Source organism: Chiloscyllium plagiosum, unplaced genomic scaffold, assembly GCF_037043375.1.
Source record: "Chiloscyllium plagiosum isolate Xiang-an unplaced genomic scaffold, Cpla_swu_hap1 HiC_scaffold_21, whole genome shotgun sequence".
NCBI classification, from domain to species: Eukaryota; Metazoa; Chordata; class Chondrichthyes; order Orectolobiformes; family Hemiscylliidae; genus Chiloscyllium; species Chiloscyllium plagiosum.
Window position 1 is genome coordinate 11,873,553 of NW_028270159.1, and position 260,957 is coordinate 12,134,509.

General features: G+C 41.2%; 4 protein-coding genes and 1 long non-coding RNA gene across 11 annotated transcripts in view; 3 read left to right on the forward strand and 2 right to left on the reverse strand.

Moving 5' to 3' along the window:
• The window catches only part of LOC122564619 (solute carrier family 53 member 1-like), a 171,182-nt gene extending 145,753 nt beyond the window's left edge, over positions 1-25,429 (reverse strand). The window contains exons 1-2 of the mRNA XM_087998268.1: positions 25,163-25,429; positions 13,071-13,122 (exon numbers count right to left, since the gene is read on the reverse strand). Of these exons, the coding sequence (XP_087854394.1) occupies positions 13,071-13,122; positions 25,163-25,231 (121 nt within the window). The 5' untranslated portion in view covers positions 25,232-25,429. The remainder of the gene's footprint in view (positions 1-13,070; positions 13,123-25,162) is intronic.
• A 10,456-nt stretch (positions 25,430-35,885) lies between these two features.
• ubac1 (UBA domain containing 1) lies at positions 35,886-78,587 on the forward strand. Its single transcript, XM_043720474.2, has 10 exons — positions 35,886-36,130; positions 55,162-55,282; positions 57,084-57,154; positions 57,377-57,484; positions 61,420-61,522; positions 63,670-63,778; positions 68,693-68,906; positions 70,258-70,344; positions 71,667-71,805; positions 74,170-78,587. The coding sequence occupies exons 1-10, from the start codon at positions 35,993-35,995 to the stop codon at positions 74,283-74,285; spliced, it is 1,206 nt and encodes a 401-aa protein (XP_043576409.1). The 5' UTR covers positions 35,886-35,992; the 3' UTR covers positions 74,286-78,587.
• LOC148146096 (uncharacterized) lies at positions 57,508-155,969 on the reverse strand. Its single transcript, XR_015760694.1, has 2 exons — positions 155,917-155,969; positions 57,508-58,208 (listed from the first exon to the last, which is right to left on the reverse strand). It is a non-coding gene; the product is annotated as an uncharacterized LOC148146096 (long non-coding RNA).
• camsap1b (calmodulin regulated spectrin-associated protein 1b) lies at positions 132,602-242,861 on the forward strand. 5 transcript variants are annotated; one of them, XM_043720467.2, is made up of 19 exons: positions 132,602-133,122; positions 180,729-180,991; positions 183,599-183,760; positions 187,641-187,721; positions 193,667-193,699; positions 196,011-196,070; positions 199,070-199,211; positions 204,225-204,364; positions 205,047-205,143; positions 205,477-205,648; positions 205,979-206,070; positions 212,711-212,795; positions 214,470-217,032; positions 222,779-222,915; positions 224,458-224,666; positions 232,718-232,835; positions 234,606-234,721; positions 234,824-234,942; positions 236,845-242,861. In XM_043720467.2, the coding sequence occupies exons 1-19, from the start codon at positions 132,942-132,944 to the stop codon at positions 237,145-237,147; spliced, it is 5,073 nt and encodes a 1,690-aa protein (XP_043576402.2). In that variant the 5' UTR covers positions 132,602-132,941; the 3' UTR covers positions 237,148-242,861. The 5 variants fall into 5 exon arrangements, with proteins under 5 accessions (XP_043576402.2, XP_043576403.2, XP_043576404.2 ...); XM_043720468.2 differs by having other exon boundaries at positions 205,477-205,621; XM_043720469.2 differs by lacking the exon at positions 196,011-196,070.
• Positions 242,862-259,473: 16,612 nt separating this feature from the next.
• The window catches only part of LOC122564944 (uncharacterized), a 9,742-nt gene continuing 8,258 nt past the window's right edge, over positions 259,474-260,957 (forward strand). The window contains exons 1-3 of one of the 3 annotated variants that reach the window (XM_043720464.2): positions 259,474-259,612; positions 260,448-260,561; positions 260,750-260,957. The exon at positions 260,750-260,957 is cut by the window's right edge and continues 326 nt beyond it. In XM_043720464.2, coding sequence (XP_043576399.2) covers positions 259,606-259,612; positions 260,448-260,561; positions 260,750-260,957 — 329 coding nt within the window. In that variant the 5' untranslated portion in view covers positions 259,474-259,605. Of the gene's footprint in view, positions 259,613-260,283; positions 260,562-260,749 lie in introns of all 3 variants that reach the window. The other 2 variants (XM_043720462.2, XM_043720461.2) reach the window with 2 other exon arrangements.

The window sequence follows — 260,957 nt, forward strand, 5'->3', positions numbered from 1 at the left end:
GGGAACATGGTCGGTGTAGACTAGTTGTTTGTTTCCATGTTGTATGACTCTATGACTATAAATCTAAAATTAGTTTTGAACTTTATTCACTATTCAATGTCTAGCGATAGTCATTATAGAGTATTGCTGAAAAATGATATTTTGTTGGAACTTTTTAATCTCGCATTCATCAGGAGATTTGCCAGAATGCCAATGTAAAGGAGAAATAACATTTTACACTGTTTAAGAGCATTGTTTCTATTTTACACAAGTATTCTTATGAATTGTCCTGATGAGTGCAAATAAAAGCTGTAACATAATATGAATTTTTCATCAATAAGTCCTGTTCTACCAAGTCATAATATATTTGAGAGATATTATCTAACACCAAGAAATAGGGATCTTTGCAATTGAATCAATGCAGTTAAATTAAAGATACTGTTGATTTTTTTGACTGTTGGCTTTTAATTCTTTAAAAGATACAAAGAGGGATTTGAAGACATGGTTAATCAGACTTCCGTTCAGGCTGATATTATTTCACTGTTATTGATTCCTCTTTATCTCATACTAATGGTAACCTTTAAGTTTGGTCTGTTAAGTAACAAAGTATAAAGTGATTTAGTTGCAAATAAGTGACCACTAATCTGTGTGAAAACTAAAAGTTAAAGCATTGGTCAGTTTAGTTCATTCAGTAAAACTAATTCAGATACGTTCCAGTATGAATGGAAGTGTACCTTTAAGAGAACATTGATCAGTTGATAGCAAGTTCCGTGGAAGAAATTTGTGGATATATTTTCACAATTATGGAATGGTTCTGAAACATTGGAAAGAAAAGCTGGATAGGCTGGGATTTTTAACATGGGAAATTGAGAGATGATCTTACAGAAGTGTATAAAATCATGAGGGGTATAGATGGAGTTAATAGCAGGTGTCTTTTCCCTTGGGTGAAGTATTTCAAGACTAGAGGGCATACTTTTAAGGTGAGAGGAGAGAGATTTAAAAAAGACATGAGGGCAATTTTTTTTCACAGAGGATGATTTGTGTGTGAAATGAACTCCCTGAGGAAGTGATGGACCTGCGCACAGTTACAATGTTTAAGACACTTAATAAGTACATGAATAGGAAAGGTTGGAGGGATGTGGGCCAGGAGTCGGTAGGTTGGACTAGTTTAGTTTGAGATTGTATTTGGCATGGACTGGTTGGACCACAGCATCTGTTTCCATGCTGAATGACTCTATGATTGTATAACATTGGGCCATTCAGTCCCTTGAACCTATACTACCATTCAATAAGATCATGACAGATCTGTGGCCTAACTCCATATAGCTGCCTTTGGCCCACATCCTTTACTGTCTTTGCTCAACAAGCAATTATCTATCCCAAATTTAAAATTAACAACTGATGATCGAAACGTTTCCTTGATTATAGGTAGCTGATAGGGTAGTTACATTGATCAAATTGGGGGTGGCATGGTGGCTCAGTGATTAGCACTGCTGTCTCACAGCACCAGGGTCCCAGGTTCGATTCCAGCCTTGGGCGACTATTTATGTGGAGTTTGCACATTCTCCCCGTGTCTGTGTGAGTTTCCTCCCACATTCCAAAGATGTGCAGGTGAATTGGCTATGTTAAATTGCCCATAGTGTTAGGTGCAATAGTCAGAAGGAGGTGGGTTGGTCTTCAGAGGGTTGGTGTGGACTTGTTGGGCCGAAGGGCCTGTTTCCACACTGTAGGGAATCTAATCTAAAAAAATCTTGATGAGGATGTATTGCAAAAATAAATAAATTCTCACATACCTTTATCGTACTACATAAATTGGAAAGCTGATGGAGATCAGTACTCACTGACATCTATCCCAGACAAGAATTAATGGAATTAAGAGGATATTGGCAGCAGAAATAGAAATGAGTTCAGGGAAGAATGTAAAGGATTGTGGTGAGCAGTTGTTTTTCAAACAGGGATGTTGTATACTGTAATGTTCCTCAGGGATCAACATTAGGACAAATAATTGTTTTGATATATTGGCCTTGGGTTATCCTTTCAAAATTGCAGGTGGTGCCAAACTTGGAAATATTGTAAACTGTGACATTAGATAGCAAAAGATTTGAGGAGGACTTAGACTTACAGGCTTGTGAGATGAGTAGACACATGACTGATAAATTGTGAATATGCGCCTTGCCAGAAATTTATAAATCCCATGAATAAAATGAAACAAAAGAAAAAGATACATTTAGGTAGGAAGCATGGGGAGGCAATATGAACAAAATAGTGCAATTCTAAAGGAGGTGCAAGCACAGAAAGACTTGGGAGAGTAGGATACACAAAACCTAGTTGGCAGCTGTTTAGAATAAAAGCAAAATCCTTGGTTTTCTAAGTGGATGAAAGGATTGGAAGAGGAAGGAAGTTATACAAAATCTGTATAAAACTGCTTCAACTTCAGCTGGAATGTTGCGTTTAATTCTGGATACTAGGCTTTAGTTTGGCCTTGGAGAAGGGGGTTAACTGGCGGGGTGTCAGGAAGGAGGGGTAACAGACACTTGGAGGAACCAGAGAAGCTGGTGTTGTACATTAGAGCAGAGATGGTGAAGAGGAGAGTTGATAGAGGTGTTTAAAAATGTTCTTGATTGAATAAGCAAGGAGAAATGATAGCATAGATTTGCTAACCACAAGATGCAGATTTATGATGGTTGGCAACAGGACCAGAGCTGACATAAAAAACATATCTGGTTCTGATTTCCGATCTGGAATGTACTGCCTGAAAGGGCTTTGGAAGCTTCCTAAAGTGACTTGGCTAAATATTAAAAGGAAAGAAATACCTAAAAGGATACAAGGAAAAATCAGGGAAATGGGACTGATGAGAAAGATTCCCCAAAGAGTCAGGAGGGCAAGCTGAATTATCTTTTTACTGTTTTACAACTCAGTGATTCTATGATGTTTTGATGGGTACAACTTTAAGCACTCTCATTATTCACAATATAAATCAGGAAATGGCTTTGTATCAAAGTCACACACTGATATTCACCAAAGTATAAAAAGTAGAACTGGTGTGTTGCAGATGTACTGCTGTTGATTACAAGTCACTTAGGAGAGTTTCCAGATACCAATATTAGATACTTAAGTTTTGCATAATATTAATCGGATTGTTGATAGGTCCCAGATTAATGCATTAGTATTCCCACACTGTATAAATAGTACTGATGATGGATGCTAGTTGTGTACTGTAACATTTATGACATTCTGGAAATAAGAGAGATGATTTGTACCACTGTTACATATCAATGTTTATCGCATTGTCAGGGCTTCAACTGTTACATCCCAACATTCATCACTGTCTATTTTTAAGACAGGTAATCAGTGCTAGTATTACACATTGTCATTTATTGCACTTTAGAAGAAGGAGTCTTGATATGATACACACTGAGATTCATTCAAATGATTAAACATGAGAGTTTCTGTGCTCCTCTGCTATCAACTGACATTTGTAACATGTTATAAATTGGAGAGCTGATGGGTACAAGTGTAAAACACTGATGTTTATCATATTATCAATGGAACAGTGGATGGGTAACAGTCTTACATGACAACATTCATCACACATTATCAATAGTACAGCTGCACATTACCAGTGTTCCACATGGATATTTTTAACTCTTTATCCAGAGGAGAAATGAAAGATACACACTAAAATTCCACAAACTCACTGTCAAGGCCCACCTAGCATTACTAAACTTCCTCACATTCCTGCATTCTGTGAGGATTCTATGCCATTCTTCCAATTTCTCTGCAGGTGTGGCCTTTATTTGGATGATGCAATATCCCTACAAGTGCTTCCAATACATCTTTGTTTTTCCCTAACTTAGGAGACCCCCCCCAGCCATCGACCCTGAACCTTATCAGTTCATTTTCTTCATCAAGAGCACTTCCTAAACCAGCAACCTCTACCTTCGAGAAGGCCAAGGGCAGCAGGTATATGGGGACACCACATGACTAGGAAATATATCACCGTTCTTTCAGTGTCATTGGGTCAAAATCTTGGAAATTTCCTCCCTAATAATATTGTGGGTGTTTCTGTATTCTAAGGTCTGCAGTGGTTCAACAAGACAGTTCATCATCTCCTTCTCATGGGTAATTAGGGATAAATAATTAATGCTGGCCGAGCCATTGGCACTCACATCCCAGGAGTGAATAATAAAGAAGATTCCTGCAATAGTACTCTCATTCTTTCCCCCCACCTCCCAGAAATCCTTGTCCTTATCTTCCACCTTAGCAGCCTCTACATCAATGAATTACCTTCCACTATTCCTGTCACATCCTGAATGATGCCACCAGCAAACATATTTTCACCTTTTGGATGAGACGCTGTACTAAGGCTCCATCTGCTCTATGTGGGGGAATGCAAAAGATTCCATCACAATTTGCAGAGAAGAGCAAGGGAGATCTCCCAAAGTTCTTCTCCAGGATTTCTCCTTCATTCATCATCACAAAAACGGATTATTAACTCATTATCATGTTGCTTTTCTGGGAGTATGCTGGGCGCAAATTGGTTGCTGTGCTTCCTGCATACAGACTGCTCTCCAGAAATATTTAATTGAGTAGATGGCAGTTTGACAGAGCCTGTACTCATGAAAGACACAATATAAATGCAAGTATTTCTGTCTACTTAATCAATAACTACATTACAACAGTGTCTGTACATATTGCCATTAAAATGCTTTGAGACATCTTCAGATTAGGAAAATTGCTACTCAAAAATGTAGGTTTTTTTTCTTTTCTAACCATCTACTACCGTCAATTTAGAAAACTGGTTATGCAGATAACGTTGTGCACCTCTCTCATTTGATGCTTCTGATTTCATTGCACATGACAGGAAATCAATAATTTAAGCTTTGTCGGAAGCTGGCATTGAGTATAATTAAGGTAACTGGAGATATTGCTGTTAAATACTGGTTAATAGAGTTAACATGTAAGAAAGCTCAGTTTGACACAAAACACTGGTGAAGTCCAGTTTAAGTTTGGTGATTTATGGTAGTCCTATTTTGTCAACTTATTCGTTTGCTTCCTTACAAAACACTCTTCAGTCAAGGGAGGCAGTCTCTCATCATCCACCCCATCAAGCCCTTGAAGAATTTTGTACATTTCAAAGCAATGCCCTCTTATTCCAACGAATATGGGTCTGTTTAATCAGATTTGCATTTGCTAAGGATGCCAGTTCTTTACAGCTAAACAGTGAAAGTCTCCATTTGTCAAAATTAGAGAAATTTTGAAAATTACTTTGTGAAAATTGGAAATCCATGAGTTTAGGGTGAAATGTATTTGACAGAATCCAAGTATTCAACTCGGCAATCATATCTGTGATTTTAATTCTACTAGTATGTATCAGCCACATCATTATGTCACGTTAAATTTAATATGTTCTTTTTTAAGAGAAAGGAATTTGAAGACTTACAGAATTTCAATTACACAGTAAAGTTTGATTTTATATCAAATCACATTCTTCCAAATCACTGCTTCTTTGGCAAGTCTGAAACTGCTGTTGTGGGGACTGCCTCCAACTTTCCAAAGTTTATCAAACAACAAATGATTAATCCTCTACACCATTAATTCTTGAATAATTCAACATCATATTTTCATGCCTACTTGACTATTTATTTATTAAAATGTTGCTAAACTTGGTGATGTTGAATGTGAAGACATCATTTAATTTTTTTTTCATTTTTGGAATTCTAGTTGAGGTTCTTCAGTTATGTTGTACAGAAATGATTTTCTAGCTTACAGCAGACAGCAGAGTTTAAAATATCCCAAGGCAATAAAAAGGACAAGTAAAATTTAACTTCAAGAAAGCCCAGTTTTAATCTATTCAGTGTCTTTTCAAAGTTTTACATTAAGAAATTGAAGAGCTGATTAAACGTATGAACAAGGAATAGGGAGTAGGACATTTAACCCCTTAAGGCTTCCTTGACATTTAAACATGATTTGGAGATGCCGGTGTTGGACTGGGGTGTACAAAGTTAAAAATCACACAACACCATGTTATAATCCAACAGATTTAATTGGAAGTGCTAGCTTTCAGAGCGCTGCTCCTTCATTAGGTGATCTGATCATCAACCACCTGATGAAGGAGCAGTGCTTCCAATTAAACCTGTTGGACTCGAACCTGGTGTTGTGTGATTTTTAACTTTGACATTTAAAGAGATTATGGCTGATGTGATTGTAACTTCAAATCCACATCCCTGTCTAACCCCTGATAACCTTTCACCCCCTTGCTTAACAAGAATCTACCCACCTCAGCCTTAAAACTATTTTAAAATATTCTGCTTTCATCACCTTCCACAGACCAAAGATGTGCAGGCTAGGTGAATTGGCCATTCTAAATTGCCCATAGTGTTCAGGGATGTGTAGGGTTAGGTGCATTAGTCAGGGGAAATATAGAGTAATAGGGTAGGGGAATTGGTCTGGGTGGGATACTCTTCGGAGGGTCGGTGTGAATTTGTTGGGCTAAATGGCCTGTTTCCACACTGCAGGAGTTCTATGAGCCTTTTCAGGAAGAGAGTTTTAAAGACTCATAATTTTCTTAGAGATTTGCCTCATCTATGTTATAAATGGGTGACCCCGATGTTTAATCAGTAACCCCTTATTCTAGATTCTTCCAGAAAAAAAAATCCTCTCCATGTCTAACCTGTCAAAACGCCTTAGAATCTTATGTGTTAAAGTCACTGTCACTGTTTACTCTAAGCTGTAGTTGATTGAAATATCTAAAAGGACCACAAGCAGGATTTAATACCTCAAGTTGGGGGTTGGTTGGTTTAGAGTCAAAAAGTGTGTTGCTTCATCAGGTTTATGCCTGAAATGTCGATTTTCCTGCTCCTCGATGCTGCCTGACCTGCTGTGCTTTTCCAGCACCACACTTTTCAACTCTGATCTCTAACATCTGCAGTCCTCACTTTCTCCTGGTTGGGTGGTTCAGTTGAATGGATGGTAGGTTTGCAATGCAGACTGATACTGATAGCATAGCTTTACCTCCTGTCTCAACTGAGGTTACCACCTTCTCAACCTCACCACTTGCCTGAGGTGTGGTGACCCTCAGGTTAAACTCACCACTGTTTGTCTCTCTCTGTCTCTAATAAGAGAGTGGGACAACACTGACTTTATCTTTATCTAAAGTAAAAGTATTGATAATGTGTTGGAGCAGATTGTCCAAGAAATGATTGGCAGAGATGATACCAATAGTCTGTTGGTATCATCTCTGCCAAGGCTAATGTGCTATCATCTGTGTTAATTAAACAGAAGAAGGGACTAGGTATATGAGTTAGAAGCAAAAAAACCAGTCAAGTGACTGGGCCTAAAATCAGCCTGCGAAATGATCGTGGATGATGATGACAAATTGATAACAAGAATCAAAGTCAGGTTAAAAATGGATGTGAAGGTGTGTAGGCATATAAATAGCCTGGGAGTGAGCCAGCAAACGTAACCAGTCAGGAATCAATTCACAACGCCAACTCCAAGATGGCGGCAGAGTGGCAGGGCTGAGACCAGAGCTTTTCTACGATATATTTCCAAGTCAGGATGATATGTGGCTAGGAGGGGAACTTGAAGGTGTTCCCACTTATCTGCTGCCCTATTGTTCTAGATGGAAGGGGCCGTGGGTTTGGAAGGGGCTGCCTGAGAACCTTTGGTGAACTTCTGCAGTGTATCTTGTAGATAGTACACACTGTTGCTACTGAGAGTCAGTGGGGGAGGGAGTGGATGTTTGTGGGTGTGGTGCCAATCAAGCAGCTGCTTTGTCCTGGATGGTGTCAAGCTTCTTGAGTGTTGTTGGAGCTGCACTCATCCGGGCAAGGGGAGAGTATTATGCTTCCTATATGACAACAATGGGAACAATTCAAAAATATTTCTTTAGCTGGGAAGCATTTTGATGTGATCCTGAAAACTTAAAGCTACGTAAATTCAAGTCTTTGTAATTTGTCAAGTGTTAATGAGTTAACACAGCCCTCAATGCAGTTTCATCAGTTTAGGGAGAAGGAAGTGTACAAGGTTAAGGGCACATTTCCACACAGCAAACAGCTGGATTATTTGGATGGCTGGCAGTAGAAAGGAACTGTCTTGAACCTGTGAGAATGAGATTTCGAAGAATCAAGTAACACAACAGCAAAGTGTAAGATGTTGTGAGGCTTTAATTGGTTCACTGCCAGGGAAGTAATGTCAGGCTTGTGTTACAAAGTGAAAATTAACGAGCGTGTTAACATAACCAGGCAAGGCTGGTTCTTTAAGGTTCAGAATCCTTTTCACTGTACTGAGTTACACATTGTGTTGGTGCTAAAGCAGCAAGGTCAGGGATTAGGAAGCGACTTGTGCCTTCACCAATACAATGTTTCTGTATTTAGAAATTGGCTCAATACTTTAAATTAAAGTATAATAGCTTAGACATTTCAGAGGAATCTATGTAGTTAAGTTCATCTACATTTGATTGCAGCATTAAATCTTAATTGCATCATAATCTAGGGTCAAGTTTATGAATCCACAGGAAACAGTTACGTGGAATTACATAGGAAGTAATACATATTTAACACGATTAGTGTGTGTTAATGTTTATGTTTTATACAAAACTCCTCATACCCTTTCATTTTACATATCATTCTATTTTGCTGTCTCCCTTATATACTTATTCCTACAAATTGCCTCATTCCACCACTGCTAACTGGACAAGGGCAAAGCAAAGTCAGAAGAGTTTGGAGAATTGCCCTCACAATTTCCTACTTTTCATCTGAGATTTGAGATCCACCTTGAAAGGTTCCAGTTCCAATCTTCAGCCTTTTCATAGAATCTCTACATTGTGGAAGCAGGCCATCCAGCCCACACTAACTCTCCAAACAGCATCCCACCATGACTGAGCATCAACTCCCTATAATATCTCAGTAACCCTGTATTATTTGGAGCTAATCCACCTAGCCTGCGCATCCCTGGACAATGTACATGGCCAATCCACTTTACCCACACACCTTTGGTCTATGAGAGGAAACCCACACAGACACAGGGAGAATGTACAGACTCCACACAGACAGTCACCTGAGGCTGGAATCGAACCTGGGTCCCTGGCGCTGTGAAGTAGCAGTGCTAACCACTGAGCCACCGTGCCATTCCTTGTGTTACTAGCTAGCTTCATTCTCGGTCAGTACTGTGATTTGACTTTCTGCTTCTACAATCTTTCTCACACTGGATTAAACTCTACCAATATTACATCATGTTTGGTGGTGAGTACATAACACATCAGTATTTCTCATCAGCAACCCTCACATTGTGCTCTTTGATATTGTACACATGGGATGCTTTCATACTGTGGTTTTAAAAGCACTGAAATCATGAGAATTGATTTCCTGAGCTAATACTCAAGGTGACTGTATATAACAAACAATAAGACCATGTCTAATTTGATTTTAACCTCAACCTCAAATACCAGCCTCCCCTGATAACTGTTTAGCCCTTTGCTTCTCATTAATCTATTTAGGTTTGCTTTAAGAATATTCAAAGTTTCTCTCAACACTGCCTTTCGAGGATGAGAATTCCAAAGACTCAAACTTCTGAGAAAAATATTGTCTTAAATGGCAGCCCCTAATTTTTAAAGTCACCTCCAGTTCTAGATTCTCCCAGCTGAGGAAACATCCAAACTGTCAAGTCTGTTCAGAATTTTGTATGTTGTAATCAAGTGATCTATACTACTCTGCTAAACTCAAGGGATACAAATCTACCTTGTTCTCATGTGACAACCCACCCATTCCAGGTATTAGTCCAGTAAACCTTCTTTGAAACGATGTTCAATGTATTTACCTCCCTCTTTAATCAGAAAAGCCAACATTGTACACAGTGCTCCAGATTCTGCATCTTATCAATGCACTCAATAACAAAAGCATAACCTCCTTACTTTTGTATTCAATTCCCCTTGCACAAAATGAAAACATTAATTACTTGCTGTACGTTTGTCTTAACCTTTTGCACTTCATGCACTTGGTCCCTGGTCCTGCTACATCTCAGAGCTTTGCAAGCTCTCACTACTGTGATAATTTGCTTTGTCTTTGTTCACCGATTCAAATTGGAACATTTCACATTTACCCACGTTCTACTCAATTTGCCACATCTTACCCACTCAGTTAACCTGCTGCCTCCTTATGGGCCTTTTCATAACTTTTCTGCCTATTTTTGTGTGAGCAACACATTTAGCCTTCCATTCCTTGATCCACACCATTTCAACTTTCAAACTTGAGGCCTCAGCACTGAGCTCTCTGGCATGCCATTCATTATATCATGCCAACCTGAAAAATAAACTATTTATGTCAACTTCTGTTTGCTGTTAGCTAGCCAATCAACAATCTGTGCCAATATGTTATCCCTTACATAAAGAGCTTTTATTTTCTGCAACAATGTTTGACGTGTCATCTTATCAAATGCTTCTGAAAACATTAATTACGTTACATCCATGGGTTCTCCTTTATTCATAGTGCGTGTTACTTCTTCAAATGACTCCAATAAATTGGCTAAACATTATTTCCCTTTCACAAAGCCATATTGACTGTCTGATTGTATTGAATTAATTAACAGTGCCCCGTTATGACATTCTTAATAATAGCATCTAATATTTTCTTGATGACAGATGTTAAATCAACTGGTCTATAGTTTCCTGTTTCAGTCTTCTTCCCTTTTACATAAAGGAATTACATTTGTTCCTTTTCAGTCTAATTGAACCTTCACTGAATCTAGGCAATTTTGAACAATTAAACTAATGTATCAACAACCTCACTAGCCACTTCTTTAAAATTCCTAGTGAGAAAGCTATCTGCATTCAGGGATTTATTGACCAGCAGTTCTAACAATTTGCAAAGTACTTCTTCCCTTGTGCTAATAATTTCCTGGAGTTCATTTCTTCCAATTCCTGACTGACAGCTGTTTCTGGGTAGTTACTTGAATCCTCTTTAGGGAAGACCAGCACAAAATATTGGTTCAATTCATCTGCCATCTTGTTATTTTCCATTATTAATTCCCTAGACTAATTTCCTATTAGATCAATGCTTGTTAACTCTCTTTTTAAAGTATTTATAGAAAGTCTTAATATCTGGAATTATAATTGTAGCTAGCTTGCTCTTGTATTTTAATTTTTTTCATCCTTATTAATCTTTTAGTCATTCTTTACCATTATTTATATTCTGGCCAAACTTCTGACTTGCCACCCATCTTTTCATAGGTTGCATGGTTACTCAGTGGTTAGCATTGCTGCCTCACAGTGTCAAAGACCTGTGTTCAATTCCATCCTTGGGTGACTCTCTGTGTGGAGTTTGCATGTCCACCCTATGTCTCTGTAGGTTTCCTCTCACAATCCAAAGATGTACAGATTAAATGGATTGGCCATGCTAAATTGCCCATAGTGGGCAGGCTAGGTGAATGAGCCAAGGGAAGTATAGGGATGGGGTGGGTCTATGTGGGATGTTCCCCAGAGGATCAGTGTGAACTTGATGGGCTGGATGGCCCGCTTCCACATTATGTAATTATATATTTGTTCTTTAAGTTGAATACTATGTTTAACTTTTATAATTAACCACAGATAGTAAATCTTTGGATATTTTCTTTCCCGCTTGAATCTATTCTATGTGTTATCCTCTTATGTGTCCACCATTGTGTTTCTATTTGCCTCTCCCTCAACATAAATTAACAGTTCCCTTATTCTAGCTCTGCTTTCATGGCCTTATTTAAATTTATACTAATTTTAGACCCACTTTTCTCTCCCCGAAACTGTATGTGAAATTTAATCATATTATGATCACTGCTCCCTAGAGGTGCTTTCACTATGATGGCAATCCTTAGAATGCTGATTGAATGGGATCCTACAATGGCACACTTACTTCAAGACTGATTGATACATACGAATAGGGTTGTGATTTTAGTGCTGTACATGCAGTGAAGTCAACAGATGGCCATTGAAAAACACAATCTGGTGTTGATATCTGTTGGTACTACATCTCAGGTTGCTTACTGCTGCCATCTAAAGGCTTGCTTTTGACAAGATGTCTCAGATACTAATGAATGCAGCAGTTTCATTGCAAATACATGAATGAAAAATAATGCAGTGTAATATGTGTAAGATCTCCCCCCTTGTAGATATTTAGCAAACTCATTTTACAGAATAAAATCACAATGCGTCAGAACCCCAGTTTCATTCTTTTTCTGAAGTATTTCCTCCTAGAATTTCTTTACAAAATGCATGTTCATGTCTTGTACTGAACTTTAATGTTTCAGCACTCTTTTAATTAATGTTCCTTACAATCCAAACTCTTTTACAGAAGTGCAGATCTAGCAAGGCATAGTCGGCTTTTAAATATCCTTTCTGCAGTTGTGCCAGGATGTCTGAAATTGTAATTGCAAACAGTGGAACAACATTTTGCCTTGTTAAATTATTGATGCGAAAGAATGATTTCATATTTCAACCAGCGTAGAAGGTGATTATTAATTAAATCCTCGAGCATCGCCATTGCCTGATGGGGACACATTCAAAAGATTAATTATTCATCACTGACCTGTATTTTATCACCACGATTAAAAGTCAAAGTAAAGTGAACAAAGCAATTGGCATTTATTTAGCACAATTAATGGGAGTAAAGAAAGGTCCACAGGCTCATATTCAGGCAAACGTTTGACAGCAAGCGAAAGAATTAGGATAGGTAATCAACATTTTTGTCTAAAAGCTAGGTTTTAAGGAGTGTCTTTCAAAGAGGAGAGAGGTGAGGGGTTCAGTAAGAGTTTGGGACCTAGACATCTCAGAGAATCGTATGCATTTCTATGCCAAAACTATATGAAGGAAAAGAACTTCTGATTCATACTGAAGTCTAACATCTGTCTTGTTTTTGGAACTACCTTGAAGCTAAAACCTCTTTCATTATATATAAATTAAATCATATTTCAGCATTAAATATTAATGCCCTGGTTACTGAGTGTGATGAGAAGCTGGCATAATGTCAGATGCGAGTCAGGATATTCTTTTCAGGTTAAGGGAAGCTGTATCTGTGATAGAGGCAGCTGTGGTTCCAAACATAGCAAGACCAATCCCATCTTACCTCCTGGCAATGGGGCTTGATTCTGGGCCATGTACAGCATCTTTTTCAGACCCTGTTAAAAGGAAAGAAAAATACAGATTAAGAGTTAAGAGTGAATTCCGTGATTGTGTGTGTGTATTTCCACCTTAAGAGTGATGTGGTTCTTCATGTCTCCTAATGGAAGAAACTCATAAAATCATAGGAATGTACAGCACAGCAAGAGGCTCTTCAGCCCATTGCATCCCATAAGCAACCACCTAACTGTTTTAATTCTATTTTTTAGCATTTGGCCCATAGCTTTGTCTGTTTTGGCATCACCAGCACACATCTAAATACTTCTTGGTATGATGAGGATTTCTGCCGCTTCCACCCTTACAGGCAGTGTGTTCCAAGTTCCCTCCAACCTCTGGGTGAAAAATGCTGAAAGCTAATAATGCTAAATTAGCAGCATGATGTGCATTATGGTATGTGTTGCTCCAATGGGGCTCTTCTAGTGCAGTGGTATTGTCCCTATCTCTGAGACAGAAGGCATGCATTCAAATCCCACCTGCTCCAGAGGTGTGTTATAATGCAATGGTTAAAACTATCTACTTGTGACTCCACACCATTGCCAATGTCTGATGCTACAACCAGAACACACTAGAGTTTGTAAACTTAGCTTTATGTGTTACTGTTGCCCATCCCTAATGACCCTTGAGAAAGTGGTGGTGACCCACACCCTTGAACCGCTACTGTCTTTGTGGGGTAGGTAAACACACAGGGCTTGCCTGGAAGAAAATTCCAGAATTTCATTTCCCAATTAATTTAAGATAAGAGTGAAAACAGAACGGCACTGTCTGATTAAACTAGGAGGGAGTGAAAGAAGTTTTGAGGGAGTTGGGATACTGGGATTGTTTAATTTCCATCAGGAAAGGTTAAAGGCAGATTTAGTCACGATGTTCAAGATTGTAAAGGGTGCTGATAATAATAAATAAGCGGATACTATTTTCTCATTGGCAGGGAGATTATTAACTCTAAATCACAGATTCTAAGGTGATTGACAAAAGAACTAAAAGGGAGGAGGTGACAGAGAGGTATTTCAAGTGGCTAGTTGTTATAGTCAAGAATGCACAGCAGGTGTGAAAGAAGCAGATTCAATCATAATTTTCAAAAGGAAATTGGATGTAAATTTGAAAAGGGAACATATTTGGTCTGTGTGGAAAGAGTAATATTGGGACTAAGGGATCAAACTCATTGGTAGGATCTGGCAGTGATGATTGGGGTCACATGGAACTGTGGAACAGGAATAGTTGTGATGTGAGTTGAAATAAAACTCTGACTGGAAAAGTACATGCATGGATTCTGTCTAACCAATGTTTAACCAGTATTGTCTCTCAATCTCAGTGCATGACGTTGGCTGGCACCCTATGAATTCTTTCGTTCCCTATGAATGAAAGAATTAACTGAAATCCTGTTTGCTGGTCCACATGAACATTCAGGGAGCCTATGGTATTCAAAAAGGACGAGGTTAGAAATGAACTGGAAGACCAATCCAAAGAAGATGATCTTGTGGAATCTCCAAACTAAATCAATCTGTGATTTTTGCCATCCAAGTTGGTCCAATCCCAGAAAAATTATGAGCTAGATCAGCAGTAATCTTTGCAGCTACTTTCTTGCAAAGCTACCTTTATCATTTCATTACCATAGAGTTATAGTCATAGCGTTATCCATCACAGAAACAGACCCTTTGGTCCAACTCAACCATGTAAAACTGTATCTAGGGACGCATGCGGCATGTGCAGACTATCCAATGTAAGTCTTTACCTGCATGGTCATTATGACCAATGATAACAGAATGCAGAAATGCCGTTTATGTTCTATACATGTAGCTGCCACCGAGACATCTTTCAAATGATATGTTACATCCTTGTATATCCACAGTCTGTTGCCAAAGATTCATAACAATGGTGAAAGTATAAATTTGAGAGGGATTGATGTCCATGTGGCATTAAAGTATCTCTAAGTAACACACTGGGACTCTATTCTCTAGGAAAGAGAAGGCTGAGGGGTAACCTGAAGAGTGATGAAAAGGTTTGTTAGGGTGATGCAGAGAAGGTGCTTCCACTTGTGCAGCAGAAAAGAACAAGTGATCATGAATACAGTATAGCCATGAATAAGATCATAAGGCCATAAGACGTAGCAACAGGAGTAGGCTATTTGGCCCCTCAAGTCTGCTCTGCCATTCAATAGGGTCATGGCTGTTCCAACTTTACTCACACCTACTTTCCTGCCCTTTCTCCGTAACTCTTGATTCCCTGACTGACCAAGAATCTATCTACCTCAGCCATAAGTACACACAAGGAGTTCCAAAGACTTACAACTCTCTGAGAGAAGAAATTCCTCCTCCTCTCAGTCTTAAATTGGCACCCCTTTATTCTGAAATGATGTCCTTTGGTCCGAGACTGTCCCATAAGGGGGAGCATCCCCTCAGCATTTACCCTATCAAGCTCCTTAAGAATCCTATATCCTTCACTGAAATCATTTCTCACTCTTCTCATTCTCATTCTGATTGGAATACCAAGTTGTTTGACCTTTGCTCATTAGACAACCTCTCCATTTCAGGGATCATCCTAGTGAACTGTCTCTGAACCCGCCTTAATGAAATGATATCTTAAATAAGAGAAACAAAAACTCACAGCTCATGGGACTCCAGATGTGGTCTCATCAGCACCTTGTACAGTTGCAGGAAGACTTCCATGCTGTTATACCCCAACCCACTTGAGACAAGGGCCAAGAATTCAATTAGCCTTCCTGATTAGTTGCTGTACCTGGATGCTCATTTACTGTGTTTCGTGCTCAAGTCCCTTTGGTGTTGCAGCTTTCTGCAGTTCCTCTCCTTTTAAATAACACTCTGTTCTTTTGTTCTCCCTTGCAAAATGAACAACTTCACATTTTTCCACACCATGTGCCCATTTACTTAAACTATCAATATCTCTCTGTAAACTGTGTGTATCCACTCAGAACCTGCCTTGACCACAGTACATTTGCTTCCTTCCTCCAAGTCATTAATATCTATTGTAACCAATTGCGATGCCAGCACCAATCCCCGTGGAGCCTCACTGATCACGGGTCATCAAGCTGAAAAAGAACCCATTATCCCCACTCACTGTTTCCTGCCTATTAGCCAATTCTCTATCCATGCCAATATACCACCTCCAACACTGTGGGCTTTTATCTTATAACTTAACCTTTTTTGAAGTACCCTTGTCAAATGCCTTCTATAAACCCAAATGCAACTCATCTACTGCTTCACCTCTCTCCATTCTGAGTTGTGAACTCTCCAAAAAATGCTAATATGTGTCTTATACAGCCGCAACATGACCTCCCAATTCCTGTATTGAGTACAGGAGTTGGGAGGTCATGTTGAGACTGTAGAAGACATTGGTTCGTCCACTTTTGGAATATTGCATGCAAATCTGGTGCCCTTCCTATCGGAAGGATGTTGTGAAACTTGAAAGGGTTCAGAAAAGATTTGCAAGGATGTTGCCTGGGTTGGAGGATTTGAGCTATAGGGAGAGGTTGAATAGGCTGGGGCTGTTTTCCCTGGAGCATTCATGGCTGAGGGGTGATCTTATAGAGGTTCATAAAATCATGAGGGGCATGGACAGGATAAATAGACAAAGTCTTTTCCCTGATGTGGGGAAGTCCAGATCTAGAGGGCATAGGTTTAGGGTGATAAAAGAGACCTCAGGGGGTAACATTTTCACGCAGAGGGTGGTACTTGTATGGAATGAGCTGCCAGAGGACATGGTGGAGGCTAGTACAATTGCAACATTTAAAAGGCATTTGGATGGGTATATGAATAGGAAAGGTTTGGAGGGATATGGGCCGCCTGCTGGCAGATAGAACTTGATTGGGTTGAGAGATCTGGTGGGCATGGACGAATTGGACCGAAGGATCTGTTTCTGTGCTCTCCATCTCTATGACTCTATATTAGTCAGACATGATTGCTCTTCCATGAAGCCATGCTGATTCTGCTTGATTAGGCTATTATTTCCCAAATGTTTTGCTATTACTTCCTTAATAATTGATTCCAGTAATTTTCCATACCAGAGGGAATCTAATCTAAAATATGTTCAGCTAATCAGCTAATAATTACCCACGTTTTGCCTCTCTCCCTTTTTGAATAGGGGTGTGACATGAGCAACTTTCCAATCTTCTGGTACTTCTCCAGAGCCCAATGTGTTTTGGAAAAAAATCACAAAACAACATGAGCATTATCTCTGTTGCTACCTCTTTAAGATACTAGGAGGCAACAGTACAACACAGGATTCAGAAGAAACTTATGTGGATATTTGAATGAATGGTATGGAATTCATGAGTGATTGAAGTGAATCGCATATTATTTTAAGGAAAATTAAATAGATGCATGCAAGATAGAGGGACCAAAGGTTGTGTTGATTGGCTTAGACAAAGAGGGCTGGGAGAAAACCTGCACTATGCAAAAGCAATGAATGGACTAGCTAGACTTTATGTTTTTCTGTTCTATCTAATTCCATGTATCAATGTAACAATTGAGTAGGAAGTGATCTTCAATTATCTTGAGATGAGGAAGATATAGAGATTATCACTTTAAAGATCTTTCAGTCTGAGTGTTACTTTGAGCACGTATGTGAGATCCACCTCTATCTTTAAATTCATAGCAGGGTTTCAGTGTCAATCAAAGCAGGGTAAGTGAAATACATGAATTCCTATGTAAGAAAGAAAATCAGAGAGCTTCAATAACTCTTCCTGCAATCAGCATTAACTGGGTTCACACACTGAGCTCACTGTCACTTAGGAATCCTCGAAGTTGCAAGAATAGAGGACTGAAGAGGCTTGATATTAATGTTCCAGCTTCAAATTTTAAAGAAATACTTTGGTTATGGATCACAATCTCCATGCATTGTCCAAGCACAAGGAGCTTTTAATGGATGTCTTTAATAGGTATCTTCTAATTGACTTCATATCTTCCATCCTTTGTAAACATTAAAGTCCATCTAAAACTCTATTGTTGATATCCTAACTTGCACTAAGCCCTGTTTACATGTTCATTTTGTGCAAACTCTTTCAGCAATATCGCTAACTTAAAGATCTCAACTCAATGTATAAATGCCACCATGTCTTTGTCCCTCCCTATAGCTGAAGCCTGGTGTATCCTATAACCCTCTGGGAACTCTGTGGTCATCCAATTGTGGCCTCTGGTGTCTACCCCATTTTCATCATCCCTCACCATTTATAACCAGTTTGCTTGCATACCAAGTTCTTCAATGCATTCTCTAAACATCTCCACCTCTCTCTTGTATCTTAAGATACTGTTTAACCAATTGACCAATCTTTTCATCACCTGTCTAAATATTTAGTTGGTTGCTAGCAAATGTTGCCTGATTTCACTTCCGTGAAGTGCGTTGGGAAGATTCACTAAATTAAAGATACTTCTCGTTGGGCACTCCTCACCACTTCAAGTTTTCCGATTTTAAAGAAGCATTAAAATTCTTGAGAATCTTTTCTTTTCTACATAACAAGAGAAGTAGGTAGAAAATGTGTGTATGTGTAACATATATATATGACATAAACTGGCACCTTTGCATGGTAAATAATGCTGCTGAAATAGATTGTTCTTATGAGGACTATGATCCAGTTTGCCTTTTGGGATCATCTATTCAAGGCAAGTGCAAGGTGGTTGAATCAGACCTGGTGTACTTTTGACTACAGCTGATGGGCACTGCCACACTTGACAGCAGACACCTTTAAAATTTACTCAATACTGGCACTCTTCCAGTGAAGAGTCGAGCGTGTGGTACTGGAAAGAAACAGCAGGTCAGTCAGCATCCAAGCAGCAGCAGAATCGACATTTCATTGGGAATGAGGCTGGGAGCCAAGGGGGTGGAGAGATAAATGGGAGGGGGGTAAGGTAGCTGACAGTGCGATAGGTAGATGGAGGTGGGGGTAGTGGTGATAGGTCGGAGAGGACGGTGGAGTGGATAGGTGGGAAGGAAGATGGACAGATAGGACAGATCATGAGGGCGGTGCCAAGTTGGAAGGTTACTCTCCTCTACACTGGGGGGACAGGACGTCTATTCTCAGAGCGCGTCAGAAAACATCTCTGGGACACCGCACCAACCAACCCCACCGGCAAGTGGCCAAACACTTCCAGTCCCCCTCCCACACCGCCAAGGATATGCAGGTCCTGGGCCTCCTCCATCGTCACTCCCTAAACACCCGATGCCTGGAGGAAAAAGTCTCATCTTTTGCCTCCAACCCCACAGCATCAGTGTGGATTTCACCAGTTTCTTCATTTCCCTTCCCCTCACCTTATCCCAGTTCCAACCCTCCAACTCGGCACCACCCTCATGATCTGTCAATCGTCCTTTCCACTTATCCACTCCACCTTCCTCTCCAACCTATCACCATTAATCCCACCTCCATCTACCTATGGTACTCTCAGTTACTTTCCCACCAGTCCCTCCCCCCTCCCATTTATCTCTCCAGCTTCATTCCTGATGAAGGGCTTTTGCCCAAAGTGTCGATTCTCCTGCTCCTCGGGATACTGCCTGACTTGCTGTGTTTTTCCAGCACCACACTCTTGACTCTAATCTCCAGCATCTGCAGTCCTCACTTTCGCCTACTCTTCCAGTGAAGACAATCACCAACTCGGAAGTGTCTCAGAACTGGAGATATGGTTGGTAGGCACCTTAGTGTTCTCTGTTAATTGGGCTACATTGACTTTTTCTCATTCAATCATGCTCTCTTTAATGTGCTACAATCCCAATCGCCAATATAGGCACATTCATGTGAGTGAAAGTTGCGTAAAGTACTCAATGAATAGTTCATTCACGAGAGCCGACAATAACATCTTCTATGAGGGAACAGCCCTGGCCAAAACAGGTTGAATTCCTGCTGCCTCCTCATCCCACTGAAATCACAAAGAAAATGCTAGTGAATTTAATAAAGTTGGATAGCAGTGAAACGTTATTGCCCTCAGCCTCTGCACAGTTTGGTCTCCATAACTATAAGAAAATTATATAGAGGCACCAGAGAAAGGACAAGAAAAAGTTTCACAAGAATGTTACCAAAACAGAGCTCTCATAACTGTCCAGGAAACTGGACCTCTTCTTGAGAAAAGAGAATAATGGAGTGAAAGTCTTTTGAGTTACAAAGGAGTTTAACAGGCTGGACCAAAATCAAATTTCCCACTTATGGTGGAATCAGAAACTAGAGATCTTAAATATTAGGTAGTCACTAATAAATCTCTTAAGAAATTTCAGAAGAGACATCTTTACTCAGAGATTTGACAGACTGCTAGCATATGATGTAGTTGAGGTATTCGATTAATTAATGGGAATTTTCCTAAGTTTATGTCAAACTCAGTTCCGGCAGGTCAGGAAATGGTGAAGGCAGTTTTCAGGCAATAAATGCCATAGTTTCATGGTTGTTACAATAGAAGTTATAGGGACAAAAGGCAGAAAGGAATAGAAAATTATGTTGGGAGGATTCAATGAAATAGGATGGATGCAGACTTGTGCCAGACATTAACACTGCCACAGATTATTGGCCAAATGGCTGTTTCTGTGTTGTACATTTTACCCATTTTTATGTAATAAAAATGCAATGGATGAAAGTAATAAAATGGATTGGGAATTTGTTAAGTTTGCATCTGTTTCTTTGTCATAATGATCATTAATTTTGAAACATGGGAACAGGAGTGGGCCATTCAACCCATTGGGTTGTACCACCATTCAGTATGATCATGGCTGATAGAACACTTGCTCACCCCTTTTAACATTGTAAACCACTGGGAATCCGAATCTATCCATCTCTACCTTAAACCTACGGAAAGACTGAGCCTCCACAGCTCTCTGTGGCAGAGAATTCCAAAGGTTTGAAATCCTTTGAGTGAAAGAAATCTCTCTTCATCTTAAACCTATTTTTAAATTGCGACTCCTTCACAAGCAAGGAAAGCACCTTACCTGCATCTACCCTTCTTACCCCTTTGCATATTTTGTAATTTTTAATGAGATCATCTCTCATTCTTCAAAACTCTAGAGAATATAGGCTCAGTTTGCCCAATATCTCTTCATAGGACAATCCTGTCATCCCAGGAACAAGTCTGGTGATCATTTGTTGCACTTCCTCTATGATAATAATATCTTTCCTGAAGTAAGGAGACCAAACTGCACTTCAAGTGCAGTCTACCCAAGCTCTCAAACAATTGATGTGAGACCTGATGATTCCTATTTTCAAATAATCTTCTAATAAAGTCTAAAATGCCACAGGCCTTCCAATAGGTTGCTGCACCTGCATGTTAACCTACAGTGACTTATCCACAAGGACACCTATGTTCTTTGTACATCTACACTTTACAACCCCTTACCATATAAGAAATACTCTGCAAATCCATTTCTCCTACAAATTGGATTATTTCATATTTTCCATATTATATTGTTATTTCTCATTCACTAAGTCTGTCCAAATTCTCCTGAAACCACTTTACAGCTTCCGTACAGTGCACATTTCCACTTAGCTTTATATCATTTGCAAATCTGGAAATATTATATTCCATCCCCACCCACAATCATTGACATATATTATGAATAGCAGGAACCCAAGTACTGATCCTTGCAGTACCTCACTAGCCACAGCCCACCAGCTATTTCTACTCTTTGTGTCTGTCTATTAATCCATGACATATGCTTGAAACTTTCTATGCAGCTTCCACTGGGGGGGGCTTCATCAAAAGCCTTCTGAAAATCTAAGTATCCATCAACCCTCCTTTATCAATTTTGTTAGCAATATCTTCACACAACTCCAACAAGTTCATTAAACACAAATTCCCATTGCAAATCCATGGTGACCATTCCAAATCAAATCATTATCAACTAGCTGTCTGTTTTATCACATCCTTTATAATAGATTCTAGCATTTTACCTACTACTGATATAGGGCTAACAGATCTGTTCTTCCCTGTGTTCTTTCTTTTTCCCTTCTGAAAAATTGGGGTAACATTTGCTCCTTCCGGTTTGCAGGATTTATTCTAAGACCTATAGATTTTGGAAGATAATCACCAATGCATCAACTATTCTTCAACACTCTAGGAAGTAGACCATCATGTTCATTATTAACTTTCAGCCTCATTAATTCCTCTAGTATGATTTTTTAAACTCATGTTAATTTTGTTCAACTCCTCATTGTCTGTTTGGATCTCTAATTCTGGGATATTTCTAATATCCTCCTCAGTGAAAACAAGTGCAAAGTAATCTTTAGCTGCTCTCTAATCCCCAATTTAAATTCTCCTGATGCTACCTGTGAGGGAGCAACTCTTACTTTTAGTCAATTGTTTCTTTTTTACATACCCACAGAAGCTTTTACAGTCCATTTTTATGCTTTTGCTAGATTGCATTCATATTCTATTCTCCCTTTCATTGCCAGTTTTTTCTGATACACCTTTGTTCTATTCTAAATTTTTTTTTAATTTCAAAAATATATTTTATTCATAAAATTATTTGGATCTCTATACAATTGGTCATGCCATTCTTGTGCACACATTACATTGCTTTACATCCAGACATCGAAATTTATTTTTCATATAATCAAGTCTGTACATTTACTATCCAGCTCTTCTGCTGTTCTATTCTAAAACCCTCCCAAACCTCAGAATTACTATTTCTGGCAACTTCATAAGGCTTTACTTTTAATCTTATGCAATCCTAAACTTTCCTTATTGACTGCAGTTGACTGACCTTATTTGAAGAATGTATAGTTGCTGTCAAGCAGGCAGTAATTCTTTAAAGACTAACAATTGCTATATACAGTCATTCCTTTCAAAGTATTTACCCAATTTGTACTTCAAGCTTTCATAATTTTCCTTATTCAAATTTAACACCCTTGATTCAGAATGAACTATCTCACTTGCTAACATAACGTAAAATTCTGTCATATCATACCTCTCTGTAATTTCTGTTATAGCAGCAGTTAGAGTGTGGTGATATTGTCTGATCATCAATTCCTGAATTGCCAGCACTGGATTTGACAATGTATTTCAGAAATCAATTTGAACAAAGAACTGATTCAAGTAAGTAACTACTGCTTGTATTATGTACAGCATTACTACATTAGCCAGGTTTAATGCTTGTTTAATCATTACCCTGTCCTAACCAGCATTATCAGCAAAATTTGATACGGATCCAGATGAGGAGATATTAAAAACAGTGATCAAATGCTTGGTCGAAATGGTAGGTTTTAAAGACTGTTTCTTTACAAGGAGAGAAAGATAGAGTGGCCAAGAGACCGAGAGACCATTTTGGCAATGCTATCCGTGATGGAGTGTGTAAAATCAGGGACATCAAAGCAGTGCAGCAAGTTGAAGATCAGTGAGATAACTCTCGAGCAGCTGCTTAAACTGCCTGAGGTTGCTGGTCTTATTATCACAGTCCAAATGTCGCCTTTCGAATTAACGTCCCTGGCAAATACTCAGGTCATTTCCTCTATATATAGCTAGCTGCCTGGGATAATAGGGATGGAACTGCTGAAACTGTGACATGTATATGGTTGGGGGTCCTCCCAAAGTTGTTTCCATTGGTATCATGAGTCAGGTCTTCATGGACTCAATTGCACTGTCTGCTCTGTTGTCCCAGAGCCTCTGTCTACACTCGTCCACTGCCAAGGTGGGAGAAATTGGCACTTCCACCTCAGTGGATGGGCACAGTGCACCTTTGCTTTGCCAGTCATCCATTGGTCCTTCCCTTCCCCCTCCACACAGTTGCTGTTATGCTGGTAATCACAGCAGCCATTTGCACATCTTGAGATCCTTATGATTAAACTTGAGATGAATGGCTAGCTGAGTGGTTTTCACAGTCTGTCGCTTGGGGGCAGAGGGGCAGGGGTGTTTGGTCGCAATGTTGGCCAGGACACCACGACCTTTTTTGCTTCACACTCATGGGATCTTTAAAAGCTGCCTGGCAGGGGGAACCTGATTTAGCATCTCTGAAACACAGCATCTCATGGAAGGCAGTACCTGTCCGTACTCAAGCATTAGCTTGAGAATACGTGCTTGTATTCTGATCCAAAGTGTCTGCTGTCTTTTATTCATTCATGGGACATGGGCACGGTATTTATCAGGAGAAAGTGAGGGCTGCAGATGCTGGAGATCAGAGCTGAAAATGTGTTGCTGGAAAAGCGCAGCAGGTCAGGCAGCATCCAAGGAACAGGAGAATCGATGTTTCGGGCATAAGCCCTTCTTCAGGAAGAAGGGCTTATGCCCAAAATGTCGATTCTCCTGTTCCTTAGATGCTGCCTGACATGCTGCGCTTTTCCAGCAACACATTTTCAGCCTGGTATTTATCACCCAAGGTGGTTGGAGCTGTCCTCTTTAACAGCTGCAGCCTATCTCATTTACATACATACACTCCATAGAATAGATCATAGAATAGATCACAGTGTGGAAACGGGCCCTTTGGCCCAACAAGTCCACAACGACCCTCCAAGAGTAACCCACCCAAACCCATTCCCCTACCCTATTGCTCTATATTTACACCTGCCTCATGCACCTAACCTACATATCCCTGAACACTATGGGCAATTTAGCAAAGACTAACCTGCACATCTTTGGATTCCACATGCTTAATATCTCAGCAAGACATCTTTATGCATTCATTGCCTTTTTTTTAACACTTCCCCTGAATGATTGACAGTCTCTGTGAGTACATCATATGCAATAACCCCACACACGTAAACAAAGACGAAAAAAATCTCTCATACTAGTTCTTTAGAACTATACGGTTAAAGATACCAGATCTTGCCTCAACCACAGTGTAAGAAACTCTTAAAATTAAAACAGATCTAAGTTTTATACATGATTATCCCGACGGGACAAGAGGGCATGATCTGATTTTCACACACACACACGACACAGGTTACAACGCAACTTTAAGATCTTCCCCGCCACCCAGTCAATGTCTCAAAGTAAGTTTCCAGAGAGTATTGCGAGAAGGGAATAAATTGGGTCGGCGAGTTCCATTGGGTTACCACCCAGATACAACAAAACAAGCATGAGTCGTTTTTTTGTTTATAAAAGAAGTCACCAAAACTCCCCCCACCTCGTATTCGATGTACTGCTTCCTCCATTCCGGCGTTAGATGCGCCGACAAATGTTGTGCAAATTTCATTGTTATGAAAAGCGCCGAGAATTGCAGATTTTCCAAGGAAACATATCAGGATGCAAGAATGGGAGTAGGGAGAGTCAAACCCTTGAAGCCTCTCCGCGTTTAATCCATCGACGGATTCTGGGATAAAAGCAAATATATCTACATTTTCTCCACAATGATTAATTGTTGGGAGAAGTTCGAGCGGATCACTGACACCTTTCTCTGGCGTCTAGGCAACAGCAACAGGATCATCGCCCATCGATAAATAATTGAGTGCACCTCTGGCAGGAGGGAGGGAGGGACAGAGCGTACAGGAATCAAAGATGCAACAAAAGCCAGACTTTATTACCCAACCCCTTTCACTGTTACTTTCAACGTGGCTTCACATAGTATGTTAGCAACTTACCATTATGACAGGGAGCACCTAGGCTCCATAGTGGGCCTTTGGAAGATTATGAAGTGATTGCAATGTAGGTCCGGCCTTATAGAAGGAAATGATAAAATCAGGCACCATAGATTTGGATAAATTCTGAGGAAGGGCCCCTGGACTGGAACGGTCAATCTGCTTTCTCTCTCTCCGCGGATGCTGACAGATACGCTGAGTTTCTCCAGCAATTTCTGCTTTTGTTTCGTAAATTGGGCTCGTGTTCCTTTAACTCTAGGAGGTCGAGGGATGTGATGAGATTCAGATAACAAACTGGACAAGGGGAGATGTGGGAAAGTCACTTCCTCTCTTTTCTGCAAGTATTTATAAACTGGAGTAAAACTTCAAAAACAGAAATTGCTGGAGAAACTCAGCAGATCCAGCAATTTGTTTTTGTTTCAGATTCTCAGCATAGAAGATCTCTACAGTGTGAAAGCAGGTCATTCAGCCCATTGAGTCCACACTGGTCCTCCAAAGAGCATCCCATCCAGACCCACCCTAACCCTGTGACCCTGCATTTCCCATGGCTAATCCACTTGCACATTCCTGGACACTGTGGGCAATTGAGCATGGTTAATCCACCTAACCTGCACATTTTTGGACCGTGGGAGGAAACCCACACAGACACAGGGTGAATGTGCAAAATCCTCACAGTCAGTCACCCGAGGATGGAATCAAACCCCAGTCCCTGGCTCTGTGAGGTAGCAATGCTAACCACTGAGCCACCATGCCGCCCCACAACAATGGTTCTGTTTTATTTTAAGTGTAAGACTTCAAAGTTTGCCAACAATATCAAACTTAGAGAGACTTAGAAATCACACAACACCAGGTTACAGTCCAATAGGTTTATTTGGAAGTACCAGCTTTCGGACTGCTGCTCCTTCATCAGGTAGGAGTAGCACTCTGAAAGCTAGTGCTTCCAAATAAACCTATTGAACTGTAACCTGGTGTTGAGTGATTTTTAACTTTGTCCACCTCAGTCCAAAGCCTCCACATCAAACTTAGAGATGTGGCTGACTGTGTGTTAATACCCATCGATAGGCAAGCATACCAGATGGAATTTAGCACAGTATAGAGAAGTATCAGGTGATGCATTTTGACAGAGATATCAATAGAGAATGGCACAGTTCTAAAGAGTTTACAGGAGCAGGGAAGCCTAGGGTCCTGGAGTCAGAGGAGAGTTTTAATGCACGTGGATCTCTCAAGGTAGCAAGATGTATGGAAAGACTAGTTCGCAAAATATATTGGATCCAAATAAGTGGTTGGATCAGTATTTTCAAAAGGAAATTGAATAGGCACTGTAGAGCCATAACCTGTTGGACGATAAGGATACAGTGGGCCTGACTGTATTGCTGTACAGGGAGCCAACATGAAATCAGTGGTCTCAATGGCCTCCCTCTGTGCCATAATGACTGGAAAGAGCATCAAGATTGAGGGGACCCTTGTTAGAACAAAGCCTCTTAGGGGTGGAATCAGGAAACATCTTTGGACACAAAGGAAAGCTGGAAGTCTCTCCATCTCTAAAAGGCTGTGGATACCAGGACAATTGAAGCTCTCAAGCCCAGAGTATTAATGTGAATGCACTTGCTACAGTGTTGGCCGATCATTTGCCAGTGTGACATCAGGATGGCAGGTAACTCTGGCACAAAGGTGATCGCTGCTAGCAGGGCAGCATCAATAAAGAAAAATAGCCGACAAGATGGGAGGAAGAGACCTAATTACATCCGTGTCTCACTGGTAGTCAGTGCGCATCACAGTAAAAATCTCTTTTCATCTACGATAAACCTGCAAAACATTGTTTGGTTCACCAGGAGAAAGCCCATAAAAATTGCCATATTCTCTTATAAACTATAGAAATGTAGAAAATAGGAGCGGGGTAGGTCATTTCCCCCTTTGAGCCCGCTCCACCATACACCATACATTATGATCAGAGCTGATCATCCAATACACTAGCCTATTCCCACTTTCCTCCTATAACATTTGATCCCTTTAAACACAAGTGTTATATCTAGCTCCATCTAGAAATCACATAAAGTTTTGGCTCCAACTGCTCTCTGTGATAGTGAATTCCTTCTGAACTTTGATCTTGAGGAGCACCCATTAATTGTCACATTAGCAGATCTAAGAGCCTCCAGAATTATGTAAAACTGAAACAGGCTTTTTGCCCCATCATATTTGATCTCTCTTTGAAAGAGCTCTCCAATTAGTTCCTCTCTTCCTGTTCTTTCCCCTTTCCCAATATTCCAGCCTTTTTTCCTTTTTTTAAAGCATTTATCCAATTCCAAATTTGCAAGTTACTTTTGTATCTTCTTGCACCACACTTTGAGGCAGTGAATTCTAGATCGTCGCTCACTGCATTAAAAACAATGACACTTCTCATCACAAAGAACCAAAGCTGACCTTTCCCCTTTGCTCCCATTGGGTGGGGAAACTGAGGCTGACACATTTTCCACTGTTTGATTTACTGTAATGATTTTACTCCTTTACCCAGTTCTGTTTCGTAGAATCTTACAGTACAGTGGAATTCCTTTAGTCGATCAAGTCTGTACCAACAAAAATGTACAAATATCTACACAAGGTCAAGAGTGTGGTGCTGGAAAAGCACAGCAGGTCAGGCAGCATCCAAGGAGCAGGTGAATCGATGTTTCGGGCATAAGCCCTTCATCAGGAAGATGAAGGGCTTATGCCTGAAATGTCGATTCTTCTGCTCCTCGGATGCTGCCTGACCTGCTGTGCTTTTCCAGCACCACACTCAATTCTGATCTCCAGCATCTGCAGTCCTCACTTTCTCCCAACTATCTACACAAGCTCCACTTTCCCGCATTAGTCCCACGGCTTTAGATGTTATCACACTTCACGTGCACTTCCAAGTACTTTTTGAAGGTTGTGAGGTTACCTGCCTTAACTACCCTCCTAGACAGTGCATGGCAGACCCACACTATCTTCTGGATGAAACATCTTTTCCTCAAATCTCCTCTAAACTTCCTGCCTTTCACTTTAAAATAATGCCCCCTTGTTCTTGGACCTTTGACTAAGGGGAGCAGTGTGGTGGGGTCACATGTAGCGCGACACAAACCCAAGGTCACAGTTCAGGCCGTATTCATGGGTACAGAACTTGGCTATTAGTTTCTGCTCAGCGATTCTGCGTTGTTATGTATCTTGAAGGCCGCCTTGGAGAACGCTTATCCAAAGATCGGAAACTGAATGTCCCTGACCACTGAAGTGTTCCCCGACTGGGAGGGAACACCCCTTTGTGGCAAATGTGCAGTGGTCAAGAGTGTGGTACTGGAAAAGCACAGCAGGTCAGGCAGCATCGGAGGAGCAGGAGAATCAGCGTTTCAGGCATAAGCCCTTCATCAGGAATGTTACACGGTGTCCATCCATCCATTGTCCCATATCATCTGCTTGGTCTCACCAATTTACCAAGCCTTGGGGCATCCTTGCCTTCAGCGTATGAGATAGACAACGTTGGTCGAGTCACATGAGTATCTGCTCTGTATGGGGTGGGTAGTGTTCCCACATGTGATGGTAGTATCCATATCAATGATCTGATACATCTTGCAGTGGTTGCCATGGCGGGGTTGTGTGGTGTTGTGGTCGATGCTATCCTGAAGGTTGATAGCTTGCTGCGAACGATGGTCTATTTAAGGTTTGGCAGTTGTTTGAAGGTGAGAAGTGGAGGTGTAGGGATGATTTTGATGAAATATTTATCGTCATTGATAATATGTTGAAGGCTGTGAAAAACATGGCATAGTTTCTCCGCTTTGGGGAAGTACTAGATGACGAAGGGGACTCTATTGGTCGTATCCTGTGTCTGTCTTCTGAGGAAGTTGTTGTAGTTTTTCCCTGTGGCATGTCAGAACTGGCAATTGATGAGTTCAGAACCATATCCCATTCTTATGAGGGCATCCTTCAAAATCTTTAAGTATCCATCACATTCTTCCTCATCTGAGCAGATCCTGTGTATGTGCAGGGCCTGTCTATAGGGGATGGCTTCTTTAATATGTTTAGGGTGGAAGCCAGGGAAGTACAGCATTGTGAGGTTATCTGTGGGCTTGCAGTAGAGTGAGGTACTGAGGTGTCCATCCTTGATGGAGATGCATTTTGTCCAAGAATGAGACTGATTCTGAAGAGTAGTCCATGGTAAGTCTGATGGTGGGATGAACTTTGCTGATATCGCTATGTAGTTGTTTCAGTGATTCCTCGCCATGGGTCCAAAGGAAGAAAATATCATTGATGTATTTGGTGTATCGCATTGGCTGGAGGTCCTGCCCAGCGAAGAATTCTTTCTCGAACTTGTGCATGAAATTATTGGCATATTGGGGTGAAACTTCGGTCCCCATGGCTGTTCCATGTGTTTGGATAAAGAACTGGTTGTCGAAGGTGAAGACATTATTGTCGAGGATGAAGCGGATGATTTCTAGGATGGGGCCTGGAGATTGGCAGTTGTTGGTGTTGAGTACTGAGGCTGTTGCAGTGATGCCGTCATCGTGAGGGATGCTGGTGTATAGTGCTGAAACGTCTATCGTGACGAGGAATATTCCTGGTTCGACTGGTCCGTGGGTCTGAGTGTCACGACAGAAACTGGTGGTCCTCCGTAGAATGGGTTTCAAGGTGCTCTCGACATGGTCAGAGAGGTTCTCACACATGGTCCCACTGCCTGATACAATGGGATGTCCAGGTGTGTTGGCTTTGTGTATCTTTGAAAGGCAGTAGAAGTCCCCTGTGCAGGAAGTTCATAGGATGAGAGTGCATTGGAAGCTCTGAAGGACTGGATTAAAGGTCTTGATCAGTCAGTTCAGTTGATGGGTGTGTTCTTTGGTCAGATTAGCAGGTAGTTGTCTGTAGTGTTACTGGTTGTTCATTGTCAGTTTGCTTCTTTGCAGTAGTCTGTTCTATTCTATATGACAATGGCTCCTCCTTTGTCAGCTGGTTTGATGACAATGTTGTAATTGGTTTTGAGAGCATGAATTGCATTGTTTGGGTGACAAAGAGTGTGGTGCTGGAAAAACACAGCAGGTCAGGCAGCATCCATAGAACTGGAGAGTTGACATTTTGGGCATAAGCACTTTATCCTGATGGGCTGTTTCAGCACCAAAGCTTTGACTCTGATCTCCAGTTTGCAGTCCTCACTTTCTCCCAGTTGTTTGGGTGACTTTCTGCACTATCTTCTGAGCGCGGCTGATGAGCCTGGCATTAACACCTTTCCTGACGGCTTGATCACTCTACAAACATGTCTGGTACAGTTGTAAAGATCAAAAGTTCTGTGTTATTTTGTTCATTATCTGGTTGCCAATTTCACTGACAAGATCAGTATTTATTGCCCAACTGTAACTGCTCTTAAGAAGAGGGTGGTGAGGCAACTTCTCGAACTGCTGCAGTCAATGTGGTGCAGGGGCCACTCACAGTGCTGAGAGAAAATGTGCTCCACGTTATTTCCCCAATGACAATGAAGGAACAGAAATATTGTTCCATGTCAAAACGATGTATAGGTTAATGGTGAACTTGGAAGTGCTCCCATCTACCTGATGCCCTTGTGCTTCTCTATGGAGGTGATTGAAGCTTATGGAGACACCTTGGCAAATGTTTGTAGTGCTTCATTTAGATGGTACCCACTGCCGCCATTGTGCACCTGTGACCGAGAGTGAATGCTTTTTCCAGATCTTCCCCTTTCAATGTTACAAGTTCTTGTTTTGCATCTGCTTATTTTTGTATTCCAACTAAATGCTTTGTAGAAACCTTTCTCAAGAAGTAGAAAGCAAAAACTGTTTCAACTCACTGTAGAGAAAGCCTGAGGAAAGACTGACCCCTGCAGGCCAGGAAAGGATTTGCAAACAAGAGATTTAAGTCAGCCAGCTTTCAAGTTTGACCAGGTTCCACACGTGTTTTTGTTTTTCAATACTTAAATCAGATATATAAAACTAATTTATGTATGTGAAAAACGTTTAGATCCTCTGTTCATGAGAGGTGAAAAATCTAATTCCTCACTGTTGCACGCTCCTACCATACCTGAGTTTTTATTGACCTATATTTTCTGAGTTTTTTTCTCTGGTAGCTAACTTCTATTTCTTCTTATTTATCTAATGGAGTTTTCACAAAGCCATATTGTCAGGAATGGCTGGGAAAGGGACGTGATCTAGCATGTTACCTGTGGCAAAGTGAGTGGCACTTTAATGCCTTAAATCAAAAGATTATGGATCCAAATCCTGTTCCATAAATGGGAGAAAGTAACCTACTGCAGCACTGCGAATGCACTATTTACACGCTTACCTGGAGGTTAAAGATCCTATGACACTATGATGAATGTTAGTGGTTCCTTCCTCGCCAGCACTTATTTCTCAATTGCCACAGATGATCCAGTCATTTATTTCATTGTTCTTTGTGGGAACCTGCTGTATGCAATAGCTGCTGCATTCGTTACATTACAACAGTGATTACTTTCCCAAAGTACTGTACTTTTCAAATTCATTCATGCCATGTGGCTGTCTCTGGTTAGGCCAGCAATTATTGTCTGTCCCAAATTGACTTGGCAATGAGCTGCCTTCTTGATCTGCATCCGTGCATGTCGTAAACTACTACAAAGATGCACAGCAAAATTAGAGGAAGTCAATTTAGCTTGAAAGACTTTAGCATGCTAGAATAAATAAGGGAAAAATAAGTAGAGCTACTTGGTCATGACAACAGACACAGCTGGACTCTCCAGTTCCATCCACTAAAACCTATAATTGGAAATTGGAAGGCACAGTTTGAGACGACAGTGGACAGAATTCCAAAAATAACTTCTAAAGGAAATTGGGTGCAATTGAAAGAGAAGGGATGAGAAGATTGTGGGGAAACAACAGCATAGTGGAATTCATTTCTCTAGTATGTTAGTGTAACATTTGTGGTGCTGAATTAATGATCAAATTCCACCATCTTTAGAAGGGTAACTCAAGATGAGCAATAAATGTTGGCCTTGCCAGTAATGTTCTCACACTAATTTATTTGCAAAAAACCCTTTGCTCATGACTCAGAGATGGAAGATGTATTTAGATATTTTAATTGACCTGTTTAGGTATGTTACTACAGAATTACTACAGAATTCCTGCAATGTGGTAACAGGCCCTTCGGTCCAACAATTGTTTGAAGAAGTAACAAAGAGGACTGATGAGGGCAGAGCTGTAGATGTGATTATATGGACTTCAGTAAGGTGTTCAACGAGGTTTCCCATAGGAGACTAGTTAGCAAGGTTAGAACTCATGGAATACAGGGAGAACTAGCCATTTGGATACAGAACTGGCTCAAAGGTAGTGGTGGAAGGTTGTTTTTCAGATTGGAGGCCTGTGACCAGTGGAGTGCCACAAGGATCAGTGCTGGGTCCTCTACTTTTGGTCATTTTTATAAATGATTTGGATGTGAGCTTAAGAGGTTTAGTTATTAAGTTTGCAGATGAGCTCAAAATTGTAATCTGATTACCTCAGATTACAACGGGATCTTGATCAGATGAGCCAATGGGCTGAGGAGTGGCAGACAGAGTTTAATTTAGATAAATGCGAGGTGCTGCATTTTGGGAAAGCAAATCTTAGCAGGACTTATACACTTAATGGAAAGGTCCTAGGGAGTGTTGTCAACAAAGAGACCTTGGAGTACAGATTCATTGCTCCTTGAAAGTAGAGTCACAGGTAGATAGGATAGTGAAGAAGGCATTTGGTATGCTTTCTTTTATTGGTCAGAGTATTGAATACAGTAGTTGCGGCTGTACAGGACATTTGTTAGGCCATTTTTGGAATATTGCGTGTAATTCTGGTCTCCTTTCTATCAGAACAATGTTGTGAAACTTGAAAGGGTTCAGAAAACATTTAGAAGGATGTTGCCAGGGTTAGAGGATTTGAGCAATAGGGAGAGGCTGAACAGGCTGGGGCTGTTTTCCCTGGAGCACCGGAGGCTGAGGGGTGACCTTATAGATGGTTATAAAATCATGAGGGGCATGGATAGAGTAAATAGACAAGGTGTTTTCCCTGGGGTGGGTGAGTCCAAAACTAGAGGGCATAGGTTTAGATTGAGAAGGGAAAGCGATCTAAGGAGCAACTTTATCATGTAGAGTGTGGTGCACGTGTGGAATGAGCTGCCAGAGGAAGTGGTGGAGGCTAGTACAATTGCAACATTTAAAAGGCATCTGGAAGGGTTTGATTAGATTAGATTAGATTGCCTACCGTGTGGAAACAGGCCCTTTGGCCCAAAAGGTCCAAAGAGTAACCTACCCAGACCAATTTCCCTCTGACTAATGCACCTAACACTATGGGCAATTTAGCATGGCCAACTCACCTGACCTCTACATCTTTGGATTGAGGGAGGAAACCCACGCAGACACTGGGAGAATGTGCAAACTCCGTACAAACGGTCGTCCAATTGAACCCAGGTCTCTGGCACTGTGAGGTAGCAGTGCTAACCACTGAGCCACTGTACTGCTGTTTGGAGGGATATGGGCCAGGTACTGGCAGGTGGGACTAGATTGGGTTGGGATATCTGGTTGGCATGGACGAGTTGGATCGAAGGGTCTATTTCCATGTTGTACATCTCTATGACTCTAAGTCCACACCGACCCTCCGAAGAGCAACCCACCAGACCCATTCCCCTACCCTATTACTCTACATTTACCCCTGACTAATGCACCTATCCTCCACGTCCCTGAACACAAGGGGCAATTTAGCATGGCCAATTCACCTAATCGACACATCTTTGGATTGTGGGAGGAAACCCACACAGACATGAGGAGAACGGGCAAATTACACACAAACAGTCGCTCAAGGCTGGAATCAGCCCAGGTCCCTGGCACTGTGAGGCAGCAATGCTAACCACTGAGCCAATGTGCCACCCCGATAAAGCAATGACAAACGCATACCCTACGAGCGTGAACCCGCAACTTGAAAATCCCTATGACAAACCTAGGATTGAACACACAAACTTGGCATTATTAACACCCCACTTTAACTATGTGAGCTAATTAACCCACAACGTTGTTACACACATTTGGAACAGATAGAACTTGAATCCAGGCATCCTCAGCTCAGAGGTAGGGGCGCTACTACTCTACTTAAAGAGCCCTCTTAGTCAGCATTTATTGCTCATTCCCAACGGGAGTCATATGTAAGCACCATGAAGTCAGTCTAGCAGATTTGCTTCCTTAAGGGACATTAATGGATCAGATGTGTCTTTAATGCCAAGAGATAGGGATTACTATTAGACTAGATTTTATTGAATTCAAATTTCACCATCTGCCATGGTAAGATTCACAACCATGTTTTCAACAGAATATTAGCTGGGGTTACTGGACTCCGAGTGACATTACCACTACTCCAACACCTCTTCTAGTTAGTGGCGGAAATAGGAAAATATCTCATGAACAAGTTTCAGAAAGGACAAGTTTCTGAAAGAACATAATGGTTTGAGTAATGTCCTTTTATGCTGTGACAGTTACATCTCTGAGTAATCAAGTCCCACTCTAAGACTTCTGCACAAAAATATAGACTAATGTTCCAATGTAGAACTGAAGGGAATACTATAATGTTGGAGCTGCTATTTGTTGGATGAGAGTTTAAAGTGAAATCTTGCTCTGACGACTTGTCTAGAAGATCCCAAAGGCACAACTTCTAAACCGAGGAGGGGCATTATCCCTGGTGAATATGGAACCCTCAAACAACATCACAAGAAAATTTGGTCATTCGGGGAGCAGATTTTCTTGTGATGTTGTTTTCAAAGTTATATAGTGGGAGATAGGGTCAATAAGCTCAGTTGGCTGGGCAACTGGTTAATAATAGCAAGGATGTGTGAGGTTCAACTCCTACATTGGCTGAGATTACTATGAGAAACTCTCCTTCTCAACCACTCTCCATGTCTGAGGTACAGTAACCCTCATGTTAAACCATCATCAGTTATCTCCATCTAATGACAGAGCAGCCCTATGGTCTGGTAAGACTATGGTGACTTTACATTGTGGGAGATTGCTGTGTGCAAATTGGTTGCAGTGTTGCCCCGGTGACATCAGAGACAATGCTTTAAAAAGCTGTCTGTAATTGGCTGTAAAGCACTTTGGGAGGCCCTGAAAGGTGTATCTGAAATACAAGCCTTGATGCGTGTCAGTGTCAGTGTCAGTTGAGAGTGGGAACTACAACGCCCAGGATGCATTGCGGGATGCGCGCACGCACAGTGGACTTGACCCCGCCGGGTGGCGGTGGGAGGTGAAAGGTCGCACTGGTTTGTGGAGACAGCGGCGGGAGCGGGAGGTCGGGGGCCGGCGGACGCACCGAGTGTCATGGTGACCGGCGACAGGAGCGGGCCGTGACTCGGAGCTGAGAGCCGCGGCGGCGGGAAAGGAGGCCATGTTTGTGCAGGAGGAGAAGATCTTCGCAGGGAAGGTGCTGAGGCTTCACATCTGCACCATGGAGGGGGCCGAGTGGCTGGAGGAGGTCACCGAGGAGACCAGCGTCGAGAGCATCAAGGAGCGCTGCTTGAAGCACGTAAGGGCAGGCCTCAGGGCCCGGGGCAACCTGGGGCAAGGGGACAGCGACAGGCCTGCTGCTCGACAGAGAGCTCCAGGGATCACTGTCTTTTCACCACCCTCCTTCCTCCCCCCCCTTCACTTCTTCCTCCTCCCCCCCCCATTCACTTCTTCCTCCCCCCCCCCCTTCACTTCTTCCTCCCCCCCCCCCCTTCACTTCTTCCTCCCCCCCCCCCTTCACTTCTTCCTCCCCCCCCCCTTCACTTCTTCCTCCCCCCCCCCCTTCACTTCTTCCTCCCCCCCCCTTCACTTCTTCCTCCCCCCCCCCTTCACTTCTTCCTCCCCCCCCCCCTTCACTTCTTCCTCCCCCCCCCCTTCACTTCTTCCTCCCCCCCCCCTTCACTTCTTCCTCCCCCCCCCTTCACTTCTTCCTCCCCCCCCCCCCCATTCACTTCTTCCTCCCCCCCCCCCCCCATTCACTTCTTCCTCCTCCTCCCCCCCCCATTCACTTCTTCCTCCTCCTCCCCCCCCCATTCACTTCTTCCTCCTCCTCCCCCCCCCCTTCACTTCTTCCTCCTCCTCCCCCCCCCTTCACTTCTTCCTCCCCCCCCCTTCACTTCTTCCTCCCCCCCCCCCTTCACTTCTTCCTCCCCCCCCCCTTCACTTCTTCCTCCCCCCCCCCTTCACTTCTTCCTCCCCCCCCCCTTCACTTCTTCCTCCCCCCCCCCTTCACTTCTTCCTCCCCCCCCCCTTCACTTCTTCCTCCCCCCCCCCTTCACTTCTTCCTCCCCCCCCCTTCACTTCTTCCTCCCCCCCCCCTTCACTTCTTCCTCCCCCCCCCCTCACTTCTTCCTCCCCCCCCCTTCACTTCTTCCTCCCCCCCCTTCACTTCTTCCTCCTCCCCCCTTCACTTCTTCCTCCTCCCCCCCCCCTTCACTTCTTCCTCCTCCCCCCCCCTTCACTTCTTCCTCCTCCTCCCCCCTTCACTTCTTCCTCCTCCCCCCCCCTTCACTTCTTCCTCCCCCCCCCCCATTCACTTCTTCCTCCCCCCCCCCCTTCACTTCTTCCTCCCCCCCCCCCCTTCACTTCTTCCTCCCCCCCCCCTTCACTTCTTCCTCCCCCCCCCTTCACTTCTTCCTCCCCCCCCCCTTCACTTCTTCCTCCCCCCCCCTTCACTTCTTCCTCCCCCCCCCCTTCACTTCTTCCTCCCCCCCCCCTTCACTTCTTCCTCCCCCCCCCCTTCACTTCTTCCTCCCCCCCCCCCCATTCACTTCTTCCTCCTCCTCCCCCCCCCTTCACTTCTTCCTCCTCCTCCCCCCCCCTTCACTTCTTCCTCCCCCCCCCTTCACTTCTTCCTCCCCCCCCCCTTCACTTCTTCCTCCCCCCCCCTTCACTTCTTCCTCCCCCCCCCCTTCACTTCTTCCTCCCCCCCCCCTTCACTTCTTCCTCCCCCCCCCTTCACTTCTTCCTCCCCCCCCCCCCATTCACTTCTTCCTCCTCCTCCCCCCCCCTTCACTTCTTCCTCCTCCTCCCCCCCCCTTCACTTCTTCCTCCCCCCCCCTTCACTTCTTCCTCCCCCCCCCCTTCACTTCTTCCTCCCCCCCCCCCTTCACTTCTTCCTCCCCCCCCCCCTTCACTTCTTCCTCCCCCCCCCCCTTCACTTCTTCCTCCCCCCCCCCTTCACTTCTTCCTCCCCCCCCCCTTCACTTCTTCCTCCCCCCCCCCCTTCACTTCTTCCTCCCCCCCCCCCTTCACTTCTTCCTCCCCCCCCCCTTCACTTCTTCCTCCCCCCCCCCCTTACTTCTTCCTCCCCCCCCCTTCACTTCTTCCTCCCCCCCCCTTCACTTCTTCCTCCCCCCCCTTCACTTCTTCCTCCCCCCCCCCTTCACTTCTTCCTCCCCCCCCCCTTCACTTCTTCCTCCCCCCCCCCTTCACTTCTTCCTCCCCCCCCCCCTTCACTTCTTCCTCCCCCCCCCCTTCACTTCTTCCTCCCCCCCCCTTCACTTCTTCCTCCCCCCCCCTTCACTTCTTCCTCCCCCCCCCTTCACTTCTTCCTCCCCCCCCCTTCACTTCTTCCTCCCCCCCCTTCACTTCTTCCTCCCCCCCCCTTCACTTCTTCCTCCCCCCCCCTTCACTTCTTCCTCCCCCCCCCTTCACTTCTTCCTCCCCCTCCTCCCCCCCCTTCACTTCTTCCTCCTCCTCCCCCCCCTTCACTTCTTCCTCCTCCCCCCCCCCTTCACTTCTTCCTCCCCCCCCCCCCCTTCACTTCTTCCTCCCCCCCCCCCCTCCTCACTTCTTCCTCCCCCCCCTTCACTTCTTCCTCCCCCCCCCCTTCACTTCTTCCTCCCCCCCCCCCCTTCACTTCTTCCTCCCCCCCCCCCCTTCACTTCTTCCTCCCCCCCCCCCTTCACTTCTTCCTCCTCCTCCCCCCCCCTTCACTTCTTCCTCCTCCCCCCCCCTTCACTTCTTCCTCCTCCCCCCCCTTCACTTCTTCCTCCTCCCCCCCCTTCACTTCTTCCTCCTCCCCCCCCTTCACTTCTTCCTCCCCCCCCCTTCACTTCTTCCTCCCCCCCCCCCTTCACTTCTTCCTCCCCCCCCCCTTCACTTCTTCCTCCCCCCCCCTTCACTTCTTCCTCCCCCCCCCCCTTCACTTCTTCCTCCCCCCCCTTCACTTCTTCCTCCTCCTCCTCCCCCCCCCTTCACTTCTTCCTCCTCCTCCCCCCCCCCTTCACTTCTTCCTCCTCCCCCCCCCTTCACTTCTTCCTCCCCCCCCCCCCCCTCCTCACTTCTTCCTCCCCCCCCCTTCACTTCTTCCTCCCCCCCCCTTCACTTCTTCCTCCCCCCCCCCTTCACTTCTTCCTCCCCCCCCCCCTCCTCACTTCTTCCTCCCCCCCCCCCTCCTCACTTCTTCCTCCCCCCCCCCCTTCACTTCTTCCTCCCCCCCCCCCCTTCACTTCTTCCTCCCCCCCCCCCCTTCACTTCTTCCTCCCCCCCCCCATTCACTTCTTCCTCCTCCTCCCCCCCCATTCACTTCTTCCTCCTCCTCCCCCCCCATTCACTTCTTCCTCCTCCCCCCCCCTTCACTTCTTCCTCCTCCCCCCCCTTCACTTCTTCCTCCTCCCCCCCCCTTCACTTCTTCCTCCTCCCCCCCCCCTTCACTTCTTCCTCCCCCCCCCCTTCACTTCTTCCTCCCCCCCCCCCTTCACTTCTTCCTCCCCCCCCCCCCTTCACTTCTTCCTCCCCCCCCCTTCACTTCTTCCTCCCCCCCCTTCACTTCTTCCTCCTCCCCCCCCTTCACTTCTTCCTCCTCCTCCTCCCCCCCCCTTCACTTCTTCCTCCTCCTCCCCCCCCCTTCACTTCTTCCTCCTCCCCCCCCCCTTCACTTCTTCCTCCCCCCCCCCTTCACTTCTTCCTCCCCCCCCCTCCTCACTTCTTCCTCCCCCCCCCCCTTCACTTCTTCCTCCCCCCCCCCCTTCACTTCTTCCTCCCCCCCCCCTTCACTTCTTCCTCCCCCCCCCTCTTCACTTCTTCCTCCCCCCCCTCTTCACTTCTTCCTCCCCCCCCTCTTCACTTCTTCCTCCCCCCCCTCTTCACTTCTTCCTCCCCCCCCTCTTCACTTCTTCCTCCCCCCCCTCTTCACTTCTTCCTCCCCCCCTCTTCACTTCTTCCTCCCCCCCTCTTCACTTCTTCCTCCCCCCCTCTTCACTTCTTCCTCCCCCCCCTCTTCACTTCTTCCTCCCCCCCCCTCTTCACTTCTTCCTCCCCCCCCCTCTTCACTTCTTCCTCCCCCCCCCTCTTCACTTCTTCCTCCCCCCCCCTCTTCACTTCTTCCTCCCCCCCCCCTCTTCACTTCTTCCTCCCCCCCCCCTCTTCACTTCTTCCTCCCCCCCCTCTTCACTTCTTCCTCCCCCCCCCTCTCTTCACTTCTTCCTCCCCCCCCCCTCTTCACTTCTTCCTCCCCCCCCCCTCTTCACTTCTTCCTCCCCCCCCCTTCACTTCTTCCTCCCCCCCCCCCTTCACTTCTTCCCCCCCCCCCCCTTCACTTCTTCCTCCCCCCCCCCCTCTTCACTTCTTCCTCCCCCCCCCTCTTCACTTCTTCCTCCCCCCCCCTCTCCACTTCTTCCTCCCCCCCCCTCTCCACTTCATCCTCCCCCCCCCTCTTCACTTCATCCTCCCCCCCCCTCTTCACTTCATCCTCGCCCCCCCTCTTCATTCCCTCCTCCCCCCCCCCTCTTCACTTCTTCCTTCGATTCTTTCTTCCCCCTTCCCCCCCCACCCCACCTTCGCTTTTTTCTTCTCCCTTCCCCCCCCCCCCCACCCCACCCCACCCCACCTTTGCTTCTGCCCCTCCCCCCCCCCCCCACCCCACCCCACCTTTGCTTCTGCCCCTCCCCCCCCCCTCCCAACCTTCACTTCTTCCCCGCCCCCCCCCCCACTGACTGTCTTCTCAGTCCCATGGGCATTTTCCTATAACCTAGGTGGTGTCATTTTGCTGTTATTTATGAAGTGCTGTTAGAGGGTGCTAGGTAGAGTTGGCTTACTTCTAATCGGTGCAATGATGGACGTGCCTATGTTTCAGGGGTTGGGGGGGGTCTTCATTCTAAGCGTTTTGCTGATGGCTATACTGGTCAGCCCTTGCTTTGCCACTGGTCGTTATGGTCCACCTTGAACACAGGAGCTTCTTTAATTTTCCTGTTTCATCAGTTACAGACTCTTGGTGTGATAGTCGGTGTTTCAGATCCACGTCACACTTTCAAGGTTCCTTGACGCAGCCTTAGTTTGCTTGCCTCTGACTGCCTCAACACACAGAAGGAGCTTGAGTTTGCGACACTCTTGTATCCTCCAGATGTGTCTGAACCAGCAAAGTTATTACTGTTTGCTCAGAATTAATAGACCTGGGGGCTCTGTTTTGAGCAGAGTGCTACATTCATGACTTTGTTTAACTGGGATATATCCATTATGTACCACAGGTCATAAAGGTGGAAATTACTCAGCTTCTTTTCACAGTAGCTGTTAGTCAGTATAACTAGATGCAAGTCACAGTCTGAACTGTCAGTTTGGTCTTCTCCCAAAGGTATTTCACAAGTTGGCCAGAGTGAAACCTGCTTTGTGTTGGTGTACTAAGTTTTGCATCAAAGGGACAGAATGCTTGTCAAGGTGCACCCAAGTTAGCAGCATTTGCTAACCATCTGTAGCAAGCTGTTATTTAACGTGATCAGGAATGTTATCATGGTTTTCTTGACACTTTATTATTGGGGTGAGCAAGCTACAAGGTGGAGAGGTGGTTCTTGAGCCTTTTATATCTGAGTTCTCATGTGAGCAATTAGTGCAGCTTCAACATTCTTCTTCAGGTGTAATTTTGTCTTCACTTTGGTCTTGATAGATTGTAGCACTTTCCTATAAGGCTTCAAAGCTTCCCAGCATCCAATGGAAAATCATGGCCTGAAATCTGTTTCTCTCTACAGATTTTGCCTGACCTAGATTTCCTATATAATAAATGCTTTTGTTTCAGTAAACTGTGTTCTGATGTATCTTCTGAGCTTGCCTGTTTCCACACTAAGTAATCTAATCAGTTAAAAGGTGCCTCAAACAATTTCAGTGACCCTCCAGGGTGCAGGTCTGCTTTTTTTTCTCTGATTTCTAGCATCCACTGATAGTTTTGGAGACAAACAAAAATAAAATGATCAAGCCAGGTTTTACTATGTTAATGAGTTAATTACAAGAGGCTGCAGGGTTACTTTAACAGAAGTTTATCACACAAAAGAACAAATTAACCAACAAACAAGCTGTGTAAACCTAGAAAAAATGTTTAGAATGATGTCACAACACAACAGTTCAAATTGTTTCTTAATACTGTCTATTTCAGAGACTCCAGCCCTGAGAAATTACACCCCATTTCTCAACTCTCTAGAGTTCTATTTAACCGACTCCTACTTGGCTTTGGACTAGGGAAGCAATTCAATGAGTCCTTTCCAAATCTGCTGACATGAGCTTTTGCCATAAACCCAAAAGCCTAAGCTGTCTTGGTTCTAATAACCTTCGCATTTCTAACCAACTTCTCCTTGTTTGGAAGTTTCACAAGTTAAACCCTTCTGCTGAAGTAACTTGTTCCATGAACTGCCCTAACCCTTCTAGGAGAGGAATTAAGCTTATCTCTGAACTTGATGCTTCATGTCTTCTGAACAGAACTGAAAAACTTGCTTCTAAACTGAATTTTTTTTTAAAAAGTGCTCTTCTTCTGAATGGAAAACAGTCAGTGGCCGACATGTTTACTTGTTGCAACTGTCACAGTAAAAACATTTTTCCATTAACTTTGCAGGGGTTTGCAGTCCCCTGCACTTTGCATATTGGATTGTGTCACTGTTCCAGAAGGACACTCTGACCTTGCTTTTTCAAAAAAAACCATTTCACAAATAACTGACACCCATATGTCACTATTTTGAAATGCAAGCTCTGGGAAAGATATTAATATAAATTGTCTTTCATCACAAAATGTATAGCTTCAAATAATTTCATGTCTGATCTTTAAGGGAAGATAAGATCAGGATGAAATTATTTTTAGTATATTGCTTGCTTTTTTGCTATTAAATTACTGGGTAGTCCCAAGAGTGTTCATTACATCCATTGTATGATTTTGATTTTGTTTTATTTGTCCATTTGATAGTGAATGTCAAATGTGTGTGCACTATGCTGTTGACAGGTGTTGGAAATATGAATACATTTCAAGCGATAACTTTTTTCTTACTAATTGGATATCCAGTAAGTTCCTGTTAAGTGAAATGTGATGTTTACGTACAGTGTATATCAAAGATTTATTGATTTTTGCTTTCATCTAATAGTTGAGCATTTTTGTCAAAAAAAATACAATGAGCACCTTAGAGGTTACAATTTGGAAGACCGGTAACTTTTTTGTGCTGTGAAGTTGATTCATCTCTCATCCCGGAGGAGGAGTATTCCACACGAAAAAATGTAAATTATCTCCACATATGTGCATTTCTGTAATTCATTGCAATGTACATTGTCCTAAAATTGGTTTGGAACCTGCGAGTTCAACAACAGATAAACATATTGCTAAGTATGTAACTAAACAGTATAGGAAAAATATCTTCTGCCTGATCCTGTCCTGGGGCATGCAACGATTGGCCTCCATGTTGTAGACTTCATCTGGGAGTTGTCAGCCTGATCCTTAATGGTTATGCAGAGAACCTTGAAGGTCTGGTGGAAGTGATGAGCATGTGAGACTGTGTATTAATAAATGCATGTGTGAAAGCAGGATCGGGCTCCACTATGAAGTCCTTCACAGGACAATTGCTTGCCAGTGAATTCTGGTAAGAACGTTACCTGAGATTTAGTCAGTAGCTGAGGTAAAAGTATAATAAGCTGTTGGGATTACTCAGTGAAAGGCTAAGCAGGACCTGTAAGTAGCAGCAGAGAGCTGCAACTGTTATCATCACCTATCAATACAGTATCATAAATGTCCATTGGATTAGTGCATCCTTGAAACTAAATATAGCTAACTCCAGGTCACCCTGAGGGCGGCAATATTTTAGGATTGCGAGCTGTAAGTAAAAGAGATCTGATCAGCTGAGGGTGAAATGAGCACAAGCAGGAAATAAGTAAATGAAAAGTAACGTTTAAATCTGGAATTTTAAAGCTAGAGCCAATAATAGTGCCCATGGCAGCAATAAGCAAATGTCATCTACTTCCCTCCTTTCTTTTTTGGGAAGGAAATCTGCCATTCTTAGCTGGTCTTGCTGATATGTAACTCCAGACCCACAGCAATCTGGTTGATTCTTAACTGTCCTCTAAAGCAGCATTGAAGCTCAATCCATTCAAAAGCATGTATGGATGGTCAGCAAATGCTGGCCTGGCCAGCAATGCCCACATCCCATGACAAAAATAAAGGAAAAGAAACCTCTCAATTCACTTTTACAGTTGGTGAAAATAAATGTTCATGGAGGGAAAACAGAGGATTGAAGGAGCTGAAAGTTTGATTCGGGAGTTGATTAAAGTAAGAGTTAGAGGGATGAGAGATGCTTAATGACTGAAGACATTGACACTGGAGGGGCATAAAGCTGAAGAAGGTCATTATAACTTTGAAAACGAGGGAACAGATTTGACTGTCAAGTCCCTTGATCTGAGTAGATCTTAGAGAATGGAACTGTGCACTTTGGGTGAGAGGCTGTGACAGTAGAAGCTTGTATCTTTATTAATAGAAATTAAAGGCACAGTGCTGCAGAAGTTGAATCTGTAATATAACTGGTGTTAGTGTTTTGGCAGTGCTGCAAGAAATTTTAAGTTGGCGTTGGAGTAGTTTTTACTGCAGGCTTTTTGAGGTTGTACAGCACGTGGAGGATCTACATTCCCTTGCCCAATAGCTAGTGAGGTTGATATAATCCACCTCCAAACTTCTTGCTGTTGTTTGCTTGTCGCTGCTACAGGCAAGAAATCTGTCATGTGTTGCCATGCACCATCCTCGAACATCTTCATGACCAACAGAAAGCTATGACAATGGCTATAGTTTTGCTGTTAGAATATTGTTGAAATCTTGTTGGTTAGCTTTTGATTTTGGACAGGAGTCTGGGAGTAATTTAAATTTGCAGGGGTTAGTGAGTTCATCCAGCTCAGAACCTAGTTCTTCACCTGAGTGCTGAGATTTCCCAGTGAACAGCTGAGATATGTATAATATTCCTTTTTGGCTTGGGGTATGATTGTTGGGTGTTGCTTAACTTCAATAAATCAGCAACTGCCCCACATTGCTGTTTTCTCAATCCCTGATCATCTGTTTCTGTTGTTTTTGTCAAATTTTCAGTTTTTAGAAGGAAATATGTGACATTCTTATAATAGAAGCAGAGTTCAGTTCTTTGAAGACATGTACACTGTTCCAGTATTTGGATTGTATTCTTCGCCAGGTGCAAATTTTGAAATCCTGGCTTAATCTAATTGGATTGTGGCTTGGACCCAGGTTGCCTCACCAGCATTATATTTGGATTCTAGAAAGCTGTGTTGCAGTCTGACTGGCTAAAACAAACCTTTGCTATGACAGACAATTGGAAATAGCATTCTGAAAGCTTTCCTTGATTTAAAATTAATCAAGGCCTAATTGCCAGGCCAATGTTCTGCAGTATTCTCCTGCTCTTAACCCCAGTGAAGTCCTTTCTCCCTCTCTCTCTCAGCTCGTTGTCTCTTGCCCTTCCCCCTACCTGGGCCTCATATTTGCTCCTCTTTTAACCCAAAGGATGCAGACTGAAATAGTGGCCAATTAGTTTAGCAATTCATCAGCTGATTTGACTGGTCATACTGAGCACTATTGGACTCTTACTGTCATCCAAAACTGTTTGCTACTTTGGGCTCCTTCCAGAATGCATAGTGTAGAAATTATTTGATGAAGTAATACTGTGCAGTGAGTTGTGGTGATTAAAATAAACACTAAGAGCTGTTGCCATTGGAATGCATCACAAATGGTTTGAACACACCCTAAAGCTTGAATGAAATTGAATCAAATTGTTCCTTTGACATAACACGTATTGGATTCTCTGCCCCATCCATTATATCACCTGACAAACAATGCTGGCAGGTATCTTCCACCTGAAAAACTGGAAGACTTTTAACCTTCCTGGTTCTGAATGTTTATTTATTTAAAGACATTATTGATTTAGTCGGAAATTGATTGCACATTTTGAGGTGGAAGAAGCAGGATCAAGGAGAATTCCCTCTAATTTAAATGTAGTAATGGGTTTAAACTCTTTCTGCTCTATTTGGCTGGGTGTTGGATTCTAATTGTGAAATGTGAGAAATACTGTAGACCATTATGTATGCAATTTAGTCGATAGATAGTGAGATGCAGTTCAATGTTTTAACCAGAACTTGGTGGATTCCAGGAAGGGTCCTGCAGATTCAAAAAGTGCTGTTCAAGAATGGAGAGAAACCAAAAGCCAGAATTTACAGGTCAGTTAGCCTAACATCTGTCATTGGAAAAAGGCAAGAATCCATTTAAGAAAGAAATAGATGAAGTATAGGCAGTTTGAGTGAGTGGACAAAACTTTGAAGGTGGAGTTTAATGTAGAAAATGTGAGGTTATGCACTTTAGTAAGAATCCAGATTAATATTTAAGTGAAGAAAGACTCCCAAAAAGTGTAGTGCAGAGGTAACTCAAAGTTTCTATGCAGTAAGTAATGAAGAAGGCAAATGGAATGTTATACTTTATTGCAAGGAGATTGTAGTTTAAAATAGGGAAGTCGTGTTGCAACTCTGCAGCCTATTGGTGAGACTGCACGTGGAATACTGTAAGTTTTTGTTTCCTGTTTTCAAAAAAAATGATATGCTAGCATTGGAGGCTGTCCAAAAGAGAATCACTAGGCTGATACCTGGGGAGGCAGAGTTCACTTATTGAGAACAGTTAAAGAAACCTTTTTACTCATTAAAGTTTAGAAGAATGAGTGGTAATCTTAGTGAAGTATATAAGATTCTGAGGGGACTTGATGAGCAGATATTGAGAAGATGGTTTTTAATTCTAAGGGAATCTTGAGCTAAGGAACTTAGTTACAGAATAACGGGTCTGGTGATTTTAAAACTGAGGTGTGAATTTTTTTTCTCTCGGGTTAGTGAATATCTGAGGTGCTTTCCCCCAAAACGTGTAGAGACTAGATCATAAAGTATTTAAAGAGGAGTTATATTTTTGAAATAGCAAGCTGATGGTTATGCTGATCTGGCATGAAGGAGAGGTTGAGGCCAGTCATGATCTTGTTGAATGGCAGGGCAAGTTTGATTGGCTGAATAGCCACCTCCTATTTCATGTTTTTTTTTATTCATCTTTTGAGTTCATAGTCTTCTATTTTGGAAAGCTGTTGTGTTAGGTTGGTGGCAAATGTCATTTGATGAACTTGAGTTGTTTGTGGTTGTGTGTGTACTGGGAGAAATGTAGACTTTGGTATTGAAGAAATACCTTTTTTGATTTTGTATGAATTAGGAAAGGAGGTTCTGCTTACTAGTGGTCCTAGTAGGTATTTGCAGTCTTATTAATTATCTGAACATGGGTCACTATTGCTGATCTTTCGGCTTCTGGGAGATGGTTTGGGGTCATATGAAGGTGGAGAATTTGGAGAAGTGACTTTTTCTATGAGGCATTTTAATGTTCTACAAAGGTCTTTGAGGAATGTGCTGAGCTGCAAAACAGCTGTTTATATTAAAACATTGTGTAGTTTTTTTCTAAGTTAACTGCATTGGGAAATTTGCAATGGTAAACAGTGAAACCAGTGGTTAAAGTATTGTTAGGCTCTGCATTGTGGATTACCTAGATCTCTTTTGTCTTGGGTCAGTGAGAAATGTGTGCCTGTGACGTGAATAAATTCACATCATAGGATTAAAAATGCTGTAAGTTTTCATTTCTTCCCTCCAGTAGTTATTGACTCGTTTCCTGAAGGGGAGCACTGAGGACATTAGTCACTCCCTGGCCCCTGATAATTCATATAAAGAAACTCCCCTGTCATCTACAGTCTTTAGTTACTGTATTAATGCCCTTCTCGGAGGAGATGCTGGACACACGTTAACTTTTTAACCATTATAAATTGGTTATTACAAATTGTAAATGATTGATGTGGTAGGCAATACAGAGACGTGGTTGCAAGGGGTTCAGGACTGGCAGTTAAACGTCCAAGGATTTAGAACTTATTGAAGAGACAGAATGGGTGGGGTTGCCCTGTTAGTTAAGAATGAAATTATATAATCTAATACCATAGATTTAGGGTCAGATGATGTGGAGTCTGTGTGGGTCGAGTTGAGGAACCACAAAGGCAAAAACTACCATCATGGGAGTTATGTATAGACCTCCCAGCAGTGGTCCGGATCAAGGGTGCAAGATGTACCAGGAAATAGATGGGGAGAAAGGTAAAGTCACTGTGATCATGGGGAGCTTCAATATGCAAATGGACTAGGTGAATTATGTTGCCGGTGGATCCAAAGAAAGGGAATTTATGGAATGCTTACAGGATGGCTTTTTGGAACAGCTTGTGATGGAGCAAGCTATTCTGGACTTAGTGCAATGTAACGAGCCAGACTTTCTAAAAGATCTTATATTCATGGAACATTTAGGAGGCAATGATCATAATATGGTAGAGTTCAGTCTGCAGTTCGAAAGAGAAAAGACAAAATTGGATACAATAGTGTTACTGTTAAATAAAGGTAATTACAAGGGCATGAGATGAACTGATGAAAATCTACTAGATGTCCAAAAGGCCTTTGATAAAGTACCTCAAGGGAGGCTGCTGAGTGAGGTGAGGGCCCATGGTGTTCGAGGTGAGCTACTGGCACGGAATAAGGATTGGCTGTCTGACAGGCAGAGAGTTGGGATAAGAGGTTCTTTTTTGGAATGGCAGCTGGTGACTAGTGATGTCCCGCAGAGTTCAGTGTTGGGGTTACAGCTGTTCACTTTATTAATGATCTGGGTGAAGAGACTGGTGGCATTCTGGCAAAGTTCGCCGATGATACGAGGTTAGGTGGACAGGCAGGTAGTTCTGAGGTGGTAGGGAGGCTGCAGAAAGCGCAGCCACTTCCGCCCCCTGGGTTGCCGTCGCTGCAGCCACTTCCGCCCCCAGTGACATCACACCTGCACAACGACCACGCCGCATGCGTCTCCGCCCCCACGCCGATCTCTGTTGCCACACCTAACCCCGCCCCCACGCCGATCTCCGTCACTACGCCTAATCCCGCTCCCATGCCGATCTCCGTTCCCGCCCCCACACCAGGTCCTAGCTCCCAGCCCTGCCGTGTTTTCACCATCCCTCCAGAACTACCCCTCTCTGAGGATGAAAGATCAGTCCTCGGTAGAGGCCTCCCCTTCATTCCCCTATGCTCTCGGATTAATGAGTTCAACACACGGCGTGACATCGAACAATTCTTCCGCCACCTTTGCCTCCGCGCCTACTTCAACCAGGATTCTTGCCCACCCTCTGACGACCCCTTCTCCCGCCTCCAACGCACCCTATCCACCTGGACACCCCGTGCTGGTCTCTTACCTGCCCTCGATCTCTTCATAGCTAACTGCTGCCATGACATTAACACCCTCAACCTCTCCGCCCCTCTCACCCACTCCAACCTCTCACCCTTGGAGCGTGCAGCCCTCCACTCCGTCCATTCCAAACCCAACCTCACTATCAAACTGGCAGACAAGGGAGGCGCGGTAATAGTTTGGCGCACCGACCTTAACACCGCTGAGGCTAACGCCAGCTCGCGGACACCTCCTACTGCCCCCTTGACCATGACCCCACCTCCCACCACCAAACCATCATCTCCCAGACCATCCATAACCTCATCACCTCAGGGGATCTCCCATCCACAGCCTCCAACCTCATAGTCCCACAACCTCGCACAGCCCATTTCTACCTCCTGCCCAAAATCCACAAACCTGACTGCTCCGGCCGACCCATTGTCTCAGCCTGTTCCTGCCCCACCGAACTCATCTCTGCATACCTCGACACGGTGCTGTCCCCCTTAGTCCAAGAACTCCCTACCTACGTTCGGGACACCACCCACGCCCTCCACCTCCTCCATGATTTTCGCTTCCGTGGCCCCCAATGCTTTATCTTCACCATGGACATCCAGTCCCTGTACACCTCCATCCCCCATCATGAAGGACTCCAAGCCCTCCGCTTCTTCCTTTCCCGCCGTACCAACCAGTACCCTTCCACTGACACCCTCCTTCGACTGACTGAACTGGTCCTCACTGAACAACTTCTCTTTCCAATCCTCCCACTTCCTCCAAACCAAAGGAGTAGCCATGGGCACCCGCATGGGCCCCAGCTATGCCTGCCTCTTCGTAGGATACGTGGAACAATCCATCTTCCGCAGCTATACTGGCCCCACCCCCCACCTTTTCCTCCGCTACATTGATGACTGTATCGGTGCTACCTCGTACTCCCATAAGGAGGTTGAACAGTTCATCCACTTTACCAACACCTTCCACCCTGACCTCAAATTTACCTGGACCGTCTCGGACTCCTCCCTCCCCTTCCTAGACCTCTCCATTTCTATCTGGGGCGACTTAATCAACACAGACATTTACTATAAACCGACCGACTCCCACAGCTACCTAGATTACACCTCCCACCCTGCCCCCTGTAAAAACGCCATCCCATATTCCCAATTCCTTCGTCTCCGCCACATCTCCTCTCAGGAGGACCAGTTCCAATACTGTACAACCCAGATGGCCGCCTCCTTCAAAGACCGCAATTTCCTCCCAGACATGATCGATGCTGTCTACTGCATGTGCTCCTCTGCCCTTGAGCCCTGCCCCTCCAATCGCCACCAGGACAGAACCTCACTGGTCGTCACGGACCACCCCACCAACCTCCAGAGACATCGTATCATCCGTCGTCAGTTCTGCCACCTCCAAACGGACCCCACCACCAGGGATATATTTCCCTCCCCTCCCCTATCACCGTTCCGAAAAGACCACTCTCTCCGTGACTCCCTCGTCAGGTCCACACACCCCACCAACCCAACCTCCACTCCCGGCACCTTCCCCTGCAACCGCAAGAAATGCAAAACTTGCGCCCACACCACCTTTTTTTTTTTCCCCCCCCCTTACTTCCCTCCAAGGCCCCAAGGGATCCTTCCATATCCGCCACAAATTCACCTGCACCTCCACACACATCATTTACTGCATCCGCTGCACCCAATGTGGCCTCCTCTATATTGGGGAGACAGGCCGCCTACTTGCGTAACGTTTCAGAGAACACCTCTGGGACACCCAGACCAACCAACCCAACCACCCCGTGGCTCAACACTTCAACTCCCCTCCCACTCCACCAAGGACATGCAGGTCCTTGGACTCTCCATCGCCAGACCATAGCAACACGACGACTGGAGGAAGAGCGCCTCATCGTCCGCCTAGGAACCCTCCAACCACAAGGGATGAACTCAGATTTCTCCAGTTTCCTCATTTTCTCCCCCCCCCCCCCACCTTGTCTCCGTTCCAACCCTCAACTCAGCACCACCTTCCTAAACTGTAATCTTCTTCCTGACTTCTCCGCCCCCCCACCCCCACTCCGGCCTATCACCCTCACCTTAACTTCCTTCCACCTATCACATTTCCAACACCCCTCGCCCAAGTCCCTCCTCCCTACCTTTTATCTTGGCCTGCTTGGCACACTTTCCTCATTCCTGAAGAAGGGCTCATGCCTGAAACGTTGATTCTCCTGCTCCTTGGATGCTGCCTGACCTGCTGTGCTTTTCCAACAACACATTTTCAGCTGCAGAAAGATTTCAACAGTTTAGGAGAATGAATTTTATCAGCCATTTCTTGGACCAATGTGAGCAAATGCGAGGTCTTGCACTTTGGAAAAAAGAACGCAGGCATGGACTATTTTATAAATTGAGAAAATTCATAAAGCCAAAGTACAAAGGGATCTGGCGGTGCTAACCCAGGATTTCCTCAAGGTTGACTTGCAGGTTAAGTCTGTGATAAAGAAAGCAAATGTGATGTTGTCATTTATCACGAGGGTTGGAATGTCAAAGCAACAATGTGGTACTGAGACTTTATAAAGCTCTGGTTAGGCCCCATTTAGAATACGGTGTCCAGTTTTGGGCCCCACACCTCAGGAAGGACATAGTGGCACTGGAGCATTTCCAGCGGAGATTGACACAGATGATCCCTGGAATGGTAGGCCTAACATACGATGAATGGCTGAGGATCCTGAGATTGTATTCGTTAGAGTTTGGAAGGATGAGGGGAGATCTAATAGAAACTTAAAGGGAATTCATGGCTTAGAAAAAGTGGGCGCTGGGAAATTGTTTCCGTCAGGTGTGGATACTAGGACTTGTGGGCAGAACCTTAGAATTAGTGGGAGTCAATTTAGAACGGAAATGAGGAAACCTTTCTTCAGCCAGAGTGTGGTGGGCCTGTGGAATTAATTGCCACGGAGCACAGTGGAGGCCGGGATGTTAAATGTTTAAGGCAGAGATTGATAAATTCTTAATCTTGCAAGGAATTAAGGGCTACGGGGAGAGTGCAGGTAAGTGGCTTTGAAATGCCCATCACCCATGATTGAATGGTGGAGTGGACTCGATGGGCTGAATGGCCTTACTTCCATTCCTATTTCTTATGGTCTTATTGTGTCCCAGTCCTGTTGAGACTAATTATAGCTTTCTACTTCACTGCTGTAAGTGGTTAACTCAACACAACGTAACGATCAAACTTCCTGCTGTGTATGCTCAAAGACTGTTTTAAGCTGTGATGTAGAAATATTTACTTCCTATGATTTCAATAAAATAGAAGTGCATTGGGATGGGAGTATTCTTGGCTGGGCCAGCATTTAATGACTATCCCTAATTGCTGTCAAGAAGGTCGTGACAAAACGACTTCTTGACTGCCACAGTCCATTTGATGTATGTGCACAGAATGCTGTTCAGGAGGAAGTTCTCTGGATTTTTGACCCTGTGACCATGAAGGAATGATAAATTATTGTTCCTCCTTGCAACATTTGTCTATAGACTATTTCAGTACTCGGAGTTGTGGTACAGGTCAAGAACACCACCCTAACTCCTTTAGAGATGTCCAGAAATTGAGATGACTGACCTCCAACTACTACATTTATCACTTTTAGTGCTAGGTCTTTAATCAGGAGAGCGCTTTCACCGATTTCATTGTTTTTACCTAGCAAACGTAGAGTCAATGACTGCAGATGCTGGAAACCAGATTCTGGATTAGTGGTGCTGGAAGAGCACAGCAGTTCAGGCAGCATCCAAGGAGCTTCGAAATCGACGTTTCAGGCAAAAGCCCTTCATGGTTACTAGTGGACAAATATCACTTCACAGCATTAAAATTGTGGACTAGAAGGTGATGTTAGAATTTAGTAAAAGAATACTGTGGTTGGGATGCTGCAGGCATTTTCCAAGTGAATTAACTAAAATGAGCCCCCTTGTGTTAAGGGATGTTGTTATTGGTGTAGCTCTCTTGGCCAGCTATTCTGTACACTCATGTGGGCTCAAAGATATGCTGCTTATATCTGAACCCACCTTCCAGGTTTCTTTCATACATATTGCTGTGTTCAAAGACTTTAGTTTCCAGTCCGTCAATGTCTCATATTTTAAAATTCTAATCCATATGTTCACCTCCCTCCAGATCTTCCCTATCTGTAATCTCCTGTAGCTCTGCCAGCATCCAAGGATTCTGCATTCCTCCAACTCTGGTTACTTATCTATCCTTTTGCCTCCCCTTTTAAGCCATCTAAACCGCAGATATTGCAATCTCTCCATTTTAAGATTGTCTCCTAAAGACCTATTTCTTGGATCAAGCTTTTAGTTCACTCTTTGTAATGCGCAAAAGTGTGAGGCAGTTCACTTCAGAAGAAATAACAGGAATGCAGAGTACAGGGCTAATGGTAAAATTCTTTGCAGTGTAGATGAACAGAGATCTCGGTGTATAAATTCCTGAAAGCTGCCACCCAGGTTGAAAGGGTTGTTAAGAAGGCATATGGTGTGTTGGTGTTTATTGGTTGAGTTTCGAAGTCATGAAGCTATGCTTCAACTGTACAAGACACTGGTGTGGCTGATCATGGAGTATTGCGTACAGTTCTTGTCACTGCATTATGGGAAGGATGTGGAAGCTTTGGTAAGGGTTCAGAGGAGATTTACTAGCATGTTGCCTAGTAGGGAAGGAAAGGCTGAGGGAAAGGCTGACATGAGGGGACATAGCCTGAAATTGAGGGGTGATAAATTTAGGACAGATATCAGGGTAGTTCCTTTACTCAGTAGTAGGGGCATGGAACAGCCTGCCTGCAACAGTAGTAGACTCGCTGATGTTAAGGGCATTTAAATAGGCATTGGACATATGGATAATAATGGAATGGTGTAGGTTAGATGGGCATCAGATTAATTTCACCGGTCGGTGCAACATTGAGGGTCAAAGAGCCTGTACTGCTCTAACATTCTATGTTCTATAATGTGGTACCCACAACTGTACACAGTACTCCAGCTGGGGTCTAACAAGTGTTCCGTACAATTTCAAGTTCACTTCCCTACTCTTTACTCTTTGTCTCTATTAATAAAGCTAAGGGCATTGTATGATTTATTTACTGTTCTGTCCACCTGTCCTACCACCTTCATTAATCTGCGCACATATACCCTGGTCCCTCTGCTCCTGCGCCCTCTTTAGAATTCTTTCCCCTAATTTATATAGTCTTTCAAAGTTTTTCCTACCAAAAACACTCCAGCACATGCAGATTCCTGGTAAATCCCCTCTGTACCCTCTCTAGTGCAATCACATCCTCCTTATAAATGTGGTAACCAGAACCACACACAGGACTCCCAACTGTGAATAACCAGTGTTTTAAACAGTTCCTGCATTGCCAGCTTGCTCTTGTTCTACCTCATGTAATAAGAGAATATCCCATGAAGTGTAACATCTTTTATACAAAACAGTATAAACTAGAATTCTGATTGGTCAGCTTCAGCTGTGCCAGGAAGTCCACCTTCCATAGGTGAACTCATTTCTATGGTGCAGGGTTTACCAAAAGAAAATCACTTTTCATCTAAAAGTATTAGTTTGTAAGTGATGTGTAATAATACCTTACATTAACCCTATGTGAATTAGCCCTTTCTTGTTTAAAGCTTCAGCTCATTTTACTATCCTTGCATGCTTCGCTATTTATATATTCTTCCTAGTTTGCAGTGCCTAAAGATCATCAGATAGGAGCAGAAGTTTGGCCATTTGGCCCATTGAGTCTGCTCCACCATTCAGTCATGATTGATAGGTTTCTCAATCCCATTCTCACGCTTTCACCCCATAACCCTGTAAAGATCTGTATCCTGATCACAAGTACAGTAGATGTCTTTTGGAGAGTTGGTGGGAAAGAGAGGAACTCATGGGAAGCGTATTGGGGTAATGTTGAATATTTACGTTATTTTATTTCCCCTTTCCCTGATAGTACACTAACTGGGTCTAGCAACAGCACTGGTAACTTTCAGTATTATGTTGGTAAAGGGATATACACAGGATTGCAATTCATAATACTCTGAAATCTCTTTTGTAATAATGTGTGATATGTCTTGCAGTGTGCACAAGGTGGATTAGAAGATCCAAAGACGATAACACACCACAAACTCATTCATGCTACATCAGAGAGGGTCCTATCAGACACAAAGACGGTCATTGAGGAGAACCTCCAGGATAAAGGTGAGTGCCTGAGTATAATGAATAGAGCAGATGTCTTGGTGCGGTGGGCAGCAGAGGGTGCATGGAATTGTTTATTCACTTTCTGAAATGAGGCAGCCTCTATTTTGGATGAGCATCAAGTTCATTTGTGAATGTATGGCCCTGTCAGTCTTCAGCCTTATTCCTGCTACAGTGATCTGCGGAGTAACAGATGGCTGGGAGTGTCTTGCATGGAGCGTAACAGATGGTGGGATGGGTAGTATGGTTCAGTGGTTTAGATCAGTTAAGTGACTGACTGTTTCAGCCAACCACCTTTTGGAGAATGTGTTGCATCTTAAAGATCTTTGTAATGTATTACTTTTATCAAATTTCATTGGGTGGTTTCCTCCTTTTTTTTTTAAATTATTAACTTTGCTTTTGAAGTTTGAAACTCAGATATGAGATTTTGCCGGGCAGTTTCACATGTCGTGTTGGAAACTAAACCACTGAAGTTAAAGCAGGGGGTGAGACAGTAAAGTGAGTAAGAAGTGCTGGTGAGGTGCTGAGCTAGGGTTTTCATCTTAGTAAAGCTGTTGTAATTCTCTGCATTCTTGGGTTGGAGTATTCACTTATGATTCTCACTAGTATCTGATGAAGGCAGTTACAAGAATAGTTTTTGTTTTGTACATTCACTGGCTCTGTGGACATTTATTGCCCATGCATAGTTGCCCCTGACAAGGTGGTGGTGAGCTGCTTTCTTGAACTGCTACAGTCCAGTTGCTGTAGGTTATGGGTGTACCTTTCTTCTCTATGCTAATCAATAATCTGTCTACTTCTGTCTTGAAAATATTTAATGTTTCTACATTCACTGCCTGAGAAAGGGAATTCCAAAGACACTCAGGGCAAAAAAAATGCTCTTCATCTCTCTAAGAGGTAACCCTTTTTTTAAACTATGACCCCTAGTTCTAAGATTCTCCTTCAAGAGAAAATATCCTTTCCACGTGTATTTGGTGGAGTCCCATCAGAATCTCCTGTTTCAATTAAGTCACCTCCGACTCTTCTATAATCTCGAGGATACAGAACTATTCTATATAGCCTTTACTCATAAGGCAGTCTGATTATTTCAGGTATTGGTCTAGTAAAATTTCTCTGAACCGCTTCCAGTGCTTCAATACCTCGCTTTTATTTCAGATCTCCACCATCTGCTGTACAAAGTTCTTTGTTTTTATTAGTTTAAGCATGTTTAATAGACACTGTTAATCCAACCTCTCAGGTGTGTAATGAGATCCATCTGGAGTAGGTGGGAATTGAACCTGGGCCTTCTAGCCGGGAGGTAGAGAGACTGCTAGTATCTTATGAACCCTTCTGAGGGTCATGATGTGGAGGTGCCGGTGTTGGACTGAGATGAACAAAGTTTAAAAATCACACCACACCAGGTTGTGGACTGGGTACTTCCAAATAAACCCATTGGAATATGACCTGGTGTTGTGTGATTTTTAACTTTGTCCACCCCAGTCCAACACCGGCACCTCCACACCATGGCTACCATCGACGCCATCAACTACCGGCTCAGGGTGGAGAGGACCTACCTGATGAAGGAGCAGTGCTCTGAAAGCTAGTACTTCCAAATAAACTTATTAGGCTATGACCTGTTGCGTGATTTTTAATCTTCTGAGGGTGTTTAATATGCCATGGATAATTCCTTTTGCTGATCTGGGTAGTGTTATCCCTCATTTATTGTTTTGTGATAGTTAAGTGGGGGGGAAAATCGTCTGAGTAATGTCTTTGGCTAATGCACTATCTGCCATGCGTGTTCATGGTTACCTTTTGTCTTTTGTTCAAGATGTTTTATTATTAATTAAAAAGAGAGCACCTGCTCCTCCGAAGATGGCCGATGTGTCTGCTGAAGAAAAGGTAAAACCTTTTTTATTTTTTTGTTTTATATTTTCATGTTTCTATCTAAATCCTAGTTGTATATGAAAAAAATAAGAAACACATTATACTTTCTGTAATACATCAGGGCTGTCAGCTGAAAAAGCCACAGACGTTATTAGGTCGTAGAATCATAGCACCATACAACATGGAAACAGACCCTCTCCAGCTTAATTGTATCTTTTGCCTTTCTCTTTCTATCAGAAGAAACAAGAGCAAAGGGCGCCAGATAAAGAGGCCATCATGAAGATAACAGCTCAACTTGTTGCTCAGCAAGCTGATCGGGTGGTTACCCAGCACAACCTGCGAGATGTATGTGACTCATTTCATTTACATGACTTTTTGAAAAATTTATTTTTTAAAACCCAGCATGTTTTGTAACATATCTAAATTAAATTTTAGAACTGTAATCCATCCACTTATTTTCTATATATTGCCAGCACACTGAGGAGTGTGTTTACGTAAGCAGTTTCTAATATGAATCTTTTATACATGTATGGAACTTATAATCGCTCTGTAAAATATAACCACCTTTTGTATCATCATTAAGTAGATTTAAATTCTTTCTGATCATTATAGTCCAATTGTGCTTCAGTAGTGGAATCAGCATTTGCTTGAAGCATTCACAGGGAAGCAGTGGGTATGTTCTGCCACAGCAGAAGCCATTCGGTCAAGCCTATCATCCTTTTTTGCACTAGATCATGGTTCCTCATGTGCAGTTCACAAAGAGCATCAAATGCAACACTCGTCTGCATTTTCCAGTTGTTTCTGAACTTTTCATATCCAACATAGGGTTTACTCCAGTCTCTTAGTCTGATACTTGCTTCAGTTCAGTTGGAAAGTTACAGAACACATCTCTTGTAAATTCTCTTCGATTAGCACTATTTTTGTTATGGGGAAGAATGATTTAAATTGTCTCTTGAGTGTACTGATCCATACCTTTTTGTGTTCAAGTGATGTGGATAATATTTGGCTTTACTTGTGCAGTCTTGCTCATCTTAATGCTTCAGTTTGTCTTCAGTGTCCATTGCAGCAGCTGTTGAAACATCCAATGTAATTTTTAATTTGGTGTGAGAATTGGGTGAGGGCCAATATCACCAAACTCTGCAACTGAGGCCTGGGTGAATTTAACTGCGTTCTTACCTGTATGCCCCAGATCACTTGCGAGTTGCAACGGGTGGGGGTCTATTGGGTGAAAATGGAGTGGCAAGTAGCTGCCAAAGGAACAGTCCCTTCTAGTCAATTAAAGCACAAGCAGTTTTGGGTGACCAGGTTAAAACTGAAGTGATCAGGAAGTGAGCTTGACAGCAACTGGCAAGATTCTGACCTGACATTTCGTTTCTGTCCCGCTTGATTTTATTTTTAACTGCCTGCCTGCCCGGTTTCTCCCAGCCATAACGGAATCACACAGGAATCGGAGTAAGCCATTCAACCCAGCAAGCCCGTCTCGCTGTTCTAGATAATGGCTGATCATCTCAATGTCACCTTCCTGCATTATCTCCCATATACCTAATGCTATAAGTTGTACTTTTACATTTATCATAAACCTGCTCAATAATTGAGTATCTGCACCACCACTGAATGAACAAATTCCTTCTCCTCTCCGTCTTAAATGGCGTACTGTCATCCTGAGATTAAATTCCCTACAGTATGGAAACAGGCCCTTCAGCCCAACAAGTCCACACAGACCGTCTAGAGTAACCCACCCAGACTCAATCCCCTACCCTACATTTACTCTTGATTAATGCACCTAAATTACACTATATGGTCAAATTTAGCATGGCCATTTCACCTGACCTGCACATCTTTGGATTGTGGCAGGAAACTGGAGCAACCGGAGGAAACTCATGCAGACAGGGGAAGAATGTACAAACTCAACACAGACAGTCGCCGGAGGTGGGAATCAAAGCCGGGTCCCTGGCGCTGTGAGGCAGCAGTGCTAACCACTGAGCCACCGTGCCTCCCCATTATGTCCTCTGGTTCTATTGTTACCAGCTTGGAGTATGATAGTTTCCTTCACTTGGATTTAAGACCCAAATTTCAGAATGAACAATGTCTCATTCAAGTTTCCTATAAAAATTTAATATGCCTCACTATTTCCCAGAGGGTCCCAGACAGCAGGTTACTAATTGGCCCTTTCTCAAAATACAACCTCATATCCAAAATAGTGCTTTCCAGAATTGGATCTGTATGTCTTGTTCCAGAAACCTGTCTTGTATACGTTAAAATAATTCATCTTTTACATCTTTAGTGCTGACTTGGCTTACCTAATTAATAGGCCAATTGAAGTCACCGATTTTATATTGTATTGCCCATATTACATGCATGTCTAATTTCCTGAGTCATAGTATTGACAGGACACCAAACTGGAGTGAAACTAACAACTTCCAGCAATATTTGTTTCTACTTGCTATTGTATAGTTTCATTCAAACTAATTCTACATCTTGATGGTTTTGATCTTAAATGGTCTTAAAATGTACTAATCTCATCAATAAGAGTGCTGCCCCACTTCCTTTACCTTTTGCATGTCCCTCCTTTAGAAACATAGAATATCCTTGAATATTCAGCTTCCAATCTCAGTTAACCTGTAGCTGCATTTCTCTAACGACAAACATATCTGTATACTTCATTCTATGCTTGATTCAACTTTTTGTAAATGCTGCGCACCCTCAGGGTGAATTTATTGTTCTCTCTATTGTGGTCCTTCTTGATGCTTCCTTTTTTTTTCTAGTTTTTGCTTCTGAACAACCTTGGATTTACATCCCCATCAAAATAGATTAAGCCCTCCTCAAAAGCATGAATAAAACTCCCTGTGAGGACATTATTAGTTCTGGTCCTGCCAAAACGTAATCCATTCATCCTGATCAAGACTGGATTCCAATCTGCAACCGTCAAATTCAGTTGCTCAATTCTCTTGTTTTTATGCTCACTGTTCGTGGGACTTGGAGTAATGCTGATTGGAGATTCTACTTTTCAGTCTCTTTTCTAGCTCTCTGAAATCCTCTTCCAGGACCTCATTCCCCTAAATCATTGGCTCTGACATGAGCCATGACCATTGACTGACTGGTTTCCCCCCTCCCTTAAATAATCTCCAGTACATGTTCTGTGCCATCCTTGAACCTAGCAAGAGGGAAGCACCATGCCATCTTGGAATCATGTTTGTTGCCATAGAAGTAATGCCTTCCTGTTCCCCTTATAAAAGGATCCCATATTAGTACTGTTCTTCCCCTCTTCTTTCTCCCTTCTGTACAGTTGAACCATTCATGATGTTACTCATTTGGCTGTTGCTGCATTCCCCTGAAGAACCATCTCCCTTGTCAGGGTCCAAAGAGGAAAACTGATTTGCAAGTGAGATCATTTCAGGGTACTCCTCCACCACCTGCCTTGTTCTCATGCACTGCTTGGTGGTCACCGATTCCTTATCTTCCTGTACACCCCTAAACTGCAGTGCTATGAATCCTGAAACATACTATTCATATAATCCTGTCTTGTGCATGCACAACAGTGACTTGAGCTCTGGATTCCAGAATCCAGCTAAAGCTTGTGTAGACTCTCTCCTCCAGCAGGTGTGTTTGTCTTTAACACATGGTGGTATTTCCATTATTTGTCATATTCCACTGGGCCAAACTGATGTGCTATATTTGAACTGTAAAGACCATTTATTGCAAGTAGAATAACAACTAAGTCCTTCCACTGCATTGAAGCAGGAGTCAAATTCTGGATGGTGAAGAAGAGATAAAGGAAAGAAATAAGAAAAGAGATCAGGAATGCCCCCCTCTACTGGACAAACTCTCTTCTATGTGAACTCTCACTTGCAGACTGCATGGTGTCACTTGTACTCCTGTTTTGTAGAACTACATAGAGAAAAAAGCAGACTGAGCCACTTGATCAGCTACTCTCCAGTAGAGCTTGTTTACCCTGCCTAAGGATGGAAGGAGCTTACTTTAATTCTAAACACAATAAAATCCAGTTAAACACTAGCTACCTGCCACATTTTAAGGAAGAAATTGACAACTCACCAAACTCATTGCTTGAAATCACCATTCCTTTCTAGATGATGCTGACTACCTGTGGTTCCTCCTTTTGCTTTCATCCTTGTAAAGTAATGAGTAGCAACTGCAGGAAATGAGTTACGGGGCACTCATCAGGTTTTGAGCTAGAGGTGATGGGGAAGCGGTGAATGGGAGGAACCGGTTGGTAATTCATTAATTGAGAATAATTTGTAAACTTGACCTGTAATTTCTAGTTTCAGACAGAACTACGGAAAATCCTTGTTTCCCTAATAGAAGTGGCACAGAAACTGCTAGCTCTAAATCCAGATGCTGTTGAATTATTTAAAAAGGCAAATGGTAAGAAGACTAATCTACTTATGCAGGACCAATTCAGCTCTTGATATCTGGCTCTGCTTTTATTTGCTCTCCACATATCCTTGTACCTGACTATTTTTATAATTGTTTGTATATGTCCTTGAAGCCTCTGTGCTAAGTGTAGATCAGAAAGGGCCAAGGTATGTGTTTGCTCAGGCAATTTGAATAGGGCAGTGGCAGAACAATGCAATCATCCTCTGCATCCGCAGAGCCTGGGGGGGGTGGGGCAGGGAATATTGAACAGTAGCAGCTGTGAGAAGAAATGTGTATGGTGTTTCAATGAGTGATTGTATTGGATTTGGCTGGGCCTCCTGCTGCACACTATGTTGAGTAGTATTGGAAGCACTCCAATGAAATGCTCTGCGCAAAGTCCACTCAGATGTTGTTCCAGGGATCTGAGGTACACGTTCAAATTTACTCAACTAGGAGTCACTAACCATGAGCAAGAAAACAGGCAACAATGGTTGAATTAAAGCTAAAGCTGAAAAATGTATCCAAATGGTTCTGTGAATTGTGCTCTTCCTATTACATAGAACAATACAGCTCAGAACAGGCCCTTCAGTCCTCGATGTTGCGCCGACCTGTGAACTATTCTCAGCTCGTCCCCCTACACTATCCCATCATCCAGGTGCTTACCCTTACTTTGTGTCCTCTTCTAATAGCATATTGTCCTTGTAGTTCTCATTATGCAATGGAAAGGAGGGTCATGAGTTCTTTGACTTCATGAAGGGATTTCAGAGGGCCCCTGAGACTGCAGGAAGTTTTTGCACTTTGCTGGCTTGCTATCTATGTTGTTAGAAACTGACAGAAAACATATACTGCAAAACAGTGAAGGTGCCTTCCAGGTAAAGAGAATCCTGACTTTTTGAACTTATTGTTTGCATTTGCAAATATCATATTTACAGGGGTCTGAGTGCCAGTGGTTATAGTTCTCACCCAAAAGTAGAAGTTCAAAAAAACAATTTTTACAGTTATCTCCAAGTAAAAAGTGATTTTCAAGTTGTCCCCATTCTATATACTATAAAACTGTGACACCATACCTATTCCCAAGACATTTGTGTAATAGAGACACTCCAGACAAATGAGAAAGTTGACACTCAAACTGTAGAGGTGTCTGCATTTGAGATAAAATTCCAGGCAGCTCTGTTCAATCCTTATTGATGTAGCAAAAGCAATCAGTGCTGTTCAGCATTTTGAGCCGTTTTGTAAAATGTTTGTCCAGATTTGTCATTGTACTGGCTATTTTAATACTTGCACTGTAAAGTTGAGAGTCAGAGCTGTACAGTATGGAAGTACTCTTCAGTCCAACTCGTCTATGCTGACCAGAAATGCCAAACTAATCTTGTTTACTTTACTAACAAACTCCTGCGCAAGAGCGAAGGAACCTTCACTTGCCCATGAAAGTAACATGGCAGCGGTGATTCAATTATTGCACTATGCTAGTTTAACACACTTTAGGTATTTCAAAACTCAGCTAGAGTGTAACAACTTGCATTTATGGATTGCTGTTTGAATGGACATTTTAGGAAACCAGTTATAAAAGAGGAATGTAAACTAAAGCAATTCAGAATGCTCATAATTTCCATCGTTGCATAATGCTGCTGAATTCTTCCACTCAAATCCAAGCCAGACTGGGACGTAGTGGCTGGAGATGGTTCAGCTGAGGAGTAGCATAGAACATAGAACAATATAGCACAGTATAGGATTTTTTTAATCAACTCATTATTTGGGGCATACCTTTTTTTTTGAAGACTTGACTTGATTTATCACCAGGAGAATGGGTTAATTTATGACCATTCATTTTCCAGCAGTAGGAGGCAGTAAACCTGAATCAATCGACTTTCCCTCACTCATCTGTTAGTGAAAAAGTACACCATTTGTCGCTGGAGTTGAGAGGAAGCATCATAAGTGTGATTTATATTAAAGGAAACAATAGTGTTCACTTTTCAATAACCTTGGCATGTCTGTCTTGCTCTTAATACCTCTTAATATATTCATGTCATCTGGATTTTGCTGACTACTCTCCCATTTATTGCCCATTCCTAAATGTCCTGGAGTTTGACTTGGCTGAGAGTGCACTTATTATTCTAGAATGAACATTTTACTAATGATTTTCCTGCTTTTGGCAGCAATGTTAGATGAAGATGAGGAGGACCGGGTGGATGAGGCAGCACTGCGCCAGCTGACTGAGATGGGCTTCCCTGAGAGTCGAGCGGCAAAAGCACTGCGGCTGAATCAGTGAGTCTGTCTTGAGATGTTTGCTGTCTGATGTTTAGTTAAAAATCACAACACCAGGTTATAGTCCAACAGGTTTAATTGGAAGCACACTAGCTTTCGGGGCAACGCTCCTTCATCAGGTGATAGTGGAGGGCTCAATCCTAACAGAATTTATAGCAAAAATTTAGTGTGATGTAACTGAAATTATACATTTCAAAATTGATTGTCTGTTAAGCCTTTCATCTGTTAGAATACAGTGATAGTTTCACTTCTTTCATGTGTAAATCACAGAACCTCTTTTTTAAAAAGTTGCATTCTGGGGTTAGCTGTTAACAATGGTGATAGCTAGACAATATGTTGGTGTTGGCTCCCTGTGTTCTCTGTCTATGCCATGATTGATTCTAATCTAAAAAGTGAGATAACAACAGAGTTCTACATGAATGCATGCAGTTTTTCAGCAAAGTACAATGTAACCCTGCAAGTACAAATTCACTCTGTGTGGTCTTAAGTCTGTGAGGGGGTGCATGTGGGAGTTTGTGTCTCTGTAAGGGTGGGTGTGTGTAGTGCAATGGTGGTCACTTGTAATGTGACATGATCCCAAGGTCCCAGTTGAGGCCGTTCCTATGGGTACCGAGCTTAGCTATCAGCCTCTGCTCGGCCACTTTTTTCTCTGCTGCCTGTCCCGAAGTCCACCTTGGAGGATGGTCACCCGAAGGTCCAAATCATGTTTTTAGGAGGAGTGTTCCCTTTTGGATGTTTACGGTTCTAAAATGAACTGTTTGAGCGGTAGAGGTTACCCATAAACATAGTGCTTTGCATTGCATAGTTCTGTATCTTTTAGGTTGCTCTGTGTTGAAGGTTGACGAGCAGGATTTTTATTGGAGATGGTGAGAGTTTGAGTTCAGTAGGAAACCTGTTTTATTTACACAGTCATAAAACACTTTTTTAAAAAAAAAAGGTCTTGGTTGATTTGTTTACTCAAAGGATGTTCCTCCCTATTTATTCCTGCTCACTAAGGAGCAAATAACCTGGTTGTAGATCTTTTTACAAGAAAAGCAAAATGCTAATTTTATCCCAGCAGAGGGCTATCAAATAATCTGCCTCCCTGCTGAACTGCTTTGATTTCTCTTATAAGTCTACCCTTGAGACTGGAACCAAAGAAAGTAATCACATGTGGGAGAGATACTGAAGGAATATTACATGGGGAAAGAAATGGAGTCCAGAGAATGCAGAGAAAATAAACTTCGGTATTTTAAAAACAGTTCACATTGCAGGAGGCCTTAGAGAATATAAAAGTGGATAAATCTCCGGGACCTGATCTAATGTATCCCTGAACATTGTGAGAAGCAAGAGGAAATTACGCGAACCTTTGCAGATAGGTTTGCATCATCTATAACTATGGATGAGGTGCCTGATGACTGGAGGGTGGCTAATGTTGTACCTTTTTGTGTTACGAAGTTGAAAGCATGTATGTTCACTTTGAAATAGAAAGTGTTTTCTGAATTTTGAAGGAAATTTCAAGTGCAGGCTCAGCTGCCTGAATAGAAAGGCTGGAAGGCGAACTGTTCCACAATAGATACATACAGCAAATGACTGTGTTAAATGGGTACCTGAGTTTGGTTGCTGTTTTGACGACAATTTGAATTTAAATTATGCCCAAAATACTAAAACCAAATTGAGTTTCAATTTATTATTTTGGCAACATTTTGACTAATGAGGTGGTAAGGTATTTTTTTAAAAAGCGGGCATTTTGAAAATTGGTCAGAGCAACTGCTGTAGAGCCAGAGAGCTAACTGTCCATCTAAAATTTTGCTCTTGAATTTAGAAGATACACTATCTATAAAAGGTACCTTTCCACATAAAACGTTCAGTAAAAAGATGACCCCAGGGAGATCAGCAGGTGGAAAATTGAAGACAGTGGAGAAGACAGACTATGTGGTCTTGAGATTAATTTAATGTAATGTTTAATAATTGTGGTATTGGAACAGCATTTTTAGATTTTAGGGGTCAGATAGTAAGTTAAGAAAAGGGTGTGGGGTGGGGGAGTGCTTGGATTTTGAATACTTTTTGTTTACTGTCCACTATTAGAGTTAAGAAAATAAATTTTTTTTTGTAAATAGTGGAAATTATGTGCTCTGTCACTTACATTTTAACAGATTATAAAGCAAGGTGAGCTTTTCTGGGTGTTTGGTTTTAATTAAGAGGGGGTCGACCTCCATGTTGTAACATTTATTTAAGAAAGGTTGTAAGGAGAAACTGGGAGCTATAGACCTGAGTCTGACTTTGGTTGTGGGTAAATTGTTGGAGGTGATTATAAAAGATAAGAGCTATGTACATTTAAAGAGGCAAGTTGATTAAAGGTGGTCAGCATAGTTTTGTGTAGGAAAATTGTATCTCTCAAGCTTGATTTGAGTTTTTTTGAAGAAGTTACCAAAACGATTGATCACAGAGCAGCAGACGTTGTTTATTTGGATTTTAATAAAGCCTTTGACAAGGTTCTGCATGGTAGACTCATTTGTGAAGTTTGTTCACATAGGATTCAGGGTGAGCTTGCAAATTGGATACATAATTGACTTAAGGCCAGGAGACTGAACAATGGTGGAGGGTTGCTTTTCAAACTGGAGGTCTGTGATCAGGGGTGTTCCTCAGGGATCATTTCTGGGTTCTCTCTTGTTTGTCATAAATATAAATTATTTGGATGAGATTATAGAAGGCAGGTGAGTAAGTTTGCAAATAACACCAAAATTGGTGGCATAGTAGACTGTGAAGAAAGTTTCCTAAGATTGCAAAGGGATCTTGATCAAATGGGTCAACAGGCTGAAAAATGGCACCTGGAGTTCAATCTGGATGAATGCGAGATATTGCCTTTTGGTACAGCAAACAAGGGTAGGACTCATACAGTATGGTAGGGCCTTGGGTAGGAGGAGGAAAAAGTGAGGACTCAGATGTTGGCGATCAGAGTCAAAACGTGTGGTGCTGGATGAGCACAGCTGGTCAGGCAGCATCTGAGGAGCAGGAGATTCGATGTTTTGAGCATAAGCTCTTCATTAGGAATGGGAAGGGGGCCTGGGGGAAGGTAGCTGGGAATGCGATAAGTACATGAAGAAGGTGAGGGGTGATATTGAGAGGGTGGAGCAGATAGGTGTGACGGAAGATGGACAATTCGAGGGCGGTGTCAAGTTGGAAGGTTGGATCTGGGATAAGATCAGGGGAGGGGAGATGAGGAAACTGGTGAAATTGACATTGATCCCTGGTGAAGTGTAAAACCGCACCTACATCTCTCCCCTCCCTCACCTCCATCCAAGGCCCTAAAGGATCCTTCCACATATGGCAGAGGTTTTCCTGCACCTCCACACGCATCATCTACTGTGTGTCCATTGCTCTCGATGTGGTCTCTTCTCCATTGGGGAGACCGGATGCTAGCTTGTGGAACATTTCAGAGAACATCTCTAGGACTCCTGCACTAAACAACCCCACCACCCTGTGGCCAAATACTTCAACTCCCCATTCCACTCCGCCAAGGATATGCAAGTCCTGGGCTTTCTCCATCGCCAATTCTAGCCACGCGACACCTGGAGGAAGAACACCTTATCTTCTGCCTTCGGAACCTCCAACCACACGGGATCCATGTTGATTTCACCAATTTCCTCATCTCCCATCCTCTGACCTCATCCCAGATTCAACCCTCCAACTCAGCACTGCCTTCTTGAACTGTCCTATCTGTCCATCTTCCTTTCCAACTATTTGCTCCACTCTCCACTCCCGATCTATCACCATCACTCTTTCCCCGCCCCCCCCCCTTCATCAACCTATCGCATTCCGAGCTTTCCCCCCCCCCCCACACTTATTTCTCTGCCTCCTTGGGCCCCCCACATTCCTGATGAAGAGTTTATGCTCAAAACATCGACTCTCCTGCTCTTCAGATGCTGCCTGACCGGCTGTGCTTTTCCAGCACCACACCTTTTGACCCTTAGGTAGTATTGTAGAACAAAGGGACTTAGTGGTGCAGGTACATAATTCTTTCTTTGAAGTTTGCATCACTAGTAGACAGGTGGTTAAAAAGGCGTTTGGCTTCATTGCTCAGTCCTTTTGAGAATAGGAGTTGGGTCGTCATGCTGAGGTTGTACAGGATTTTGGTGAGGCCTTTTCTGGAATAGTGTCCAGTTCTGGTTGCCCTGTTACAGGAAGGATCTTAAGCTGGAGAAGGCTCAGAAGAGTTGCTGGGTATGGAAGGTTTGAATTATAAAGAAAGGCTGGGACTACTTTCACTGGAATGTAGGAGTCTGAGAGGTGATCTGATAGAAATTTATAAAATAATGAGGGGTGTAGATAGAGTTAATGGTAGCTGTCTTTACCCTGGGATTGGGGATTTCAGGCACATTAAGGTGCGAGGAGAGGAATTTAAAAAAGATATAACAGTCAAATTTTTTTACACAGGGTAGTTTGCATGTGGATAATGAACTTCCTGAGAAAGTGATGGATATGGGTACAATTACAACATTTAAAAACCATTTGAAGAGATGCATGAATAGGAAAGATTTGGAGGGATATGGGCCAGGAGCAGGCAGGTGGGACAAGTTTAGTTTATATTTGGCATGGATTGGTGGACTGAAGGGTCTCTTTCAGCTCTGACTCTGAAGATCGTTCACTCCACCCAAAAAAAAAACCTGTTTTTAAGGCTGGTTAAAACCGTGACATTTGGAATGCACGGGTAAGAGGTGCAGGAATCTGGTTGCATTTCCAAACATGACTCTGCTCCAAATCTTGAAACCTTTTTTATTTAATGGAAGAACCTAACCAGTGGCAGTGTGTGTTACCAGTTGGAGTTCTGTAATGGGAAATGCAGTATAACTGCAGAGTGCAGTGCTTATCCATTCAGCTACACTGAGGTTTGCCATCAAATATCAAACTGTGGGTGTTCCCTTCTCTCTACAGTATGTCTGTAACACAGGCTATGGAGTGGCTAATTGAGCATGCAGAGGACCCAACAATCGACGCACCGCTACCTGGGGATGGGACAGCTGGAGGGCCAAGAGCAGCTGCAAAGAATGCAAAGCCAGAAGCTGTCCATGAAATTGCCAAACAAGATGAATTGACTGACATCTTTAAGAAAATCAGGCGGAAACGAGAATTTCGGCCAGAACCCAGAGTAAGCAGAATTAATTGATTGATTTGAATGTGTGTGACATGAATGGAGTTCTGCTTGCACCTTGAAGTCTAGTTTTTGTGGACTTTGGCATACTATCTGTTGCTTAATATAGCACCATAGGTATTCACAATTGAAAGTTAGAGTGCATAGATTTTGAAAAATGTAATGTATTACTAAAGAGTTATGAAAAATATGGAGCTATGCAAGTGATTATATTTCACTTCAAAATCTCATTTTATCTCTCTATTATGAGTATTTTCCTGATGTTGCACAGTACTATGTATGATCAATTCAACCAGCTGAGTTGATTCCAGTCATTGTACACATCCCTTTGGTAAGTCATTGTGCCTCAAAGATGTTGTAAAAGTCCAGTTTGAGTTACACAAGCAGTGATGAGACATCACAGTGAGAAAGAACCAAATAGTTTTAAAATGTGACACTTTCTAATTCTGCCAGGAGTAAGATGCCTCAACACAGTTGAGCAACAACCTGGAGGTGATGTTGAAGGTTCTGCATTTTAACTCTGAACTGTAATTTTGTTGGCTACAAGCAAGGAGCTCCGGTTACCTGTGAAGACTGGCTCTCTGCTCTGCGGTAGGCTGCGGTGAGGTTCTTGTCTGAGGATCTTATCACTGGTCAGGAACTAGTGTTATACAAACTTTGATCAATTTCTGTACAACAGTTTCCTCATTTCTCCTTCCCCCACCTCACCCTAGTTCCAAACTTCCAGCTCAACACTGTCCCCATGACTTGTCCTACCTGTCTATCTTTTCCACCTATCCACTCCACCCTCCTCCATGACCTATCACCTTCATCCCCTCCTGCATTCACCTATTGTACTCAATGCTACTTTCTCCCCACCCCCACCCTCCTCCAGCTTATCTCTCCACACTTCAGGCTCTCTGCCTTTTATTCCTGATGAAGGGCTTTTGTCCAAAACATCGATTTTACTGCTTCTCGGATGTTGCCTGAACTGCTGTCCTCTTCCAGCACCACTAGTCCAGAATCCAATTTCTGTACATGTCAGGAGGGCCAAGGAATGATCAAGAATGTGCTTTTACCACAATCGACATCCGTGGGTCAGTGCAGAATTGTTCTGGTTACTATTTATTGTGACATTGCACCTTCAAAAAGAACGTGTTCATAATTTTGCTATATGTGAGCAGAGAGTTTTGTTTCTAAGTATGCTGTTTTGTGAATATTGAATGTACTGAATGAAAATTTTTAGCTCTTCCACGAAAGACTATATGCAAGTAGCAAGGAATTTTTAAAAATTGGTAGCTCAAGACCAGACAAGTGATATCTAAATAGATAAACAGTTGATAATTTGATTTTTGTTTTTCTTTTAAAGGCTATGATTGCTCTGATGGAAATGGGATTTGATGAAAAGGAGGTGATAGATGCTTTACGAGTTAACAATAACCAACAAGATGCTGCTGTAAGTGCACGTTGGACAGATCACTTAAGAAAACCAAAACTCTGAAATACTTGATCTTATATATGTGTTGAAGTTAAACATTTTTGATTTCGGGATTTGTAATACAGCTAATTGGAGCAGCAGGAGACCATTTAGCCCCTCAACCTTGATCTGCCATTCAACTGAGTCTTGGCTGACCTTTCACCTCTAAGATTTCCTGTAATACACCCCATGTCACTTGATATCTTTAAATCTGTCTGGAATATGCACAATTATTAGCAGCCTTGGCCCCTCTATGGTAAAGAATTCTTAAGATTCACCACTCAAATTTTGCTTTTTAAAAATCATTGTTTTTTTATCTCCGTCCCAAAATTGTCTGCCTGTTAATCTGTGAAACTGTCCTTGTTTTAGCCTGATGAAATGCTCTTCCAGCATCTACCCTATCAAGCCCTGTAAGAATTTTAAATGTTTTAATGAGATGACAATTTCCCAATCTTCTAAACTCGAGAACTTGGGCGCAGTCTTCCCAGTTTTTTTTCATTGGGAAATCCAGAGTCCAAAATGGTCCCTTACTTGACAAATGGCAACACTCTCTGTAACAACACCGTTTAGACCAAAACATTAATTGTGTGGAACTACATCCCAACAAGAGGTTGACCACCTTGGGCAAGATAATTGTGTGTTGATAGAAGTACAAATGGGCCTAAAACAATGATCACTTGCTTGCTTTTACTGCAGCTAAGAGCTTTTCTCGCCTCACCGATGTATATTAAGCCATGTTGCTTTCTTTTCCCTACCTTTCAAAAGTTGTGATAATTATAAAAGCAAATTACTGCGGATGCCGGAATCTGAAACCAAAAGAGAAAATGCTGGAAAATCTCAGCAGGTCTGGCAGCATCTGTAAGGAGAGAAAAGAGCTTTGACAAAAGGGTCAGTTAGACTCCAAACATCAGCTGCTGAGATTTTCCATCATTTTCTCTTTTGGTGTGGTAATTATAATGTCCAGATGAGATTTTTGCCAATTTGTAAGGAGTCCTAAATAAGAAACCATTACATGAACATGCACATCATGTAACTCTCTCCATATCCTGTTGCATTAGTGTGCCCCAGAAATATTTTTCATTTCAATCTGAACCTCCCAGTTGTGATGGAACTACCACAAATGTTGTCTAGATGAAGAATTTGAGGACGACTACTCCCCACCAGTTTTGTAGATGCTGTAAACTGAATTATACCTGAAACAACATGTGGCTGCAACTCTGTTCTTAGCTGCACATTGGAGTGTAACATAATCCCTACAAATCTATCAAATTGCCAATCAGTAACGAATTATTATTTTTCAGTGTGAATGGTTGCTGGGTGATCGAAAGCCCTCCCCTGAGGAGTTAGATAAAGGCATTGACACTGAAAGTCCATTATTTCAAGCCATCCTGGACAATCCTGTTGTACAGCTGGGACTGATTAATCCTAAAACACTACTTGGTAAGTTTTCTTTCTTCAAATGCTTTGATCTATCAAGTAAGGCTAGGGTTCAAACAGGTTTTTATTATTTTTATCTTCCTGTCATTTTTATCTGTCTATCAACTACTGGGTAGTTGGTTGGTATTTTTACTCCCCCCAGAGTTCGTATGCAGTATATCTATAAGATTATAATAAATATATTAAGTGTCGATATGCTCTTCAGCAGCCAGCCCTGGGTCCAACCTGATGCATGCGCACACATTTCAACTAGAGATCGACAACCAAGTCCTGCCAGATTTCTCTTCAGTAACTAATGAATCACTGATTCAAGAAACTGATGAGGAAGAATTCTTTTGAGCGTAGAATTCCACAGATTCATTACTACAATGGAGATGTACCATAGTGGGTTGTGAAATGTATCCAAGGCTAAGGTGGAATGATTTCCCAACTGTAATGGAATCCAGGATTATGGGGATAAGACAGGAACATGAAATTAAGGATTATCAGATCAGCCATAATCTCATTGAATGGTAGAGCAAACTCAATGGATCAAATAACTCCGTAAGACATAGGAGTGGAAGTAAGGCCATTTGACCCATCGAGTCCACTCTGCCATTCAATCATGGCTGGGCATTTCAATGCCACTTACTCGCACTTTCCCCTTATCCCTGAACTCTTTGCGAGATTAAGAATTTATCAATCTCTGTCTTGGAGACATTTAACGTCCTGGCCTCCACTGCGCTCCGTGGCAGTGAATGGCCTGCTTCTCCTGTGTCTTTAATGTTCTGAACGTAGTGGCACCTGTATGTTGATTTGAAGAAAGAGATGCAGAGTTAAACGTTTCAGGTCAGTGACCTTTTGTCAGTTCTCTACCACAGATTCTGCAAAACCTGCTGACAATTTCCTGCATTCTTTACCTTTTATTTTCAGAGATTCACTAATTGTTTAACATTAGTTTGTTACTGTAGCAGGGATGTTTCACTGTGCATTGATGCGTAAGATAATAAAGTGAGAGCTTCGATGGTCAGTATGCACTTCATATTTCCCATAAATTGCAGTCTTGTATTACATTTAACGTACATGGTGACGGCAGCACTAATATATTCCTAGGGCTCTCTGTGGCAGTGGGTGCCTGTGCTACAGTAACATTGGTCAATTCATTGAGCTAATGGAGTGTTGGTGTTTTTGAGTAAAATGAGCCTCCGTGTGAAAAACTGCATGAATCATAATGTGGATGCAAAAATAACATTCCCTGTGGACGCCTGTTCATATGGAGTCCAACACTGGCTGTGATTGTGCTCCTGATTTTCTATGGCAGCTGTTGTCAACTAGTTAACATTTGAACACGCTCAAATGCCATACTTAATTCATGAGGAAAGTTCATATAGGAATATTATTTGAGATATAACTCTTCTAATGTTAAGCAAATGTTAAAATAGAAAATGCTGAAGAAACTCAGTAGGCCTGGCAACATCTGTGGCAAGAAGTACACAGTTAATATTTTGAGTCCAGTGTGACTCTTCAGAGCAAAATAATCTGTGCTGTTTTGTTGCATTTGCACTGTTCCTGAGTCTATATTGTTGGATCATGTCTGTGGGCTTCCATAGTGCAGTCAACAATGAAACTATTATAAACACTATCTCACAACACCGGCTGCATTCTCTTCATGTAAGATACTGTGTAGCAGCCAATTGAACTAGCAGAGATCCGTGAGCAAGGATTAAAAGTTCCTTTTCGTCTGGAAAAGGAAGAAAGGTTGTTGACTCATTTCACTTATGCTACACAATCTTACTGGGGAGAAAGAAATATCTTTCTTGCTTTATAAAATGCTCAGCTGTGTTTCTCAAGGAATTTGATTGCTCTGAATTGTTTCTGCCCTTATTCACCAGAATGCCTTTAGACTTGGTGGGTGAGCTTTGCTCATACTTTTGCATCCTTAGTTTCTGGGGAGGTCTACTTAGTCATCCAGCAGTATGACTCTAATGAAACAACAACTTTTCCCACGTGTAGTGTGCTGTTTAACTTTGTTTTCTGCAAAAGTTGTTTATTTCTCCATTTCTGTTCCAAACAGAAGTGTGAAAGTAACATTAGTATGTCATCTTGTATATTAAATTTGTTTTTTCTTAAAATAAATAATGTAGATTAATTTAGGTTGAGAATTGCAAAATAACTGATCACAGAAACATGAATTAAAAGATAAAGTTTATTTAATGATTGCAACAAAGTTCATGGTTTTAAATTAATATTTGCTTTTAAGATTATTTTGGAAGGTTTGAGTTCTATGCTATTATCTGCTGTAGAATTTCATTTGTATCATGTTACCATTTAATTGTTTTTTTTAAACCTTCCTCCGCCCATCCCCACCAATGTGTTCCCTTCTTGCAGCATTTGAAGATATGCTGGAAAATCCTTTGAACAGCACTCAGTGGATGAATGATCCTGAGACAGGTCCTGTGATGTTGCAGATTTCTAGAATCTTCCAGACTATGAATCGCACATAGGACAACTGCTGTGCCTTGACAGAAAAGCTCCCAGCTGTTCATCTGCAGAAAAGGGTGCTATCTCCTGAGAAAAGTGTTTATTGGTGGATTATTCACTAGTGGACCCTGTTTGTACTTGATATGGGTAGATTGCAACTACATCCACTTAACTACTGTTGCCTTTGGATCTAGTGCTTAACGGCCTTGATTTGAAGCTTTTAATTTAAAGTAAATGCTGTTAGTAAATTGCACAGAGTTTGAGACACAAAAGAGAACATTTATATTAAAAAAAAGCAAACCCACTTTAGGGAAAAGGCAACAGTTTGTGTCTCGTGGTTTTTGGATTTGAGAACAGCCAAAGAATAAAGGGAAAAGGTGTGATGTTCACTAATTAAATGATTATTGTTTGACTGTGTCTCAATTTTGGAACCCTGTACCTCTTTGAAAGAAGCAGTGAACGATGTTTTTGTAAACAGGGAAACTATACTGTACCTTTAAATGCACCAAAGCAAACTTCAAAGAACCTTTAATGTGGGAAGCAGTATAACACACTTGGTTATCTAGGTTGTTTGTCTGATAAGAACCTCCGAATTAGCAGTGTTGTAGTGAAGGAGCCGATGCTGCAGTGATTGCAAATAAATGGGTTGCTCTTTAAGTGAATGAGGGGTTTCTGTACACCAGTCTAGGTTCTGATTGATACAGCACTATCCACTCTGATATTAAAAGTGTAAGAAGACTTAGAATGCCAAACAGATCTGTTTAATATGCAGAATGCTCCTCCTCCTCATTGCTTTTTTTTTTGAAAGGATAAAAGCAATCTCATAATGGAAAGAAATGTTTATTTTATAGCTTTGGAGAGAAGCCACTTTCTCATTGATACCTTGGTGCTCGTTACCACGGTGTACAAAGAATCTAACAATGTTGGTTTTTATACAATAGTCAATTTGGAGATCTTGTATAGATGAATTTTTATTTGTGATAACCCAGATGTTCTACATACCAGCCTGCACGCTGCAGAATGAGGAAATACAACTAAAACTAGGAGACATTATGTACGATGAAGGATTTGTCCGCTGGCAATTGAAGGAGTTTTACTTTACTACAATCGGTGAGGTATTAAACTGGCCTCAGGGATTTGAATACTGATGGAGTGCTCTGTATATGAAAAAGTGATTTGGTTGCTGGGATTTTCCTCAATGCCAGAGTCTCTGAAAGCAGTAACATTTTACTAAAGATATGTAACTGAGACTCTGTCAAAATAAAGAAACCCGAAGGAATGCTTTCACCTCTGTGCAGTGAAACTGTAATCTCCTTCTAGAAAGAGTTGATAGTGGTGCTACTACATGTAGGGGTCAAAAACTGCAGTTCTTCCCTGTGGTGCTTGCTTGTGTTTTATAAATGTTCTCGCTCTTAAAAGAGTTGTACTGAAAACATCAGGGTTTGACCATTTTAAAGACAGCTTCACTGTAATCAGAGCATCTGATAAAGAGACTTGGGTTTGTACTTAGCGTGTGAGACTAGCGATGCTTTAAAGGTGAGGCCAAGCAGTGTGTTGAAGATTTTTTTGGAATATTTATTTTAGCTGAAAAGAATTGTCGAAAGTTTTGCATTAAAGGGAGTCATGCCAGGCTTGTAATTAGCTGGCTCTTTTTGAAATTTTGTTGACTTGCTTTTAATTTCTGGTTTTCTTTGCTGCTTTTGAAAAGCATTTTCAATTTTATTGCCATCGTCGCCGTTTGTACTGAACAGACCAGCTAACTTCCTTCCAAATTGGCTCCAGCTAGATTTGGTTACCAGAAGATGACTGTCTCTGCCTGAAGTGCAGTTTTAAATTGATGCCTTGGATTATTAACTATGATTTGTGCAATTTAAAAAAAAAAATTGATTGTGTGACTTCAGAAACTTAAATATCATGATTGGCTGCACTGCTTCTTGACATCAGATTGGAGTATTTTCTCATCCCACTGTTATTGACTTAACCACACTTTTTTTTTTCTCTTAGCAATTTCCTTCCCCCTTCCTTCAGAAGATATTAATTGGTTGCTTGGCATTCTCCATGGATGCCTCGTTCCCTTGTGTACCTCATCAAAGTGACAATCAAAACACAGACCAGGCTGTCAGGTGGGAAGTTCAGGCATGAATGGGTTGGGTGTGAGAGATTTTGCAGCACTGTTCGGGCATCACTCATTTTTCACTTCATTAATTTCCTGAGCCATTGCAGGGATTCCTCATAAGCTGTGGGGACCCTTTCATTGAGTAGCCTCCACCATACAATTCAGGTAGCTGCCTGGTACAATTCCTAATTTGTGCCATGTAGTGTATTTTCACTTCTGGAGCTGTGTAAGCCCTAACAGTATGTTTAAATATTGATTCATCAGAGTAAAGCGAAACTGTACCACCATGTTGCAAGCATCTGAATGTGTGGTTTACTGTGGCAGTCTGCCAAGAAAATATTTTTAAACTGTTACTGCTTTCCTTCACTTTCAAATTCATCTTTTGAATACTCAGGGGGAAGAAAAAATGGGACAGTCCAGTCCTTTGACAATTCCACGAATGATATCAATTGCTGGTCATAGTCATACAGCACGAAACTTGTCCAACTCATCTGTGCTAACCAGCCATCCCAATCTGACCTAGTCCCATTTGCCAGCATTTGACCCACATCCCTCTAAACCCTTCCTATTCACTTACCCATCCAGATGCCTTTTTAAATGTAATTGTATCCACCTCTTCTACTTCCTCTGGCAGCTTGTTCCATACCTGCCCCACTCTCTGCTGAAAAAGTTACCTCTTGGGTCCCTCTTTTAAATCTTTCCTCTCTCCCCTTTAAACCTTTTAGGTTTGGACTCCCCTCCCTAGAGCAAAGACCTTGAGTGTTCACCCTACCCATGCCCCTCATGATTTTATAAGCCTTTTATTGATCGCCCCTCAGCCTCCAAAGCTACAGGGGGAAAAAAAACAAAGCCTATTCCTTGAAATCCCTGATTTGGATCATATGATTTTAATTCTTATTCCTTTTTGCATTAAACAATTGAGCTATAAATAGCAAACTTCCTTTTGGCAGAGGTGTGTACACAAATACTTTGAAGCTCTGTCTCTAAGAATCAAGTGATCCACTGTTCAGCTTGGATAAAAGTGATGTCATCTTTTTGTTCTGTACAAGTCGGAAGAGCAGTCCTTTCATCTGCACAGTCTATTGTGATCTGTCTCTGTCAAAGTTAAATTCCTGTGTGTGACTAAAATTATTCATGTTAAGGTTTGGAAGCCAGTGGGTCTGTCACATCTGACCTACTCCCTGCGTATGTAGAATTGGATAATGTTCCTGATTGTCATTTATTGCCTTTTTTTAACTTTGAAAGATTCAAAACCTACCTTGTACGTGTCTCCTCAATATCCAATGACGTGCTTTTATCACCAGAGACTGGTTACTACAACATTAGTGCTGTATTTAAATTAAAATGTTTGACCCTTGCACTGCCATATTTCACCTCTTGCCAAATGATTGTTAGTGGAAATGTCAGTCTGTAAATGGGCTCAAAGATATTTTTTCTATTTCTAATGTTCTGACTTTTACTGCCTTTCACATACTGGCTTCCTTGCTTGCATCTGAATGTAATAGTCAGTGCAAAGAGATTTTTCTCCTCAGCGAGTGGATGCTGCAATTAGCTCCTGGCAGCAATCCCCAGCAGCCTAGAATCTGCTGCTGTAAGCACAAGGGATGAGGCGAGGTTGGTGCGAGTCATTAATGTTTTAAAAGACACACCTAAAGCTGATGTGTTCTGCCTATCCAAAGCTGAACTGCAGCAAACTATAGCTCATCTAAGATGTGAAATTACAATCCTCAATGGATGAAATAGTAGAATCAGCAGGTAAATTAGTAATGTGAAAGGCAGGTTAATTTTTATCGTGCTCATGTGTCTGTTCTAGTTTTTATTTGATTTCTAGAATTCTTCTGGTGCATCTGATTTCAGAAGTAAAACTTTGAACATGGGTGGGTGAATGGAAAGAATGCACGTTTTGCTTGTTTTGGATTCAGTAAAATGTATCTGAGCTGCCAAGAGTGGTTGTCAACTGTATTACATAAATGGGCTTTTTTATGACTGCTTCCAGATGAGATGGCACAGCGGCACCCTTGATCAGAACCCTGATCTCACTGGTTCACTTTTGTCACTTCTTCAGTGCAACTTGAGTTGCTCATTAGTTAGACATAGGCCAATTCAGATTGCGATGAGACTGATCAAAGAAAATACTGTATGTTCCTTCAGATAATGTGTTTTTATGCTAATTTTTATGTATTAAATTAAAAGCTTGTGTTTCCGGTGAGTGTCCTGCTGAAGCTGGTCTTTTGATAGGTTAAAGAATCTAATATTTGATTAATTGAAGAGCACAATTTGAAATCATAGATGTGCCACAGTTGCCAGCAGTTCAGCTTTGGTCAGACAGGAGCTATTACCCTTTTTTATCTCCTGTTAGGATTTGCTGTCCCCAGCTACACACCAATACTGATCCAAGCCATATATAGCCTTGATATATTGTTAACCCTAGAGTTGAGCTTTTGAAGTCACCGCAGTATGTGGACAAAACCATCTGCTTCAGACTCTGTAAACTACTTCAGGTCTGTTACCTCTAAACCCATTGAGCAGAAACTGACTTGAGCCAGCAATATAAATAATTTAGATGCAAGAACAGGTCAGAAGCTAGCAATCTTGTAGTAACTCAACTCTTGGCTCCCCAAAGCCTGTGCATCATCTACAAGTCTGGAATGCGATGGAATATGCTCTACTTGTCTGGACAAATGCAGCTCCAACAACACTCAAACTCTACGCAATCCAAGATAAAGCAGCCTGTCTGATTGGCTCAATATCCACAAACATTCACTCTCTGCCATAGATGCCAGTAACAACACTGCATCATCTACAAGAAGAACTGCAGAAATTTACTAAGCTATTTCGTACTTTCCAAATCCTTGACCACTGCTATCGAAAAAGGATGAAGGCAACAAATGCTTGGGGATGCCACCACTTTGCAAGTTTCCCCTTCAAGCCTCCTGATCTATAAATATATTGTCCTTCTGTTTGCTGGCTGACCTGCTGTGCTGTTCCAGCAATAAAGTTTCAGCTTTGATCTCCAGCGTCTGCAGACCTCACTTTCTCCTCTTCTGTTTGCTGGGTCAGGCTCCTGTAACTCCCTCCCTCCTTAATGGCATTGTGAAGTACCTCCTCTAAATAGAGGAAGCCAGCTCTCCTTCACCTTGAGGGCAGCTAGGGACAGACAATAAATACTGGCCTAACCAGCGATGCCCACATTCTCTAAATGAATTAAAAAAATAAGCTATTTGCAGTGTTGGTTTTGAATTAGATTTTTGAATTAGATTACCTACAGTGTGGAAACAGGCCCTTCGGCCCAACAAGTCCACACCGACCCGCCGAAGCGTAACCCACCCAGACCCATTCTCCTACATTTACCCCTTACCTAACACTACGGGCAATTTAGCGTGGCCAATTCACCTAACCTGCACTTTTTTGGATTGTGGGAGGAAACCGGAGCACCCGGAGGAAACCCACGCAGTCACGGGGAGAATGTGCAAACTCCACACAGTCAGTCGCCTGAGGCGGGAATTGAGCCCGGGTCTCTGGCGCTGTGAGGCTGCAGTGCTAACCACTGTGCCACCGTGCCACCCACAAAGTGACTTGGTTCTAATGTATAGAGGCAAACAATTTTAATTGAGATATAATAATGGAGTTTAACACATCCATTGAGGCTGTGATTTTGTTTTAAACGTAGTGACCTTTAGACAAAGTGTATAGTCATGTTAGCTAATGTAATTTGTGGTTGGAGCAATTTAGAAATTGTGCCAATGCTGCACTTATCCAGTGACCGAGATCAAGTGTGGAAAATCTGACTGCAGCATTCAAGGGAGCAGTGACTGGCAAGATACAATGTGAATCAATCTAAGCAGATCTGTGCGGGTAGGCAAAGTACCCTAACTGACCAGGCTCAAATCACCTCCTGGATGGTGATCAGTGATAGTAACCTTTTGATGTTAGCTTCTCGAATTTTGGTGATTTTGTTTTGTGCTTTCTGAAAATGCAAATTGTACCATTTACACTTCCAAACATGCCATCCTTTCCTCAACATCTCACACATGCTAGTCACACCACCTCCAACTTTAACATATCCTCATTCAGGATCTGAAAAGCTTTTCACCATCCTAACATTTGTAGGCTTTTGGGGGAAAAAAGGACATGTGATCCACTTACTGCTTGCTCGTTTTTTTTTATCTTCCTCTCTCAACCCTTAAGTTAGTTTTCCCATTGTTTTCTGTTAATATCTCTATTCAATTGATTAATGTTTCTGTGGCTGAAAATGTGTTGCTGGAAAAGCGCAGCAGGTCAGGCAGCATCCAGGGAACAGGAGAATCGACGTTTTGAGCATAAGCCCTTCTTCAGGAATGTTTCGTGGCACTACTAGCAAAATGGTTATCACTTGGTCAAATGCTGATCCTGTAGAAATGCAACTCTTAAAATGGGAGTGCGATCATTCTGTGTACATATCCTTGAAGCAGAAGAACTGGATTAATTAAATGACATCACAAAAACAAATTTACATTCCCTAAATTTAGTTTTGACTTTGGCTGAGGTATGTGTGCTCTGCTCAGATGAAACCTGCTAAACTGAGGCGAAACAGGTGAAAAAGATTCAGTTGCGATATTTTGAAGGAATGTTTGGGAATTATCACTTTTCTAGCTGATATTTATGCCTTAACCAACATTTTTTTTAGAAGGGCCAAATTGGACTGAGGTTATCACATTGCCATTTGGATGTACATTTCCTTCAACAGTCACTGAACTTTTGAAAGATGTTCATTGGCTGTAAAGCAGTTTCCAATGTCCTGAGATTGTAAGATGCATTGGATAAGTGTAAGTGTCCTGGTTTTTAATGGCATTTTAGTCATAGCACAGTGCCCAGTCCTGTGCTGTGGAAAATATGCATTTCCAAAATGCTTGTGCCAACAACTCCACTGCATTGTTAGTGGTATTTAGCAATGATCACAGCCAAGGTATTGCAATCCTCTGCTGTTGAGAATAAAAATAAACCTCTATCTACAGACACATTGACTAATCATCCTTGGCGTTGATGTTTCTGAGCTGAATTTTGCCATGCAGGTCCATCTAATAAGCAAATGCTAAACTTCCCCAGAAAGGAATGGCTGATCTTGCCCATTATTTTAATTTCCTAGTACCCATGGTACCTGAGTGGATTGAGAGTTTTGCAGTTTGAATCTTGTTGTTTACGACATTAATGTTGGATCCTGAGTTAAGCATATAAGAGGAGGGGGTGCCTGTATATTCTAGTGTAACCTTTTAACCAAATTTGCCTGGATTATTAATTTATAGCTGTTCCAAGTCCATCAAAAAAAATCTAATGTTGATATGTTTTCAAACCTCTCTATTGTATAAAACCTGGAAATGGCAGGTGAAAGTAAATAGTGTGTTGTGAATCAAGTTTTATTATAATTTTGATTCAATAGAAGACTTGATAAAAATTTGATTTTAAAGTGAAGATTATCTTCATTCAAGATAATAAAAGATTTACGCTTTCAAGAAAACTAAGAGGTCTATCAGCAGGATTAGAGTGTAAGCACTTGTTTTAAAAAGTCATTTAGTCATCCATACTGAATTTGACCCCGATGCTCAGATGGGCGAGAATAGGACGTTTAGTCTGTATGCTCCAGGAAGGAAGGATGTTGGGCAGAATTTCTGCTCCTCATTCCCATCATGTGATCTCTCCTGTAACATAATAATGAAGAAACATTTGCTGAGGTTGAAATTGAAGAACCCAGCCGACACTGATCAACATGTGTCCTTTAAAAGTTCATGTGATAAGTATTACTGAGTTCTCAATGTCGCCAGTGACTCTGGAAGTTCAGCAAAGATGGGAGGCAAGTGAAGGAAATTGGTATTAATTAATCTAAATTTTTGTTTTAAAGGGAAGGTTCATAAAGATGAATGGGATGTGGGTTCCCTCCTTTGAACTTGGGAATATTTGGAGAGTGGGTAAATGCTAGGTATAGATACTAATGTGAGAACTTGCTCATCAGCTATGGAACATAACAGGGACCTGGGGTTTGATTCCACCCTTGAGCGACTGTCTGTGTGGAGTTTGCACATTTTCCCTATGTCTCTGTGGGTTTCCTCTGGGCACTCCAGTTTTCCCCCCACAGTCCAAAGATGTGCAGGTTAAGGTGGGGTTACAGGGATTGGGGTGGGGGGAGCTGGGTATGTGTGGGATGAACAAAGAAAATTTACAGCCAAGGAACAGGCCCTTTGGCCCTCCAACCTGAGCTGATCCAAATCCACTGTCTAAACCTATTGCCCAATTCCCAAGCATCTGTCTCCCTCTGCTCCCCACCTATTCGTGCATCTGTCTAGATGCACCTTGAATGAATCTACCATGCCTACCTCTACTACCTCTGCTTGCATCACGTTCCAAGCACCAATTTCCTCCCACAGTCCAAAGCTGTACAGGTTAGGTGGATTGGCCATGGGGAATGCGGGGTTACAGGGTTAGAGGGGGGACTGGGTGTGTGGGTGCTCTTTAGAAGGCTGGTATGTACTCAATGGGCTGAATGCCCTGTTCCCACACTATAGGGATTGTATGAATTTTGCAAATCTGACAGTGGGCTCATCTTTTTTTGTATCTTTTTTAACAACTGCACTCAGTGTTTTCACTGACTCCGCATTAACTGGGTGCTGGCCAGGTTTAAAGCGGTCTCCACTCCTCTTTCTCCTCCCCTGCCCGTATTCCCATCACTGCTGCAGGAAAATGGCCACATGCATTATGAATGAATTGGGCTGTTGTGCAATTTAACTCTGCAGCTCATTTTCTTTAATAGTCTGAGTTGCTATCTTTAACAATGACTAACAGTGGAAAGGAAGTCTGGAAGTGGCACATGTTCAGGCTTGTTCAAACCTGACATCTTGACTCATCAGTAACTTGGGGTTACTTAATTGAACACTTGGTTGGAGTTGGAAAGATAGCTGATGTTCTAACATGCTTAAAAAAAACCCTTATTGTACTTGAACACCGAGGTTTAAGGCCGAATGCTTGTGATATCATGTAATTACCACTCTGAGCATTCTGAAATTATTCTGTATTAAAAAGACCCGTCTTTTCTATTAGATAACATTCCCTGATGAAACTGCTGTTTGAAACTTTGGGTTTTAATGTTATGCCTTTCCTAATTGATTGATTGGGGATGGCAGGGGTGGGTGTGACTTTTTGACTCCAAACACGTCATAAGATGGAATTGTTTTAATACAGAAAGCAAAATAAGGTGGATGCTGGAAATCTGAAGGAAGATGATGCTGAAATACTGAGCAGTTAAATATCTGTGGAGACGCATTGAGAGTCCAAATGAAAACCTCATTATGGTCTTGCAGTCATTGTACGTACTTTGGTGTTAGAACATTTAAGGACAAAACTGACATTGATTTATCTTTGCAGCCTTATCACTGCATGTATGGTTACACTGGAAAGGGTGCAGAGAGGAATTAATAGGGCATTGCCCCTGTGCTGGAGAGTTAGTTATGTAAGAGTGATTACGTAGACTGGGGGTGTTTGTTTTGAAGCTGAGGGTACTGAAGGGGGACGTAACTGGAATGTATAAAATTGAGAGGCAGAGACAGGGTGGACAAGAAGGGACTTTGCCCCTTGGTGGAGGGATCAATGATTAAGAGGCAGGAGATATGAGTAAGTATTTTCTCACCCTGACAGAGTCTGGAACTTGCTGAGGGTAAGGGTAGTAGAGGCGGAACCCCTTATACTAATTAATGTTGAGATGTTTACTTGTGACGGCAAAGCATAGAATGCTATGGACCAAGTGCTGGAAAATGGAATTAAAATAGTTTGGTTGGTTTTTGACCAGGGCAGACTTGATGAGCTAAAGGGCCTTTCTCAGTGCTGTAGATCAATGTTCAAAATGGCTTCCTCGAATGTCTCCATGTTACTCAGCAAATTTCATTTATTCTGAACTATTTCCAAAGTACTACATATGAAGACCTTGCATGTAAACACCAGCTGTTAACTCTATTTGGAAACTGGCAGTTTACACTGCAAATGTTCATGGCTAGGCATCTGTTTGCTTTTTTTTTAAAGCCCAGTTGTCTGATTTGAAAGCTTACTTTGTCTCCAATTGGTGGTACTTTTGGGATTTGGCCTTTAAAAACAGATTTCCAGAGAAGTTTTATTTGAGTAACTATCCATTTATCCTGTTAAGTTAGGAAAGTAGTCAGTGATACCCAATTACCTTTCTGTTCAAGATTTTCCTTGAACATTTTAAATGGGAAGGTATTTCTTTTTCAATTGTGTGGAGAATAAGACTTTTTTAACGTGTCGTGGAATGCTCAGTTTCTGATTTATATCCTTTTTCAGCTCAAACCCATTTCCAAAGTGCTGTCTCCAGCTGAATTTTTGATTGATGTAAGGTGGAAAGAGACAATTTCTCTCAAATGTAGAGGGCACAAGTGTTTAATTTCAACCACACACAAATCAAATTTCTTGCTCTCTGACTTTGCTAAGTGTTTCTGTGCCATCTGTGTACCTCTCTGATTTTTAGCTGGAGGTGGTACTTGTGAAAAAAAAGTTTTCATGCTTGCCAATTTTATGAAAAACAGCTGATTCTGAGAGCTTGCCCTGCACTTGTGTTAAAAATGACTAGTGATTTGGACACATCAAACATGTAATTACACAATCTTTAATGTGGGATTGATCTATTTGCATTATGTATATTCTGTTTTGAGCCTTTACAGCAAATTAAGATTGAGGGTTGAGTGTTCCAGTATTGGACACAGGGCACACCAACTTGTAGGACCATGGAAAAGGGGAAGCAGTGACAGTGGCCTCTATATTAGCCTATTGTGTCTACACAAGCTGAATAGATTATTTACCTTTCCAGCACCTGGTCCGTATCCTTGCAGGCTCAAGCACTTCAGTTGCAGATAAAAGTTCCATTTCAATGAAGTGAGGGTTTCCACCTCAAACACCAAGCTGGACAGTAAATGCCAGAAAGCTACCAACTTCCTGGCAATAGGGTTCTTCCTCATGAGCCCTCTAATCTTGCGATCCATCACCTTAAATTTATACTACTGTGTAATTCTGCTAGGGGAAACCACTCTTCCCTGTCCACTCCATCCAAACGTTTTCATTTTGTGCACCTTTAATGAACGCCACCTCTCAGCCCCCTCCTGCTCCTGAGGCAAATTATACGATCCTATCTGATCTTTCTTCTGAAACAGGGCCATAATATGTACATAGCATCATGTTTACATCTTCTGTATCCATGTATAAATTATCTTGTCCATCTCTGATTTTCCCTACCCTTTCCTTAGTTAGTTATTCACTTGCTCTTCATAGCCTGATAAAAACCACTTTGGATTTTCCTTAATTTTAGCAGCTACATTTTTTTTTTTGCATCTTCTTTGCTTTCATAATACCTCCTTTTTTTGTTTAGCTTCAACCCTGTACTTTGTCAGAGAAATTAGCCAATAAAGCAGAGCCCACACAAACCAGATTGGGTGAAATTGACAAGCTGATTATTACAAGCATATCACTGGAAGAGAAATTGACTAGGCTGACACAACTGCCAATCTGTCCAGGTAGGTCAAGGGTTCTCTTCCTCAAGCTGAGGATGAAGCCAGGTTTTATAGGAATCTTGTACAAGAAGGTTAATTAAAATGGGGAAAGAAACAATGTATGTGTAACTGGAGTAATCCAGTTTCAATGATAATTTTAAAAAACAGTTTTTGGAAGAATGTCCTGATTCTTGATACAATGTAACATCCTGACCGTATCAATGCGTTCTTGATGGGGTCAGGAGATTCCAGCTCTCTTTGCAGGTGGGTGATGATGTCTCTTTTCAAACAGTAAGGTGTTTCCATTATCCCTGTCCTTGGAGTGATGTCCTTGGTGGTGCCTCTCCGTCTGACCTGTCCTTTGTGTGGCTTTGGTATCGTTTGTGTTATGAGATTGCCCTCTGGACTTTGGGACAGCTGTGTTGACCAGGTATTGTTAGTGTATTCCCTTGTCTGAGAGTGCTATCTGGCTTCACTTGTCAGCCTGTGTGGTCACTACTGAGGCTTTCTGGCTGTTTCTGATATAGTTTGGCCAAGTTTGCTTTCCTATGTTCTGTGTGGGTCTACTATGGATAGGTAGGGTGGTAAGTCTTTTCCCACCCTTTCGATAGTCCTCTAAGCTTCCTAAAGTGTTGGATTTTTGGAGATTATCTTAAAGCGTCTTTTTTTTTTTGCTTTACCCCGGGTCTCCATATTTGCACTGCCACTTTTTATTCCCAACCTCCTTGTGGGGACAGGTCTACACTGTGATGACAATTTCACTTTTGAATACCTCTTGCTGGTTTTCCACTAACCTTCGCAAATTCTGTGTCTTACAATCCTGCTCCACAGCTACCTGACAAATGAACAGTGCTCCAAATGCTAGTACCTCCAAATAAACCTGTTGGACTATAACCTAGTGTTGTGCGATTTTTAACTTTGTCCACCTCTGTCCAACACTGGCGCCTCCACGTCATGACTAACTTTCCTGTAATCTCTTTCTTTTAAAATCAGATCATCTCTCAGTTTTGTAAAGTTTACCTTCTTCCAATCTGATACTACTTTTTTTATTCCTGTTCTATCTTTGTTCCTTTTACATAATGAGGCTAAATCTCACTCTGTTATGATCACTATCTCCTTGTGGTCACTCACTGCATCTTCATTCACCTGCCCAGCTTTATTTCCTAAAATAAAATCTATGATTGTTCCCTTCCTTTGGGCTTGTTCCATGATGGCTTTTTAAAAGTTCTCTTGAATGCAGTTCAAGATTTGTCTGCTGTGCCTTTCACACTGTTTGCACCATCCTGCGTTGGAAATATATTGTTGTCCCTTCACTGTCAAAATCCTGGTATTTCCACCCCATAGCATTGTGGGTCAACCCACAGCAGGTGGACTGTAGCAGTTCAAGAAGGCAACTCACCCCCACCTTCTCCAGAGGCAACTAGGGACAGGCAATAAATGCTGGGTCTGCCAGTGATACCCACATCCCACAAATGAATAAATTTTTAAAAAGTTAATATTTCAGTAATTGAACTCCCTTTTGATTTCAACACAGAACTTTGCCTGTAATTATGCTCCTCTAACTCCCTCCTACTATTTGGCAGCCTAACATACACTGAGCAGAGTGGCTGTCTCATTTTTGTTTCTGAGCATGTCCTATATGGCTAAGATTTAGTGTATCATCCCTCCACAACTTGACTCTTTAACCTTCCATGATAGCAATGATAATATGCTATCATGTGTCATCTGCACCCTTAACTCATTGGTTTCCTTCACTGTACTTCGTGCATTTACTTTTTACTGCTGCCAATTTTCTGTGCTGTATGTTTGTTTTTAACCTCTACTTCTGTCTTTCAGAGTCACATTAAGTTTCTCCCTCCCATTCCCTGCTCTGAATTGAACCCTTGGATTCTCTTCCTCATGCCTCTAGTTTGAAACCTCTCCAATAGCACAAGCGAATCTTCCAATGAGGATGTTTATCCTAGTCCAATTCATCCTGCTCGTGCAAGTTCCATTTTCACCACAACCAGTTGCAATGTCACAGAAATCTGACACCCACCTTCTAACACCAGCCATGTATTCAATCTCTCAACTTTCCTGTTTCTTTATCCTTTTAGAATGTGGGACTGAGTAATCCTGCTGCTAGTGCTTTCAAGATCCAGCCTTTCACTCCTACTCAGCTTCTGAAAAATTCCTTTCAAGCCTTCATCCCTACTGCTACCCAAATCATTGGCACCAACGTGGGCTATGACCTCTTGATGATCACTGTCTGCCAGAAGAATCTCCTGTCGCCACCTTGTGGCATTCTTTGACCTGGCACCAGACAACCTACAACCACAGAGTTAAAAATCACACAACACCAGGTTATAGTCCAACAGGTTTAGTTGGAGGCACACTAGCTTTTCAATTAAAATCTTTTCGGATTATAACCTGGTGTTGTGATTTTTAACTTCGTACACCCCAGTCCAACACCGGCATCTCCAAATAATCATTACAACCACAGAAGTGCCTATCTGAGGACCTGACTATGGAATCTCTTCTCACTACTGGACTTCTGTTCTTCACCCCTCCGCCCCCCCCACCCCCCTTTCACCAACTATCAGCCATCACCATTTACTGTATAAAATGGAGACTACAACCCCTTCAAATGATCAAACTTGAACACTGAGGATATTGACCGATGAGTGTAGCAGCTGTTTCAGACCTAATTAACTGTCACTGTGTACTGCTGGAGGGTCAGATTCACCTATCCTATTTCAAGTGTGCAGCATTTTCGATCCTGTTACTCTATTGGTTTGGATCAAAGTTTGCATCAGTTGTTTCTGTGATTTTTTTTGGGGGGGTGGACAGGGACTGGCAGCATGTTAAAGTGCAAGGTAATTTCCCCATGTCATACTGAAATAAGTCCTGAGTTGGAGCAGTCTCAGGTGAATGCAGAAATAGCGGCCAGCTATTAAGATTTGTGACATTGAATTCTGCCCTCCTTCACTCCCTCCAACATGGTGGGCTGTTCCTTACAACCTGCCATTCCCAGGCAGTAACAGGTTTCTGTTACCTGTCAATTCACATTCTATAGTGCAGCATCAGCTCTGCCAATGACTGTCCTTTATTGGGTCAGCAATGATGAGAAGTGAAATGGTCGAAGGCTCTCTTACCAAATTGCTGTTTAGTTTTGTTTTTAGCACTATTTGTTTTCTGAAAGTGAATAAGGCTAGCAAAGGGATCTATAGTATTCCTTCCATTGAGTCAGAGATGCCATAGCATGGAAACAGACCCTTCAGTCCAACTTGTCCATGCCAACCAGATATTCCACATTAATCTAGTCCCTTTCGCCAGCACTTAGTCCAGATCCATCTGAATCCTTTCTATTCACATACTGAGCCGATGCCTTTTAAGTACCAGCCTCCACCACTTCCTCTGGCAGCTCATTCCATGCACACACCACTTTGCATGATAAAGTTGTCCCTTAGGTCCTTTTTAAATCCTTCCCTTCCCACCTTAAATCCGTGCTCTCTCATGTCAATATGTTAGAAGCTTCTATCAGTCTCTGCTCCAGGGAAAATAGCCCAAGACTATTCAGCCTCTTCCTATTAAATTAATTGAGGAAATCTGGTCAGCATGGACATGTTGGACCGAAGGATCTGTTTTTCTGCGTAATCCATCTCTGACTTGATATTCCCCTGTTCTTTTTTTGCCCACCCCACATCACTATGATAGCATCACATTATAATTTTCCCTCTTTGTTTCTCCATTTCCACTCTCTTCTCCACCCTTTTGCCCCCTCCACCCACTTTCTCTCTCTCTCCTTTTCCCCCCCCCCGCACATCTTTTCTTCCCCCACACGTCTTCTCTTCCCGCACATCCATTCTCTCTCTCGCTCTATTTCCCCACCTCCCTCTTTTTTGCAGACTGCAAGCAATTGGGGGAGAAAAACAACAAACCTGATCATTTGCTAATATGTAATGTGCCATGTGTTTTCAATATTAGCCAATTGGAGACATTTGCAGGGATGAATGGAAAGAACATAATGAGAAATGAATGGAGAGTTCTGTGCCAGAGTGGGCTGAATGGCCTCTGCTGTGTTTCTATGGTTTGTCCAATAGCCTTGAAATATGAGTTCCACTTGAAAGAAGTAAATGAAGGCTGTGTCAAGGAGAAACCAAGTGGACTGATGGCATTGTGTACTTTACTGGCCCAGACAATTGAAGCATCTATTGGAGGGGAGTCTGGAAATGGAATGTTTCTGTCATTGGGTATAAGCAAGATTGTTGCTCTCATAGATGACATCAGAATGGTTTGGTTTATCAGGATTTGATTGCACTGCATTAATAGGAAAATATCCAGTTGAGGACCCTGTATCCATGGCTACACAATCTCTTCTTTTACTTAAAAAATATAGTTGATAATGCACAACCCAAAGAATAAAATCCTTACAAGTGACAGGGAAGTGACTTTAAGACTGCTGTTAAGATGTGAAATGAGGTTATTTGGTCACATCAAAATTCCTTTCCAAGGTTACTCTCGATAAAAATGATTTGGAGGTGACGGGGTGGACAAAGTTATTAATCACACAACACTAGGTTATAGTCCAACAGATTTATCTGGAAGCACTAGCTTTTGGAAGCTTTGTTCCTTCACAAGGTAGCTGTGGCGCAGGATCATAAGACACAGTTTATAGCAAAATATTATAGTGCCATGCAACTGAAATGCTATATTGAACAAACCCGGATTGCTGTTAAATCTTTCATCTTTTAGAATGGGTTGCAGGTTTCGGTTCATTAATATAAATCACAGAACTTCTTTTAAGTCACATTCTTGAGATAACTTTAGGTTTTACACATGAACTGGGAAAGAATTAGAGGTGAGAATCCTCTTTAAAAATGACAGAACTGCAGAATCTGAAAGAAGAACAAAGTGCTGGAAAAGCTCAGCAGGTCCGGCAGCAGAGTTCTGACGAAGGGCCACTGGACCTGAAACATTAACTCTGATTTCTCTCCACAGACACAGCCAGACCTGTTGAGCTTTTCCAGCAATTTCTGTTTTTGTTTCTTATCATTGCTGTTTTTCTCAGTGTTTGGAGGCATTGAGCAGACTGGTACAGCCCTTTGTGATCATTGTAATTCTCCAGTGTACCCAGTACATCTGTGCCATCTCCTTGCCCTGATTTACAATAACATCTTTTTTTTCAAGCTCTTTCTTGTAATGATTCCCAAGTTAGATGGATGTTTACTGCACCTCCCTCCCATTCCCTTTGTATCCAGCTGGAATGACTCAACCAGTTTTGTAGCTTCGAAAGTGCACAGTTCAGCTATTGATGTGAACAATAGTTTTAGGTGGTTTAACAAAAACTTTGGCTTATATTTATTTTCAATAAAATATTTAAGAGCAAAAGTGCTTGTTCTTACTTTTGTAACCTGCTTTGAAAATGCTTAACTGTAAATTGCTTCATCTGCAGTCCTGGTTACCTCCTAGTTACCTCAATTAAATTAGATTAGATTACTTAGGCCGAAGGACCTGTTTTCACACTAACAGGTCCACACTGACCCTCTGAAGAGCAACCCTACATTTACCCCTTCACCTAATTCACCTAACCTGCACATTTGTTTGGACTGTGGGAGGAAACCGGAGCACCCGGAGGCAACCCACGCTGACACGGGGAGAATGTGCAAAGTCCACACAGACAGTTGCCTGAGGTGGGAATTGAACCCAGGTCTCTGGCTCTGTGAGGCAGCAGTGCTAACCACTGTGCCACCATGCTTGATTTTTTTTTTTGGAAACACCAAGTTGAAAATATCACAATTATTATATTGGACACTGAAACTACTTGACCAATCTATATACATGTGGAAGCCAGGCCCCTTGGTTTCCCCAGCATTCCTGCTGAAACACCTCTGTGTTAGTTTATATTCACACAGTTTTTTTTATCTGTTGATTGCTGGAAATACTTAGTAGTTAATGGGTAAGGACAGCAAGTGTGGGCTGAATTATTTATTCAGCATGTACAATGGCTTGTTCAGAAGTCATCTTTTAATCCAGCATCATAGAGTCAAACAGAATGAAAACAGACCCTTCCCTCCAACCAGTCCATGCTGACCATTACCCCAAACTAAACTAGTCCCATCTGCCTGCTCTGGCCCATATCCCTCCAAGTCTTTCCTATTTGTGAACATATTGTCTTTTAAATGTTGTAATTGTATCCATACCCATCACTTCCTCAGGAAGTTCATTCCACATGCAAACCACATTGTGTAAAAAAAAAAAAATTGCCCTCAGCGTCTTTTTAAAATCTCTCTCCTCTCACCTTAAAAACAGTGAAGAGATTCTATTGAACAGAAGAACATCATTTGCCTCCCTCAAGGAGTTGATTTTGCTCAGCACGAGACCATGTTATTTGATCAGCATAGGGATATTATTACTGTGAAGAGTCCCCACTGATCCATAAGCTTTTACAAAATGTATAAAATCCCAATTAAACCACCAAAATGACTAATTTACCTGACCGACTGCTACTCGAGACAAAAGCAAGTTTCATCAGTAGCAGAAAAACAATTTTAAGGGACCGACTAAACAGACCCACGATTAAAACCAAACTACACCACTAGGTCTTTGTTTTGTTTAACTGGTCAGGTTCAGCAAATGAAGATCCCATGTAATTTCAGAATCTTCTGTAGTGTTTAAATGAGATATAAAGGCATGCTGATCCATTCTGCCAAGAAACTCTGATGATCTTATGATCATCACCCACGTACTTGTCTCGGTAACAAACCAGCTGCTTCAGAGTGTTCAGTCACCGGCTGTGCCCTCACAATCTGAATGTAATGCTCAGGTGGAAGCCAAGACATTCTGGCTACAATCTTGGCCCGTGGAATTGATGATGTTCACCCTGCTGTCCACGAGTCAGCGTGCTTGCAAAACCTCATATCCTTTTGCAAAGTGCACCTGATAAAAGCCAAAACCAATCACCACAGCTTAAGCCGAGTCAATATTCTTTCTTGCCCCGACTGCATTTCTCCAACTTGATTGGTCAGTGCGTTGGGTATAGGATCTGGGAGGTCATGCTGCAGCTGTAGATGGCATTGGTTAAGCCATTTTTGGAATATTGCATTCCATTCTGCTCTCCTTACCATTGGAAAGATGTTGTGAAACTTGAAAACAAATACAAGGATATTGCCAGAGCTGGAGGGTTTGAGCTGCAGGGAGAAGCCGAATAGGCTGGGGCTATTTTCCCAGGAGCATTGGAAGCTGAGGGATGACCTTGTAGAGTATATAAAATCATGAAGGGCACGGATAGGATAAATAGACAAGGTCTTTTCCCTGGGGTGTGGGGAGTCCAGAACTAGAGGGCATAGGTTTAGGGTGAGAGGGGAAAGATTTAAAAGGGACCTAAGGGGCAACTTTTTCTCACAGAGGGTGTTGCATGTATCGAATGAGCTGCCAGAGGGAGTGGTGGAAGCTGGTGCAATGACCACATTTAAGAGGCATCTGGGTGAGTATATGAATAGGAAGAGTTTAGCAGGATATGGGCCTAGTGCTGGCAAGTGGGACTAGATTCATTTAGGAGATCTGGTCGACATGGACGGGTTGGACTGAAGGGTCTGTTTCCGTGCTGAATGACTCCACCCAACACATTGTTTCCAACCCTCCAGATTCTGACTGGATCACCCAGGAATTGAATCTTAATCTTAATCTGTTGCAAGCAGAGAAAACAGATTTTTTCTTAAAAGTGGTATATTTTTGAATATTTTTCTTGAACATTTCTGTCACTTACGAAAATACTGGAGATGGGGAGGTGGAGAAATTGCAAATAGGAGGTTAGGTTATTGAAAGCCCCAGGAATACCAATTGCAGAGTTGGCAACTGTAACCCAAAGATGTACCAGCCTGTATCCAGCCCCAATATGGTATTTTAGCAAAGCTAGCCAGTTGCCAACTCAAATCAACTGCAACTTCCCAGAATCTGCTTCCAAGGTTATGTATAAAGCACGTCCATCACTTTGCTCAAGGGAGACCTTGAACACATAATATGTGACCGCACGCCGCACTAAAGACATTATTATTCTAAGAGGTTTTGTTTTTTGAATAGGTACTGCTATAGCGTTCAGGCAAATCGCATGTGCAAGATTTGTGAACAGTACTAATGGTAACAGGCTGACTGAAAATAGATATATATTAATTTGGCTCTTCCTGATGACTGGGAAGAGTTGTGAAATCCAAAACTCAAATGTACTGTCACATTGTTGAAAATAATGGCAAAGGATAATATTGACGTGGCTGAAGCAGCCCTGTGTTGGCTTTTAGCAACTGGGTTTCACAAAAAGGTGAGGTATTATGAGCACTGACACATGCAGAGTAGGCGAGACTTTTCCATTCTACATAATGGATTACCAACCCCATTATCTGTTCTCTTCAGATGCACATTATTTAATTGTAAGTTGTGTGCAGGCTTAAGAGTAACCAAACTAATCCTACGTTCTTTAGAAAGGGTGTGCAACAAGTTATTACTTGTTCTGTTTGTTTGTTGTTTGGGGTGAATTATAGAATAGAAGCCCAAGTGGGGAAACAGGCCCTTCAGCCCAAAAGTCCACACTGACCCTCCAAAGAGTAACAAACCCACACCCATTCTACAGAGGGAAGGTGTGGACATAGAGATGTGGTTACACTTGATTTCAGTGCAGGGTGAATGTGACAGATTTTTAACTCCTTTACTGCGATGACCACTCTAACACTGATTGCATAACCCTAATTGGCAATGTAAGTTAATCAGATCATTTAAAAAAGCGAAGAACTGAAGTTAATTTCTAGACAGAATTGGAAATCAGAGAAGATAATGAAAGGGGCAGTTGTAATGTTGCTAGGCTGGTGATTCAGACCCTTAGGTTAATCTGATGTGGGCATATTTCTATCTGCCATGGAGGGACGTCAAGCTCTTACATTTTTTAAACATGCAATATAAAGGTAGCTGCCACCATGGAATCACTGTTGATTGTCATAAAACCTGTTTGATTATTCTCACTAGGCATTGGGCTTCTTGTTGACAAAATCAAATTGTGGACAGGTAGACGATATTCCATTAAATTGGCAAATTCCTGGATCTGAGTCTTTGGAAATTGGTCACAGTCCAGGTTTTACAAAATAGCCTAATATATGTATTTGGAAACTTTATTGGGTTCCTAGGAACTTCAACTGAGAAAATAACCAGAAGGGAACACTTCAGCTTCTGGGGTGTCTTCCTTATTGAGTAATGCAGACCATAAACTATAGCAGCAGAATTAGGCCATTTAGCCCATCAAATCTGCTCTGCCATTCAATCCTGGTTGAAATGTTTCTTAACCCCTTTCTGTTGCCTTCTGCTTTGAGGGGACCTTCTCCCTTTTGAGGGGACATTTGATCCTCTTACAAACCAAGAAGATGTATATATCTATTTTAAATTCACTGAATGATTGGCCTCCACAGCCCTCTGTGACAAGGCGTTACACAGATACCTCACCCTCTGGCAGAAGAAATTCCTCCTCACCTCCATTCTTCACACTGCCCTGGGTCTGTCGTCTCTCCTACTGATCTTCTCTCAGTATTCTGTAAGTATCAATTAGATCCATCTTCATCCTTTTGAACTCCATCGAGTGCAGATCCAGAGTCCTCAAACACTCTTCATATGACAAGGTCTTCATCCGGGGATCATTACTGTCAACATCCTCTGGACCATCTGCAAGGCCAGCACATCCTTCCTCCGATACAGGGGTCAAAGCTGCTCACAATATTCCGAATGCACTCTGACCAGGGTTAAGCTGGTAAAAACAGAAATCCAAATCCAGAAGGAGTTATTTGGCAACCATTAGCAGAGAGGCTCCAGTAATTATGGGTGATAAGCCCCAAATCCAATTCCTTGAAAGCTTTTTTCCAAAGTCACTTGGTTTTTTTATAAATGAAAGGTTGCTTACAGCACACACTACATTCCACATGGGGAACACATCCGGAAAATGTACAAACATTTCTATATCTTCCAATTTTTCATTTAGTCTTAAAATGTAAATTTGTCTTCCCAACTGTGGCAATAGTGCTTTGAAATAATATTCCAGAGGCTCAGGTCTGTTGAGTGCCTGTGCTATACTTCTGCAATTGAGGTTCGGGGAAAATTGAATAGTTACAGCGTGAGAGATAAATTGACCCCCCCTGAAGTTGGAAATCACCTAGTGACACACCTTGTGGCCCTGAGAACATCTTCCTTTAAAATATGATACACTTCTCGAAAGCCTCAGTTGACCCTGCCTCTACCACAATCTCAGGCTCAGCCGAACAATGTGCTGCATTATAAATTATTTCCTCATATCACAATCTCATATCACACTGCTGTTACTGAGCGTCGGTGTTGGAGGGAATGGATGCTTGTGGATGTGGTGCCAATCAAGCGGGCTGCTTTGTCCTGGATGGTGTCAAACTTCTTGAGTATTTCTGGAGCTGCACCCATCCAGATGGTGGACAGGCTTTGGGATGTCAGGAAGTGAGTTACTCACCGCAGTATTCCTAGCTCTTGGAGCCACTGTGTTTATGTGGCCAGTTCAGATGGGTTTCTGGTCTAGGTAACCCCCTAGGATGTTGATAGTGTGGAATTCAGTGGTGGTAACAACCCTAGTTACTCTGGCCAAACCCTCATGATATGAGCACCTCTTTAAATGCCTCTAAAACCTCTCGCTATTCCAGATAAAAACCATAATCTCTCATCTACAGCTGTGAAGTTCCTCATCTCTAGAGCTCCTCTTGAAAATCTTTTCAATAGCCTCACTAGTGCCTTCACAAGCGTCTTTAAAGTTAAACTTGATTTGCCCTTCACAAAACCATTGAAGGCTTTCCTTAATTGATTTGCATTTATGCAAGTGACTCTTAAATTTATCATAAATTGTCATTTCCAAAAATGTCTTTGCTGCTGGGGTTAAACTGATTGGCCTATAGTTGTTTGGCTTATCTTTCTAGCCCTTTCTGTCGAAGTGTGCAGAGTTCAGAATTCTCCAGTCCTGTTGCACCACCCCTGAGTGAGGTGAAAGATTGTAAAATTGTAGTCAGTGCCTTCACAATTCCTACTCTCACTTCTATCAATATCCTTGGACCTCATCGGGTCCCAGTGCCTTATCAACTTGAAGCACAGACAGCATATTCAGTACCTCATCATTCTTTGTCAATTTTAAAACCTTCAAGGGTCTGAATTCTCTCCTCTTTCACCACAGTGAGCAGCAGCATATTCCTTATTGAGAAAGATACAACCAATCATTTAATATGTGGGCCATTCCCAATCCTCGAGACACAGATCTCTCCTTTGTTTTGCAGCAGGGCAGGAAAAAAAAATGTCCCAAACAAAAATAGTGAAATAATGGGATGACAGGGCCTTGGTGAGTGATTATTGGAATAATAAGAATGAGAGCCTTCAACATAGGGAGAGACTAAAGAAGCTTTGATTGTTCACAAGAGCAGAGGTGAAGGAAGATTTAATGGAAGTGTTCAAAATAACACTAGGTTTTGATTGACTAAATAAGAAGAAACTGGCGGAATGACGGTGGACTGATTTTCAAAGAATCCAGAAGAGAGAGGAGAATCGTCTTGATGCAATTATCTCCAACTTGCCTCCTTTATTCTTCCATGTTGCCATCCACTGGCAAGGCCAGCATTTGTTGCCTATCCATAATTATCCTGGCTTGTTGTGCTGTTTCAGAGGTTAAGGCTGGCAGATTGGCTCATTCATGGCCAATGGGTTTCTGCAGTTTTTATGAGAGATTCATGATCAGCATTATAGATGGCTAGTTTTTAACTCCAGATCTCATTAATTGTATATACATTTCACCAGCCACCATGGTAGGCTTTTGAGCATTAGAGCATCAGCCTCTGGACTACTAGTCTACTAGAATCATAGAATCCCTACAGTGTAGATAGATCCCAATTGGTCCACCAAGTCTGCAATGACCTTCCAGAGAGCATCCCACCCAGATCCAGCCCTCACCTTATCCTTGTAACTTCACTTTTCCCATGGCTAACACACCTAGCCTGCACTTCCCTGGAGACTACAGGCAATTTAGCATGGCCAATCCACCTAAACCTGTGCATCTTTGGACTGCGGGAGGGAACCAGGGCACCCGAAAAAACCCACACAGACACGGGGAGAATGGGTGCAAACTCCACTCCCTGGCATGAGGTAACTGTTTTAACCATTAGTGAATATACCACTAAACGGGAAGACAGTGAAGACAGGAAATGTTTTAAAAAGGTGTTGGATAAAAATGTCCAATGAAAGAATTGAGATGACATTGGGAAAAGAGCAGGGAGTGATATTAATTGCATTAGTCTTTCAAAGAGCCAGCACAGACCCGATGGTGTGAATGGTCTCAGTTGTGCTGTGTAAATCCATACTGTCATGATGTGAACAAGAAATCAAAGCGCTTAAGTAAATCAGGAATACTCTGGCTGCATGGCTGAAGCATTCACTCATCTGAAAACATTTACAAAGACCAGTGACTTATTTTACGTCACAAGTAAACTAGTGGCCGCTACCAGTGAATTCGAAAAATTACTCGCCAAAAACATACACCTGGCAGCCATGGATAAATAACTGAAGGAAAGATCCTTTTAACAAAATATTACAAAGCATTTCTGGAGAAGGATTAATACCAACAGCTTCTTTCTCTAGACATTTGTCTTTGAAATGACTGTGTAGATCTGTTTTTTTTATGATTTTGCTTCCAATTTGCAACATTTCAAGTTTTGTTTCTCTTCCTTATGCAAGTTCTTTTGTTAGTAACAATGATGAAGCTTCCAACTGTTAGATAACCTCAGATCTGCAGTAATTGATGCATTTGTGTCTAGACATGTCCAGTGGTTGACCATAAATGCTAAATTATTACAGTCTAAATATTTTCCATTTGACTATGATAGAGGATGTGGTGTTTGATGCATAACTCCTTGCTGGCTTCAGTCCCTTTTTTTAACCAGGTGTTTGATGGAATCTGATGTCTCTGCAATTTGTGAAGTGGTATTATCTCCCAAAGGTCCATAATAGTAATAATAATACATTGGTACAGCAAAGTGAAGCAACCATTAAAATCTCTGGCCTTCTGAACCACAAGTGGCACTAATTTCTCACGCTAATTTAAAAGGCTGAAGATGCAGGCAATCTGAAATAAAAGCAAGAAATTCTGGGAATACTCAACGGGTTTGGCATTGTCTGTGGAGGAAGAAACAGAGCTATGTTCTCATCTCGACAATCTTTCATCCAAACTTTACAAAGTTCCTGTCATAACCTCAAAGTCTCAAATCACTTTATCGCAGATGAAATACTTGTTGAAGTTCAGTTGCTGTGATAATATAATCAATGTCAGATGCAATTTGTACACAGTGAACTCCACAAACAGTCATAATGAATAAATAACCTGGTTCTGGTGATATTGGTTGCAGGATGAATATTGTCCAGGACACACTGCAGTTGACTCTCAAACTGCTTTTCAAAATGGTTCGTTGGGATCTTTTACATCCACCTGAGAGGGCAGACTGGACCTGGGTTTAACATCTCCTCTGAAAGGGGCTAAGAAATGAGTTGTGTTATACCCTGGGCTGTCAAGAAGGTGGTGACATGGTGGTATTACCATTGGACCAGTCATCCCAAACCTCAGGCTGCTGTTCTGGGGACATGGGTTTAAACCCCACCATGGCAGATGGAGACATAATGATTCAACTAAAACGAAAGCTGGCCTAATGGGCAGCCCAGTGGCTCAGTGGTTAGCACTGCTGCCTCACGGCACCAAGGACCAGGGTTCGATTCCAGCCTCTGGAGACTGTCTGTGTGGAGTTTGCACGTTCTCCCCGTGTCTGCGTGGGTTTGTTCCAGTTTCCTCCCACTGTCCAAAGATGTGCAGGTCAGGTGGATTGGCCATGGGAAATGCAGGGACAGGTCGGGGGTGGGTCTGGGTGGGATGCTGTTTGGAGGGTCAATGTGGACTTGATGTCCATAATGGCCTGCTTCCACACTGTATGGATTCAATGATCCTAATGATGACCATGTAACCACTGTCAATTGTCATTAAAATCTAACTGGTTCACTAATGCTGAGGTCACCCCTCAGCCTCCAACGCTCCAGGGAAAACAGCCCCAGCATGTTCAGCCTCTCCCTATAGCTCAAATCCTCCGACCCTGGCAACACCCTTGTAAATACTTTCTGAACCTTTTCAAGTTTCGCAACATCTTTCTGTTGTACACAATATTCCAGACTCACAGCAATATGGTTGATGTTTAACTGCCCTCTGGGCCGTTAGGGATGGATGATAAATGCTTTGATAACATTGAAGCCCACATCACATGGAAAAATTGCAAAGAATATGTTTGCTGTGAAATGGTGGAAGAGTTCTCAATTTTTATAAATGAGAAAGGATAAATCTTTGGGAAAAGAATCATTTAAAAGTGAACGGGGTATAAGTCGGGTGGATGTGGCTTCAGGTCAGGTCAGATAGACCAAATGGCCTCGTTCTGTAAAATTCTTGAATTTCTGATTGAAGGACTCTAATATAGACAATATCAGATGCTGCCTGACCTGCTGTGCTTTTCCAGCACCACTCTGATCTAAACTCTGGTTTCCAGCATCTGCAGTCCTCACTTTTGCCTAATATAAGAGTTACCTCTATCCTATTTTCTAAAATCTTTGCTTCCAAGATCTGACCAATTCACATTACATTCCTACATCCTTTGATATATGTGTTTGGATTTATCGAAAAATAGGTTTTTAAAAATACTTGAAAGGAATTTTCCTTAAACCAAATATCCATGATCTAATTTATAAACTGCATTGTGCAGCACAGTTTCAATCTAGATCTGACTAACAGCTGAGCTGGAGCTCGATCGAGTATTCACAGCTTTTAAGGGCATATATATTTCTCGATTCTGGCACATGCTTTGATCCATCACTTCAGGCCACCTGACCAAGAGGAATATCGTTGTGCCAATTCCTCTATTAAAAGCTGTTAGCTTGGCAGTGTGTGGGTTTGCTGCACATTCTTGACTCATCCTGTAGCCTGCCACTGACGTTTGCTCAAGGTTATTTTAAAGTTGGAGTGTTGGGAGACACTTATTTTTAGCGTCGGTGCAATGGCGATGCTGCCGCGCCAGCAGAATGTCTTTGAATAAATGTGAGGACAATTCAACACCAACTTTATACTTTGGGAATTTGGCCACCAAGCTGGCCTGGGCAGATATGATGCATGTTTTTTTTTTATTATTCTTTCGTGGGATGCTGGCAAGGACCAGTTGCCTGGCCCTAATTGCTTTTGAACTGAATGGCTTCTGAGACCAATTCCTAAAACAAGCGCATTGCTGTAGGTCTGGATTCACGTTTAGGCCGGACTAAATAAAGTTGGCAGGTGGAGGGTTGTATTTCAGACTGGAGGCCTGTGACCAGTGGAGTGCCACAAGGATCGGTGCTGGGCCCTCTACTTTTTGTCATTTACATAAATAATTTGGATGCGAGCATAAGAGGTACAGTTAGTAAGTTTGCAGATGACACCAAAATTGGAGGTGTAGTGGACAGCGAAGAGGGTTACCTCAGATTACAACAGGATCTTGACCAGATGGGCCAATGGGCTGAGAAGTGGCAGATGGAGGTTAATTCAGATAAATGTGAAGTGCTGCATTTTGGGAAAGCAAATCTTAGCAGGACTTATACACTTAATGGTAAGGTCCTAGAAAGTGTTGCTGAACAAAGAGACCTTGGAGTGCAGCTTCATAGCTCCTTGAAAGTGGAGTCGCAGATAGATAGGATAATGAAGAAGGCGTTTGGTGTGCTTTCCTTTATTGGTCAGAGTATTGAGTACAGGAGTTGGGAGGTCATGTTGCGGCTGTACAGGATATTGGTTAGGCCACTGTTGGAATATTGCATGCATTTCTGGTCTCCTTCCTATCGGAAAGATGTTGTGAAACTTGAAAGGGTTCAGAAAAGATTTACAAGAATGTTGCCAGGGTTGGAGGATTTGAGCTACAGGGAGATGCTGAACAGGCTGGGGCTGTTTTCCCTGGAGCGTCGGAGACTGAGGGGTGACCTTATAGAGGTTTACAAAATTATGAGGGGCATGGATAGGATAAATAGACAAAGTCTTTTCCCTGGGGTCGGGGAGTCCAGAACTAGAGAGCATAGGTTTAGGGTGAGAGGGGAAAGATATAAAAGAAACCTAAGGGGCAACCTTTTCACCAGAGGGTGGTACGTGTATGGAATGAGCTGCCAGAGGAAGTGGTGGAGGCTGGTACAATTGCAACATTTAATAGGCATTTGGATGGATATATGAATAGGAAGGGTTTGGAGGATATGGGCTGGGTGCTGGCAGGTGGGACTAGATTGGGTTGGGATATCTGGTCGGCATGGACAGGTTGGACCAAAGGGTCTGTTTCCATGCTGTACATCTCTATGACTCTTTCCTTCCATAAATGGCATTAGTGAGAAAGTTGATTTTTACAACAATCAGTGATAGCTGCCAGTTCCATATTTTATCATTGCTTTCTGTTTAAATTTCACTAGCTCCCATTGATTTGAACCTATGACCCCAGAACATTAGCCTTGACTACTGGTTGTCTAGTCCAGTGTCATTACCACCCCACCACAATCTCTGTACGGCCACGTGCTGGCTGTGAAAGTGCTAGTGTTACAATCCTTAAATCTTAGCAATCCAGCCTGTAGTGAGAATGCTTTCACTTTGCCATCTCTTATTAAATAGAACAGTACAGGCCCTTCAGCCCTTGATGTTGTGCTGGCCTTTTATCCTACATTAAGATCAGACTAACTTATATACCCTTCATTGTACTATCTTCCATGTGCCTCTCCAAGAGTCGCTTAAATGTCCCTAATGTATCTGACTCTACTACCACTGCTAGCAGTGCACTCCACACACCCACCACTCGCTAAGTAAAGACCCTACCTCTGACATCTCCCCTAAACCTTCCTCCAATTACCTTATAATTATGCCCACTCATGATAGACATTTCCGCCCTGGTAAAAAGTCTCTGACTATCCACTCTTTCTATGCCTCTCAACATCTTGTGTACCTCTATCAAGTCACCTTGCATCCTTCTTCACTCCAATGAGAAAAGCCTTAGCTCCCTCAACCTTTCTTCATAAGATATGCCCTCCAATCCAGGCAGCATCCTGGGAAATCTCTTCTGCACCCTCTCGAAAGCTTCTCCATCTTTCCTATAATGAGGCGACTAGAACTGAACACAATATTCCAAATGTGGACTAGCCAGGGTTGTAGAGACCTGCAGCATAACCTCACAGTTCTTAAAGTCAATGCCCCAGCTAATGAAAGCCAACACACCATATGCCTTCTTAACAACCCTGACTTTTTTTTTACAAACCCACCGACTCCCACAGCTACCTGGATGACACCTCTTCCCACCCCACCTCCTGCAAAAGTGCCATCCCGTATTCCCAATTCCTCCGCCTCCGCTGTATCTGCTCCCAGGAGGACCAGTTCCACCACAGAACACACCAGATGGCCTCCTTCTTTAGAGACCGCAATTTCCCTTCCCACATGGTTAAAGATGCCCTCCAATGCCATCTCATCCACATCCTGCACCTCTGCCCTCAAACTCCACCCCTCCAACCGTAACAAGGACAGAACCCCCCTGGTCCTCACTTTCCACCCTACCAACCTTCGCATTAACCGCATCATCCGCTGACATTTCCGCCACCTCCAAACGGACCCCACAACCAAAAGAAATTTCCCTCCCCACCCCTATCCGCCTTCCGCAAAGACCGTTCTCTCCGTGACATCCTGGTCAGGTCCACGCCTCCCTACAACCCACCCTCCCATCCTGGCACTTTCCCCTGCCACCGCAGGAATTGCAAAACCTGTGCCCACGCCTCCTCCCTCACCTCCATCCAAGGCCCCAAAGGAGCCTTCCACATCCATCAAAGTTTCACCTGCACATCCACCAATGTCATTTATTGTATCCGTTGCTCCCGATGCGGTCTCCTTTACATTTGGGAGACTGGACGCCTCCTAGCATCGCGCTTCAGGGAACATCTCCAGGACACCAGCACCAATCAACCCCACCACCCTGTGGCCCAACATTTCAACTCTCCCTCCCACTCTGCTGAGGACATGCAGGTCCTGGGCCTCCTCCACCGCTGCTCCCTCACCACCCGACACCTGGAGGAAGAATGCCTCATCTTCCGCCTCGGAACACTTCAACCCCAGGGCATCAATGTGGACTTCACCAGTTTCCTCATTTCCCCTCCCCCCACCTTACCTCAGTTCCAACCTTCCAGCTCAGCACTGTCCCCATGTCCTGTCCTATCTGCCAATCTCCCTTCCCACATGTCCTCTCCACCCTCCCCTCTGACCTATCACCGCCATCCCCATCCCCATTCACCTATTGTACTCTTTGCTACCTTCACCCCAGAACCCCCCTCCATTTCCCCCCCCCCATTCCCCCCCCCAACCCCCATCCCCTCATTTATCTCTCCACCCTGCAGGCACTCTGCCTCTATTCCTGATGAAGGGCTTTTGCCCGAAACGTCGATTTTCCTGCTGCTCGGATGCGGTCTGACCTGCTGTGCTCTTCCAGCATCACTCTGATCTAAACTCTGGGGTTTCCAGCATCTGCAGTCCTCACTTTTGCCTAACAACCTGGTTGGCAACTTTGAGGGATCTACGGACAGAGACCCGAAGATCACTGTGTTCCTTCATACTGCCAAGAATCCTGCCTTTAACCCTGTATTCTGCATTCAGATTTGACTTTCCAAATTGAATGACTTCACACTTTTCCAGGTTAAACTTGATCTGCCACTTATCAGCCCAGTTCTGTATCCTGACAATGTATTGTTGCAACCCACAACAGTCCTCCATATTATCCACAACTCCATCAACCTTCATGTCATTGGCAAACCTACTAACCCATTCACCCACTTCCTCATTCAAGTCATTTATAAGAATCACAAAGAGCAGAGGTCCCAGAACAAATCCCTGCAGAACACCACTGGTCACCGAGCTCCAGGCTGAATATTTTCCATCTACCATTCTATTGGCCAGCCAATTCTGTATCCAGATTTCCTTGTATCGCATGCTTCCTTACTTTCTGAATGAGCCTCCCATGGCAACTTTATCAAATGCCTTACTAAAATCCGTGTACACCACATCCACGGCTCTACCTTCACCAATGTGTTTTGTCACATCCTCAAAGAATTCAATAAGATTTGTGAGGCATGACCTGCTCCTCATAAAGCCATGCTGACCATCTCTAATCAAACTACGGTTCTCCAAGTAATCATAAATCCTGTCTTTCAGAACCTTCTTCAATACTTTTCCCACCACCGATGTAAGACTGACTGGTCTGTACTTCCAAGGATTATCCCTATTCCCTTCCTTGAACAAGGGAATAACATTTGCCACCCTCCAATCATCTGGCACTCTTCCAGTGCACAGTGAGGATGCAAAGATCATTGATAAAGCTGCAGCAAACTCTTCCCTAGCTTCCTGTAGTAACCTAGGGTATATCCTGCCTGGCCCAGGAGATTTAGCTATCCTTTTGTTTTTCAAAATTTTCAGCACGTTTTCCTTCTTAACGTCAACCTGTTCTAGCATATCACTTTGTTTCACGCTGTCCTCAGAAATGTCAAGGTCCCTCTCTGTGGTGAATACTGAAGCAAAGTATTCATTAAGGATCTCCCATACTTCCTCCAACTCCAGGCACAAGTTCCCTCCACTATCCCTGATCAGTCCTAGCCTCAGTCTGGACATCCTCTTGTTTCTCACCTAAGTGTAGAACGTCTTGGGGTTCTCCTTAATCCTATTCACCAAGGCTTTTTCATGCCCCTTTCTAGCTCTCCTAAGTCCATTCTTCAGTTGCTTCCTGCCTACCTTGTAACCCTCTAAAGCCCTGTTTAATCCTTGTCTCCTCAAACTTAAGTAAGCTTCCTTCTTCCTCTTGACTAGATGTTCCACATCCCTTGTCGCCCAAGGTTATTTCATCCTACCATTCCTTCCTTGCCTTAGTGGGACAAACCTGTCCAGCACTATCAGCAGATGCTCCCTAAACAACCTCCATATTTCTGTTGCACATTTCCCTGAGAATATTTATTCCCAATTTAGGTGCCCCAGATCTTGCTTTTCCAGCAACACATTTTCAGCAATGTTTTTATTTCCAGATTTTGTAAACGGAGTTCAGATTGCCAAATAGCAATGGTGGTCAACCTGGACACTTAGGCACATGTGAGGCTTGACCGTCCAAATGATTTGACTCAGAAACACGTGATCTACCCATTTCACCACAGGAGAAAGTGAGTACTGCAGATGCTGGAGTCAGAATCGAAAGGTGTGGCACTGGGAAAGCACAGCAGGTCAGGCAGCATCCGAGGAGCAGGAGATGAAGGGCTTATGCCCGAAACGTCAACTCTCCTGCTGCTTAGATTCTGCTTGACCTGCTGTGCTTTTCCAGCGTCACACTCCATTTCACCACACCAGACATCAGGCCTGTTGTCCCAGAAATCAGTGGAGTGTCAATGTGGGTGAGTTTCACAGAGGGTTTCTCTCCCTGAGCACTTACAAAATTTCTCACACTATTCTCGGAAACTTGCCTCCTTTTGTTCGTGTCACATCTCGGTGGTGGCCCGCTCAGAGGCCGGGGTTCTCTACCAGGCCCTCTCGGAGTTCCTGGTGCCATTTCTAAAGCTCAGTTGTACACCAGGCCAAATGCTGCCAGCCAGCGTTAGCCTCCACCCTGCATGCAGTGGGAGGGGAATCAAAAAGAAACACCTTTCCTAGATGGCGTGACTGACACTTCATGGCAAATACAAGTGCCCATTTGTCAATGCATTCTTTGTCTAGAAGTAGAAATGCAGAACTCCATTGCGCGTGGATACATGCCCGCGATGTGGGTGTCGCTGGCTAGGCAGCATTTATTACCCATCCCTAATTGGCCAGAGGGCAATTAAGAGTCAACCACACTGCTGTGAGTCTAGAGTCACATGTATACCAGACCTGACCAGGTAAGGATGGCTGTTTTCTTCCCTAAAGGACATTAGTGAACCATATGGGTTTTTCTGACAATCGATAATGGCTTCACGGTCATCAGTAGATTCTTAATTCCTGATATTTTGTTGAATTCAGATTCCACCATCTGCTGTGTCAGGATTTGAACCCAGGTCCCCAGAACATTATTTGGGTCTCTGGATTAACAGTCCAACGACAATATTACTAGGCCATTGCCTTCCCTGATCAGAGAAAATCACCAAAGATCCACAGTTGGCATGACTCAAACCCTACAGCCACTTCCATCTAGAAGGACAAAGGCAGCAGATACATGGGAACACCATCACCTTCAAGTTCTCTTCCAAGTCTCTCACCATCCTGACTTGGAAATATATTGCCGTTTTTTCACTGTCGTTGGGTCAGAATCCTGGAATTCCCTCCCTAAGGTCATTGTGGGTCAACCCACAGCAGGTGAACTGCAGCGGTTCAAGAAGACGGTGGCACAGTGGTTAGCACTGCTGCCTCGCAGCGCCAGAGATCCGGGTTCAATTCCCGCCTCAGGCGACTGACTGTGTGGAGTTTGCACATTCTCCCCGTGTCTGCGTGGGTTTCCTCCGGGTGCTCCGGTTTCCTCCCACAGTCCAAAGATGTGCAGGTCAGGTGAATTGGCCATGCTAAATTGCCCATAGTGTTAGGTAAGGGGTAAATGTAGGGGTAGGGGTATGGGTGGTTTGTGCTTCGGCGGGGCGGTGTGGACTTGTTGGGCCGAAGGGCCTGTTTCCACACTGTAAAGTAATCTAATCTAAGACAGCTCACCCCCGCCTTCTCAAGGGGCAGGTAGGGATGGGTAATAAATGCTGGCACAGCCGGCGATGCCCACATCCCACAAATAAATTTTAAAAAAAGAGGTGCACCATGAAGGTGAGGTGAGACTGTAAGTGTTTAATGCCAGTGTTGTGGGCAAAGAACGGGTGGGCAGGCACTGACTGTGGAGAGTGCCACATGATGTCAGGGGCTGCTGTCCAAAATGGAGACCTGGAGAAGCAACTGGTGAGCTGGAGTCACCAGGTACCCACTCGGACTCTGGTTCAGAATTGATACCAAGTTTCTATCTGGTGGGTGTGAGAATTGGAAACTGCGAATCAACAGGGAGAGATTTTGTAATAATAACAATCTAATGCATATAAATGGATGACATAGTTCACTTGTACTCACTAGTGAGATTCTTAGAAACACAAAATAGGAACAGCGGCAGGCCATTCAGCCCTTCAAACCTGCTTTGTCAGTCAATACGAATATGGCTGATCACCCAATTCTGTTTCGCCCCATACCCCTTTGATCCCTTTAACCTCAAGAATTGTATCTAACTCCTTGAAAACATTCAATGTTTTGGCTTCAATCAATTTCTGTGACAGAGAATTCCATGGACTCACTACTCTCTGGGGGAGGAAATTCTCCTCAGTGATAAATGGCCAACCCCATACCCTTAGACTGCGACGCCAGGTTCAGGATGTCCCGGTCATCTGGAATATCCTTTCTGCATTCACCAATACCATTCTTGTCTTGCCTTTCAACACTTGGTTGGAGAATCGGACTGATTCTTCTTGAGTTTAATTTAGGCTGATCTCACCCTATTTTCCCAACTGACTTGCCAATGCCCACCTCATTCAGGGCCTGGGGAGATTCAGCCCATGGTGTCTGATGTGCACTGCATTCTTGAGGCCAATGCTCAGACTCCAGGTACCTGCCTACAACAGGATCAACCTGGGGCATCTAAAACAGCAGTAGATTCAGCCTGGGAGCAGGACCCCACCTTTTATACTGTATTTTATGCACAAGGGTGCTGTGAGACCAGAGAATGGAGAGAAAATAGGAGGAGGCTTACTAAATTTAGAGAAAAATAGACTGAGAAATGTTCATTCTAATCTAGAAACATTGGAATTAGCTGAAAACTTGACAATCTGGCTTCTATCTGTTGTCCATTTCTTGGAAACATTTGGAAATTATCAAATTAACCTATTCAGACATGTTATGACACACTTCTGGAGCAGATGGAGCTTGAACACAGGCCTCCTACCTCAGAGGTAGGGACTCAACCATTGCACCACAACAGACTTTTAATGCAGTCCATACCCCAGGTGCCCAACTCTGCCTAAATGCTTCAAAGGAGCAGATGGACACTGTGAGAAATCAGCTCTTTTCATTTTTTTTTAAATCAACCTGTTCAGGGTTGCTATGACACACCCCTGGAGCAGGTGGGGGGGATCTCTTAGCTCAAAGGCAGGGACACTATCATTGCATCACATGAGCCCAAAATATTTCAATTTAGATATACTGTACCACAAGAGTCCCTCAGACCTTCGCATTTAAGTCCCATTTATTAGAACATAGAACATAGAAAAGTACAGCACAGAACAGGCCCTTTGACTTACGATGTTGTGACGAGGTTTAATCCCAATGTAAAATATAGTAACAACCTACGCTCCCCTCAACTCACTGCTATCCATTTGTATGTACAGCAGTCACTTAAATGTCCCCAATGACTCTGCTTCCACCACCACCGCTGGTAACGCATTCCATGCATTCACAACTCTCTGAGTAAAAACCTACCTCTGATTCTCCTTTATACCTTCTGCCTAATATCTTCAAACTATGACTTCTCATACCAGTCAATCCTGCCCTGGGGAAAAGTCTCTGGCTATTGACTCTATCTATTCCTCTCATTATTTTGTACACCTCGATCAGGTCTAGTCTCTTCCTCCTTCTCTCCAGAGAGAAAAGTCTGAGCCTATTCAACCTTTCTTCATAAAGCATGCCCTCCAGTCCAGGCAGCATCCTGGTAAACCTTCTTTGCACCCTCTCCAAAGCCTCTGTTTCTTTCCTATAGTAGGGCGACCAGAACTGGACACAATATTCCAAGTGTGGTCTCACCAAGGACTTGTAGAGCTGCAGCAAAACCTCACGGCTCAGGGCTACGGGGAGAATGCGGGTAAGTGGAGTTGAAATGCCCATCAGCCATGATTGAATGGCGGAGTGGACTCGATGGTCCGAATGGCCTTACTTCCACTCCTATGTCTTATGGTCTTATGGTCTTATGGCTCTTAAACTCAATACCCCTGTTAATGAAAGCCAAAACACCATACTTTCTTAACAACCCTATCCACTTGGGTGGCAACTTTGAGGGATCTATGTACTTGCACACCCAGATCCCTCTGTTCCTCCACACTGCCAAGAATCCTGTCTTTAATCCTATATTCAGCATTCGAGTTCGACCTTCCAAAATGCATCACTTTGCATTTATCCAGGCTGAACTCCATCTGCCATTTCTCAGCCCAGCTCTGCATTCTGTCTATGTCGTGCTGCAGCCTTCAGTAGCCCTCTATACTATCATCGACACCTCCAACCTTTGTGTCATCTGCAAATTTACTAACCCACCCCTCAACCTCCTCATCCAAGTCATTTATAAAAATTACGAAGAGCACAGGCCCAAGAACAGAGCCCTGCAGGACCCCACTCAACACTGTCCTCTAGGCAGAATACTTTCCATCTACAACCACTCTCTGCCTTCTGTCAGCCAACTAATTCTGAATCCAGATAGCCAAATCTCCCTGTATCCCATACTTCCTGACTTTATGGATGAGCCTACCATGGGGAACCCTATCAAATGCCTTGCTGGAATCCATATACACCACATCCACTGCTCGACCTATCTTGACACCTCCTCAAAGAACTCAATAAGATTTGTGAGGCATGACCTGCCCCTCACAAAGCCATGCTGACTGTCTTTAATCATGCTATGCTTTTCCAAATATTCATAAATCCTATCCCTCAGAATTCTTTCCAAAGCTTTGCTGACCCACAGACGTGAGACTGACTGCTCTGTAATTGCCAGGGATTTCCCTATTGCCCTTCTTGAAAAGAGGAACAACATTTGCCTCCTTCCAATCCTCCGGTACGACTCTCATGGAGAGTGAGGAGGCAAATATCCTCGCCAGCAGCTTAGCAGCCTACTTTCTTGCTTCCCGGAGCAGCCTAGGATAAATCTGGTCTGGCCCTGGGGACTTATCAATCTTAATGTTTTCCAAAGTTTCTAGCACATCAACTTCATCAATCTTGATCTGGTCAAGGCTGTATCTCAACTCCTTTAAGTTTTCATTTACAACAATTTCCCTTTCCTTGGTGAAAACTGAAGCAAAAAACTCATTTAGGGTTTCCCCGATCTGCTCAGACTCCATGCACAAGTTCCCTCCACTATCCCTGATTGGCCCTACCTTCTCCCTGATCATTCTCTTATTCCTCACGTATGAGTAAAACACCTTTGGGTTCTCCCTAATCCTTCTTGCCAACCCTTTTTCTTCCCCCCTCCTGGCTCTCCTCAGTCCATTTCTGAGCTCCTTTCTAGCAAGCCTGTAATCCTCTAAAGTTGTGTTAGATCCTTGCTTCCTCCACCTTACGTAAGCTGCCTTCTTCCTTTTGATGAGAAGTTCCTCTGTTCTCGTCAACCAAGGTTCCTTAATCTTACCACTTCTTACCTGCCTCAGAGGAACAAATTTGTGCATCACTCGCAACAACTACTCCTTAAAAAGTCTCCACTTTGTCTGCTGTGCCCTTTCTGTGGAACAATTGCTCCCAGTCTATACTTCCCAACTCCTGTCATAATTTCCTTTTCCCCAATTAAATATCTTCCCTCGGTAATTGCTCCTTTCACTTTCCAAGGCTATGCTAAATGTGAGGCAATTGTGATTTGAGGATGTGTTAAACCTGTGGTCTTTTAGGAATGAGACTGACCACCACCTTTAAAAGCTTCAGAAAGCTGGTGCTGTTTCAACCTAGCAGCACGGTGCTATTCAACATCAAATTGTCAAACTGTATTTCCATCTGTTGCTTACAGACCTGCTGCTGTGTTTTTTGCTGGAATTTTCCAATGTTTATTTAAGCAACTTTCTCAAGATCTTCACATAAGTTAAACCAGAGTTTTTGCTTAATGATGTATTAACAGACAGACCAGAAATTGGAATCACTAACAGATAGAGTGGTTGAGTGAGCAGTATAGATGAATCTGAGAACATGGGTAAGACAGAAATGGAAAAATAGGGTGAAATAAAGAGGGGTTGAAGGAGAATTATGTAGGTCTGGACCTGTTAAGTGGAGTGGCTTATTTCTACACTGTCTAATTATTCAGTTGAACCTGATTTGCATGCTGTTTTTCTCATTGCTGTTTTCATATTTAGAACTTTCCATATCATTATTATTATTGCTAATTTTCGCCTTAGAGATGCTACAAAGGACCTAAACAGGTGTCTGCAGATGATTTTAGTAAATATTAATATAAAGCTGCAAGTCGGGAATGTGACGGAACACTCCCCACTTCCTTTATTGAGCGTGTGCCTCCAACAACAGATAAGAACCTTGGCATCATCCAGGAACATGTAGCCCACTTGATTGGCATCCCTTCCACCACCTTCAACATTTACTCCCTCTCCCATGAACACAGTGATAGCAGTGTGCTTCCTCTAAGAGAGGTACTGCAATAGATTACAGAAGCCGCTCTGATAGCAAAATAATTCACATTTATATATCATTTATGATATCCTCAGAATTCTCCAAAGTATTTTACAGACATAGCATTTTGTTCTGTCATACTATATGAAAAGTGGTGGCCCACAGCAGTAATATGATAATGATCAAATAATCTGCTTGGAAGTGCTTGATCAGGGATAAATATTGGACAGGACACAATGGAGAACTCTCCTGCTACCTTATTTTTTTTCCCCTCAAAACAGCAGTTTATGATATTTTGCTTCCACAAAGGGTCTGTTTCCGTGCTGTACGACTATGGCCTGAAAGAGCAGACATGCAGCAATTTAAACAGCCCTTTCTCATTATCAGTCAGAGATTGCAATCATTTGGGTCACTGGTCAAATTGAAAGAAGCCCTCGTATGTCCTCATGTTATTTCAATTGTTCAATTTGTTACTGCTTGTATTAATCATTGTAATAATCAGCAATCACTTGAGATGTACATGGATCTGTTAAATCATAGAATCTCACTAGCAACATGCAATAATTTATCACCAAGCATTGTTTCCAATAGCAACAGTGATTCTGACATCAGATATAAAGTTGTCTGATGAATGTGTTCAGTACAGTAGGCAACGTGACTGTGACAGTACACGGGGATGGCATCATCTTATCTGAATATTTACAGCCGTCAGTAGGTTGAAATTTGCCTGCAGTGATCAACATTATTGCAGACTATGTCAGAATCTGTGGGAAGTAAATATTTATTACTCCAAATTGCTTTGACAGAGCGAATACAGATTATTGCTTTAAAAAGGGCCAGGCTTCTATGATCACAGCATGACAGAATATTGTCCATCACTGTCTTTTCCTGTGCAAAAAGAGAGGACTCTTCTTGAGGAAGAGTTAGACTGCACACAAAACTTTAATTCTCTTTCTCTCTCCACAGATGCTGCCAGACCTGCTGATTTTCTCCAACTTCCTTTAGTTTTATTTCAGATTTTCAGCATCTATAATATTTTGCTTTTATTGAGATATTCTTGTTGTACAAGGGAATGAACAGTTTTTTGGGGGAGGGGGGAGATGGGAATGTGGAATTCAAAGCACAATTAGAGCAACTAGGATGTTATTAAATGATAGAATAGGCTCAATTGGCCAATTAGTTGCGTTCGGCTCCTATTTTATATGTTCATAAATAATTCTCCATAATGTGGACATATGAGGATTGCAGATGCATAAGAACACGTATGTAGACAGGTTTCCCATAAAGTCATGTACATCATCCTGTTTTGGATAATATTCTTGGAACTACTTAAATAAAATTGTGTATTTTCAAAAGGATTTCATGTTAAACCAATTCAGTAAAGTAAATGGTTTATTGTTGAGTGGGCTGAAAAGGGTTATGGCCACTTTCAATCTTGGATGGTCTTTCATGTAGATTGACCAATCTGTACCATGTGCACTAATGAGCTGAGAAGCAGCAGCTATTTTATGAACTGTGGTTAAATTTTAATCTAATTGACTTCACCATAGAGTACTGCACAGATTCAAGATGGATCATCATTCCCCTCTCAAAGGCAACTAACAACTAGCAATAAATCCTGGCTGGGCCAGCAATTCCTATACTTGCAGAAGGACTATTTTAAAGAAAAGTATTTTCCACACAATGTGATTTGTTATTTTCCACTTTGAAGCCAACTTGAAAGCGTTCAAGTGGAATCTGCAATCAGAGTTTCGGTAGGAAATAAAAAAATGAATTGAAATGAAAGACTAAAAATATAAAGGTTAGTGACCCTGCCATAAATGTTCAAGTTTGTGGAAGTCAACCGAGAATAGGTTCCTTTAGAACAACTTTCACACTGGAATAACTTGTCTCGGTTGGAATCTGTCAATTGGCTTTTGGGGAAGGAATTAAAGGCTGCCTGGTGCTTATGGAGCTGTTCACTAACAGGAGAATATATCTTCAGGAGGGGAAGGAGGACCAAACTATTAAAACGCAAAAATGTCTTGGAGGGTTCTCTGCTCTGCTCAGCACCTCAGAGTTTGCAGTGTGTGTGTGTGTGTGTGCGCGCGCGCATGTTGTCATTATGCAATTGAACCAGGAGGTGGCGCATCTCACTCAGGTGAGCAGGAATTCTCACTGTTTATAGGTCCCACTGGAAACTGCTTCATTAAAGCAAGTGCAGGCAAACAGGCTGTTAAAACAAAGGACGGTGTTATGAACGAGATGAAATAAAAAAATATTACAGATGCTGAAAATCTGAAACAAAACTAAAGGAAGTTGGAGAAAATCAGCAGGTCTGGCAGCATCTGTGGAGAGAGAAAGAGAATTAAAGTTTTGTGTTCAGTCTAACTCTTCAAGAAGAGACCTCTCTTTTTGCACAGGAAAAGACAGTGATGGACAATATTCTGTCATGCTGTGATTTTGGTGATGAAAATCCACAATATATTCTCTGCATCCCAGCTCAGGCAATCTTTACTTAGCATTCAATGTTAAATTGCAGTGTTCTATAGAGACATGGTGGGTGGCACGGTGGCACAGTGGTTAGCACTGCTGCCTCACAGCGCCAGAGACCTGGCGACTGACTGTGTGGAGTTTGCACGTTCTCCCCATGTCTGCGTGGGGTTTCCTCCGGGTGCTCCGGTTTCCTCCCACAGTCCAAAGATGTGCAGGGTCAGGTGAATTGGCCATGCTAAATTGCCCGTAGTGTTAGGTAAGGGGTAAATGTAGGGGTATGGGTGGGTTTTGCTTTGGCGGGTCGGTGTGGACTTGTTGGGCCGAAGGGCCTGTTTCCACACTGTAATCTAATCTAATCTAACATGGGGAGGTCATCCAGCTTCCCTGAGTTTCTACTGCCATTAAGTGTTTGATCTACAACTGAACTTCAAATGCTCACCTTCTTCCATATCCATTGATTGCTGGGCATAGTGCTAAACGTCACTGGGCTAGCAATCCCAAAGAGTTTCTCCAACACTTGCTGTTTTTATTAAAGTAACCCAGAAGTCCAGATTAATGCTGTGGGGTCACAGGTTCAAATACCACAACAGCGGCTGGTGAAAATTAAATTCAGTTAATAAAATCTAGAATTGAAAGCTGGTAACAATTATGAACAGACATGATTGTACTAATCACCCACCTGGTTTACTAACAACCTTTAGGAAAGGGATCCAGCTGTTCTTATGTTGTCTGGCCTACTACAACTCCAGACTTTTTTTAGATTAGATTACATTACAGTATGGAAACAGGCCCTTCGGCCCAACAAGTCCACACCGACCCGCCGAAGCGCAACCCACCCATACCCCTAATTTTACTCCTACACTTAACACTACGGGCAATTTAGCATGGCCAATTCACCTGACCTGCACATCTTTGGACTGTGGGAGGAAACCGGAGCACCCGGAGGAAACCCATGCAGACACGGGGAGAACGTGCAAACTCCACACAGTCAGTCGCCTGAGGCGGGAATTGAACCCGGGTCTCTGGCGCTGTGAGGCAACAGTGCTAACCACTGTGCCACCGTGCCGCCCACCTTGCAGCAAAGTGATTGATTCCTTAGTGCACTCTGAAATTGCTGAGTAAGCTTTTCGGATCAGGGGTGGTGAGTGACTGGAAACACGCACTGATCTGGCCATCAATGCCCATATCCCACGAAAGAGTGAATAAAACAAAAAATAAGATCGTAGCTAATTTGGTAGTGGTTTCAACTCTGCTTTCCCGTCTGCCTCCCATGACATTTGGACTCTATCAATGTAGAGGAGGTGGTAGCCTAGTAATCCAAAGGCTCAGGTACTGTTCTGGGGACCTGGGCTCAAATCTAAGTATGGCAGATGTGGAATTTGAAATCATTAAAAGTTTGGAATTAAGTCTCTCATGATGAACATGAAAGCACTGGAGATAGTTGCAAAAACTCACCCGGTTCACTAATACTCTTTGGGGAAAGAATCCTATCTGGCCTGGATATAACTCCATGGTTGACTCATAACCGCTCTCTGAAAGCGCCTTGCAAGCCACTCAGATTTATCATATGCCCTAAGGAAACAAGAAAAACCTGAGAGAATGCCTGATATTGACGGAGCCACCAAAAATAACAGCAAACACAACATTGTTGACCCTTAGATGTCCTCCTTTCAAACACCTGGGGTCTAGCGCCAAAATAGAATAGTCAAGCAACAGTGAAGTCATACTCTCAGAACCATACCTTACAGATAATGTCCCAGACAGGACTATCACAATCCAAAGATCCAGGATAGGTCATCTATAGCTGATATGAGGCGACATTTCTTCACCCAGAGACTGATGAGCCTGTGGAATTCTCTGCCACAGAAAACAGTTAATGTTGTTAATTTGCTCGCTGAGCTGTAAGGTTTGTTCTCAGACGTTTCATCACCATGCTAAGTAACATCATCAGTGAGCCACCGGTGAAGCGCTGGTGCTCTCTCCCGCTTTCTATTTATGTGCCTTGGTCTCTTAAGGTGGGCGATATAATTTCTGGTTCTTTTTCTCAGAGGTTGGTAAATGGGATCCAAATCAATGTGTTTATTGATGCAGTTCCAATTTGAATGCCAGGTCTCTGGGAATTCCCCTGCGTATTTCTGTTTAGCCTGTCCTAGGGTGGATATGTTGTCCCAGTCAAAGTGGTGTCCTTCTTCATCTGTATGTAAGGATACTAATGATTTCTTTTCATAGATTAGATCATAGAATCCCAGCAGTGTGGAAACAGGCCATTTGGCCCACCAAATCCACACTGACCCTTTGAAGAGTATCTCGTCCAAACTTATTCCCCTACCACTCCATCCATTCCACCCAAGAATTCCTGAATATCATCAAAGGCACCAAAATAGAGGAGGACGAAATAATGGTCTCCTTTGACGTAACTGCCCTATTCACATCACTTATCATTAGTCTGGCCAAAGAAACACTGACCGCACTATTAGATGAACCAAGGACACAAACACCAGACAGCACCAACTTCATCAGGAAGGACAACATCCTCAAGCTAGTAGACCTGTGCCTCACTACCCCCTTCACCTTCAAAGACAAGACCTACAAACAAATCAATGGAACATCCATGGGATCACCAATATCAGGCTTTGTAGCAGAAGCAGTAATGCAGAGACTCGAACGAACAGCCCTCCCCACGGTGGGACCCAAATTTTGGGTCCGCTACATGGATGATACCTTCGTCATCACAAAACGGAACAAATTAGAGGAAACCTACATCATCATCAACAACGTTCCTACTGGCATAAATTTCACAAAAGAGGAGAAGAACAACAGACTCCCCTTCCTCGATGTCACAGTGGAACGAACAATTCATGGAGAACTGCGGGTAAGCATCTACAGGAAAGCTGGAATCAAACCTGGGACCCTCATGCTGTGAAGCAGCAGTGCTAACTACTGAGCCACTGTCATTTCCTTGATTTCAACGCCACACATGACTGGGCGTGGCATCATTGTGCCCTATCAAAACTGAAATCAATGGGAATGAGAGGAAAACTCCCCACTGGGTTGGAGTCATATCAGGCCCAAAGGAGAGGTCAGTTATCTCAGTTCTAGGACATCTCTGCTGGAGTTCCTCAAGATAGTGTTTAAGGTCCAAACACCTTCAGCTGCTTTATCAATAACCTTCTGTCCATCAAAAGGCCAAAAGTAAGAATGTTCGCTGACGATTGACAATGTTCAGCACCATTCACAACTCCTCAGATACAGAAGCAGTTCATGTCCAAAAGCAGCAAGACCTGGACAACATCCAGATTTGGACTGACAAGTGGAAAGTGAAGATTTGTACCACACATGTGTGAGGCAATGATCATCTCCTAAAAGAGACAATCTAACCATTGCCCTTTATATTCAATGGCATGACTGTCACTGAATCATTTACTATCAACCCACTGGGATTACTATCAACCAGAGACAAAACTGGACTAGCCATATAAATATCGTGATTACAAGTAACTCAACTGTTTCCTCTCTGGAGCCTGTCCATCACCTAAAGGCACAAGTAGGAAGTGGATGGAATACTTGCCTGGAGGTGTGCAACTCCAAACCACTCAGGATGCTTGACACCATCCAGGACAAAGCTACCTGCTTTACTGGCACCACATTCACAAATATCCTCCAACACCAATGCTCAGTAACATGTGTGTGTACCATCTACAAGTTCACAGCAGAAATTCACCAAGGGTCCTTGGACAGCACCTCCCAAACCCAGAATCACTACCATCTGGAATGATGAGGACAGGAGATAATGGGAACACTACCTGCAAGTTCTCCTCCAAGGCCACACGTCATCATGATTTGGAAATACATCACTATTCCTTCAGTGTTACCGGGTCAAACTCCTGGAACTCACTCCCTAACAGCATTGTGACTGTCCCTACATCAAATGAACTCCAGCGATTCAAGAAGGTGGCTCACAAATACTACCTCAAGTGCAAGAAATAGCCTAGCCAACAATCCTCATGAGTGAATAATAAAAGAAAACTAACAGTCTTGCATATATTCAATAACAAGCCTCTACTGCTTTCTAGGGAAAAGAATTCCAAAGACTGATGACTGTATGAGAGAGAAATATCATCCTCATCTTTTTTAAAAGTGATACCTCTTATTCTTGACACTCGTTCCAGTAGATGCTATTTACATTCAAGTAATCTTGTTGGATCTAATGAAACTGACACCAGTTCCAAAGAAGCATCAAATTGAACCCAAACCTTTAACGAACTGAAACTGAAATTGTTGGAGAAATGCAGCAGATTTGATAGCACCTGTTGAGAGAAAACTGTCAATGTTGTGAGTTGCGTAACCCTTCCTCAGAACACATGCTACACACTCAAACTTTAAATTTTTTTTCTCTCTCTACAGATGTTGCCAAACCTGCTAAGTTTCTCCAGCACTTTCTGACTTTATACTAATTTTTCTCACTAATCTAGCTTCACTCGCCATGTAAAATCGAAGTAAATCTTTACTCCACTCTTTCCAAGGGCTTGACATCCTTTCTGTGTCAGGACATCCAAATCAGGAAACCATATTCTGAAACAAAAGCAAAATACCGCATTTGCTGGAATTCTGAAGTAATAAACAAAAAAACATGCTGGCAAGGCTCAGGAAGTCAGGCAACACCCACAAAGAAAAGCAGAGTTAATGCTTCAGGTCAATGAACATTTCATCATTTCTTTGCTCCATCACTGAGACAAGTTCTAAAACTTTGTTCACACTGGTGTCCAGTATCTCCTTCTTTGTGTCAGTATCAATTAGATTCCCTACAGTGTGGAAACAGGCCCTTTGGCCCAACCCTCTGAAGAGTAACCCACGCAAACCCTATACTTACTCCTGACTAATGCACCTAACACTATGGGCAATTTAGCATGGCCAATTCACTTGACCTGCACATCTTTGGATTGTGGGAGGAAACCAATGCAGACATGGGGAGAATGTGCAAACTCCACACAGACAGTTATCCATCCAAGGGTGGAATCAAACCTGGGTCCCTGGCGCTGTGAGGCGGCAGTGCTAACCACTGAGCCACCGTTCTGCCCAAATTATTGCCTGAGTCGTGCCTTGCATCATCTTACACCATTAAAGGCACCATATAAATGCAGTTGCCATTGTTCTGCTGCCAAAGTGTGGCAATTGATTGTATTCAAGATTAATTTAAACAGAACTTTGATCAACAAGGGAAGTCAAGGGTCATGTTGAGGCAAATAGGAAAGTGAAGTTGAGGCTACAATCTGATCAGCCATGCTGTTATTGACTAGTGGAGTATGTGTGAGGAGTCAAATGACATACGTTTGAAAGATTTAAGAGGGCACTGGATGATCATTTAAATAGAAATAACATACAAGGTTAAAGGGAAACAGCAAGAGATTGGCATTAATTTACGAGAGCCAGTGCAGACACGATGGGCTGAATGGTCTCCTTCTGTACCATAAACAATTCTGCAATCATCCTGTTCCTTTTTTTTAATCTTCTTGTGATTTTAAGTGAAGGCTGCCTGCAAAGGGTTAATGCCTTAGGGAGAGGAAAGAATAAAATGTCTTGCCCTCTACATTTCCCCACTTGTAACATGCAAAAGAGACAAATTCTGACAATGTCAAAGCACATGTGATTCATTCATTGACCTATAGTCCAGTAAAGGCACAATGATATAAAGGTCAGTTGTATACTCCAGCAAATGAAGTCTTTTCAATATAATAGCTGAGATGGTGAAAATGTGACATTTTAATGACGTTTATACACGGTTTGATGAACATAGAATTTTTTTTAACAATGGGAAGCCAAGACACCATGCCATATATTGCAGATTGTGGCTCAGCCTGACATTGCCATCAAATTAAAGTCAAATAGAAACTAAAATGAAGTGTCTCAATGGTGGGGCCTGTAAAGCCTGGACTGTGGTGGTGATTTAACAAAACACTATTTAACCAATGTCTTTCCCAGTTCATTCTGTTTCTGTGACATAATTGTGAAGCCAAAGGTCATGATTCCTTGAGCACTTGTCTTGGAAATTGGGGCTCCAGACAGCATATTATGTGTGTGCTGTACCCTGCTGTAGTACAGCATGTTTGGAATGAGTCACAGAATGTGGGTTGGAAGCCTGGAGCCTGTTGATCTCAGCAGCTGCAGATTCCTGTCACAGGGACCGGCTGCCAGGGCCTACCAGGAGTAAGATCTCCAAGCACCTGTGAAGCTTCTACTGTCTCACATTTCCATCAGTCAATCACAAGTACAGCACCTCCTAAACAAGTTTTCCCCAGTGGGGACATGTGGAGGATGACTTGGAGCTGCTAATTAATTTCAGAAGGTGCCTCGCTTGCCTCCTGGTGGGGTACACAATTAGCTTAATTCTGTGGGGAAGGTAACCAGACTGTTCAGACTTTCCGAACTGACTGCATTGCATCCAGCCTCTGCACAGAGTCATGCTGTGGTATATAATGCTTAGCTCCATTTGCAATTCCTCAGATAATGAGCAGTCTGTGCTTGTGCAGCAATACCTTGGGCTGATCAGAGGCAAATAAAATTTGTGCCAAACAAACATACACATTAGGGGCAGAAGTAGACCATTTGGACATACAGGCCTGCCTCGTTATTCAGTAAGATCATGACTGATTTGCTTGTGTTCTTAAATCCAAAATTTCCTCTAACCCTGAACATTGGTGAAGCCTCTTCTGGAATACTGTATCCAGTTCTGGTCACCCAGTTATGGGAAGAATATTATTAAGCTATGACTATGATTTCCATGCCTTAAAGATATTCAATGACACCTTCTGAGGGGGAATTCCAAAGTTGCACAACCCTCTCAGAGAAAGGAAAAATTCCCTCATCTCTGTTCCTATACAACATATATACTTACTTACATGCTCGATTTCTCTTACAGTGAAGGATAGAATTCCATTAGACTTCTTAACGTGGTACCTGCATACTAATTATTTGTGACTCATGCTTTAAAATATCTGGATCCCTTTGCACATTGGAATTCTGCATTTTTCTCTGTTTAAGTAATACTCTGCTTTTTAATTCTTCCTGCCAAAGTGTTCAACTTCACACTGTCCCACATTATAGTCAGTCTGCCAGAGATTTGCCCATCTGCTTTATATAACTATCAGACTGCCTCCTTGTTTTGCCAGCTTCACAACATGCTTTCCTACCTACCTCTGTGTAATCTGTAAATGTAACTACCATGATTTCATTCCCCACATCTAAGTCACTGATATAAATTTGATTTGATAAAAGTTGATGCTCCAGCAAAAACCCTTGTATGACACCACTTATCATACCCTGCCAATCTGAAATAGATCCATTTAAGCCTATTCTCTGTTTTCTGCCAATCTGTTAATCTTCTGTGCATACTAGTATGTTAGCCTTTCCACTATAAGGTCCTTCATTACACAATTTTTTAAATGTGAAACATCCTCAAGTACCTTCTGGAAACCCAAGCACGGTACATCAGTGGGCTTCATTCATCCATAGCATATGCTATCCTTTCAAAGAATTCCAATGAATTGGTTAAACATGATATCCTTTCCTCAAAACCATACTAATTCTTCCCAATTATCTCGAATTATTTCAAGTGCCCAGTTGTAACCACCTTAATAATTGATTTTAACACCACAAAAGATGTCAAGCTAACTGACTTATTGTTTCCTGTTTTCTGCCTTGCTCTCTTCTTGAAATAGAGATGATATATTTGCTATTTTTTTGTCTGATGAAACCTTTCCAGAACCTAGTGAATTTTGGAATATTAACAGCATACATCTATTACCAGATTAGCCACCTCTTCCAGGACTCTAGGATGAAGTCCATCAGGATCTGGAGACTTAGCAACCTGCAAGCACCACAGCTTGCTCGGTACCTCTTCCCTAATATCTGTAATTTCACTAACTTCCTCTGTTCCTTCAACCTCCTGATTTATATGTATAACTGGAATGTTTTTAATGTCTATAGTGAAGCCAAACTTTTTTTTATTATATCTGCTATTTCTTTATTATTTTCAATTAACATTCTTGCCTGTTGGAAGACTAAAACTAATTTTACTTCCTCTTTTCCTTTGTAGATAAATATAGAAACTCTTACTAATTTCTAGATAGCTTCCTCTCATGTTTTATTTGTCCTGATTAATGTTTTAGTCATTGTTCTATTCTTTATATTATGATCAGTCATCTGACCAGCCACTCATCTTTGTGCAATTATATGTTTGTGTCTTTAAGATTGAAGCTGTCCTTAACTTTATTTTAGGTAACCACAGATGGTGGGTTCTCCCCTTGGAATAACAAATGTTATTCTTCAACAGGGCAGATCCCAAATACTTCTTCTTGACACTGTGACACATTACTTATCAAATCCTCCACTATCTATTTCCTGGATGGATTGCTATTGATCAGGAATTCAACTGAACCACCCACATAAATGCCTTTAGAGCAGGTCAGAGATTGAATATTCTTTGGCATGTAACTTCCTGATTCATAAAGCGTATCTCCCACGAATAAAACACAAATCAGGAGTGTGATAGAATTTTCATGGATTGGCACCTGTCCACAACATTCTAAAGGTTTGACATTTTCTAGGATAAAGACATTACTGGGTCTGAATCCAGGAACTCTCTCCCTAAAACAGCAGTTTAGGTGTACCTACACCACATGGGCTGTAACAGTTGAAGAACAGCTCACCACCTTCCAAAGGGAAATTGGGTGTTCTTGCCAACATGCAGAATGAACAGAAATTAGGCCCTCTCAGAGTCTAAAATCTGAGAGAAATGAAGTAAAATTGTGACAATATAATTGTTTTACAAAATACAGAGAAGGAATTCACAATCTGGAGAAACTGGGATCTCTGGAAAGACTAAAACAGTCCGGGGCAAATCCCAGTAACACCATCCAAGGACAACAAGAACGTTGGAGTTATACTTTACAATAATCAAAATAAACACAACTTTGCACTTAATGTGGCTTTGCCAGTGTAATCCATATCCCAAAATCAAATATTCTTTAGTAAGGGTGACTAGCCAAGGTATTTTCCCCAGAGTGGGGGTATCCAAAACTAGAGGGCATAGATTTAAGATGAGAGGGGAAAGATTTAAAAGAGACCTAAGGGGCAACCTATTCATGTAGAGGGTGATGTGTGTATGAAATGAGCTGCTAGAGGAAGTGGTAGGGGCAGGTACATGTACAATATTTAAAAGGCATCTGGATGAATATATGAATAGGAAGGATTTAGAGGAATATGGGCCAAATATTGGCAAATGGGACTAGATTAATTTAGGATATCTGGACGGCATAAATGAGTTTGACCAAAGGGTCAGTTTCCATGCTGTGTATCTCTAGGACTCTAAATGGACAATGGATCTTGCTGCTAAAATTGTTTCTCTTTCTTTCTTTCCTCCTCTCCTGAAATCACTGATGAATGCTAGGGAACTATTTACAGAGTGATTCACCACATTACTCCAGCACAATTGTCAGTTACAAAGATTGAGAGAACATCCTTCCTGATTAGGTAACAGTATGTGATTGAGAGAGTTATGCAGAGAAGAGCAGTGAAAAGAGAATGCATTACACGCACAATAAATCTTTTATCATGAGAGATGTTCTTTTGTCTTATTTGGGCAACAAAGCAGCAATGGAAGATTTGAGAACCAATCTCACCACATCTCTTAAGTTTCTTGTACTCTAATGGATTACATAAACTGTTGTCAAATGGGCAAACATTGTGGTCATTTTTCCGTACAACATGATGGTAAAGGGAGCAGCAGCTGAATAACTAGATAATCTGTGGTATTGATCAAAGGAAAAATTTTGACCAGGACACTGATCGCTTTTCAAATCGGTTTATTCAATCCTTAATGCCAAGTCAGTTGACTACGCAGATAAGCTGTGGTTATACTGAATTGTTTGAAGGAAGGCATCTTCAATGGTGTAATATAAAGTATCAGCCACCAATACTATTTCAATTATGTGAAGGAAACGTTGTCATCACTTCACCTGGGATTGCATATAAGGCCCAGAGAGACAGTGCTCTCAGAACTGGTACAGATTATCACATAAGACTGCATTTGTTTGTGGTGCTGTATTATTTGGTACGTGTGATGCTTTTATTTTAGGAGAGATGGTGTTAATATTGCTCCCTGCATACATGACATTTTATGCTATTTTCTTAAATACCTTTATTGATAAATACTCCTTTTCTCATTTTACTGTTTCTCCTGCCTCCGCCATGAGCTGAAAATGGCTTTGCCATATGTTACCCATTTCCATGGCAACCAGCAGCATCAGAGAGGAGTTCTTTCACACTAATGTGTTTTTGAAGTTAATCAGCTACAGACAGTTTCAAAAATAAGATTTTTTTTCCAAAGGAACAATGACAATGCTGCTGACTAAAAGGCCTGTTATACAGGGAATTTTCTTAGCAGTATTGAAAATTTACACAGCTTTGAAAGTTTGGGCCACAGATTTATGTAATTTATCAGTGCACGCATTTAACACAATCAGCAAAAGAATGAGACAACATGAGAGAAAACATATTTAGGTAATGCGTAGTTAGATTTGGAATGTACTGCTTGATAAAATATTGAATACAGATTTGAAAATTCAGCATGAAAATTGGATAAATATTTGAAGGCAAAATTGCAATGACACGGTGAAACAATGGGGCCAGCTGAATTAATCTTTGAAAGAGAATGGCAGACTCAGTGGGCTGAATAGCCTTCTTCTGCACTGTACCATGATTGCTTTATTGGTTAATCCATTCAGAAGTTGAAAGAAAATGGTATGTGTGAAAAAGTGATTTTGAACACAAAGTGCTATTTTACTGTGTTGTTCTCATTTACTTTTCCTCACCAAAACAAGAACTGAATCTCTGAACATCTAGATGCAGAAGTTTCCTGAACTTAAAGTGCTTGGATATTTGATATTAGAAGTTTCACTGTCTGGAATGCACCAACATTAAATATTGCGCAGTCAAATCTAATCTGATTATCCACGGCATACTTAGACATACGTTGGAGCTCTGCAGATTAGCTAAACCACACAATGGTGTTGTATGCCTGTGGAACCAATCACCACCAGCTAATTGTTAGGGTAGAGTGCTCCCACAAATCCTCCTTTCGAGATGTTTTCTAATTAGAGATAGAAACACTACCATTGCACCTTAAGAGCCCACCAATCCTCCTTTCAATCCTAAGTGTGAAGATTCTCTATGGTTAACATTAGTAGAGGATGAATCACTAATAAGATGTAATTTATTTCATAATGATAAAGGGTCCAGGTTACATTGGATTTCTAGGTATAACTACTAAGATTATCAAGAGCCAGGAATAACACCCTCTGATCCCATCAAGGTCTTGATTCATCAGTTCTCCATCCAGGATTTTATGACATCATCACAATGTATGAGATGTCATGCAGTCTTCAACATTAACTCTTTCAGAACAATTACCTCATGCAACATCTCCCCTCAAGCTTTTTTCCCTGTAGTTAACACTCATACATTCAGAGGTCTTCCCTACCAACTCAGCCATTTGTCCCAAAACATCAGCAAATTTAGCACCATTCTTCAATCCCTTCACCCAAATCAATTGAGAATCCAGCACTGATCCATGTGGCCACTCCATTTATTATATTTTGCCAACCTGAAAATGTCTCATTTATGTTTACTGTTTCTGTTAGTTAATCAATTTTGTCTTCATGCTGATGTATTACACCCTTGGTATTATTGCTGGACGGAAGATGGTGGAATTTGAATTCAATAAAAATCTGGAATTAAGAGTCTAATGATGTCCATGAATCCATTGTCAATTGTCAGAAAAATCCATCTGATTCACTAATGTCCTTTAGGGAAGGAAAGTGCAATCCTTACCTGGTATGGTCTCCATGTGACTCCAGATGTACAGCAATGTGTGATTGACTCTTAATTGTCCTCTGGCAATTAGGGATGGGCAATAAATGTTGGCCCAGCCAGTGAAGCCCTAATCCCATCAATGACTAAAAATGTCTACACTATAATCTTTTATATTGCAAAGAAACATTTAATGTAGCATCTTGTCAATTGACTCTGGAATTCCATATCTACCAGTTCCCGTTTGTACACTTTCCTTGTTACTTCTTCAAAAAAATTAAATAAATTCTGCACACAAAACCATGTTAACTCTGCCTGATTATACAGAGATTTTCTCAGTACCTGCTATAGCGTTTCTCAATTCCGTTCCTCGGATAAACAAATTTCCTTTTTAAGGCTCTGCTAAACTGCCTGGTTACCTGTATTAATGTGAATCTATACCCTTATCATTTGCTTTTTTTCAATAATTCAATTCTTATTTTCTAAGAAATATGAGATGGCTGTAATTCCCCTGTCAAAAGAAAACATCTCCTCATATCTAACTGGAAGTTTATTGGTCATTCTATAAAGGTTACTAATGACACCTTGCAAAAGGCTTCCATATTTCTTCTAACAATATCTTCCAATATTACGCCAAATGCAAACTTCTAAAGTGTAATCCCAATTCCAAATCTGAAGTACTGATAAAAACAGCGAAAAGCGGTAGTGCCAGTGTTGAATCTGTGGAACATCCTTTCCCGGTTTCCTTCAATCTCAACAACCACCTACATCTCTAAACAAGACTTTTTAAAAAAAATTGCCTGCAGCAACATGATCCATCCTATGTTGTGATTCTTTGAACTTGCAAGTTGGATATTTGCTATATTGGTCACTTAAGACGTGCTGTTGTGGGTGTGAAATACTCACAAAGCTCAAAATGGAACAAATAAACAAAGAGAAGTGGGTAATTCCACCCTCAAGTATGCTTCACCATTAAAAAAGACGATGGTTGGTCTGGTTGATTAAAAAAACCATTTATTGCAAGCATGAATGTGAAAAGAAAGCCAAAATAATGTCATAAACAATCCAAACATGAGAATGCATGAACTACTTGTGAGATAATGCAATGCTGAATTTAATTGAAAATCAACATTTTTTTCACCACTGCAGAAGGCTGCTGTATAATGAAGTCTAATTTCATCAGTGCATTTTGATGTTGATAATAATAGTCTAGATCCTGAAGAAAGGAGCAGTGCTCTGAAAGCTTGTACTTTTAGATAAAACTTTTGGACTATAACCTGGTGTTATGTGATTTTTGCTTTCTGAGAGGAAGACAATCGTTTAACTAGCAAATCATCCAAATGGTGAGTTTTTGGTCACAATCAATATATATAGGAAGCAAAAGAGATCTTGTAAGAGCCACTTATCATACATTAAAAACATAAGAACTAAGAGCAGGGGTAGGGTATCCGGCCCTTCGAGCCTGCTCTGCCATTCAATAAGATCATGGCTGATCTTTTCGTGGGCTCAGATCCATTTACCAGAACTCTCACAGTATCCCTTAATTCCTTTATTGTTCAAACAAATATCTACCTTAGCTTTAAAAACATCCACTGAAGTAGCGTCAACTATTTCACTGGGTAAAGAATTCTATAGATTAACAACCCTCTGGGTGAAGAAGTTCCTTCTCAATTCAGTCCTAAATCTGCTCCAATAACCTTGAGGCTATGCCATCTTGTCTAACTTCATCTGTCAGTGGAAACATCCTCTCTACTTCTAACTTATCTATTCCCTTCATAATTTTATGTTTCTATAAGATCTCCCTTTAATCTTCTGAATTCCAATGAATATAATCTCAATCTACTCAGTCTCTCCTCATAAACCAACTCCCCAACTCTAGACTCAACCTAGTGAACCTCCTCTGCACTCCCTCTCCCAGTATATCCATTCTCAAGGAAGGAGACCAAAGCTATATACAGTACTCCAAATGTGGCCTCACCAGCACCTTGTACAGCTGCAGCAGAACGTCTTTGCTGTTAAACTCAATCCATTTAGCAATGAAGGACAAAATTCCATTTGCCTTCCTAATTACTTGTTGTACCTGCAAACCAAACCTCTGTGATTCATGCACAACGACAACCCATGTCCCCCTTCATAGCAGCAATGCTGCAACTTTTTACCATTTAAGTAATAATCCTTTTTATTGCAACTCCTACCAAAATGTATGACTTTACATTTATTTAGATTAGATTAGATTACTTACAGTGTGGAAACAGGCCCTTCGGCCCAACAAGTCCACACCGACCCGCCGAAGCATATACCACCCAGACCCATACTCCTACATTTACCCCTTCACCTAACACTAGCATTTAGCATGGGCAATTTAGCGTGGCCAATTCACCTAACCTGCACATTTTTGGATTGTGGGAGGAAACCGGAGCACCCGGAGAAAACCCACACAGACACAGGGAGAATGTGCAAACTCCACACAGAGAGTCGCCTGAGGCGGGAGTTGAACCCGGGTCTCTGGCGCTGTGAGGCAGCAGTACTAACCACTGTGCCACCATGCCGCCCACTAATTTACATTGCATTGCATCTGCCAGACCTTTGTCCACTCAATGTATCTATTCTCCTCTGCAAAGTTTCAGTCCTCTGCACAGTTCGCCCTGCCACTCATCTTAGTGTCATCTTATGTGTGTACAAGACAATTTTCTGATTCAGTATGTGGATGTACCTACTAGAGAGGGTGCAAAACTTGACCTACTCTTGGGAAATAAGGCAGGGCAGGCGACTGAGGTGTCAGTGGGGGAGCACTTTGGGGCCAGCGAGCATAATACTATTTGTTTTAAAATAGTGATGGAAAAGGATAGACCAGATCTAAAAGTTGAATTTCTAAATTGGAGAAAGGCCAATTTTGATGGTATTAGGCAAGAACTTTCGAAAGCTAATTGGAGGCAGATGTTCACAGGTAAAGGGACGGCTGGAAAATGGGAAGCCTTCAGAAATGAGATAACAAGAATCCAGAGAAAGTATATTCCTGTCAGGGTGAAAGGGAAGGCTGGTAGGTATAGGGAATGCTGGATGACGAAAGAAATTGAGGGTTTGGTTAAGAAAAAGAAGGAAGCATATGTCAGGTATAGACAGGATAGATCGAATGCATCCTTAGAAGAGTATAAAGAAAGTAGGAGTATACTTAAGAGGGAAATCAGGAGGGCAAAACAGGGACATGAGATAGCTTTGGCAAATAGAATTAAGGAGAATCCAAAGGGTTTTTACAAATATATTAAGGACAAAAGGGTAACTAGGGAGAGAAGAGGGGCCCCTCAAAGATCAGCAAGGCGGCCTTTGTATGGAGCCACAGAAAATGGGGGAGATACTAAATGAATATTTTGCATCAGTATTTACTGTGGAAAAGGATATGGAAGATATAGACTGTAGGGAAAGAGATGGTGACATTTTGCAAAATGTCCATATTACAAAGGAGGAAGTGCTGGATGTCTTGAAACGGACCTGATCAGGTGTACCCGAGAACTCTGTGGGAAGCTAGAGAAGTGATTGCTGGGCCTCTTGCTGAGATATTTGTATCATCGATATTCACAGGTAAGGTGCCAGAAAACTGGAGGTTTGTAAAGAAGGGTGTTTAAGAAGGGTGGTAAAGACAAGCCAGGGAACTACAGACCGGTGAGCCTGACCTCGGTGGTGGGCAAGTTGTTGTAGGGAATCCTGAGGGACAGGATATACATGTATTTTGAAAGTCAAGGACTGATTCGGGATAGTCAACGTGGCTTTGTGCATGGGAAATCGTGTCTCACAAACTTGATTGAGCTTTTTGAAGAAGTAACAAAGAAGATTGATGAGAGCAGAGCAATAGATGTGATCTATACAGACTTCAGAAAGGCATTCAACAAGGTTCACCATGGGAGACTGATTAGCAAGGTTAGATCTCATGGAATACAGGGAGAACTAGCCATTTGGATATTGAACTGGCTCAAAGGTAGAAGACAGAGGGTGGTGGTGGAGGGTTGTTTTTCAGACTGGAGGCCTGTGACCAGTGGAGTGCCACAGGAATCGGTGCTGTGCCCTCTACTTTTTGTCATTTACATAAATGATTTGGATGCGAGCATACGAGGTACAGTTAGTAAGTTTGCAGATGACACCAAAATTGGAGGTGTAGTGAACAGCAAAGAGGGTTACCTTAGATTACAACAGGATCTATACCAGATGGGCCAATGGGTTGAGAAGTGGCAGATAAATGTGAAGTGCTGCATTTTGGGAAAGCAAATCTTAGCAGGACTTATATACTTAATGGTAAGGTCCTAGAAAGTGTTGAACAAAGAGACCTTGGAGTGCAGCTTCATAGCTCCTTGAAAGTGGAGTCGCAGGTAGATAGGATAATGAAGAAGGTGTTTGGTAAGCTTTCCTTTATTGGTCAGAGTATTGGGTACAGGAGTTGGGAGGTCATGTTGCAGCTGTACAGGACATTGATTAGGCCACTGTTGGAATATTGCGTGCAATTCTGGTCTCCTTCCTATCGGAAAGATGTTGTGAAACTTGAAAGGGTTCAGAAAATATTTACAAGAATGTTGCCAGGGTTGGAGGATCTGAACTACAGGGAGAGGCTGAACAGGCTGGGACTGTTTTCCCTGGAACGTCGGAGGCTGAGAGGTGACCTTATAGAGGTTTACAAAATTATGAGGGGCATGGATAGGATAAGTAGCTTTTCACTGGGGTCAGGGAGTCCAGAACTAGAGGGCATAGGTTTAGGGTGAGAGGGGAAAGATATAAAAGGGACCTAAGGGGCAACGTTTTCACGCAGAGGGTGGTATGTGTATGGAATGAGCTGCCAGAGGATGTGGTGGAGGCTGGTACAATTGCAACATTTAAGAGGCATTTGGATGGGTAGATGAATAGGAAGGGTTTGGAGGGATATGGGCCAGGTGCTGGCAGGTGGGACTAGATTGGGTTGAGATATCTGATCGGCATGGACGGGTTGGACCGAAGGGTCTGTTTCCATGCTGTACATCTCTATGACTCTATCTGCAAACTTTGATATCCTACACATGGTCCCCAACTCAAAATCATCGATATAAATTGCAAATAATTGTGGTTCCAACATCAATCCCTGAGGCACACCACTAGTCACTGATTGCCAGCCAGAATAGCACTCATTTATCCCCACTCTTTGATTCCTGTTAGTCAACCAATCCTCTATCCAAGCCAATACGGTACCCCTAACGCCAAGCATCTTTATCTTGCAGCACCCTCTTGTATGGCACCTTGTCGAAGGTCTTTTGGATAAAGTAAATCCATGTCCTTATAGAACACAAGCAAGTTACAATGACGAAGAAACAAAAAACTTGGTATCAACAGTTGAGCCCATCAGAGCAGTGAGTAAACAAATTAAACTTTCAGAATTTGCACTCAGAGAAAAAGTACACTCTTAATAATCGATACAAACTTTAAAAAATACGAAATGAAATCAGTAAAGCCTTAGAAAAAGAGAAACATTATGTTTATATCTTCCCTATTTGAATTTCCCTCCACAGCAGTCACAGTACAACCGTTGGTCCATGACAGGAGAAAAAGAAGGTTGATCATGCGCACGCGCAGTGGAAAGAGGGGGGGCGGCCCGATCCAGTCAGAGCCCGATCAACACATGCGCAGTAAGAGGGAAGACGGCTACCGCCGGCGCATGCGTAGTAACCCTACCGCGCGTCCGACGCGAGCGCTGGCAGCAACGCCGGGGACGCGCATGCGGATTGGTGTGGAACTGAGACTGACGAGTGACGCGTGCGCAGAGTAGAGGGGGTTGGTGCGTTTCTAACGGCCCAGAGGCGAACGTTGGGGGCGGGGATCGGTTGGAGCGGCAGAGAGGGGGTTGGGTGCAAGGAGGAGGAGCAGCAGCAGCAGGTAGCACGCCAAAGGCCGCCTACAGCCAGCTTCGAGAGAGCATCGGGGCTGAGCCATCATGACAACCGCTTCTTTGAAATGACCGACTGATTCGATGATTTCCCGAGTGAAGCCGGCCATTTCATTGTGTTAGGTGAAGTCCCATTCATTTTTGGAGCGTCGGGAGGTAGGCCGCGCCTGAGGGAGGCGGCCGCCGAGCTCGATTAATGCGGCTTGTGGACAGCCTCGACTGACCCGGGGGGGGGGGGGGAGAGAAATAAAAACACTCTTCTTGTCGGAGGGAAAAAAAAATCACCGGTGGATATTTATTTATTTTCGTCGAAAATTCGGCTCGATTAAGCACACGCTGGAGATGGTGGATGTGGATTTCAGTGGCTGCGGTGCATCTGGAGATGGCAGCAGCAGCAGCAGAAAGATGCTGGAGCTGTCTGAGTCCGACTGCGCTGAGATTGTTCCTCTGGAGCTCTACGATTCATCCAGGGCCAAGATAGCCGCCAATCTGGCGTGGATCTTTTCCAAAGCGTATGGAATAGGTAAATGGCAATTTTCTAAATGTCGACGCCTTCGATGTACCCGCATTTAAAAGAGAGGAAATATATATATATATATAGATCCGTCGCGTCGAGTCTCTTCGGATATCAATCGCGCTCAGCACTCTGCTCCATCGCGGACAAAAGATTTTGTTTTCAGGAAAAAGGGATAAACTGGTTTCGTGGGTTAGCACGCCTTGATTTCTGTATCTTACGTTTGCAATGAAGGGCTGCAATGTTCAACTGGCGTGTCCTAAGATACCTGCTTTTCTTTTTTAATGCAAACCGTTAAGGAGGACTATAAATGGAATATTCCTAAGCAGCAAAAAGTATGAATGGATCCGTTTCAGCCTTATTTAATAATCTTGAATTTAGAGATTACTTCTCGGACTGGAGGGTCTATAGGGGTAGCTGTTTAGATTTTTAATTGAAAAGGAGCCTATTGGTTTAGAACATTTAATTCTGTATAATTCATGTCAACAGGAATCAGACTTCCTTAAGTGCATAGCTTCTCTTTTTTATATTGACTTGGTTGGAGTTGATATTTGGTCAGATATCGGTCCACATGTTTATTGTTTAGACAGAGCATTGATAATCAAAACCAGATTCCAAACGAATGCCTGAAGGATGGGAAATATTTTCTTGATACAGTATAAGGAGCTTTGTCGTTATCGTACAATCTCACAAACATAGAGATCGTAGTTCACATTCCACGATAGTTGCAAGGAATTTACAACAAACATTCAGGTCAACTGAACGGTGTATGCTTGCTCAAGCCAATTGAAAATCAAGATTAAACAAGCTTTTGCTCTTTGAGCAGTTGCTTTTAGCCTTTAGATTGATCCTATATCAGCTTATCCTTCTCCTTAAATTGCATAATTCATCTTCAACTTGCATTTGGTACAATTAAGCATTCTAAGGTTCTTAGTAGTAATATTGTCAAACAAAATATTGTGATCAGTTATTTTACTTATCATCCGTCCCACATTCTCATCGACATTATTTATATACGCAAGCAATACCTGTGGTGTGCCACTGGACTTTTGCCTCCAGTCACATAAACACCTATCACCACCTCTAGTCTCCTACCATTAAACCAGTTTTGGATCCTATAGGCTTTTTAAAATCAGTTTTCCATATGGGATCTTATCAAATGATTTGTTGAAATCCATATAAGCTAAATCAACTGCACTCTCCTCATCTACACTTGATCTCTCTCTGACAAAGCTGTGCTATCCCTGACCAAACCTTGCTTCTGTAAATGGAGATTAGTTCTCCCTTCAGAATTTTCTCCCGTAGTTTCCGTACCACTGATGCGAGACTTACAAGTGTATAATTCTCTCATTTATCTTTACCACTTTTCCCAAATGTGTGACATTATTTGCTGTATTCCTATGCCCTGGCATTTCCCCTGTAGTCAGAGAGCAGTTTAATATTGGGCCAGGGCCCTTATGATTTCTTCCTGCATCTCCCACAGCATCCTGGGATACAACCCATTTGGACCCAGGGATTTTTGTCTACTTTTAAACTTCCTAAAGGACATAAGTGAACCAGATAGGTTTTAATGATAATTGACACTGGTTACGTGATTGTCATTAGGCTAACTTTTTAAAAATTGATTTAATATCCCACCATGGAAAATGATGAAAGTCGACCCCATAACTCCAGAATATTAGCCTGATGTTCTGAACTACTAGTTCAGTAACATTACCACTGTGCCTTTGCCTTCCCTCTAAGTGGTGCTGTTTGAAGGGTTCAATAGGTGAAGTGTTTGAAAATTTGTGCACTACTTTAATATTTTTGACATTGCCTCTACATGTTCTTGACAAAGTCTTTTGAAATGTTTGTGCCTATCTGAATGTACCTTTTGTTGGTCAGCGGCCAGTGAATCCCACAAATTGATGGGGTTGTTAAACTTAGTCATGGATATTTTGAGTCTTCCTAAGGTGCTTCCTCTGTCTTCCTTGCAATCTTCTGTTGCAACTGAATTCCAAATAAAGTAGTTGCTTTAGGAGTCTGGTGTCAAGTAGTGATTTGCACCCTGATGGTGAGCATGGTGTTTTGAAGGAGGACGCTGCTATTGGGCCAGTTTTCTTTCCACCAAATTTGGAGGACCTTATGAAGATACTCCTGGTGGTACTTTTCCAATGTTTTGATCTATTAAAGTCAAGTTATATCAGTCATCATAAGTACTATTGAACTGCTGTTTGGAGCTGGAGCCAAGGGGAGTATGAATGGAGATTTAGCCAGTAACAAGAGGCTGATTGGTTTGGACAATGGTTAGCACTTGTCAGTGACAAAGACCGTCTTGTTGACTCTCAGCCACCTAAGTGGCTTGTGGGTGCAAATGTTTGGGCAGAAGCAATCTGACCTCAAAAAAAAGAAAGGAGCTGTGCTTCTCTTTGCAGTAAAAATATGCTGGAATCCTGAAGTAAGCCAGTTTATTTCCCCTCATCTGTTGCTGTGAGCTGTGGCTTTTAACAGTGATGTTATAAGTGTGAACCATTTCCCTGTGTTTCCTGCAAGGAAATAAAGTACCTGGTAAAGCAAGTTTGAGGAGTGGCAAGTCCTGACAAGGCAAAAGGATCATCTCAGAGAGCCTTGTGAATAGAAGCCATTGGACTGCCTTCCTAGTTATTTCCCCTCCACCTATGACACCCATATTTTGTTTTATCTGTACGTGTGTTATAGAGACATATAGCGTGGAAACAGGCCCTTTGTCTAACCCGTTCATGCCGACCAGATATTCCAACCCAATCGAGTCCCACCTGCCAGCATCCGGCCCATATCCCTCCAAACCCTTCCTATTCATATACCCATCCAAATGCCTTTTAAATGTTGCAATTGTACCAGCCTCCACCACATCCTCTGGCAGCTCATTCCATACGTGTACCACCCTATGTGTGAAAAAGTTGCCCTGTAGGTCTCTTTTATATCTTTCCCCTCTCACCCTAAGCCTATGCCCTCTAGTTCTGGACTCCCCGACCCCAGGGAAAAGACTTTGCCTATTTACCCTATCCATGCCCCTCATAATTTTGTAAACCTCTATAAACTCACCCTGCAGTCTCCGACGCTCCAGGGAATTCAGCCCCAGCCTGTTCAGCCTCTCCCTATAGCTCAAATCCTCCGACCCTGGCAACATCCTTGTAAATATTTTCTGAACCTTTAAGTTTCGCAACATCTTTCTGTTGCACACAATATTCCAACAGTGGCCTAACCAATGCCCTGTACAGCTGCAACATGACCTCCCAACTCCTGTACTTAATACTCTGACCAATAAAGGAAAGCATACCAGATGCCTCCTTCACTATCCTATCTATCTGTGATTCCACTTTCAAGGAGCTATGAAGCTGCACTCCAAGGTCTCTTTGTTCAGCAACACTTCCTAAGACCTTACCATTAAGTGTATAAGTCCTGCTAAGGTTTGCTTTCCTAAAATGCAGCATCTCACATTTATCTGAATTAAACTCCATCTGCCACTTCTCAGCCCATTGGCCCATTTGGTCAAGATCTTGTAATCTGAGGTAACCCTCTTCGCTGTCCACTACACTTCCAAGTTTGGTGTCATCTGCAAACCTACTAACTGTACCTCTTATGCTAGTGTTGGGGAGTTTCACATGAGGGGTTAAAGGATTAACTAGTGCTGTTGTATGTTGATAATTCATGAGTTAAAGCGCCTGTTCCTATACAGTTCTGTGTTTATGTTCTAGAATTGTTTATCTGTAGCTAGTGATATCTGTTTGTAATAAATAGTAATTCTTGTTAAGTAGTATGCTTTCTGCAAGACAAGTAAATTGGGGGATTTTACATCCTGTTATAAATACCTTAACATTTGAAATTACTCCTGGAATAGCATGTCATGATTTTCAGCATGCTATGCCAGTGAGATGTATCACTCTGAATTGTACAAAATTGAGTGAATCCTTTCTGGCTGAGTGAAGCCTGACCTTAGTCTCTAATTTGAGATCCTGGTCTTGACATTCTCTCTCACTCAATCAGCCAAAGACTGAGTGGGTGCTTTTGGAGCTAGTGGAAGAGGGTTTTAGTTTTAGTTGAGTATTCCTTTTAATAGCAACTACTTTCTCCTGAGTAAATATGTTTTCTTGAATTCTTTAATAGATTTATTAGTCGCTATCTTGTGAGAGCCCTAACAGCCTTAATTGTGTTTTCTACAACTACCCTAGTGAACCCTGTGATTTTTTTTTTATAATCTGTTCTAGGTAATTCTTTGGTTTATTCGTTTCTAGACAATAGAATCCCAGACTGTTCAATCTTGGTTGTCATAATCTCTCTTCTAATATTCTTTTGTATCACCTTTGCACCTTTCTATAATCTTGATTCTGGAGATCAGGAAACCCATATATTTTACATGGATTGTATTCCTCTTATCTAATGTTTCTGTTACTTTCAGAAAGAAATAAAGTTTAACTGTGTTTCGCTTTGGAATCTGTGCTAAGTAGGCATTTTTCTATTACATCCTTGGGTGAATTTTTATTATCCTTTTTACGGTAAATGTCATGTTTCTTTATGTATAGTTTCTTTTGACTTGTTCTATCTCCCATTTTTAAAATCTAGGAATAACACTTGCTATCTCCTATCCATCTTCTGCTAACCTTTAGCATGTTAAAGTGTGGAACTTGAAATAGAATTCAATAAATTCAGTAGTTTGTCGGGTGACATCAGAAAAGAAACACTGCAAAACTGTCAATTGTCATCTAACAACCAACTTCATGGAAGGAAAAGGGCCATGTATATGGCATTTTAGTCTGACTCGTGTGTTATTTCAGTCCCATACGGTGATTATTGATATCTTCAGGGTAATTAGGAATGGATAATAATTTCTGCTTTTGCTAGTGTCATCCACACTTTCAAGAGCAAATAAAAATTTACCACTCTTTGTTTCCTGACTCCCAAACAAAATGTCAGAATCACGGCAATGTTAGCATTTTACTGGACTTGCAGGAGAAGTTAACTTATTGCAACATTTTTATTTGCTTGGATAATTGTTTTAGTATTTTGTTTGTTTTTAATATTATTGCTATTGATTAGCTTTGAAAGATTCATGAAACAAATTTGGCACAAGTTTCAGATTTCTATATTAGATTAGATTACATTACAGTGTGGAAATAGGCCCTTCGGCCCAACAAGTCCACACCAACCTGCCGAAGCGTAACCCACCCACACCCCTACATTTACCCCTTACCTAACACTATGGGCAATTTAGCATGGCCAATTCACCTGACCTGCACATCTTTGGACTGTGGGAGGAAACCGGAGCACCCGGAGGAAACCCACGTAGACACGGGGAGAACGTGCAAACTCCACACAGTCAGTCGTCTGAGGCGAGAATTGAACCTGGGTCTCTGGCGCTGTGAGGCAGCAGTGCTAACCACTATGCCACCGTGCCGCCCTTACATATATCTTTGCCAGAAATGCCAATTCTTCAAGTCAGTTGTGCAAAGCATATAATACAAGGAAATGTGGGTAAGATGCATCATTACAGAGAGGATGGTAATTAACTACTGTACAGCCATTAATCCTGCAGGCTTGAGAGCTTGTAAAGCAGTGTTGGCCTTTTCCCCAGTGGAACCCTTTCCGCCTTATTTCCCTCTCCTGCCTCTTTCCATGCTTGGCTAAGCATTTTGCTGTTACTTGGTTGCTTTTTCTGACAATTTATCTGAAATTGCCAGCTTATTGGGCAAAGTTAAAGTGCAGTAAGCTTGTGACTTGACCACGTTTCTCCTGCACCATGTTGAAAGCATTACCTTGCACTATTGTTGCAACATTTATTGTGGTCCACCTGTTTCCTTCCACTGCAGAGGATGTTGATTTTAGAAATTCTGTATCAGTACACATGACTTTCCAGCAGTGAGGTCACAGACTGTTAACTGCCTTCCAGGTCAGGATTATTAAGGGCAATTATAGCACTTTGACAGCCATTCTCCTTGAGATCAATGATGAAAATAAGTTCTTCAATAGTGGCTTAGAAATAATGTAATAGACTATGAGGCAAATTTTAAATTATTGTTAATGTGGTTTTGTGTGATGGAATACTGTAGCTGGATTTACTGTGTATATATCTGTTCCACAAAAACCATCAACTTGTACAGTTTCAGAAACCAATCAGTTTCAGTGATAGAAGGATCATTGTTTATAATTGAAGTGGTGAAAATTGTCAATGATCTGAACAACTTAAAACTTCATGTAAGCATTTGTGTTTGCACATAGCTGTGGAATCTTAAAAAAAATCTCAAGCAGTCCCGTGTTAGTTGTGGCTCAGCACTTTCACCTCTGAGTCAGAAGGATGCTCTTAAGTCCCACGCAAAAGACTTGAGTAGATAATCCAAACTGACTTTCCAATGTCATACCATGCAACGTCTACCTCTCAAATGAGACACTGAACTTCATTTGCAGGTAGAGTAAAAGTCTCATGATAATATTTGAAAAAAAGTAGGTAAAGATTTCTGTATCAAATTGTTTAGATGAGAGGGAATTCAAAGAACAGAAAGAGGGAGTTTGCATTTATGTAGAGTCTTTACAATTTTGGGATGTCCCTAAAATTCTCCCTCTTTCTGTTCTGAATAATCTGTCCCAATGACCTTTTCAAGGTATATTCTTCTCCTACCATAATGTTACCATGATTTGCTTTTATACTGCTAGAACCATTATAGTTGTGTTCTTTAATTTCCAAGTGCTACTATTCCCCCCCTCACCTTTATAAACTTAAGCTGATCCAAACACTACTTCTATCTTATTACTACAAATGTACATTTAATTTTGATATAGTCAATTGCTGGAGTATTTTTATTGTATTTAGGAGTGGGGTTGTATTTATTGTATTTAGGAGTAGTGTCTATGTAGCGAGACTAATTATTAATGTTCTGAAGAAGAGTCACTGGTTTTGAAATGTTAACTCTGCTTCCTCTTCACATATGCTAGCTGTCCTGCTGAGTTCCTCCACTTTCTGTTTTTGTTTCACATCTTCAGCATCCTCAGTTCTTTGTTTACTCTATTTGTTTGATTTCCTAAAATGGAGTTGCATATATTATAATCTGAAATTCAACCTGTGCATGCTATTTGACTCTACAATAATTTGTAAATAAAGCTGCAAGAGTTTAAGTTTGTTTGAAGCACTTCATGCTGAAACAGTTAAGAGAGGCACAATGATGGTAGTGGAATAAAATGTAATGATCCTGTTCCAGTTGATTGTTTTGATTTTAGTACACTAAATGCAGTACCCTCCATTGTACTGATTGTCAAATGGCATAAAGACAATCATAATTCTCTAGTACCCAACTCAAATGGAAACCTTTGTAACTGGACATTACTAATGTACAGTAGTTCTCTCCCCCCTGCCCCCATACTCATAGGGGATATGTTCCTATAGCTACCACAGAAGCCCGAAACCAGACATAGTTGCGCACCAATTCATTTCAATGGGAAATTTACCTCCCCAGCAGCACCCAGTCCCTAGTTTTGGAATGTTCCATGTAATATTTTCAGGCTGCGGTAAACCGCGGGTAACTGAAACCATGAAAACAGACTCCGTTACAGGCGGTCATCCTGTAAATGTAACATTAAATGTTTTATATTAAAAGTGGATACATTTGTATATCAAGAACAGTCTGCTTGGATCTTGTTGAATATAAAGTTGATAGCAAATGCTTCTGCTGGTAGTAGGCTACTTATGAAATTTGTTTGTACATCCTACACATGTAGAGTAAGATTGAGAGTATGTCCACAAGTATCTCCTTCTGTATTTTTAACCTTGCAAATGCACACTCTGGTAGTTTTGCTAAAATTATAACTCATTAAAGTGTTCCATGGCCATGTGATGAACCTATTCTTAATATAGCAGTCACATTTAATTTATACAGATTTCTAATTGTAAAAATTGCATCCTAATAACTACGATTTCAAAGTTGTACAATTGCAAAAGTTTATATTCACATTTCTAATATTGTCGTGACATGTTTTTGAATCCCACCATGGCAGATGGTGAAATTTGAATTTTAAAAGCTCTGGATTGAAAAGGTAGTCTGACTGCAACCATATAACTATTGTTGATTGTTGTAAAAACACACCTGGTTCACTTGTCATTTAGAAAATAAAATCTGCCATCTTTACATGTGATGTGCATGTGATTCCAAACCCATAGCAATATGGTTGACACAGAACTGCTCTCTGAGCAATCAGGGATGGGCAACAATGCCAACACCAACATCTCTTTATTGAATTTTTAAAAATCACCTTTTAAGACAAATAAATGCTCTAAGGTGATTCAGAGAAGTGTTCCTGTGAGCCATGGATATTGAAATGAAATCAAAAGAATTTTAGCAACATTGTCTCGGAGGCTTGTTCAAAATTGTGGTTTTAAAGTGAGTCTTTTAATCAATGTGCTGGAGAGGCACAAGGGCGTGTAGCATAGATTTCCAGCGCATAAGAGTCGATAATTTAATGTACAGCCATCAGTGAGGACAGAAAATGTAATCTTGTTCTCTATGAAGAGTAGGGTGGTCTGGATCTGCTTCCTTGTACAAGTCCACTTTCTCACCGACCACTCTGAATTCAAAGTGACGCACAACCGGACAAAAATCTGCAAGTTGTGTTTTTCTTTCTGAAATTCATGTCAGAATGCCCAAGTTTTGAAAATGAAAGCCAGTAAAGCTTCACATCAAATGGCAGGAAATGCTTGCTTCGTTAATATACATGTACCTGTGCACATGATTAAAATTGTCACAGTGGCCGAATCTTGTGGCTTGTCAGCAACTTCTGTTGTATCATACTGAAATGAGTTGATTGTGGCAGCCTGTTTTTCATTGGAAGTTGGCTTATGGCACAAATTTGATTTTGTTACAGCATCAATTCTCTATAGACTGATAAATGATTGTGGGAGTGGGAAAAATGTTACATTAGGATGGTAAGGAGCATTCTTGAGATTAAATCAGAAAATGTTGGAGAAATTCAACAAGTCTGAAGAGAAATTACTTTTTTGAGTCCAATGGAATTTCTTGCGAACGGGGATCCTGAAGAAGAGTCATTGGGCTTGAAACATCTCTTACTGTGATGGTACCAGACCTGAATTTCTTCACACTTTATTTTTATTTGAGATCCCCAGCATCTGCAACATTTTGCTTTCATTTCTGAACCTTTTGAGGTTGGGATGGAGGGACATTGTTAAAATCTAAAATCAGGAAGGATAAGTTAAGAAAAAACTCTCTTTTCTCCCCCTTTCCCCAATCCCACTAAGACTATAATGCTAAAGTCAGTCATGATGACCGTCAGTAAACAGTCCCAGTCAAGGTATGCCCAAGATACTAAATAATGGATCTTTGTGGTTTTCTGAGCGGTTTGGTTGAGTCTTGAGGGTGTTTTGCTGATGACAGCTGTTTTCTTGATTACTGCAAGCTTCAGATGCTTGAAATTATTTGCACTCATCATTGTTTTGAATCATGGTTTGCTTGAGTTATTGAAAGATTAGCTTAAATCTGTGAAACTTTTGCTGCTTGAATCATGAACTTTGTGCATGAAGTGAACACTTTTGTAATGTCAGTAACTCCTACCCAAGTGTGTAATATTATTTAAGTTCTATTGAAATATATTTACCCATTTATTTCTATGTATGTACATGTACAATATATGTGTATTTCTGTGGATCAAGTATGACAAAGGTTTTGGCTGTCTGGCAGAACAAGGTTTAGACTTGTTAACTCAGTTACTGTTCATTATCTATATTGGTAAAATGAGAGTTTTAGGTGCCTTAAAATTTGTTTGGATGTAAAGGTTAGGAGCGTGATGTTAGCGAACATTTACTATCTTTTGTAGCGTATTTCTCTGGAAATAATGAAGTAGCAAAAATAGTGCATGCCACCTGGAAAGAAAATTGACTTGGCAGTTTTCAATTTTTACATTTTCAGTCTGGTATTTGAATAGGTTAAGTAATAAAATGGAGAGTGAAATGCTAAGTCAAAGTTTGACAGCATTGTAATTCTGGAATAGCAAATGCCCATTGAATGTGAACTTTGACACTCTTACGTAATGTAGTTATCCAGGTGAGTGAGTATAGTTGTTCATTTTTGGGGTATAATCATTTGACTGCAAGATTAGTATTGAACTTTAGAAACACCTAATTATCATATTTATACTGTAAATTACAGCCTGTAAATTTAACCTTGTGTGGTTAAATCATGTTAGTTGTGCCACACAATTAACAAGCAAAGAAATACTGCACGCCCCTTGCAGATTTTGAGCTGCACCCAAAACTCTTATTTTCTGACTGTTTTAACAAATTTGCATTGTTCAGTCCCATCATCCCTATGATTTTTGTTAATATCATTACTTCTGAGGTTTACTGATGTACTTTGTACCATACCTATAACATTCATTGTGATATTATATATAAGAACTTAAGAACTGGGTGCAGGAGTAGAACATTCAGTCCGGATGCTGCCTGAACTGCTGTGCTCTTCCAGCACCATTCATCCAGAATTCAGTCCCTCAAGCCTACTCTGCCATTCACTGCAATCATGGCTGAACTCCTCTCCGCTTCAATTCCACTTTCCTGCCTGCTCTTTTTAACACCTCAACCTATTTCTAATTAAAAATTTGTGTCTCCTGCTTAACATTACTCTGTACTGGCATCCACAGAACTCTGGAATAGTGATGTCCGCTAAATCGTGACTCTTTAAGAGAAACCATTCCTCCTCATGTCTGTTTTAAATCTGCTACCCCTTATCCTAAAGTAATGATGTGCTCTTCTAGATTGCTCCACAAGGGGAACAATCTGTTCTGTGTCTACTTTGTTAATCCATCTAATATATTATATACCTCAATTAGATCTCTTAATTCGCTAAACTTCAATCTGTTTGGAGTCAATAGAGCAAACTACCTATGAACTGCCTGCAATGCAACTAAATATCTTTTCAAGTAGGGGAACCAAAACTGTATGCAATACTCATAGTGTGGTCTCACTAATACCTTAACAATTGCTGCAGCACTTCCTTATTTTATTCTCTATTCCTTTAATAATAAATGCCAAGATTCCATTTGCCATTCTAATTATCTGCTATACCTGCATATTAGTTTTCTGTGGTTCATGTACAAGAATATCCAGATCATGCTGCAGCAAAGCACTGAACTTTCTTTCCATTTTAGATAATAAGTTGCCTTTCTATTCTTTTGACCAAAATTGATGACCTCAGATTTGTCCACATTAAACACCATCTGCCAAAATTTGGCCCATTTACTAAATTTATTCGTATTCTATTGTAAATTCTTGATTTCTTCATTGCAGCCTACTTTCTCTCCAATTTTAATGTCATGTTATGTAGAGTTCCAAATGATTGTCCTATTTATTTACTTTCACAAAATAGAAAATATTATGAATTTGCTTGGTAATGTTTTCCTGTATTGGTAACAGTGTCCATTACTAAACTTCCAAGTAATGAACAAAAAAATTTAGTTGTCAAAGAATGTAGATGAAATAATCATAAATTGGATATGATATCCTCCTACTAAGTTGAAGCAGGAACCAGGTTGCACATAGGTTCTTCCTTGCATTCAGTTTTGTTACAGATGTCTGTGTGGAGTGATGTTGGATTCACGGTGAATGGTTCCTTAAAGGCTAGAGAGAAGATGTAATTGAGGATTGTCTGTGATCTTTTGCACCGAGTGATGAGAGTTCATAGAAATGATGGTTTAAACATCTCTAAGCTACCATAGAAGTCACAATTTGTTTTTGTTGTTAGTTGACTACACAAGCAATGTTGTTGATCTTAAGCTCATTCCATGCCCAAAACAGTTTTAATACCCCTTTCTTTCAATCACTGAATTAACCTCTTAACTGTGAGCACAATAGTTGATCCAATCACCATTTCTGATGATGGGTTCTCCAGCTACACACTTTTCTTTAGAAGGGTTATTATATGTGATCTCAGTGCCTTATTTTTAAGGGATCAGTGATGCTTCATTCTCATTAATTGTAAATTCTCTAGCCTTTTTGTCTGATTCCTGTATCCATTTAAACAGCTTTTTGATAGATTATTCTCCTTGCTCCTTCTGGTACAAACAGGTCAGGTTCTCAAGTTATCCTTCAGATTTGTGTTTTGCAGCTCCAACAGTATTGTTCAAAACCTGTGCTGCTCCACCTCTTTGCTTGTACATTGATAGCTGTACACTGCATTCTGGTTTTAGAATTTCTGATCATCTTGTTCAGAATATGTCATTAGGTGTGACTTGAACCCAGGCCTCTTGGTTCAGAGTTAGGGACACCAGCAATGTACCACAAGAGCCCCCTCAAACTTTGCTTTTAACGGAATACAGAATTTTATCTTGTTCATTGTCCATAGTGTAATTTAGTATTCTGTTTTTTTTTAAACAGCTTTATACACTTGAGGGAATGTTCATGTAGATCTAATCCCATCACCCCTTATCTCTTGTGCTGTACCAGATCACATGGCATTCCATCACACAATTTTGTTTATTTGTGTGTTAAATTTAATGTTAATTGATCAATTCCATATTGTTTTAAATTATTCATTCAAGGCATTTGGGCATTGGCAGCATTTTTGCTTATGTTTCATTGCTCTTGAAAATGTAGTAGTGAGTTGCCACCTTGAACTGCTATGGTCCATGTGGTATAGGTATAGCTTCAGAGCTGTTAGGGAGAGAGTTTCGGGATTTTGATCCACTGACATTGAAGGAAGAGTGATATGTTCTTAAGTCCGAATAGTGAGTGGTGTGGAGCAGAATATGCAGATTGTAGTGTGTTCCATGTGTCTGTTGACCTTGTTTCTGTAGATGGTAGTGGTTGAGGGTTTGGAAGATGCTGTGGAAAGATTTATCTTTAATAAATCTCTGCAATGCATCTTGTAGATGGTACACATTGCTGTTACTTTGTATTAGTGGTGGAGGAGTGAATATGGGTGTCTGTAAATTGGATGTGGGCATGCTCCAGGCATATCGCTAATCGAGCAAAGGGCAACCACATTGTTGTGGTAGCATGTATGTAAGGACAACCTATTTCCTTCCCTAAAGGAAACGAGTGAACCAGATGGGTTTTTTATACCAATCTGCAATTATTATGGGGCCATCATCGACATTTTTATTGAATCTAGAATTATTCTTCTTCTGTCTTGGTGGAATTCAAAGCCATGTCCCCAGAATATTAGCTTGTGATTCTGAATTGCTAGTCCACTGACCTTGTTACTCTGCCTCTCATGATGCCAAAGAACTTGACTTCCTCCTTGTGTTGTTTGAGTTGCAATCATTCAGATGAGTGAAGAGTTTTTCATCAGACTCGAGACTTGTGCCCTATAGATGGTGGACAGGCTTTTGAGAGACAGGAAGTGAGTTACAGGATCCTGAGCCTTTGATTTGCTCTTGTAGTCACAGCATATATGGCTCGTCCATTTCACTTTCTAATCAATGGTAACCCTCAAGGTATTGATAGTGGCAAACTCCGCAATGGTAATGCCATATTGTCATAGGTTATCTCTTGTTGCAAATGGCCATTGCATTGTGTGATACAAATGTTACTTACCATCTGTCAGCACAAATCTGAATTTTGTCCAGGTCTTGCTGCATTATGCTGAATGTTGTGTAATAATCAAACATCCCCAATTCTGATCTTTATGATGGAGAAAAGATTTTTAAGAAAGTAGTTGAAGATTTTGGGCTAGGACACTCTCCTGAGGAACTCCTGCAGTGATGTCTTGGAGCTAAGATATCTGACCTTTTAGAACTAAAAAAAAATAATTTGTGGGATGGAGGTGTTGCTGGCTGGTCAACATTAATTGCCTGACCTACGTGCCCTTGTGAAGGATGTGGTGAGCTGTCTTCTTGAACCACTGCAGTCCACATGCTGTGGGTTGACCCACAGTGCTATTTGGGAGGGAATTCTAGGATTTTGGCTTAGCAACACTGAAGGAACGGCAGTTATATTTCCAAATCAGAATGGTGAGTGGCTTGGAGGGGAACTTGAAAGTGGTGGTTTTCCCATGTATCTGCTGCTTTTGTTCTTCTAGGTGGAAGTGGTCATGTGTTTGAAAGGTGCTGTCTGAGGATCTTTGGGGAATTTCTGCAGTGCATCTTGTAGATCACATACAGCTGCTACTGAGCATTAATGGTGAGGGAGTGGATGCTTGTGGATGTAACGTCACTCAAATGAGCTGCTTTTTCCTGAAGTTTCTTGAATGTTGTTGTAGCTGCACCCATCCAGGCAAGTGGGGAGTATTCCATCACAATCCTGACAGGCTATGGGGAGTCAGAAAGTGAGTTACTTGTTGCATTATTCCTAGCCCAGTTGAGTGTCTGGTCAAAAGTATCCCCAGAATGTTGATAATGAGGTATTCAGTGATGGTTACGCCATTGAATGTCAAGGGGTGGTGGTTAGATTGTCTTTTATTGGTAATGGTCATAGCCTGGCATTTATGTGGCAAGACTGTTACTTGCCCAATGTCAGCCCAAGCCTGGATATTCAGATCTTGTTGCATTTGAACATGGACTGCTTCTGATGCAACTACAGTGATCTTTCTTTGTGCTAGGTATGACTCCAATCAGTGAAATTTTCTTTCTGATTCCCATTGACTCCAGTTTTGATAGGCTCCTTGATGTTACACTCAGTCATCTGTGGCTTTGATGCCAAGAGAAACCACTCACCTCTAGAATTCAACTCTCTTGTCCATATTTCAAACAAGACAAATGAAGTCAGGTGTTGAGTGGTCCTGACAGAACCCTACTGAGCAGCAGTGTTCTGGTCATTGCTAAGCAACTCTTGCATGATGACCCCTTCATCACTTAATTGATGATGAAGAGTTGATGGATGGGATGGTAGTTGACCAGGTTAGATTTCTCCTACTTTTTGTGTACAGGACATTCCTAGGCAAATTTCCACATTGCTGGGTAGATGTATCTGGACTGGAACATCTTATCTTGGGGTATAGTGAGCACTGCAGCGCAAGTCTTCAGTACGCTTGCTGGGATGTTGTCAGAATTGATAGCCTTTTGCATGATCCAGTACCTTCAGCTTTTCCTTGATATTGTGTGCATTGAACTAACTTGGTTGTGGACTGGCATCCTTGAAGCTGGGTATCTCCAAAGGAGGCTAAGAAGGGTCACCCATTCCACACTTCTGCCTGAAGATTTAAAAAAAACTTCAGTCTTATATTTTGCAGTGATGTGCTGTGCACCCCCATCAATGGGAATGGGGATATTTGTGAAGCTGTATCCCACATTGATGTGTTTAGTTGTTCACCATTCATGACTGATGTGACACGATGTGTTGTAGCTTCAGGTTCATGCCTCGTATACTCAGTGCTGCTCTTAGTATCCTTTAGTGAACAGAATTAAGGAGAATCCCAAAGCCTTTTATTTTTATATAAGAAGCAAGCAGGTAACTAGAGAAAGGATTGGTCCACTAAAGAATAAGGAAGGAAGGCTGTGTGTTGAACCTGAGGCAATGGGTGAGATTCTGAATGATTACTTTGCATTAGGAGAGGGACATGATGAATATTGAGATTAGAGGTAGAAGTTATTAGTCTGGATCATGTTGACATAAGTAGGGAAGATGTGTTGGGTAGGCTAGAGGTTGTTAAGGTGGACAAATCCCCAGGGCTGGACAGGTTGTTGAGGGAGGCGAGAGAGGAAATAGCTGTGGCCCTGACAGATATCTTTGTAGCATCCTTAAACATAGGTGAGGTTGCCAGAGGACTGGAGGGTTGCTCGTGTTGTCCTCCTGTACAAGAAGGGTAGTAGATATTCTGGGTAACTGCAGACCAGTGAACCTGACGTCAGTGGTGGAAACATTTCTGGAGAAAGTACTGAGGGATAAAATGTATTTATATTTGAAAAAGAATGGGCTTATCAGTGATAGGCAACATGGTTTTGTGCAGGGGAGATCGTGCCTTACCAACTTAATAGAGTTCTTTGAGGAAGTGACCAAGTTGATAGATGAAGGAGGGGCTGTAGATGTCATATACATGAACTTTAGTAAGGTATTTGATAAGGTTTCCCATGTTAAACTAATAGAGAAAGTGAAGTCACATGGTGTGCAGCGTGTTCTAGCTAGGTGGATAAAGAACTGGTTGAGTAACAGGAGACAGAGAGTAGTAGTTGAAGGGAGTTTCTTGATATGGAGAATGGTGACCAGTGGTTATCCACAGGGCTCATTGCTGGGGCCACTGTTGTTTGTAATATACATAAATGATCTGGAAGAGTGCACTGTTGGTATGATCTGCAAGTTTGCAGATGACACGAAGATTGGTGGAGTAGCAGAAAGCATAGGGGACTGTCAAAGAATACAGGAGAATATAGATAGACTGGAGAGCTGGGCGGAGGAGTGGCAGTTGGAGTTCAATCCAGGCAAATGTGAAGTGATGCATTTTGTGAAGTCTAATTCTAGAGCGAATTATACAGTAAATGGAAGAGCCTTGGGAAAAGTTGACGAGCAGAGAGATTTGGGAGTTCAGGTCCATTGTACCCTGAAGGTTGCTGCACAGGTAGATAGGGTGGTCAAAAAGGCATATGGTAAGCTTGAATTCATCGGATGGGGTATTGAGTATAAGACCTGGCCGGTCAAGTTAAATTGTACAAGACATTTGTTCAGCCACATTGTACAGTTCTGGTCGCCGCATTACCAAAAGGATGTGGACGCTTTGGAGAGGGTTCAGAGAAGGTTTACGAGGATGTTACCTGGTATGGAAGGTGCTAGCTATAGAGAGAGGTCGAGTAGGTTAGGATTGTTTTCATTAGAAAAAAGGAGATGGGGGGGGGGGTGGTGGAACTTGATTGAGGTCTACAAAATCATGAAGGGTATAGACAGGGTGGATAGAGAAGCTTTTTCCCAGGGTGAAGGATTCAATAACAAGAGGTCATGCTTTCAAGGTGAGAGATGAAAGGTTTAAGGGATATATACGCGGCAAGTACTTTACACAGAGGGTGGTAGGTGCCTGGAACGCGTTGCCAGCAGAGGTAGTAGAGGCAGGTATGGTAGATTCATTTAAGATGTGTCTGGACAGATGCATGAGGAGGTGGGGAGCAGAGGGATACAGATGCTTAGGAATTGGGGGATAGATTTAGGCAGTGGATTTGGATCGGTTCAGGCTTGGAGGGCCGAAGGGCCTGTTACTGGGCTGTAAATTTTCTTTATTCTTTGTTTTCTGCATTCTCCACTAAATCAGTATTGATTAGGCTTACTGGTAATGGTGGAGTTGCATTCTGCTGGCCATGAGGCTCCAGATTATCTTGGGAGGGCAGTTTTGCTGCTGGCTCAGACTGCTTCATTGATGCCCAGTTATGATCTGTTAGATCTGTTTGAAGTTTATCCCATTTTGCAGGGTAATAGTGCCACACAACACAATTGAGGCTATCCTAAATGTGATGATGGGACTTAGTCACCACAAGGATGGTGCAGTAGTCACTCTTACCAATGCAATAATTGTCAGATACATCTGTGGCAGTTGAAGATGGGTATGTTTTCCCTTCTTAATGGATGCCTGACCATTTGCTGCAGACCCAGACTAGCAGCTACATCCATTCGGACTCACCCTGCTCAGTCTGTGGTGGTACTGCTGAGCCACTCTGTGATGAACATTAAAGTTGTCCACCGAGGGTGTATTCTGTGCACTTGCCACCTTCAATTTTCTTCCAACTGGTGTTACATATGCAGCAGTAACAGCTCAAAATGGCAGTATGTAATAATTAGAAGGAGATTTCTTTGCCTTTTGTTTTGATCTTATTATGTGATGTTTCATGGGGTCCAGACTCAATTTGAAGATTTTCAGGACATCTTCCTTCCCACGTACTACTGTGAAAGTACCACTAGTGGGTCTACCCTGCAGGTGGGACAAGACATTTGCAGGGATCATGATTGTGTGTCTGAGACCTTGCTTGTAAGGTTCAATTCCGTGAAAATAATAGACAGGCATTTGTTTGACCAACCTGTGAGCTCTTCCAATTTTGGTACTTGGCTCCAGAAGGAGGAGGACTTTGAAGGGTTGACAGGACTGTGTTTGGAGTTCCTGCTACATTTTGCGCATTCCACCATTTTATCAGCTTTCCTTTGTTGTGTCCATTGGGCCTCAGCATTATTTACTTTAGCTTTTGTTACTGTTTGCAAATTTGGTACTACGCCCATTAGCCCTAAATACAAATCACATATGTACACAATGAGCAGGATCAGTACCAGAACAGAATCCTGCAGATATCCAATATCCATTGGCAGCAATTTTAATAAACTGGCCTTTTAGCACAATGTTTCTTCTCAATTGACCAATTTTTAATCAAATTTCCTGCTCTTATAATTTCGCTACTCTTACAATTTCACTACTCTTATAATTTTTACTTAATCCTCTTCAAAATGTCCTCTAGTTATACAGACCACATTCACTGCCTTGCTCCATTCACCATATCTGTCACCACCTTAAAGAGCAGTATCAAATTTATAAAGTGATATTCTATTTTGAAATCTGTAAGTAGCTTTTGATTATTATCACATTTAGATATTTAATACTTTTATCTTTAATTAAGAATTCAAAAGTGTTTCTACTTTAAATGCTAACAGCCTTATAATTAACTGGGTGAGATCTGTCTTCCTTTTTAAAAATGGGTGTTAAATTGGTTACTTCCAGTGCTATGGTGCTTGCTTAATAAAACCTTGAAATTGTGATCTCTAGTTTCATCGCTATTTATTTCACCGTATTTCTCAGGATTTTTAGATGCATCCAATCAAGTCTCAACACTTCATCCTTTTTCATCTTAAATTACTTCTCTCGTGCTTCACTTTTATTCAGTTCAGAATTGATTTCCTCACCGTAACCTTCTCTTTCAACAAAAGCTTTGCAGCAATGTTTACAAATTAGAGGTACCAATCTATAGGTCACAAACTAATTAGTAGGGTTTGTGAGTCTGAGACAACAGTGATGACTGTTAGAACATAGAACAATACAGCGCAGAACAGGCCCTTCGGCCCTCGATGTTGCACCGACCTGTGAACTATTCTCAGCTCATCCCCCTACACTATCCCAAAATCATCCATGTGCTTATCCAAGGATTGTTTAAATCTCCCTAATGTGGCTGAGTTGACTACCTTAGCAGGTAGTCCTTACCACACTCTGTGTAAAATCTATCACCCCTCAAGTTGTAGTTGTCCCCTCTCGTACAAGCTGACGTCATCATCCTAGGAAAAAGACTTTCACTGTCTACCCTATCTAATCTTCTGATCATCTTGTATGTCTCTATCAAATCTCCCCTTAGCCGCCACCTTTCCAATGAGAACAGACCCAAGTCTCTCAGCCTTTCCTCGTAAAACCTTCCCTCCAGACCAGGCAGCAACCTGGTAAATCTCCTCTGCACCTTTTCCAATGCTTCCACATCCTTTCTGTAATGGGGCGACCAGAACTGTACATAATATTCCAAGTGTGGCCGCACCAGCGTTTTGTATAGTTGCAGCATGATATTGTGGCTCCGGAACTCCATCACTCTACCAATGAAACCTAACACACCGTATGCAATCTTCACAGCACTATCCACCTGGGTGGCAACTTTCAGGGATCTATGCACATGGACTTCAAGATCCCTCTGCACATCCACACCACCAAGAATCTTTCCATTCACCAAGTACTCTGCCATCCTGTTAGTCTTCCCAAAGTGCATCACCTCACATTTACCTGCATTGAACTCCATTTGCCACCTCAGCTCAATGCTGCAATTTATCCAAGTCCCCCTGCAACATTCTTCCGAACTGTCCACTACTCCGACTTTATTGTCGTCTGCAAATTTACTAATCCATCCACCTATGCCTGCGTCACTTATAAAAATGACAAACAGCAGTGGTCCCAAAACAGATCCTTGTGGCATACCACTAGTAACTGGACTTCAGACTGAATATTTTCCATCAACCACCACTCGCTGCCTTCTTCCAGAAAGCCAGTTTCTAATCCAAACTGCTAAATCACCCTCAATTCCATGCCTATGCATTTTCTCCATCAGCCTACTATGTGGAACCTTATCAAAGGCTTTACTGAAGTCCATGTATACCACGTCAACTGCCTTACCCTCATCGACATGCTTGGTCACCTTCTCAAAAAATTCAGTGAGGTTTGTGAGACATGACCTGCCCTTGACGAAACCATGTTGACTATCTGAAATCAGATTGTTGCTTGCTAGATGATTATAAATCTTATCTCTCATAATCCTTTCCAAAACCTTTCCTGCAGCAGAAGTAAGGCTCACTGGTCTATAATTACCTGGGTCATCTCTGCTGCCCTTCTTGAACAAGGGCACAACATTTGCAATCCTCCAGTCCTTAGGTACTTAACTTGTAGACAATGATGACTCAAATATCAAAACCAAAGACTCTGCTATTCCCTCCCTAGCTTCCCAGAGAATCCTCGGATAAATCCTATCCAGCCCAGGGGACTTGTTTACTTTCACTCCTTCTAGAATTGATGACACCTGTGCGTAACTAACTTTGATCCTTTCTAGTCTAATATCTCGTACCTCATTCTTCTCCTCTACAATACCCACCTTTTCCTGAGTGAACACTGATGAGACATGTTCATTTAGCACCTCTCTGATCTCTACAGGGTCCACACTCAACTTCCCACTTTTGTCTTTTACCTGCCCTATTCCTACCCTCATCATCCTTTTATTCCTCACATACCTATAGAAAGCTTTAGGGTTCTCCTTTATTCTATTTGCTAAAGACTGCTCATGTCCTCTCTTTGCTCTTCTTAACTCTCTCTTTAAATCCTCCTTAGTTAATCTGTAACTCTCTATCGCCTCATTTGACCCATCTTGCCTCATCAACACATAAGCCTCTTTCTTCTTCTTAACAAGAGATGCAATTTCTGTAGTAAACCACGGTTCCCTTACCTTATCACTTCCTCCCTGCCTGACAGGGACATACCTATCAAGGACACGCAATATCTGTTCCTTAAACCAGCTCCACATTTCGATTGTCTGCATCCCCCGCATTTTGCTACCCCATTCTATGCATCCTAATTCTTGCCTAATCGCATTATAATTGCCCTTGCCCCATCGATAACTCTTGATCGGTGGCATGTACCTATCCCTTTCCATCGCTAAACTAGATGTAACTGAATTATAGTCACTCTCTCCAAAGTGCTCACCTACAACTAAATCAAACACCTGACAAATCATTACCAAGCACCAGATCCAGTGTGGCCTCCCCTCTTGTCCGCCCTTTGACATACTGTGTCAGGAAACCCTCCTGTACACATTGGACAAAAACTGATCCATCTGACGTACTAGAGCTATAACATTTCCAATCAATGTTGGAGAAGTTAAAGTCCCCCATAATGACCACCCTGTTCCTTTCACTCCTACCCAGAATAATGTTGCTAATCCTCTCTTCCACCTTCCTGGAACTCTGCGGAGGCCTATAAAAAAACTCCCAAGAAGTGTGACCTCTCCTCTCATGTTTCTAACCTCAGCCCACACTACCTCAGTAGACAACTCCTCATCAAAAGTTCTCTCAGCCACCGTTATACTATCTTTGACTAACAAGGCCACGCCTCCCCCTCTTTGACGCCTTGCCTGATTTTAATGAAATATCTAAACCCTGGAACCTGCAACATCCATTCCTCACCCTGCTCTATCTATGTCTCCGAAATAGCCACAACATCGAAGTACCGGGTACCTATCCATGCTGCAAGTTCACCTTCCTTATTTTGGATACTTCTGGCGTTGAAGTAGACACATTTCAAACCACTTCGCTGTCTGCCAGCACATTCCCATGACCCTGAAATCCTGTCCCTGTCTTTCCTACTCTTAGCCTCCTGTACACTGCAGCTACACCTCTGTTCCCATCCCCCTGCTGAGCTAATTTAAACCCACCCGAATAGCACCAGTAAATTTCCCACCCAGGATATTAGTACCCTACTGGTTCAAGTGAAGACCGTCCTGATTGTACAAGTCCCACCTTCCCCAGATTGAGCCCCAATTATCCAGGTATCTGAAACCCTCCCTCCTGCACCATCCTTGCTGCCATGTGTTCAGCTGATCTCTGCCCCTATTCCTTGCCTCGCTATCACGTGGCATGGGTAACAAACCAAAGATAGCAGCTCTGTTTGTTCTAGCTCTCGGCTTCCACCCTAGCTCCCTAAAATCCTGCTTTACATCCCTATCCCTCTTTCTACCTATGTCGTTGGTACCTACATGGACAATGATTTGAGGCTAGTCACCCTTTCCCTTCAGGACCCCAAGGATACAATCCGGGACATTACGGACCCTGGCACCTGGGAGGCAACACACCAACTGCGAGTCTCGCTTGTTCCCTACAAACCTTCTATCTGAGCCTCTATTGAGTCCCCAATGACTAACACTCTCTTTCTTTCCCTCCTGTGCAACAGGGACAGGCCCAGTGCCAGGGACCTGGGCCCCACTGCTTGCACCTGGTAAGTCGTCTCCTTAACAGTATCCAAAATGGTATACATGTTTTTCAGAGGAACGACCACAGGAGATCCCTCCACTGTCTGTTTTTTTTTCCCTTTTCGAACAGTCACCCAGCTTTCTTCTTGCCTAGGAGTAACTACTTCCCTGTAACTCCTATTTATCACAGCCTCTGCCTCCCGAATGATCCGAAGTTCATCCGTCTCCCACTCCAGTTCCCTAACACGGTCTTGGAGGAGCGAGACTTAGGTGCACTTCCTGCAGATGTACTTGGATGGGACACTATTGGCGTCCCTGACCTCAAAGATCATGCAGGAGGAACATTGCTCTCCCTGCACTGCCATCCCTGCTAGTCCCCTAGTCGTAAAGTAAAAAAGAGACGCTTACCTGATATACCCCCGGTCTTTAAGGTTAGAGGAGGTGGTTGGGTGGGAGGCCTGACAAAGGTAGGGTCTCGGGTTGAGAAAACACTGACTTATATAGCAGGACGGAAAAAAAATAAGAAGTCCCTCCTTTCCCAGAAACCCCTGCTTTGACTTCAAATTTAAAAGCACAAATCAGTGACTCACCACTCCCGGCAGGCCCCTAGTGCAAGCTCCTGCCCTACGAGTTGCCGCTGCCGCTGAAAAACCAAAATGGAGGACTCCCGCGCTCATGGTAAGTTTTTAAAGGCTCAAATCAATGACTCACTGCTCCCGGCAGGCCCCTGGTGCAAGCTCCCGCCCTTCGAGTTGCTGTTCAGCTGAGACTCGCTGGTTCCCTAAAGGATTTGTCAGTGGGATAGCTTTTTGTAGCTCTGGTTGTTCATGTCACAATTGGCTGTTTCGTTCAGCACTCTGGTTAACTGGAGACTTCCTTGAATAGGCTTGCAGTGAATGAGATACTTTGAGCACATGCCGCCGTGAGCACGAGAATAGTTCTGGGATCAGTGCTGAAGTTCCATTACCTGTCTTTGCTCAATTATTAGCTTTTTGGTTCTATTAACGTGAGTAAAACTATTTACCTCTGTTCAATAATGGTTTCATCTCCAAATCCTTATTCACAATATATTGAGTTTTTTTTCCCTTTCTTAATCAGCCCCTTTCTTAATCAGCCACCAGTAACTTTCTTGCTTACATTGCACATTCCAAACCCATGACCACTACCATTTAGAAAGGCAAGAGTAATAGACATACAGGAATACTGCCACTTGCAAGTTCCCCTCCAAACTGTTCACCAACCTGACTTGGAAATACATCACCATTCCTTCAGTGGTCAACATCCTGAATTTACTCTCTCATAGCATTGCAGGAGCACCTACAAAAAAATGGACTGCATTGATTCAAGAGGACAGCTCATCACTATCACCTCAAACGTAACTGGGTTGGCCTATAAATGTTGGATCAGCCAGAGATGCCTACATTCCATGAATGAATTAAAAAGTAGCCTTGCTGCATGAAATTGAATGTGCCTATTTGAGATTAAATGTTTATTTTGATAATTGCCTGTTTCATTCATTTAAAGTTTTGTCTTTCTTTCCAGTTCTCTAATTTTATTATTTTGTTCTGTATTCCAAAACAGTGTAAAGTATTCTTGGGTAGTTCACAGTCTTCATGGCTAAACTGCTCCAACCCAGGCAACATTCTCACAAATCTCCATTGCACCCCTCCAGTGTAATCTCACCCTTCCTATAGTGCAGTGACCAGAATTGCATATAGTACTCCCAGAACTATGGTCTAACCAAAGTCCTGTATAGCTCCAAACTAACATCTATGATCTTTTAGCTTCCTGACTGTCCGACTTGAAGATGGACAACAGCACCTCCTCCACGATAATCCTTGAGTGCTTGATTTTGTGAATGATAACAATCTCTCAATGTCAGCAAAACAAAAGAGCTGATCATTGACTTCAGGAAGAAGGGAGGAGGACAATCCCCCAATTACATCAATATGGTTGAGGTGGAGATGGTCGAGAGCTTCAAGTTCCTAGGAGTGACAATAACCAACAATCTGGCCTGGACCTCCCATGCAGATGCGACTGTCGAAGGCACAACAATGCCTCCTGTTCCTCAGGTGGCTTAGAAAATTCAACATGTTTATGAGGACCCTCACCAACCTTTATAGATGCACCTTTGAAAGAATTTTATGGGTGCATAATAGCTTGGTATGGTAACTACTCTGGCCAAGACCGCAAGAAACTACAGAGAGTTGTGTGCATTGCCCAGGCCATCTCAGAAATCAACTTTCCATTCACAGACTCCATTTCTTGTTGCTGCTGAAAGACTGCCAACATCATAAAAGACCCCTCCCACCCTTGTAATGCTCTCTTCCACCCTCTTCCATCAGGCATAAGGTACAGAAACTTGGACACGCACCAACAAGGGCTCAAGAACACCACCTTCCCTACTTATTAGACTGCTGATTGAACCTGTCTAATTTCAAATAATGTTGATCTTGCTAATGTTGATCTTGCTTTGTGCACCTCCTGAGCAGCCGTAACCTTGTATGTCTCACTGTCTAAGCACTCTTTGATCTGTATGACCTTATTTGCTATGATCTGCCTGTACTGCTTGTGAAACAAAACTTTTCACTGTACTTAGGTACATGTGACAACAAGAAATGAAATGAAATGAAATCAAATCAAATCATCTGTGCTGCGACTGATAAAGGCTAATGTCCTATATGCCGCCTTAAATAACCTATCAAATTATCGTGGCACATTCAGGGACAAGCACCTGAAGATATCACTTCACTGAGCATTGCAATGTCCTGCCATTCATTGAGTACTCCCTTGTCTTGCTGCATCTTCCAAATTTCATCACCTCATGTTTATCAGGGTTAAATTCCATCTGCCACTGATCTGCCCAACCTGTCTATATTCTTCTGTAACTTTAAGTCTCACAGTAAGCCAGTCTTCGTCATCTGCAAACTTAATGTCTCTCCATCCCATCCCACTCCACCCCACCCTCACCAGCATGTTTTCTTCTATTTTATTTTTATATATATATCGTAACACAAGCATAAGGGACCTAACACTGATCCTTGTGGTATATTACTAGACTCTGACCTCCAGTCACACAAACCTCCTTCTACCTCCAACCTCTGCCTCTGATCCACTCAGCCAATTTTTGGATCCAACTTGTAGTGTTACCTTGAATCTGTTGCGCTTTTACCTTCTTTTATCAGTCTTCTAATTTGAGAACCATTTCTCACTTAAAGAATGTTGGGTTAGAAGGAGTAAGAATGTCCAGTATACCCAAGTTAAAAAGGAGAGGAGAAAGCTTGAGGTTCAGAACATCCCAGCACTCCATTCAATGCATTAAATTGGGTCGAAGGAATGGTGGAATTGACAGCAATAATTTCTTTGCCATTTTAGTTACTGTCTGCTGAAATAAGCAAACAGTAAGTAATTTTTACTAAAGCACTAATTCATACGTTATGGTGTCTTGTGTGGATTTTTCTAATGATGTTTGCATTTCCTTAAGATTCAAGCTTTTTGCTTCCAATTTAGACTTGAATCAAAATTATATTATATTTCTGATTAATTTCAAGTCTTCAACTGGTTTCCAACTTCAAAGTTTTACTTGAATGGAAAGTGATGGAACGCCATTTGCTTTTTGTGGGAGGAACTGTGTGCACGATGAAAATAGATATCATCTATGCTAATATATAGTTTGAATTATTAAGCGAATTTAAAAGAATGTGCTGTAGGTGTCATTTCTAAATTTATTTGTTTAGTTCTACTGAACAAGTAGGTAAAGTTGAATTGATTATGTTTACATGACAGTAGTCACAATCCCACTTTTTTTATTGGTATACTTCCACAGGGTATCAAAATGAATCATGATCAAAACCATGTCAGTTGCTGCTTGGATTATCCTTTGGTCAATATAAAATAGTCCCATAGGGAAGCAAACTTAACAGAATATTAAGTTTTTAGTTTGCTCTCCTATTCTCATGGCAATATATTTAGCAAAATTATTTTGTCAAAGTTGACACTCTGTTAGCACAAGGAGTTAAAAGTTGCTGTGGATATTTATTTTGTGAACCAGTCATTGATTACTGTCCGTTTGCAGGAATGTGGATGATTGATTTCTGCAATTCAGCAACAGTATTATAGATGCCTGAATTGTTTGGGCCTAAATGGTTGAATGATTAGCAAAGGAAGTAAATGTGGCTTAACCAGCCTGACTGATTTTGACAGTGGGGGATAAAAATCCATGTCCAGGATTCTTCAATAGCTCTGGTTCAGCAATGTTTGAATTTGTAATTTATTATGACAATACTGTTTTAAAGTAAAAAGGAGTAAATGTTCAAATAAGACCAGAACAATGCACTGTACAAAATATTTGTAAAAAGTATTTTAAAGGAATATTAATGGCCTTGCTGGTAATACATTGCATTGCAATGTCATTTTTGTGAAGTACACACATTTTGGTCCTCAGTTATTCACTCTTTATTCATGAATTGGGTAATGGGATGGAAAGTCACATGTCCAAGTTGGGTAAGTGTTGTAAGCGGTGTTGATGGAAGCATAAAATTACAAAGGTATGTTAATAGATAAGCAAAACTGTGGCAAATTGAAGTTAATATGGGGAAATATGCAATTGTCCACTTTAAACCAAGGGAATAGAAGGATCGAACAAAGTACTTCTAAAATGGTGAATATCTAGAAGCTGTGGAGGTCCAAAGAGGCTCCCATCATTGAAATTTGATGAGGAAATGCAAACAAAAATCAAAATGGTTAATGGAATGCTAGCTTTTATCACTATAGGATTAAAATATACCAGGTGATGAAATCATGCTACAACTATGTAAAGGTCTGATTATGTCACACTTGAACTAATGAAAGCATCTTTGGGCACCATGCTTTAGAAAGCTACATAGGCCTCAAGGGAATACAGCATAGATTTACCAGAATGGTACGTGAACACCAGGAGTTTATTCATGCGGATTGATTACGTAATATGCTGTTGTGGTCCCTGTAGCATAAAACATTAGGAGTAATTTGATTAAAGTTTTCAAGATATTGAAGATAACAGGCAGGTTAGATTTTGTTTTGCTATTTGGGAAGTCTAGGGTAAGTTAATAGAACCCGGAATGTGGAACTGGACCTTTTCAGGAGTACAATTCGAAACCCTTGTATATGTAATAGGCAGTAGTAGTGAGGATTACTCTTCTGCCAACAGAAGTGATGCTGGATTGAATGTTCACTTTAAACCTGGGATTGATAGGTTTTTACTAACTAGAGGTACTGAGAAACATGGAGTAAATGGAGTTAGTGCACAGATCACTTGACTGAATGACAGGGCAGACCTGAGGGGCTAAATGGCCTACTTTTTTTCCTATGTTGAAGAAAGTAGAAGTACTTGACAGATATTTAGATGCTGGATATCAAAAACAAAACTGCAAAATGCTTGGTGCATTCAGATGTGTCTGCCAAGAGTGAGTTTCCCCATTATCTGAAGAGGTTTCCTAATAAATGATTATCTTTAGTGAAACAATTGTATTGCTGCAAAGAAATATATGTTCATTTTAGAGAGCTCTAGATATTGGTTGTGTTATGGAAAATAGCAATAATTCACACTAGATTCAGAAACGCCTATCTCCAATTTTTCTCTATTTTGAGCGGTAATGCTAAAGGGGCTCTTGCAGCGATAGTGCCCCTGCCTCTGAGCAGGGATTCAAGGTTCAAGTCCCAACATGTGCCAGAGGTGTATAATAACATCTCTGAACAGATTGATTAGAAAATACATGGTCTATCAAAATCTGTTTTTGGTGAGTAGCAAGAATTGAAACCATAACCCAAAGTTAATCATTGCCTGTTCCAAATTAAGTGTTAGAATCTGTTCTCAAATTGGGCTTTAAAAACATAAGATATACTTCACCACAGTCTCACTCATGTCTTCTAAAATCTACACCACATTTATGGGAATTAGAACCTGGAATTGGACCATATGATCAGACCAGATTTCTTTGTGTTGTCTTTATGTCTCACCCTTTACCTGAGCAAATAATTCTATTCTCATTTACCCATCCTGTTTTGATATTTTTATTCTTCTGTCTGTTTCTCCAATTCTGGCCCCCTTTTTTATATTTCAGTGTTAATCATTCCTTCAGTCCCTAAAGCTATGAACCAGTGAACCATAGAATCCTGACACTGGGAACAGGCTATTTGGTCCAACAAATCCACACCGACTCTCCAAAGAATATCTCACACAGATCCATTTCCCTGTTCAATTACTCTATATTTTCCCTGAATAATGCACCTAACCTATACATCCCTGGACACTGTGGGCACTTTAGCATGGCCACTTTACCTAATCTGCACATCTTTGGACTGTGGGACGAAACTGGAGCACCCGGAGGAAACCCATGCAGACATGGAGAATGTGCAAACTGCACACAGGCAGTCACCTGAGATTGGAATCAAACCCAGATCCCTGGCGCTGTGAACCAGCAGTGCTAACTACTGAGCCACCAGTGTTTCCCAAATGTTTTCCCCTCTGACCCCAATTCAATTATTATGATCACTTAGTGAGAATTGTGCAATCGCGAGGACAGGTATTATAACAGTCAGAGCTCCAAAGTGGCCATTGCTGCCTCAGTGCTCGCAACCATACAGTTTCAGCTCAAATCAACTTTGCGAAGCAATGTACTAAGCACTACAATTCTCTTTCTAAACCTTTGCCTGTCAACTTTAAGCTGCTCCTTAACAACTACCTGTTTGACCAGGTATTTGATGATCTACCCTCATAGTTCCCCTTGCAACTTGTTACCTAATTTTGTTATAGTTTCTGTGAAGTGCTTTCTGAGACAAATACAAGATGTTAACATGCAAGTTTAGACTGGATATTAACTTGGCTTGTGCTTCAACTGCTATTTGTTCTTGAGAAGGTGGCATCCCTGAGGGCATTAAGAACCATTCGTGTAATGTGGGACTGAAATCACATGTCAGCAAAACCAGCTTGATTGGTTTCCTCCATGTTTGACACTAGTGAGGCGTTTTGGTTTATTTGACCCAAAGAAAACTTTATCATTCTATGGTGATATTCAACAGATTGCTACATTTATTCAATTCAATGTCATGACATGTCACTGTTCGAGTTTCTAATTTTGTTTATTTAGTAAATCACCACAATTCCTACCTGCTAACCAGCAGGTTGTTATAATCCATATTATATGTTTAATTTTTTTGTGCCTTAGCAAGCCATCTGCCCATAAATATGATCTTGAATTCAATAGTACTCTGATGCATGGCACAGATTTTTAAGTGTTTTGTTTTGGTTGTTATCCTGACCTAACTTTTGCATGTTTTCTGTTTGGGTGGGAATTGTGGGTCTAGTATGATGTATTAGGGAACAAAAATCTTAGGCAGCTTTGGTGGATTAACTGATCTCTGAATGCATATTATTTTCTTGAATTGTGGAACTTGGTAATACATAATATTCAGTTTGGAAACTGAAAACAACTGCTTAGGAGAAAACAGCAGCTTTATGAAGAAATTGATGGGAGTAAATTGTAGCATAAAAAATGTGTTGCTGGAAAAGCGCAGCAGGTCAGGCAGCATCCAAAGAGCAGGAGAATCGACGTTTCGGGCATAAGCCCTTCTTTAGGAAAGCCCTTCTCCTGCTCCTTGGATGCTGTCTGACCTGCTGCGCTTTTCCAGCAACACATTTTTCAGCTCTGATCTCCAGCATCTGCAGTCCTCACTTTCTCCTAGTCAATTGTAGCATGCATGTATTTTTAGCCAGTACTAAAATTGCAAGTTTGTTGAATTGTAGAGTTGAGTTCAAGTTTTCATAAGGCTATTTTGAGGTCCATTTTCCTTTACTGTTTTTAGACTTGACATATTAATCATTGTGAAGTCAATTTCTGTTCATTACATGAAATAATTTGAGTAGATTGCGTAGTTGCTGTTTTCCTTGTTTCATGCTGATTTGTTTTGGTGTTCCAGTCGATTAGTTTTACTCATCTGGTTCTGAATTTATTGCGCATGAGCCCAATTTGAATAATGCAAAAGAGTGGTATGTGGAATTCATATGTACAGGCTTAAGGCATTGGAAATCCTGCTGACAAACTGTTCACCTGAAGAGTCAAGTGAGCCAGTTCTAATTTAACTGTAATCTTGAGAAATTGGTTTGAGCTCTGCAGAGGTTACAGGACTGAGAAAGAGTATACTAGCTAAATGAGTCAGAGTAATAATAACAACACTTGGTTAGTAAAAGAGATAAAATTCTGTTAACTTATCAATAAAATTATGATTGTGTCCAGTCAAAGAACAGGAATGAGTTTGCTGAATGAGTTTTGTGATGTTAGCCTGAATATGATTATGAACCTCTACCTATGACCCTAAGCAAAGTAATCAAATCAGTAAAAGGTACATGCAATAAAGTTGACATTAGATTAGATTAGATTACTTATAGTGTGGAAACAGGCCCTTCGGTCCAACAAGTCCATTGTTGGAAATTGAACATTTAACTACTTCAACATTGTGCTTTGCTTTTATACACTAAAATTACACCAATTGTAGTGGGACCGCTGACCAGAATCAAGTTGACTTGAAGGTTGTGCGACATAATTAGGTCCCAGCAGAGGTACTAGAATCCCCAAGATTGCATATGGGGGAGCGGGGGTGGGGTAGGGAGACTCTTGGATGGAAATGGAAATAGAACAAGGAGATTTTCAGGTTTAAGCCTGACATAATATGTTTAAATAATACTTTCTTTATTTAACGTCCTAAATGTTGTTGAGAATGTGTAGAGGGTATAAGCAGATAGGGAAAGAGTTAAGTTCGGAGTTTTGTGAAACAAGAGGTTCAGCTGAGCAGGATTCAGATTAGATAAGAATTTGCAGTTAACAATAGGGTGCTTGAGGCAAGGTTAATGGTTAACAAGGTGGAAAAGTATTAATTATGTAGACCCATTTAACAATATTGGAAGCATTCAGTATGTAAGGTCAGTTTAACAAGGAGAAAAGTATTTATTATGTGAAGCAAGTTAAGGTTAAGAACATTCATTGTGCAACAGCGGATGGCTAATCCTTACAGTTGACACTTGCTGATTGTAACGTCACCGAATTAATATGTATGTTGTCTTGTCTGGATGCTCCTCCCTGTAAAATGACTATATAATGCATTAAGAAATTGCTGTTCGAGAGAAGACCGAGAACCCACGTCTCTGTGCACATGGGCGATCGTTTTCTCTCCCTCCAGGGCCTGGAGTAAAGATGAAAGAGGTAAAACTATACTGTGTCTGAGTGTTTCGCTTCAACTGAGGGGGGAAATGGGACGATATTGTGATGAAATTTCTTTCAGGAATACCTGAATTTGAATTTCTTAAGTTATGGCCTCCCTTGAAATTATATACAGCAGTTATGACTAGAATGTGTCATGGGACCACCTCTTATGAAATGAAATAATAAACCACTTTGACCTAAATTAATGGTGGGGGTGGGGGGGGTCAGTGTTATTTCTAGAGACCTTAAGAACAGTGTTCGAATTACTGGTAACTTTGTGTGGGAGATCGAAGGTTTGTTTAATCTAACACCTTGGTACCTGCAAAATAGCAGGGATAAGGTCAAAAGGAGACTTGCAGGCACAGTCTCCCACATTCTTTCTGGGACAAAAGACTTGCCTATTGTCAAAATCAAGTAAAATCCCTTAAAATATGGGACATTTAGTCAGCCTGTAATGTTTAATCTTCCATTAGATGCCACCTGTTGAAGCAGAAACTGTATTGTTTGAATAAGGTAAATGGATGAAATGTGTCCGTCACAAACAGGAGATTTAGATTGCATTACCGAGGAAAATAGGAATGTATTGTAGGCTTCATCTGAGGTTCTGTTCTGAGAAATTCACCACACTGAACCAATGTAAACATAAATTTATTGATGTTGCTTGCTGTAGTTGCAGTCCACTCTATCAGTATCTCACACTGAGTTTAGGAGTGGAATTGTGGAGTCTTTCCAAATTGGAGTTACAGGTGAACAAGTAGCGTGTCCTGAGGAAAAACTGCATAATTTCATATTGTTTTGAAGAGAGGGTGAAGAGTTGATGAAAAACAAAGATTTTGGTGAATGTTGTTTGCATTTATTAAATATCTCATTAGAGTAAATAGGCATTTTGAATATTCTTTAAAGCTATTGGTCCTTTTTGTGCTGAACAATTTGTATTAAGGATTCCATATTGGAAGTTATTAATTTGATGACATGACATGACATTATTTTCATGGTTTTGCTTTCGAATGGTTCATTATGTTGCTAATCACATTCAATCTGGCCAGATGCTTTGTTGATATACTGCAACCATGGTCAACCCATTTGCTTTTTGTTCCATGATGTTTTTGTCATTTAATGTCTGCCTTCTAATCTAACATAGACCTTCCATTTATTTATTCATTTGCAGTGTGTGGGAATTGTTGACTAGGCTATCATTTAGTGCGTGCTCCTGATTGTCCTGGAGAAGGTGAACAGCTGCAATCCTGGTGGAGTGGGTCCAGAGTGTTGTTAGAAAGAGACTTTGATTCAGGATTTTGATCCAGTGGTAGTGAGAGAATGGTGATATAGTTCAAAGTATGTGGCTTGGAGGGTTACTTGCAGCTCGTGATGTCATCATGTATTTACTGCCATGTCCTTGTGGATGATAGAGATTACGAATTTGTAAAGTGCCATGGAAGAAGACTTGGTGAGTGTTTGCAGTGCATCTTGTAAATGGTGCATACTATATATTGCTGATGGAGAGAGGGAATATTAAAGGGAATGGATGGGAGACCAATAAAGTGGCTTCCTTTATTGGAGCATCTGGACAAGTGGAGAATTTTCCTTCACACTGCTGACTTGTGCCTTAAGGTTTTTTTTAACCTGTTCATCCCCTGTATAAAACCCATTGCACCCACTCCACCTTAGTTCTGAGAAAGGTCATTCGATTCAAAATGTTAACTGTTTCTCTGTACAAATGTTGTCAGAGCTGCTGAGTATTTCCAGCGCTTTGTTTTAATTTCCGATTTCCAGTTTCTTTAGTATTTTGATTTTACTTTAGTGTTTTACTTGGTTTTGACCTTTATCAAATTGTGTTTTTATCTTTACTTGTTATATTTTAACGATGCTCCTCATTTCTGCAATTTGGAAATTGCTGGCAAGGATAACATTTTGTTGTCTAACCCCTAGCTGTATTGAGAAGGCGGTGGTGAACTGTTCTTTTTCCAGCTGCTTCTGTGTAATGATTTTAATACAATTAAGTTACTTCCCCACTGGCCACTTCAAAGGGAAGTTGAGAGTAAGCCCTGTTAATGTAAGACATGTTTGTAAAGTGAGTTGAAAAGTGTGGCGCTGGAAAAGCACAGCAGGTCAGGTAACATCCGAGGAGCAGGAGAATCAAAGTTTTGGGCATAAGCCCTTCATCTGTAAAGTGGTAAGGTAAACTGACTTTCCTCTAAGTACAGGAATGAACAAGTTGGATTTTTGTGATGAAATGACACCTGCATGATCACTTTAGTTTTTTTTATCAGTTTTTAAAATCCAAACTCGGCTGGTGAGATTTAAATTCCTACTCTTTGCAGTATTGTGCAGGCCTCTGGGTTAATAGTCCAGCATATAGCCACTATGTTATCATGGAGGAGAAAGTGAGGATTGCAGATGCTGGAGATCAGAGCTGAAAATGTGTTGCTGGAAAAGCGCAGCAGGTCAGGCAGCATCCAAGGAACAGGAGAATCGACGTTTCGGGCATAAGCCCTTCTTCAGGAAGGGCATAAGCCCTTCTCCCATTTCCTGATGAAGGGCTTATGCCCGAAACGTCGATTCTCCTATTCCTTGGATGCTGCATGACCTGCTGCGCTTTTCCAGCAACACATTTTCAACTATGTTATCATGCTCTGTCATGTCTGTGTGAGCTGTGTGGAATAAAACTTACATATTTTAACAGCTTGTGATGTTATTGAATGACAGTGGAGTAGGCTGCTGTGAACATTTGAAATAGTGTTTTATGCGTTACACTAGGCATTAAAAGAGAAGTTTATTTTCTGTATTTATATCTCTGAAATCCTCTTCTATCCACTGTTCGCATTGCAAAAGTCATGAGCAGAAATGTCCAAACCTAATGGGGGAAAAATGCTTCTCTTGTATACAAGTGTTTTAATTCTTACCAACCACGCTGATATCTTTCATATCAATTCTCAAAATAACTGCTGGGGGGGGAGCATTTTAGGTAAGGGAAAATTTTAAGAGAAGTACATACCTAGAACATTTGTTAGTAGGACTGATTTTATAATTTCCTGTTTTGATAGCAATAGAATTATAAATTGATTGAGCACTTATTTTATTTGCATGATTTGTATAAGGCATTGTGATAATTTCCAAATTCTTTGATTTGCAGTGAACTGTGCAGTGCGGATCAATATTATGAAGGAATAATATTTTACATTCCTTCAAATAAAAGCCTTTGTATGAGCTCTGTCAATTTGAGGCTGACAGTTCTATTGAATTCAGTTATTCCTGACTTAGAAGGAATTGTTGTTGATTTGAATTTCTGAATAATTTTCTAACATGGACAGTTTTAGCTTCAATAGACTAGCTTCTTGAGTTGCATCTCTTCCCGTTTTATTTCTTGACTATTGAATCCCACAGTGCTGCTGCTAGACTGCAGCAGGTCCATCTTACTCACTGCTGACTTTCAACATAAATGGTTAATTTGTTAACTAGTGCATTGCAGACATTCGTCAACATTTCAGCATTCCATGTGCAGTGATTGGGAGGATTTTGTTTAAAGTAATCTAGCCCATCCATCGTCTTTCCAATTTTCATTGTGCTGAATGAAAGTTAACTGATTATCACAGTAGGAGGGAGGGGCAAGCTAATGCCTCTGTAATGAAATATTTTAGAAGCTTCTTAACGATTCAGAAATGTAAATTCTTACAGGCTACCAATAATAAGAATGTTTTAAATTGCATCTGCTTTTTAAAAACAAACAATCCTCTTCGAATAACATGTCTATACCAATGTACATTTATTAAAAATTTATGTGTTCTCAGAAAAAAAATTACATTCCTTATCTGAATTTCATCTTTTATGTTAATAAGTCAGTTGTTATAACATTATTTCACACACACACTGATAGTTTTACAGCATGTAAACAGACCCTTGGGTCCAACTCGTCCGTGCTGACCAGATCTCCTAAACTAATCTTGTCCCATTTGCCAGTATTTGGCACATATCCTTCTTAAACCCTCTGTTTTCATATACCCATCCAGATGTTTTTTAAAATGTAGTAATTGGACCAGCCTCTACCACTTCCCCTGGCAGCTCATTCCATACCTGCCCCTTAGGTTCCTTTAAAATCTTTCTACTCTCATCTTAAACCTATGCCCTCTAATTTTGGACTCAACCCCACCCCCACCCTGAGGAAAAGACCTTGGTTCTCATGATTTTATAAACGACTATAAGGTCACTCCTTAGTCTTTGATTCTCCACGGAAAATAACCCCAGCCTATTTACTCTCTCTCTATAGCTCAAATCCTCCAACCATGACCACATCCTTGTAAATCATTTCTGAATCCTTTCAAGTGTCACAAAATCCTTTCAATAGCAGGGAGACCAGAATTGACCACAGTATTCCAAAAGCAGCCTAACCAATGTCCTGTATAGCTGCAACATGACCTGCAACTGCTATACTCAATGCACTGACCAATAAAGGCAAGTGTACCAAACACCCCCTTCACTTTCCTATCTAACTGGGTGTTATGGACCAGCCCAGACCTCCTCAAAACATTTCAAGAATGTAGCCCACACACTAACTTTGCTAGTTGTTTTAAGCAGGTGTAAGGTGGATATTCTCGAAGGGATGCAGCTGATCAGACCACTTAGTTTTAAACAAACCAGAATTTATTTACAAGATTACCGAATGAAACACAAACAAAAGAGAACAGAATATCAAATAACTTAATCTATCCGAAAACGCAACAAATTATCCCAATTTAATGATGCTGTTCCAAATACTTACCAACATAAACACCCCTGGGCAAAAAAGATAAAGTCAAACACCTATTCCCTAAGACAATGTCTGTTAGCTATAATCAAATTGGCCCTAATACCCTTCAAACCTAGACTTTTTGGAATTGCTGCTTTTATAACCTCTCTGGAGGAAAAAAAAAGCCAAGGACAGCATTACCTTGTTAAAGGAGCAACATCATGACACTGGGACTCCACTTTGAAGGAACTATGAACTCCAAGGTCTTTTTGTTCAGCAACACACCCCAGGACCTTACCATTTAAGTGTATAAGTCTTGACCTGATGTGCCTTTCCAAAATGCAACCCCTCACATTTATCTAAATTAATCTCCATCTACTGCTCCTTGGCCATCTCATCAAGATCCTGTTGTACTCCGAGGTTACCTCCTTTGCTGTCCACTATGCTTCCAATTTTGGTGTCATCTGCAAACTTACTAAACATAACAACTATATTTACATTCAAATCGTTTATATGTTCGTGAACCACATACAGTATTTTTGGGTGGCATTACAGGCGAGGTATGGAAAGGTTTCCTATTGTGGGAAACTCTCAAACCAGAAAGCATTACATTGGAATAAGGGGTCACTCATTTAAGACAGTATTGCAGAATTTCTTGAGTATGAACCTGTGGAATTCTTTGCCACAGTGGGCTACAGAGGCTGGGTTATTAAATATATTCAAGGTTGAGATATTCAAGGTAGAGAATCAAAGGCAAATGGGAAAAAGTGGGAAAGTGAAATTGAAGGTCATCAGATCAGTTATGATCATATTGAATGGAAAAGCAGACTCGATGGGCTGAATGAACTACTTCTGCTCATAGGTCTTTTGGTCTTAATTATGAATCCAGATGTGCCTGATTGCCTTTGTAATTAAATAAAAAGTAAAGACACATGTTGTATAAATAGTTTAGCCAACTGTGCATTTGTTGGTACATGATGAGATGTAAGAATGTGCTAGTCTTTGTTAACTGCTTTACCTTGGTTACTAAGTGGTGGTAGATATTTAAGCAGACAAAACATATTTACTTGTATTAAAGTTAGAATGTGTTATTGAGATGATGCTACCAAAGCCACATCTGGTGAGTCAACAATTGCTCTGGGTTAATACCATTATAAGGTATTTTGTTGTAGTTCATTATAATTACAGCAAAACAGTTTGCAGCAATTTTGGTCCATTATATCTTTTATTAAATACTCACATAAAATTTGAATTGCAGGATATATTATATTTCTGCATCATTTTAAAGAAGGTTGCCTTATGTAATATAAGGTAGACTATGTATGAGAGATTGCATAGTGAGATATATGTTGTGCTATGGAATAATCACATTCATATTTGTATCAGTGGTCCTCAGTGTGGTGTATTTCCTAATGCTTTTCTGTTTAAGTGATTGGTGGCAGATCCTTGGAGGAAGAAAAATTTGCAAAGAATTTGTCAGGACTGCTCTGGCATGTGATTAGTGGTAGAATATTATAATCTGGTTAGAAGAGAAATTGCATGAAGTGACTTGAGTATCAAAGTGATTTGAAATGGAGTGAATCTCTATTAACTTAGTATCTTTGAAATCTGGCTTGGTAGTAGTACGTTTGGGACCTTGACCATCAGATACAGTAGCTGCTCCACACCCTAGGAAATCCATTTAAGCAATTTATAGAAACCTGTGAGCTCACAAAAGCTCCCATTAATTATCTGCACTTCCTGTGCATAACTGTGCCTGTGTTCCAAAATTTCAATTGCATTTTATAAAAAGGCTCAAAATTGATAGCTTTAACGTGTCACTGTTCCTGCCTTGAACAAAGACTTAGTTCATTTTTTTATGAACTTCCAAATTCTTAGAAAAATGAAGGGCAAACACAATTAGTAATAGATGTGTTTGAGGTCATGTGAATGATGGTTTTCATGTTATAGCAGTGCAGTAGTTTTCCAAACTTATGGTATGGGGAGATTAACAAATATCAACAAATTCCATCAACTCACTTTTTTTTAAAAAAACACCATTCTTCGTACTGCCATGTTAACTTCTGAAAGGCAAGAATTGCCACACAAGGAAAAATACTTTGGTCATTGAAGAGAGCATCCTTTTTACTGCAATAACTACAATTTCCTGCAGACTAACTGTACACAAAACCATTGCTATTTAAAAACTTATTGTGGATTATGGCATTGATGTTCCAACCATGATTGAAACTGGCCTCATGGATGGTGACAGCTCCAACTTATTTTATCCATTACTGCACTTATTGTTGAGAGTCTCTGGTTCCAATCGCAGTAAGAGTATAAGATAGTATTAAGCCAAATATTTCCCCTCATCTCCCTGCTCTAATCATGAACCAATATATTGCTGTCACCCACTCTCAGTCCTACTTACTGTAATGTCCACAAGATCTGACTAATTTATTCTCAGTGAACTACTGACCTTTCCACTGTTCTTCCCTCCACGCTAGTTGACATTTAACTCACCTATGAAACCATAGATTCTCTTATCCTTTGTGCATACTTCCAGAAGCTGCATTTTTGACATCTTCCTGTCTCTCCTCCACACAACAGGAATATCATCTATAGCTAGGTGGTCAGCTGGATGCTTGAGTGAAGACTGACTTCATTGTCATCAAACTCCATATCTTTGATTGTTTTGTTAAAAATAAACTGTGCATGCAGGAAGTTTTTACTTGTTCTGATCAAACAGACCATTGTTCTATTTAACTATTTCCACCTTAAATGATGGAAAAGCATTTTTTTCAGGGAGGTGTAATGGATATATAGCTTGGATATTTAAATCTTTTTGCTTCTTGCTCGACACTTTATGAAATTGCTAATTGCTTTTATCCTACCATTTCACATTTGCTTTGTTAAATGAATATCCTGGTGTTTTATTTCTAAGCAAAAATGAATCTGAAGTATACAAACGATTAGAATTTTTCCCTCGGAAGTAGGAGCAGAGTAGGCCATTCCGCTAACTGAGTCTGCATGGCCATTCAGTGAGATCATGCTGATCTGATAATTCTCAATTCTTCTTTTCTGCCTTTTCTTCATAACCCTTGATTCGCTTACTGATTTAAAAATCTGTCTATCTCAGCTTTACATATGCTTAACATCCCAGCCTCTACAGCCCTCCATAATAAAGAACTCCACTGGTTCTCCAGCCTCTGAGAAGAAATTCCTCCTTATCTCTATCTTAAGCAGTGACCTCTGAGATTGAGCTCTCGAGTCCTAGACTCTCAGTAGGCAATAAACTATCAGCACCTATCCTGACAAGCTACAAAGAATCTTAAATTTTTCCACCAGGTCTCCCCGAAATATCCATGAGTACAGGCCAACCTACTCAACTTCTCATAAATTTGGAGGTGCCAGTGTTGGACTGGGGTGTACAGAGTTAAAAATCACATAACACCAGATTATAGTCCAATCGGTTTATTTGGAAGTACTAGCTTTCGGAGCGCTGCTCCTTCATCAGTTGGTTGTGATGAAGAAGCAACGCTCTGAAAGCTAGTGCTTCCAAATAAACTGGTTGGACTATAACCTGGTGTTGTGATTTTTAACTCTCCTCATAAAGGCATCTCTCCATACCAGGAATCAACCTAGTGAACCTTCTCTTCTATGGACTGCTTCAAGTGCCAGTTTATCTATCTTGGATAAGGGGACTATTTGATGCTTCATGTAGTTTTAGCAAGACTTCCCTATTTTATACTCAATTCCCTTTGCAATAAAGAACAGCGTTCGATTTGTCTCCACTATTACCTGTTGAACTTACATGTTAGCTTTGTGATTTGTATACAAAGACACCAGATCCCTCTGCACTACAGCTTTCTGCAGATTTTTTCCATTTAAATAATATCCACTGCCAAATTACAACACCTTTTACACTTTCTTCCATTTTGTTCCATCTGCCAAGTTTCTTTCCCCCAATACTTAACCTGTTTATATCCCTCTGCAGACATCCTGAATTTTCGTCATGGTTACTTGCTCTCCCATGTACTGTTGTGTCATCCGCAAACTTGGTGATCGTGCATTCACTTCCCTCATCCCAGTCATCCACAGGGATCAGTGCTCAGTCTGCTTTTGCTTGGCATTCATATATATGATTTAGATGAGAATATAGGAGGCATGGTTGGTAATTTTGCGGATGACACTAAGATTGGTGATATAGTGGACAGTGTAGAACGCTGTCTAAGATTACAAAGAGATCTTGATCAATTGGGTCCATGTGCTGAAGAGTGGCAGATGGAGTTTAATTTAGATAAATGTGAGGTATTGCAGTTCGGTAAAACAAACAAGGGCAGGACTTGTACAGTTAAAAGTAGGGCCTTAAGTAGTGCTGTAGAACAGAGACATGAGGGTTCAGGTACATAATTCTTTGAAGTTTGCATCTCATATAGATAGGGTGTTTAAGAAGGCACTTATCATGCTTGCCTTCATTGCTTAGACCTTTTAAGTATAGGAGTTGGGAATTTGTTATACAAGATATTGGTGAGGCCTCTTCTAGAGTACTGTGTCCAATTCTGGTTGCCCAGTTAGAAGAAGGATATTAAGCTGGAGAGGGTTCAGAATAGATCTACCAGGATGCTACCAGCAATGAAGCATTTGGGTTAGAAGGAGAGGCTGGATAGACTGAGACCTCATTCGTGGAGCGGAGGAGGTTGAGGGGTGATCTTATGAAGGTTTATAAAATCATGAGGGATATGGGTAAGGTGAATGGCAGGTGTTTTTTTTTCCCCTAGGATGTGAGATTTCAAGACTGGGACTCACTTTTTTTAAGACGAGAGGAGTAAAGTTCAGAAAGACGTGAGAGGTAATTATCTTACACTGAAAGTGGTTCGTGTGTGAAATGAACTTCCAGAGGAAGTGGTGGATATGGGTGCAGTTACATAATTTAAAATACATATAGGTAACAACATGAATAGGAAATGTTTGGCGATATGAGCCAAGCACAGGCAGGTAGGACTAGTTTAATTTGGATTTATGATCAGCATGACTAGTTGGACCGAAGGATCTGTTTCCATGCTGTATGCCTCTATGACTCTATATTGCTTCTGTGTTATTTTAAGATAGGTTGAAATGTTTGTGCAAAATTTGCTGGTTGATAGTTTGTTGTGAGTGCAGGTGATTTGAAATTTCAAGAACAATGTATGTGGAGTTATAAGTGCCATTTCAGTAATTCTTACAGGATTGCAACTGATTTTTATGGCTTTTTGTAAATAGCTGATAATTAAGTTCGTTATTTGTAAAGGCAATTTATTGCAAAGGTAGTTTTGGAAGGAGGAGCTTAAAATATATGTGTGTATTGATAAAATCAGGAAGCTTGTTTGGAAACTTAATGCACCAAATCATGCAAGCCTTGATTTAACATTAGTCAATCAAGTTATTAGCCTGCAATGTTTTGGTGTCTGATTCAGTGCGGTATACTAACTACTTGAATCCGTACTCATCTTCTAAACTGGTTAATTGGTCGTTTATGAAGTGAAATTTGGTTTTTAGCATTCATTCCTCCATGAGCTGAATATTATTTTTCTGATCCATATCTCCTTGTTCCCTTTGGGTTTTGGTATAGTTTTTTTATGATGAGTGAAAATCCTGTTAATTCTAGATAATTATTCATGTTCTCTCAGGACGTCATTTTATAACCTTTTCAGCTATAGTGGGAAAAGCCCCAAGTTGAGTTGCCCTATAATTATTATAACTCAACATCCGTGGTCATATTTGGACCTTCCTTATTCACTATTTTTTCTGTTCTCCCTAGAATGGGATCCTAAGAAGTTAATTTATCGTTCCAACAAGACACTGACAATGATCTTTGTAACAATTCAACTTCTTTCTTTGTTCTATATTCTATTTCTTAAGCTATGATGGAAGGATCTATTTTTATGTTTTAAAGTTCTAAATTACTTGTGTTTCCATTTTATTCATTTTTTAAAGTTGCATAATGAGGTCTACTCCAATTTAAAATCTTAGCCTTATGGATTTATAGTGATCCTGTAATTCATCCAGTCTGTTGAATGCTTCAGGTTTCTTAATTTGATAAAGAAGCAGTTATTATTCCCTGGTATTCTATCTTTTGTCTATAAATGGTTATATTCAAGTATTAAGCATCTCAAAAGAATGCAAGGAATTTGTTGCTATTTTTATGACTATCAACCTGGAATGTTGAACTGTGCTACATATACAAAAGACAAATGAGGGCTTGTAGTAAATAGGGAGGAATTGTTTCTGTTGGCAGAAGCAGCTGTAACAAGAACATATGGATTTAAAGCAATTAATAAATTAATTTAAAGTAATTGGCAAAAGATTTTTTTATGTATCATGCAAATATGTTTTCAAATGCCTGCCTAAAAAATGTTAAAGGCAGATTTGTTAGCAACTTTCAAATGTGAATTGGTTGAGTACTTGAAGGAAAAAAATGTTGGACTGTTGGGAAATGGTAAGAGAGTGGGTTGATGGTTTTTTTTTAGTGCAACCTAAACTAGAGTTCTAGGAATCTACACATTCAGAATGCTTATGTTCATTTAGAACTTAAACCATTCAGGCAATGTATATAAAGTAATAAAGATAATATTTAAAGTTAGGCAATGACTTTGCTGGCCCAGTGTAAATCTTGCTTCTTCATTCTGTCAGGAGTGCAAGCCAGTGTGTAGTTCGGAGTCTCTGTTTCAGCTTATCACCTGCTAATGTGTTTTAATATTTTAATAGTGATTCTGGTACTTAAAATGGAGTTGATAAAATTAATGCAGAAGTTATAAATAGGTAATATTTTTAAAAGATATGAAGTGAATGTGAAATCAATGCATTAAGAGTATTAAGAAGATGTGGTATCAGGATTGTTAAAAATTGCAATGTGATAGTTTTAATTGATAGATATTCAGAAGTAATGAAAGTTAAAAAGAATTATATAATTTTGTGCTCTGTTTTTGTCGGCTGTCATGGAACTTAATATTAAAATAAAATATAATGCAATTCCAAAATGTGAATGCTTCTTTTTGAAACATTGCAATTTTAATTAATAACTTTAATGTAGACCTTCTTACACAATAAGCTATCCAGGAATTAAGCTAGGCAATATTCCTCATTCATCTACACCTTTAAAGCCCGATTCCTGAACAATTTCCTCCACGTTCCTTCTGCACACTGTATGACTTCAACTCCAAATCATAAAATTGTTAATGCACAGAAAAAGGCTTTCAGCCTATCACGACTGTGGAATTTGTCTAAATGAATATCTTACTTAACTGATCTAAATCTCTGCTTTTTCTCTCTCTCTCTCTCTCCCCCCCCCCCCCCCCCCCCATTTCATTTCAAAATCTTGCACGATGGTGCCCTCAACTGTTTTGGCTTTGTTACCCAGTGTATCTATTTCACAGATCATTTCTGTGTGTTCACTTCATCTTTTCTTTTTTTTGTTTACTTGAGCTCTGCATACCAGCATACAGAGGAAACTCAACTATCCAAACGAGATGGGCGACCACTATTTCATTCAGATAATCGAATTTAGCTTAAACAGGGAAAGCCATATTGATCTAATGCTGTGGTCTCCCAGAAAATTTGTTTAAATGTATAATTTTAATGAATCTACAAACAAATCTTTGTAGTCTGCTAATTACAGGTTAAAATGAGAAGAACTAAGCCCTTACCATGAAATCCCAGCATTAAACAAGGTCCCGAACAGCTTCTACAATCGCAAGACCATTTACAGTACGCTATCAGTTTCTGGGAATTCAGTCTTCCGATAGAAAGATGGAAGCCCTTCCTTGCGCATGCGTTTACGTTATCGGCCTTTTTGTTTTTAAATGAATGGCTGGGTAAAGTGCTGGGAACACTGTAACACACTTACGTTTCCAAAGAGCTGTGTAACTATCCTTACCTAAAAAAAATCCATTTGCTGATGCTTGAGCTGCTTGTGTTTCTTTGTTTTCGCCAGCGTTTTCACATCATCTTCAGTACAGGTAAATTGAATGTTTGTAATGTTTTTGCGGGACCTTGAAATCATCTTCGGATAATCGAGGTTCCTCTGTATTCTTAAGTCACTATTCCCTTTGACACTAAACTTCCCAAACTTTTCCCTGACTTGATAATCTGTTTTAAGAACATTGGGATATTTTGTTATGAAAAAGACACTCTGTGGTTCACCAGACTCTTTATCTTTTTAGCATCTTTAATAGATTTCTTGATGTCCATATAGAACTGTTTTGAATATATTTACTTGAAAATGAGTATGAATGGAATCAGTGCTTGTAATAACTCTGGAAAAGTGACTGGAATGGAACATTGTTTATTGTTGAACACCAAAATATAGGAATTACTGGATGTAGCTTTGCTCGCTGAGCTGGAAGGTTCATTTCCAGATGTTTTGTCACCATACTAGGTAGCATCTTCAGTGGGCCTCTGGGCGAAGCATTGTTGATGATTTCTGCTTTCTATTTATGTGTTTGGGTTTCTTTGGGTTGGTGATGCCATTTCCTGTGGTGATGTCATTTCCTGTTCTTTTTCTCAAAGGGTAGCAGATGGGGTCTAACTAGGTGTGTTTGTTGATAGAGTTCCAGTTGGAATGCCATGCTTCTCGGAATTCGCATGCTTATCTCTGTTTGGTTTGTCCTCGGATGGATGTGTTGTCCTTCCTTAACTGTATGTAAGGATACTAGTCAGGGAGGGTCATACCTTTTTGTGGCTAGTTTTCTGCCTGTTTGTCCAATGTAGTGTTTGTTACAGTTCTTGCACGGTATTTTGTAATTGACATTAGTTTTTCTTGTTTGTGTAGGGTCTTTCAAGTTCGCTAGCTGCTGTTTTAGTGTGTTGGTGGGTTTATGGGCTAACATGATGCCAAGGGGTCTGAGTTGTCTGGTAGTCATTTCCGAGATGCCTTTGATGTAGGGGAGAGCGGCTAGGGTTTCCGGATGTGTTTTGTCTGCTTGTTTGGGTTTGTTGCTGAGAAACTGGCGGACTGTATTCGTTGGGTACCCATTCTTTTTGAATACAAAGAATCACCTATACCGTGTATTCAAAAAGATTAGTTACCCAATGAACACAGTCCACTGACTTCTCAGCAACAAACCCAAACAAGCAGACAAAACACGTCCAGAAACCCTAATCACTCTAGAGAGTTTTGTCTTGCAGATATTCTTTTCAACAACCTTTTCAGAGAGGTTATGACACACCCCTAGAGCAGGTAGGGCTATCACTGCCCACAGCTAGGAGCACTATCGCTATGCCATGAGCGTTTTGGGTCACTTTTTTTTGTTTTTGTTTTTATCTGTTCACCACCAGAAATCACAATGCTGCCAATTAAGGTTTGCAAGCAAAGCCCATTATGGGCAATGTAAACCATCAAAAGTGAGGAGGGTGAAGTGAGAGTGGGAAGAGACTAAATCAAAATAGAATTGCACGGGGGAAACAAAGCACAATATCCCTTGTGGTACCCACCTCTCTAAAGGCATCAACTGCTTTGATAGACACTACATGCTTCTCGTCCAATGACACCCAGGCACTAACATAACCGAGGATGGTGGTAGAGAGTCAGCAGAAATGATTCACCTACAAAGCCCACTACCTGGACCTGCTAATGGTCAGCCTCTAGATCTGCTTTTTATTAAATATATGCGTCTGGGTTTTTTTAACATCTGAAAGTGTTATCCCTCAAAAACGAACAACTTTCACCCCACCACCTAAGCACCATGACTGTTTTTTTTATTTTTAGGCTGTTAACTGCCACCGGTAATTACCTGTGCAGCCAACTAGAAATTTACTTTTGAAGCTAATTGTGAGCAATGTGATGGGTCTGTTTTTTATAAGAATGAAATCAATTTTATTTACATCAAGTCAAACTTGAGCCGTGTTTTTAGATTTTGTAAACAACCTGTTCAGAGATGTTATTACACACCTCTGGACCAGGTGAAACTTGAACCAAGGCTTCCTAGTTCAGAGATAGGGACACTATCACTATGCCACAAGAACCCTGAGTCTGCTTTATATCTTTAAATCATCAACTCTTTTATATTTTCTAATCATCCTGTTCAAAGATGTTGTTACATACCTCTGGAACATATAGGATCTCAATTCAGGTTCTCTTGTTTCATAGGGAGGGACACAACCATGATACCACAAGACCACTTTTTTCTTTCTATACCGAGAAGTACTATCACATACATCTTAGCGACTCTCCCACCACCAAAATCACCATGACCTTTTTCGTTTTCTTCCCTTTAATTACCGCCAGTAATCTCCTGTGTAACCAATTAAATATTTACAAGCAAAATCCATTCAGGGCAATGCAAACCATCAAAATTGAGGAGATAGAGAGAGACAGAAGGGGCTATATCAAAATGGAATTGGAGGGAGAAATCCTGCATGTCTGTCTTGTTTAGTCAAACTGTTCAGAGATGATTTGGAGATGCCGGTGTTGGACTGGGGTGTACAAAGTTAAAAATCACACAACACCAAGTTATAGTCCAACAGGTTTAATTGGAAGCACACTAGCTTTCGGAGCGATGCTCCTTCATCAGGTGGTAGTGGAGGGCTCAATCCTAACACATAGAATTTATAGCAAAAAATTTACAGTGTGATGTAACTGAAATTATACATTGATTGTCTGTTAAGCCTTTCATCTGTTAGAATACAGTGATAATTTCACTTCTTTCATGTGTAAATCACAGAACCACTTTTTTAAAAAGTTGCATTCTCAGGTTAGCTGTTAACAATGGTGATAGCTAGACAATATGTTGAAGGTGCTGGCTCCCTATGTTCTCTGTCTATGCCATGATGTTTAGACTGATTCTAATCTAAAAAGTGAGATGCCGGTGTTCACGAATTGGCTTTAAAGCGATTGAAAAATTTAGATATTTATTTGTAGACCGTGAACTTTGCTTACCTGTATTGGGTATAACTTGATTCTGGCCTCATTAATTTAAATGGCATTGCTATTGCATGATTTTTTTACAATGCGCGATTGCACAAGAATAGAACTGTCGCGTTATATGAGAACCGACTCTATATAAATTTGAGTTTATTTAGAAACTCATAAGTAAATTCCTTTCAAACTAAGTGTTCTGGAGCATGCTTATTTTATTATATTTTACAGGTTTTAATATTAGCCAAGCCCAAGAATTGGGACTCTAGCTGTTTCATTATAGACCTCTATTTAGGATAGAAATGACAGAAGTTTCTTATGTTAACAGTAGATATGATTTGCTGTATACTTTCATAGCTGCTTCTAACCGATCTGTGATTTGTTACAGATAATATCCCGGAGGATTTAAGAGATGCTTTCTACACTGACCAGTATGACCAGGAACACATTAAACCACCTGTCATTAAGCTGCTGCTGTCGAGTGAACTCTATTGTCGTGTCTGCAGCCTAATTCTGAAAGGGGATCAGGTGGCTGCATTGCAGGGTCATCAGCCTGTCATTCAAGCATTGTCTCGCAAAGGCATTTATGTCATGGAAACTGATGATTTACCAGTTTCAGAATCTGACCTCGTGCAGTCTCCAATCAAAATGGTGAGGGAAAAATATTCTGCTGCTTCTTTAAACCTTTAAGTTTTTTAAAATTTAAATTAGTGGCTATCCAATATCTCTGGACTAGTCTGTCATTTTTGAATTATTAAGTTAGCTTTTTGTCATATATGGATGGGAAAATCAAAAAGCATAGCACAGAAGTAATTGCATGGCCAAAGTTATCTGCCATTATCACTGTGTTCTAAAGACATTTGTATCAGTACTTTGGTTGTAGTCATTTGTTAGTTTTGGCAGGGGGATGGTGGTTGCTGGATAGAAAATTGTGATATTGAATATAATGAAGCAGGGAATATTTTAAATGTATTTGGGCAGTCCTTTGTGTTCGAAGTTGGTCATTCGTTTTGGGTAAAGAATTGGTGTTGCTATCTAAACTGCTGAGGACTATTTAAATGGAAACCTGTCCTGCACATTACAAGGGCTTAAATAGTTTCTGTGGTTCACAGACTGTTTTCTATTTCAACTTTTCCTTAAAATTCCCTACAGTGTGGAAACAGGTCCTTTGGCCCAACAAGTCCACACTGACCTCCAAAGAATATATACTAATGGTCATACTACCCGCGAGATACTGTTGCTTGACTGATAAGTTGAGAGAAATCCTCATTGTTGACTTTAATACTACATAGTGTATGGTCATAATTGATCGTGTCTTTATATTTCCTGGTGCTCACTCTACTCCAGCTTTAGGCTAGGAGTTTGTTGCATTCTCTGTGAGCCATTGCCAGCCCCCCTTGCAATATAGTTGTGTTGATGGTTTGATGCTGTTCTGTGATTGTTTTATTCTAGCATGAGATTTGCAGTATGTACTTTTCACTAATGTTTTTCCAGTCCAAAGCAAGGGTTTGCTTCTTTGTTTTCTGTCACAGTATGATTTTATATTCTGATGTTAGAGTGCTCGTATGTTGAGCTAACAGTTAGAGGATCTGGGCTAATATGAGAATTGTGAGAGTCCAGGGAAATAAATAAATTCTAATTAGGACAGCAACACTGGCTTCCACAAACTTACCTTTTGCTTGTGCTGTTAATTATGTCAAAACTGCATGGTTGGAGTTGATAACCTGACAGTAATGCAAATCATCTACATTTTGATACTTGTGATGCTGTTATGATACCTGCACTTGCTCTCTCGGTCTTAAAAATCAATTTTATGTTTAAGTAGAGGCCATTTTCTCTGAAATCTATTGGAAATACTTTCAAGTGGTTAATATTTTACTTTATTTGTGTTACTATTACCTAAAACCTTGCTGGAGCTTCCTTTTGTAACCATTTTCTGTATGCTATTTATTGCAACTATTTTAGTATGAACAAAAAAATTAGGAGCAGGACTGGGCAATATGGGCCCTCTAGCCTGCTTCGCCAATTAACAAAGTCATGGTTGATCTGATTCTAGTGTCAACTCCACTTTTCCCACCCACTCTCAATAACCATTGACTCCCTTGTTAATCACGACTAAAAGTTATTCTGTTTTCCAGGCCATGGCATGAATGCTGATGCTGTCCTTGCAAATTATGGCTGTCTCTATGCTGTGTTTGTCTATTAATTTGAAGTTACTTGGCTGTTGCAGAAAGTCTTTTATTGTAAGCTGACAAGATGAATTGTGAAAATAGGGACTAAAGGAACTGAGAATTTTGTAGAGTGGCCACTGTTCAACTTCAGTAATTATGACCAGACATTGGAGTAAATGACCTAATTCAGGACGCTCTACAACACTGACACAATTATCAAATGCTTATATTGATGGCAGTATCTTTCCCATTGCAGCTCATCAATATAATGAGCAGAAGGTAGACATGAGAAGCCAGAAACAATGAACATGTCTTTCAGATACCTCAGTTCCACTGAGCATTATAATTTCCTTGGGCCACATCAATGGCTGAAAAAATGAGCTTTGGTAGTGCTAGACATTTGTAATTTGGTAGCATCAGTTTTACTACCGAGCATTCTGATGCAGTTTGTTTCATTAATTGAAAAGTTTTTGGCACATGAACTATCTCTTCAAATTGTTGTTCATTTCAAGCATTTTCTGTATCTACCATACTTATTTTACATTTTGTGTTGCAGATTGTAACTATCGTTATGAAGAATTCAGAGCTGATAGCTGTTGACTTGAACAGTGCAATTCAATGACTTTCAGGCATTCAAATAGGGGCAGTTTGGGGCACTGTTATTGAAACCTGTCTTGTCTGAAAGCATGGGCTGAATTTGAACAATTAAGTTTTTAAATTCTGCAGCTTGACAGTTCTACAAAAAGTCAAGTGTGTGTTGGTGGAAAAGCATAGCAGGTCAGGCAGCATTCGAGGAGCAGGAGAATCGACGCTTCGGGCCAGAGCCCTCCTGATGAAGGGCTCTGGCCCGAAACATTGATTTTCTGCTCCTCGGATGTTGCCTGACCTGCTGTGCTTTTCCAGCAACACACTCTCGACTCTGATCTCCAGCATCTGCAGACCTCACTTTCGACTTTCAACAAAAATATTAAAGTTAAATCCAGACTATTCATTCGTCTATGCATTAACTCCCAGTGTTATGAATGAAGCACAAAACATGGTTTCTTCTTAAAAGTAACATAGTGGTCACCTGTTTCTGCCTCTCCAGAGTGCCCACATGGCTTTGATTGATGCACTGATGATGGCTTATACAGTAGAGATGATCAGCATTGAAAAAGTAGTGGCCTCTGTGAAGCGTTTCTCTACATTTAGTGCCTCAAAGGAATTGCCATATGATCTGGAAGATGCCATGGTGTTCTGGATAAATAAGGTAAATGTATAAAACTGTGCTGCCTGTACATTGAAAACGTGTGTTTCAATTCTCTCCATGTCCATTCCCAGTTAATTAAACCTTAACTCAGTGATAGCATGTAAATGCCACATCAGAGTCTTCGGACAATTTAAGCTGTCAGTTCACTGTACTACTGGAGAATTCACATTTTTGAAGGTGTTGTCTTTTTGAGGAGATATTGAGTTGAGACTTGCCAGCTGCCTCAGGTTTTCCTGGTGTCCTGGCCAATATTTATACCTCAACAAACAGCATGAAAATAGTTGAATATAAATTGCAGACACTGGAAATCTGTAACAAAAGCAGAACATGCTGAACACTAAACAGGTTATACAGCATCTCTGGAGGGAATAGATGAGTCATCTATTCAAATTTGAATTCTTTATTAGACTTGCAAGGTAAGCAGTATTTTAAAACATACAAACTAAAATATATTTTTATCTTCCATCTACCTTTCCCTCTTCTCTTAAGGAATGAGAAGCATTCTTTATTCCTCCCACCAAATGAATTGCTTCACATTTTTACTGAATGTCATCTGCATATAGCTGCTCATTTTGGAAGTTTATTTTTGTCTTCCTATGGTTATTATGATGTGGAGGTACCAGTTTTGGACGAGGGTGGGCAAAGTCAGAAATCACACAACACCAGGTTAAAAACCAACAGGTTTATTTGATATCACAAGGTTTCGGAGCACTGCACCTTCATCAGGTGATGAAGGGGCAGCACTCTAAAAGATTGTGATTCTGATATAAACCTGTTAGACCATGACCTGGTGTCGTGTGACTTCTGACTTTATAGTTACTAGCTAAAACCTCAAAATTCGACATTGTTTGCACATTTCAAAACCATAACTCTAATTTGTCCTTTCAAGATCTTTATATCCATTGTGAACATAAGTTCATAGCTTCCAGATTAGATCCATTTCATAGAATCATAGAATCCCCACAGTGTAGAAGAAGGCCATTCATTCATTCATTTATGGGATGAAGGCGTCACTGGCTAGGTAGCATTTATTGCTCATCCTTAATTTCCCAGGAGACAGTTAAGATTCAAACATAGTGCTTTGGGTCTGGACTCATATGTAGGCCAGACCAGGTACAGATGGCACTTTCCTTCCCTAAACGGCATGAGTGAACGAGATGGGTTTTTCCAACAATTGGGAGTAGATTTATGGTCATCATTAAACCCTTAATTCTAGATTTTATTTGTATTGACTTCAAATTCCACCATTCGCCATGAGAGAATCTGAACCCAGGTCCTCAGAATATTATGTGGATCTCTGGGTTAACAGTCCAGCGATAATACTACTAAGCCATCTCTTGAATTTTGTTAATCTTTCCTTTTAAGGTTACTATTGATAAACTATTGATTCAAAGTCCTAGGTAATGTTCTAGATATCCAGGTTCACGTCCTGCTCTGGCAGATGGTGGAATTTGAATTCAGTGACATCTGGAATTAAGGATCAAATGAAAACTATAAACCATTGTCGGTTGTTGGGAAAACCCATCTGTTTTGTTGATGTCCTTGCCTGGTCTGGCCTACATGTGGCTTCAGACCCACAGCAATGTGATTGATGCTTAATGCCCCTGGGCAATTAGGAATGAGCAGCTACTGTCCTAGCAATGCCCACATCCTGTGAATGGATATTTTTTCTCCAATTTATTTTCACTTTCTTGGTTGTTTTCTCCAAGCTTTTTGCCAGCTATACTTTTCCAAATAATTGTCTTAAATCTTATTATGATTTGACCACAGCTTTTTTGCTTCATTTCTCTGCTCCAGTTCATTTCCTGTTATGTGATCTTGCTGCACTTGCTTCTCTGTTGGGCTTTTGACCAAAGTGGATCTTGTGTGTGTTGTTTCTTTCAAATTCATCCCCTTTCTCCCATTTGTTTTCTTTCCCTGCCAGTTTACCAGGGGAGATTTGAAAATCTCACATGGTGATCATGCTATTTTCTATGACTAATTTTTCCATATATATTTTTTTTTCTCTCTGTAATAAAATTCGTCTGAAGTAAAAGTAAAACTAGGAAAATTTTGAATCTCAAAAGCAGTGGACTTTAGAGCTTGAGAGCCAAACAAAACAATAATGTACAGTTCTGAAGAAGTCACAATCAAAGGGCTAAGTGCTTTGGTCTGACTATACCTGGCACACTTTGTGCAGTCTTAGTTACCAGCACATGGCGGGGATGCCCAAGCACTGGAGGCAATGCAGGTTTTCAATTTTCCAGTGTTAAATATACAGAAAGACATTTCAGCTTCATTACATTTCTAAGTTAGGAACTATCAAAAGCTTAGTTTATGCCATGCATTTCGTGTATTATTCTTTTTGTGTTGCTGTTTTGTAAAGGTGTAATTACCCCAACACATGCTTAGTAACATAGAATAGTTAGCAATGAATAGCAACAGTCAGTAATCACAGAAGGTTGTTGGTTCAATTGATATTCAGGCAGCTAGCTACATTGGCAAAAGGCCAGATTGTTGATCAGCTGACTGAATAAAGTTACAATGATGAAAATGCATGTTGCACTAAGAACGCAGCGTATTTGAGTTCTTCATTTACTTCACAATGTTTTTTTTTATTATAGTAATGCTGTTATGAATTATAAGGATTAATTTGGCTGACTTAATAATTGATCCAACTGGTTACCTGCAGTGATAGTTCGCTTACAAAATTGATACACATAAAATCTCCGACATGACTTTTAAAGTTATTGCTTTCAAGTCCTTGATATTTCCCTTGAAACATGGTAAAGAATGGCATTTAGTATATCAAAGATGATATTTAGGGGATGATTTGTTTGCAGAAACTTCATTGTTTTCAGTTTGATTACTGGTCAGCTATGATTGGGCATTGCTTCCTGTTGGCTGTAAGGCAGGTGGACCTGACGAGATTGGATGTTGACGGGCATTAAAGCTAACTCATAATTTTGATGTTACTGTGAGATCATAGCAGTACCTCAAATGTTAGACCAAAAATGATGGTGACTGTATAGTTTAATGTTGGTGAACTAGGAAGATTGCATTTTGAATTGTAACTAATCTGTATTGTTTGTGGTATTAATCACCTCTCAGGACTACAGTACATCCCAGAGTGCTAAATGACCAGTTAAGTACTTTTGCATTGTTGCAGCATAGAGAAATGTTTAGTCAGTTATGAACAAGGCAAGTTCTCACAAACAGCAATGTGAGAATGACCAGATAATTTAAAAGGATAAATATTTGTCAGAATATTAGATAATTCCCCTGTTCTTTGAAGTAATGTCTTGAGACCTTTTATGTTAACTACAGAGAGCAGATGGCACCCCATTTTAATATTTCAGTTGGAAGCTGGCACATTTGACATTAGTGTCGATATGCACTGCAGTGTCAGCCTAGGTAGTTGTGCTGAGGGCTCTGGAGTTAAAAGTAAATTCACAACTTTTTGACTCTTGAGTGAGCATTGACAGCTGTTAATTTTACAAGTGTGCAACATGTTTTAAATATGTCATATGTATAATTTCAGACATGTAATCTCTTATTTTAAAGAAGGCAATTTTTTTCCAGCATTTTGTTTTTAATCTCTTCTACTTCAGAGTGACCTGTCTCGAAGAATTATTACACGTTTTTAAACACTCTTCAAAGCTCTTTATTAGATGTTTATGTACATGATACATTTAATAAAAGTGTTTACCTAATGTTGTTTGCTGGAAAATAAGAAACTAGAAGGTTGTTTTCCTAGTTTTATGTTTCCTCAATCAGGGTTTATCTGTTAGGAATACAACTAGTATTTTATTTTTCCAATGCCCCGCCCTCCATGACATATTTACCTACACCTATTTATTTCCATTTTAAGATGCATCTCTTTGCTGCCTTGCCATTTCAGGTGAACTTAAAAATGAGAGAGATTACCGAAAAGGAGTTTAAACTTAAACAGCAGATTGTGGAAAGTCCAAGTCACCAAAAGGTTAGTTTAATGGATTTATCAAGTTGTCCTATGCCATAGATCAGTATTCATCAATCTTTCGCAATTAAATGCGTTTTTCCTCAAATGTACTTAAAGGATATGTGTCATCAAACAAACCACTTTTTAAAAAAATTGTTGTTAAATATACATTTTATTCTTTGTGCATCCTTTAGAATTTAATATTTAAATGAGGCATAAAAAGTGTATTATGTACTTTTTCAATTGAAAGATTGTAAATGAAGTCTTCAACATACAGCCACTTGTGTTTATCACTGACACTGCCAGTTAACGGATTTAATAATGATTGAGGTTTTCTTTCTTGATACCATTAATTTCCTCCTATGGTCTTTTCTTCTGGTCTTTTTCTTCTATTTTGGCACTGCATTGGTCAATGCATGTCCTGCCTTTGTCACAATTTCTACAATGAATAGATCAATGTGTTTGATACAGATCGTTTTTCAAAAGTGTTTGTTCGTTTAAATATTTTAATGTACGATGGCTCACTGATCGCCTGTGGGGTTGAGACCTCTGATTCATATGAACTCAGCACACTTCCTGCCCTCTGCAGTTCCTATTTGTATCACTCAAGATACCTCACCACCTTTCCTTACTGATGGAGCCACCAGCTTTCTGGCCGACCATAGTTCCCCATCACTATTAATTGCTGCCAAATATGACAAACAGCCTGGCTATCTGTCAGTGTTGAAAGGTAAAGGAAGACAGACATGCTTGGATGTATTCAAACAGGCTCAAAACAAGTGAGTGCTAAGAGACCTAGCGAAGAGCACTGTGAAATATCCTGCTCCTATGCTTGAAGTGGGTCGTTGTCAGAAAAGCAGTCTTGCAGTAGTAATGTAAGGTGTTGGTGAGTTCTAAAATGCAGTGTGTTATGTTGGCCCCAAATGTGCACTGATGTAGCTGTACGTATGTCAATGTCCCCCTTCATTTGATGAAGCTTGTAGGTGGAGGCTTCCCGTAGAGTGTTCCCTGGAGTGCTGAGAAATGTTGGTCAAGATGGATATCTGACAAAGTGCTGGCAAGTTGCTAATGCCAGGTACCTGCCCAGACATTCATGTTGGGAACTGTCAACATCCAACTTCTCCCCACCGCCTGAGAAAATAGCAAACTCCATAAAAGTGAAATAAATTTAGATAATGTGATTTTAATGCATGCAAATACCATTGTCACTTATTAGAGAGATTCTCATCTTTCCATTAAAACCTTGAATGGAAAAGTGAGCTTTTCTCTTTTGTTTACCCAGAATCTTGTTTCTGTTCTCACCATATTTTGCCAACCGATTTGCTATTATTAATTTCATTTGGGACTGGATGATTGCACCCTCTATGACTAGGTACACCCATAACCATACAGTTTGGAAGAGATTCAAGGACAATTGAGACTTATGGTTCTTCATTGGAGTGAAAGTATTGTGCAAAAATAGCTGCAGAAATTTTTAAAGTGATCAGGGAATATTTTGTGCAGTTTTACTTTTTTGGTGGTGTTTGACCTCTTGCTGTTTAACAATGCAATAGAGTGGCTTGGGGCGAGACCAGAAACTGTTGAAGCAATTAACGTTAATGTTTAGCGGTTACAAAGAAACAAGCTTCTGTATCCCTAAGCTTTTACAACAACCATCAGTAACATTAAATTAGAAAAGACCAGACTTAGTGGAGCAGGCAAAGGGAGGAAACTATAAAATTTAAAAGGATAGCCTGCTGTTGAGATCCTGTATGTACCAATTGGGTGGAAGATCACAGCAGGAGGACAATTTGGAGACAACAATGGAGCCAATTAAGTAAAAGCAGCAACATTTATGACAGTGGAATAAACAGATTAGCAAGTTTTAGAGGAAGATTTGGAGACAAAAAGCAGTTCAGCAAGATGTAAATGACAGGCTAAAGTAGTAGAATGGACTAAACTTGAGGCAGTGGAATGAAGAAATCTGAGAACACTACCACCTGCAAGTTCCTCTCCAAGCCATTCACCATCCTGACTTGGAAAGATATAACATATAGCCATTCCTTCACTCACTGGGTCAAAATCCTGGAATTCCCTCCCGAACAGCACTGTGGGTCAACTCAAAACATGTGGACTACAGTAGTTTAAGAAGGCAGCTCATGGTGAACTTCTCAAGGGCAACTAGTGAAAGGCAATGAATGCTGTCCAGCCAGTGACATCCATGTCATATGAATAATTTTTTTTTTAAATGTGGAGTAATACCTTGAGTGGAAGAGAGCCCTGAGTTATTTGAAGCAGAAATAGAAAGTTGTCTGTAAGTTGCTCTAAGTGCATGAAGAAAGATTAAGAATAGCAGCAGGTGAAGTCTGGGAAGCTCGGTAACAAGCTGAGGGTGCTAAAATGCCACCTAGTGTCACAAGGCTCAAAACTGTATCATGACTGATTATGTAGAATTGCTGATCTGAATATTTACATGGGAGATCTATTATAACAAAAGGCATTATTCAAAATCATGACAGAGGCAGTCAGGTTTGTATCGATCTAAGCAGCTTCCCATATCTAATTTTGATTCCAGGCATTATTTCGGCACTGGAGAGGTGTGTAGAGAAGGTTTACATAGCTGATACCAGAAGTGCATGGATATAACAGGAATGGATAGACGAGCCTGGGTCTCTTGAGAAAAGAAACTGAGAGGTGACCTCATAGACGTCTTTAAAATTAAGAAAGGTTTTGATGGAGTTTACATGTAGGTAGTATTATTTTTTGTGGGGAAGAGCTAAACTAGAGGCATCAATATAAGATAGTCTTCAAAAAAACCAGTAGGCAATTCGAAGAAATTTATTTACTCGTTGAGAGGTGAAAATGTGGAGCTTGCTGAAACAGGGAACGTCTGAAGCAAATGATATAGATGTATTTCAGGAGAGGCTAGACAAACAGCTGAAAGAACAGGAAATAGATGATTGCAAAGGTATGTTTCAGTTAGAAAAGTTGAGTGAAGGCTCAAGTGTGTGCAAAAAGTTGGCATAGGCTGTGTGGCCAAATGGCCTGTTTCTGTGTCATATGTTCAGTGCAATTTTAGATATGCAAAAGGAACTGCTGGGAATATGGTCATGTTTCTGTGCTTAACTTAAAAAATACTTATTTTATTCTCTTTTGAGTTTTCAAGACACATTTGAAGACCTAACAAATGGCTTTTTCATTCCTTTTCTTCAAAGCAACTTATTTTAAGATGTGGTTGTAAGTTTGCTTGCTGAGTTGGTAGATATGTTTTCAGATGTTTTGTCACCATGCTAGGTTAAATCATCAGTGAGCCTCCGATGAAGCACTGGTGGCTCTGTCCCGCTTGCTATTTATGTGTCTTGGTCTGTTAAGGTGGGTGATATCACTTCCAGTTCTTTTTCTGAGACGTTGGTAAATGGAGTCCAAGTCAATAAGTTTGTTAATGGAGTTCTGGTTTGATTGCCAGGCCTCCAGGAATTCCCGTGTGTGTCTTTCTTTAGCCTGACCCAGGATGGATGTACTGTACCTGTACCAACAACCAGCAGAACGAATGTCATATACAAAATACCCTGCAAGGACAGCAACAAACATTACATTGGACAGACTGGCAGGAAACTAGCCACCAGGATACATGAGCACCAACTAACCACCAAAAGGCATGACCAACTATCCATACGCACAGATGAAGAGGGACACCAGTTCAACTGGGACAATACATCTATCCTGGGACAGGCTAAACAAAGACAACCTGAGCTACAAATCTTCTCCAAAATCGCTATTTTAAGATATATTTTATCTTAGCATCATAGTTAAACTGGATTGCAAGTAGTGTCATACTACTTAATTTGGTATTGAATTCAATGTCGGAGCTTTAGTTCATTGCTCAGTGTAAATTAGCTGCAGGGATAAACTCAAATGTGTGTGTTGAAGACTCGCCTCTAAGGATTTAAGATGACTGTCTGGTCAGCAGGCTTTAATTTTGAGTAACTACTCATTCTCTGTATTGTTTGCACACATGATGGAAGATTTGAATGATCACAATATGAGGCGGACTGCCCATATGTTCACATTAATATGCATGCTGGAAAGCTGGTTACCCTGATTTGCTTAAACCTATTTTTGATCATCTGATGAAAAAAAAATAACTATTGCCACATTTACTTGCAATCTAAATGGGATTATGAATTAATATGGGGAATATATCTTGGTTGGCATAATACTTGTATTGTTCCAGGCTGATGAGGCTTTAGATCTACCTGGTAAGATTTAAACATAAAACTGAAATCTGAAAGAGAAAACAAAATGCTGGTGATAAACAGTCAGTCAATAGCATTATAAAAGGAAAAGGACTATGTTACATTATATGGTATAATGCACAAGGACATAAACATAAGAACATGAGAAATAGGAACATGCATGGCCATTCAATTCTTCATGCTCTCTCTGCCATACAGTGAGATTATGTCTGTTCTTTCTGGACGATTGCTGTATAAGTTGATGTTTTAGTATGTAGAAAACTGTCAATCTTGATTTTAAGCATATTCAACAATTGAGCCTCTAGCCTTTGGGAAGGGAATTTCAAGGATTCGATGCGCTCTAAGAGAAGAAATCCATTCTCCCCTCAGTCCTAAATGGCCTGCCTTTAATCTGAGACCGTTTCCTCTGGTTTCGGAGGTCTCCCCTACCAATCCAGCCATGGGAAACATTATTTCCATATTTAGTCAGTCTGTTCTGTATTATCTCACCTTCTCCAACAATGCTGGAAAGAGTAGGCCAGTTTGTAGCATCACTGGGTGAGATCAGGTTTTAGCAGCATTTACTGCATCTTACATGTTAATTTGTAAGAAAAGTGTCATGTTGTCTTTTTGGTCATATTTAACCTTTTGCAGTAATTTGTAATTTTTTTTTGTTTTCTCAATAGTCCTTTTTCCTGTCATTTTTGCCTGAAATGTGCCCCAGATCAAGAGAAATTTTGCTTTTTCAAATAATATTGAACTATTTACCATTTTCAATGGATAACTGTTTGAAACATCATGACAATTGGTGAGGCTGTAAATATTCTTTAAGAAATTGACTAATTTAAAGAATTGAATGGGGTGGGAATCATTCAAAAATGCTAAATATTATGAATGCGGGTTTTGAGAATTTTCTTGAAGTATTGAATGTAGTTCTTCCTCTGAATATTCCTGTGCCTGTGTGGAGTAGTGCATAGCCTCTGCACTAAACAATTGAAATTAGAGACAATTGTATAAAAAAATGGTGAGAATCTTTGACATCGATTGCTGTTTTGTTACATTTCTAAGGATAACAATGAGCATACTTATACAGAGATATGGCATGAATGACTATAATCATGTTAACTCTGGATAGTCTTCAATTTAGTGTAACTTCACAAGCCCAAGCCTTCAACTATTCTTTAAATCTAAAATAAGTCCCACAAGGAATTAATAATTTTACACAGATAGGGAGAATGACAGATTAGGCAAAGAATGCTGCTCAAAATTTGATTTAACAGTCTTTGATACTGCAATATAATTGAGATTTAGTTAGCATTTTACTCAAATCTGCTCTTGCTACTTTTCAGATGATTTTATTTTAGTGTGTCACTCTGATTTGGTCACTAAAAGCTGTTGCTTTAAATCTATATTTAATACTGTCAAAGGTGCCACATGTTCCCATTTTGTGGGATCTCTGATCAGATTGGTTCTTCTGAACATTACTCAATGGTCCTTAATTAAAGCAAAAGTGTTCACTTACAACTTAGATGTACTGGAGCAAAAAAAAACAAAGCCTGCTGATCATGATGGTTGTCAGCCTTTCATTTGGCTTATATGTAAAAAGAATACAATTTCATAAAATGTTAATGGTTTAACTGAACAGTGTGTTTTATACTTGCTTATCTCTGGTCTTTATAATGCTGTAACCAAGCTTTACTCCTTGTCCTTTTGATGCTTGAATTCTAACTCCTTTCCCTGCTTTTTGGGCAGTCTCCTTCAAAATGGTATTGGAAGCTGGTGCCCGTAAGTGAGCTACTAACCTTCTATTTGTACTTCAGTCATTCTCCATTCTTCTGAACTAACAACAGCAATAAATAACAATTTTTGCATCTACAAACAGTCTTTCTAATCAGGTTTATTTCTAAAGAACGCATTTTAAGGAATTAAAACTTTGTGAATATTGTAGAGGTATCTGATTATTTAAAACAAAGCTTAAATGCAGCAAAGACTTATTGGAGCTATTGGCTTTATTATTTCACCTGCAAGCTCCAGACTATCAATATGTTTTTCTTTCACTAATCATGAGTATTTACCACATACAAAGCATGGGCTCATGTTACACTGTAAAGACTAGTTTCATTGTTCAGAAGATGCTTTGTTGTTTATTGCTGAAAGTATTAGGACATCAGAAAACACTATTGAGATTTTGAAACAATTGCTTGAGAAATAGAAACGATTTGTTGAAGAAATGAATGTTCTGGTATATTTTTTAAACACCAAGGGACCCATGTTCTATGTGTTGATTTTAAGCACTATATCCAATGTGTGCAGTTTCAGTTTGATAGCTGAGAACGTTTTCAGTAAGGCATTTGATAAGGTTCCACACGGTAGGCTATTGCACAAAATAAGGAGTTTTGGGTTTTGATGTGATTTAGGGGTTTGGTTCAGAAATTGGTTAGCTGAAAGAAAAGTGGTTGTTGGGAAATGTTCATCCTGGAGGTCAGTTACCAGTGGTGTGCTGAAGGATCTGTTTTGGGGCCACTGCTGTTTGTCATTTTTCTAAATGATCTGGAGGTGGGCATAGAAGAATGGATTAGTAAATTTGCAGATGACCCTAAGGAAGCAGATTGTGGATAGTGCTGAACGATATTGTGGAGTACAGAGGGACATAGATAAGATGCAGAGCTGGGCTGAGAAGTCGCAAATAGAGTTTAATGCAGAGGTAGTTCACTTTGGAAGGAGTAATAGGAATGCAGAGTACTGGGCTAATGGTAAAATTCTTGGTAGTGTAGATGAACAGAGAGATGCTTAAATCCCTGAAAGATGCCACCAAGGTTGATATGAAAGCACATGGTGTGTTGGTGTTTATTGGTAGGGGGATTGAGTTTCAGAGCCATGAGGTCATGCTTCAGCTATACAGGACACCGGTAAGGCCACACCTGGAGTATCGGGTACAGTTCTGGTCACTGCAAAGGGTTCAGAGGAGACTTACTAGAATGTTGCTTGGTATGGAAGGAAGGTCTTATGAGGAAAGGCTAGGGGAACTGAGGCTGTTTTTGTTGGAGAGAAGGTGGTTGAGAGGTGATTTAATTGAGACATTTAAGAGAAGAGGGTTAGATAGGGTGGACAGGGAGAGCCTTTTTCCTCGAATAGTGAAAGTTAACGTGAGGGGACATAGTTTTAAATTGAGGGGTGACAGATTTAGGACAGATATTAGGGGTAGTTTCTTTACTCAGAGTAGTAGGGGTGTGGAATGGCCTGCCTGCAACAGTAGTAGGCTCGCCTACATTAAAGGCATTTAAACAGGCATTGGACATACGTATGGATGATAATGGAACGGTATAGGTTAGATGGGCATCAGATTAATTTAGCAGGTCAGCGCAACATTGAGGGCCGAAGGTCCTGCACTGTGTTGTAACATTCTATCTTCTATTTTGTTTAGAAATTAGGGCATTGTGAATCAATTGGATTATTCAGTAGATCTTTTTGCCTTAGGTGCTCTCAAACATTGAATATTTTTGCTCCTCATCAGGTTGTTTCATTGTGAGATGTGCATGTGCTTAAATCCTCTTAAAGCAGTGTCCTTTCCATTGTCTTTAGTTGTGGACATGGATGTATGTTTTCTTCTGCAGAAAAATTCTTGGGACCTGTCAAAACCCTCATAATTTTCCAAATATAAATACACCACAGTTGCTGATGTTTTCATTGGTAGTTAGTGTAAAAACATAAAAGAACACAAGCCATCTGTTGTCACCTTTGTACAGAGATGCTATGTTTAACTTCATAATTTTTCAAAAAAGCTGTTGATATGATAACTATTGCACAAAATACTAAAATGATAAATTTATTTAATGAATATAAAGCATCAAAACAGTGATCTCATGTTCCCCCAATCTGAAGACCAACATAAAGTCTGTTACTCTCTGCATTCCACCCTTAACCCTTTCCATTGCAAAATTGCAACTCCCCATCCCTTTATTGTACAAAGACTGTACAAAGTTTGGGTATGCTTGAAGTCTTTTGACATTCCCCTTTGAAAGTTTACAATTTTCTGCATGTCTGTGTATCTTTCATTGTTTCTTTCATCATCTTTCCTGTCTTCTGTTTGTGCTAGTATAATCTGATGCATGCCATAGCACACCGCATGTTGGAGCCAGAGGAATATGCTCGGGTGGTATAGTATGCTTCTTCATCTCTTTATACAGTGCAATGTGCATATTTTTAAATGATGCACCAACTTTAAAATCCTCAATTTTGCAAATTCTGCAGTATCTACTGCAAAATGCTTTCAAAATATGTGGCTAGCTAGTACTTCTGAGAGCTTTATTGAAAATTAATGCATAGTTTATACAATTTCTGAAAAACTACTATGGAACTAGAATTATCCTGTTGTTTTGAAGTTATATTTCCTTTGTGCTAAGTATAAATGTTTATTCAAAGTTCCTTAAACCAATCTGGTTGCTTTAGTGTCAGTTTTGGAATATTGATTTATCACAGGTTTAAAATATTTGCATTTTTCATTGGCACCCCATTATCACAATATTGCCTTTCAGCCAAGAGCAGCAACCCAATTGATACAAGCATTTAAATTCTTACTTTAATATTTTAAATGGATTTTTGTCTCTTGCATGATGTTGCAAAATAGGCGTTAAATTATATGCAAATAAGAGATATGTTAATTTATGTATCTTTAGATTGTCTTCCACGTTGGTCAAGTGTTTTGTAAAGATTTGAGTGCACAAATACTACATTAACTTTGTTTTTTCAGAAACCATGATTTAATTTTTGCTAAAATTATCTTGATGAGTAATGTTAAAATAGATGATCTGTTGAATCCGTTTACTGAGCTTGACAAATTCAATTGCCTAGCATTGATTTTTGTAGTTTTGGTTGCGTACTCTGTAGCATTCTAACAAGCTAATGGTCACACCAACAGCAGACTCCACCCTAGATCGTTCATAATCAGTACTGTTTAATTACAAACTCATAATTATTTGGAAGCTTGGGCTTCATTGTCCATCAACTGTTTTCATGTTAATGTGTGGATACAAAGCAGATTAGCACTGTAAACTCTCCATGGCTCTATTAATCTAGGAAAGATAAATTAAAATGTGCTCTTGACATAACAGTAGCACTAAAGTGGGCTAGGTTAAGAATACCTTCCAGATAAATTAACTAATGAAGCTGCTTAAATACAATTTCATGAAAGAAACAATGAAATTGTTTGTAACTTTTGTTTTAAGGAGATGACAGTATTCTGTCTTGGAATTTTATGCAGTGGTTTCCATTACTAGCACTAGTGTGGTTAGCAATGCTGCACCATTTTTTTTTCTGAATAAATGTTATTTTTAATTTGAGTTTATATTTGGATTCTCCTTCGTGCTCCAGACATTTGAAAATCTTGTCACTGAAGTTGTAACTGTACTATAATAGCTTTGTATCAAACTATAGCAAACTATTTTTGTGCTTTTCTTAAGCACAAGTGTCATAAACACTGTCGGATTTAACTAGCATAAAGCAAAATAGCTTACTCTGATTCTGAACTTCATATTAAATAATTTTTTTTGAAGTGCAAATATCATTAAATAGACACAAGATTGTGCTCAACTCGATCCTACAAATGATAAATGAGCGAAGTTTTGAATCACTGGATAAAGGGAGAATGTTGACCAGGATATTGGGTGAACTCATTAGTTTTCTATGTCTGAACAATTAACATTCATCTGACATATGCCATTGTTTAAATTTTTCATCTGAAAATTGATACCTTAAACAATATAGTCCTCTGTCAGACTAAACTCTGTTCTCAAAACCTTGAAGTGAAACTTCATTCTTATACCTTACTGACTTTGAGAGAAGACTACTACCCAGGCACTTAGCTTGCATTCTTTATATAAGCTTTCAAAATCTTTTCAAAATGGAAATTTTGAGTATAGACTGTTCAATATGTTTGAAAATTTGGTTGCTTCAGGTTAGCAATAAATAAGGTTAACTTGACCAAAAGAGCTTGAACTGCCTTTTCTTTGTTACCCATTACTATTTCTCCAGCCTCATTTTCCAGCAGTCCAAACCCATTCTTGCCCCACCTACCTTTCTATGTATCTTAAGAAAACTCTTATTTTCTTGTTTTACATTACTGGCTAGCTTACCCTTATATTTCATCTCCTCCCCCAGTATTGCTTTTTTAGTTATCCTCTGGTTTTCAAAGGTTTTCCTTATTTCAAGGAAAACATGTTTTCATAGAGAAGTCTTCTTATGGCATATTTAACCAATATAAATATCAATTTATTAAAATTGTGAATCACATTGTCACTTAAGTTTTGCACCACCTAATGTGATTTCAGGGTAAACAAAATTTCTAAAAATTCTGGGTGTGTACTTTCTATTCAAAAAATGTTGCCAAACATGGTGTAAAGAAACCGGCTTGATTTATTTTGTGGGAAACAGTGAGGAGTAGATTCTTAACTGACCAAATGTAGACACGCCCTTGCTACTAAAATCAGTAAAATGACATATGCCAGCATTATTGGAGTTATACCATAATTACTTATAATTTGTATTTATAACATTTTTGTTCTTTGTGTATGGCTTAATAATGTGTTTTTTAGAATAGAATTAGGATTGGGTATGGAATTATTTTACTAAAGCTTTTTTTTTAACTTTTGTATTTCATTCCTGGATAAGACATTGGCAATTTTGCTATAAACTAATTATATTGGCAACAAACAATCAACATTTTGTTTTCCTGGTATTGTGCAAGTATCAACTGTGCTGTAAAATCACTTGCTTCTCCACACTTGTACAAAGGTATGGAAAAAAGGTATAAGTAAGCTTGTATTAAGGTTAGTTATCAACTCCATTTTTATAGGGGCTGTTTTGCAACATTTTTGTACTCTATTGCTATTATTTCAAATTCTTCTGAGTATGTTCTTCCAGATCGCCTCTTAACATATCTTGAGTATCACATTAAATACACAGTCTATTGAACAAATACTGATCCTAAGAAAGCTTGGGCTGCTGAAAGGAAATTTTGGATAGAAAATAACACTTTTTTTGTTTTTGATATAAATACATTGCTTGCAGAGGTGATAGTATACAGTGCCACCTAAGTTGCTACAACATTAGATAATGGTTACAATTTTTTAAAAAAACTTATCTTTATTATTGTGTCAGGTTCGTTATCGACGTGATCACCCCTTGAACAAGCAGTTGCCATTTTTCCCTTTAATGGAAGATTTAATGAGGGATGTATGTGATGGCTGTTCACTTCTGGCAGTCATTCATTACTACTGCCCAGAACTCATGAAGTTAGAAGGTACTGGTGTTTAGAAATATGCTGTATTCTTGGCTTATCTCTTTACTGCTCTTCCAGTTTGTTCTGTCTGAATATACTTCACTAATTGTGTCTTCAGTATTTGCTTACATATTAAAAACTTAAAGTGAAAATATTTCAGTATTCCCTAGCGTTTTGTCATTTAATTTCTTCTTTATTCTTTGTTCTTATGTATGAGAAAATGTAAGCTGAGAGCTAGGTATTTATGCCAAATGAGTGTGTTGGTGTTTGAGCTCTCACTGGTTATGACTCATAATTGATTTTGTGTAAAACCACTAGTTCCAATAGATCTATTTATATAGCATGTATCATTTCAAACTTAAAAAAAGAAACTTGGCTTTAGCTGGTCTTCGAGTCGGTGAAACACAGTGAAATATGAAGACAGAATACTGGAGAAACTCAGTAGGTCTGGCAGCATCTGTGGATAGAGGAACTGAGTTAGCTTTTTGAGTTCAATATGACATTAACTTGGGTCCCCTATCCAAAGATGCTGCCAGACCTGCTGAGTTGCTCCAGCATTTTCTCTTTTTTTTTGATTTCCAGCGTCCATGATATTTTGTTTTTAGATGTTTGGTGATGTGGCAAAGTTGGTGAAAGATTACTTGAGGAAATATTCAATTTGAATATATACACATTTAAAAATAGAAAAACATAACTTATGCATCCATAATTTGACGACTTCCCCTTGATGATTCAGTCACTAGTTTTTCATACTTTGTACTTAGAAATAATCTTAATTGAAAACCACTTAAATTTGAACTAATTGTCAATACAAATTGTATAAAACTGGGCAAGTTACATATATTGAGTGAATGACAACATATAGAATCATTCATTGTCACATTGCCAGTAAGAGTTTGGAATATCATAAGACGTAGGAGCAGAATTAGGCCATTTGGCCCATCAGGTTTGCTCCACTATATGACCATGGCTGATATGTTTCTTAACCCCATTCTCCTGCCATCTCTGTATAACCCTTGGTTCCTATCTATCTCTGTCTTAAAGTCACTCAGTGACTTGGCCTCCACAAACTTCTGCGGAAATGAATTCCACAGTTTCACCACCCTCTAGCAGAAGAAATTCCTTCTCATCTCACTTCTAAAGGGTTATCCCTTAACACTGAGGCTATGCTGTCAGGCTATCGTCTCTCCAACTAGAGGAAACGTTTTCTCCACGTCCAACACTATCCAGACCTGTCAGTATTCTATAAGGTTCAATGAGATCCCTCCGTACCCTTCTAAACTCCAAGTACAGACTCTGAGAGCTGAACTGCTCCTTATATGACATGTCCTTCATCCCTAGAATCATTCTTATGTACCTCTTCTGAGCCCCGTCCAACGCCAGTATATTCTTCCTTGGATATGGGGCTCAAAACTGCTAACAATATTATAAATGTGATCTGACCAGAGTCTCATACGCCCTCAGCAGCATATCTGAGAGTAGTGATAAACAGCTCCATTTCGGAATGGCAGGCAGTGACCAGTGGGGTACCGCAGGGATCAGTGCTGGGACCGCAGCTTTTTACCATATATATTAATGATATAGAAGATGGTATTAGTAATAACATTAGCAAATTTGCTGATGATACTAAGCTGGGTGGCAGGGTGAAATGTGAGGAGGATGTTAGGAGATTACAGGGTGACCTGGACAGGTTAGGTGACTGGTCAGGTGCATGGCAGATGCAGTTTAATGTGGATAAATGTATGGTTATCCACTTTGGTGGCAAGAACCGGAAGGCAGATTACTACCGAAATGGAATCAATTTAGGTAAAGGGGCAGTACAAAGAGATTGGGGTGTTCTTGTACACCAGTCAATGAAGGTAAGCATGCAGGTACAGCAGGTAGTGAAGAAGGCTAATAGCATGCTGGCCTTCATAACAAGAGGGATTGAGTATAGAAGCAAAGAGGTTCTTCTGCAGCTGTACAGGGCCCTGGTGAGACTACACCTGGAGTATTGTCTGGTCTCCAAATTTGAGGAAAGACATTTTGGCTATTGAGGAGTGCAGCATAGGTTCACGAGGTCAATTCCTGGAATGGTGGGACTACCTTACACTGAAAGACTAGAGCGACTGGGCTTGTATACCCTTGAGTTTAAAAGACTGAGAGGGGATCTGATTGAGACATATAAGATTATTAAAGGATTGGACACTCTGGAGGCAGGAAACATGATTCCTCTGATGGGTGAGTGCCAAACCAGAGGACACAGCTTAAAAATACGGGGTAGACCATTTAGAACAGAGATGAGGAGAAACTTCTTCACCCAGAGAGTGGTGGCTATGTGGAATGCTCTGCCCCAGAGGGCAGTGGAGGCCCAGTCTCTGGATTCGTTTAAGAAAGAGTTGGATAGATCTCTTAAGGATAGTGGAATCAAGGCTTATGGAGATAAGGCAGGAACAGGATACTGATTGAGGATGATCAGCCATGATCATATTGAATGGCGGTGCAGGCTCAAAGGGCAGAATGGCCTACTCCTGCAACTATTGACTATTGTCTGTTATCTTTGCTCTCCTATTCTAGTTTGCTCACACCGAGGTGGCTCAGTGGTTAGCACTGCTGCCTCATGACGCTAGGTTCATTTCCAATCTTGGGTGACTGTCTGTGTGGGGTTTGCACGTTCTCCATGTCTGTGTGGGTTTCGTCCCACATTCCAAAGATGTGCAGGTTAGGTGATTGGCGATGCTCAATTGCCCATAGTGTCCAGGAATGTGTAGGCTAGCTGAATCAGTCATAGGAAATGCAGGGTTACAGGGATAAGGTGGTGGTGGTGGTGGTGGGCGGGGGGCGGGGGTAGGAGGGGTTTGTGAGTATGGGTGGATGCTCTTCAGAGCATCATTGAGTTAGATGGCTGCTTCCACATTGTAGGGATTCTATTGAACTTGTGTTACATTAGCCATTTTCAAGTCTTCTGGGACCCTCCCTGACTCCAGTGATTCCTGAAAAATCACCACCAATACTTCCACATTTCTTCAGCTAACTCTTTCAGAGCTGTGGGATGTAGTCCATCTGGTCTGGTTGATTTGTCTGCCTTCAGACCTTTCGGCTTCCCCAGCACCTTCACCTTAATGTCGGGCACTGCACTCACCTGTATCCCCCTAAAACTCTTGAAGTTCTGATAATGCAACCAGTGACTTTCACTGTGAAGACTGATGTAAGGTACCTCTTCAGTTTCTCCACTATTTGTTAGTTCCCCATTACTACTTCTGCAGCCTCATTTTCCAGTAGTCCAGTGTCCATTCTTGCCTATCCTATCTTTCTGTACATCTAAATAAATTCTTGCATTATTGTTTGACATTACCAGCTAGCATACCCTCATATTTCATCTTCTCTCCCTCTTACTGCTTTGATTTAGTTATCCTCTGCAGGTTTTCAAAGGTTTTCCAATCCTCTAGCATCACACTAATCTTCACCATATTGTATGCTTTTTATTTGCTTTTATGCTGTCCCTGACTTCCCTTATCAGTCATGGTTACCTCATTTCCTTTTAGTATGTTGGGATGAATTATTGCGACCTGCAGAAGCTCCTGCCTATTGCTACTCCACCACCTTCCAATCAACTCTGGCCAGCTCCCTAATCGTGTCTTTGTAGTTATCTTTACTCAATTGTAATACTACTACATCTGATTCCAGCTTTCCCCCCTCAAACTGCAGGGTGAATTCTGTCATATTAGAGTCCCTGCCCCCTTGGGTTCTTCACCTTCAGATCCCTGATCATGTCTGCCTCCTTATACATCACCAAACTCAGAATTACCTGTTTCCTAGTAGGCTGTATTGCAAGCTGCTTCAGAAAGTCACCTTGTAGACATTCCATAGATTCCTTTTCTTGGGACCCACTACCAGTCTGATTTTCCCAATCCATCTGCATATTCAAGTATCCCATGATTATTGTAATAGTACTTTTCTTCAAGGTTATCTATATCTCTTTTATTATTTTCTTCCCTACAGCTTGACTACTGCTAGGAGGCCTGTATGTAACTCCCATCAGGGTCTTTTACCCTTTGTGATTCCTCAACTCTATCCACGGAGATTCCAAGTCTTTCAACTCTAACACTATAATTTCATTTCTTACCAAAAAGGCAACCCTTCCCCCTCTGCCCATCTGCCTGTCCTTTCCTTAGGACTTGCATGCTTGGATATTTAGTTCCCAGCCCTGATTCCCTTGTAGCCCTGTCTATTTGATATCCACAAGATCATACCCTGCAATTTTAATCTGTGCCATGATGGAGCAACGTTTAGTGACTAGATATTTATGGAAATCAATGAAAACTTGAGTTAAGGGAGTTGAGTTTTGGTTTTGGATGTTGAGTTGAAAAAGAATGTAAAACTAAACCAACCAATAAGATAGTAAAGGTCCCCCAAACATTTCACAGGCCATGTTATTCAGAGCTCTTCTTTAGTATCTTAACCCTAAGTGCAATAAAGACCCTTTACTTGAAAGATCATGATCCAGTTTTCCATAATTACTGCAAGTGAAAAAAGTGGGGTAAAAACTGTTTCAGTTCACTAAAGCTTTCTCATCAGTAAATCATCTCATTCATCTTTGCTCCCAATTTTTCAATGTGCAAAATTCTTTACAAGTATTGACTTTCTCTTAAATTTCATGTGCCCCAGTTTTCAGCTTTTAATTAGAAATATGTTGTCACTGCAGAAAACCTTTGTCAGTATGCAACAAAAATAACTTTTGGGTAAAAGAACAAATATTGAAGAAAAACATGTAAAACTGTCCCAAATAGACAAGAATCTGAGAATTCCATGTGCCATGTAGGATGCAGTGCTTTTAGTTTTAAAAAAAGCCTTAGAAAGTCAGCGATGTTCATCTATTCTCAGAAAGAGTCTATTATCCTTTAATAACTCTTCAGCTATTTTAAGTTAATAGAATATTGATGACTATAGTCAACACCTCAATCTAAAAGGAATTAAAAGTTCTCTGTTAAATACATGATTATTATAGCATTGAGTCGACTGGTTTAAATGAGTTTCTGTCTTTTTTTTTTGCAGACATTTGTTTGAAAGAAGTGACTTCAATTGCAGACAGCTTGTATAATATTCAACTTCTCATAGATTTTTCGCATCATTACCTGAACAAAAGTTTCTATCTGTCACTAGAAGACATGTTGTACAGTCCTTTAGTACTGAAGGTAAGATGTACATAAGAATTCCCTTATAATTTTAGTAGCATAATTGTACCTATGCATGCAGGGTGGCATTTTTTTTAGCAGCAGGTATTCCCTTGCTGAGGAATTGTGTATTTTTTTGTGTGCTGTGGATGAGGGAGGTACTGGAATATCTACATTCTTATTGCATATTGTTAGCTCCCCTGAAAGGCTTGTAATGGATTTTCTGTCTGAACCATTGTGGTCTTTATGATATCATTGTCCTAAAAGAATGTATGAGATCTTTGTCCAAAAAATGGTGGGGTGGAGGCAAGTAGCATTACATGCTCAAATAAGGTTTGTGCTTTGAAAGGGATTTTGGAAGCAGCAGTATTCTCTGTAGTAGAAAATGCAGTGCTCAGATTGGACTGTAGAAGTTGAGTTACTGCAGTGTATCCTGATTTTACAGTTCATCATTGATGGTGAGGATGGTTACTGAGTCCAACGGGAGTTGCTAATCGAGAAAGTTGTTCAATCCTGAAAGTCTTGCAACAGCTTCTGTTGTGTTCCCAGTCATATGAGGGACAGGAGTGATCAATTTGTGACAGAGAACTCTGCCTCTTGGATTTTCTTCTGGCATTGGTGACACTTTCTGTTAATTCAGTTGCATCCTTATGAAATATGGTAAAACAGATGTGTATAGAGAATGCCTTTCTTTCTATTCCAGCCTAACGTTATGGTTTTCATCGCTGAATTATTCTGGTGGTTTGAAGTTGTGAAGCCTGACTTTGTGCAACCACGGGAAGTTCATGAAATCAAAGATGGTACGTTTCTCAAAAGGTTGAACCTTCTGCATTCCAGTTTCTCTTCTGGTTTTTAAATGTAAATTATCCCTGATGTGGTTCTGTATGGCAGTTTAAATTGGCATTTTCATGAGCTCAGATGCCAGTATTAGGCCAAGCTAGAGGTTTCTTTTAACTGCTTGTTCCGACTGGAAATTGTGTAAAGCTATTTCAACTTAAATGTCTAATCAATTTCTGTAATATCATAATAAAAATCTTTCAAAGTAATCACAAACTTTTAGACTAAGGGAAGCCTAAATACAGAGGGAAGAAGTTTCTATGTATACTAACATTATATCTGCCACCTCAATTCAGCTAAAACACTCCTACAACAGAAGAGCTCTCGCCCACCCCTTCCAATTTCCAATGCAACAAAGCGGAGCTTTATGGTCAGCCCAGCCAATGGTCCAGGTGATTTGCCAACGTCTGTTTCACAGAGTAGCCCAGAAATTGGAACCAGGTATTGCCTGCATCCTGAAGAATTTGTGTAAGTCTGTCTCTGTCTGTCCTTGCCATCCTGGCATGTCCTGTATTTGCTTTGGTTTCCACCGTGGGTTCAGTGTTATGTATTATCATTCATATGGTCAGTAATTCTGTCTTTTCTACCTTTTTGTGCTGCTAATAATCTCTAGACTTGTGCTTTCAAGTTTGATTTGTAGCATTTAAATGAAAAATGTCAATAATTTTTGAGATGAATTGAAGAACTAAAGATCTGTCTTTTTCCATCTTTGATCAAACCTGTCTATGTATGTTTGTATTGAAAAGGAAAAAATACAATGGTTCTAAAAAAAATCCATTCCTTTTTGTGTATTTTTAGTAAAGGAAGCCCTGCATTCAGTCCTTCCCATCCGCTATTGCCTTTAAGACAGAGGCAGTACAAATGTCCCCTATCTAGTGAAGACAGCCCAGGTATGATTTGCACTATATTCAAGCTGAAGAATGTTACTAATGAAAACAAAAAGACAAATTTTAGAAATGCTAGTTTTCTTGGCAGTTTGAGAAAGGTAGGGGAGTAGATGTCAATGATTTTACCAATAGTTGAATTGGAACCTATGGTGGTCAGGCTAATTATTTATGCAATATCCACCAGTAATTTTATAATTGTTTTAATTGTCTGTTGTAACTTGTCTACTGTTCCTATTGTGTACAGATAGTTGAAGGTATAAAATGTGTCTTCCACAATTCTGAAAAAAAGATCTAAATTGATCATTATTCTATTTTCATATCGTGGAAGCTGTTTCTTTCAATGTGAAAGTGAATAATTTCACTTCTAGGGTATTCACTTGCATTGTATTATTAATGAAATGGCATGGAGACAGACAGCTGAATCAAATCAGTCTTCCTATCTCTGTATTCATAGCACAGTACAATTGGAAGCTTCAAAAGATAGTTCCAGGACAGTTTATTATGACACTGGGTAAACTCCTCTGCTAATTTAAACCAGCCACACAGAAAAGATTTACTCTGTGCTGTAATCTGTTAAAATTCGAGAGGCAAATAATTATCCCTGACGTCGCTACTTAAAGTAAAAATTGACAACTTTATTCTTTAAGTCCAACAGAGAAAATTAAAACCAACAACTATTTATAACTCCTTTCTCTTAACCCTAGCTTTTACCTCCCACTCTACAATACTAGTCCAATTTTTAAAAAAAATCCCAATTAAGATTTACAAAATAAAAATCTCATTTCAAAACTAGTCAGCTTTGCTGATTCTCCTCTGTAGATTCTCTCCAGGTTGGCTTTGATGTCCTGCTGCACACTCCCCACAGACAGGTACCTTTCAGAGAGCTCTTCAGCTAGCAGTCTACATTTGGCAGTTCTCCCTCTAACTGTTCAAAATGTCCGGTTTTATATCCCAAAATATTGGATAATTTCATTGGTTCTAATATTCTCAAAATACTAAATTCAAATTTGTTTGGATTTTGGTATCTTGTGACATAATTTAAACTGGCTGAATTTGAATTTGTTTTGCTTCATGGCAACCCATCTGCTGCTGTTTGTTTTGACCATGTGTTATATTGTTACCTTGTTCAGGACTCTCTGTGCTTTGTCAGTCCTTGCTAGTTTTTCAATTCTTAAAGGTACAGTACACCTCTACACATTCATAACAAGTTACAACTCTGGCATCTACCTGACAATATGGAAAATTGCCCAACTGTGCCCTGTACATAAAAAGCAGGACAAATCCAATCTGGCCAATTACTGCCCCACAAATGTACTGTCAGTCATCAGTAATGTGATGGAAGGTGTCATCACAATGCTATCAAGCAGCACCTGCTCAGCAATAACTTGTTCAACGACACACAGTTTGGGTTCCGCTAGAGACACACTCAGCTCCTGACCTCATTGCACCTTTGGTTCAAACATGGACAAACGAGCTGAATTCCAGAGGGGAGGTGAGAGTGCCTGCCTTTGACATCAATGCTGTATTCAACCAAGTGTGGTATCAAGGAGCCGTAGCAAAACTGGAATCGATGGGTATCAGGAGATAAACTCTCTGGTGGTTAGAATCATACCTGACACGTAGAAAAATGGTTGTGGTTTATTGGATGCCAGTCATCTCAGCTACAGGACATCTCTGTAGGAATTCCTCTGGGTAGTGTCCAATGATCAATCATTTTCAGCTGCTTCATCAATTACCTTCCCTCCATCGTAAGGTCAGAAGTGGGTATATTTGTGCAATCATCAGCAATGTTCAGCACCATTTACGATTCTGAAGCAGTTCACCTTCAAGTGCAACAAGATCTGGGCAATAACCACACTTGGGCTGACAGATGGCAAGTAAATTGGTGCCACACAAATACTAGACTGTGATAATCACCAATAAGAGATAATCTAATCACCGCTTGACATTCAATGGTGTTATCATTGATTAGAAACTTAACTGGACTCACTGCATAAATGCAGTGGCTACAAGAGCAGATTAGAACCTAAGAATACTGCGGCATGTAAATTACACCTGACTCCCCAGAGCCTGTCCACAGTCTACAAGGCACAAGTCAAGAGTTCGATGGAATATTCCCCACTTTCTTGGGGAAGCCCCAGTAGCACTTAAGCTTGACACCATCCAGGACAAAGCAGCCTGCTTGATTGGAACTACATCCACGAGGATCCACACTCTCCACCGTCAATCCTCAATAGCAGCAGTGTGATCTGTCTATAAGATGCACGTGCTGAATAAAAGCAGTGAATAGTGTCCTTTGCTCATCTGTTTCTTTGTTCCTCCCCAAAATCCAAAATCATCAATCCTGATTTTAATATCCTTATCTCCGTTCCAATTGAAACTTACACAGACCCTGAATCAAACCCCTTCTTGAGTACCTGGTCCGCCTACCCATCAATAAAATCATTTTTGGCAATAAAGCATATGTCTGAGTATATAGATGATAATTTGTATCCAAAGTCCTGTGCAAAAATTCTTAGCTAATAATGTAGCTATGTTTACCTATTTTGTATCGTCTCTAGCCAAAACCTAAACATTGTTACTTCCTTAATTGTCACAATATGCAACAGAATTGGGTACACCCATGTGATTTAATAGATCTTTGATTCTGTAGTAATTTCTCTACATAATCTAATCCTATCTGTGCTTTGACTGGAGTCAACATTTCCTCAGCTATCATTTCCTGTCCATTCTCTATCAGGGCCAACATGTCCAGCAGGAAATCTGTTTTCAATCTATTGACAATCTGATTTTGAGGTGGCTTAACATCCCATTTCCCACATTGCCTTGAGCTCTTACCCCCTCCCCCTGCCAACCACTGTCACCATACCTACACTTGCATTCCTATTACCTCTGGGTTGCACTTCCAGAACCATGATCATCCTAATTTCTGTTTCTGAAGAGTTAGCATGGATTTCTAAAGGGGAAATTGTGTTTAACTAATTTTCTTGAGTTTTTTTTGTAGAGGTAACTGGGTAATGTTCTTGATGTGGTGTACATGGACTTTCAGAATTGATATTTCAATACAGGACCACACAATAGACTTGAGGGAAGTTCTAGGTGATGGAATAAAAAGGTCACTGGCAACATGGGTGCAGAATTGGCTGAGTGATTGGAAACAGAGAGGAATGGTCGATGGATATATTTTGGACTAGAGGAAGGTTTGTAGTGGAGCGCCCCAGGGATTGGTATGGGACCCTTGCTTTTCCTGATATATATCAATGATCTAGATCTTAGTATGTAAAAGACCATTTCAAAGTTTGCAAATTACACAAAACTTTGAAGAATTATAAACTGTGAGGAGGAATATGAAACTCAGGGTACAGGCAAGTTAGTGGAGTGGGCAGATGGGTTTCAATGCAGGGAAGAGTGAGTTGATGCATTTTTGTCAGAAAGACATTGTAAGGAAATATAAAGTTGAGGGTGTGATTCTCCAGGAGGTGCAGGAGCAGAAGTAATGTGGATGTATATGTATACAGAATACTGAAAGTGACAGGACAGGTAGAGAGAGCAATTATTAAAACCTGCTTTTTTTAATAAGAGCATAGAGTACAAGAGTAAGGAGGTGATGTTGAACTTGTGTAAGTCACTTGTTGGACCTCAGCTGGTGCATTGTGCACAGTGCTGGATGCTACAATATAGAAAGGATTTGAATGCACTGTGGGGAGAGCATCAAGTCGTCACAAAAAGACATGACCCACTCTCACAAGTATCTTTACATACAGATGAGGAAGGACACCACTTCAAGTAGAATATGTTCTGCAGTGTTTTGGCTCTATTTCTGACTCTGCCCAACTTTTGAGATTGCCAATATGATGTGAGATGGAAATGTGTTGCTGGAAAAGCGCAGCAGGTCAGGCAGCATCCAGGGAACAGGAGAATCGACGTTTCGGGCATAAGCCCTTCTTCAGGAATGGGGAAAGTTTGTCCAGCAGGCTAAGATAAAAGGTAGGGAGGAGGGACTTGGGGGAGGGGCGTCGGAAATGTGATAGGTGGAAAGAGGTCAAGGTGAGGGTGATAGGTCAGACTGGGGTGGGGGCGGAGAGGTCGGGAAGAAGATCTCCGGTTAGGAAGGCGGTGCTGAATTTGATGGATTTGACTGAGACAGGGTGGGGGGAGGGGAAATGAGGAAACTGGTGAAATCCGAGTTCATCCCTTGTGGGGTTGGAGGGTTCCTAGCCGGAAGATGAGGCTTCTTCCTCCACCCGTCGTTTTGTTGTGGTCTGACGATGGAGGAGTCCAAAGACCTGCATATCCTTGGTGGAGTGGGAGGGGGAATTGAAATGTTGAGCTACAGGGTGGTTGGGTTGGTTGGTCTGGGTGTCCCAGAGGTGTTCTCTGAAACGCTCTGCAAGTAGCCGGCCTGTCTCCCCAATATAGAGGAGGCCACATTGGGTGCAGAGGATGCAATAGATGATATGTGTGGAGGTGCAGGTGAATCTGTGGCGGATATGGAAGTTTCCTTTGGGGCCTTGGAGGGAGGTGAGGGGGGAGGTGTGGGCGCAAGTCTTGCACCTCCTGCGGTTGCAGGGGAAGGTGCCGGGAGTGGAGGTTGGGTTGGTGGGGGGTGTGGATCTGACGAGGGAGTCACGGAGGGAGTGGTCTTTACGGAATGCTGATAGGGGAGGGAAATATATCCTTGGTGGTGGGGTCCGTTTGGAGGTAGCGGAAATGACGGCGGATGATGCGCTGTACATGGAGATTGGTTGGGTGGTAGGTGAGGACCAGTGGGGTTCTGTCCTGGTGGCGGTTGGAGGGGCGGGGTTCAAGGGCGGAGGAGCGGGAAGTGGAAGAGATGCGGTGGAGGGCATCGTCGACCACGTCGGGGGGGAAATTGCGGTCCTTGAAGAAGGAGGCCATCTGGGTTGTGCGTTTTTGGAACTGGTCCTCCTGGGAGCAGATGCGGCGGAGTCGAAGGAATTGGGAGAATGGGATGGCGTTTTTACAGGGGGCAGGATGGGAGGAGGTGTAGTCCAGGTAGCTGTGGGAGTCGGTCGGTTTGTAGTAGATGTCCGTGTTGATTCGGTCGCCTGAGATAGAAATAGAAAGGTCGAGGAAGGGGAGGGAGGAATCTGAGACTGTCCAGGTGAATTTGAGGTCGGGGTGGAAGGTATTGGTGAAGTGGATGAACTGTTCAACTTCCTCGTGGGAGCACGAGGCGGTGCCAATACAGTCATCGATGTAGCGGAGGAAAAGGTGGGGGGTGGGGCCAGTATAGTTGCGGAAGATGGATTGTTCCACATATCCTACGAAGAGGCAGGCATAGCTGGGGCCCATGCGGGTGCCCATGGCTACTCCTTTCGTTTGGAGGAAGTGGGAGGATTGGAAAGAGAAGTTGTTCAGGGTGAGGACCAGTTCAGTCAGTCGAAGGAGGGTGTCAGTGGAAGGGTACTGGTCGGTACGGCGGGAAAGAAAGAAGCGGAGGGCTTTGAGTCCTTCGTGATGGGGGATGGAGGTGTACAGGGACTGGATGTCCATGGTGAAAATAAGGCGTTGGGGACCGGGGAAGCGAAAATCATGGAGCAGGTGGAGGGCATGGGTGGTGTCCCGAATGTAGGTGGGGAGTTCTTGGACTAAGGGGGACAGGACGGAGTCAAGGTACGCAGAGATGGGTTCGGTGGGGCAGGAGCAGGCGGAGACAATGGGTCGGCCGGGGCAGTCAGGTTTGTGGATTTTGGGCAGGAGGTAGAAGCGGGAGGTGCGGGGTTGTGGGACTATGAGGTTGGAGGCGGTGGATGGGAGATCCCCCGAGGTGATGAGGTTATGGATGGTCTGGGAGATGATGGTTTGGTGGTGGGGGGTGGGGTCATGGTCAAGGGGGCAGTAGGAGGAGGTATCTGCGAGCTGGCGTTTGGCCTCAGCGGTGTAGAGGTCGGTGCGCCAAACTACTACCGTGCCTCCCTTGTCTGCTGGTTTGATAGTGAGGTTGGGGTTGCAACGGAGTGAGTGGAGGGCTGCGCGTTCCGAGGGTGAGAGGTTGGAGTGGGTGAGTGGGGTGGGGGAGTTCAGGTGGCGGTTAATATCGCGGCGGCAGTTGGCTATGAAGAGGTCGAGGGCAGGTAGGAGCTATGAAGAGGTCGAGGGCAGGTAGGAGCTATGAAGAGGTCGAGGGCAGGTAGGAGCTATGAAGAGGTCCTCTCCCGACCTCTCCGCCCCCACCCCAGTCTGACCTATCACCCTCACCTTGACCTCTTTCCACCTATCACATTTCCGACGCCCCTCCCCCAAGTCCCTCCTCCCTACCTTTTATCTTAGCCTGCTGGACAAACTTTCCCCATTCCTGAAGAAGGGCTTATGCCCGAAACGTCGATTCTCCTGTTCCCTGGATGCTGCCTGACCTGCTGCGCTTTTCCAGCAACACATTTCCAGCTCTGATCTCCAGCATCTGCAGACCTCACTTTCTCCTCCAATATAATGTGAGAGTATATTTTTGCAATATTTAATATATTTTCAATGTGTGGTCTTTATTTTGGGTATAAGCTAAATTAATCAAAGAAATTCAGTGGATATAATAAACAGCAAATGTTTGGAGCCAAATCTGAATATCTTCAAATTAAACTGAGTTTGATGTGCACCTAGCATTCTCTTTATTTTAAATGATTAGATACTAGACATCGTTCAAATTCCCTAACTCGAGTTGATGGGCAGCCAAGAGGTGCAGTGTTGGCCTGGCAAGAAAGGAAGCCAAGGTAAACAGAGGAAGGCTTTATTTTCATTTGTTTACTTTATTAATGATGTTTGCCTTGTCTTGAGCTACACATAAATGGTACTTTCAAGATTTAATATTAGTCTTTTGAATATAAACTGAATCCGTGCCAAATAATTACAGTTAAAAGGTGTGGGTTAACCAAGGTTTGAATCTTGTTTTCTTTAAATTTGGCATCTGGTAATTACTAGTTCTAGCTTTCGAGCCTTGAGTTAGCATTAGATTAGATTTCCTACAGTGTGGAAACAGGCCCTTTGGCCTAACCAGTCCACACCGACCCTCCGAAGAGTAACCCACCCAGACCCACTTCCCTCTGACTAATGCACCTAACATTATGGGCAATTTAGCATGGCCAATTCACCTGACTTGCACATCTTTGGATTATGGGAGGAAACCGGAGCACCCGGAGGAAACCCATGCAGACACTGGGAGAATGTGCAAACTCCACACAGACAGTCGCCCAAGGTTTGAATCGAACCTGGGGCCCTGGTGCTGTGAGGCAGCAGTGCTAACCACCATGTCGCCCCTATTTCATCACTCTGCTGAATGGATGAAGTAGCCCAGACTGCGGTAAAAGTAATGTTGCCATTGCCCTATTGAGCGATAGGCCATTCTCTCATGAGAGAGAGAAACAACTGCTGGTGAATTTAACCTGAGGGTTATCATGCCTAGGGTGAGGGGAGTGGTTGAGAAGGAGAGTCCTTCATTGTAACCTCAACCATTGTGAAAATTGAACCCACACTGTTGGCATCAATTTGCATTGCAAGCCAGCCATCCAACCAACTAAGCTAACTGCCCCGTCCCGTGTAATTTCTTTTTCTCGATACTGAATTAATTTGTTGATTTGCTAGGGTCAATAGAGTAATGTTTCTGAATAACTACAGCTAGTCACTTGGGGTTGGAGTCACGGTATATTGGTAGAATCCTTATTTTGAGAGATCTGACATTGCATGTATCCAGCACACAGGTGTTAAACAAGACAAATAAAGATTATTCCCAGCAGCTCTATTACATGATGATTATTACTATAGACAGGCAGATTTCACTGTTTCCATAATGCAGGCAGTGTGCCTAAAACAAATCCTGGAATGTATTTATCTTCAATTTCAATTGGTATTTGTCAATTATCAGTTCCAGAATGATGATATACATTTTCAAATGGTGCAACTTATAAATCCAATTTTGCAACAGACTTTTATTGCTGTGCACTGGCTCCCTCTGCAGCATGCTCTAAGCAAAACCAGCCTTCAGTATTTATTTATTAATGAATGAAGATGAAACATGTTTCTTAGGATGCAGTTATTTGCAACAGAACTACCACTGTCACTCATTTTTCGTAACTTGAGTATTTCCCACTTATATAATGTTGGGAAATTGTATACATTACCGTAGTGAGTATAACTTTATATAAATGAATAAGTCTTTTAGTTATTATCTTTCACCTATTTCGTTGGTATCTATTATAGTCGCAGTATAGTTAATTTTACTTTTCTCTCTTTATTTAAACTGGTACAGCATGTATTCTTCTTCTAATTCGCAATATAATAAATCTACAGAATATGTTTACGAACAGTCCCATCAATAGATACATTTTCACAATACATGAATGTATACATTGTTCAGGTCTTGTGGCTAAAGCTGTTCATTCTTTTTTCAGACCCTTGTCTCAGCCGACACCATTTGCCCTTCATTATGCAACTGACAGTGATGTAGATGCTGGCTCTGGAGATAGCATCAGCCTGGCCAGGTCCATTAGCAAAGACAGTCTTGCATCCAATATAGTCAATGTAACCCCAAAGCATCAGTCTCAGCTACTGTCTCCACCTGCAGAAAGCAATGGGAAAAGCTTGCTAAAGAATGTTGACATGGATGATGAGGATGATGAGGAACTTATTGCAATAATTAAGTCAGATGGAGAGCTGCTTAACAATTCTGATCTTGAGTTACAAAGTGTTTCGTCAAAAGTCACAAGTCAAACCTTGCCATCAAAGTCTCCCAAAAGACTGCAAAATGACATTGAAGTAGCAAACCAATCTGGTGGATTCTTTTTAGAACCTTTAATGCCTGCAGTCTTAAAACCAGCCAAGGAAAATCTCCTCATTGTTAACAAGTATGAAGAATGTGGAGAGCGAAGATGCAGACCTTCCTCAACAAAGAGAATAACAGATGGACAGTTGCCTTCAACACGCAAAAAAGCAGAAAATGTCAATATGGAGTCAGATATTAGCAGGACTTTCACTCCTATAACCAGCTCTGACTTTATTGTAGTGTCTGACTCAGCCAGTGAAAAGACACGGCGACATCTTGAAGAATCCGGAGTTTCCTTAAGTAATTTTAGGCCTTTAGCTAGTAGTAGTGTTGAAGCTGCAACTCAGGGGGAATCTGGGGGCTTCTTCCTTCATACTGGTGATCTTGAAGAAGGGTTGGATGGTATGTCAATAAATAATGAAACCACTGTGGGAAACAGTAAACCGCATGACACAACATGGATTATGAATATGCAAGATTCTGATTCAGAAGTGCTAGATATGGAAGAGGCTGACCAAGACCTAGTTACTGATGAGGAGGTCCAACAAGTCAGAAGTGGGTACAGTGGAGAAGAGGAGTCTAGAAAATTGCATCATGATATGAAGGTGAAGGAACATGAGGACAAGGATGGTGCCAGTGGTCGTTCCAGTCCTTGTCTGAGTACAATTTCACAAGCTAGCAGCACGTCCATGACCAGTACCAGTATTAGAATGACCAACTTTGCTGAGCGTAAGCTACAAAGACTTAACAGTGCTGAGGCAAAATCTAGTGCAAGTAGTTCTCAAAAGACCACTCCAGATGGGTCAGAATGTTGCCCTTTACCCATGATGACATGGAGGCAGAAACGAGAACAGAGTCCCAATAGACAGACCAAAGACAGTGCTCAGATGCTGGCTTCCGAACTTGTGCAACTTCACATGCAGCTTGAGGAGAAACGCAGAACAATTGAAGCTCAGAAAAAGAAAATGGAAGCACTCTCTGCCAGACAGCGGCTAAAATTGGGCAAAGCTGCTTTCTTACATATTGTTAAAAAGGGGAAGAATGAAGGGATTCCTCAACCACTTAAGCCTGAATACCTTGCAAAGGAAGCTGAGCTTCCAAGTAATGAGGAAACTGTTGCTCTAGTATGCCAGTCACCTAGAGCAGATGAAGATCTTGTGAACAAAGAAGCCAAAGAAGATTACTTAAAACAGCTGGAAGAAGGAGGGGCGAAAGATTTACGTGAGAAAATCACAGAAAATGATATCCAAGAAAGCATTGCGGCAGTTAGGCAGCGATGGTTAAAGGAATCTTCACAGGCTGCTCAAGATGTTGACAAGAACAAAGTGAATTCTAATGGTTTTGAGGAAGGCATAGCAGATGTTGATATGAACGAATATAATCGGTCTATTGAGAAACTTAACGAAACGCTGAGCAACCTTCAGTTCGAGATGCACAAGCTTTCGCAGCAGCAAGAACTCTTGATGAAGCTTAAGGACCAGGCACCAATCACACCCCTACCAAATGTTAATCGCAATCTGCAGGACCAAAAGTTCAGGCAAGCTGTACAGGTCGTGGAACCTCTATCACCCACAGGGGGTAGTCTACCACAAGCTATACGTAAACAGCCACGCAGCGCTCCATTGAAAAGTCCTCGTTCAGCAAGGCCAACAGACTTAAAAGTGCCTCGGGATTCTAAAATGCAAGGCTCTTTTCGGATTATCACACCCACACACAATGTTGAAACTCTACCCCATCTACGACCGTCTCCAGGTAGTAAACCATTAAAGTCTGAGATTGATGATAATACTGTTGATGGTAGTGTTAGCACAGGAACTTCTACAGAGCATATGTCTGAAAGGACAAAGGATGCTGATGGCCTAAAGGAAGGTGATGAAGGTAACCAGCGGACATTGGTGCTTTCAACAACCCAAAAAGACAGTTATAATTATTTCTATGAACAAATTAACACTGAGGCAGTAATTAGCACCCCCAAAAAAGCTGAATATCCATCACTTATCTCTTCGGATAGATCAGGAAAGGAGAATATTCCTATTGAGGAACAAACCAAAAACAAGGCAAACCTCATTGAAGTGGATATCTCTGAACTGAAAGCACCAACAGAAGGCGAAACATCTGAAAGTCAAGGCCTTTCCACCAGTCATGTGATCTGTGAATCTGATCAGAAGTCTGGATTAGGCTTTTTCTTCAAGGTTAGTCATACTTGAACTTAAAATAAACTTTAATAATTTTACACTGTTCACAAGATAACATTTGTCTTTCAGGAAAGTATTTTTCTACATGGTGGTTAATTATTTCTGATTTCTTGTCACCTGAGTGCTCTGACTTCATTGATTTAAGTAGGTGCTGAAGGTCCTGTTGCACTTTTTGGAAAATGGGCACTGAGTTCTCCCATATTGCAACCAGGATTCCTTTGCCAACTAACAATGAAAATAGATCAATTGGTTACTTTTTACTTTGCTGTTTGTGAATTTTATCATATATTAAATGTCACATTTTCCTGAGTGACAACTGATGTAAGAAATTGCTTTTATGAAATAAATACATACAAAGTCCTTTGGGATGCTTTCAAGAGCCATTATAAGACACTATAAGCAAAAACTTATTACCATGTACATGGAATTAATTTCATTCTCACAAGGACCACTTAATTCTGTGCTACAGACATGGAGTTGTTAGGCTGTGTAACACCTGTTATTATTTGAGTTCCTCAGGAATTTGAATGAAATTTCGTGAAGTGTCCTTTTCTATTGATCACCCTCAAAGTCGCTTTAAAATAATATCCATAGTATTCTTTGAACTCTTAAGGAAATACTGAACAAATGTTAATATTTCAGAGCAAGGAATCTTTCAGCAAATAATTTATCCCCTGAATCCCCAAAGCCTGTCACGCATTTGCAAGGCACAAGTGGAGAGTGTGATTGAATATTCTCCACTTGCTAGAATGAGTGCAATTCCAGCAACACTTGAAGCTTGATACCATCCAGAACAAAGCAGCTCGCTTGATTGGTACCACATCCTCACTCTCCACCTGTGATGCTCAGTAGCAGCAGTGTGTATATTTACAAGATGCACTTCAGAAATCCTCTAAGGCTCCGTAGACAGCATCATCCAAATCAATGACCGCACCTAAGTATCTGCTGCCTTTGTATTTCTACATGAGTGTAACACCACCTGCAACTAAGAAGCCTTAGTAGCATAAACATACAAGAGGCATCTAGGCATACAAGTCTACCGTTCCCTGAAAATGGCAACGCAAGTGGATAAGGTGGTCAAGAAGGCATATAACATGCTTGCCTACATTGGCTTGTAGCACCTGAAGCATTTATTTATGAGCACTCGCTCATTGCAGTTGGTAGAACTTGTTATTGAGTTCTGCTGGCAAATAAGTGAGTATGTTACCAGATACAGTTGTTGATGCAATGCTACCTGAATCTGATAAAATGAAGTACTGATGCTAATGGTTCACCGTTAGTATCAGAAAACTACAAATTCGAGGGATTATGTCTTCTCAATAGCATTCCATTTTGTCAAGTTACTGTTCAACAAACTTTGTTCCTATATGTGTGCTCATTTAGTGTCACGATTTTGCTCATGCTATTTTGATGTGTAAAATGCATTGGCAGCACAGTACAGTACACGATGTCCATTTTAGAAATTGGAAAGTTTGTTGCATAGTTTGGATATGCTTTTATTGACATTTTTGGAGCTGTGTTGCACCATGAATTAGGCTGCTGTGGTTCTGTTCGCCGAGCTGGAAGTTTTTGTTGCAAACGTTTCGTCCCCTGTCTAGGTGACATCCTCGGTGCTTGGGAGCCTCCTGTGAAGCGCTTCTGTGGTGATTCCTCCGGCATTTATAGTGGCCTATCCCTGTCGCTTCCAGTTGTCAGTTTCAGCTGTCCGCTGTAGTGGCCGGTATATTGGGTCCAGGTCAATGTGTTTGTTGATGGAGTTTGTGGATGAGTGCCATGCTTCTAGGAATTGCCTGGCTGTTCTTTGTTTCGCTTGCCCTATAATGGTAGTGTTGTCCCAGTCAAATTCATGTTGCTTGTCGTCTGCGTGTGTGGCTACTAGGGATAGCTGGTCGTGTCGTTTCGTGGCTAGTTGATGTTCGTGGATGCAGATCGTTAGCTGTCTTCCTGTTTGCCCTATATAGTGTTTTGTGCAGTCCTTGCATGGGATTTTATACACTACATTAGTTTTGCTCATGCTGGGTATTGGGTCCTTCGTTTTGGTGAGTTGTTGTCTGAGAGTGGCTGTTGGTTTGTGTGCTGTTATAAGTCCTAGTGGTCGCAGTAGTCTGGCCGTCATTTCAGAGATGTTCTTGATGAAAGGGAATCCCTCTGTCTTAATGGCGCCTTTTTGTCTCATCCATTTTAAATATTTTAACTGTAAAACCACTTGAGACAGCTTCTTGCAAGTTCCTCTGTCGTGAACACTTTCTCTATCACCTTGAAAGGCAGTTAGCTGCTTTTGCAGTGCTGGAATATTCTTCCATTCGTTCCTCAAGCTTGGAGAGAGAGCCTGCCCACTCATTCTTCACTGGGTGATGAAACCTTCTGGCCACTGTCTGATCCAGATATATGACCATTCTCCTGAGTGCAGGCTTTTGACTCCCATTGATACTGATGGTGGGTCCTGATGCCCGTGGGCTAATCCTGTCCTGGGTAGTAAAGCCAGACACTTATGCTAATAAGCGTTAAATATGAGTTCAGAGAATTTCAGCACCACTCTTTAAAAAAGATGTGAAGACTTTGCGGACTTTTGCTGAACTGATTCCAGGAAAATGGATTGTAGTTGTCCAGGTGGACTGCAGTAGCTGTGGTTGTTCTTGGAGAAGGCTGAGAGGAAATTTGCTAAATATGTTTAAATCAAGGTTTACAATAGTGATTGAAGAGAAACTATTACCTGTGGCTGAAGGGTTGATAGCCAGAGAGAACAGATTTAAGATCTTGGCAAAAGCACCAAAGGTGAATGGGGAAATGCTTTTTTCATGTAATCTGATCAAAGATTTGGTATGCACTTACATTGTGCAAACTAATTCAGTATTACTTTCCAAAATGCAATTGGGTAAATACTTAAAGGAAAATAAATACTGGAATATGGGGTGCCTGGTACATACAACTAATCAGATTGTCTTTCAGAAAAGCTGGCGCAGTCTCAGTGGGCTGAAGGACTTATGTATTATTTAATACAGTGGCACACAGCAGTCTTGTGAGAAAAGTTACTATTTGTGGAAGAAACAGGCCAGTAGCAGCAAGGATTGCTGAGGGATAAGAAACAAAGGGTAATGGTTAATGGCTATTTTTCAAGTTATAGGAAGGTTTATAGTGGAGTTCACAGATGGTCAATTTTGTGAGTCTTGCTCATCCTGGTTGTCTATTAATTATCTAGACCTTGGTGTGCATGGGATAGTTTCCAGTTTGTGGATGATACCAAACATGGAAGCATTACAAATTGTGAGGGGGGGGGGAGTGAGAAACTACAAATTGGAATATTAGGTGACTGGGCAAATAATTGATAGATAAAGTTAAATGTGGAAAGGTATGCAGTGATGAATTTTGGTTGAAAACAAAACATGGAACTGTAGTGTAAAATAAGATGTGCAAGAATAGAGAAAACTGGGTGTATACATCACAAAAGTCACAACACCTGGCAGCGCAGGTAGACTGAGCAGTTAATAAGGAGGAGAAAGTGAGGTCTGCAGATGCTGGAGATCAGAGCTGAAAATGTGTTGCTGGAAAAGCGCAGCAGGTCAGGCAGCATCCAGGGAACAGGAGAATCGATGTTTCGGGCATAAGCCCTTCAGGAATTCCTGAAGAAGGGCTTATGCCCGAAACGTCGATTCTCCTGTTCCCTGGATGCTGCCTGACCTGCTGCGCTTTTCCAGCAACACATTTTCAGCTCTGAGCAGTTAATAAAGCACACAGTATCCTAGGCTTTATTAATAGACATGTGTTGTACAGGAGCAAGGAGGTTATGCTTAACTGTACAATACACTAGTTAAGCCTCAGCTGGAATATTGTTACAATTCTGGGTTCTGCACATACAACGAATGCAATTGTATCTGAGAGATTTCAGAAGAGGTTTTGCAAGAACGGTTCCAGGGATAATGAAGATAGATTGCTAAAATTTAGTTAATGTTCCGGGTCCAGTGACCCTTCTTCAGAACGGTTCTCTGTTTTCTCTCCGTGAATGCTGCCAGACCTGATTTTTTTTCCAGCAGTTTCTGTTTTTGTTTGATTTCCAGCAACTGCAAATTTTTTTTGATAAAGTTGGGACTGTTTCTTTGGATGGTAGAATCTCTACAGTGTGGAAACAGGCCATTTAGCCTATCAAGTCCACACCAACCCTCCAAAGAGCATCTCGCCCCCCTATCTTATCCCTGCATTTTCCATGGCTAATGCCTGCACATGTCTGAACACCTAAGGGTCCATTTTTAGCATGACCAATCCATCTAACCTGCACATCTTCGGATTGTGGGAGGAAACCAGGGCACCCAGAGGAAACCCACTCAGACACAGGGTGAATGTGCAAACTTTAGACAGTCACCCAAGGCTGGATTCAAACGTGGGTCCCTGGTGCTGTGAAACAGCAGTGCTAACCAATAACTAACAAGCTTACGCCAAGAAGGCTAAGAGGAGATTTGGTAGAAGATTTCAAAATCGCAAGGACTGAACAGAGTACATAGTGAAAAGCAGTTTCACCTCATTAAAGGATCGCAAATGAGAGAGCAGGGATATAAGATGATTAGCAAAAGCAACTATGCTGTGTGAAAGAACACACTCTGTAATTGTGGTAAAGGCAGGGCATTTGCTGATATTTTTTCTGAAGTAACTATATTCAGGGTTACAGGGGCAAGGCAAGAGAATGACACTCAGTCATAATGCTTATTCACTGAGGTATTGCACGCATGATGGGCTGAATAGTCCTCTTTTGAACTGTAACAATCTAGTGATTTACTAAGTGTTACAACAGTATTGTAATTTTGTTTGGTTGCATTTCATTTGAGGGATATTTTCTGATAAATTGAACCTTTAATCCATTTGTAAAGTGTTTTATTTTGTAGTTTGGTGCAAACATGCTACAGTCAGCCAAAAATAGGTCAGTATACCTCTGATGTAAAAGCCAGGTGCTGCTTAAAACAGTTTGAAAGTTAAATGATGGTAGAAACCATCATTTATTTTCCAGAAATTGCAAGATTAACTATCCAAAAGCCAAAATGTCTGACATTTTTGTGTGTTGAATATGAAGAACTCCATTTAATCTTGACTTTGTGGTGTTCTGAGTTCAGACGTTTGGCCGTCTGCGAAAGTGTAGTAAGTGTAATAAAAATATTTCTGCTTAAATGCCACCAAGTGGTGAGAGTTGAGAAACTGCATCTCCTCAATTTACAAGGTAATATACAGTACACTACTGTAGTGTCAAAAATTAGGCAACACAATATTCACTAGTAGCCCTATACCTTTCTATTACTTCAGTGTAAGCAGAGACCTACAAAAATTGAATGGATTTTCGATGGAAGTACTAAGTCCTTTCATTTTCCAGATAGCCAAAGGTGTTTTAGAAAGGACGCGACTATTGTTGTTGCATGCTTTTTATTTACTTGCCACTGATAATTTACAAGCATGTTCCAATCTGCAAATGTCCCTTAACAATTAGTAATTAAACTCCGTGTTCTGAGGAGAGATATTTACAGCAATTATATTTTATGACTTTAAAAGAATGGGGCAATTCCACTTCAGAGTAGAATAACAAAGCATGTTGCTTGATAAATGGTTCTGTCATTGCAAGATAGCCATGGGATATATTTCAGAATGTACGAGAAGATATTTGAAATTAGTTTTTGCAATTGTGTGCCAGTCTAAAGTTATGATTGATAGTTTTCATCTTGTGCCTATTGTGCCTACCCTGTTGTTCATTCTTTGCTCCCTGCAGGATGATCAGAAAGCGGAAGATGAGTTGGCAAAGAAACGGGCTGCATTCCTTTTAAAACAGCAGCGCAAAGCAGAGGAAGCTCGCTTACGAAGACAGCAGCTGGATGCTGAAATAGAGCAGAAACGCGATGAAGCAAGGTGAGGCATCGTTGAGTTTTAAATAGAACTACAGATATTGCTCGTAGTATCAGATACGACCCCAGTGGTTCTGTGCTATAAGCTGGAAGTTAAAATCCGTTAAAAACTACTGATTTGTGATCTTTACTGCATTGAAACCTATTTTTGCCAATAATTAAGATGCAAGGGAAGACAACTGTTAAAGAACATGTGATATAAGTTGAACCGTAACATTTGAAATAGTTATTGATAAAACAGTTCACTTGGGTTAAGCCCATCGAAATTATGAGAATGTAACACTTTCTATTCTGATAAATGTACTGCTTGCTTTCAATAAACACCTGTTTCCTGGTTTGACTCTTATTTGCAGAGTTTTCTTCAACTTTAGTAACTAAGCAGTCGGCTTAAGTTTTATAGTGCTGCTCTAAAGTAATTGGTTATTCTGCTCCCAGATTTACCATAGTTTCTTTTAAACTAGCCTTTGATCTAATTTTGATCTAATTTCTCCTGTCCTCATTGCTGTTTAACTTCCTTTTAAATTATGCAATGTATTTTTGCCATATCTGATCAGAGAGCTTGGCTATGTCATTATTATTGAGGCATCCTTTTCACAAAGGCTGCTCAGTATAGTAGAGTTAATTTTCCCTCTGCACTCTACTTCATTTCTCCCAGAAGTTTCCAGTCCACCAAAAGGAGGCATGAATAGAGATGTAGTGAAGGGATGAAATTATACTTGGGTGTATAAAGGAATTTATCAGGAATGAGTGGGGGACCCAAGGGAGCTGAGAGGTAAAAGGGAGAGGGATGGAGCTGGGGAGCAAGGTAGCTGGGAATGCAATAGGTAGATGAAGGTGGGGGGGGTGGGGGTGATGGTGATCGGTCGGAGTGGAAGGTGGAGCAGACAGGTGAAAAGAAAGATGGATGTTTCAAGAGGGCGGTGCTGAGTTTGGAATAATTAATGGAAGGATCCTTTGGGGCCTTGGATGGACCACACAGGATCAATGTCGATTTCATCAGTTTCCTGTGTGGTCCATCCAAGGCCCCAAAGGATCCTTCCATATCCGGCAGAGATTTTCCTGCTCCTCCAAACACTTCATCTACTGCGTCCGTTACTCTCAGTGTGGTCCCCTTTGCATTGGAGAGACAGGACACCAACTTACAGAACATTTCAGAGAACATGTCTGGGACAGATACACCAATCAACCCCACTGCCTTGTGGTCGAACACTTCAGCTCCCCCTCCCACTCTGCCAAGGACTACAAGTCCTGGGCCACCTCCACCACTAAATTCTAGCCACCTGACACCTAAGAAAGAACCCCTCAACTTCTGCCTTGGGACCCTCCAACCACATGGGATTAATGTCAATAATACCCAGGGCATTGCCTTACCTAAATTGCTTAAAAACCTAGGTATTTATTTTCAGTACAAAAGCTAAAAATGTTGTTTTTTCAAAATGTATTATCAAGTGATTTTCTATTCAGGGTCTTTACAAATGTATATTTGACTTGTGATCTTCACAATACACTCCTGTTAAAAACATCTAAGTCATTTTTGTTTTAAAAGGCGCAAAGCTGAAGAAGACCGGATTCGTAAAGAAGAGGAGAAAGCACGGAGAGAGTTGATCAAACAGGAGTATCTGCGGCGTAAACAACAACAAATTCTTGAGGAACAAGGACTTGTTAAACCCAGGCCTAAAGTTAAGAAGCAGCGCCCAAAATCAGTGCATCGGGAGGAATCTTCTAGCGAACCCCCATCTCAATATCCTTCTACCCGTAAGTCAAAATGAAGCAGGAAATTGTATGATAGAATCCCTACAGTGTGGAAGCAGGCCATTCGGTCATCAGGAGCACACCGATCCTCCAGCATCCCATCCAGGCCCATCTCCTGTCCTATAGCCCTGTATTTCTCATGGCTAACCCATCTAACCTGCACATCCCTGGACACTCCATCTAATTGCACATATTTGGACTGTGGGAGGAAACCGGAGCACCCAGAGAAAACCCATGTAGACAGGAGGAGAACATGCAAACTCCACCCAGATAGTAGCCTGAGGCTAGAATTGAACTCCGGTCCCTGGTGCTGTGAGGCAGCAGTGCTAACTACTGAGCCACTATGTCCCCAAAATATTATAAATATCAGATTTTCAGACGTTGTAAATGCCTACTGTTATTGTATCAGTGTGAAGTCGATATAGTTGAACATTGAGATTAAAAATAATGCAGTGTAACTCTGCAATGTGTTTTTGCTCTGACTTGCAATTGCATTACAACTTATTTTCATAAGATTCCCATGCTGTGCTGTGTTCTCATTGCATTTTGAGTTGGCACGAGACCAGTATAATCATATATTGCAAAATTCAGTTCTAAAAGTATCAGTATGACTGTTTAGGTTACCCTTAAAGCTAAACGTCAACACATTCATTATTGTGCATGCGTTTTTGAAATGGTAGCTGAAATCCATATTCGACCCACCCCCACCAACCGCTTTTTTAACATACCTCTTTATAGAAATTGAAATGGTACCACATGTTTAAGGTACCTATTTTGCTATTAGAGAATATCTTCCAACTCAGGCAGCGGTTCCCTGTCAATTCTTTCAAAGTGTGGATTTTCAATAATAGATGTCTAAACTCTGCTGTCCTAGTCAAGTGAATACAGACTGCCATGATTGCGGATCCAAATCAACTAATTAGTAATTACCTTGATAATCTGCAAACAAATTATAGGTGCAAACTGTATGCAAATGACTTCGAATGCAAATTCTGCACATCCTGGGAAAGTTCCTTCAAGGTGGAAAGTAGCAGGTTTGACCAAACTATTTAAGGGATGGAGAGAGAAAATGGAGCACTTCAAGCCTGTTAGTTTAACATTGGTATGGTTGGGGAAAATGTTAGAAACAATTATAAAGGATGTGATAACTAGACACTTAAAAACTGTATAATTGGGCAGAGTCAGCATGGATTTCTGAAGGGGCAGGCATGTTTGACAGATCTCTTGGGAGTTTTTTTGAAGATGTTACTTGTGCCATCAATAAAGGAGAACAAGTGAATGTAGTATATTTGGATTTTCAGAAGGCTTTTGACAGGACATTAGTAAGCAAATTTGAGAACACAAAGCATTGGGAGTAATATGCAGTTATGAATTGAGAGTGGTTTAACAAACAGAAAACCGTAAGAATAAACAGGCCATTTTTAGGATGGCAATCTGTCACTAGTAGGGTAATGAAAAGATCACTGCTGGGGCTGAAGTTGTTCATAATTGCGAGAAAATTATTTGGTGGAGTCCAAAGAAATTTACACATTTGCTAATGGTGCAGTTCCTCTCAATTTTGGAAGTTCTCAGGAAGACACAAGGAGACTTCAAAGGGATTTGGGCAGGCTGAGTGAATAGACAAGGGTATGGTAGGTAGAATATAATGTGAACAAGTATGAAGTTTTTTTGATAGGAAAAAACGCAAAGACTGCGTACTTTTTAAGTGGTGACAGGTTCGGGAGTGTTGATGTCCAAAAGCAGTGGGTGCCTTTTGTTGATGAGTCACAGAAAGCTAACCTACAGTTGCAACAACCAGTTTGAAAGGCAGATATATGTTGGCCTTCATCACAAAAGTAAAGCTGACTTGGTCCAAATGAATGAAGCCTTGGTGAAACTGCAGTTGGAGTATTCTGTACAGTTTTGGTCACCTTGCGCTGGAGTATAGCAGTGGTTTGCCACCTTATTTCTTAAGGTAGCAGATTGAGGAAACAGGGCCTGTATTGAAGGCTGTGTAAGTTCAATCATTTGAGCATGTTCAAGACTGAAATCGATAGATTTCTGAATGCTAGTGACATCAGTGGATCTGGGGATAACAATGTGGCATGATCTGTTGAATGGTAGAGGCTCATTGGACTAAATAGTTGCCTCCTCCTCCAATGTTCCTATCTTCTAGGTGGAAAAGTGGGTGAAAGAATCCTTAGATTCTTTTAGTCAAAGAGTCATAAAGCATGGAAACAGACCCTTTGGCACAACTCACCCATGCTGACCAAGGTTCCTAAACTGACTGAGTCTCATTTGCCTGTGTTTGACCCTCTCGACCTTTCCTTTCCATGTATTTTTCCAAATTTCCTTTAAATTTTGTCATTGTATCTGCTTCTTCTATTTCCTTTGGCAGCTCGTTCCATTAATGCACCACCTTTCGTGTGAAAAAGATGCCCCTCTGTTCCCTTTTAAATCTTTCCCCTCTCACCTTAATTTATGCTCTCTAGTTTTAGATTCCTCTACCCTGGGGAAAAGTCTTTGGATATTAACCTTATCTATGTCTCTCATGATTTGAGAAACCCTATCAGGTTACTCCTCAACCTCTTAACACCCCAGGGAAAAAAGTCCTGGCCTATTCAACCTCTCCTTATAACTCTCACTATCCAGTCTCGATAATGTCCTTATAAATATTTTTTAAACCCTTTCCAGTTTAGTAACAGCCTTCTTTCAACAGAGTGACCAGAATTGTACGCAATACTCCAAATGTGGCCTCACCAACGTTTTGTGCAGCCGTAACATGATGTCCCAACTCCTGTACTGTCTTTCACCTGATGAAAACAAGCATGCCAAAAGCCGCCTTCATCACCCTACCTAACTGTGAGGCCACTTTCAAGAAGTATGTAACTGCACCCCTTGGTCTGTTTATTTGACAATGCTCCCCAGGGCCCTACCATTAACTATATAAGTCCTGCCCTGGTTTGTCTGACCAAAATGCAACACTACATTTATCTGAATTAAACTCCATCTGCCATTCCTCAGCCCACTGGTGCCTCAGTTGATCAATATACCCATTGTACTCTTGAGATAACCTTCTTAGTGAGATAATGCCCACTATACTACCAATTTTGATGTCATCCACAAACTTACTAACCATACCTCAAATATTCTCATCCACGTTGTTTGTATAAATAACAAACAGCAGTGGACCCAGCACCAATCCTTGTGGCACACCGCTGGTCACAGGCTTCCAGTCTGAACAACTCTCTACCACCTCCTGTCTCCTACCAGAAAACCATTTTTATATCCAGTGGGCTAGCTCTCCTGGGACTCCATATGATCTAACATTGCACGGCATGGGCAAGTTGGGTCGACTGGCCTGTTTTCAAGCTGTAAACCTCTGTGACTACTAATGAGCCTGTCATGTGGAACCTTGTTAAAGGCTTTGCTAAAGTCCATGTATGCAGTGTCTACCGCTCTGCCTTCATCTATCTTCTTGGTTTCAGCTGATTGTCGCTATGGCTCCTGATATGTTAGTTTTCCGTAAATGTATTGCTAAAATGGATCAATTATTTTCCTTCATTTTGTATATTACTTGTTTTTTCACATGAATAGTTTATTCAGGAGGAGAACAATGTTAATTTAATAGCAAGGGTTCATTTTTTCTCTTTTAAAATTTTATGAGCATATAAATCATATAGGCCATTTGGCTCTTCAAGGAGAAAGTGAGGACTGCAGATGCTGGAGATCAGAGCTGAAAATGTGTTGCTGGAAAAGCGCAGCAGGTCAGGCAGCATCCAAGGAACAGGAGAATCGATGTTTCGGGCATAAGCCCTTCTTCAGGAATGAGGAAAGTGTGTCCAGCAGGCTCCTGCAATTCCAATGCCCCTCCCCCAAGTCCCTCCTCCCTACCTTTTATCTTAGCCTGCTGGACACACTTTCCTCATTCCTGAAGAAGGGCTTATGCCCGAAACGTCGATTCTCCTGTTCCTTGGATGCTGCCTGACCTGCTGCGCTTTTCCAGCAACACATTTTCAGATTTGGCTCTTCAAGCCTGGTCTGCCAGTTAGTAAGAAAAATGTGTTGCTGGAAAAGCGCAGCAGGTCAGGCAACATCCAAGGAGCAGGAGAATCAACGTTTCGGGCATAAGCCCTTCTTCAGGAATGAGGAGGGTGTGCTAAGCAGGCTAAGATAAAAGGTAGGGAGGAGGGACTTGGGAGAGGGGCATTGGGAGTGCGATAGGTGGAAGGAGGTTAAAGTGAGGGTGATAGGCCGGAGAGGGGGTGAGGGCAGAGAGGTCGGGAAGAAGATTGCAGGTCAAGAAATCGGGGCTGAGTCCGAGGGTTGGGACTGAGATAAGATGGGGGGGGGAGGGAGGGGCAATGAGGAAGTTGGAGAATTCTGCATTCATCCCTTGTGGTTGGAGGATTCCTAGGCGGAAGATGAGGCGCTCTTTCTCCAGGCGTCCTGTTGCCATGGTCTGGCGATGGAGGAGGCCAAGGACCTGCATGTCCTTGGCGAAGTGGGAGGGGGAGTTAAAGTGTTCCACCATGGGGCGGTTGGGCTACTTGGTGCGGGTGTCCCAGAGGTGTTCTCTGAAACGTTCCGCAAATAGGCGGCCTGTCTCTCCAATGTAGAGGAGGCCACATCGGGTGCAGCGGATGCAGTAAATGATATGTGTGGAGGTGCAGGTAAATTTGTGACGGATATGGAAGGATCCCTTGGGGCCTTGGAGGGAAGTAAGGGGGGAGGTGTGGGAGCAAGTTTTGCATTTCTTGCGGTTGCAGGGAAAGGTGCCGGGAGTGGAGGTTGGGTTGGTGTGGGGTGTGGACCTGACGAGGGAGACGCAGAGGGAGCGGTCTTTTCGGAACGCTGATAGGGGTAGGGAGGGAAATATATCCCTCGTGGTGGGGTCCATTTGGAGGTGGTGGAAATGACGACGGATGATACGATGTATCTGGAGGTTGGTGGGGTGGTAGGTGAGGACCAGTGGGGTTCTGTCCTGCTGGCGATTGGAGGGGCGGAGTTCAAGGGCGGAGGAGCGGGAAGTGGAGGAGATGCGGTGGAGAGCATCGTCAACCACGTGTTAGGGGAAATTGCAGTCTTTGAAGAAGGAGGCCATCTGGGTTGTTCGATATTGGAATTGGTCCTCCTGCACTGCACTGGCACCACCCCCCACCTTTTCCTCCGCTCCATCGATGACTGTATCGGCGCTACCTCATGCACCCACGAGGAGGTTGAACAGTTCATCCACTTTACTAACACCTTCCACCCCGACCTCAAATTTACCTGGACCGTCTCAGACTCCTCCCTCCCCTTCCTAGACCTCTCCATTTCTATCTTGGGCGACCGACTCAACACGGACATTTACTATAAACCGACCGACTCCCACAGTTACCTAAATTACACCTCCTCCCACCCTGCCCCCTGTAAAAACGCCATCCCATATTCCCAATTCCTTTGCCTCCGCTGCATCTGCTCCCTGGAGGACCACCTCCAAAGAGACCCCACCACCAAGGATATATTTCCCTCCCCTCCCCTATCAGCGTTCCGGAAAGACCACTCCCTCTGCGACTCCCTCGTCAGATCCACACCCCACACCAACCCAACCTCCACTCCCGGCACCTTCCCCTGCAATCGCAAGAAATGCAAAACTTGTGCCCACACCTCCCCCCTCACTTCCCTCCAAGGCCCCAAGGGATCCTTCCATATCGTCACAAATTCACCTGCACCTCCACACACATCATTTACTGCATCCGCTGCTCCCGATGTGGCCTCCTCTACATTGGGGAGACAGGCCGCCTACTTGCGGAACATTTCAGAGAACACCTCTGGGACACCCGCACCAACCAACCCAACCACCCCATGGCGGAACACTTTAACTCCCCCTCCCACTCCGCCAAGGACATGCAGGTCCTTGGCCTCCTCCATCGCCAGACCATGGCAACATGACGCCTGGAGGAAGAGCGCCTCATATTCTGCCTAGGAATCCTCCAACCACAAGGGATGAATGCAGCTTTCTCCGGCTTCCTCATTTCCCATCCCCCCACCATATCTCAGTCCCAACCCTTGGACTCAGCCCCGCCTTCTCACCTGCAATCTTCTTCCCGACCTCTCCGCCCCCACTCCCTCTCCGGCCTATCACCCTCACCTTAACCTCCTTCCACCTATCGCATTCCCAACACCCCTCCCCCAAGTCCCTCCTCCCTACCTTTTAGCTTAGCCTGCTTGGCACACCCTCCTCATTCCTGAAGAAGGGCTTATGCCTGAAATGTCGATTCTCCTGCTCCTTGGATGTTGCCTGACCTCCTGCGCTTTTCCAGCAACACAGTTTTCGACTCTGATCTCTAGCATCTGCAGTCCTCACTTTCTCCTGCCAGTTAGTAAGGTCATGGCTGATCATCTTGTGTTCTGAATTCCACATTCCTATCTATCCCTGTTAAACGTTGATTTCCTTGTTGAACAATAATCTATCTACCTCTGCCTTAAGAAAAATTAATTGACTCTGCCTCCACACAGAGGGAATAAACTCATCTCTCTGGTAAAACGGCAAAACCTAATTCTAAACTAATGAAGTCCATCTACCAGTTTTTGGCCCATTAGCAACCTACACATCCTTGCTATGTGACCTTCACAGTGTACTTCCTCCCTTTCTTTGTGTGATCTGCAAATTTAGCCATCGTCAGTCATGATACAAATTGTAAAAAATTTGATGGCCCGGCACAAGCCCTTGTGAGGCCCCACACATCATCTGCTGCTGGTTGGACATAAACCATTTGTGCATACTCTGTTTCCAGCCAGGCAGCTAATCTTCTGTCCATTCTACTGTGTTGCCCCCATATTATGAGCTTCTACATTGCACACCTTGTTTGTATAACGTTCTGGAAATGCCTCAGGAAATTCAAGTGCAGCACCTCAAGAAGCTCTCTTATATTCACATCGAAGACCACTGCTTCAAAGAATTCCAATAAATTGATAAACTGGGTGACCATTCTTAAAGGAGAAAGTGAGGTCTGCAGATGCTGGAGATCAAAGTTGAAACTTTATTGCTGGAACAGCACAGCAGGTCAGGCAGCATCCAGGGAACAGGAGATTCGACGTTTCGGGCACAGGCCCTTCTTCAGGAATCAGGCCCTTCTTCAGGCCTGAAGAAGGGCCTGTGCCCGAAACGTCGAATCTCCTGTTCCCTGGATGCTGCCTGACCTGCTGTGCTGTTCCAGCAATAAAGTGACCATTCTTAAAGCAATGCTGACTCTCTCCTATTACCCAATTTTTTCCAAGTGCACACTTATACCTACCTCAATAATTCTAACAACAGATATCCAATTAACTGGCCTATGGACTCTTGTTTACTCCCTCCCTACCTTATTGAATAGAGGGTTGTAGTTGGCATTATCTTTCTAGTCGAACCTTCCTAGAACCTAGTGAATTTTGGAAAATTAACACAAACTATCGTTTATCTCATTTAGCCACGTTTCTCTAAGACCCAAAAATGAAGTCCATCACGCCTAAGAGACTTATCACATTTTGTTGTGTTCAAATTAGACTTTTTGGTGTGCACAAAGAAAATGCAATGGCAAATTTGTAGACTAATGCAAAATTATGTGAAGGCATATAATACGAGTTTTGTCAAAGGCAGTGGAATTTGGATAGTGGACGAAACCTTTGCACTTTAAACAACAGTTTTAAATATTGTAGGCACAGACTTGAAATATGTGTTCATCCATTCTATTAAGGAACCATCTTTAAAGGGGTGAAGAGCCAACTCTGATTAAAACATTAGCTTCCATCTTCTTATTTTAGATCATTAATTTAAAAGAAAAAAGCTCAATTAGGGTAATTTTCCCTTGTAATGTCAGTTCAGCTTTACTTTACTGAAAATGAATGTATATGGTTTAAAAAAATGGGAAGAAAAATACTGATCAAAATTTTAAAATATAGCAAGATTTGAATTCTCTTTTTCAGAACAGTGTACCCTCAGTTTGGTTCCATCTTAGCTTCCAACAGGCTGCCTAAAAACAAAGAAAAATTCATTGAAATTGGAAGAGAAAACTGTTGTATGATGTTTCTGGTTTTTGTTTTCTTTGATCTAGCTGATAATCTGAGCAGTGCTCAGTCTGGTTCCAGTCTCTCTCTCGCATCAGCTACTACTACTGAGGCAGAAAGTGTGAACTCTGGTGGTGGAAGTGGTAGTGGTGGTTATTCACAAAGGTAAGCGTAATCTGATAGATATCCATGTTAATTTCAGGGGCATTCTTTTACATTCCCAAATCAGTGCCTGAAATACTTCATCAAATAAAATATTAAACTCCTTATTTATTGAATCATAGGATCCCTCCATTGCAGATAGAGATCATTTGCTCGTTGTTCTGGTTCTGTTCGCCGAGCTGGGAATTTTGTTGCAGACGTTTCGTCCCCTGTCTAGGTGACATCCTCAGTGCTTGGGAGCCTCCTGTGAAGCGCTTCTGTGATGTTTCCACCGGAATTTATAGTGATTTGTGTAATGATCCCAAACTTTGAAGATCATTTGCTCCATTGAATCTGGACTGCAACTCCAAAGAGCATTCCACCCTATCCCCACAACCCCACTTTTACCATTGTTGTTAACCACCTAGCCTGCACATCTCTAAACACTTTTGGGTCAGTTTTAGCATGGCCAATCCACCTAACATCTTTGAGAGGAAACCAGAGCACCCGGAAGAAACCCATGTAGACACAGGGAGAATGTGCAAACTCCACACAGTCAGTCATCCAAGGCTGGAATCGAACCTGGGTCCCTGGTGCTGTGTGGTAACACTGCTAACTCCTGAGCCACCATGCCAGCCTATTCAGATCACTGTTTACACTATAACCCACCAACAGGCCATTTGGGCAACAGGTACATGTCTGTGTTCTTACTTCAAATATGCCTTCTGACTTTAATCAACTCTCTTGCCCTATTTCTGTATCCCTTTGTGTCATGTGTTGAGCTATTTCTTATCTATGTGCAAATGCCATCTTCTTCAGACAGTCCCTGCAGCAGCAACTTCTGCATTCTCACTGTCCTCTTTTCTAACGAAATAGTTTCTGAATTCCTTAATGAAGTGGCTATCCTTTATTAAAACCCCCTTGTTCTGAACTCGGCTGGTAACAACAATTGTTTCACATTCGTCCTGTTAAACCTGTTCATAATATTAAAGACCCCCATCAAATCATTTCTTTGTCTTTTATTTTCCGGAGGAATGTTGCTTGGCATGATTTCATCCTTTCAATTCTTGTAACGTAGTTCAGTCTTTTGTGCAATTTCTCCAGTACTTCCAAATTGTTTGTACTGTCTGCATGTTACAAAATACCCTGAGGTGACAAGTAAAGACATCTGAGTACAGAGTAACCTGTATTATCCGGCATTCAATTATCCAAATATCAGATTATCCGGCAAGATCGCATGGTCCTGTTCTTGGATTAACAATATTGTCTGGCATTCGATTAACCGCACAAAATACTCTACCCATGTCTTTTGGATAATCGAAGTTCCTCTGTATTCATTTTATTTTCAAATGATAACCATTGTTTAACATGGTTGTCAGCCTAATGAATAGTGATTATTTAATTGAGTTGAATAGGGAAATTAAAATTTGCAGAGAGTTTAGCAATGTTTCTGAGAAATTCAGATTGAATTCAGATTGTTGTGTTGATTTTAGTGCTCAGATGAAAAATTCAAGAATTAAAATTGACATTTTGACAGATCCTCAACTGTAAAGCAACATTTAAACTTGGTTCATGTCTAGTCTTGATAATAAGTTAAGTTGAAACATAAGCTAAAATGATTTGTGGTAGAAACGTTGCTAACTGGATATCTTGAGTTTTGTATTTTAATTCATTAGAACATAATTTTTGAGTAAAGGTTTTTTTTCATGTCAATTGATCAGTTTAACACCACCTCTTTGGGAACACCAAATCCTACTGTTCAGTGTTAAAGTTGTGGCTTTGTTTGATATACAGGACAGATTCTATGGAAACATTTTCGGTGTTGAGCAGAAATCAGAGTAGAAACACAGAACGAGACTGGGAGAACACATCCACAGCCTCATCAATTGCATCAGTAGCTGAGTACACAGGTAGAGTCACAAATAGCAGAATATTCTTGTTCAATATTCATCCTAAGAAATGAAGATTGAAGCTTTGAGTTGATTGTAATCAACATTGTGACTATGTTGCAGGTCCAAAACTATTCAAGGAACCGAGCTCCAAGTCAAACAAATCAATAATCCATAATGCTATCTCTCACTGCTGCCTTGCAGGGAAAGTAAATGAGACACAGAAAAACTCAATACTTGAGGTTAGTAACACAAAACCAATTTATATATGAAAAGAAATCATTTCAGTAATTTCCACCCTACATTATCCAATTTTCACCTTTAGAAACTGCATATTTTATATTTCTAAAATATATCAAGTACAGTCACAAAATGTAATAAGTGTGTAAGGGTTTTCTTGCTGAAAAATGTTACAGTCTATTCCAGAAACATAAAATGTTCAACAAAATATAGGCATTAATTCAATATTCTTGATGACAAAATTGCCTATTTTATTTAAAATTTGCCGATTTTTAAAAAAATTGCCTATAATATATGTGGATGTGGCTGAACTAAACTTGAAGAATAAATCTCCACCAGTCTTTGAAATCAATTCATTTTTGTGTCAAAGTGTAGAGGGTCAATAGAAGCTTCAGCCAAGGTGAAGGCCCCTTTGGATCTTTATTTCTGCTGGACTTCCAACAAAATAATTCGAAATTAATTTCATTGCCCTGCCGAACCATATCAAATGGTCTTTCTGAATCCACCACATCAAAAATCTCACGTAAATGTCATCTAAACCTTTTCTTCTCCATTGGAAAGAATGTTAGTATCTCCAGTCACTTCAGAATTCCTGGTATCATCTGGATAATGCTATGTATTTTGAACTTAATGTCTTTTCTATAATGAAACACCCAAGTGATCTTGCCATTGCTGTGTACAGATTTATTATTATCTTTCTGCTCTTGTATTGTTTCTAAAACTCCTAAAACTAAATATTCTTAAATGATTATGCATTTACATCATTATGCATCTATTTCTCCAAACCAGTCAGCACCTTTTCACTGCATATTTTCACTTATTTTTCACCCAAGATCAAAGCTTTGTCTGGACGTGTATTAAATTTTGGGAAGAAAAATGAGGACAAGACTGAACAACGGAAATAGTGATAATATTTTATAAATTGATACTTGTGTGTGTCAGGTGCTTTTGGTTTTTAGTTTTGAGGCTTGAATCTCCAATGCATTGTGTCAGGGAAAGTGTGATCCTAACTGTATTGTCCTATGGAATTGAAGTTGCTGCTACTTAGCAGCAAGGAAAAGTCTGAGACTTCCACATGCAGCTGTACTCAATTGGATCTTTGGTAGAGGCATTTGATCAAGTTGTCACCTTTGCTGGACAGCAATGTAGGTTATTTTCAGTTCAAAAAGACTGACAGTTGAAATTTGGATAGAAGTGAATTACTGTTGCAAGCAGCACAAAGGCACTCTGAGATCACCTTACTACCCCCCCTTCCCCCTTCAGCATAGCCTCTAGTTCTTTTGTAATTCATGCATAATTTGTTTATGTGGATATTGTGTATGTGGAGAAGATTCTCCCAGTAATAGGAGAGGCGAGGATTTGAAGGCACAACCTCCGACTGAAGAGACAACACCTGAGAACTGAGATGAGGAGGAATTTCTTTAGCTAGAGCATGGTTAATTTGGAATTGGTTGCCACGGAAGACTGTGGAGGTCAAGTCATTTAGTGTATTTAAAACTGAGATAGATACATTTTTGATTAGTAAAGGGATTAAGAATTATGGGGAGAAGGCAGAAGAATGGGGTTATGAAACATATCAGCCATGATCAAAAGGGAAAGCAGGATTGATAAGCCAAATGCCTAATTATTCTCCTATATCTTATGGTCTTATGGTGTGCTGAACAATCTGCAGATGCATTAACTTCTGATTCCAGTAACTGAACAGCTGTATTCAAAAAGGCATGAAACTTCCAATGGTTTTGGCTGAGTGATACAGCTTGCACTTTGAGGTGTGACCAACTTTACATCTATTTTAGATGGTTATGTGACCAATCTAAGAAATGGCAGCACTGTTTTGTACTGATAAAAATGTTAAATTTACCATTTAAATGTTTTGAGAAATCCATTTTGATTTATCTTCCCAGGAGCTTGAGAAATGCGAGGCTAACCATTACATCATCTTGTTCCGTGATGCGGGCTGCCAGTTTCGAGCACTTTATGCTTATTCCCCAGACTCTGAAGAGATCCTGAAGTTAACTGGGACAGGGCCAAAAAACATTAATAAGAAGATGATCGACAAGCTTTACAAATACAGCTCGGACAGAAAGCTGTTTAGCTTAATACCTACAAAAACCATGTCAGTCAGTGTGGACGCTATCACAATTCACAATCACCTGTGGCAAGCCAAGCGGTCTGCAGTGCCAAAGAAGCAGTCAACTGGAAAATGAAATAATTTTTTTGCTGATTAAGTTTGAAGTTCTCAGATGCCCTCCTCCTGCAAAGTAGTAGATTGTGTGAAATTCACAACTTTTCTATTTGATTTGGTGGCAATTCCATTTTGGGAGAGTTCAAATCCCGTTAGATTCCGTTACAGATGAGAGAATGGAGACTTTTTTATTTGTCTATGAAATATGATGTATTCTTCAAAGGGTGGAGTGAATTGATGGGCCATTTTTCTGAAAGATGTTTGGTCTCTGGGTGCCAGGATCTGGCAGTGCGTGACTGAACTCTGGCTTAACTTTCTTCACTGGTTACTCTGGCTTGTAGCAGTCTTTTCTTTGCATGTGACAAGTTTCCTAACCAGTGGATTCTTAAAAGTATTTGTGGACAGTAGATGTGAAAATCCTCTTTGGCATTATCTTTCTTTTCCCCCCTATTCCTCTGTGGAATAGTGTCGTCATGAAGAATTAGTAATGCGGCAGTTAAATTTGGCTTGTGGTATACTTGGAATGATGGGTTTTATAACATTACATTTACTACAGTATTGATCTGAAATCAAAACAACCTTTTTCCTGTATTGGCAAAGGTAATTCTGGTCTGACTTTGGCTTAACTGAGTGCAGCAATTGAATCAATTTAATAACTGCCACGGAACTGTGATTGCTGACTTCCCGCAATTCCAGATACTCCTTAATTTTCTCCTTGTACTCTTGCCGTTAACAGTGATGGATTGTGAGCTGTGCATTTTAAGATAGCATCATGAGTGATTTTAACAGTAGCCATAGTACTTTTGGCACAGCAATCATGCAGAAGTATCTACGCAAACCACACAAGATGGCAAGATGATGGTGGATGCTGAGAATTGAAAGTTTGATTTAATAAACATGTAAATTCGGCGCATTTTATAAGTACTGTCATTTTAGACAAAGCCTGTATTCTGCAGTAATGATTGGGTATTAATTGTTCAGTAAGGAAGATTGTTGTAGAAGTAGAGTATTACAACAGAGCACATTGCTGTATGAAGGCACACTGAGAGATCACAATCAAAATTTAATGCTTTTTAATTGCATCATGCATTCTGAAAATCTTCCATTCTCCCTCTCATTTTCCAATACAGTATGAGCAGCATGCTCTTGTAAGGGTATACATTCTGTTAAACCTCAGACCTTATTTTCTTTTGGGATTGCAGTATTTAATATATTTTTTGCACACTTATTCTTTTGTGTGTCACCCTTGGCTAATTTCTGCATAATGGACTTTCTCTCAGCAAGCATTCATGAAACACAGCTTTCTTTTCCTGTTCTGAAATTTTTAACATAACCTGTCAAAAGCTGCGTGTGTTCTGTTTAAAATAAAAAAAAATTTCTATTAAGTGTATAGTGGAAAATAATTTGACCGTTCTATGTGTGGTCATAGTGACGATCCTTAAAGCTGCATCTTTTTCCCCATTACTATGCAGCGTTGTGCCATCAATCAATGGTGATGACCTAAACAAAATAAATGTAAAGCTGCGTACACAGGGCAGGATTTTGAATTTCTCCTGAGCATGTTCATTGAGTCAGAGTCCCATTGACATAAAAAAGTTTCTGAAATAGGAACTTATTTTTTAAAATAGAGGCTTTATGGGTAATCATTGTATTTAATTGCTGCTGTCAATAGATAATTTCATTTTTTTAAACATATAAAGAAAATATACACTCCAAAGTTGATTTGTTACAGAAAAGATAGAGTTTGCAGTTGTAACGAAGTGCTGCAGTCAGGGTTATGTGTGGGTTTACCTTCATTGAGACACTCTGACTTGAAATGGGGTCAGCTCCATCTTGAGAGTCGGTTAAGTTTCTCCAGCAGAGAAAGCAACTTGTGGTTTACTGAAATTGTTCTTATGCAAATTTTACATTTCTGCTATTTTATTTTTTGTTATTGGTTTATAGGAAGAAAGTTATTGTTAACTGGTTTTACCTTTGCTGTCCATCTCTTACCACCCTTTTAAAAATCTTTCTGGCTATGCGCAAGCAAGTTGCATATGCTTACGCGCAGTTACTGAATGTGAGATGGATTGTGTGCATTTAAAAATGTTCGAATAGAATTGATGGAAACACCATGGAGAAATGTTATATGTATAAAAATATATATCTGCAAGAATTCTCATTGGTCTGCCAGAAATCTTAATTTCTAAAATGTGAATGAAATAGTGTCAAATAATCTTTTTTCCTTTTTAAATTTGTGTTTATGCATTGCATTTTTACAACCAATTGCAATGCATCTGTTCAACCTGGTTAGTAAGGAAATCAGCAAACATTTGATTTTGCTGATGGTTTTTGGTGAGTGCGTGATGCAGAGGACTGAAATTGTGATGAATAAGTATGGTGTAGCAATACTTGAAATATTTAACTCTGATTTAGTTGTTTCTTGAAGAAAAAATGATTAAAAACATACAGGCTTTACGTTTCCTCTAAGTAGTTTTCTGTGTGGAGCCCCTTATCTTGAATGTGGGCCAGCACTAAGCTAGTTGCATGTTTGATGTGTATTAAAGGGATTCATATCTGTATAACACGAAAGAGTAACTTAAGTATTTATACACATTTTGAATTCTCACTGCTTGTATTTTAATAGATTTTAACTATCGAAGGTATTTAATGTGTACCTTGATTTCCTGTTGATTTTTGGTACCAGAGATGCAAATTCATCCAAGAAACTTTGCTGTAGAAGTGCATGAAATTTCTCATTACAGTAAGAGTTTCCAGTTTTTTGACAGTTTTATAATATTTAATAAAATGGATGAATAATACTAGGGAGCAACTACTATGTAGCTCAGTTAAAGTTCGCCTATTATTACATCCTGAATTCTTTCAGCGATGTGTACAGATCTTTACATTTAATTGTTCTTTAAATTGAAATGGGTATAAAACATATGTTTTCAGTTGGTCAGCATAGAAAAATCTGGATTCCTTCGTGTTGTGTGAAGTGATTTTTGTTTTAGCAAGTGAAATCCATAGAAGGTAAAATGCCTATCTGTAAAGGCACTGTTTTAAAAATTGGATGTATTAAGTGATGTGCATTACTTATTGTACATTGTTTCTTACATTGGCATTGAAATATTTAGAAATTGACACCCATAAGATGTTTGGTGATATATTGGTTACATGCCTTCTCACGATTAGGATGTGGATTTAAATTTGGGTTAGGCTGATAGAATGCAAGTCTCTGCTGACCAGAGACTTCCCAAGTGAACTGAATTGTGTTCATAGCCTTAATAACATTGAAAATGACTGGATGAAACTTGTTATTAAATGCGTTGGTATTAAATATTAATCCTACAAAATTTTTTTCCAATTTTAGTTTTATCTTGAAAGTTAATTCATCCTTTATGTGAACTGTTTTCTCTTCTCTTCAGAAAGCTTACCATCAAGAAAATCCCAATAGTAGAAATAGAAAATATACACTGCTTCAACCACACTATCATAAGATGGCTGTGCAGACAGCGTGAAGATTAAATGTCATGCAGTGTGGCAAATTTTTCTTTATGGCAAGAAACTTTACTGCTACCATTGTTGAATATGGGTCATGATAGGTTTAATTAAATTGCAGCTGAAATGTTGCGTGTTACAATACTAAAGCCTTTTAAGGCCCTTTAGGTAAAATTACAACCGCTATCATTATAATGTATGGAAGGGTTAGTAGTGTCAGGCTATTTGGTGATGCTGTGCAATATTCCAAAACCTTTTTTTTTCATATTAAGGATGGCGATAATCCAGTAATCAGTACGGTGTTATTTACAGTCAGATCAACTATTATGATGGAATTGTAGAAATCTAATTACACACTGCTGTTTTCTTTATAACAATTTTAATAGTTAAGCTAGATCCTTCAGAAATATCAGAAATCTGAAATTGGAACAGAAGATATTTGAAGTACTCAACAGGCTCACAATGCTTGCAGAAACTAGATCATTTGGTGTTTGATTGCAGACCTTTGGACCCATTTGTATTAGTCTGTTGAAAGAATCTGTGCCTGAAACATTTTTGTTAAACATCAAGTACATTTAAATTTTATTTGATATATTCATTAACGTGTGCTGGTAAATTGTCTATTGTTGTTCATGGCCAGGCAACAAAAATAAGTTGCTTCCACACATGCAATCTGGTGAGAAGGGGGAGAATTTTCCTCAGTTGCACCTCGTGCCAGAATCTACATTGTTAGAGCTGATTCTTCACATGCAAAATTTAATTTCTAACCCTTTGCAGAATCAGTTACGTGATGCAGCACAATTGTGATCAGAAATTGTGACAACTGTATGCATGTACACTTAGAGTAAATTGATACATTTAGAGTAAATATACATTTAGAGTAAGTGGAGACTTAAATATGCTGCATGAAGCCAACATTGAACAGCTATTAGTTCCCTGTAACTTTTTTGTACTGTCATGTTTCCTTGACATGGGAGACTAGTTTAGATTTTCTGATCATTGTGAATGGTAGCCCATTTATTTTAAATGAGATAATGTAGATCAGAAAGTCCAGTCTTGTTTTGCTTTGTGTTTATTGGGTAACTGTTTCATTTTGTTACATTTAGAAGGTAATCACCTGTCCATTCAAATATTTTGTGCTTTTTGATTCCTTCGTAAGGTCCGTACATTCAATCTGAATGGTTTTTAAACTTAGTTATTTATTAAGCTGAATGACACCACTGATCCCTCAGCGATAGAAATATTAAAAATGCCTTTAGTAAGTTGCATGAAGTTTTTTCTTAAAGCAACCAAGTTTTATTTCAGTAGTCTTGTAACTTTTTTTTGAAAAACAAAACTGGTTTGATAGAGGTACAAGGGATTGGGAAAACTGGCCAGTTGTGACTTTTTTCAGGTATTTTCTATTTTCAAATATCTTGTTGAAAATGTTGATGATGAATTATATTGCAAATTAAAATATAGCCTGTCAAATCATGAACAGAAAGTACAGAGTCTTTGTACAAAAAAGATTCCACCCTGTGCTGGTCAGCCAATGTTTTGTTGCTCTAAACATGTAATGTAGAAACAGTGGGCATTAAAAGTTTTGACATTAACATGCAATCATACCTCTTCCCTACCCACATTACTGTTGTGAAAACTGTCCTCTAGAGCTAAACGTGCAGGCAGCAGTGCTTTTGAGAGAATTGCTTAGTGTAAAGGAAGTGCAATTAACTTAATCTTTTGAAAGGGAAATATTTTCAAAGTCAGCACTTTTTAAAATGGACCATACTTAAAACAAGCTGTCGCAGTCCGATGTAATTGCGCACTGATTACAGTTTACATTGTAGTGAACTACAAATATTAGGAAAACCAGGTTGCACTGATGCATTTGGTGAAATAATCTCAAGGTGTTGACAATGGAATCTAGAGTTAATAAATGCAAGTTTGTCTTCCACTGCTTTTTAAAAAATGTTTCTGTGTGTTTTTAAACCAGAATGTGACATGGATTGAAAGTTTGCAATATGGTGCGGCCTTTTGTAAATAAGCATGTGGATAACTGGTCTGTTGGAACTGTAAATACCTAAGGATGCTACCAAATTATTTTCTCATGGTTTGAGTATTGCTACACAGATCATAGTAATGGCATCATTTTTTTCTTTTGTAATATTACCATGCTTCCCATCATCACCTAAATGTTCTGTCCACTTGTATGTTTAACATATAAAACATATTTATTTTGAAAAGTACTGAAAAGTTAATAAAGAGCAGTGAACTGTATCGATCAGGTCATTTGTATTGTTTTGATTCTCATCTCTTTGATTTTGTTCATCACGTTTTGTCGCGATATTTTTACACATCTATGTAATCATTAATTTAGTGGAGTAAGGTTTGGTTTACCAAAAGAGAAAATGCTGGAAAATCTCAGCAGGTCTGGCAGCATCTGTAAGGAGAGAAAAGAGCTGACGTTTTGAGTCTAACTGACCCTTTGTCAAAGCTAAAAAAGGGAGAAATAGGGAGGTTTTTATTCTAGGCTGAGAGAAGGCGAGTCATGGCTCCAGAAGCAAAACTGTAGCTCCTAATCTCCCTGTAATCTCTCTGTGCACTGTCATTATCGCCTCGTTATTGCTACCTTTGTTTCTGGAGCCATGACTCACCTTCTCTCAGCCCAGTATAAATACCTCCCTATTTCTCCCTTTTTTTTTAAGCTTTGACAAAAGGGTCAGTTAGACTCGAAAAGTCAGCTCTTGAGATTTTCCAGCATTTTCTCTTTTGGTTTCAGATTCCAGCATCCGCAATAATTTGCTTTTATCCAAGGTTTGGTTTACATTCGCTGAAGCTAAGCTGTATATGTCTATATGTCACTGAATATTTTTTTAAATGCCCCCAATCAGTCATCACTAAATGGTGTTCATTATTACTGTGCAAAATGTGCAAGTGACATCTCGGGAGGGGACATGTTTTCAACTATATTCAACATTTGTGTAAGAGTAAATGTTCAAAAGTACTTGCCATACAAAGATGGTCACCCATTGAGGAATTGACAGTGCTGATATTAGGTAAGTACTCCCTTGAATCTGAAAACTGAAGTTGTATAAAAGAGGTAAGTGGTTTCTGCAATGCTTTAATGAAGAGGATGGTGATGCAAAAATAAGAAGGGTATGATGAGACCTTTTTTTTGAATATTATACCACTGTATTTTTAGAATCTCTACCATACATTGGGACTGTAAGATACATACTTAAATCCTCCTACAGGTATTTGCAAGTTCTTGTTTCTTTCCCCGCCATATAAAGATAGAATCAAGCCATTCAGTTGCTTGGTCTTGTTCCATCATTCCACTTCATGGTTGATGATTGCCACATCTCTGCATTGTCCCCTTATCCCTTGATGTAATTACTCACTAAAGATCTAACAATCTCTGTTTTGATCTTAATGAGTGGGATAGAAAATTCCAAAGTTTCGCCACCCTCTGAATGAAAGTGTTCTTCCTTGTTTCAATCCTAAATGGCTTGTCTTTCATTATGAGACTGTGTTCTATCAGTTCTCCCTCCCACAGCAAAGGGTAATCTAATTTCTGCATTCTGTATCCATTTAAGAATTTTTAAAGTTTCAATGAGATTATATTTCTTTCTTGTAAGCACCTAAGTTAATAGGCCCAGTCACCTCTGCGTCTCTTTGTAGAATGATGCCACTTTCCCAGCAGTCAGTTGGGTTGATCTCCACTGTGTTCCTATCTGGCAAGTTAATACTTCCATCAGCAAAATCCACACAATACTCCAGGTGTGCTTTCACCAGTTTCCGTATAATTGAAGCAAGTCATCATTGCTTGTAAGCGCCAATAGTCTTACGATAAAGGTGAACAAGCTATTTGCCTTCCAAATTGCTTGTTGCTTCTGCATGTCTGCTTTCAGTGATTGATGTGCAGCGACACCTAGGTCCCTCTGGACTTCAACTCTTTCCAACTGCTTGCTTTTAAGAAATATTCTGCACTTTTGTCCCTCCTACCAAAGTGGATTTTCTTTTTTAGTTTGCATGGAATTGGATATCACTGGCTGGCCAGCGTTTATTGCTGCCCCTGGTGGTGGTTCTTGAGAATATGGTTGTGAGCTACCTTCTTGCACTGCTGTAGTCCATGTGCTGTAGGGAGACCCACAATTCCTTTAGAGAGGGAATTCCAAGATTTTCTTCCAGAGACATTGAAATAATGGTAATATATTTCCAAATTAGGATGATGAATGGCTTGGAGGTGAACTTACAGTAGTGGTGTTGCCATATATCTGCTGCCCTGTCCTAGATCAAAATGGTTGTGGGTTTGGAAGATGCTGTCTAAGGATCATTGGCAAATTTCTGCAGTGCATCTTGTAGATAGTACACTGCTGCTACTGAGTGTCGATGGTGGAGGGAGTGGATGTTTGTGGGCGTAATGTTAATCAATTGGGCTACTTTGCTATGCATAGTGCCAAGCTTGAGTGTTATTGGAGCTGCACCCATCCAGGCAAGTGGGGAGTATTCCATCAGACTCCTGTCTTGTGCCTTGTAGATGGTGCTTAGGTTTTGTGATGTCACGAGGGAGTTAATTTGCTGCGGTATTCCTAGCCTCTGACCTGCTGATCTCACACGTAGCCACATTGCGTTGCATCTGCCATGGCCTTGCTCACTCAGCTTGTCTAGATCCCATTGAAACCTCTTTGCATGCTTCTCACAAGTCACGTTCTCACCAACTTTTGTGGCATCCATAAACTTGGAAATATTGCAGTTGCTCTTCACCTCCAAATCATTTGCTATAGCTTACCACCTTTAGAATGAGCTTAGAATGGTAAATAAAAGAAGGATGTTCCTGATGACAGGGAATCCAGGACCAAGGATCACAGTCTAAGGATGTGGAGGAGACCTTTTAGGACTGAGATAAGGAGAAATTTCTTTAACTTAGAATGATGAGCCTGTGTAATTCTGTGCCACAAGAAGTGGTTGAGACCAAAACATCAGATTTTTTTTGAGAAGGAGTTAGATGTAGTGCTTAAAGAGAAAGCTTGAACAGGGGACAGAGTCAGATGTTCAGTCATGATCATATTGAATGGCGGAGTAGGCATGAAAGGCCGAATGGCCTACTCCTATTTTTTATGTTTCTATGACCCATTTGTTACTACCTACTCTGCCTTCTACATCTATTGTGGTTTCTATGCTTTGGGTGATGGAGAAAAAACATTTCCTCATTCTAATTGTATCCTGTGGACAATGTGCCACGTAGTCAATTTTCTTGGTTTATTTTCAGACTTTTTGGCGGTAGTTTAACAGCAAGATGAATGCAGTATAATCTGCTTTATGGTGAATTGGAGTTAAAATCTAACTTGCTGGGGTCATTCCTGGAATTAATTAATCAGCTAGGCATAACAGCCTTAACATTGATAGGCATAGTGTGAAGGAGATTCAGAAAAAGGTGGTGACAAAACTTCTGTCAGACTTGATAGAAGGAATCCATTGGTTTTCCTGCAAGACAAGAGTGACCTACAACCAGAGGGAAGGCCACTGGGAGGAAGCCATAATTGTGTCCCTCAGGGGTAATTCTGCTGCAATTGGAGGGATTTGGATGAGCTGTTGTAATGTCACTGGACTAGCAATCCAGAGTCCTAGGCTATTACTGTGGGCACATGGGTTCAAATCTAAATATAGCAGTTGGTGCATTTTAAAGTCAGTCGATTGAATTAAATTAGCTTTATTGTCACATGTACTCACATGAGTACAGTGAAAAGTTTACAAGTTGCCACTTCGGGTACTAAGGTACAGATTCTTGAATACAAATGCTTAAGAAAAAAGAAGATAATAAATAAGTCCAATATTACAGACCTTCAAATTACAAAATAAAAATAATAAATTAGAAAGATAAAGAAGTGAAAGTTCAGCACCACAGCCCTTGATGAGAATGTAATAAGTAAATTAAAAAAAAAAATTGAATTTAAGACAATGTCCACTTGGTCCATTTCACAACTTGGGCTCCAGGACCTAAGCTGGAAAATAAAGCTAGTCTTAATAAATGGATCATGACAACAATCATTGTTGTTTTAAGAAAATCACCTGTTGGTTCATGAATGTCTTCCAATAGCCAAGAAAAACTGCCTTTTACCTGGTCTGACCCACACTAATGAGGTTGACTTTTAACCGTCCTCTGGAATGGCCTAACAAGCTGTTTGGTTCAAAGGCAATTAGAAATGGGAATCCAAATGCTGACAATGCCAGCAATGTTTACATCCCATGAAAGAATAAAAAAATATTGTGGCTCGGAATGGGTGAAGAGCTTTTCAGCATTGAGGTGGTAGAGCAGATCAAACCAAGGGATGATTGATTTGGAGATGCTGGTGTGAGACTGGGGTGTACAAAGTTTAAAAATCACACAACACCAGGTTATAGTCAAACAGGTTTAATTGGAAGCACTAGCTTTCAGAGCGCCGCTCCTTCATCAGGTGGTTGTCGTGACGTTGGCATGAAATTGCGTTGGAGCACTGATAACAGTGTGTGGAAAATGGGATTGTTGTAGGTAGTATATTTTCAGTTTTACAAAGGGCCTCTTCAGATTCTAGAGCCTAATATTAGAATCCCTACAGTGTGGAAGCAGGCCATTTGGCCCATTGAGTCTATACTGACCCTCGGAAGAGAATCCCCACCAGACCCACCTCCCCCCTCCCCCCAACCTGCATCTCCTATGGCTAATCCACCTAACCTGTACATACAGGCAATTTAGAATGGGCAACCCCACGCAGTCACCCAAGGGTGGAATTGAACCTGAGTTCCTAACGCTGTGAAGCAGCAGTACTAACCAGTGAGCCACAGTGCCACTCCTGCTAAATTACTATATTCTTACACAGGCCCTTGGGTTCAAGGATGACTTGTTTTCACTTGGCTTGTTGGGAGCTGAGGCAGCTAGCAGTCCAGTGTTTAAACTGCAGACTCTGCTGTATTTGGGTAGATGAGTCACTTTTTTTTGTGCCCTGCTCTGACACCATGACTTCACCTCTATTTGTCCCTGGTGAAGTTTCTGCTGTCCTCTTGGGAGTCTCTTGATGTGATTAAGTTCTGAGTTGAGCTGAATAGAGTTTTTTTTAGGAGTCTGGTGCCAGGCGTACTTGCGATGTCCTGTACAACAGAACTTTTTTCTTGGTTAGTACCTTGCTGCTGGGCAGGTTGGCTCGCAAGAAGACATTCCTGTCGATTGCGAATGCATTGCAGGGATTTCAGGTGTGTGCAGTATATTGGACAAGTCTCTGACGCATACAGAAATGCATCAATCCCTGCTATTCTAATGCTGTACTTTTAAACCCATTTCTGTCCACCCCACGACAGTCAGATGAAGTGTGAACTGAAACAAGAGCCTCCCCAAATGTTACTTAATAACTAGCCCTACCATGAACCAATTTTTCACATATAGAAATAACATTCTTCTGCAAAACATTCTCCTCTTGGCCTCACTTTCTTGGAGTTTTCTGTTTCATGAGTAGCATTAATGAGTTGGTATGATTCCCACTTGTTTTAAATGTCATATCCCAAATAGAGGGTGGCACAGTGGTTAGCACTGCTGCTTCACAGCGCCAGAGACCTGGGTTCAATTCCCGCCTCGGGCGACTGACTGTGTGGAGTTTGCACATTCTCCCCGTGTCTGCGTGGGTTTCCTCCGGGTGCTCCGGTTTCCTCCCACAGTCCAAAGATGCGCAGGTTAGGTGAATTGGCCATGCTAAATTGCCCGTAGTGTTAGGTGCAGGGGTAAATGTAGGGGAATGGGTCTGGGTGGGTGCGCTTCGACGGGTCGATGTGGACTTGTTGGGCCGAAGGGCCTGTTTCCACACTAAGTGATCTAAAACAAAACTAAACATATCAAAACTGCAAGTCATTGCTATTCCAATATTTCGCAACAGAGGTCACTGCAACCCTGCTGATGTAAAGGCAGCACAAAATACCACAGATGCTGAAGTCAAGAGAGTGAAGAAAGACTTGTATTGACATAGTGCTTTTCAAGACCATTTGACATCCCAAAGCGTTTTGCCATCAGTGAAATAGTTTTGAAGTACAGTCACCGTTGGAAACGCAGCAGCCAATTGTACACAACTCCTACCCAATAGAAAATCAGATCATTATTTTGCAGTATTGGTTGAGGGATAAGTTATTGCAGAGAGCTCCCCAGTCGTCCTTATAATAGTCCCATAGTATCTTTTACATTCACACAATAGAGCAGCTGTGAGCACGGGTTAACATCCTTTCTGAAAGGCAAATGGAACTTTCTATTTCTTAACCTAGAACTGTGTTAGTCACTGGTCCAGAACGAGGAATATTGAAACCCTAGAATTGGCGCAGAGGTAAGACAATTGGGAAAATTAAATTATGTCAAAAAATGGAGTTAGTCATTGCATAAAATCAGTAACATAGAGGCAACCATATTAAGATATGCAAAAATATCACAATGTACAGGAAGTGAATCGTAAACAAAGCTTTGTTAACTGTGGAAATGAAGCAAGAGGACATTGGTTCAAACTAGCCATAGGCCCAAATATTTCAGTAAACACATCACACAAGATCCAAAGTTACTGCAGGTTTATTCTTGGAAAAACTGTTTTTTTGAGTGTAACAAAAACAACCAGCATAGTGTGGATCTGAGAACGTGCAGACATCCACATGGATGCCCAGACACACTAAAAGAGGAAGAGGAATGGAGCTGATGCTTGAGACTTAAGCAAATCTTCTGACCATTGCCAAACTAATTGCTTATGTCTGCACCACCATTTATGTTGACTGGGCATTCAGTAACTGCAAGCACAGCTGAATTCCCAATAAGTAGTCCTGGAAGAAAATACAGATTTAATAATCCAAGAATGGTAAATGAATGCTTGAACCCAAGAGAATAAGTGTTAAACTTTTCAAATAGTCCTCATCCAAAAAAAAGTTGCAGGTGATATCCCTCCAGGTTATCTCTTTCTTTCATTTAACTTCCAGAACATTGAGCATTTTCTTTTTGATTTTCAAGCTAACTCTGAGCAAAGCTCTATTTATGAAGTTGTGAAAGATGGATGGATCACTAACTGCAGTAGATTTTGAACTTAATACTCTCATTTGTCCAGCAAGGCATCCTCTTACTGTTCACCAGGCCTTAAACTGGCACTTAGGCTCATCCTTCACTGAGCATCTTCTTCATAAGATAACTTCTCTGTGACAGATATTAACTGCGTGAACATTCTCTGAACTGCTTCTAATGCATTTACACCCTTTTTTTGAATAAAGAGACTATAACTACATACTAGTCGAGAGGCAGCCTCATCAATGCTTCGTATAACTGTTGCAACACATCCCTTTTTAAATTCCATTCCTGGGCAATAAATGACAATACTCATTTGACCTTCCTAAAAACTTGCTGTACCTGTATCATAATTCTGTGACTCAGGTGCCAGGACACCCATGGCTACCTCCATTTGAGCAGCAACTGAAGGAATAATTAGCAGCTCTTGGATGAATAAATCAAGAAGGGCCAAATGGCCTCCCACAGCTGTAACTGTCTTGTGAGATATTTATAATTTTTTTTTCAGATGCAATGGCTGGCGTTTTCTCTTTTCATTTTGCCCAATTTTAGGAATTGTTCATTCTAGAAGGGTCCCTGAACACGCTATCAGATGATCAAATGCGATCCACAATGAAGTGTGACAATCTTACGTAGATTAATTGCGATGAAACAATTCAAAGTTATTTTGGACGATTTTAAAATTGTAACTAATTATTGGGTAATTTTATGACAAATCTAAATGCTGCTTTGTTTCTATGATATTCAAGTGTGATGGTAAAACCCATGATTTAGGAGCATTATTTCTTATAGAATAATGTACTTTTTTTGATTATCTGTCTCATGTCTGCATTGGTCTGAAATTAATCAATCCGACATGGTTTGCAGTTTGTTCTATTTCGTCAATGAATGCAATTTGAACTTAAGGGTTTGCCAATCAACAATTCAAGAATAGATGAAATTTTAAATAGAATTTTAAAAATAAGCTCAGTACATAAATGTTATTATTACTGGTGGTGCTCAATAGGCCTGCTAATTTAACAGCAGTAGAAAGAAGGGTACAAGGATCTTTGCTAAAAGATTATAGAGGCAGACTTCTAAAGACAGAAATAGGATTTCTAAAAGGTCATGTTTAACCAAACTTATTGAATTCTCGAAAGTAGTTTCTGAAGGATTGAGAAGAACAACGCAATGGATTTCAAGAAAGCATTTGATAACCTGCCGTGGAAGAGACTAATAGCAAAGGTCAGCGTGTGTGACAAAATGGATCCAAAGGCAGCCACATTATACAAAATAGAGAGCCGAGGCGACGAGCAGTTTCTTGGACTGGCAAAAAGTGAGAAATGGATCCATGCTCGGACCACGCTGTTCACCAGGTACAAAACTGATTTCCAAAAATTGGAGTGTTATAATGGGCCAAGGTTCGCGGAAATTGCTAAATTTGGGATGCAAACGAAGGAAGCATATGTAAGGTATAGACAGGATAGATCGAGTGAATTCTTAGAAGAGGATAGAGGAAGTAGGAGTATACTTAAGAGGGAAATCAGGAGAGCAAAAAGGGGACATGAGATAACTTTGGCAAATAGAATTAAGGAGAATCCAAAAAGTTTTTACAAATATATTAAGGACAAAAGGGTAACTAGGGAGAGAATAGGGCCCCTCAAAGATCAGCAAGGCGGCCTTTGTGTGGAGCCGCAGAAAGTGGGGGAGATACTAAATGAGTATTTTGCATCAGTATTTACTGTGGAAAAGGATACGGAAGATATAGACTGTAGAAAAATAGATGCTGACATCTTGCAAAATGTCCAGATTACAGAGGAGGAAGTGCTGGATGTCTTGAAACTGGTAAAGGTGGATAAATCCCCAGGACCTGATCAGGTGTACCCGAGAACTCTGTGGGAAGCTAGAGAAATAATTGCTGGGCCTCTTGCTGAGATATTTGTATCATCGATAGTCACAGGAGAGGTGCTGTAAGACTGGAGGTTCGCTAATGTGGTGCCACTGTTTAAGAAGGGCGGTAAAGACAAGCCAGGGAACTATAGACCAGTGAAGCTGACGTCGGTGGTGGGCAAGTTGTTGGAGGGAATCCTGAGGGACAGGATGTACATGTATTTGGAAAGGCAAGGACTGATTAGGGATAGTCAATATGGCTTTGTGCGTGGGAAATCATGTCACACAAACTTGATTGAGTTTTTTGAAGCAGTAACAGAGGATTGATGAGGGCAGAGTGGTAGATGTGATCTAAATGGACTTCAATTTGACAAGGTTCCCCATGGGAGACTGATTAGCAAGGTTAGATCTCACAGAATACAGGGAGAACTAGCTATTTGGATACAGACCTGGCTCAAAGGTAGAAGACAGAGGGTGGTGGTGCAGGGTTGTTTTTCAGACTGGAGGCCTGTGACCAGTGGAGTGCCACAAGGATCTGTGCTGGGTCCTCTACTTTTTGTCATTTACATAAATGATTTAGATGCGAGCGTAAGAGGTACAGTTAGTAAGTTTGCAGATGACACCAAAATTGGAGGTGTACTGGACAGCGAAGAGGGTTATCTCAGATTACAACAGGATCTTTACCAAATAGGCCAATGAGCTGAGAAGTGTCAGATGGAGTTTAATTCAGATAAATGTGAGGTGCTGCATTTTGGGAAAGCAAATCTTAGCAGGACTTATACAACTAATGGTAAGGTCCTATGGAATGTTGCTGAACAAAGAGACCTTGGAGTGCAGGTTCATAGCTCCTTGAAAGTGGAGTTGCAGGTAGATAGGATAGTGACGAAGGTGTTTGATATGCTTTCCTTTATTGGTCAGAGTATTGAGTACAGGAGTTGGGAAGTCATGTTGCGGCTGTACAGGATATTGGTTAGGCCACTGTTGGAATATTGCATGCAATTCTGGTCTCCTTCCTATCAGAAAGATGTTGTGAAACTTGAAAGGGTTCAGAAAAGATTTACAAGGATGTTGCCAGGGTTGGAGGATTTGAGCTATAGGGAGAGGTTGAACAGGCTGGGGCTGTTTTCCCTGGAGCGTCGGAGGCTGAGGGGTGACTTTATAGAAGTTTACAAAATTGAGGGGTATGGATCAAGTAAAGAGGCAAAGTCTTTTCCCTGGGGTCGGGGAGTCCAGAACAAAAGGGCATAGGTTTAGGATGAGAGGGAAAGATATAAAAGAGAGACCTACGGGGGAACTTTTTCACACAGAGGGTGGTACATGTTTGGAATGAGCTACCAGAGGAACTTGTGGAGGCTGGTACAATTGCAATATTGAAGAGGTATTTGGATGGATATATGAATAGGAGGGGTTTGGAGGGATATTGGCCAGGTGCTGGCAGGTCATGCCTCAACAATCTTATTGAGTTCTTTGAGGAGGTGACAAGACAGGTTGACGATGGCTGAGCAGTGGACGTGGTGTATAATGACTTTGGCAAGGCATTTGATAAGGTTCCCCATGGTAGGCTCATTCATAAAGTCGAGGTATGGGATACAGGGTGATTTGGCTATCTAGATTCAGAATTAGTTGCCTGACAGAAGGCAGAGAGTGGTTGTAGATGGGAAGTATTCTGCCTGGAGGTCAGTGTTGAGTGGTGTCCCACAGGGCTCTATTTTTGAGGAGGTTGAGGGGTGGGTTAGTAAATTTGCCGATGACACAAAGGTTGGAGGTGCCGTTGATAGTATCGAGGGCTATTGCAGGCTGCAGCGTGACAAAGACAGGATGCAGAGCTGGGCTGAGAAATGGCAGATGGAGTTCAGCCTGGATAAATGCAAAGTGATGCATTTTGGAAGGTCGAACGCGAATGCTGAATATAGGATTAAAGACAGGATTCTTGGCAGTGTAGAGGAACAGAGGGATCTGGGTGTGCAAGTGCACAGATCCCTCAAAGTTGCCACCCAAGGGGATAAGGTTGTTAAGAAAGCATTTAGCTTTCATTAACAGGGGGATTGAGTTTAAGAGCCGTGAGGTTTTGCTGCAGCTCTACGAGTCCCAGGTGAGACCACACTTGGAATATTGTGTCCAGTTCTGGTCGCCCTACTGTAGGAAAGGTACAGAGGCTTTGGAGAGGGTGCAAAGAAAGTTTGCCAGGATGCTGCCTGGACTGGAGGGCTTGCCTTATGAAGAAAGGTCGAATAAGTTCGGACTTTTTCCTCTGGAGAGAAGGAGGAAGAGAGGAGATCTGATCGAGGTGTACAAGATAATGAGAGGAATAGATAGAGTGAATAGCCAGAGACTTTTCCCCAGGGCAGGATTGACTGGTACGAGGATTCATAGTCCTAAGATATTAGGAGAAAGATATAGAGGAGACTTCAGAGGTAGGTTCTTTACACAGAGTTGTGAGTGCATGGAATGTGTTGCCAGTGGCGGTGGTGGAAGGGAAAGTCATTAGGGACATTTAAGCGACTGCTGGACATGCATGTGGATAGCAGTGAGTTGAGGGCTGCGTAGGTTAAGTTATTATATTTTACATTAGGATTAAACCTCGGCACAATATCGTGGGCCAAAGGATCTGTTCTGTTCTGTACTTTTCTATGTTCTATGACAGACATGCCCACAATCCAGCAGTAGGAGGATTGAGTTTAGTAACCTGACTTGAGGTAGTGCACGACGTAAAACTAACTTGAAATAATAGGGGTGTACCTGAAGATGGAGCAGAATGTAGTTAACCTTTTGTATAGTTATGTAAATAGAGCTTCACACTCAGCCTGACCCATGGTAACTGTACTTAAGAATTAATTAACAAGACGCAAAAAAGATAAATGTTCCCGTGTGTGACACTGACTGGAATATTTGATGGAAGTGAGAAGGATTATTAAGTAAGGAATTTCTGCAACAAATCAGGAACTGCTGAGAATGGATGTCAGCATAAACAGCAATACCAAATGGGAACTGCTGAATGTTTCAGATTTGTGTACCACTGGGAGTATGCACTGATAAAGGGCACTTTCAATATTTGCTAACCTGTCTCAGCTTCCATATGCTAGAAAAAAGCTTAATACATTTTAGATGTTATACTGACATGCTTGGTTAATTTTGAGGTTTTATTATTGTGTTAAAAGAAATGGTCTCTAACACACCTCCACTGCACGACTCCCCCTGAGAAATTTCCAGTTCAGACAAGTTCTTCAGAGTAATTGAGGATTTGTTGTAGTCACATTCACATATTGTTATGGGAACCTTGAGCGACAACAGAAAAGCTGTAAACTGGCCAATGGTGTTGGGTAATGAGGGACCAGCGATAAGTCAAGTTAATGATTTGTTACATTGGCTCGGATGTCTCGTGCAATTAATATCTAATAATGTGTACAATTCTGATTATATATTTTTATAGGTCACACTTTGGTGACTTTCTTACCCAGCTGACACTGCATTGATACAATCATCAGTGGTTGGAGGTGATGATGGCCGATTGGCATTATTGCTGGACTGTTAATCCAGAGACCCAGGTAATGAGCTGGGGACCAGTGTTCAAATTGGGCAGATGGTGGAATTTGAATTAATTAGAAATCTAGAATTAGGAGTCAAATGATGATCACAAAACTATTAGACGATTTACATCAGGTTTTTAGAGGAGGAAACTGAAATTGGGAAAAATATAGCTCTGATTCTTGAAAGGAAAGGAGATCAAAGTTTGTGAGAAGATTTGTAGCTCGGGTGCTCGTTGCTGTGGTTCTGTTCGCCGAGCTGGAAGTTTTTGTTGCAAACGTTTCGTCCCCTGTCCCCAATATACCGGCCACTACAGCGGACAGCTGAAACTGACAACCGGAAGCGGCAGGGACAGGCCACTATAAATGCCGGAGGAAACACCACAGAAGCGCTTCACAGGAGGCTCCCAACCACTGAGGATGTCATCTAGACAGGGGACGAAACGTTTGCAACAAAAACTTCCAGCTCGGCGAACAGAACCACAGCAGGAAAGGAGATCTTAAAGTCATCAGAAGAATATTATTTAGAATTCGAGAATCCCGATAGTGTGAAAGCAAACCTTTCAGCCCATTGAGTCCACACCAATCTTCTGAAGAGCATCCCACCCAACCCACGTTACCCAAGGCTAACCCACTTAATCAGCACATCCCTGGGCACGATAGGCAATTGAGTATGTAACTGAGAACCACAGAGCAAGGCCATGGGGTGTTTAAGTCATGTTGAGAGTGGGATGCTGGAAAAGCACAGCAGGTCAGGCAGCATCCTTGTGCAGGGAAATAGACCTTTAGGGCAAAAGCCCTTCATCAGGATTCCTGACGAAGGGCTTTTGCCTGAAACATGAATTTTCCTGCTCCTCGGATGCTGCTTGACTGGCTGTGCTTTTCCAACACCACACTCTCTACTCTAATCTCCAGCATCTACAATCCTCACTTTCGCCTTGGTGTTTAAGTAGCATTGACCATTGATCAGCTGGGCAGCTCCTCATGGAAGTCTCAGCGCGGAGAGTGGCTCAGAGTTGAACGAGGACTTGGACTTGGGCCGGAGAGAAGGCTGGTGTGGTGGCACAAAGAAGCCCCCATCTCCTTTGGCATTGGAAGACTGCTGCATTTCTGACTCTGCACACTGCTTGTGCCTTCCAGAAGTGATCCTACAACACACAGCCTTTTGTACACTGCTTTGTAGGTCTTGAGCTGAATGCTGTTTGTACATTCCGGTGTGTGCTGGGTGCTTCACAATATCTGTTTCTTTTAATACAAAACAAAGGACTGCAGATGCTGGAGACTTCTGGAACCAAAACAGAGACTGCTGAAAAAACTCAGCAGGACTGGCAACATATGTGGAGAGAGAAACACTCCCCCTTTGCGCCCTCTTCTTTGTGCTCTCTCTCTGTTTCTCTCTTTCTGTCTTTCTCTCTCTCTTTTTCTCTCTCTCTTTTTCTCTCTCTCTTTTTCTCTCTCTCTTTTTCTCTCTCTCTTTCTCTTTTTTCTTTCTCTCTCTCTTTCTCTTTCTCTCTCTCTCTTTCACTTTCTTTCTCTCTCTCGTTCTCTTTCTTTCTTTTTCTTTCTCTCTCCGTAGTTACTAAATTGAAGAATAGTCACTGGAATATAAAGGTTAACTCCTCTTTCGCTTGACACATTAACTCTCTTCTCCTCTCTGTAGTTATGGCCAGACCTTTAGAGTTTCTCCAGCACTTCCTTTTTTTATTTCCAATTTCCTGCATCTGCAGTTTTTGGGATAATCCAGAGACCAGATCTCAAGCTCTGGTGCATTGATTCAAGTCCCACCACCTCAGTGGCGAGAATATAAATTGCAATCATAATATCTGCAATTGAAGACTGGTTTCAGGAAGCCATCATTAATTTTTTTTTAAGAAAGGTTACTATCTGGTTCACTACTGACTTTCAGGGAAGGAAATCTGCCATCTTTACCTGCTCTGGCCTACATGTGACTCTCGACCCACAGCAGTATGATTGACTCTTAAATGTCCTCTGAAATGACTGATAAACCAATCAGTTCAAGGGCAACTAAAGATGGGCTACAAATGCTGGCCTTGCCAGTGACATCACATCCCATAGAGTCATAGAGATGTACAGCATGGAAACAGACCCTTCGGTCCAACCCATCCATACCAACCAGATATCCCAATCCAATCTAGTCCCACATGCCAGCACCCGGCCCATATCCCTCCAAATCCTTCCTACTCATATACCCATCCAAATGCCTCTTAAATGTTGCAATTGTACCAGCCTCCACCACTTCCTCTGGCAGCTCATTCCATACCCGTACCACCCTCTGTGTGAAAAGGTTGCCCGTAGGTCTCTTTTATATCTTTCCCCTCTCACCCTAAACCCATGCCTTCTAGTTCTGGACTCCCCCACCACAGGGAAAAGACTTTGCCGATTTACCCTATCCAAGCACCTCATAATTTTGTAAACCTCCATAAGGTCACCCCTTAGCCTCCGACGCTCCAGGGTAAACAGCCCCAGCCTGTTCAACCTCTCCCTATAGCTCAAATCCTCCAACCCTAGCAACATCCTTGTAAATCTTTTCTGAACCCTTTCAAGTTTCACAACATCTTTCCGATAGGAAGGAGACCAGAATTGCATGCAATATTCCAACAGTGGCCTAACCAATGTCCTGTACAGCCGCAACATGACCTCCCAACTCCTGTACTCAATCCTCTGATGAATAAAGGAAAGCATACCTAATGCCGCCTTCACTATCCTATCTACCTGCGACTCCACTTTCAAGGAGCTATGAACCTGCACTCCAAGGTCTCTTTGTTCAGCAACATTCCATAGGACCTTACCATTAGTTGTATAAGTCTTGCTAAGATTTGCTTTCCAAAATGCAGCACCTCACATTTATCTGAATTAAACTCCATCTGCCATTTCTCAGCTCATTGGCCCATCTGGTCAAGATCCTGTTGTAATATGAGATAACCCTCTTCACTGTCCAGTACACCTCCAATTTTGGTGTCATCTGCAAACTTACTAACTGTACCTCTTCTGCTTGCATCCAAATCATTTATGTAAATGACAAAAAGTAGAGGACCCAGCACAGATCCTTGTGGCACTCCACTGGTCACAGGCCTCCAGTCTGAAAAGCCACCCTCCGCCACCACCCTCTTCTACCTTTGAGCCAGTTCTGTATCCAAATAGCTAGTTCTCCCTGTATTCTGTGAGATCTAACCTTGCTAATCAGTCTCCCATGGGGAACCTTGTCAAATTGAAGTCCATTTAGATCACATCTACCACTCTGCCCTCATCAATCCTCTTTGTTACTGCTTCAAAAAACTCAATCAAGTTTGTGTGACATGATTTCCCACGCACAAAGCCATGTTGACTATCCCTAATCAGTCCTTGCCTTTCCAAATACATGTACATTCTGTCCCTCAGGATTCCCTCCAACAACTTGCCCACCACCAAGGTCAGCTTCACTGGCCTATAGTTCCCTGGCTTGTCCTTACCACCCTTCTTAAACAGTGGTGCAACGTTTGCCAACCTCCAGTCTTCCGGCACCTCACCTGTGACTATTGATGATACAAATATCTCAGCAAGAGGCCCAGCAATAATTTCTCTAGCTTCCCACAGAGTTCAGGTCCTGCCATGAAAGAACAAAATCAATCTCAGTAGCTGGGATATTTGATTTGGGTTGCGAGGGCTGGAATACAGGGCACGAGGACAACATTTTAAGCATGGCACTGAGTTAATTGTGAGATTAAGCATCTTTACAGGATTAACCATTGAATATGGGTCTGTTTGTAGACGAGAGCAGATGTTTCTTTGCTGAACGTCCTGATTTTTATTAAACTCCTTCTGATCAGGTGAATGGCTACACAAATCTAGCAATATTTCACATTACAAGGATCCAATCTATTGAAACAAAATCTTCCCCAACTCTGAATATGTGGTGAAGTTTCATGTTCTTTTGTGACTGTAATTCCTTCACTTTGGTCAGACATAGTTCACTGGCATGCTCTGATCTTTTGTCTATTCTCTGTGCTTCTGTAGTGTGTACCATTGTGGGCAGAAATATAGATTGCTCAGCTACAGTTAAAGTTCGCAGTTTTTCTTCTGTGGTGATTTTTTTTTTTCATCGAACTGTGCAAATTCTTTCCAATGTGAGTGGGTGTTCGCAAGTTTTGAGATTTCTGGTCAGACCATCTGTGAGTAACTGCAGCAGTGATTAATTCATCAAGCTGTGCTGTGACAAATTCTTTTAAATGCATCCCAAGACATGACCATCTTTCCCATCAATTGGTAATGCAGTAGAATTACCTTAGTGTGTGAGCTTACCCAGGGAAGCGATGTCCCCTGCAGATAGAAGCACATACACTACTGCTCATGCAGAGGAAACAGAGTATCCATGGTTACAGAAGCCAGATCAACACATATCTGTAGAAACGAGCTTTTATGCGGCATAATTTGTGAGTTGGATTACTTTGTCCTTCAGAGTTTGCCGAAAGTCTCAAAGTCTCCGATACCATCTTGGTGTGCCAGCGATGAGGTGGTAGTCCCCAGCTTCTTCCAGATTTTCCTGATGCCACAGTCCATGTGAGAAACAGGAAACATGAATTGTAAGTGGATCCATGGAGATGCCCAATTTATAAATTCATTACACTAACTAAAATTGAATAGCATAGAGTTATACAGCATGGAAACAGGCTCTTTGGTCCATGTCAAATGTTTATCTTATGCCGACTACAGGGACTTCAAATCATTAAATGCAATAATTTCTATGTTTCTGTCATTTGCTTTAATTACTCAAGCTTATTTACTGTCTTTAAACCTACCAAAATACTTGTCAGAAATGTTTAATCCTGATTTTGAGATCCATTCTGCCCATACGGCACAGTGTTCTCCAATAGCAGGTAAGATGCTGATTCTGGAAAGATGAGACTCTAACTGGGAGAGGTGCTCCATTTTCCATCGGTAGGGTGTGCAAAGCCCTTGTGGGGTGCACAGGCTCAGGCTCTGAAATCCACTGTACAAAAGTTTCTCGATATCATCTCCCTGCTGCCTCTTCCCAGTGTTTTGTTTTTACAGCAGTCATGAACAATTAACAGTTCAGACATGTTATGACAGACAGGTGGGACTTGAATTCAGGCCTTCTGGCCTAGACGTAGGGGCACTACCTCTGCACCACAGGATCAATGATTATATACTCAATTCATCACAAATGTCTAAATTTCAATTCTGAAGAAGAGTCATTAGCTTCAAAACATCAACTTTATTTCTCTCTCCACAGATGCTGCCAGAGCTGCTGAGTTTCTCCAGTATTTGTTTTTATTTAAGTAACTGAATCTGTCCTCTTCAATCAGATACAAAATCCTTTTCGTGTCCCTCAGATTCTTGCAAATGCAACCTTGTGGCTAATCTCTTGTGATGATTTATGTAAGATGTTTCCTCCAGTGTCATTGTCCACACTTTCTGTTTGGGCCTTATTCTTTACTTCAAGCTGTGAAGGCAGGATCCCATGTACAGAAGCATCCAGCAATGTATTTGTCTGCACCATCATACCAAACGGTAAGCACAGCTATGAAAAATGAAATTATTTTCTGAAAATCATACCATAATTCTAATGAATTGAGTGCATTTTCTTCAGACTGCACATTCAAATTTTATGAAATACATTTAGAAAATGTTCATAAATGTTAGCTCTTTTCAAACACCAGCTAAAAGTTGCATTATTTTTTAAATCTTTTATCTTTCAGCTTCATTCTATCCCCCCGATTTAAAACTCCTCATTTTCACAGTGCTGAGTGGGTTTCAGTCAATCAACAATACAATGCTCAACAGTTCAAACCTGAACTCTGTGACCAACCTGACAATATCCAACAGTGATATTGCCAGCATTGAACAAGGAGCTTTTAATTCTTTCCTCCACCTCACTGTCCTGAATCTAAATGATAACAAACTCTC

Coding starts and splice junctions, on each gene's coding strand:
- camsap1b (XM_043720467.2), top strand. CDS start 132,942: ATGGTGGATGTGGATTTCAGTGGCTGCGGTGCATCTGGAGATGGCAGC. Junction 193,700..196,010: donor GGTATTGGAAGCTGGTGCCC/GTAAGTGAGCTA, acceptor TGTTTGTGCTAG/TATAATCTGATGCATGCCAT. Junction 217,033..222,778: donor GATTAGGCTTTTTCTTCAAG/GTTAGTCATACT, acceptor TGCTCCCTGCAG/GATGATCAGAAAGCGGAAGA.
- ubac1 (XM_043720474.2), top strand. CDS start 35,993: ATGTTTGTGCAGGAGGAGAAGATCTTCGCAGGGAAGGTGCTGAGGCTT. Junction 70,345..71,666: donor ATAACCAACAAGATGCTGCT/GTAAGTGCACGT, acceptor ATTATTTTTCAG/TGTGAATGGTTGCTGGGTGA. Junction 71,806..74,169: donor TAATCCTAAAACACTACTTG/GTAAGTTTTCTT, acceptor CCCTTCTTGCAG/CATTTGAAGATATGCTGGAA.